Source organism: Giraffa tippelskirchi, chromosome 1, assembly GCF_054371585.1.
Source record: "Giraffa tippelskirchi isolate mGirTip1 chromosome 1, T2T-mGirTip1v1.2.pri, whole genome shotgun sequence".
Taxonomy (NCBI): Eukaryota; Metazoa; Chordata; class Mammalia; order Artiodactyla; family Giraffidae; genus Giraffa; species Giraffa tippelskirchi.
In genome coordinates this window covers 2,228,608-2,508,569 of record NC_137275.1, presented here as the reverse complement: position 1 = coordinate 2,508,569, position 279,962 = coordinate 2,228,608, and the positions used below count along the sequence as shown (strand labels likewise).

Below are 279,962 nucleotides of genomic sequence, written 5' to 3'. Positions count from 1 at the left end.
AATAGATGTTTTTCTCGAACTCTCTTGCTTTTTTGATGATCCAGCGGATGTTGGCAGTTTGATCTCTGGTTCCTCTGCCTTTTCTAAAACCAGCTTGAACATCTGGAAGTTCACGGTTCACGTATTGCTGAAGCCTGGATTGGAGAATTTTGAGCATTACTTTACTAGCGTGTGAGATGAGTGCAGTTGTCTGGTAGTTTGAGCATTCTTTGGCATTGCCTTTCGTTGGGATTGGAATGAAAACTGACATTTTCCAGTCCCATGGCCACTGCTGAGTTTTCCATATTTGCAGGCATATTGAACACAGGACTTTCACAGCATCATCTTTCAGGATTCAAAATAGCTCAGCTGGAATTCCATCACCTCCACTAGCTTTGTTCGTAGTGATGCTTTCTAAGGCCCACTTGACTTCACATTCCAGGATGTCTGGCTCTAGGTGAGTGATCACACCATCGTGACTATCTGGGTCATGAAGATCTTTTTTGTACAGTTCTGTGTATTCTTGTCACCTCTTCTTAATATCTTCTGCTTCTGTTAGGTCCATACTATTTCTGTCCTTTATTAAGCCCATCTTTGCATGAAATGTTCCCTTGGTATCTCTAATTTTCTTGAAGAGATCTCTAGTCTTTCCCATTCTATTGTTTTCCTCTATTTCTTTGCACTGATCACTGAGGAAAGCTGTCTTATCTCTCCTTGGTATTCTTTGGAACTCTGCATTCAAATGGGTATATCTTTCCTTTTTTCCCCTGCTTTTGGCTTCTCTTTTTTTCACAGCTATTTGTAAGGCCTCCTCAGACAACTGTTTTGCTCTTTTCATTTCTTTTTCTTGGAGATGGTCTTGATTCCTGTCTCCTGTACAATGTCACGAACCTCCATCCATAGTTCATCAGGCACTCTGTCTATCAGATCTAGTCCCTTAAATCTGTTTCTCACTTCCACTGTATAATCGTACGGGATTTGATTTAGGTCATATCTGAATGGTCTAGTGGTATTCCCTATTTTCTTCAATTTAAGTCTGAATTTGGCAATAAGGAGTTCATGATCTGAGCCACAGTCAGCTCCTGGCCTTATTTTTGCTGACTGTATAGCGTTTCTCCATCTTTGGCTGCAAAGAATATAATCAATCTGATTTCGGTGTTGACCATCTGGTGATGTCCACGTGTAGAGTCTTCTCTTGTGTGGTTGGACGAGGGTGTTTGCTATTACCAGTGCATTCTCTTGGCAAAACTCTATCAGCCTTTGTCCTGCTTCATTCTGTACTCCAAGGCCAAATTTGCCTGTTACTCCAGGTGTTTCTTGACTTCCTACTTTTGCATTCCAGTCCCCTATAATGAAAAGGACATCTCTTTTGGGTGTTCATTCTAGAAGGTCTTGTAGGTCTTCATAGAACTGTTCAGCTTCTTCAGCGTTATTGGTCGGGGCATAAACTTGGATTACTGTAATATTGGATGGTTTGCCTTGGAGACGAACAGAGATCATTCTGTCTCTTTTGAGATTGCATCCAAGTACTACATTTCGGACTCTTTTGTTGACCATGATGGCTACTCCATTTCTTCTAAGGGATTCCTGCCCACAATAGTAGATACAATGGTCATCTGAGTTAAATTCACCCATTCCAGTCCATCTTAGTTCGCTGATTCCTAGAATGTCGACGTTCACTCTTGCCATCTCCTGTTTGACCACTTCCAATTTGCCTTGATTCATGGACCTAACATTCCAGGTTCCTATGCAGTATTGTTCTTTACAGCATTGGACCTTGCGTCTATCACCAGTCACATCCACAACTGAGTGTTGTTTTTGCTTTGGCTCCGTCCCTTCATTCTTTCTGGAGTTATTTTTCCACTGATCTCCAGTAGCATACTGGGCACCTACTGACCTGGGGAGTTCATCTTTCAGTGTCCTATCTTTTTGCCTTTTCATACTGTTTATGGGGTTCTCAAGGCAAGAATACTGAAGTGGTTTGCCATTCCCTTCTCCAGTGGACCACATTTTGTCAGAACTCTCCACCATGACCCGTCCGTCTTGGGTGGCCCCACACGGCATGGCTCATAGTTTCATTGAGTTAGACAAGGCTGTGGTTCATGTGATCAGATTGGTTAGTTTTCTGTGATGGTGGTTTTCAGTCTGTCTGCCCTCTGATGGAGAAGGTTAAGAGGCTTATGAAAGCTTCCTGATGGGATAGATTGACTGAGGGGGATACTGGGTTTTGTTCTGATGGGCAGGGCTGTGCTCAGGAAATCTTTAATCCAATTTTCTGTTGATGGGTGGAGTTGTGTTCCCTCCCTGCTGTTTACCTGGGGCCAAACTATGGTGGAGGCAGTGAAGATAACGGAGACCTCCCTCAAAAGATCCCAGGCGTGCACTGCTACAGTCCGTGCCCCCAACCCTGCAGCAGGCCACCGCCGCCCCACGCCTTCGCCGGAGGCTCCCAGACGCCCACAGGCAAGTCTCCTGTGGGGTCACTGTTCCTTTCTCCTGGGTCCTGCTGCACAAGGTTCTGTTGTGCCCTCCAAAGAGTCTACTCTGCAGAGTCCTCTCTAATCTGTAGCAGCATCTGTTTCCTGAGAAAGTCAGTCCAGGTGTGATGGCCTCGGGCTCTTTCCTGGGAGCTCTGCTGAGGCCCCTCCTTGACGAAGCAGACACCATCCCATCCCAGGGCAGGCTGGGGAATTCACAGCCCCTGAGGAGCTTCAGGGCCCCAGGGAACTGTGCCTCCTCTGGGGAATTATGTGGTTTTCCTCTCAGACTGCTTGCAATCAATTCCTGACTCTTCAAAGCACACAGAGGGAATTCTCTGGGGGTCTAGTGGTTAGACTCTGAGCTTTCACGCAGGGTGGGTCGCTGTGCCCTCCCCCTCCCCCTCCTGCACTGAATATCTGGAGAGAAGAGAGCCTTGGTCTCACCTATTCCAGACGGTGGAGCTGTGACCACGCGGGGCGGGGCGGGGGCGGAGAGGGGAGTGAGGGGTAATCATTGAACTCTTCTGGCCAGTGGTGGCCGTGGGCGCACGGGTGGTGCCCGGTGTGCAGGCCGCCTGGGGAAGATGACCTTTGGGGTGGGGCGGAGGTCTCAGAGTTTTCCACATTTGCTGGCATATTGAGTGCAGCACTTTCACAGCAGCGTCTCTTAGGATTTGAAATAGCTCAGCTGGAATTCCATCACCTCCACTAGCTTTGTTCGATGCTTCCTAAGGCCCACTTGACTTCGCATTCCAGGATGTCTGGCTCTAGGCGAGTGATCACACCATCATGATCATCTGGGTAGTGAAGATCTTTATGCATTCACGACTCAGGCTCTGGAGACACTCCCAGTCCATGGGGTCGCAAAGAGTCAGACACGACTGAGCGAATGAACTGAACTGAGGTCTGAGGCCTTGTGGAGTTCAGCAGATGCTGCCTAGAGACTCCATTCCTGGTGGACGAGCCGGCTTTTCTGTCGGCTGATCAAGGCTGGGCTTGAGCAGGGGGGCCAGCTCCGAGCCCCCACGTGGGTCTGGGCCTGCTCCACGCGTTCCCCATCCCCCCGAGGCCCAGCAGCCTGGCCGGGACGCCCTTCCCAGGACAGCGACCGAGAAGCAGGAGGGAGAGCAGGAAAGCCGCCCTCCCAATCCCAGCCCCAGACGGCACGGGCTCTCTTCCATCCAGGCTCGAGGCCCGTCAGGGAGTCATACCCCGCCAGGGTCCCAGACGCCCGCTCCTCCTCCCATCAGGAAAGCAGTCTGGTGGCAAAGGGCTTGGACTCAGAACAGAGTGAAGAACTGTGGCCAAGGATGCCATCTGCCATCCAGGCCGAAGAAACCCGGGCCCGGTCCTGGGGTGATAAGGAGGTGCCAGCAAGTGACCCAGGACGAGGGCGGCGGAGAAGCGGGGGGAGTGACTCGGGGGAGACCGCAGGTCATCACGCAGAGGACAGATGACTGAGGCCTGACTCGGGCCGGTCAGGGGGAGGGAAGGAAACTCTCTGGCCCCAGGGACTCCTGGGGGGGACAGGACTGAGGGAGCAGGTGTCCGAGGACGCGGCCTGGCTTCCGGCTGTGAAACTGCCGGCCGGGGACCAGCAGCTAACCAGAGGGATGAATCCAGCTCTGTGACCCCAGTGATGAAGGGCTGGATCTGTGATCAAGACTCGGTGTGGTGGGGGAAGGAGAGGACTTCAACCGGAGCCGCCCCGCCCCAGGGACCAGGCAGGGACACTCTGCCGTGGACCCCAGCCCCTCCGCGCTCTGAGATCCCGCAGGACCCTGGCCCGGGTGGACGGTGGGAGAGCTTGCCTGTCGCTCCCTCCGTGGCTCAGATGCCTGGCCCTCCAGAGCGCGGGCTCCCCCACGACCCGGAGTCTGTACCCACCGGCTGCAGGCTGGAACGGGGTCCAATAAGACGGCTCGGGCTCATCTCGCAGGAGAGAGAAGCAGCTAGTTGCCATGGCAACCTGCAGGCCAGCCTCCCTCACCACCGACCAGCTGCCCAGGCCCGGGGCCTTGGGCCCCACAAGCGAGGGCCCAGGTAGGGTGGGCAGGACACCCTCCTGACCACCTGACCCCCGGAGCGTCCGCTGAGATCACCTGCCCCTCCGCGGCACTGCCGCATGCTCTAAGCCAAAGAGCCCGAGGGAGGGACAGCAGAGAACACCCCCAGGTCAGGCCAGGCCGTTCCCCCCCGGGTCCATCATGTTTGTCCCAGGTTCTGGCCTCTGAAACCATTTCCCTGGCCCACGCCCTCTAAACAAACTCAAACTGGGCAAGAGCTGCTCCTGGCACCATGGGGTCTAAGCGCCCCCAGGCCCCACCCCCTGCGCCCTGCTTGCCGGGAGCAGGCAGGGGAGCTCCCAGCTGGTCCAGTAGCCCGCATGGGTCTGGTGGACAGCTGGACCCCTGTGGCCCTTTGTCCTTGAGCCCAGCTATTGCACAAGGCTCCGCTGCCTCCTCCCCAGAGTCCAGGGTGGTCCCGCCCGTGAGCTCCTCCATCCTCCCCAGATCTCACAGGCCCTGGGCTCCCAAGGGGCACGGGGTCCATCCTTAGCAGGAGACCCCCCCCCTGCCTTTGAAGGGAGCGTGGGCATGAGGGCCCCTCTGCCCAGCCTCAGTCTCCCCGAGCCCATGTTTCCAGCCCCTCCAGGGACCCCACAAACACACAGAAGGGCAGACTCTCCCACGTGTCTTTTCTCCATGGTTTGGCTGTGCTGGAGGCCAGGGTGGACCCTCCCTTCCCAGGGTGCCTGGTACCACCGCAGGGGGCACACAAGGGTCTGCATGCCAGCTAAAGTGGGGCCATGGGCGAGAGGCCCCCTCCCTCCCTTCCCAGCTTGGCCACATCCCACCAGAGACAGGATCAGAAAAGCAAGGCTGCCTGGCCGGCCTCCAGGCTCCCCTGCTCAGAGTGCTCACTGCCCGGGGGCCACGGGACAAGGCCCTGCCCTGTGCAGACAGCGGGGCGGGAGGAGCCCAGACAGAGACTGCGGGGGCTTTCCAGACATCAGGAGCCCCCTCAAGAGGAAAGGAGTAAGGGAGGAGGGAGGTGGAGAAGGGAGAAGGGCTGACATGCCTCCCTGGGCAGTGAGCTCACTACCTGACCAATATGGGGGTCAGAGCTGACATGGGGGACACCCCGCTTCCTGCTCCTTCCTCCTTCCCCTCAGTCTCCTGTCTCACACACACAAACACACAGACACACACACACAGAAACAAACACACAGACACACACACACAGAAACAAACACACAGACACACACACACAGAAACAAATACACAGACACATACATGTAGGCACACACACACTCACACAGAGATCTCAGGCCCCTTGCCCAGGTCCCCCCCACAGAGATTGGGAAACAGTGCCCACGGCCCTGGGCAAAGGGAAGGAAGCAGGCTCTTGGCAGACCAAGGCCGGGGGGGCCACCCCAGCATGTGCACAGAGGGAAGAGGCTCCTCTGCGTCCAGAGAGGTCAGATGGCCTCTGCCATGGCCCCCCCCACTGAGTGTCTTGCCATCTGCTCACACGCTTGCTGCCAGCTCTGCCACCTTGGCCCGCGCTGGACCTGCCTGCTCCCGGCAGCCACCTTCTCTGGGGAGGCTCTGACTCCATCCTGGAGCCGCCCACATCCCTACGTGGCTCCCACTGCCCTCGGGACCAAGCCTGGGCCTGACACTGCCCACCTGGAAAGTCTCTGCTGCTGGGCCGGGCCTGGCTGTGCCCTCCCCGCCCCAGTTCAGGTCAGTTCAGTTCAGTCCCTCAGTCGTGTCCGACTCTCTGTGACCCCATGGACTGCAGCACGCCAGGCCTCCCTGTCCATCACCAACTCCTGGAGTTTACTCAAACTCATATCCATTGAGTCGGTGATGCCATCCAACCATCTCATCCTCTGTCTTCCCCTTCTCCTCTGGCCTTCAATCTTTCCCAGCATCGGGATCTTTTCCAGTGAGTTAGCTCTTCACATCAGGTGGCCAAAGTATTGGAGTTTCAGCTTCAGCCTCAGTCCTTCCAATGAATTTTTAAGACTGATCTCCTTTAGGATGGACTGGGTGTATCTCCTTGCAGTCCAAGGGACTCTCAAGAGTCTTCTCCAACACCACAGTTCAAAAGCATCAATTCTTCGATGCTCAGCCTTCTTCATGGTTCAACTCTCACATCCATACATAACCACTGGAAAAACCATAACTTTGACTAGACGGACCTCTTGTCGGCAAAGTGATGTCTCTGCTTTTTAATATGCTGTCTAGATTGGTCATAGCTTTTCTTCCAAGGAGCAAGTGTCTTTTTAAGTTCATGGCTGCAGTCACCACCTGTAGTGATTTTGGAGCCCAAGAAAAGAAAGTCTCTCAGTGTTTCCCCATCAATTTGCCATGAAGTGATGGGACCAGATGCCATGATCTTAGTTTTCTGTATGTTGAGTTTTAAGCCAGCTTTTTCACTCTCTCTTTCACTTTCATCAAGAGGCTCTTTAGTTCTTCACTTTCTGCCATAAGGATGGTGTCATCTGCAGATCTGAGGTTATTGATATTTCTCCTGGCAATCTTGATTCCAGCTTGTGCTTCCTCCAGCCCAGCGTTTCTCATGATGTACTCTGCATAAAAGTTAAATAAGCAGGGTGACAATATACAGTTTTGACATACTCCTTTCCTAATTTGGAACCAGTCTGTTGTTCCACGTCCAGTTCTTAACTGTTGCTTCCTGACCTGCGTACAGATCTCTCAGGTCAGGTGGTCTGGTATTCCCAGCTCTTGAAGAATTTTCCACTTTTCACAAAGTCAAAGGTTTTGGCATAGTTAATAAAGCAGAAATAGATGTTTTTCTGGAACTCTCTTGCTTTTTTGATGATCCATCAGATGTTGGCAATTTGATCTCTGGTTCCTCTGCCTTTTCTAAAACCAGCTTGAACATCTGGAAGTTCACAGTTCACATATTGCTGAAGCCTGGCTTGGAGAATTTTGAGCATTACTTTGCTAGTGTGTGAGATGAGTGCAATTGTGTAGTAGTTTGAGCATTCTTTGGCATTGCCTTTCTTTGGGATTGGAATGAAAACTGACATTTTCCAGTCCTGTGACCAGTGCTGAGTTTTCCAAATTTGCTGGCATATTGAGCACAGTGCTTTCACAGCATCATCTTTTAGGATTTGAAATAGCTCAACTAGAATTCCATCACCTCCACTAGCTTTGTTCGTAGTGATGCTTCCTAAGGCCCACTTGACTTTGCACTCCAGGATGTCTGGCTCTAGGTGAGTGGTCACACCATCGTGATTATCTGGGTCATGAAGATCTTTATGCATTCATGGCACAGGCTCTGGAGACACTCCCAGGCACCCTCTGCCCTCTGGATATGCCCCCAGCTGCCTGGAACCTGCCTTCCAGGGCCTTGGAGAAGAGAAACTCTCTCTGCCACTGATCTCCGCTCCTTTGCCACCAGTCACCACACCTCGACTCCCTCTAGATAACGTGTTTTACAGAAGGAGGTGCCCTGTGGGCAGAGACCCCAGGGCTGAGGCTGTGAGCTGAATGGACACAGGGAGCCATGAGGTGGGAGCGCCCTGGGGAGTTGGAAGGATGAGCAGAAAGGCCGTGAGGCTGAGTGGGCTGGAGTGGTGAGCGGCCAATGGGCCGAGAGGATTCAGAGCAGGAGAAGCGAGGCAGCCTGCAGGGTGCCCGGCCGAGAGTGACAACCAGGGCCCCGGTGGACCTTCCCCGTGCCAGGCACAGACCTGGGCACACGTGCGTGCCCGTCCAGCAAACTAACCCTCACAGCAACCCCCTCAGGATGCTGGGCTGCAGATAAATAAGCACACAGAGAGAGGCAGTGGCCTACCAGGGCCACACAGCGGGTAAATCCACACCTTTGCCCACCCCCCTGGGTTTGTGTCCTGTGGACGGTGACTCCTCTCCCCGCCCCCCGCCCCAGGCCAGTCCCTTCTGGCCTGAGTCATGGACCGACGCACAGAACTCAGGGTGTCAGTAACCTTCCTGGAACTAACAAAACAGAAGAGCTGCGAGCTTCCGAGTCCCTCAGATCACTGAACACAAACGTCCACTCACTCCCCACCCACTCTCTCACCCATTCATTCACTCACTCAGTCATTCACTCACTCATTCATTTCTCATTCACTCACTCACTCAGTCATTCGCTCACTCACTCATTCACTCACTCATTTGCTTATTCATTCACTCACTCATTCACTCACTCATTCATCCATGCCCTCATTCATTCACTCACTCATTCATTGACTCATTCACTTCACACATTCATTTGCTCACTCAGTAACTCATTCACTCCTCACTCACTCATTCATTCACTCATTCATTCATTCAGTTCACACATTGATTCATTCATTGCTCACTCATTCACTTCACTCATTCATTCATCCATTCACTCATTCATTCACTCACTCATTTATTCAACGAATCCCACTAGCCCCACTCACTTCTCAAGCCCACTCTGAGGACACAGGCCCACCCAAGGCTGGAGGGGTCCATGGATGCAAACAAGAGCCACAGTGAGGAATGTGCACCAATGGCTGAGTGTGAGGAGGCCCTTTCCTGGGGAGCAGCCAGAAGACATTCCATCATCAGGAGGGTGGCCACTTGCTCCCAGCCTTTAGGGCCACACTGTCCATTCCCGCTGGGATCTTCAGGGACACGAGACCCTGAGGTCTCCTGCCACCCCAAACCACCCTGTGTCCTTGGCCAAGAAGAGACATCGCCTGCCAGTGACCTACAGGGATGGCACAGAGCCAGCCTACCATCCAGGCTGGTCCAGACGCTCTGCTGACCACTGAGCTTCAAGAGGCTGGCAGACGGGTGCCAGGCAGGGGCGGCCTGAGCCTGCCAGGCCCTCTGGCACACAGAGGCCAGTGGAGTTGCTCAGGCCAGACCTCAGGCAGGAGACTTGGAGTCTGGGGTCCCGAGAGCCAAGGTAGATTGAGGTTAGGAGGGGAAGTGACATGTCCTGGCCTTGGTCCAGCTGAGTGGACAAGAGCAGCCGAGAGGTGTGAGACAGGCCCCAGACTCCAGAAGCAGCGGACGCCGAAGTGAGAGAGGGCCCTCGTCCCTCCCACAGGACAGCCGCTCTGTGCTGAATCGTGTCCCCAGATTCACGTGCTGACATGTTAACCTCCAGTTCTTAGCGTGTGACTGTGTTTGGAGATACAGTCTCTAAGAGGTGATCAGGGTGACCCTAGCCCAATATGACCAACATCCTTCTGGGAAGAGGAGATCAGGACCTAGGCACACATGGAGGAACAGGCCAGAGAAACACGCCAAGCAGAAAAGCCTCAGGAGGAACCAACCTGTCCACACCCTGACCTCGGATCCCTAGCATTCAGGACTGTGAGAAACAAATGTCTGTGGTTGAAGTCACCTCGCCTGTGGTTCTTGGCAACTGCGCCCAGAGCAGACTAACAAGCCTCCCAGAGAGGGTGGCCTGAGTCCGAATTTGGTTCTACCCAGCCCTGGCCTCCCAGCTGCGTGGGCTCAGGAGTGGAGCCACCAGGGAGTGGTTGCCATAATTACTGAGCCCCACAGCCACGCCCAGCACATCATCCTTGGACTCTGTCCAGCGCCTTGTAACAATGAGCAGCGTATCCTATAATGGAATATTGCTCAGCCATCAAAAAGAATGAAATCACGCCATTTGTGGCAACATAGATGGACCTAGAGAGTGTTATACTGTGTGAAGTAAGTTAGAGAAGGAGAAATGTTGTATGACATCCTTTATATGTGGAATCAAGAAAGAAATGATACAAATGAACTTACAAAACAGAAGGAAGACTCGCAGACAATAAACGGACTTACGGTTACTGGGGGGAGGGGATAATTAGGGATTTCAGGGAGGTCATGGACACACTGCTCTATTTAAAATGGGTAACGGCCAAGGGCCTACTGTACAGCACATGGAGTCTTCTCAGTGTTATGTGCCAGGCTGGAAGGGATGGGGAATTGGGGGAGAATGGATCCTTGTAAATGTATGGCTGAGTCCTTTTGCTGATCTCACAAAACTACAACATTGTTAATCGGCTATACTCCAATACAAAATAAAAAGTTTAAAGTTTGGTAGGAGGGAAGCAATGGGTACAGTCTCTGCAGTTTGCTCACAGAAATAGGCTCAGGGTGGCCAGCGGTGAGGGGGTGGGGAGCCAAGACCCCCAGACTCCTGCACACAAGCTGACCCCTCCTGGGGTACAGGTGAACATTCGGCAGGCAGTGGGGAGCAGGGGGCCCAGGACCCACCGTTTTCCTCTGGGGAGCCTGGAGCCCATTCTCTGTCTGGCTGGTGGAGCCTGAAGCTGAGCGTGCCCAGGAGGCCAGCCCTGCAGAGTCCTCCCAGCCCCCAGGCTTACGGAAAGACAGGGCTTGAGAACAGCGCCCCAGAGATGGCGGCTGATGACCAACAGAAGGGAAGCTAGGGGCTCCCGCAGAATATGCATTTGCAAGTTGATCTTCGTCCTGGGAGGGACAGAGGCGTGACTGGGTCAGAGCCTGGGCTGCCCCCCCACGTGTGACTTCGGGGCCCAACCTGCTGCTGGTCTCAGGGCAGGGACGGAGCCTCCCCTCTGCTACAGCTTGGTCTCTCATGTTTTTTTACTGCTCACTTGTTGTCAATGAGCAGACTGGGCCCGGAAAAGTTGTAGCTTGCCTGAGGTCACACCTCCCAAGGAAAGAAGTGAAATTTGAACCCAGGGGTCTTTGATTTATGAACGTCCCTTTTACCCATGGATCCCACACACACATTCCCTGGCTTGTTCTCCAAAGCATTTCCTCTACTTGGAATGCCCCTCAAAGTTCCGGGCAGACAGGTCACCTCCTCCAGGAAGCCGTCCCTGACTTCTCCCCACCACAGCCAGCTTGTGTAGACTCCCCCTCTCCCGGGGCAGACAGCCTGTCATTGGCTCACATGATGCATTCGGAGAAGAACCACACCCCTGTGCGAGTCTTTCCTCCATTGCCTGGTGCAGAGCGAGGTGCCAGCCCTACCAGATCCGCCCCAGTCTGAAAAATTTCCATCCACGGGCAGCTATGAGTAAGCCTCCAGTACTTTCAGCCAAGCCCTTTTCATTAGCTCCGTGTTTGTTTGGGTTGTTTTTGCCCTTTTAAAGTAAAAATAGTTTATTTTTAACATATTGACGCTGTTGTTTTCTTTTAAAGAAGGTGCCAAAAAATGGCTGTTTCTTTTCTTGTCCCAGCCTGTCTGTGAGCAGTCCTCTTCATCAGACACCCCGAGGCTCTGTCTGGGCCCCCCAAGCCCGTGGTTCCTCTGGATATTCAGAGGGGAAGCGCTCTGGGCTGGGAGGGAAGGGAACAGGGAGGTCTGCCTCTGGGGGCCAAAACAGAGATGCAGAGGAGTCTGCCACCCTCTGGAAGCTCGCTGAGCAGAGAGGCAGACAGAATGAAAGGCGTGAGCGCTGCGGCCAAGCCAAGGAAGGAGAACCGGGTTACACAGAGGAGCTTGGAGGGCCTCCTGGATGAAGTGGCTCCTGAGCTGACCCTGAAGGATAAGCAGGAGTTCAGCAGATGAACAGGCACAGGAAGGCTGCTGCAGGAACACACCAGGTCCTGAAGGTCTGGAGACAGTCGTGGTCAGTAACGTCCACCACTGGATCATAGAAAAAGCAAGAGAGCTCCAGAAAAATATCTACTTCTGCTTTATTGACTACAACAAAGCCTTTGACTGTGTGGGCCACAACAAACTATGGAAAATTCTGAAAGAGATGGGAATACCAGACCACCTGACCTGCCTCCTGAGAAACCTGCATTCAGGTCAAGAAGCAACAGTTGGAACTGGACATGGAACAACGGACTGGTTCAAAATTGGGAAAGGAGTCCATCAAGGCTGTGTATTGTCACCCTGCTTGTTTAACTTATATGCAGAGTACATCTTGAGAAACACTGGGCTGGAAGAAGCACAAGCTGGAATCAAGATTGTCGGGAGAAATATCAATAACCTCAGATATGCAGATGACACCACCCTTATGGCAGAAAGTGAAGAACTAAAGAGCTTCTTGATGAAAGTAAAAGAGGAGAATGAAAAAGCTGGCTTAAAACTCACCATTCAGAAAACTAAGATCATGTCATCCGGTCCCATCACTTCATGGCAAATAGATGGGAAAACAATGGAAACAGTGAGAGACTTGATTTTCTTGGGCTCCAAAATCACTGCAGATGGTGACTGCAGCCATAAAATTAAAAGACACTTGCTCCTTGGAAGAAAAGCTATGACCAACCTAGACAGCATATTAAAAAGCAGAGACATTACTTTGCCAACAAAGGTCCGTCTAGTCAAAGCTGTAGTTTTTCCATTAGTCATGTATGGATGTGAGAGTTGGACCATAAAGAAAGCTGAGCACCAAAGAACTGATGCTTTTGAACTGTGGTGTTGGAGAAGACTCTTGAGAGTCCCCTGGATGCAAGGAGATCCAACCAGTCCATCCTAAAGGAAATCAGTCCTGAATATTCATTGGAAGGACTGACACTGAAGCTGAAACTCTAATACTTTGGCCACCTGATGGGAAGAACGGACTCGCTGGAAAAAACCCTGATGCTGGGAAGGATTGAAGGCGAGGGGAGAAGGGGAGACAGAGGATGAGATGGTTGGATGGCGTCACCGACTCGATGGACATGAGTTTGAGTAAGCTCCGGGAGTTGGTGATGGACAGGGAGGCCTGGCGTGCTGCAGTCCTTGGGGTCGCAAAGAGTTGGACACGACTGAGCGACTGAACTGAACTGACTGAATGTCCACCCGGCAGGCTGTGCAGGGACTCCCCAGGGGGTCCACCCATCTATTCCTTTCTCCCTTCTTCTGCCAGCAGCCTCCAGTCTCTGAGGAGCTCCTGTCCTTTGGCCCCACCTCTTTTGGGGCACTCTTGCCACTTGGCTTTTTATTTTTGGGCATTTCTTTGCCTTCTGTTTTATTTGGAGTGTGACTCCTGGATGGTGAGGTTCTGGTTTGGTTTGATTTGGTTGGTTTGAGCGTGCAGACATCTGGTTCAAACTGCTGGAGCTAATATGGGAAGCACTTCCTCCAAGTTTCCACACTCCACCTGGGAATCCCTTGGAAAAAATTTTAAATGACTGGTCAACCTATAGGTATGATCCAAGGATCAGAAAAAAATGGCCTTTAATATTAGGTCCTTACTGACACAGGATAGGAAAACGGACTAACGTTCCCTTAGGTCCAGGACTTTCTCCTGTAATCACCAGCCTGGGGCTGACCAAGACCCCCCACTTACCCAGAGGGACAATGCCTGCTGGGACAAATCTGTACTTGGTTATCAGGGCCAATCTGAGCACTATCTGGTCTAAATTTTGGCTATAAAACTATGACCACGGAAAAACATGATTTTTGACAGTGTGGTCACAGTATTCTCTAGACTCCAGAGAAAGCTTGAAGAAAATTCTCTTTTAGAATTCTTGCCCTGAGGGAATAACTCCTCCTATGCCTTAAGACGGGCTTCCCTGGTGGCTCAGAGGGTAAAGAATCTGCCTGCAAGGCGGGATTCAGTCCCTGGGTTGGGAAGATCCTCTGGAGAAGGGAATGACAACCCACTCCAGTGTTCTTGCCTGGAGAATCCGCATGGACAGAGGAGCCTGGCGGGTTACAGTCCATGGGGTCGCAAAGAGTCGCACACGACTGAGCGACTGAGCCCAGCACATCACTCCCTTCACGGTTTTAACTCGCTTCCCGCCTCCCCACGCTCCAGCCAAGGAGAAAGAAGATGGTCAAGGTTGAGCAGCCTCAGCCTTCCGACAGGAAGCAAGTCACCAGAAAACCTGCCCGATCCCTCATCTGCACATGGGGTTGGGAGAGCTGTGCCCACACCCCCTCGAGAGCACGCCTTCCTGCACACGGGCACACACAGGGTGCTCACTTACACACACGCAGGCACCGTCCTGCACACATGCACACTCACCAAGGCTCCACATCACGGCCTCGTGGAACGTGGCAGGGGTCAGTGTCACGGCCTGCAGCTCCGCAGTTGCCATGGCAACCCCCCCCGCGTGCCCTGGGTTTGGTGCCCTGGGTTTGGTCCTGGGTTTGGTCCTGGCTCTGTGAGAAGCACGGCTCTCCCCGCCTTCTGCTGCCTCTCAGAGAAGACCTCTCAGGCCCGGACGGCTCAGCACTCAGTCATCGGCTCCTGCCCTCGTGGCCGGAGGTGGCGGCAAATCGCTAGGATGGCCCCCACCCTGTCCTTAAGATGACGCTGGACCTTCTGGAAGCCGTGGCCTCGCCGAACCTCAGCTTCTCTGGGCCAGTGGAGCGGAGGCTGCCGTCTATGGGCTCAGGGTGCTGGCCGAGCCCAGCACACGGAGCCACCCCCTAGTTAGGGGCCATCCCTTGACTTGGTCTGGGGGTCCCGGGTGGAGACCCCGGAAGAGGGGCTGCTCTGTACATCATCCTGGCAGGGGCACCAGGGCGGAGCTGCCGGAGGGCACTTTAGCCCCTGCAGCCCCCTCAGGAAGGGCACAGAACTCCCGCACAGCACTGCCCACTGACCCCACCGGGCAGAAAGGCACCCGGGCAGCGCTGGTCACCCAGGGCCCCCGGCCCCCAGAGCTCTGTGAACAGCAGTCACTGTCTCAGCCAAGGGTGACCCGGGGCCACCCTGGGAGCCAGATCACAGGCCACTCTCCACTTGATGGCAGGTGACCTTTCCATGTCGGGGGTCAGGGCCCCTGCCTCTCACCCTCATGGTCCACCCAGCAACACACGCCCCTTTGGGGCCTCCGCACCTGCCTCCTGGGCATTCCCACTCACAGAGAGGGAGGCTGCTGGGAGCCACCAGCCTAACCCCAAACCCACAGAGTGCTGCACCACAGAGCCAAGAGTCAGGCAGGCCTGTCCCCCCATCACATGGCCAGATCTGACAACCCCAGGTTGGGGGCACAGCCTCTGTCCCTGGTCGGAATCTGCACGGCCCACCGGCCAGTCCAGCGTCCCTGCACTTCCTGGGAGAGACTGTCCGGCCTCTTACCGGCCTTAACTTCTGTCTGGGTGAAGAACAGGCCGTGTGTCACTGCAGGACATGCAGGCTGACGGTGGCCGCCCTTCCACCCGACCCAGAGCTGCACATGCAGACACCTGGCAGCCCCTCCCTGCCCGCCTCCCGAGTCCGCCCCATCGCTCCTCCACACTCGGGTCGCAGGCCTACCTGTGCCCCGGGGGACCTCTCAATAGACACGGCAGTGGTCACCAGGCAGTGCCCCTGCAGGGCCCACGTGCCATAGGCCCATCCAGCCAATGCAGGGACCGCACAGCCTCCCCCTTCTCTGTCTCGACGCCTCTCAGCAAGCTCCCCACTGGCCGGTCATGGCTTCTGGCCTCCACACTGTCCCCACCAGCAGCAGCTCAAGGACAGATAAAGTGTCAGCCGCTTAGTTGTGTCTGATCCTTTGCGACCCCATGGACTGTAGCCCACCAGGCTCCTCTGTCCTTGGGATTTCTCAGGCAAGAATACTGGAGTAGGTTGCCGTTTCCTTCTTCAGGGGATCTTCCCAAGCCAGGGATCGAACGTAGGTCTCCCGCACTACAGGGAGATTCTGTATCCTCTGAGCCACCAGGGGCAGATACAAATCCTGTCCCAGCAGCTACCTTCTCAGACCCTCAAAACCATGTGGGTAAATGGGCTAATGAGAGTATGACCCCACAGGGCAAGTGGGCAACACAGGCCCAGGCTCCTGGGGACGCAGGCCCAGGCTCCTGGGGGGGCCACACTTCTGCCCTGAGGGACACACCTTGAGGATGCCGCCAGGCCCTGACCCTCCCTGCCCAGGGCCTCCTCCTGGGAGTCACAGCAGCTCCTGCCCTGGGGTGACCCAGCACCCTCACTCCGTGAGAGTCACCTGAGAGCTCCAAGGGAAAAGGCCAAGTGCCAGGGGTGCACACGGATGCAAGACGCTCCTCTTGGCATGGGCAAGTGGGCGCCCAGCCCCGGCTCCCAGCCATGAAGGCAAATGAGAATCGAGGAAGCCGCTCCCCCAGCGGGGGTCCTGGGCACTGGCTCTGCCGCCCCAGGAAGCCCATGAAGAAGGCATTGATGGAGTGGGGGGCTGAGACTGAGACACAGAAGCCCAGGGTCCCCATCCCCATCATGTATGAGCTGGGAGGCTTGGGCACTGACTTCTCTGACCCTCTGTCTCCTCCTCTGTAAAACGGGGACAGAGTCACCCATTGCCTGGGGCTTCCCTGGTGGCTCAGACGATAAAGAATATGCCTGGGGTGCAGAAGACCTGGGTTCAATCCCTGGGTCGGGAAGATCCCCTGGAGAAGGAAATGGCAATCCACTCCAGTGTTCTTGCCTGGAGAACCTCGTGGGGTCGCAAAGAGTCAGACACAACTGAGTGACTTTCAGTCACTCACCCATTGCCCGGGGCTGAGGGAACAGAGGTCACAGGGTGTGTGAGGCCCTAGGACAGGGCTGGAAGCTTGGTCAGTTCCCAGGAAGGCCACGCCAGTAGCGTCCATCCCCTGCCTACAGAAGGCTCCCTGCTTTGGGGAAGCTTGGGGGTGCCTTGGGGCAGTCCCAGCTGGACCACGCACCCTGACCCCCTTTCAGCCAAGTCTGGCCACATGGCTGAGCTCAAACATTGGGGCTTAGAGGGAGCGGGTGTGCTGTTACAGGCAGAATAACTCTAGAGGGTGAGGTCCTAACCCGCAGGCCCTCAGAATGTGACCTGCTGGGCAGAGTCAAGGCCGCATCACGAGTTAGGATAAGCTCACCGTGGTGGGCTCTCACCCGACGCGGCTTTTACAGAAAGGGGACATTTGGACTCACAGATGTGCACACAGCAGGGAGGCCGCGTGAAACAGAGGGAGAGACTGTGAGGCGCGTACAAGCCAAGGAGCAGCCAGCTTGGCCAGTGAATCCCCGAAGCTGGCAGAGGGGCCTGGAGCAGAGTGGCCTCCCTCCCACTCCTGGCCTCAGACGGAGCCGGCCTGGCCCCCTTGATCTCAGACGCCAGCCTCCAGAGCGGAGAGGCCATCAGTGTTAAGCTTCGTCAGGGCCGCCTGAGCCTGCGTGGCAGCCTCGGCTCCGTGTTCAGGAGACGGCCAGGCTGCCCTCAGCCGACTTCCTCAGGCTGGCAATCAACCACCACGTGGAGGTCCCTCGCAGCTGCCGCTCCCTTCTGCTGAAGGGTCCTGGAGAGACCTGGCCTCTGGGAGACCCAGGCTGCTGTGAGAAAGGGGCGTGGAGCCAAGCAGAGACCCCCACCCAGAAAGCGAGGTGGTCTGGTGGGAGCTGGCTGAGCTGGGGGTCGGCCTCATCACTCAGCAGAGACCCAGAGGTGGGCAGAGGACTGGGCGAGCTTACCAGTGGAGAAAAAGGGGGGCTCAGGGTGCCTGATGGAGCCGGGGGGCTGGAGATGCTCTAGAGGGGGGCGTCCCAGGTGACGAGTCGGGGTCAGGTAGGTTCGTCCTGAGTTGGAAGCAGGACAACAATTAAGGAGGCTGGCGGTTATTGATCGAGTCCTGGCTGACTGTCACCGGGGTCGTTGTCTGGCTTCTGGGTTGTCGTTGGAGACAGCAGTCTGTCCTCCTGCAGGTCTGACTCACAGCAGGCTGGTTCCCTGGGTAGGAGGCTGCAGGCCGAGGGTCAGAGTTCTGCTTTCACACACGGTCTGGCCGTCGTTCATTTGTATATTCAGCCTCTCGCCTAGGTGGGTAAGATTTTAAACCACCTGCTGGCCGGTGTGCACCCACCCCTGACTGGGGGCAGGAAAGTCCAGGTGAGTTGAGCCTGGACCACGTTTCATGGGGAGCAAACCCCTCCCGCCCCTCAGCTGACCCACCAGTCAAATAACTGCCTCCCGGGGCACAATTCAGCAGTCCAGCCCCAGCCACGTGGATCATCTAAAAATGCATATTGTCGACCTCGGTGAATGGCTGAAACATCTTTTAAAGAGGCCTAAATAAGTCAAAAAGGAGATGAGTGGAATTCTTAAATGTTCTATCAAAACAGAGATAGCCGGAAAAGAGGGCGAAAGAGACTAGAAGCAAAGATAGTCAACGTCCTCCCATCCATGCTTCTGGAGAATAGCAGTAGAAGAACACAGCTCACCGATGGAAAATGAGAGGGAAGCTTCGCTTATGAAGGACTCATGCCCGACTTCCCATTTAGAGAGAAAACCGGGACACGGGATGCACAGATGTGCCAGGGGTGGGGTAGGTGCGGGAGGTGGACGCCGTCCACCCCTGACACGGGGACGCACGGATGCACCAGGGGTGGGGTAGGTGCGGGAGGTGGACGCCGTCCACCTCCGACCAGCCCTTCGGAATGAACGTCATGAGAAAACGTGTTGAGAATCTCCGGTTCTAACCCCAAACTTTGAATCTAGAAAGATGCTTGTAGATGAAAAGGTACCAAAGAGGCAAACCAGGGAGGCAGTGAAGGAAACCCGGCTGGGTCTTGGTTCAAACTAACAGCTACGAAACAGATTTGAAGGACGCACTTTCTATCTGGACAGGATATTAGATGACATTTGAGAAATGATGGTTAGTTTTCTTAGGCGTGACAGTGGCATTATGGCTCTGTATTTAGGGTTAAGTATTCCTGTGCCTGTAATTTATTTGACATGTTCAGAAAAATATTCAAAGAGGGAAGGGGAGGAAGAACATATATGTCAAGATGCTGGTAACCGTTGGACCAGGTGGGGGAGATACAGGCGTTCATTGTGCTCAGCTTTCATATTACCCTCCCATTGCAAAAATATTTGTAAGAAAAAATCTCATAGTTACACACAGTTCAGATTTCCAAGAGGTTCAACCATCTGGCACATGGGCGCACACCCAAGAGTGAGCAAGAAGGGCTGCTCAGCGGCCACCGCGGCCAGCACCAGGCACGCCAGGCCACGTCTGCCGTGTGGGAGTTGACTGGTCGAGCCCCAGCATCTACCCCACCCCACCCACCTGCTCTGATTTCGTCTGGGGATCCGCATGGTTTGCAGGAAGCTGGCTCCACCCTAATCTGAACGTTCCAGCCTCCAACCACAGAGACCGGTTCCAGGATGCTCAGGTGATCTAAATCAGCCCAGCCAGTTCAGGGTGAGTGTGGACCAAGAGTCGCCTCAGGAGTTGCTGGCAGACAGCTCGAGAACAGAAAGCGGAGGCAGCCGTGGGGCAAGCCAAGCCTGCAGAAGCAGCATGTGGAGGCTAAGGACTGGGTCCCGGGTGACAGTCAGGCTGCTGGAGCATGCCTCACCTGAAGCTGCCAGTCCCACTGGGCTGGTCTGCTGTAGAAGCTGACAGATTCACTTAGGTTACATTTCTGTTGCTTGCAAGCTAAAGCATCTTTTAATGCTATACAGTTTTATAAGGGAGTCCTTCAGGCCCTCAATTATAGCCTTAAACCAGCAAAAGATTCAGTATCTTATTTCCCAGAACTCAGGAGTGTAGACCCTCAAAATTAGGAGAGGAAGGGGCAGCCACAGGCAGGCACACCAACACACACATGGGCTCTTCACAAAAGAAGAAACCAGATGCTCACGCTTGTGCGCGACCAGAGAAATGATGTTAAAGCCACAGTGAAGGGCTTCCCTGGTGGTCCAATGGCTAAGACTTGGAGCTCCCACTGCAGGAGGCCCAGGCTTGATCCCTGGTCAGAGGACTAGATCCCACATGCCGCAACTAAGAGTTCACACACTGCAACTAAGAGCCAGTGCAGCCAAATAAATAAATTAAAAATAAAAAAAAGCCCCAATAAGAGAGCGCTTCACATCCACCAGGCTGGCAACACCAGCAAAACCAGGGTAATATCAAAAGCTGGCAGGGATGTGTAATGTCTAGACTGTTCACACACTGCTGGTAATGAAAGGGTAGCAGGTAGGAAGACCAGAGGTCCCCAAGAAGCAGGAGGAAATAAACTGCAAGTGGCAGACGTTTTTTGGTGGCTCAGCCGGTAAAGAATCCACCTGCAATGCGGGAGACCTGGGTTCCATCCCTGGGTTGGGAAGATCCCCTGGAAGAGGGCATGGCAACCCACTCCAGTATTCTTGCCTGGAGAATCCCCATGGACAGAGGAGCCTGGAGGGCTACAGTCCACGGGGTTCCAAAGAGTCAGAAACAAGGGAGTGACTAAGCACACACACAAAATTAAAAGAGGCTTTTTTAATTCTGTGTTGAGGACACCTCGGTCTGCCTTGAGCTCACAATGGGGCTTTTCGTATGGAAACGCTTTCTTAGCCATGTTAATGAAACTGTGTATTTGCTCTGGAACTGCCTTTCTTCAAAATGTTTCCACCTAAGACTAACTTGTTTTTCTTTTCTCAAACCTTGGGCTGATAATAGCTCAACAAACCAGTATTCTTATCAATTGTTTTATGGGTGGGGGATGACACACATCATTCCATCCTATCTCAAAAATGCATATTGTGGAAGAGGGGCCTGGTGAAGCTCCCTCAGCTGTGAGGTGTCTCTCTTATCTGATTAATAGCTTTCTAACAGACAGAAAACAGCTTGCTACAAACTAGCAAGGGGGCACTTTTTCTGTCCCCTTCTGATGTCTATGTCAAAAGCTTTCCCTATCTCTATTACACTTTAATAAAACTTCACTACACAAAATGTTCCAAGTAGTCAAGCCTCATCTCTGGCCCCAGATCAAAATCCTCTCCTCTGGAGGTCACAAATCCCAGCGTAATACACGGCTCGCAGCAGCAACCTTTCAGTAGGAGTGTCGATTCATGGAGCATACTTCAGAAAGCAACTTAGTACACTCGAAACTAATGCAACAGTGTAAACCAGCTATACTCCAATTTAAAGTAAAAATTTTAAAAATAAAAAAAATTTTTAACTTTAAATTTCTAAAAGAAAGCAATTTAGCACACATATACATGTGCATATACACATATACTTGTGTCTGCAATTTGTACTATATGTATGCACATGTGTATAGGTCTATGTGTATAAAAATATTTATGTTTATACGGCAAAATAGTAATGACAAGTAAATCTAATTGGAGGGCATACAAGTGGTCACTGGCTTGTTCTTTCAACTCTCCTGTTTGCTTGAAAATTCTCTAAAATAAGCTCAGGGAAAATAAAGTAAAAGAAGACCAGAAGGGAAAGAAAATATACACAGAATCAGTGGACAAATAGAAAGCATGAAATAGAAGTTGTGAACTTCAGTGTATCAGAAATGCATCGAATATAAATGGACCAGGCACTCTAGTGAAAAATCCAGCACTGTAGATGGAATACGGCGGCGGGAGACATCAGAAAGGGGTGAGCCAACACCCAGAGGCCTGGCGTGCGGCCTGCCGTGGGGTCACAGAGAGTCGGACACGACCGAGCCACTGAACCGAACTGAATACCCGGAAGACTGCGGGCGGTGTGTCTCGGGAGAGTTTTCTCCAAAATGGCTGAAACACCAAGCTCTCCCTCATGGGGGGCATTCACGGAAGATACCCCAGGGCACAGAGCGGCGGAGGCCTGGCCAGATGGGTCCCCGGGGTGACGCTGCTGGCACCCTCACCCCAGGCCCCAGCACCCTGATGCACCCAGACCCACAAGGGCGTCCTGGGTCTGCTTCAAGGAGAGGGAGCCCCTGGACGCTCCCGACACCCAGGGACGCAGTGCCTGGTCGGATGCCCTGCACTAGCTAAGCAACGGGCCATCCAGCAGGCCTGACCCACCCGTCCCCCAGCTGGCCCAGGGCTCTCTCGCTGTGGACAAGCCACATGGGCAGCAAAGGGTCAGGAGACAGCCGCGAGCTGGAGTCAGGCTGGAAGCTGCCACCTGGGAAAGGCAGGCGGTGGCCAGGGGCCCACCTCCAAACGTCCCACCCCGGGGGGCAACAGTCATCTCTCCCTTGTCCTGGCTCTGGCCATCCTGAGCCTGGGCAGGCCTTCAGGAAGGAGACTCGGCTACTCTTCAAGGTCAAGGTCACGCGGCCCCTCCTTCCCTCCTCACCTACGGAGCACCCTTGCTTCACCTCATCTTCCTAAACGTGCTCAGAAGCCGACATGAGCCTACAGTTGCGCAAATCCCCCCCGAAAGTCTTTCTTTCTTTCTTTTTTGTCTTTCTTTTGGCCACACCGCTCGTCCTGCAGGATCTTCGTCCCCCGTCCAGGGAGAGAACATGTACCCCTACAGTGCACGCACGCGTCTTCACCCCTCGAAGTCCCCAAAGCCTGCTTCATAAGGAAGTGTTGACTGTCTCATGGAATTGACTGAATTCTTGACCCAAAGTGAAAAATCAGACCGGTTGTCTGGGCCCAGAAGGATTGTGAATGTGTCGGTTGTCAAACTTGTGATCTCAGGCTGACTGGGAGCTTTGGCCACGGCCCAGCCTCTCGAGAGAAGATGGAACTGAAGGTGGAAAAGCCGCACGTCACACCTTCATCAGTCAGGCACCACCTGCGTCCAGCGGGAGGGGTCTGTCTCGAGGAGTTGGCTCACACGGGGCTGGAGGTTTGTGGGTCCGGGATCGCAGGGTGCGCAGCAGGCTGGAAACTCGGGGAAGAGTTGAGCTCAGGTCCACAGGTGGGTTCACAAGTCCTTCTTCCTGGGGGAAGGCACTCTTTGTTCTATCCAGGCCTAACAGACTGGAGGAGACCCACCCAAACCCAGGAGTGTGGATACTAATCTCACCCCGAAGATGCTCCAGCAGAAAAACATCCTGACCAGGTTATCTGAGCGCATGGCCCTGCCATGCTGGCACAGAAAATTATCCTTCACAGATACCATCTCTAGCAATACTGATAACAGGAAATCCCTGGGGATAACACTGACAAAACATGTGCTAGTATAAACAGAAAAGAAACGGACATTTTTTTTTGCATGTCCTTAAAGGAAATGTAAATTAGTGAAGAGAGAAAAACAGATCTGTTTAAAAATCAAACATGTGGACTTGCTTGGCGGTCCAGGGGTTGAGAATCCAGCTGCCGGTTCAGGGGACATGGGTTCAACCCCTGATCCAGGAGGACTGCGTAAGCCATGGGGGCAGCTAAGCCCGAGTGCGGCAACTACTGAAGTCCTCGGGCCCCAGAGCCCGTGTCCACAGCAAGAGAGGCCTGAGCATGCGACAAAGAGTCGTCCCCAGAGCCCGTGTCCACAGCGACAAAGACCCAGCACAGCCAAAATTAAATAAATAAAAAATTTTTTTAATAACAGGAAAAGTTAAGATGTTCTACTGCAAAAATAAAAAACAAAGCATGTCTGTGAGTTAGAAGTCCCTATACTGTTACCCCCAGACGACTTCTAGGGTCAATTCAACGCCGATCACAATGTCCTATGTGTGTATATGCGTGTGTGTGTGTGTAGCACTTGACAATCTGATTCACAAATTACCAACATTAGCTAAGATACTTTTGAAGAATAACAAGGTAGGGGGACATCTCGGATGGTCCAGTGGTTAGTACTCCATGCTTCCAATGTAGGGGCCACAGGTTCGATCCCTGGGAAGGGACCTAAAATCTGGCATGGCCCAGGAAATGGCCAAAAAAAAAAAAGAATAACAAGGTAGGAGGGCTTGCTTGCCCTACCAGATGCTAAGATTTCCTTTAAAGCTACAATAAAGCCACTGGTGAGGAACCAGAGTGTGGGTACCACCTACACTAGGGAAGTACAACCTCACCTGTTTGCTGGTCCCAGGGACCAGTGGGCAAAAGGCAGGCCTTTCCTTACAGCCAGTTTGTAGACCTGATTATCCAGAGAGGAAAAAATATTAATGAGACTCCTGTTTCACACTGTCCACAAAATTCAGTGCCGGAGGGAAAAAGTACTAAATTAAAAGCAGTTCTAGGTGGATTAAAGACTGAAATACGAACGATAAATCCACAGATCTTTCAGAAAGGCATAGAGGAGAAAATGTGATGATTTCAGGGTAGGGAGGTATTCCTTAAGCAGAACACAAAGGGCACAAACTATAAAGAGAAGGAAGAATTAATTGGGTGACATTAAAATGTAGTCCCTTCAGTTCACCAGACACCACACAGCAAATGAAAAGATAAACCACGCTGGGAGGACGCATTTGCGGCACAGACAACCGGCAAAGACTCATTAGGAAATACATGGAAAACTTGACTGTTCTCTAAGAAAAAGACCAAAAAAATAGTTTTAATGGACTAAAGCCTTGAACGGGTGCTTCAGAAAAAAAAAAATTCAAATGGCAAAGGAACACAAGCAAAGATGCTGCCCTCACAAATACTTGAAGGGAAAGTGAAAGTCACACAGTTCATGTTCACTCTTTGCGACCCCATGGGCTATACAGTCCATGCCCTTCTCCAGCAAGAATACTGGAGCAGGTTGCCATTTCCTTCTCCAGGGAATCTTTCCAGATCAAGGATCGAACCCATGTCTCTTGCACTGGCAGGTGGATTCTTTACCATTGAGCCACCAGGGAGGTCCATGAAAATTAAAGTGAAAGTCGCTCAGTCGTGTCCGACTGTTTGCGACCCCATGGACTGTACAGTCCATGGAATTCTCCAGGCCGGAATACTGGAGTGGGTAGCCTTTCCCTTCTCCAGGGGATCTTCCCAACCCAGGGACTGAACCCAGGTCTCCCGCATTGCAGGTGGATTCTTTACCAGGCGAGCCACGAGGGAAGCCCAAGAGCACTGGAGTGCGTAGCCTAATCCCTCTCCAGGGGATCTTCCCGACCCAGGAGTCAGAACCAGGGTCTCCTGCATTGCAAGCAGATTGTTTACCAACTGAGCTGTGAGGGAAGTATCACGAATATTTAAGGAAATGCAAATGGACCACAGGCCATCCTCTCGGACATTCACTCCATTGTCAAAGTGTTGAAATCAGACAGAACCCAGGTTTGGTGGGACGCGGAGTGTGGGTCAGGCTCACAGGACGCCTGGGCAGCAGCCCCTCGGCCACCGACCCGCGAGTCCAGGGAAGCTGAAGGGGTGAGGACCGTGAACACAGCAGGTCCCTTCTGGGCATGTAAGTAAACGAGATTTCGTGACCCGGGCGCCAGAATACGGTGCTTCCAGCGTGCACGGCTGGGTGGCCCCTGTGATCACAGGACACACGCAGTGACGACAGTGACCCTCAGGTGACGCCAGCCTCACTGAAGCGAGAGGAGGCACAGAAGGGATCCGACCGCGTGGCCCCGTTTACGGCAAATTCAGACACAGAGGAGCCAGCCGCACGGGCCCAGGGTCATACCTGTGGTGGAGACACTGTCGCGGAAGCCAGAACCGGCTGCCAGAAGTAGTTTTAGGGCTTCCAAAGCGCGAGGAGGCTACGTCCGCCCCCGGAGGAACTACAGCCAGACAGGGCCCACCCCCACCCCCTCCAAGGTGAGCTGAAGTGAGCCCCTCCTCCTTTCCCCTGCCTCTGCACCCCTCAGTTAACGTCCGGGTCGCCTGCAGAAGGGGCTCCTCCTGGCCGTCCTCCGAGGTCTGTGGGGTCGCAGCACCAGGGACCCAGCCGCCTGGCCGGGAGGGGCTTGCCTGTGTGGGAGGGGGCCGTGGGTCCTGGGTCCACCACTGGGTGTGCACCCTGTGGTCCGGTGACCCAGGGCAGCTCCCAGCCCCTCAAGGCCTCAGTTTCCCTGGGAGGGGGCAGGAGGGCCTAGAAACGAGTGAAGGAGTGGGTGGGTGATTAGCCCCGCCCCTCCTCCTCTGCAGACCCCGCCCCCCACCATCCTGCCCGCAGCACTCCCTGGGCCTCTCCAGTCCCTCTTAAAGGGAGAAAGGGTCATCGAACCCTCCAGATCTCGCCTCCCTTGGCAGCCACATGTCCAAGTCCAGGAATCCTGCTGCCCCTCCCGCCCCAGAAACCCCCTCCCCAGCTCACCCACAAACCCCATCCTCCTCCAGTCCCCAGGCCTCCAGGCTGCATGACTTTCGGTCCTTCAGTTCAGTGGCTCAGTCGTATCTGACTCTTTGCAACCCCATGGACTGCAGCACACCAGGCCTCCCTGTCCATCACCACCTCCTGGAGTTGACTCAAACTCATGTCCATCCAGTCGGTGATGCCATCCAACCATCTCATCCTCTGTCATCCCCTTCTCCTCCCGCCTTCAATCTTCCCCAGCATCAGGGTCTTTTCCAATGGGTCAGCTCTTTGCATCAGGTGGCCAAAGGATTGGAGTTTCAGCTTCACCATCAGTCCTTCCAATGAGCACCCAGGACTGATCTCCTTTAGGATGGACCGGTTGGGTCTCCTTGCGGTCCCAGGGGCTCTGCAGAGTCTTCTCCAACACCACTGTCCTCACATCACTTCTTTTCCTCGCTTCCCTCGGCCCCAGGGGTTCTCCCTCCCTCTCCTCCCACCCCCCTTTTTCTGAAAACCCACCGCCCTGGACCCTGCCACCCACACAAGCTGGAGCCTGGCATACAGTAGGAGCTCAAGCAGTGTCTTCTCCCTCCAGCCAGTGCATGTGCTCTGCATACACTCACACGTACCCAGCAAGTGCAGACTCTAAGGACCCCGGGGCCACGCCCCCCCGGGGACCGTCCCAAGCAGGAGGGTGGGCAGCGGGGCCAGGTGGGCAACGGGGCCAGGTGGCCATGGGCAGGGGACCTTCTGTGGCCCCGGGGATGGCGGTGGACAGGGACAGCTGGAGCCCTGAGGCCTCCGTGTCCGGTGGGATCTGGGGGGAGCGCGGGCTGGACAGAGGATTTCAGGTACGTGTCCGTGTGTGGACTGGAAAGGAATGTCCAGACATGAGACCAAGTGAGAGGAGAACAAAGTTTATGAGAGTGGGGGACGCTGTTAGAACGGCAGGCTGGCTCAAGGCAGAGCCGCACGCTTTCGCAGACTTGCAGCCAATGTTTATCTCCTCAAGACAGAGAAATTCCCACTGGAAGGGTGGTATTAGGTGACTGGTTACGACGCTATGGGGTGGGTAATAGGGTGGGTATTTTATCTAATATGGGGTCAGGGAACTGGCTGGATTAGGTCTGGAGGCTCACGGCAGTAGCTGCTATGGGACTCGGCCAGTTCGAGATTTTTGTCCTGTGATCTTTCCTTTTTTTAACACTTCTCTGAGAATACTTTATCAAGTGCAGAAAAAATAAGAGTAGGAGTATATTGAATGACATCATTAATAATTTAAATATGAAAAGTGAAAAGTGAAAATTGAAGTCACTCAGTCGTGTCCGACTCTTTGCAACCCCATGGACTGTAGCCTCACAGGCTCCTCCGTCCGTGGGATTTCCCAGGCAAGAATACTGGAGTGCGTTGCCATTTCGTTCTCCAGGAGATCTTCCCAACCCAGGGATTGAACCCTGGTCTCCCGCGTTGTAGGCAGACGCTTTACCATCTGAGCCACCAGGGAATCTATTTAAATATAATAGATTTCTATTTGTATTGATTTATATTAATCCTATGTCCTGCACAAACATATTTAAAATTTTGTATCTCAGACACTGTTGTTAGATGTCCAGGGGGCATTTGGAAAAATTTTGTCCTGTGATCTTGATACAGGGCTCCACACCTGTGACCTTGGTATGGGGCTCCACAGTAAACATGGAGGAGACAGCAGTCATCATGATGCCAAGGGTCACGGGGCCTTGGGGACTCGAGCAGCCAGGTCACACACGTCTGGGAAGATGCTGATCTCCTGGGACGGGGCAGAGCCCTCACCGCGTCACCAGACAGGGCAAGAGGACCAACATCCCAGGCGTGGGCGCCAGGCTGCTCCTTCCCTTCACGCCGTGCTCCAGGCAGGCTGCAGGGCCTGGCTGTCTGCACAGATTCCCGGGTCAGCTCATCTCTCCCAGGCAATCCCTCAGTCCAGGCCCGGCAGCGGTGGGGTGCTGGGCAGGGGGCTGCCTGGGAGGGCCTGCGAGGAGGCTTAATCAGCTTCCCCTAGATGCCGAAGACACTGTCCCCCACGGAGAGCTGTCTCCTTTCCGTCCTTTCACAGACCAAGTTCATGCCCTCGTAGCTCCTATGATGGCTGCAACTGTCCATTTGTCTGTGCCCATCACTCCCATGAACCCAGCCCCTAAGCACACACACACACACACACACACACATCAGTCAGGGGGTGTCCAGCAGGGCTCCTGGCCACAGATCCAACAGGGGCAGCTCTGACCAAGGGCTGGCAGGAGCCCCGGACCCCCAGAGCCCTCACTATGAACCCTCGATGTTGAGGCTTCTTTCAGTGAGCTCTACTGCCAACATCACACAGAAGGAGGAACTGGGGGTGGAATCTGGGCCACTGGTGCCAGGGCGCACATACCTACCTCTGCACCCGCGATCCCAGACGAGGGGGACAAGACAGGACAAGGAAGGTGAACGAAGGGAAAGGGCAGAGGGAGGGCGGGCAGGGCCTCCCAGTGCCCAGGCATCACGCGAGTCCTGTGGTCCAGAAGGGGCCTCCCTTTAGCTGTGGGTATTTTTCTAGCATCTGCCACCTACTAGGTCCTTTAGGCAACGCTTGTTGGCTGGATGGATGAACGGGCAGATGAATGAGCGGGTGGGTGGGTGGCTGGGAGGGTGGGCTGACGGACAGATGGATGGGTGGGTGGGTGAATGGTGAATGAGCAGGTGGGAGGCTTGTAGGGCCTTTGGACAAGAGGCTAGGGTGTGTAGGACGGAGGGTGACAGGTTAGAGGGCTGAGGAGGAGGAGGGGTGGGTGGTGGTGTTAATGTGACATCGTTTCTAGGTCTGTGAGCTGGCTTTCTTTACTTAGGAAAACTACTCAGAAATCCATTTTCTTAATTAGATTTTCATTTATTGATGTTACAAAAACAGAAACCTAGATTTTTTTCCTTTAAACTCAATTCGATCTCATTATACTTTTAAGTCTAAAAAATTTCAAAATCCTTTTTAAGGGTTCTTTGATTAACATTATGTCCCATGTTCAAACTTACTTAACAAAACATCTTCAGAAATATAATTACACTCATAAACTTGATGTACTTTATTTTATCTGATGAATCTTCCCATTATGTTAGGTAATTCTTATAAAGCTAAAAAGATACCTTCTTGGGACTTCCCTGGTGGTCTGGTGGCTCAGACTCTGTGCTTCCAGCGCAGGGGGCCCAGGTTCGATCCCTGGTCTGGAAACTAAACTCTGCATGCCACAACGAAGGTCTGAGATCATAAGTTTAAGTTAAATAACTAAGCATATATTTTAAATCTGAGTTAAAAGGTTGATGTGATCTCCTGATTGTCCAAATTCCCTCAAACATCACAAACGCTTACAATATGAGACACCTAGAATCCTTCCCACAAAAATATCAGTACTGTGGAGTGGATATCATTAAACATTTCTCTACAGTGGAAGTGAGAAATAGATTTAAGGAACTAGATCTGATACACAGAATGCCTGAGGAACTATGGTCTGAGGTTCCTATTGTACAGGAGACAGGGATCAACACCATCCCCAAGAAAAAGAAATGCAAAAAAGAACAATGGCTCTCTGAGGAGACCCTACAAATAGCTGTGAAAAGAGAACCCAAAAGCAACAGAGAAGAGGAAAGATATACCCATTTGAATGCAGAGTTCCAAAGAACAGCAAGGAGAGATAAGAAAGCCTTCCTCAGGGATCAGTGCAAAAAGTAGAGGAAAACAATAGAATGGGAAAGACTAGAGATCTCTTCAAGAAAATCACAGATACCAAGGGAACATTTCATGCAAAGATGGGCACAATAAAGGACCAGAAGTGGTATAGACCTAACAGAAGCAGAAGATATTAAGAAGAGGTGGCAAGAATACACAGAAGAACTGTACAAAAAAGATCTTCATGACCCAGATATCACGATGGTGAGATCACTCACCTAGAGCCAGACATCCCAGAATGTGAAGTCAAGTGGGCCTTAGGAAGCATCACTATGAACAAACCTAGTGGAGGTGATGGAATTCCAGTTGAGTTATTTCAAATCCTAAAAGATGATGCTGTGAAAGTGCTGCACTCAATATGCCAGCAAATTTGGAAAACTCAGCAGTGGCCACAGGACTGGAAAAGGTCAGTTTTTGTTCCAATCCCAAAGAAAGGCAATGCCAAAGAATGTTCAAACTACCGCACAATTGCACTCATCTCACACACTAGTAAAGTAATGCTCCAAATTCTCCAAGCCAGGCTTCAACAACCTGAACTTCCAGATGTTCAAGCTGGATTTAGAAAAGGCAGAGGAACCAGAGATCAAATTGCTAACATCTGCTGGATCATTGAAAAAGCAAGAGAATTCCAGAAAAACATCTATTTCTGCTTTATTGACTACGCCAAAGCCTTTGACTCTGTGGATCACAATAAGCTGTAGAAAATTCTGAAAGAGACGGGAATACCAGACCATCTGACCCGTCTCTTGAGAAAACTGTATGCAGATCAGGAAGCAACAGTTAGAACTGAACATGGAACAACAGACTGGTTCCAAATAGGAAAAGGAGTATGTAAAGACTGTATATCGTCACCATGCTTATTTAACTTCTATGCAGAGTACATCATGAAAAATGCTGGGCTGAATGAAGCACAAGCTGGAATCAAGATTGCCGGGAGAAATATCAATAACCTCAGATGTGCAGATGACACCACCCTTATGGCAGAAAGTGAAGAAGAACTAAAGAGCCTCTTGATGAAAGTGAAAGAGGAGAGTGAAAAAGGTGGCTTAAAGCTCAACATTCAGAAAACTAAGATCACGGCATCCGGTCCCATCACTTCATGGCAAACAGATGGGAAAACAGTGGAAACAACGACAGACTTTATTTTCTTGGGGCTCCAAAATCATGGCAGATGGTGATTGCAGCCATAAAATTAAAAGACACTTGAAAGTGAACATGAAAGTGAAGTTGCTCAGTTGTGTCCGACTCTTTGCGACCCCGTGGACTATAGCCTACCAGGCTCTTCTCTCCATGGGATTCTCCAGGCAAGAATACTGGAGTGGGTTGCCATTTCCTTCTCCAGGTGATCTTCCTGACCCGGGGATCGAACCCAGGTCTCCTGCATTGCAGGCAGACGCTTTAACCTCTGAGCCCCCAGGGAAGCCCAAAAAGATGCTTACTCCTTGGAAGAAAAGTTATGACCAACCTAGACAGCATATTAAAAAGCAGAGACATTACTTTGCCAACAAAGGTCCATCTAGTCAAGGCTATGGTTTTTCCAGTAGTCATGTATGGATGTGAGAGTTGGACGGTGAAGAAAGCTGAGTGCTGAACAATTGATGCTTTTGAACTGTGGTGTTGGAGAAGACTCTTGAGAGTCCCTTGAACTGCAAGGAGATCCAACCACTCCATCCTAAAGGACATCAGTCTTGAATATTCATTGGAAGGACTGATGTTGAAGCTGAAACTCCAATACTTTGGCCATGTCATGTGAAGAGCTGATTCATTGGAAAATACTCTGATGCTGGGAAAGATTGAAGGCGGGAGGAGAAGGGGACAACAGAGGATGAGACGGTTGGACGGCATCACTGAGTCGATGGACACGAGTTTGAGTAAACTCTGGCAGTTGGTGGTGGACAGGGAGGCCTGACATGCTGCAGTCCATGGGGTCACAAAGAGTCGGACACGACTGAGAGCCTGAACTGAACAGATACTTAATTCTTAATACATTTTTGAGTTTAAATCTCTTATTGACTAAGCAAACAACCAACAGTTTGGGGGGCCATTACCTTGCTGATCCGAGTTTGCAAAATACCAGCCCCTCACATCTCTAGGCTGTTTCAGTGCTTTGATGATACTTCCATCCACACAGAGAGAACTAGCAGAGACCTGTTTATGCTTCATTACGTCCGAGGACTTCAGAACTCAGAGTCCGGTCTTCAGCCCTTGACCCCATACATTCAATCCCCGTCCTGTCATGCAAACCCACAAACCCCGGCCCAGAAGCTCTACTGGATTTTGCGTTTATCAAACCCTCTGCGAGGAGCAGAGCCTTCCTGGTAAGACCACACATCCCGGGTGCTCAGAGGATGCCAACCAGATGACAAAACTCTCAAAACTGAGCTGGAGTCTGCGGACCAGCCTTCTAAGATTCCACCACTGCTGCGTGATGTTCGGGTAACTTGGTGGCTGAGGGACTGGGATGTGGTGGAGGGATGGCTTGGCGAGTGGATATAAGAGCGGGGGTGTATGTGGGTGGGTACAAGTTTCACGAGTGTGGGGTAAGTGGGCAGTAGGGCAGGTGGGTGGGGGGTGGGGGAGCAGGTGGGTGTGTAGGACCTGCAGGGAGCCTGTGGAGGAGGTGGGTGGGTGCCGGGTTAACGGTGGTGGGTAGATTGAGGAGTGTGTGGCTGGACGAGGCCACGGGGAGGTGGATGGAGGGGTGGGTAGATGAATTGGGGGAAACGGGGGGGGAAACGTGTTCAGCTGGTTTGTGGGGGGGTGGATGAATGAGCAGGGGGACCAGTGAGCAGGGGGTGAGAGGGTGGAGGGGCCGGGGGCTGGGTGAAGGGACAGAGGAGGGATGGGAGGCTGGTGGATGCAGTGAACACAGAAGCTTCGAGTTCAGATGACTTGTCGGGAGTTACCTGGCGATCCAGTGGTTAGGACTTGGCACTTTCATTGCCAAGGGTCTGATCCCTGGTCGGGGAGCCAAGATCCCACAAAAATAAACAAATAAAGGGGACCATTACCCTTCCCAGAACCCTCTCTGAGCGTCTGCCCCTCTGCTGGGCTGTTTCCCCATCTGCTCCGCGAGCGTCTTGGAGCAGATGGAGCCGATGAGCCATGCTCGCTGCAGCCATCCAGCCTCCCAGGCCAAGCCCGGGTGCCTGGGAGTGACGCCCCAGGACACGGCACTTGCCCCTGGGGCCAGGGTCAGCAGCCACTGGCCAGGCTCGCCCCCAGGGGCCAGCTGGAGCAGGAGAGGACACTCTGTCGCTGGTGGTTGCCATAGGAAACCCCTCCCTGCTTGTTTTTCTCCTCGACTGATTAAGGAAAGAGACTCGTAAAGTGACAATGCCTCGCGGGTCCTTGCCTCTGGCCAGCTCTGACCGTCCCCTGACATTTCCCGAGAGCCAGCTGACCTTTTCTGCCACAAATAAGGCTGACGGGGCTCCCTGGAGGCGACTTGGTCTGGCAGGGTCCAGTCTCAGGGGAGTTGGGGACCCAGGGGACAGGAAAGGGAGTCAGATGATGATAAAGACCAGGCAGGAGGGCAGGCGGCTCTGCGGGACCCGCGTGTGCAGAGGTGGGTGGTGGGCATGGTAGGGCGTGGGGGCTGCAGGAAGACAGATTCCCAGTGGAGCAGGCGGCCATGGGCACCCACGGCCCCAGAGATGGTGAGCTCCCCGTCCTTGGAAGTGTGCGAGTTGAAGCCACTCGACCACCTGGCAGGCAGGTTGAAGAGTCCAGGGGTCAGTGAGGTCTATAAATTCCCAGCCAGCCCTGCATTTCTGTGAGTCTGATGCTCTCACGGGATTCCAGGATTCTGGGTCTTCCTGCAGGGAATCAGATAGGCAGCCACTGTCTGGTCAAGGGATAAGGCCAGTTGGCAGCAATGGTCAGGGAGGGCAACCTGGAGGAGGTGCCATCAAGCCAAGAGCTGGGGGAAGAACGTTGCGGTCGTAGGGAACAGCTCCCCAGGTGGCACTAGTGGTAAAGACCCTGGAGGAGGAAAAGACAACCCACTCCAGTATTCTCGTCTGGAGAATCCCACGGACAGAGCAGCCTGGCTACAGTGCATGGGGCCGCAAAGAGTCAGACACGACTGAGCGACTTAGCACAGCACCCAGCACCGGGCCTCAGGGTGGGTAAGTTTGGGGCCCAGATGGCAAAGGCACAAGGGGCCTGGGGGGGCACGGCTCCAGCCTGGACTCAGGACCACGGTCTGAGGACAGGGGCCTGGGCAGCCGCAGGGGGTCAACTGGGAGGTGGGGGGGGGAGACCCTTTCCTGCCTCCTCTCCTTGCTGCCTCCCTGAGCCCCAGCAGCAGGTTAGGGTCAGTTCCGTTCAGCAGTCTCTCGGTCGTGTCCGACTCTTTGCGACCCCATGGACTGCAGCACGCCAGGCTGCCCTGTCCTTCACTGTCTCCCAGAGTTTGCTCATACTCATGTCCACTGAGTCGGTGATGCCATCCAACCATCTCATCCTCTGTCATCCTTTTCTCCTCCCACCTTCAATCTTTCCCAGCATCAGGGTCTTTTCCAGAGTTGGCTCTACCCATCAGGTGGCCAAAGTATTGGAGCTTCAGTATCAGTCCTTCCAATGAACATTCAGGGTTGATTTCCTTTAGGATGGACTGGTTTGATCTCCTTGCTGTCCGAGGGACTCTCCGGAGTCTCCTCCAACCACAGCTCAAACGCTTCTGTCAGCCCCTCCCATGTCCCTCAGCAAACCGTCAGGCTGTGCAAGAGCCGAGCCGCCGTCCACCCAGCCTCCTCCTGGCACTCAGCCAGGGGCCTGGCACAAGGCGAGTGCTCAACGCACCTGAATGAATGAATGATGCAAGAGTCCGAGGGCTTTGCACAGTGACAGCACTGCTCCTGGTGTAGGGCTGCGGTTCAGGAGGACGTGGGAAGAAGCAGATGCTCCAGGACAGAACCGATCCACACTCACCTGCACACACGCACTCTCACCTGCGCACACACACCAGCTGTGAGCAGGAAGCACAGACGGGGCGAGTCCTTCCCTTCAGGGTGATGGTGCAGAGCGACGGCGACAGAGCAGGTGCCTCTAAATGTGCCCCCCCACGGAGGCCATAAAGTGAGTCTACAATGATTTTGTCTCCAACAGCCCTCCCTCTGTGCAACACCAGAAATAGCCAGCAGCAGGCGAGCTGCAGGAGCCCCCAGGGCAAGCCACTGTGGCTCCCATGCACGTCACCTGTGGGGAAGCTTTGCCAGGAGGATGTTATTTGCACCCCAGGCTGCCGAGGTCAGAGTCACAGTGATGCCGGAATGCAGACACTGCCAGCCAGAAGAAGGGGTACATTTGGATCTGCACCCACCTGTCTTCCATGAAGTTGTCCTTGGGTGAATACCCTCTCTGTACTCAAGGCTTACCTACCACTTCCAGCTGTGTGACCCTGAGAAAGTGCCTTTGCCTCTCTGAGCCTCCATTTGTCCTTCTGTAGAAGAGTGGTCAGGGTTACAGTGAATACTGGCAATAATATATCCGTCATGGTTTGGCTTGGCTGCACATAAGCAATCCCAACAAAAGAGGCATAAACAAGATAGAGGCTTATTTCTTTCCTAGGTAAAAAACTCTCAAGTTGACAAGTTCAGGGAAGCATGGCAGCTCTGCAATGTCCTCAGGGACCCAGACTCTTGCTATCTGCTTTTCCCCATCCTCAGTGCATGGCCTCCATCCCCAAACCCACTTCATAGTCCAACGTGGCTGCTGGAGCTCCGGCCATCAAGACCACAGGACAGGAAGAAGAAAGTTGAGGAAGTACAGGGCAGGAAGCGCCCCTCCCAGGAGTCCCAATTGAGTCAGCTCAATTTTCAAGCAGCCATTCTGGAAGCCTCACAGAGAACTTCTTCTTTTATTTCATTAGCCAGAATGCAGTCGCTTGATCCCATTTAACTGCCAGGGAGGGAGGTTAGGAGATGTAGCCTTCTATCCAGACCAACTACCCTGCCAGATAAAAGTTGGGGTCTGTTCCCACAGAGGACAGGCAGCAGGGATGTCCAGGAGGACGTGGTCCTAGCACGAGGCTGACCCGTAACAAATGGAGCCACTGCTCTTGCTGACGTTGCCAGCATCCCCGGGGACCGGCCACAAGTCCACCTGTCCTGAAGTCACACCCCCTTCACCAGCACCCAGCCCAGGCAGGTCCTCCTGCAGCCGGGAGGGGACCAGGGTGCAAAGGGGACAAAATCACATCAGAGAGGGAGCTGAGGCAGAGGCCACCCAGGGGAGGGAAGTCTTGAGGCTGCTCGGGATTTGGGGGGGCCTCTCCCTCTGCCCCTTTCGTGCTCCCTCCTCTCCCCTCGTCCCCTTTCTGTGGACTTAATATTGTATCCCCTCAAATTCATGCGCTGGAACCCTAACCCTCCAGTGTGATGGCTTGTGAGAGACGGGGGTGAGACGAGGGCGTGGGGTGGGGCCTGTAAGGGATGAGCTGCTTCATCCAATTGGGATCAGAGGGGAGATCCGCTCACCGTGTGCACCCCCAGAACGGCTGTGAGGACGAGCCAGGCAGGGGCCTCCCCAGGACCCAGCCTGACCCTGGAGTCCCTGCCAGCAGACTGAGGGGCGAATGTTTGTTTAAGGCCCGTCTGCGGCGTTCTGTTGACGGCAGCCTCGACCTGCCCGGGAGGGACACTCACACCAGCTTCCCGCGAGGCAGGAGGAGACTGTGACATCTGGGCTGGACAGGCCCCCCACTGAGGCTCTTGGACAGGCCTGAGCGAGATGTCCCCTCGCACGGGCCCTCTGGATCCCACAGCGGGTGCCGGCTGGTGGGGGGGGGAGCCGGGCTGGCAACCTCTGTCCCGGGGGCTCTGCTGGTGGATGGGGCAGGGGGCGGACGCGTGCTCACGTGGGACCTGGAGCTGAGCGCCGACTGAGACAGCCCCTGCTCTCGTGAAGGTTTCTTTGCACTTGATTATTCACAGACACCCGGAGTATCTAGTGAAACATTTTCATCAACATTTTATCACAAAAACCTTCCAACACGCACAGTCACTGCCTTTTTCTTTTTTTTCAGCTTGCAGGATCTTAGCTCCCCAGCCAGGTATCAAGCCCCTGAGCCTGCTGCGCAGCACGGAGTCCTGGCCGCTGGACGTCCCTGTCACTGCTTTTTTTTTTTGTAGATACGTTTTGGGTTTTTTAAATTGTTTATTTGGGCTGTGCTGGGTCTTCCCTGCTGTGAGGGCTCTTCTCCGGTTGCGGACAGTGGGCTTCTCACGGCAGGGGCTTCTCTTGCTGTGGACCATGGGCGCTTGGCGCACTGGGTTAGCCTAACCTGGGTTAGCTCGGCTAACCTAGGGCTCCAGGCGCTCGGGCATTAGTGGTCTTGGCTCCCGGGCTTCGTTCCTCTGCGGCATGTGGAGTCTTCCCGAACCAGGGGCCGAATCCATGTCTCCTGCACAGGCCAGCGGATTGGACCACCTGGGAAGCCCCTGTCACCGCTGTTTAAACTCACTCCACCCACTCTGGGCAGGTACCCGCCTCCCTCTGTCCGTCTGTTCCTCAGGTTTCCTGCCACGTTCCCACTTTCCTGCCACAAACGCCCCTGGTTTCCCTATCCACATTCCTGATGGAGACATCAGGAAAGTCCACGTCTAGACAGCTCCACATCCGGGCCATGAACTAGAGTTAACACTCAAGAGTTCCAAGCAGGGTCTCCAGAGATGATGTCAGAGTCCCGGGGCTGCTATAAACAGTCCTGCAGGCTGGGTGACTTGAACCAGGAGGTTATCGTCTCAGTTCTGGAGACCAGACGTGCCCGGTCAGGGTGTCAGCAGGGCAGGTTCCTTCCGAGACGGTGAGGGGGCCTCTGTATGTGGCCTTCTCCCTGGAGTCGTGTCTACGGGGGGTCCCGAGGTCCCTTCTGCATAAGGATGCCAGTCAGACTGGATTCGGGATGCACCCTGCTCCAGTATGACGTCGTCTTAACTGATTCCATCTGCAGGGACCTGTGTCCAGCTTCACGTATGAATCTGGGGGGGATCACGACTCACCCCGTAGCAGTGAGATGTACAAACCTCCAGTGGGTCACCCGCAGAGCTCGACAGATGCAAAACCCCATCAAGCAACCAAGCGTGGCCGTCACCTGACGCCTCCCCCCGTCCTGCGTGGCCACACCTGCAGAGGCAGCCCCGTCCCTCCTTCTCCCCACAGACTGGGCAGGCTGTTCTCGAACTTCTATTGATGAAGTCGGGCTGAGCTTGTGGGCTCAGGCGCGGGGCTGCTGTCCCTCAGGCACCAGGACTTGAGGCAGAGCCCATCCACATGCCAGGCAGGAACGCACTGCGCTGCGGGCAGGAACCGTCTGCATGTCCAGGGAAAAGTTCGCCACGTGAAGGCAAGTGACAGGAAATGAGCACCGTCTCCACTTTGGGGACCGCACCGTGGCCCCGTAGATGAAGTCTCAGCAGACGATTGCCGTCACAACCAGCAAACCCGACACGTGAACCTCCAGCACGAACTTCAGCTCTGAAGGAAGACCGCTATCCAAGGCAGGTGGGCAGACAGCACAGAGTCTGACACAGGAACGGACGTAATTCAGGAAAGAAATGGAAGGAAAAGCAAAAGTGTTTCAGAAACAAAGTGATGACTTTACGAGGGAGGTGAGAAGACAGATGGAAATCACGGCAAGGGACATTAAAAAAAGGGGGAAGTGAACAAATGAGAAGAAATAGGGAAGAGATTAAACAGGATTCGAGAGAAAATGGCAACCATAAAAGGCAGGGAAAGAGTTAAAACACGCGCATAATTGGAGTCCTGCAAGGTGACCACCAAAAACAATCAGAGTATTTGAACAATTGCTCAAGAATGCGTTCTTGAAATAACTTGAAACGCTTTCTTGAGGTTGTACATCTGTGTATCAAAGCACGTGCCGTGTGCTTGGACACACTGACCATGGAACTGCCAACAGCAGGACATAGCCTGGTAAATAACCTGGCTTGAAACGTAGAGAAAAAATCTTCTGGGCAACCGGACAGAAAGAAGAAGCATCTTATCAAGGGAGGAGAACCAGGCCGGCACTAGATTCTCAACAGGACCATCGATGCCGGAAGAAACAGAACAACATCCAGAAGAGCGTTGCTGTTCAGTCGCTCAGTCCTGTGTGACTCTTTGCGGCCCCATGGACTGCAGCCCGCCAGGCTTCCCTGTCCGTCACCAGCTCCCGGAGCTTACTCAGACTCACGTCCCTTGAGTCGACGATGCCATCCAACCATCTCATCCTCTGTCACCTATAAAAGATGCCTGTGGGTTGAAAGCGTCCCCCCTTCCAAAATCTATGCTGAGGCCCTGACCTGCTGCGGAAGTAGGGTCTCGGCAGGTGTGCTCTCGTTAAGATGAGATCGTACTCCATTTGGGTGGCCCCGGATCCAAGATGACCGGTGTCCTTATAAGAAGGAAGAAAATGGCGCAGATCCAGAGGGAGGAGGCCACGTGATGGGGACGCAGAGATTGGCGTATTTCGGCCACAAGCTCAGGGTCTCTGAGGGTCGCCGGCAACCCCAGAAGCTGAGAGCACCCAAACCTGGGGGCACACACGGTTTCCTGGAGGAACTGCTAGGCGTGGCTTCTCCCTGCAGAGAGAGAATTTTGGCAAAGGAGGGGCAGACAGCATTAAGTGCAATCAACTGGAGACTTTTTGAAAAATTATCAAGAGCAGGAATGAGACTGGCCTAACAGAAACTGAATGCAAATGTGTCATCAGACAAGGACACAAAGAGAATAAGCCAACAAACCGGGGAGACGAGAGAGAAACAGCTCGGGCTCCCGCTCGGCTTTGTAAGCGCTGGAGGGCAGAGAACAGCAAAGCTGATGGACGGGTGCATTCAGCAGCAGAAGCAAACGCACAGAGAGAATTACTGACCAGGTGCGGCATGAGGGAAAACGGGGACGGGCTGGGAGATACGAGCCGGACACCCCCAACACACACACGTCCAGACGACGGCCCCAAGCGCTGTTCCTAAGCTGACTCGCCCAACAGTTTCCCCCGAGGGGCAGTGACACCCAGCAGGACCGGCCCAGTGGTGGGTGTCGATCCTGAAGCTGCAAGTTCAGAACCTTTGGGAGCCCCCCTTTCCAGCCCAGGGATGTCCCCCCATGTTAATCCTGGGCTCTACCCCATTCCCTCTCCTGTGTGATGTCCCAGACGAAGGGACTGCAGTGTCTCCCCTGCAGAACTCCGGACCCTCCCACACTCCCAGGACCCCTAGTGTGCAAGGACCCCACCAGGCTCCGGACCTCCTGCCCCAGGCAGGGTCAGGGCCAAGGGTGATCGTGCCGGGAGTCAGCCTGGCTCTCACGGATGAGGGGGGTGGTAACCCCTGCAGCCTCTGCTTCCTCCCAGGGGTCTGGCAGGGGCCCAGGGGCTCAGGTGGCCATGGAGGCTTCTGGCACTGAGACCACAGTGGGGGTCCTGGCGTGGGTGAGCAGTGGGGACCCCCTTCCCTCCCAGAGCAGAGGGGGTTGTGCACTTGCCAGGCTGGTGAGGAGGAGGTGGCGGGCCAGGGATGGGGCAGGTCCAGCCTGAGGTTCCTCCAGGGACCAGGCTGTCCCCCAGGCCAGTTGCCATAGCTGCCGCTGGGGAGCCCTTGGCAACAGGGCTGCGATGTCCTCCAGAACACCAGGAGGGGGGTGTGAGCGGAGGCTGGGAGGGGAGAGTCTGGATGCGCCTCCTTTCCCTCCCTGTGACACGAGACCCACTCAGACACCTTCCTCTGCCAGCCTTTGCAGGCAGCCCCGTTGGGGAGGCGCCAGGTGGGGTGCAGGTACCCCCAGCACTCATCATGTATGACTTCACACCCAGCTCTCGGGAAAGGCTGGTGTGCAGTGTTTGCACAGACACCCACTGCACCTGACGTCAAGCTGCAAAGTGACACCTCACCCCACCAGCTCTCATTGTAGAATCAGCCTCGAGTTTCAGCCTGAAACTTGCATGGGAAAAGTTGGAAGGAAACACTCCTCTAACAGTTGCTGTTCACTCAATCGTGTCCAATTCTTTGCGACCCCATGGACTGCAGCATGCCTAGCTTCCCGTCCTTCACTATCTCCTGGAGTTTGCTCAGATTCATGTCCATTGAGTTGGTGATGCTATCCAACCATCTCATCCTCTGTCACCCCCTTCCTTCCCATCATCAGGGTCTTCTCCAACGAGTCGGCTCTTCACATCAGGTGGCCAAAACATTGGAACTTCAGTATCAGTCCTTGCAATGAATACTCAGGACTGATTTCCTTTAGGATAGACTGGTTGGATTTCCTTGCAATCCAAGGGGCCCTCAAGAGTCTTCTCCAACACCGCAGTTTTTTCTCTGGTGCTCAGCTTTCTTTATGGCCCAACCCTCAATCTGTACATGACTACTGGGACTATATGGTGTTTGTCCCCATTTCAGTACCCATTATTTGCCCACCTTGTCTGGCCCAGGCACAACATTCCAGAGCCAATCGCCCACCCCCACCACCATATCCCCCACTCAGAGGAGTTGGGAACACCCTCCTAGGGAGAGAACTCAGCCAGTAAGCAAAGGACACCGCTGTCCCACCCCCAACCAGACCAAGCCCCTCCCTCTCCAAGCCCCGCCCCTCTGGCCCTGGGCCTGCCTTCCCTCCCAGGTCCTGACTCACAGGTCACCAACAGCCTGGGGGAGTCGGGGTCCCCACCCACCCCTAGGGGCCTCTGCACTGCCCCACCTGGGAGCTACACATTCCTGTCTCCAGGCCCTCCCTATCCCCGAGCGACCCTGGCTGGGCCCAGAGACTGGCTCAGACCCGCCGCCCCCACTCGGGACCCCATGCACCCTTCTCACTGGAGCCCTCCCCACTGTGGGAGAGGACCGGATGGACAGAGACAGAGCCCAGCCCCTTACACAGTGAGCAAACCAGCGGAGGCTCCAAGAGGTCAGGTCAGAACTGGCGCTGCACAGTCAGGAGGCAGACAGCAGCCACGGCTCCTCTGCTCACGAATGCCCGGCCCCAAGGAGCGTCCTGTCCCACAGGACAGACCAACACCCCCCTCCCCCCCAGCAAGCAGCCAGGCTAGGGGCCACTCAGCCCTGCCTCTGGCCAGCCGGGGAGTCAGGGGCTGGGGCACCTTTCTGAGCCACAGCTCCTTTATCCACACAAGGGGTGTTGCACTTGAGTGCGCAGAGCCCGGGGCTGCGGGCGCGCTGGGGGACTCCTGCTATATCCCACATTCTGCTCCGTCCTCACACGCACAGCGGCAGGCAGCTCGAAGCTCCTCGGGGGCCTGGCAGTGACCACCCCTCAAAAAATGTAAAGAGGCCCTTCAGGCCTCATGAAGGTGATTTTCTTCCCAAACAGGTAACCTTAGCGATCCCACTGTGGAATCTCACCAGACAAGCTCAGAAGGCCTCCAGGACCTGCGGTTGCAGATTCCTGGGTGGGCCCAGGTCTGGAGGTGCAGGTGGGGGGTCCTGTGGTGGGTGGGGGCAGGAGGTGGGGGCAGTTCTGGGCTCTCTGCTCCTGGCAGGGCCTCACCATCTGCATCGGCAAAATGGGGACAAAGGCCTTTCCTTCTTGATTCTCAGAAGCGCGGGAGGACAAAATAAGGACATGATCTGGAAGGCTGAATTTCTCTGCACACGAGGAGTTTTCTGCAGCAGAGTAACTAGGATGCAAACCCTGAGCTGTGGGACTGGCTCGGGCATGGACGGGGACCCAGCCCTCCAGGACTCTGTCTTTCTGTGAAATGGGAACAGGAATCCTTGCGCCCACCCCAACTCCCAGCTGCTTCCCTGACCACCAGATGGCACAGACCCGTAGATCCCCGAGATCTCCCCAGCCCTGGGACAAGCCAGCATCTCTGCTCAGTACCAGGCCCCCCTCCCCCACCCCGCACGACAGGTGGGACTGGATAGTCTGTGAGGTGAGGCTGCCCCTGGCACTCCTGGCCACCAACCCTGAGAGGTTGGTTTCACTCTTTCTACTGGCTGGTGACAACCACCTTGCCAACTGTCCCCAGGGGGATGCAGAAACTTTCCCCAATCGAGAACTAATGATCTGGAGACCAGAGCATCCTTTCTACCATCTCTGACTCCTTCTTCAGACAGGGACGGCTTCAGCCCAGGCCTCGTCCAGCTCAGGTTCTTATAAACCAAGCCCACACCCAGCACCGGGCCCCACCTGGGGAAGGGAGGAAGGGAGGAAGGAGGCAAGGGCAGGATGCGAGAGAGAGGGACACAGTGTGGGGTGGCCTCATGGGAGCCCTGGGCTGTCGAGGCCCATGTGCGCCAGGCGCTACGCTGATCACTGCAGGCGGCCACCCTCAAGCAGGATTCTAGGAGATTCTGCCTTACCCCTGCAGTGCACAAGTCCCCATCCAGCGATGACCCCGGGCCTCAAGAGCTCCACACCCCCCATCACCCCCAGGCCTCTGCCGGGTCCTTCTTCCACCCCAGCCCAGGGGGCAGGAGGCAGGGGGCAAGTGGGATCCAGGGAGCTTCATGGGGCTTGAAGCTCGCACGTCTTGGGGCTCTCTTTACAGAGGAGAATGCAGAGTTATAGAAACAAAATTAGGTATGAAAGGGAACATTTATTTAGAGTGAGGAAAAAATGAAGACAACTTTAAAATCCGACAAATATACAAAATCTGAAAAAACAAAAAGACATTTTTATTAACTAGGTGCCTGGCTCATCTCCATCATCCTTTTCCCCGTTTGTCTTGGTCACATCTTTGTCAGTCATCTCAGCGTATGGCGATGTGATGTCATCTGAGAGAAGGAACAGAGACGCTGTTGCCCTTCTCCCAGCAGGGCTGACTGAAATGCATTTTGTCTTAATGAGAGTTAGGACACGTAGAACATGGTCCCCCACCCCACAAAGTGTATATATATGGCTTCCCTGGTGGCTCAGACAGTAAAGAATCTGCCAGCAATGCTGGAGACCTGGATTCAATCCCTGGGTCGGGAAGATCCCCTGGACTAGGGAATGGCAACTCACTCCAGTATTCTTGCCTGGAGAATCCCATGGACAGAGGAGACGGGCGGGCTACAGTGCGTGGGGTCACAAGAGTCGGACACGACTGAGCGCCTAACACTTTCTTTCCTTCTGTATGTGTATGTTTTTTTGTTCATGTTCGACTCTTGCAATCCCATGGACTACCTTCCGCCAGGCTCCTCTGTCCACGGGATGCTTGAAAACTTGAGAATTTAATCTCATCAAAGAACCATTTCAACATGGAGGAAAGGATGAATATGGTTTAAAAAGGATTTTTGTGAATCACTAGTTGGATGGCACCACCGATTCAATGGACACGAACTTGGGCAAACTCTGGGAGGTGGTGAAGAACAGTGTGCTGCAGTCCATGGGGTCTCAAAGAGTTAGACATGACTTGGCAACTGAACAACAACAATTCTATCTATGTAGTTTGGATTACTGGATATTTGTATTTGAGGGCCCATGCCTTAGGGCACTATACTAGGGCACAGCTAGTTTCTTGTGCCCTAAACAGCGGTTCTGATCAAATCTATTTCCTAAGATTCCCATTTCTGAAAAGGAAACAACTCCTGGGGCACGTTTATCGTTGCAAACAATGCACAATCGACCACATTTCCGCTCTGAAAACTTCCCCACCCTGAGACCCTGGGCGATGTGCTATGCTAAATTGCTCAGCCATGTCCGACTCTTTGCAACCCCTGGACTGTAGCCCGCCAGGCTCTTCTGTCCACGGGATTTCCCAGGTAAGAATACTGGAGTGGGTTGCCATTTCCCACTCCAGGGGATCTTCCCGACCCAGGGATGGCACCCACGTCTCTTATGTCTCCTGCATTGGCAGGGAGGTTCTTGACCATCTGAGCTACCAGGGAAGCCCCCTAAAGCCATCCTCAGGAATCAATCCTAGGTGGAGCAGAGACTCCAATGTGAAAGGCGAAGCCACAGGGTCTTTAGAAGCTAACGTGGAATGTGTTCATCTCCTTGACGCTGGAAAGGCTTTACACGAAAGCAGTAACAAGCGAAGGAAAATATTGATCGTTACAGGTATATTAAGCTGCCTGTACATCAAAAGAGGCCATCAAAAGAGTGAAAGCAAGCCCAAGGATGGGAGGAGATATTCATAACACACAAAACTGATGAAGCCTGAGTGTCTGAGCTTCGGGGACTTCAAGAAGAACATCGGAGGGGCTCGTTCCAGAGCCCTGGTCAGCTCAGGGGGTGCATGCGCTGGGCCCAGAGCCAATTTCCCTGCACCTCGGCAGGCATCATTGCGAAGTTGGAGTTACACAGAAAGTGCCTGCATGCAGGTCTCTTTGGGGAAGGATGGAGGCGGGGGAGGATGAACTCTTACAAAAACGTCAACTTTTTAAAATGCGTTTTCAGTAATTGCTGTTCTATGCCAAGCTCAGCCTGGTAGGAGTTTCGTGTCGGAGTCACTAAGTAGGAGGTTGATAACGGACAGGTTAATCGTCCTCGTGCAGGGATGTGGTCCAGGGACCAGGTGAGGTGCTTCCCCGGGGCTGCCAGGGCAGGAGGCCACGGGCAGAGCAAAGGGTACCGGAACAGGGGGATGGGGGAAAGCAGGGGAGGGGTCCCCGTGGCCCCATCGCAGGGCACACCTGGGCTGGAGAGGCTCCAGGCCAGCCCCCACGCCCCGGACCAGGAAGCTGTAGTCTGGAGAAACACTGCAGGGGCAGGGGCTGTGGGGATGGAGCTTTCTGGAGCCTGGAAAAGGAGTTTAGTGCCGCTTCTCTACTCTCACCCCCACTCCAGCCCCCGTCATCAGATCCTGATGGCTGATGTCACTCCCAGGCCCGCTGTGGATCTGAAGTCTGTATGAGATGCTTACCATCTTTCCCTTTGCCCATCACCATCAAGAGTTTTGTGGCATCTTGTTGTTGAGAAAAGACAGCATATTCTAGGACCAGGCTGGGAACAAGGGAGGAATTCATTATGCATCCCTCCATCCATATATCGATCCATTCCTCCATCATCCAGCAAATCACAGCTTGATTCCAGGCACCTCAAACCCTTTCTGGAACAACACAGGCTACAATTTACTACAAAGTAACTAAATGCCATGTGTTAGTCACTCAGTCCTGTCCACTACCCCATGGACTGTAGCCCACCAGGCTCCTCTGTCCATGGGATTCTCCAGGAAAGAATATTGGAGTGGGTTGCCATTCCCTTCTCCAGGGGGTCTTCCCGACCCAGGGATTGAATCCAGGTCTCCCGCACTGCAGGCAGATTCTTTACCATCCAAGCCACAGCAGGTACTGTTCAGTTCAGTTCAGTCGCTTAGTCGTGTCCGACTCTTTGCGACCCCATGGACTGCAGCACACCAGTCTTCCCTGTCCATCACCAGCTCCCGGAGTTTACTCAAACTCATGTCCATTGAGTCGGTGATGCCATCCAGCCATCTCATCCTCTGTCTCTGGAGATGCTGTACTCAGCCATAAAAAAGAATAAAATGATGCCACTTGCAGCAAGATGGATGGACCTAGAGATATCACACTGTCAGACAAAGACAAATATCATACAATATCACTTACATGTGGAATCTTAAAAAAAAAAAGATACCAATGAACTTATTTACAAAACAGAAATAGACTTACAGACACAGAAAATGGAACTTATGGTTACCCAAGGGGAAAGGCGGGGAGGGATAAATTGGGAGCTCAGGATTATTAGTTACACACAATAATACATAAAATAAACAACAAAGACCTACTGCATAGCACAGGGAACCATATTCAATACCTTGTAACAACTTATTACGGAAAAGAATTTGGAAAAGTATACACACACACACACACACACACACACACACATATATAACTAAAATACTTTGCTGTGCACCTGAAACTAACACAACATTGTAAATCAACTATGCCTCAATTCTTTTAAAAAGAGTAAATACCAGTTCCTCCTAAGGCGCCCAGGTTTTGTCCACTCCATTCGTTTTCCTTCATGGACCCTCCACTTGGAATGCCCTCCTGTTACCCCCAGAAACTAGGTTCACCTCTTAGTGGGCATCAAGCCAAACCAATCAAATCAAAAAGTGGAAGAACTATTTATTATCTGCAGCAAGTAAGGAGAACTTTGGGGGTACTTGCCAAAGCAGTGTCTCCCAGGACAGCAAAATGAGGGAAGTTTTAAGCTAAGGGAGCATGCATACTCATGAAAAGGCTTGTGCAAAGAGGAATTGAGCACAGAATTAGGGCAAGCATCATCCTAGGCTGACAGAGGCCAGGGTCTTGGTTGGCTAAAGCCAGCAAAGATCAACATCATCAATGGTCTGGCTCCAGTTAGTCTGGCAGCCAGTTGTCCAAGGGGGTTTGGACCCTGTTTGACAGCTCAGAGAATATGTATCAGACTATTGTTCATCTCTGAAACAGAACTGGCAATCTTTATGAGTGATGTAAGGCTTCCCTGGGGGCTCAGCGTTAAAGAATCTGCCTGATATGTCGAAGACCGCCTGCTCTTCAGGGGATCTGGGTTCATTCTCTAGGTTAGGAAGATCCTCTGGAGAAGGAAATGGCAACCAACTCCAGTATTCTTGCCTGGGAAATCCCATGAACAGAGAAGCCTGGCGGGCTGCAGCCCGTGGGGTCGCAACGTAGACACTAAACCACCAGGACTGGCGTGTTATCTCCAGTGCGCTTCAATTATTCCCCTGGCCTGGTAACAGCTGTTTGTTCTCACGTGCTTTTGTTCCTTAAAAATCATTCACTCCCGAGGCCTGTTCTTCCTCACAGGCGAGCGCTGTGGCCAGGCTGAGACGGCCATGTGGCCTAGGCCTACAATGGCTTCTCTCATGTCAGGGAAGCTACACTTGGCCCTCTTTCCTTGGGCACTCCCTCCCAGGCACAGTCCACCATCCTCACCAGACGGGGCTCGCCCGGCTCTTTCTCGAAGCACCAAAGCACCCCTGTGGGTGCCTCTACCTGACCCCAGAGGCTGCTGGAGGCTGCGTCTGCGTCGCACTCTTTCCGTCTTCCCCGCTCTCCCCACTGGGAGAGCGGCCCAGATGGTGGGGGGAGCTCTGGGGAGGCGGAACCTCTGCGGCTCCCTGGAAAGGAGGGGGCTGGAGGTGGGATCTAGACTTCTTGACGGAGACATGTTTGGTGGAGCGGCAGCCAAGGCCAACTTCCAGAGTTCATAATGACAGGGAAGGCTCAGCACCAAGGCAGGTGACACAGACACAACCTAGCACAGTTCCGACTGCCGAACTGTTTCCTTTTTGTACGCAGCCGAGGGGAAAGAGCCCTTGCGGGGGTCAATCCGGGCTGTGAGATCAGATCTCTGCCCTACCTATAGCTCCAGCAGTCTCACCATCCCAGCTAGGGCCACCCCAGCCGCACTAATGCTGAAACTGAAACTCCAGTACTTTGGCCACCTGATGTGAAGAACTGACTCATTGGAAAAGACCCTGATGCTGGGAAACAGGGGAAACAGTGACAGACTTTATTTGGGGGGCTCCAAAATCACTGCAGATGGTGACTGCAGCCATGAAATTAAAAGACGCTTGCTCCTTGGAAGAAAAGTTATGACCAACCTAGACAGCATATTAAAAAGCAGAGACATTACTTTGCCAACAAAGGTCTGTCTAGTCAAGGCTATGGTTTTTCCAGTAGTCATGTATGGATGTGAGAGTTGGACTATAAAGAAAACTGAGCGCCGAAGAATTGATGCTTTTGAACTGTGGTGTTGGAGAAGACTCTTGACAGTCCCTTGGACTGCAAGGAGATCCACCCAGTCTATTCTAAAGATCAGTCCTGAATATTCACTGGAAGGACTGATGCTGAAGCTGAAACTCCAATATTTTGGCCACTTGATACGAAGAACTGACTCATTTGAAAAGACCCTGATGCTGGGAAAGATTGAGGGCAGGAGGAGAAGGGGACGACAGAGGATGAGATGGATGGCATCACCGACTCGATGGACATGAGTTTGAGTAAACTCCGGGAGTTTGTGATGGACAGGGAGGCCTGGCGTGCTGCAGTCCATGGGGTCGGGAAGAGTGAGACACGACTGAGCGACTGAACTGAACTGAGCCGCACTCAGTCCCGGAGGCGCCCAGGCAACTCCATGCCGCGGTGCGGTCGCCTAGGAAACGCCCCGGCGCCGTTCCTCCGCAGGGCTTCCCGGACCTTGTAGTCCGCCCGCTGCCTCCTTCTGGGCTGGCCGCGCAGGGGAGGGACTACAACTCCCAGGAGGCAGCGCGGCGGGCCCTGGTGGGCGGGGCGAGCCCGGTGGGCGGGGTGGGGCGGGGCCTTTTCCTTCCCGCAGCTGCCGGGGCTAGGCGTCTGGAGGCGGAAGATGGCGTCGCGGAGGGTCCTGTCTCGGCTACGCTCGCTCCGGCGGCCGCTGCCGCCGCCGCCGCTGCTGCTGCTGCTGCTCCTCGGGCCATGGGCCGTGGCGGGCCATGCCGGCAAGTACTCACGGGAGAAGAACGAGCCCACGCCGCCTTCGAAGCACGAGCCCGCGGCGGAGTTCCGCATAGAGAAGCTGAACCAGCTGTGGGAGAAGGCCCAGCGGGTGAGCGGCGCCCGGTCCCCCCCACCCTCGGGCCGGGGCGTCCTCTGATCCTGGGGTCCGCGGAGCGCAGGCCCGGGTCTCTTCAGTCTCGGGGCTCCGCGGGCTGGGGCGTCCTCTGATCCTGGGGTCCGCAGAACCCGGGCCCGGGTCTCTTCAGTCTCGAGGGTCCACGTGGGCGGCCCAGGTCTCTCCAGTCTCTAGGGTCTGCGGGGCGTCCTCTGATCCTGGGGTCCGCAGAGCCGGGCCCGGATCTCTTCAGTCTCGAGGGTCCACAGAGCCCGGGCCGGGGTCTGTTCAGTCTCGGGGGGTCTGCTGGCCCGGGCCTCGAGCCTTTGATAGCCTCAGACCCGCCCGCACATACAGGTGTGAGTCCCTCTTACTGCGTTCCTTCTACCCTTCATCAGGGAACAGGGACCCTGGCCTGGTGGTGACAGGTGGAGACGGAGGCCTTGGCCTGGGCAGAGAGTTTGAGGCTGAGATTCCCTCCCAGCGGGCAGGCCCGGGTCTCGTGCCTTGCAGGTTTTTGCTTTTTCTACAGAAAATTCTATTTCCCTATACGGAGAAAGAAAAAAACAGGTGATGCTGGTCGTGAGGACAAGTCAGGGACAGCAGAAATCCCAGAAGCAGACAGGTTCTTGTTAAACTGGGTGAGAGGATGTGGTGAGAAGGGAGAGGCTACCCACTCCGGTATTCTGGCCTGGAGAATTCCACGGGCTGTATAGTCCATGGGGTCGCAGAGAGTCTGGACACAACTGAGCGACTCCCTTTCACACGTGGTGGGAGGATAACACCTGAAACTCACTGAACTGAATCCGACCTTCCTCGAAGCCCAGAGGGCAGAGGGCGCCCCTAAGGTCACTCTGCCTGGAGGCAACTTGCTAATTGATGTGTGACCTGCACCAGCCCTTCCTCATTAACATAACAGTCCCTGCTGTTTCAGGCGGGATGTTTTTGGAGACAAGGGTATTTACAAGCTTCCCCCAGCCTTTGGGCCTCTGTCTTCATCTCTCAAATGGAGTCTTATCAGCTCCAGTCTTCCAGTTTGAAGCATTCCTGAGTCCTTGAAAGAGGAAAACATTTGCAAAGTGAGGACTAAGTTTTGCAAAAGAAAAGAAACTGACGGGGAAGAAAGGTGGGGGAGGGATGTGACAGAGAGCCGCCTGCGGGGCCCCCAGGCCCTTAGCTTCCAGTCCCCGCGCTGTTCCTAGGCCAGTGCCCTTGAGGATTCCGCTTGGGGTCCCTAGCTGTCAGGGCCACTGTGTGTGCGCAGCCTGCCTGGTGAGAGAGCACTCTGGGTTGGAGAGGCTGGAGGGCTTCCTGGAAGAAGGGGCTTTTGTGCCCGCGAACCTGCCCGGAGCCCTCCTGCCCACAGGGCTGTGCTGGTCAGCCCCGTCTTGTCTGTCCAGATGCTGCTTTGCATCTGCCAGCCTCCTCACGCCTCCTGGCCGCCACCTGCCCTCGAGCTGCACCTCCATGACCCTCCCCGCCCCTGCGCTCAGTCCACTCCTGACCTGGTCAGTCTCTGAAATTCTCCAATTGCATGTACAAGTGTTTTCTGCTGAACGAAGTGCACAGGTCCTCAGGGTGAGGTTCACGCCCGGTGGCATCATTTTTTTGGCTCCCTGTGGAATACAAGCTGGGCTGCCCCAGCCCTCCTAGACAGTGAAGCTTCAGGAAGCTTCTTGGGTGGTGGCGGTGGCAGGGGCCCACCCGGGGGGCACGTGGTACAGGACTCGGGCCATATCATATCCCAGGGTCGGCCGTCCCCCGCCCAGAGCCGGGCCCAGACTGAAGGCAGGGCCAGCACGAGGCACTTTTGGCTCTTAGCCTTTTGGTTTTCTTCTTGGCATAATTTGCTCTCTGAAAACATCAAAACTTTGGCCACTTGATGTGAAGGACTGACTCCTTAGAAAAGACTCTGATGCTGGGAAAGATTGAGGGCAGGAGGAGAAGGGAACAACAGAGGATGACATGGTTGGACGGCATCACCAACTCAATGGACATGAGTTTGAGTAAACTCCGGGAGTTGATGATGGACAGGGAGGCCTGGCGTGCTGCAGTCCACGGGGCTGCAAAGAGTTGGACACAACTGAGCAGCTGAACCGCATGAAAATATCAAGCGTTTCTTTTTTTCTAAACGTGAGATGATCTCACGGTGTGTCTTGCATGGTGTGTGTGCAGGGTGAGAGAAGGCGACCCCATCGTCTCTCGCCAGTCCTCCTTCTGTGGGCCGGGGGTGCGGGTCCCACTTCGGTCCAGGATGCCGTGGTGGGCGCTGCCCCCCCCCCCCCCCCCCGCCGTGAGACCAGCCCAGGGAACTGCGGGTGTGGCTTCTTCCCAGCCCAGCATCTCCAGTCTTGACTTGCTGTGAAGTTGTGCTGTTCCCGTTGGGTCCAGGCACTTCAGTAGAGCTGTAGGCCAGAGGGCAGGCGCGGGGTCTCTTCCACAGCCTCGCGGGGTCTTGTGACTCCTCGCCAGGGTGTCGCAAGGCCTCTGAACAGGGCAGGCCGGGTCTCTGTGTGGGGGTGTCTGGTTGCTGTCTCCCTCCCAGGGTTGGCACATGCATGCAAGTGTGTGTGTGTTGGAGTCATGTCTTAACCCCTGTCCCTGTGCGTGGCCAGTTTCCCTTCCCTCTGCCCCTGGGCACCACGTCCCCTGCTCCAGAAAGGACTCGCAGGCCGGGTCTCCTGTCCACTGGGCACTCACAGATGGGCAGGGCCGTGTTATGCCCTTGGGGCTTCTTTGCAGACACGCGCCAGTCTGAGTCGGGCACCCTTAGGTCAGTGGGCAGAACTGTGGCTGGAGCTGACGTGTGCGTGGACGCTGGGTCCCAGGGGATTTTTTTTACTTGGTTGTTGGTTTTGGTTTTTTGTTGTTGTTTTGTTTTGTTTTACCATTTTTGAGGTACGATTGACCTCTGAAAAGCTGTATGTCGTTAATTAGTTTGGAGATAAGTGTTCAGGCCCACAAACACACCCACCACCTCCCAAACATTCTCCAGCACTCTTGTTTGCTGTTATCTGTGATAAGAACTTAGGACTGGCCCTCTTAGCAAATTTTTAAATAATAAATGTTTAAATGGGCTTCCCAGGTGGCTCGGTGGCTCCAATCACATGCCTTGCAGGAGACCCAGGTTCGATCCCTGGGTGGGGAAGATCCCCTGGAGAAGGGAAAGGCTACTCACTCCAGTATTCTTACCTGGAGAATCCCCACGGACGGAGAACCCTGGCGGGCTGCAGTCCATGGGGCCACAAGGAGTCGTACACGGCTGAACAACTAAACAGCAACAGCGTCCAGTCTGGTTGCCAGGGTCACACTGGGCAGTGAGCCTCCGGGATTCACTCGAGCTGCACAGCTGACCCTGCGCCCTCTGACCAGCACTTCGTCTCCTCTCCTCTCCCTGAGTTTTGGCTACTTTCCACCCCTCCTGTTAAGTGTTGTTGTGGAGTGTTTGCTGATATGTCTGGCTTATCTCACGCAGCATCACCCGCGTCGTCACAAACGGCGTCCAGTCCCCTTTGTGTCTTGAGGCTCGTGTATGTCTGTCCCTCATTTTCTTTATCTCGATGGACATCTTGGTTGTAGTTGTTCCTGTGTCTTGGACGTTGTGACTGGTGCTGCAGGAAGCTTGGGAGCACAGATCTTTCTTGGAGATTCTGGCTTCAGGTCCTCTGGATAAGGACCCGGCGGTGGCGTTGCTGGATCGCACAGTAGCTCTGGTCTCCATTTTTGAGGAGCCTCCACACTGGTTCCCACAGTGGCTGTGCCCGTTCGCATTCCCACCAGTCGCCTATGGGGTTCCCTTTGTTCTCATCCCCACCATCGGGGGCTGCTTTACATTCTCCAGAGTAACCGTCCTGTAACAGCCGTGGGACGGTGACCGTCCTGTAACAGCTATGAGGTGGTGTCTCCTCATGGGCTTTCCATTCCTCCCGATGATCTGCAAGCTGGAGGGTCTGTTCGTGTCCCTGTTGGCCATTCGTGTGTGGTGTTTGGAGAAATTTATATTCAAGACCTTCACCTGATTGTTTAAGAATTAGGTTATTACTTCCATTCAACAAGGAGTGGAAGCTCCAGGCAGAACAGCCAAGCAAGGAAAAAGAAAGAAAAGTCGGCGGCCTGGGCAACGGCAGGGCTGACGATGGCTGGCATGTCGGCTCTGAAGCGACTGGCGCCTTTCACCCATGTTGGAGGCCGCCTCTTCAGAGGCCGCTGCGCGCGGGCGGCTGGAGCCGGTGGCGTCCGTCGGGCTGGCGGCGGTGCGCACATCGAGCCCCGGTACAGACAGTTCCCGCAGCTGACCAGATCCCAGGTGATCCAGGCCGAGTTCTTCAGCGCGACCATGTGGTTCTGGATTCTCTGGCGCTTCTGGCACGACTCAGATGCTGTGCTGGGTCACTTTCCTTATCCCGACCCTTCCCAGTGGACGGATGAGGAATTGGGTATCCCTCCGGATGATGAAGACTGAAAACGGAGGCTCAGCTCTTGCCAAATGGGTGCACCCCATGTTTCTTGTTATGTTTAACATTTGTCTGTAAACATGTTTTGACTTTGCACCTATGATGGTTCTGAAGAAACAGTGCATTTTATAACAGCATAAAGAATAATTAACACATCAAAAAAAAAAAAAAAAAGAAAGAAAGAAAAGTCATCCAGATCAGAAAGGAAGAGGTAAAAGGGTCTGTTTGCAGATGACGTGATCTTTATTTGTAGAAAACCTGAATGCTGCACAGAGTCCCTAGATCTAACCAACAACCTCACCACGGTCACAGGGCACAGAAGTGACGTGCAGGCCTCGCTGACACTTCTGTCACCAGCATCCGACTCTCTGAGAAGGAAATTAAGTCCGTCCCCCTTGCAGTAGCAGTGGAAAGGGTCCGATACCCGGGCACACGTAGCCATGTCCTCCGGGCAGGTTCTTACCCTCCCCGGGCTCCGACAGGAGCGGAGGAGAGGGCCCTGGGCTCGAGAGGGCCGGACCGAGAGCACCTCCATGGAGGCGGGCAGGACACTGCCCGGTGTCCACCCTGCAGGCCCAGCATCGTCCACAGGAGCTATGCGGCTTCTTCCTGCCCAGCCAGGCAGACGGACAGCCAGGGAAGTCGGGGCGAGTGGGGCCCTGGGGCCTCGGCCGCGAGTCCTCACCCTGCCCGGCAGCTTCGGTTTCCTCTCCACACCTTCTTCCTGCCCTAAGTGAAGGTTCTAACCCTGAGAGGTCTCCCTCTGCCTTCCTGCTCCTGTGCACGCGTGGGCACACACACGTGTGTGCCGCCAAGCCCGATTAGCGAGGGTGCCCTTCCTGCAGGACAGGCAGGCTGTCTGCGGTCAAGTCCAGCGCCTGCGCCTGCCTGGGTAGCAGGGCTCCCCGGGGAGCCGACGGTAGGGGGGCTGCGGAAGGGCTGCCCAGGGGGCCCGCACTGCAGCCCTGGGTCCTCACCGTGTCACCCTGCCAGTACTTCGAGGGTTCAGGTGTCTGCCAGACGTGTTAACGCGTTGATTTTCAAAGTTGTGCGTTTAATGGGCCTGAGTGCAGCCGTCACGTGCCAGTTCTGCTGGCAGAGGTGCACCGGCCCAGAAGCGAGGAGGCGACCTCAGGCCGAGCACAGAGCAGCGTCTGCCAGGAGCCTGAGGTCCCTTCTTAGCCCCGCAGCCCGTATCCAGGGAGGCCCCGCGCCCCTTGGTCAGCCAGGCCCCAGCATGGGCAACGACCCTGGGGAGCCGTGGCTGTGCTTTTTAATTGGAAGTTTCCATAAGTATGATCTGTTCTCCAACCGTTGCAGTTTATTTTTCAACCGAGTTACATATACAGGAAGAAGTGTCTCGAGCGAACCCAGTATCCGTGTCCCCGCACCCAGGTGCGCACAGGCACCCGGAGTCCAGGCTGGAGGGCGAGCTGGCCTGTCTCCCCAGGGTCCGCGCTCAGGCCGCTGACGTCCCAGGGCTCCCTGGGGATGCGATGTCCACTGAGGCTGGAGGGTGGGCCTGGGGCCTAAAGGCCAGTGGTCTCCACGCCGCGCACAGAGGCCCCTTTGATGTTCCCGTGCGGGAGCGCAAGCAGGATCTTGAGTGCCCGGACCCCAGCTCCTCCTCCCTGTCTCTGGCGTCTCCTCTCCGAGGTCAGTGTCTTCTGGGCAGCTGTTGGTTCCACGTAGGTGGTGGTCAGGCTTCCTCTCTTCCTGTCCTCCCGCAGCTGAATCTTCCTCCTTTGAAGTTGTCTGAGCTCCACGCCGATCTGAAAATTCAAGAACGGGATGAATTCAAGTGGAAGAAGCTAAAGGCTGAGGGCCTGGATGAGGACGGGGAGGAAGAGGCGAAGCTGGTCCGCGGTCTCAGCGGTACCTCCCCCCCCTCACCTCCCCCCTCCCTCCTGCCCAAGGGCAGCGTTCGCCCTGGCTCGGGCCCCGGCTTGTTGTTCTGACTTGGTCTGCGACCAGGACGAGAGTCAGGAGCGCTCCCATGAGCCTGGGCCCTGCAGGGTGACCCTTGGCTACAGGCGGGCACAGCTGCCAGGCTGCCCTCGATGGGCCTTGGCCGGCGGGAGGGGGTCCAGGGCGAGGGCGCCTGGCTGAGCGAGCTCTCAGCGGCCAAAGCCCCGGGTCTGTTTGGTCCGGGAAGACGGCCGGGGCGGCCTGGAATCACCTGGACGTGGGGGCAGGGTGTTCCCGGGATCTGGTCCCCGTGGCAAAGAGCAGAGCCCTCACGGTCCACGGCCGTGCCCAGGCAGGGCCTCCCTGTTTGTCTTGGTGACACTGGTCTCTCTGTGGGTGCCCAGGTGACCTGGCAGGAGACCCGGCCGGCCTGGAGAGCCAGGCCCTCTGATCTGGGGGTGGCGTTTACTAGCGGCTGGCCGTCTTCTGGGCTCTGCCCCAGCTGGAGCTTGCCCCTCAGCAGAGTCAGACGGCGGGTTTTGGTTTTGCGAACCTGTGCAGCTGGTCCTGAAGGCGGTCCCACAGGTGCCAGGCCTGTGTGCGGCTCTATGCCACAGGGCAGGGGGTGGGGGGCCGGCCGGAAGCCATGCAGGGGGGACCCCCGGGTCCCGGCTCCTTCCCCAGGTCCTGGGCAGGTGGAGGAGGGTGCAGCCCCCAGCCCACCGCCTCAAGCCCATCCTGCTCCCTCCTAGTGATCCTGGCCAAGTACGGTCTGGATGGGAGGAAGGACTCGCGGGTCGTGAGCAGCAACTTCATCGACCACAGCCCTGATGATGACAGCCTGGAGGACCCCCGGCTGGAGAAGCTGTGGCACAAGGTACCCTCTGCTGAGCACAGACCCCGAAGCGCACGCCCACACGCCGGAGCAACCCTCAGCCCTGGCGCCCTGCCCGGGGCGGCCAGTCTCACCCCGTGGGCCCTCCTCCCCGGCCCCGCTTCCCTGTAGTCCCGTGTCTGCCCCACCTGGAATGCTTGCTGCTGTGAACAGGAGCTCGCAACATGTGTTTACACGGAGTCCCTCGTGGCGCGTGGCGGCCTGAGCCTCGAGCATTAACAGGCGTGCTCGAAAACCTGTGGTTGGAAACGCAGGCTCGTGGTGTCACGAGCGGCTCTTTTCACTTGGTGCCTGGACCGTCGACCCGTGGACAGGGCGGGCGGTGGGGGCCCTGACCCTGCCCTGCACAGGGAGAACCCGCGTCTAACTGGGAGTCAGCCCTCTGCGGAGTTGGCCAGCCGCCGATCGCGTGGCAGTGCAGTGCTTTTTTGAAAATAACTTGCACGTAAATGGGCCCACGCGGGTCAGACCTGTGTTCGGGGTCATCTGTGCATAACCTGCGATGGGATCCTGTGGATGGTTTCTGCGAGCTCAGCCGGGGTGGGGGTGCCGGCCGGCCATGGGGCCATGGGGGGCTTCATTCTATTTGCCGGCTCCTCTCTGGGACCTGCTGTCCTTGTTCATGAGGGGTGGGGGCGGGGAAAGGGGAGGGAGGCTTCCTCGGGGCTGAGCCCAGGACCTGTTCTTCCCTCACGTGTCTGCACGCTGCACCCTCACCCCTGGGCAGGTGGGGCGATGCCCTGGGGAGTGGTCAGGACTCCCCCGCCCCAGGGTCCTGCCGGGGTCCATGCCCATACCCGGCTCGCTTTGTGGTCTCCCGGCCATCCACCCTGGAGGCGGTCAGGCCTGGGCTCCTGCCCTGCCCTGTGGTAAGGGGGTAAAGGCTGAGAACCGGGCCTGCGCCGGGGTCCCGCTGGCTCGGGTGAGTGCGGCCCTTGGGGACGTTCACCGGAGGTGCTGCCCTTCCAGGCGAAGACCTCTGGGAAGTTCTCCAGTGAAGAGCTGGGCAAGCTGTGGCGGGAGCTCCAGCACCACAAGGAGAAGGTCCAGGAGTACCATGTGCTGCTGGAGACCCTGAGCGGGACCGAAGGTGCTCCCTGTGGGCAGCCCTGGGCCCAGAATGTTCCAGAACAGGGCAGCTGGGGGGCGTGGGGCACGCCCTTAAGCCTGTTGGGTGCTCGGATGGACTGGTTCTGTGATGACGCGGGCCGCCTGTTCTATCGCCTTGGGGGTGACCGCCAAGGGGTGGCGGTCTCGGGGCCCACCTTGGAGTCAGCAGGGTTGGGGAGTGGGGTGCAGCGTCCCCAGGCCGGCCCCTCACAAGTTCCCGGCCTGGCTCCGGCAGAAAGCCAAGAGAACGTCATCGGGCCCGTGGACCGGAGCGGCGTGCAGGCGGAGGCGCTGGCGAGCAGGCACGCGGAGCTGAAGGACAGGCTGCGGAGCATCGGCCAGGGCTTCGACCGGCTGCGCAGGGTCAGCCACCAGGGCTACGGCGCCGAGACCGGTGAGCCGCCGCCGCCACCCGGCCCCACCTCCTGTTCCCTGAGTGCTGACCGCGGGGCGGCCACTGCTCTTGACCCAGGGGTGCGTCGAGGCCGAGAGCCGGGCTCCCTGCTCCTCTGCCCAATGCGGGCGCCCTGGGCTCGCTCAGCCCGCCGTGGTGGAGGGCCCGGACCACGCTACGGGCCCACTGTGCCAACCTGCTGAGTTTCTATTCTATTTGCCGGCTCCTCTCTGGGACCTGCTGTCCTTGTTCATGAGGGGTGGGGGCGGGGAAAGGGGAGGGAGGCTTCCTCGGGGCTGAGCCCAGGACCCGTTCTTCCCTCACGTGTCTGCACGCTGCACCCTCACCCCTGGGCAGGTGGGGCGATGCCCTGGGGAGTGGTCAGGACTCCCCCGCCCCAGGGTCCTGCCGGGGTCCATGCCCATACCCGGCTCGCTTTGTGGGGGAGCAAGGACCCCCCGCGGGCCTGGCTGTGAGGAGGGGTGGGGCCAAGGCTGGCCGTGGTGCCTCAGCCCCTGCCTTCGCCGGGCCGCACAGCCGGACCGCGGCTCCTCCTGCTGGAGTCCTTCCTGTAGCGCCCGGTGGCCCCAGGAGACAGGAGGGGTCGGCAGGGGGTGGGGGGGCTGGCCACATGGCCCACTTGCTCCCAGCTTCTTCCAGGGCTGGAGGGAGATGGCTGACGAGCGCTGGCTAAAGGGTTTCCTCCATTTGGTTTCCCTCGCTCTGGAGCTGTGAGGATAGGCAACAGACCAAGCCTCAGCCTAGAGCTGCGGGTGGGGGGACCCTGCAGAGTCAGAGGCGCCCCCCAACCGTGGAGTGCGCCCCCTGCTCACTCGAGCAGTGGCTCCTGCGCCCTGGGGAGCAGCAGCCTGACCTGGGAGCTGCCGGCTGAACGTGGGCGCAAGGAGTGCCCCCTCTGCTTCCCGAGGACGCTGGCACATGCCCTGTGCAGGTGGCCTGTGTGCCCCTGGGCCTCCCAGGCTGGGGTAACTGAGCCTGTCTTCACTGTTGTGCAGAGTTCGTGGAGCCCCGGGTACTGGACCTCTGGGACATGGCCAAGTCAGCCAACTTCACCGAGAAGGAGCTGGAGTCCTTCCGGGTAAGGGTGGTGCCCCAGCCCCATGGGGTGTCTCCCTGGTGGACGTGCTGATAACGTGGGAAAGGCCCCCTTCTCTAACCCGAGCAGATTGGCGCACGCACAGCATCGTCTCTGATCAGCGGCCCGTGTGGGACTAAGCCAGCCTCCAGCGTGCGGACACTGTGCCTCCGGGCCGTCTGCCTAGTTTGGGGCTCACCGGGTGTGAGGAGCAGGCTCACGGGACGAGTGGATTGAGAGGGTTATGGAGGCGCCACTGAGGCCCAGTAGGGGCCTGGGCTGGGCCCAGAGGGAGGGAGGGTCTTGGGGATGCTCGCCTCCGCGTGGTCCTGTCATGGCAGAGCCCCCACAGGTCAGGGGTCAGGGAAGGGCATGGGCCCCGGGGCTATGAGCCTGCTGTTTCCCTGGGCGGGGTCGGGGTGAGCTCCAGGGGCCGGAGCTGAAGGTGGTGGACGTGTGCGGGAGGCGGTGGGGGAGGTTCAGTTTCAATCTCATCCCAGGAGGAGCTCAAGCACTTTGAGGTTAAAATTGAGAAGCACAACCATTACCAGAAGCAGCTGGAAATTTCTCACCAGAAGCTGAAGCACGTGGAGAGCTTCGGGGACCAGGAGCACGTCGCCCGCAACAAGGAGCGCTACGTCATGCTGGAGGAGAAGACCAAGGAGCTGGGCTACAAGGTGGGCGTGCGGCCGCCTGCCTGCCCCCCCGCCCCTGCCCGGGGGCTGCACAGCCCTGAGGGTGGGCTGTGGGGCAGGGGTCTCCCAGACCTCCCCCCAACCCCCGCACCGCCTCCAGGCCTGTTGGGACCGGGCCCTCCACCAGATGACCAGGCGAGAGGTCTGGTGCGGCTGCACACACGGGGGGCGGCGGGCAGTCGTGACGGAGCCGGGCTCTTCCAGCCGCACAGCTGGCCTCCTGGTCTTGAACGTGTGCCCTGCCCCTGGTTCTCAAGGACCTTCACCCCCACGAGCTGCCCCGGTGGCTGTGGGGGCTCTTGAGTGGACGCAGGATCCGGCGGTTTCCCGACCTTCGGGCCTGGGACACGTGGGTTCCACACTCGGCGCCACAGGGAATGGGCGGCAGCAGGCAGCCTGCACGGGGTCGCTCCCCATGTGCGGCCCCGCGGGGCTCATGAATGCCCTCGGTGGGGTGATGTGAGAACCCAGAGGACGTACGGGACCCAGAGACCGAAGCCCCCCTCGCTGGAGGCACCTGACCCGGCAGGGCCTCCCGCTGGTCATCGGTGGTGAGCCCGCAGCTCAGGGCACCTCCCAGGCACCGAGACGCGAGGGGCCCGTCCCTGGAGGGGACTCAGGTTCAGGCTCAGTGAGGGAGCAAGGGGCAGGCGGCATGGACCCTCCATGGAGCCACGCACAGACGTGGGCATCTCTGCGGGTGCACAGGGAAGCCCGGGCCCGCAGCGGGCTCTGCAGGGACCTCCTCTGTGCCTCCTGCACAGGGCGCCCTCCCTGTTCAGGATAAGTTAGAGGGAAGAGAAAGGAAAGAACCAGAAGGGGGGTGTGGAGACAACCCAGGAGAAGCCAGACCCTGCTGGGGCGAAAGGAAGAGGGGGAGCTTCCCCGACGGTGCTCCACGGGAGCCCCAGCTGCCGCCCCGCCCCAGGGCCCTGCTGGCTCCCGCCTGCGGCCTCTGTGTGCCCAGGGAGCAGGGCAGGGAGGCCCCTGCCGCTGTGATGAGGACAGAGCCTGGGGAGCCGCAGACGGGCTGGGTCTTCATTCACTGCCTGTCGTTTTGTTTGTTTGTTTGCTTGCTGTGCCCTGAAATCACATAGCTTGAAACTCAGGTTAAAGTACAAAAAAAAAATTGCAAAAACCGTAACACACAGAGGCTAAACAGTAGGCTACTAAACAATCAGTGCATCACTGAAGAAATGAAGGAAGAAGTCAAAAGTGACCTGGAGACAAAAGGCCTTCCCAAACCCCAAACCTAGGGGACGCCACAGAGGCAGTTCCAGGAGGGCGGTTTGTAGCCACAGAAGCCCACATGTCAGGGGGAAACGGGCAGCCTGACCTTACACTTGACCCAGAGAAAGAGCAGACGAAACCAGAGTCAGCAGAGGGACAGGGACGAAGGTCAGAGCAGAAACAAACGAAGGGAAAAAACCAGACAAAAATTAGGAAAGGTCAATGAAACGAAGAGGTGGTGTTTTTGAAAAGATAAACAGAAAGGATTCCCTGGTGGCTCAGACGGTAAAACGTCTGCCTGCAATGTTGTAACCCGGGTTTGATCCCTGGGTTGGGAAGGTCCCCAGAGAAGGAAATGGCACCCGACTCCAGTGCTCTTCCCTTGAGAATTCCATGGATGGAGGAGCCTGGTGGGCTACAGTCCATGGGGTCGCAAAGAGTCAGACATGACTGAGTGACTTCACCTTCACTTTAAAACAGAATTGATAAACCTTTAGCCAGACTCATCAAGAAGAAAACAAGAGTCAGTGAGGTCAGCAGTGAGGATGCTGGGGGGAGAGAGGCCGCTCATGGTGTTCCCGGGAGGCTGTTCCTGGTTAATGAGCTGCTCGGATGGTTTGTCTGACGAGTTATCGATGGGGGTTGGGGACGAGGCACTTGGAAAGCGAAGGCTGAGTCTCGGGTCATGAGCAGATGTCCCACGTGACCAGCCCGTGCCGTTCCTGCAGGTGAAGAAGCACATGCAGGACCTGTCCAGCCGCATCTCCAGGGCCCGCCACAACGAGCTCTGAGGCCGCGGCGAGCTCCAAGGGCCCACAGCCCGGCCAGCTGCACAGAGGAGGTGCCGGCAGCCTGGGGTTCCCGAGGAGGGGCCTGGGCCCTCGGGGGTCAGGGAAGGCGTGGAGGGGTCCAGCCGGGAGAGGCCCTAGCCAGAAGGACGGATTCCTGTGGGTGCCCCGGGGCCGGGAGGAGGAGCTCCCCGCGTCCGCGCCCCCCGGCTAACACAGCCAGCTGCCCCCGTGTCAAGAAAGCGATTCCCAGCTACCCATGTAGTGGCCGCCCCCTGTGATACAAGGTCGCAGTTTGTGTAGAGAAATTTTGTGAACCTGCCACTGGAAATCCTGTGTACAGAACTCCTTACAAATACATGACAGTATTTAATTAAACCTTGCGGTCACTGAGGTGTCACCGGGCCCCGCCTCGCTGTGTCTGCTGGGCCCGGGGACTCCAGGCCCCTCTCCCGCCCTGTCCCCACTGCCCCGGTCTCTGTGATGGGCGATACAGCAGGGCTGGTGGGCTTGGCTGGGCCTCCCTGGCTTGGTGCTGAACTCCCGGGGTGGAGGGGGCAGTGCTCTGGCCTCCAACGTGAGGTCCTTCCCCTGCGGGTCAGGATTGTGGGGGAGCCCGACAGCCTGCAGGGCTCACTGAGCACTCCGGACTGTCCTGGCCCCTCAGCCGAGGGCCCGGGTGAGGGCCGGATCCACAAGGCATGCAGGCCCCAGACGCTCCGCTGGGTGCCGTATCCTGCTCTTGGCCACGTCTGACTCACCGTCATCACTGGCACCCCCAGGGCCAGATGCCCTGTTAGCTGGTCTTAGAAGGAAAGCCAGGGCAGCCAGCCTGGACCGTCACGGCGCCGTGAAGAGCAGGGAGGGGCCCCTGAGACAGGAGGCTCCCCCCCAAGTCGCTGGGCCCAGTGCCTGTCCAGCCCCGGGAACCCACCCAGGCCCTCACGCCATGTCTGCCCCCGACCATGCCTGCTGCCGTGTCCCTCCCAGCCGTGACCAGGCCATGGGCAGGGCTGGGGCTGCTGTACTGAGACAGCCGTCTGAGGACAAGGGAGGACCCCAGGCTTCCAGGGTGCTCGGAGGCTGGGGGGGGCGGCAGTTAGAGCCCCCAGCCACACATTCGGGAGCCCCTCTAGGAACATTCTGGCCCTTGTGGGCTCACAGTGGGGGATGGTGCAAGGTCAGCCCAGGACATGGGCGCTAGCAGGGGGATCTGACTCAGTTTACCAGCAGAGGAGCCAACAGCCTGGAGGCTACGCCTGTGCTCAGACACTGGAGGAGCGATGGGCCCTCGCCAGTTTGTCATTGCCCTGGAGGACGTGGGTGAGGCGAAGGCGCTGGTCAGGGGCAGTGGCTGCCCTGTGCAGCTGTAGCTTCTTGACGATCATCTGGGGCAGACGGTGTTTATGCGGGGCAAAGAGCATGCCTGCGGCTCAGCAGGCTCCCCCACGAGTGCTGGGGACCCACGCCAGCTCCCCAAGTGCAGGGCCCCAGGGCCCCCAGTACTCCTCTTTCCTAAAGCGAGCCACTTAGGGTGTCCCCAGAACCTCCATGTTGGAACCTAACCGCCAAGGTGGTGGTACCCGGAGGCGGGGCCTCGGGGGGGTGATCAGGTCACGAGGTGGGGTCCTCATGAAGGGGGTCAGTGCCTTTATAGGAGAGACCCCCGGGAGCACCCTCGTCCCTGCAACGTGAGGACACGGTGAGGAAAAGGATGCCCGCCCCACCAGACCACCAGCCTCCCCCTGCATGACCGCGCCCTCCAACCTCCAGAACCGGAAGTCAGTGTTGTTTAAGCCCCTCCTTCCCAACACCTACGGTTTTCTCTTACAGTGGGCCTGTGTCTCGGTGACACTGCCTTCCTCCTACCCCCACCTCGCGGACCCCCTCCCCAGAGACGAGCTGCGGGATCTCCTCCCGGGCCCTGGCCAAGGGTTCTCACGGGTGAGCCCACAGAAGGCTGCCAGCCTGGGCCCACCCCCACCCCCAGCTCCTTACTTCCCTCCCTTGGGTTTTTCTCAGGACCTTAACTGGGTCCCTGTCGATGAACAGTTAGAACCAGACATGGAACAACGGACTGGTTCCAAATTGGGAAAGGAGTATGACAAGACCGTATATTGTCACCCTGCTTATTTAACTGCTGTGCAGAATACATCATGTGAAATGCTGGACTGGATGAAGCCCAAACTGGAATCAAGATTGCTGGGATAATATCAATAACCTCAGATATGCAGATGACACCACCCTTATGGCAGAAAGCAAAGAACTAAAGAGCCTCTTGATGAAAGTGAAAGAGGAGAGTGAAAAAGCTGGCTCAAAACTCAACGTTCAAAAAACTAAGATCATGGCATCTGGTCCCATCACTTCATGGTAAATAGATGTGGAAACAATGGAAACAGTGACAGACTTTATTTTCTTGGGCTCCAAAATCACTGCAGATAGTTACTGCAGCCATGAAATTAAAAGATGCTTGCTCCTTCCTCCTTGGAAGGAAAGCTATGACCAACCTAGACAGCATATTAAAAACCTTTGCTGACAAAGGTCCATATAGTCAAAGCTATGGTTTTTCCAGTAGTCATGTGAGAGTCAGACCATAAAGAAGGCTGAGCATCAAAGAATTGACGCTTTTGAACTGTGGTGTTGGAGAAGACTCTTGAGAGTCCCTTGGACTGCAAGGAGATCAAACCAGTCCATCCTAAAGGACATCAGTCCTGAATATTCATTGGAAGGACTGATGCTGAAGCTGAAACTCCAATACTTTGGCCACCTGATGGGAAGAGCTAACTCACTGGAAAAGACCCTGATGCTGGGAAAGATTGAAGGCGGGAGGAGAAGGGGACGACAGAGAATGAGATGGTTGGATGGCATCACCGACTCGATGGACGTGAGTTTCAGCAAACTCAGGAGACAGTGAAGGACAGGGAAGCCTGGCGTGCTGCAGTCCACGGGGTCACAAAGAGTCGGACACAATTTAGCAAGTGAACGACAACAATGGTGCTGGTGTAAAACAGACACATAGATCAGTGGAACAGAACAGAGATCAGAAACAAACCCACGCTTACGTGATCAGTTAATTTGTGACAGAGGAGCCAGGAATATACAGTGGGGAAAGGATAGTCTCTTCAATAAATGGTGTTGAGAAAACTGGGCCACTATCTTACACCAGGGGTGCTAGTGGTGAACAAACCGCCTGCCAGCACAGGAGATGTAAGAGATGCGGGTTTGATGCCTGAGTCAGGAAGATTCCCTGGAGGAGGACATGGCAACCCACCCCAGTATTCTTGCCTAGAGACAAGAGGAGCCTGGTGGGCTACAGGCCATGGGGTCACAGAGTTGGACACGAATGAAGCGATTCAGCATACATCTTACACCATGTACAAAAATTAACTCAAAATGGGTTAAAAAATATAAGACTTGAAACCATAAAACTCCTAAAAGAAAACCTAGGCAGTAAGCTCCCTGACATCAGTCCTCGTGATAAGTTTTTGGATGGACCTGACACCAAAAGCAAGAGTAAATAAGTGGAACTACACCAAACCAGTATGATTCTGCACAGCAAGGGAACCGCTAACAGAGTGAAAAGGCAGCCTATGGAATGGAGAGGAGATCGGCGGACCACGTGTCTGAGAAGGGGTTGGCATCCAAAAGGTATAGGCTCATATTACTCAGTAGTGAAAACAAAACAACAAAGATGCTCAACATCACTAACCATTAGGGAAATGCAAATCAAGACCACAGTGTGACATCACCTGGCACATATCGCAAGGACTATTACTAAAACACGACAGGGTTTCACTGGTAGCTCAGGGACCAAGAATCTGCCTACCGATGTAGGAGACAGGGGTTCCACCCCTGGTCTGGGAAGATCCCACATGCCGCAGAGCAACTAAGCCCGACAGCCACAGCTCCTGAGCCCCCCGCCGCGCCTACGGAGACGTGCGCTCCCGGGAGCCACGCTAAGCCACAGGAGAAGCCGCTGCAATGAGAAGCCCAGGCACCACAAGCACAGAGTAGCCCCTCCAGAGAGAAGTCCCTGCAGCAATGAAGACCCAGCACAGCCAAAAATTTAAAATTATACAAGACAACAGATACCAAAGGTCGGCAAGGATGTGGAGAAAGAGGACCTTCATGCACTGCTGTGCCGGAGAAGGCGATGGCAACCCACTCCAGTACCCCTGCCTGGAAAATCCCATGGACAGAGGAGCCTGGTGGGCTACAGTCCATGGGGTCGCGAAGAGTCGGACACGACTGAGCGACTTCCCTTTCACTTTTCACTTTTCACTTTCATGCATTGGAGAAGGAAATGGCAACCCACTCCAGTGTTCTTGCCTGGAGAATCCCAGGGACGGGGGAGCCTGGTGGGCCACCGTCTGTGGGGTCGTACAGAGTCGGACACGATTGATGCGACTTAGCAGCAGCAGCATGCACTGCTGTAAATGGGTGCAGCCTCCAAAGAAAACTGGAGACGCCTCAGAAACATAAAAATAGAACTACCATACAATCCAGCAGTTCTCCTTATGAGTATTTACCTGAAGAAAACGAAAACACTGACTCAGAAAGACAGCTGCACTCCTTGTGTTCACGGCAGCATTATTCACAGCGGCCAAGACACAGAAGCAACCTAAGTGCCCGAGGACAGGTGAGTGGGTGAAGATGCGGTACCTACATACAGCGGAATGCTGCTGCTGCTAAGTCACTTCAGTCGTGTCCAACTCTGTGCGACCCCATAGACGGCAGCCCACCAGGCTCCCGTGTCCCTGGGATTCTCTAGGCAAGAACACTGGAGTGGGTTGCCATTTCCTTCTCCAATGCATGAAAGGGAAAAGTGAAAGTGAAGTCGCTCAGTCGTGTCTGACTCTTAGCGACCCCATGGACTGCAGCCCACCAGGCTGCTCCGTTCATGGGATTTTCCAGGCAAGAGTACTGGAGTGGGCTGCCATTGCCTTCTCCGTAGGCGCTCAGTCGTGTCCGACTCTTTGTGACCCCGTGGACTCTACAGTCCATGGAATTCTCCAGGCCAGAATACTGGAGTGGGTAGCTGTCCCTCCTCCAGGGGATCTTCCCAACCCAGGGATCGAACCCAGGTCTCCTGCATTGGAGGCAGGTTCTTTACCAGCTGAGCCACCAGGGAAGCTTATTCCTAAGTGGAACATTCAGTTCAGTTCAGTTCAGTCCCTCAGGCGTGTCCGACTCTTTGCGACCCCATGGACTGCAGCACGCCAGGCCTCTCTGTCCATCACCAACTCCCGGAGTCTACCCAAACCCATGTCCATCGAGTCAGTGATGCCATCCAGCCATCTCATCCTCTGTCGTCCCCTTCTCCTCCCGCCCCCAATCCTTCCCAGCATTAGGGTCTTTTCCAGTGAGTCAACTCTTCACATGAGGTGGCCAAAGTATTGGAGTTTCAGCTTCAACATCAGTCCTTCCAATGAACACCCAGGATTGGTCTCTTTTAGGATGGACTGGTTGGATCTCCTTGCAGTCCAAGGGACTCTCAAGAGCCTTCTCCAACACCAGAGTTCAAAAGCATCAATTCTGTGGCACTCAATTGTGGAAAAAAGTGGAATATTACTTGGCCATTAAAAAATGAAACACTGCCATTTGTGACAACTTGGATTACATAAGAGGGCATTAGGACAGAGAGAAAGCCAAATACATGATCTCACATATATGTGGAATCTTAACAAAAACAAACAAAAAAATTGAACTGGTAGAACAGATGCACGTGGTTGCCAGAGGTGGAGGTCCGGGAGTGGATGCCGCAAAGGGAGTCAAAAGGACAAACTCCCAGTTACTCCCAGTTACAAACCAGGTCACAGGGGTGCAGTGTACAACACGGCAACTCTAGTTAACGATGCTGTACTGTGTATGACACCTGGTGGAGAGTCCGTCTTCAGAGCTCTCGTGACAAGAAAAAAGGAGTCCTGTAACTCTGTGAGGTGATGGATGTTAACTAGACCTCCTGTGCTGGTCATCTCACAGTATATACAAATACAGAATCGTGATGCTGTCCACCTAAAACTAATATGATTTGTCAATTATACCTCAATAAAAAAAAATAAGGTTTCCAGTCTGACACTGATATTCCAGAATTAAGATGCTAAATCCTACCCGGCACGGGAGGCCCCCCAGCTCCAGGGCACCCCTCCGCCGGGTCGTGTCCAGCGCTGCACAGTCTCCCTGAGGGCCAGGGGCACGACAGGACAGGAGTAGGGTGGGCAGTGATGGGGGTGGCAGCGTGGGGGCCAGGCCGGGGAGCCCCCCTCTCAGCAAAGGCGAGGAGCCCTTCTCAGGCTTGAGTTTGGGTCCAGGGTTCCCAAGACCTTTTACGACCACACAGATGCCTGCGTGCCTCAGCCCTGGTGGCTGCAACAGTTTTGCCAAGGTGACCCCAACGGACTTGGCCACCACCAGTCACGCTTCCCGGCTCTGGAAGAAGGGCTCCGTGTGGCTTAGCACCCGCGCCCCAGAGCCTCGCTGGCCAGAGGGCAGCCGTCATGTGTCAGGACAAACCCCTGCCCCTGGTATTCTGATTCCTGGCTCCTCGACTGCCCCTCCGAGGGAGGGGCCCTTGGCCAGGCCTGGAAGACCCCCAGCCACCCAAGGGGCAGAGGGCCAAGGAGGCGCAGGGGCCCTTCCTGGGTGCCCCCACATCCTGCGTCAGCCTCGCAAAGACACAGCGGGCTCCTCTTATTCCAACAACAGGAGAACCCAGACACCAGCCACCCGAGGTCACGGGTAACGCCTGGGACCCCGACTGCCTGTCCCCGTGCCAGACCCCAAACCCCCAGCTGAGGGGGCCTGACACAGCAGAAGCCCCGGACTGGGGTGCTCTAGCCACACTTTGCCCCCACTGGCAAAGACAGAAGCTTGCTCTCCTTGAAGTCCTGTCCATGGTCTGTGAGACTCTGACTAGTGTGTGGAGCGGCCCTGGGGCCTTTGCATCTCACTGGGGGCATCTGCTGGCTCAGGCTTGGTGGCGGAGGGGAGCTACATCAACCCTGGCCACATCGACCCGAGGGACCCTCCCCCAAGAGGCGGAGGACATGTGGGGTGTCCCACAGGCTTCCCATGGTCAGACTAACCGAGGTTTGCTGGATCCTAGGTGGGATCACGGCGGGAGGCAGTGGGCATGGGTCTGCGGCGGGCGGAGGTGGGTGGTTGGAGCCCCCACCAGGCAGAAGAGCCCCATTACAACTCAGACCAGGGTGGGCAGGTCCGGCCCAGCCAGGAGGACCGAAAGCCCACCACCAACTCCAGGAACTTCCCAGCACCCAGACCACCCCTACCGGCCAGGGGAGCCAGGACCACCCCTCCTGCCCACTGAGTCATGGACACGCCCGTCGACCCCCAAGGCCACGGGAAACCCCTGCCCGCCAGCCAGGGGTCCCTTCTGTGCCCCCAGAGGCCCACAGCAGGAGCCCCAGCCCTCAGGAAATAACTGGCCATGTTGACAATGGAACATAAGCGATTTTAAAGATCTAAACCGTTCACAGGACTAACTGAATGGGTCCCAGGAGGCCAACAGTCCGCTGAAGGGCTCAAGGGCCATGCCCTCTGGGCGCAAGGCAGTGGTGACCCGGAGGGGACAATGGAGCCCTGTGGATGGATGCCCCCCAACCCCCGTCGTGGCTGGAGACGAGGGTCCTCATCACTGGGCAGCCACCTCCAGGTAAGGTTGCAGCTAGGTCACATCCCAGGGCCGGAAACTGCTGGCCAGACGCTGCCTCGGGTCCACCGGAGCCGCCCCTGGACACCTGTCCAGGAGGCACCTCCCGCCAGCCTGGGGGCCAGAGAAGGCGTCAGAGGGGCAACCAGAGCCGTCTGTCCACCCGCCGCCCCCGCCTGGGCCCGGGGAAGTGCGCCCACCCTCGGCTCCGAGCCAGAGCCCGACCGCCGCGATGGCGCGGGGCCGCTCCCTCCGCCGTCCAGGCGCGTCGCCGTCGTCCGGCCGCCTCACCGCGGGGCCGCCTTCGGCCTCTGCTCGGGCGCGGGCAGCCGCTCCTCCCGGGCCTGCGCGTGCCGGGCCCCCGCCCTGTGCGCCGCCTCCGTGGCCGCAACGTCAATCAGCGCGTAGCGGGAGGCGCCAGCTCCTGCAAGCACACGGGGTGAGCACGGCCGTACGAGCCCCACGGCCCCCTGGCCCCCCGGCCCCTGCGAACTCGGACCCCCCGGACCCACGGGCACGCCCCCGGACCCCCGGACCTCCGGATCCCCCGGACCCCCAGCCCCCAGCGGGGCAGCCCCTCGCCAGCACACCCACCTCGCACGCCGGCGCCCGCCTCGGGCAGCTGCAGGCCCAGGTAGTGCAGCCGCTTGGCAGGGCAGGGGCTGGCGGGCACGTTCACGTATGTGGGCACCTCCCCGCGTGGCCTTCCGGGACCCGGCACTCCTGCAGGGGCAGCGGCCGTCAGTGCCCAGGCGGTGACCCTCTAGACAGTCCAGAAAGGAGCTCCCCACCGCCGCCCGCCCCTCTGGCGTCTCACCTCCACCTCTCCAGTGCCCCGGAGTTGGGGGGTCCTTCCTGATCCCCCCCATCTTCTCGACCATCTTTACCCACCCCTTCCAGTGTCTCCCTAACCACCCGCCCCCCACAGCAGGCTGCCCAGGGGTGGCCCCCGATGGCCCCGCTGGGCCCAAGCAACCACACTTCTGTCTTCAGCCCCTGGGCACCCAGCCTTCCAGCGTCTCTCCCCCCACTTCCTCCTGGGCTCCCCAGTGCCCTACCCCCTCCTAGGCCAGACGCCTTGCCTTGTCGACAACCCCCAGCCCTCCGCCTCCGCTGTCCTCCTGGGTCACCCCACCCTTGTCAGGGACCCTCTGTGGACCAGTGAGTCCTTCCCTGAGCACAGGCCCACCCACACTTCCTTTCACAGTGACACCTCCTCCAGGATGGCCCCCGGGCACTTCAAGTCCCTTCCCCCATCCAATAAACTGCTCCCAGCGGGGCAGGGCTCAGGGCCCTGGCTGTCTGCGGGGTCCACCGGGGGCATGGCCAGGTCAGGGGGTGGCCCCGCTCTGCAGGCAGAGGACGGGAGTAAGTCCAAGCCCCAGACATCTCAGCTCTGAGGCAGGGCTCAGAGCTCAGGGCTCTCTGTAAATCCACTGTTTTTGTAGCACAGAGCCCATCACCCCATCACCCCCAAGAAGGAGACCTCCTCCCCAAGGCCTAGCGGACAGGCAGAGGAAGAGGCTTGGCGTATGGCCCTGGGCAGAGCCCTCTGCACTCCCCTCGCCCAGGACAGCAAGGAAGCGCCTGGCCTCGCTGAGCTCATGCTGGCTCCAAGCTCCCATCCAGTGCACCCAAAGAGCAAGGCAGGACCCCACTCTGGCCTAGCTTGGGTGAGCACTGACCCACAGAGGGGTAGACGCAGACCTTCTCCCATGTAACCCAAGATAACAGGCAGAGGCACCTTGGGGAAGCTCTTAGACCAAGGGGCCCAGGGAAAATCTGGGCGGGCTGCCTGGAGAAGGGGGCATGTGCCAAGGGATGAAGTTGGGGGGGCATGGGGGGGGCAAAGGCCTGGCTGGAGTGAGGAGAGCCCTTAGGGGCTGAGACGGGGGTCTGAGGGGAGTCTGGGAAGGAAGCCTAGCTCCTGAAAGCCGAGGGGAGGGCTGGGGTTTGACCTGAGGCCTGGTGGGCAAGCTCCACATGACTCAGCGGCTGGTCTTAGGGCTGGGTCCACGTGGAAGCGGGAGCGGGGAGGGAGGGCTGTGGAGCCCAGAGCGGCCCGTCTGCCTCCTCGGCCGCCTGCACGGGGTGGGGGTGCCCCCCCGGAGGCCGCCCCCTGCCCTGGCTCCGCCGCACTCCTCCCTCACCTCCCATCTCCCTCCCTGACCCTCCCCTCCGGGCCTCTCGCCGGCATCTCCAAAGCCGCTCCGCGTCCTCTCCGGGCCAAGCAGAGATGGAGCGGGGCTGCCCTGGCCTCTCCCTGGCCACACGCCAGGCCCGGCCAGACCACCCTGGGCATCTCCTCTCTGACCTGGGTCGGATTCTCCTCTGCTGCCCCCCAGACCCAGGACCCCTGCTCCCCCAAGCTCCCTGCCCAGAGGAAAGGTTCCTTGTCCCCCAGCAGATCCTGATGCTGCTCCTGGGAGCACATCCTGTGCTCAGGGTGTGGGGGTGAGGGGCGGCATGCAGAACCATGCCCCGTGTCATCGGAGGATGGTCCTGAGGGCCCCATCCCGACCGGGGGACCCCCACGCCGCCCAGCATGGGGCTCTCCCGTGGCCACTGTCTGACCCTGCATGTCCATGACCTTGACCCTCCCCTCCCGCCCCCTCCACTGTGGGCGGGCCTGCGCCCCGCTTGGCCCACAGGGGCCAACCCCAAGCAGGGGGCACGACCCCCGGAAGAGGAGAGTGAAAGACCTAAGCTTGTTAGGACCGCCCTCCCCAGCCCGAGGCTGGAGGTGGCCCCTGTGCACCGAGAAGACCAAGCGCAGAGTGGACCCTCCCCAGCCGGGCCAGGCCAACTGCCCCCACCCGCGGCCCCTGCCACCCTCCCAGGCCTTCCCTAGCCCAGAGCCAGCTCTGCTCAGCTGTCCCCGTGTAATGGGGCGACCCCGAGGAGACCCCGTATCTCCACTCGCTCCCTGCCTGGGCCCCCCCATGCCCCCCTGGGCCATCATCACCTCCATTCTCTGTCCCCCGGGGGACAGGTGACGTCTTAAAGGTTGGGGCTCCAGGCCGGCCCTGGACCCGCCCGCCCTGTCCACGCACCCTCTGCGGCAGGCCGGACACACTCGGCCACCTTGTCCTCAGCCTGCTGCCTGGTCCCCCCAACTCCAGCCAAGACCCACCCAGCCACGGGCTGCTGCCCTGCCGTCCACTGTCACCCTCACTGTCCACCGTCCCCCTCTCCCGCCGTCCCCCTCTCCCGCTGTCCCCTGGCATCTCATCTAGCACACACTCTGGCTGGACCATGACCACGGCCACTATGACCCCACGTCCCTTCCTGGGGCTGTGTGAGCGCCGGTGCCCAGGCTGAGGCCTACCTGAGTGCGTCACCAGGAGCCCGGGGGGCGAGGCAGCAGCTGCCTAGACCAAGGAGAACACACGTCAGCTGTCCACCCAGCTCCACCCCGGGCTGGAAGTCGGGCTCACTGGGTTCTGCCCCTCTCAGGGCCCCGCCCGCCCTGACACCCACACCACCCACGTGGGGCGAGGCAGTGTCTCCTCAGGGCCCCAGACGTGAGCCATGCCATGTGTCACACGTTCGCAGCGGGTTCGTTGCCAGCTGTGAGGTGCTCAAGGGCTTGTCACGCCACCCCTGGGCACTGCCCACTTGCTCTAAGCAGGGCACCCTGGCTGAGCCACTCCTGGGAGCCCCGTGAGATAAGTCAAGGACCCCAACCTGTGAGGTGGCCACTCTGGGGCAGATTGGAGGTGCAGATGGGCCCGGAGGAGGAAAGTGGTTTGGAGACCTCAGAGCTGGGGGCGGAGTGGGCGGGGGGAGGGTGGCCCACCAGGGGCAGGGTCACCACTGCCTGGGCCTCCGCTTTGCACACCCAGGAGATGGGCACCTCTCCCAGGACTGGACCCAGCACCCTGGCGCGGCTGAGGGCGCAGCCTGGCAGTGAGGCCTCCCGGGGGACCGTGGGCTGGAACAGGGGTGCAGAAGCCGACTCGCTCTTCAGGGGGGCAAAGGTGCTGCCCACACTCAGGACGCAGCACCCCAGCCCCGGCCCCAGGTTGGCTCCTGTTGGGAACCCCAACGCGTCACCCGTGAAGAGGCCCCTGGGCAGGCTCTGGGACTCGGGGAGGGTGTATGTGACTCCCAAGACCTGGGTCGAGAGCCGGCTGCCCTCGGGGGCCCCCGTCACTGGTAGCCGCACCCACAGCGGCGCCTGCTTCCGGGGCCAGTCCTGCAGGCACGGCATGCAGCGCCCACAAGGCAGCCAGGGGCTGGGGAGGAATGAACAAAGCCCCTCCCGTCTGCCCTCCTTGGGGCCAGGACCAGGTGGGGGCAGGCGGGCACACGTGGCCCGTGAGGTGAGGGGGGCTCTCTGGTGGGGGGCGGGGAGCAGGCATTCCCAGCCAGGAGCGTGCATGAGGCCCAGGGACCCAGACCCCATCCTACGGCCTCACGCTAGACCTCCTCTGGGAAGCGGGAGGGGTGTCTTTGTCACCCGCCCCGTGGGCTCAGAGATGAGCACAGGTGAACTGGGAGCCTCGTGGGGCCGGGTGGGCGGCCGTCCTGGGGCCCACCCAGCCCAGGCAAGACATCCCCGCCCGCACTGGTCCCCTGGGCCACACTGAGATGCAGCTGCCATGGGGGCCGGGCCTCGTGGTCAGGGGCCACCCCCGTGAAGGGCCCTGCCTCCCCCAGGCCCTGGAGGGCCTGGGCCACCTGCCCCACCCCTGCCTGGGTCCCCTGACCCTGAGCGTTTGCCACCCCGCCTACCTCACCCCCCAGACAGCCCTTCCCTGAAGTCCCAGCCATCAGCCTCAGACAGGAGACCAGAGCTCACAGCCAGGACGCCCTCACGGGGCAGGGCACTGGCAGAAGGGAGGCCCGGCTTCCAGCCCTCCCGGCTTCACATGGGGGCAGTTCCCTGGGATGCCAGGGCCTCCGCCGGCTCTGCTGGACGGGCGGCCGTCCGCTGAGGTGGAGGGCCCGCGGGACTGAGCCTGGAAGATGAGCAGGCAGCCCCGGCCTCTAGAGCGGCCCCCTGCCCGCAGCTCCAGCAGCTCCCAGCCCCTCTCTCATTTGCAGAAAGGCCGGCGGGCCCTCTGGGGGCAGATGGCAGCGAAATGCGTGGTGGCGACTCCCGCAGACAAGCTTCCACTAGACGCGTTGTCTCGCTAGTCCCCGGCGCCCAGGCCGGCAGCACTGCTGTCCCGTGTACGGGGCGGGGGGCTCCGATGGGAGAGACCCCCCAGCCTGCCTTTCCTACTGCAGTCCTGCCGGGGCCGGTCAGAGCCTGCTCTCAGCACCCCCGGGGAACCTGGGACCCGGGTCCCCACCAGGCAGTGAACAAGAGTGAGACGAGGCCCCCCAAGGATGTGCAGGGAGCCCGTGATGGGGGGGTCCTGGCAGCTCTTCCACCCACACGGGGGAGACTGGGGACAGGGGTGCTTCAGGCTCAGAGCTAGGACCCTCGCTGACTCAGAAGGTGGGGGGGGTCCACCCTCCCTGGACACAGGGAGCCACCTGCCTGAGCCCAAGCGGACCACTGAGGACCGCAGTGTGGTCTCCAGTGACGCGTGCAGACACGGGCGTCACACACACGGGCGCACACGCATGCACCCAGCACACAAGCAGACATCACACCAGGCATGCAATATGTGCACACAGGACACGCACACGCCACATGCAAGTGCATGCACATGTGTACACACGCGTGCACGCCGCATGCCACACTTGCGTACATGACTCATACACAGTGCACACGCATGCAGACGCACGCACTCGCATGCACACATCACACGTGGACACACACCACACACACATGCGCAGGCCCCGGGCTGTCCAAGGCCACTCTCCCGCTTCATGCTTCCAGCGTGTTCAGGCTTAAGGCCGACCAGACAGGCAAGGCCTTGTGCAGCTGCGACCCACGGGCCGTAGGACGCCCCCGGATTTCAGAGACAGCGAAAGGCCCCAAGCGGCAGGGCCGGGGCGGGAGGCAGAGAGAGCCGGCCACACGGAACAGGACAAGACGATAAGAAAAAACAATTTTATTTCCAGTCTAACAAGATCTTACAAACGGTGTCAGGTTTTAAAAATGTGAAAAGAGCCACAAACGGTCTTCAGCCGAGGGTGAAGGTACAAAGCGGAACATTTACAGGTGAGCTGAGCGCGGGACGCCCGCTGGCTGGAGCCCAGATGGGCGGCCACGGGGCTCGCCTTCCCCAGGGGTGTCTGGAACCAACCGCGGCGCCAAGGGACACAGCAGGCCACGCAGCCAAAGTCCATGCGGGTGAGCAGGCCGCCCCCGAGGGCGCACGCAGTGCCTGGGGCCCCGGAACGGGAACGGACGTCCCACCCTGCACCTTCTGGTCGTGACCACTGGCCCTCAGCTCATCCAGGAGTTGAGGGGGGGTGGTCTTGGGGCTCCCAACATATGAGCCCGACCCTGCACCTCCTGGTCCTGACTGCTGGCCCTCAGCTTGGCCAGGGTGTGGGGGGGACAGTTCTGGGGCTCGCGACAGGTGAGCCCGACTCTTGCCCTTCCCCCCCCACGAGGCCGCTGTGAGTGAGCCACGGAGGTGCCAGGGTCCCGAGAGCAGACCCCCGCTAGCCAGCAGGCCTCCTGAGCCTCGGGGTCCTGTTCAAAGGACAGGCCACCTGTGGGTGCAACTTCGGCGAGGAGGCGCGGGTAGGTCCTCGGGTTCTGCCGCCCCGAACCTGCCTGGGACGCAGCCCTTCCTGCAGACTGGGCCCCACCCCCGACCCCGGGCCCGCCCCACCGAGCTCAGCACCCGCCCCAGGCCACCGCCACCCTCAGGGAGGGGGCTTTACCTTCAGTCCTCCGCAGACCGGACACGCGGAAAAGAGCGCGGGAGGGGGCCCGGCGTGGGGGGCGCCCGCTTCCCAGGGCTCGCCGGCCCCCGCCGCCGCCTCTGGCGCCGGTCCCCGCCGTCTCTCGCCAGGCCAGCCAGGGGGACACCCCGAGTCCCGGGCGGCGCCCCCGTCCGCGGCGGGGGGCTGGTCCCGGGGCGCCTGGCGCAGGCTGCGGGGCGTGTCGTAGTGCGGCCGCGAGGAGGCGGGCACCTGGTACTCGGCCGCCCCAGGAGGGCAGGCGCACAGGCTGGGTTCCGGGACCCCGGCCGCCGGCAGGCTGAGCAGGGAGCCGAGCTCGTCGCCGCCCCGCCACACGTCCAGGCTGCTGCCCGCGCAGGACGAGAAGCTGCCCGAGTAGGAGGAGTGGCTGCCCGTGGCGATGCCGCTGTCCGAGGAGCTCTGGCGGCCGACCTCCTGCAGCTGCCGCGGCCGCAGCGGCTTCGGGGCGGGCCTGGCGGCTCCCGGCGCCGTGTCCCCGGGGGCCTGGGCGGCCGCCAGCCCAGGGCCCTCCTGCGACGTGCTGGCCGAGGACGAGGATGGCTCCGGCCACGGCGTGAGCCGGCTGCTGGCGCTGGCGTCCGAGTGGCTGGCCTCTGACGACGAGCTGGACACGCTGCGGTCGTCCCCTGGGTGGGAGAGCCCGGAGCTGAGGCTGCGGAAGGGCTCACCACTCAGGTCAGGTGGGCGGGGAGGGGGAGCCTGGGTGGGGGTGCTGACGCCTAGCCCCTGAGACCGCCGCCCTGCGGAGGGCCCGCGCTCACGGGTCTCCGGGTCTGGGACGGCTCACACATCCCCTCCCCAGACCCCGCCCCCAGGGTCCGCCCCCCAGGACGGACCCCTCCCCACGTCAACGCCCGCCCCACCGTCGCCCTGGGAACCAGACGTGAGCCCCTTCTCCAAGGAGACGGCAGCCCCGGGCACACCTGAGACCCCCAGCTATGGGGCCTGGACGGGGCCCGCCATCCCCAGCGTGCACCCGTGGGGCTGTCGACCACCCCAGAGGACAGAGAGCCCGCAGGGCTCCCCTGCTCTGGCCCAGGAGACCCTGGGGCCGCCCCCCCCAGCCCGGGGGCTGGCCCCCTTCTCCGGAGCTGCAGGGACCCCTCGAGGGATGTCCGCCCCTTCCGTCTGTCTCCCCATGAACCACAGCAGCGGGGCAGGTGGGGGCGCCTCTGCTCCCAGCAGCTGGGCCCCCGCTCTGGGCACAGATGGTGCAGCCGCTTCTCACCAGGCCTGTCGCGGGTGAGCGGAGAAGAATTCAAGCCCAGCCAGCCAGCCGACTCCGCGGCAGCACCACGCCCCGGTGGGCATCCAGGCTGGAGCTGGGTGAGTGTGGCCCCTTGTGTGAGGGGGGCAGAGGGGTGGACAGGAGCTGGGGCTGGGGGAGGGGCGGCCCCAGCCCCAGGGCCGCCGGACCTCCCCCCTGAGCCGGTCACGGCCCTACCTCCGCTGCCCGGCCGGCCGGAGTGAGAGAGGAGGCTGAGCCGCTTCTCCAGCTGCAGGGCTTCCAGGGCCTCCTGCGCCACCCTTTCCTCCAGGGCAGGGCCCCCGGGGCTCAGGTCTGCGGCAGAGCGGGGTATCGGTGAGGACTCGGCCCCAGGCCTGTCCCAGCAGCATCCTCCCCATGAACCCAACGCCGTCGGAGCCACATGGACCCTGGTCCAGCCCCAAGGCCAGGATGGAGCCCCTGGGATCCCCAGCACCCCCCCCATGCCTACACACTAGCCACTGGACCCTGAGCTCAGGGTACCCCAAACATCCCCATCCTATGTCCTGGGCCCAAGGAAAAGACAGCCCCTCAACCACCAGCTGATGTCCCTGGCCCGAAGCGGACAGTCCCTGCAGGGGGGTGTCAGGACGCCAGGACACCCTCCTGCGACTGGCGGGTCTGCAAGATGCTGGCACTGGATGGACTCGCGGCCCCATCCCTTGCCCTCGCTGAGCCTAGCGTCCGCGTCTGCACCCCAGTCACAATGGGGCCCAGGTGGGAACGCACAGGACACGTGCTCAGGGCAGGGGGGGACCTCGGAACTCTAATCTCTCCCTTCTTCCTCACAGGTCCGTCTGCCTGAGGCAGGTCCTGCCTCCGGGCCTTGGGGCCTGCATGGGCCCTGGCCAAACTGCGGTCAGCTGGAGAAGACACTCCAAGACCCCTGAGTGTTAAGGCTGCGCACCCAGTGGAGGCCACGTCTCAAGAGTCCCTGACGATCACGGGCCTCGGTGGGATGCCAGCCAGGCTCAGAGAGCAGAGCCCCACCAGCTCTGTCCACTCCCTGTCTATAACACCCATGTCCACCCCTGCCCTGTCCACACCCTCCCCATCCACGCCACCCACACCACACTTGTGGCTGCAATGCAGGAAGGTGCCAGCAGAGGGCACAGCCATGCCACCCCGCAGAGCCTGGGCAGCGGGGCTCTGGTCCCGGGGACGGCCCTGTCTCTGCAGCCGTCACCCCCACATCCCCCCAGCCCACTGCGGGGGTTGGGGGCCCAGGTCGAGGTGGGGAAAGGGGGACCTGGCACAGCCCCTGCCTCCCCAGAAGGCCCAACTGACCCCCCTCCAGCTGTGGGGCTCAGGAAAGGAGGCCACAGCTGGGAGCTCAGTGACCACCTGCTGCCCGACGCAGGCCTTGGTCTCCCACCTGGACCAGGGGACAAGCACTGCCTCATGGGGGCCAGGGCAGCAGCAGCAGTCCCGGGTACCACCGCCCAAAGGGCCTCAATCCAGGAGAGCAGCGACGCCCAGGGCCTGCCTTTGTCCCTCCCAGGGCGGCTGTCCCTGAGCGGCGGGGACAGAGCTCACCTGGTGCGAGGAAGTGCCCAGCTAGCATGCCCTCTGGGGGCCGGCGGCATTCCCGGCCCAGGACTCTTGAATAAGAGGGGTGCCCCGCCCTCCCAGGGACAGAGACCTGACCCCAGCGACCTCGGGCAAGGCTTCCAGCCAGGTCTGGGATACAGGCCCCGCCCAGAAGGACTGGGTTGGGGGGGTTCCAGGCTCTGGCCTCGTGCTGGTCCACCCAGTACGGCCGTGGTAACTTGTCCCGGCCCCAAAGCCGTGGCCTCTGAGCGTCCCGTGAAGAAGCAGCTGTACAGGTGTGAGCGCCCCACCTCAGGAGCCCAGTGGGGCTCACAGCAGCAGCTCCCCCAAACCCTCCAGCCAGGCTGGGCCCCCCCTCCACCCGCCACACACTCACCTGGGAGAACCGGCCGCAGCCCGAAGGGGCCTTTAGTGGGGGAGATGCCTCGGACGATGCAGTCAAACAGGAAGCTGATCTGGTCTCCCTCGGCGGAGGACAGGAAGAAGACTCCGGCCCCTGTGCAGGGAGGATGGACCCCGCTGTCAGCCTGGCCAGGGCATCGGCGGCATGGGACTCCAGCGGGATGGGTGCGGGCCGCCAGGTGGAGGCTGCTGCAGAAGCCAAGCAAACCCGCGAGTCCCCCCTCCCCCACCAATCCCTGCACCAGGGCGATGCTGAGCCTCTTCCCCACCTGGGGAAAACGTACAACTTGCCCAGGAGGCTGCGGCCACATGCAGCTCTCCCAGGCCTGCGGGCACCAGGCCGGACTGAGCAGCCTGGACGGGGTAGGGGAGGGTGTCCTGCCTGCTGATCCCTGGCCATCAGCCATCTCCCGTCTCCCAGGCCGGCCTGAGGAACTGGTGACTTCTGAAGGACGAGGGCCACGGTGGAGGGTGGCCAGAGGCTGAGGGGGGCGTCCTGCCCGCACAGAGCGCCCGGCAGCCCCTCCTCACACCCCACGCTCTTCCGAGGGGTGGGGGGGCAGGTGCACCCTCCAGGAGGCGGCTGTAGGACCTGTCTTCCTCACCTGGGGCCCTGCTGAGCGGCCTGGCCCCCTCAGAGGCCCTTCCTCTTCCCTGGCGTGTTCTCTAGGTGGGGGGCCCTGGAGCACCCACACCCCGGCACTCCCACCCACAGAGAGGGTCAAGGGAACACTCACATCTTGAGATACAGGGAAGTCACTCTGGCTCACGCCGGAGTTAACTTGAATTTGGTGCAAACTAAAGTCGCCTGTTTGCAGCCTGTCAATCATACACTGTACATCTGCTTTGGTCATAAAAGCAAAGGGCACCCTGACCAGACGTAAAGAACGTCTGTGTTAAACAGGACAGTGCTGGCCCTCCGTCCAGGGTGAGACCCCTCCCCAGGAGCCAAGGCCACGCTGACTCACTGGGCACAGGCCGGCCGGTCTGTTCTTTTGGGGGAAGAGGAAGCGTGAAAACATGTAACCCTGACTTCTTTTAACGTTCTTCGTTCTGATGAGATAAACTCCGATAAAGCCGCTGAAAACCCCTGCTTCTGCAGAGCCATTTGGCGAGCAGGCTTACAGGTTAGTGCTCGGGTTGGGCTCAAACAAAACTCTTCTCTGTTCTTCTGACTGAAGTTTTATCGATCACTGTTGTTGACAGAGGGGGAGGCCGGCTAGGATCCTAGCCCGGGGGGCTGGGGAGGAGGGGGCGTCTGGACCTGCGGGGAGCCTGGGTGGAGAGCGGCCATGGGGGAGCCTGCCAGGGTGAATGGAGTCCCTCGGCCTCCTGAATGGGGACGCCGGGTCCCGCGAGCCGTCCGCCCAGCGTGGCGTCACCGCCCAAGAATCCCTCGTGCTTCGCCGCCTCTGTCTGCCCAAAGGCCGGCCCCCAGCTCAAAGGAGGGCGCTCGGGGTGGGGCGGGCGGCCTGGGAAGCGGCACACTAAAGCCAGCCGGTCACGCTCGCCTGCCCCGGATTCCAGGGCCCCGCGCCAGCCCCACACGTGGCGACGCTGCTGTGCCCGTGGGGCCCTAGCTGGTGACACGCCTGCTGGAGAGACGAGGAAACAGAGGCCCAGAGGCCCTGCCACCACGGAGCCCCAACCAGAAGCAGAGCAGGGACACCCCCGCCCGCCTGCCGGGCCCCCTCCCCTCTAGGGGCCCCCCTGAGGCTCGCTGCCCACAGGGCTGGGCAGGGTCTCTCTCTCTCCCGGGCTAGGGGAGGGGTGCTGACCAAGAACCCAAGCCCGGGACCTTGGCCGACAGCGGGCGGACAGGAAGGAGGCCCTGTCCTGGCCGCCCCGCTCAGCTGGGGCCAGGCCTCTAATCCTGAGCTTACGGTCAGCTGGCAGCAGCGGTGGCACAGCCAGTCCCCCGACTATAAAAAACTGCGTTACAGGAGGGAGCGGAGCCGGTGGCATTCCGCGGGCGTCTGCGGGCTCCTGCTCCCACACTGGCCGCCAGCCTACCTCCTTGGCGGCCCCAGGGGCTCCCGCTGGGGATGTGAGTCTCTGAGGGCCCACCCGAGCTTCGCAACCAAGAGACGAGGCCGCCCATACCCAGCGCCGACCGCTCACCGCCCTGGGCTCCCCTCTCCATCCCAGGCTTTGAGGAGCAGACCTGCCCGGCCCACCTGACACACCTCCCTGGGGGTGGCCACATCCTTGCGCCCCCTCCCCGCCCCCCCTCCCTAGGACACTCCTCAGCCACACGTAACCACCCTTCTCCTGTTGAGACTCTGCTCCTGTGACGTGGCCTTCCCTGGCCCCTGACCCCTGTGCGCCTGGTGACACTTTCATGGGACCCCTCCTCCAGGGCAGACCCCGGGACCCTTTCCCTCCCTTGTTGGACGCCGTCCAGGCCGCCAGGCCCAGCACCTTGAGGCAGGACCGCTTCTGGGCCTTCTGTGGCCTCTAGTGTCTAACTCAGGGCCAGGCGCCAGGAGAGCCCCCCACTCAGTGTGGATGGAAAGAGGGGGCTGCGGAGGCAGCCAGGCCCCTGCCCCTTCCCAGACGCCCCTCCCCAAGAAAGTGTCTCCACGTTTCCTGTTTTCTTGCCTTTCTGCGAGGAAGGGAGGAAAGCTAGAGCCTGGCCCCATTTGGCCTTGTACAGGTGTGGTCCAAAATCACTGCAGACGGTGACCGCAGCCATGAAATTAAAAGATGCTTGCTCCCTGGAGGGAAAGTTATGACCAACCTAGACAGCATATTAAAAAGCAGAGACATTACTTTCCCAACAAAGGTCCATCTAGTCAAGGCTATGGTTTCTCCAGTGGTCATGTATGGATGTGAGAGTTGGACTCTAAAGAAAGCTGAGTGCAGAATTGATACTTTTGAACTGTGGTGTGGGAGAAGACTCTTGAGAGCCCTTGGACTGCAAGGAGATCCAACCAGTCCATCCTAAAGGAAATCAATCCTGGGTGTTTATTGGAAGGACTGATGTTGAAGCTGAAACTCCAATACTTTGGCCACCTGATGCGAAGAACTGACTCATTGGAAAAGACCCTGATGCTGGGAAAGATTGAAGGCATGAGGAGAAGGGGACGACAGAGGATGAGATGGTTGGATGGCATCACCGCCTCCATGGACGTGAGTCTGAGTAAACTCTGGGGGTTGGTGATGGACAGGGAGGCCTGGCGTGCTGCAGTCCATGGGTTCGCAAAGAGTCGGACATGACTGAGCGACTGAACTGAACTGGACAGGTGTGGTCCACGCCACCATGCCCGTCCCACCCGCCTCCTCTCATCCATGTCTGTGAAGCCCCCACTCCACCCCGAAGCGGGGCCAGTCCCCTCCCCTGGGCTCTGGACCACAGGCAGTGGCAGAGGGGACACTCTACAGGGTTTGGGGCCCAGGCACGAGGGGCTGGCAACCCTCAGGTTCCCTGTCTTGGAACCAGCGACCCGGGTTGTCCTGTTGGAACATAAGGCCCGGAGGAGAACTGAAGTGTCCCGGCCAGTAGCCAGCATCAGGGCCCGAAGCCACGCCCGAGGCTACTCACCAAACACCACTGCCCAAGTGACTCCAGCCCACCACGCGGAGCAGAGGGAGCCCTGCCCAGACTGCTGACCCACAGAGTCACAGCCAGGAAACAGAGCTAAGGTTTGGGGGTATCTGTCTCCCAGCAATAAGTAACATGGAAAATTAAGATTCGGAGCAGAGTGTCCTGCCCAGCAGGAAGCAGCTACCTGCAGGTTCACGGCCACCTTTCGCTCTGGAGACAGACGCTGTGGGTCATAAGGGGGTGCAGCAAACCTCACTCCCGTCATAAATGCAATTGCTCCCAGGGAAGAGTATCTCCAGGGGAGAAGCATCACGTTCAGCTTGAAGATTCACCAGCCGTGAGAAAGAAAAACCTTCCTTCAAACGTCTGATGAGCCCGGTTAGATCCAGGCCAATCCCTGGCTTTAATCTCCAGTGTCCAGACCTTTGTCCCTGGATCTCTGTACCCCCAGCTCCTCAGAGAATTCCACTCTCTGCTGGCAAAGACCACACAGCAAAGGCCAGTCGGGCACAGAGAGTCTGAAGGACTTTCCTGCTGAGGAGTTTCTAGAAAGCTCCATCCACACAGCACTGGTTATCAGTCAGAAAGCTGGCAGAGGTAACTGAGCCTTGGGATGTTATTCTGCAGTTTCCTAATAGAGTGAAACATTCACTGATTAAAGTTTCATTTGTCTCTGCCCTTATTTTGGGAGAAAGAAGCAAAGTGTGATGAAATAAGTTCGTCGAAATGAAGTTTAAATCTCACTTGATGGTTTCATACCCACTAGGAGTGGGTATTTAAACCTACTTACGTAACAGGTGTGCTATTTAAACAACACACAGAAACAAAACAGAAACCAACTGTGGTGAGGGTGGGAGAGCCGGGGACCCTCGCACACCGTCGGTGGGAATGTAACGTCGTACAGTAGTGTGGAAAGTACTGTGGCAGTTCCTCAAAACATTCAACCGAGAACCATCATCTGATCCAGCAAGTGTATTTCTGGGCACACACCCAAAAGAATTAAAAGCAAGGTCTCCAAGAGATATTTGCCTGCCCGTGTTCACAGCGACATCATTCACAATAGCTAAAATGTGGATGCAGTCCAAGTGTCCATCGACAGATGGATGCATAAACACAGTGTGGTCCGTCCACGCAGCGGAATCTGATTCAGCCTTAAAAAGGAAGGAAATTCTAACACCTGCTGAACGCGGAAGAACCGTGAGGATGCTGAGCCAAGTGAAATAGGCCAGTCACAAAAGGACAAATCCTGAGTGATTCCACTTATATGAGGTCCCCAGAGTTGTCAAAATCAGAGACAGAAAGCAGAATAAGGGGTGCGGGGCTGGGCGGGGAGGGGAACGGGGAGCTGGTGTTTGATGGGGACAGAGTTCAGGACGATGAAGAGGTTCTGGGGACGGCGGTGGTGATGGGGACACAACGATGTGAACGGACGTGCTCACTGCCACTCAACTGCAGAAGCGGCTTAAATGGTGCAGTGTGCATCGTGTACACTTGGCCGTGGTGAACCAGAAACAAGGACAAACACCAAACAAGCTCTCCGGAGAGTAGGCTCTGTCCCACCCTCCAGCGAGCCACCTCCCCACCCCCACCCCCCACCCCCCAGCCCAGGCACCTCACACTCTCGGAGCCACTCCCACTAAATGCCAGGTGCTCATCCTAATCACCCTGCACACGGGAAGGGGGGTACCCAACCCCACCCTGAGCAGAGAGCAGGGGCGTCAGCCTTGACCCTGGATTCTGTCCCTGGGTGGATGCTGGCCTCCAGCTCCCAGTCACTCCAACCAGGGCTACTCCCTGGTGACCCGCCTCCCTCCTGTGCTCCCCCCATCCCACAGGGATGCACTGGGCACCTGCCAGGTGAGGGACCCCTCAGGACGATCCTGGGGCCTTGCTTTCCTCTGCGTCTCCCCAAGTGCCAGCTGAGGGTCCTGCTCTGAAACGGTGTCCCGAATGACTCAGCCACGGAGAGGGCCTGCCCTCCCCACCTCCATCCTCGTCCCCCAGGTCAGGTGCACAGGGCACAGGAGGACAGTGGATGGGGTCAGCTGGTGTCCCCACCCCTGCATTGGGACAGGGAGCTGAGGTGCAGGCCGGGGAAAGGTGGAGACCCAAACCCAGGCCCCGCTCACTGCACGCTGCCTGCTGCCCCCCAGGGCCTGCCATGGTGAGACTCAGAGGCCCAGGTAGGAAGGTCACTGCTCAGACAGAGTGCCCACCACTGGGAGAATTCTGCCACGCACACCTGCCAGCCCGGAGCCATCATGGAAGTGGGGGCTGGTGCCACTCGCCCAGTCCCTGCAGGGCCAGTCTGGCCAGCAGAAGTCTCTCCCTGGGAGTGTGAGACTCGGGGTCCCCTCTAGGGGACACTGTGACCTGCTGCCCAGGCGCCTGGCTGCACCAGCACCAGGCACTCCTTGACCAGGGACCCGCCGGTGGGGTCAGGCCCGACCCATGAGAGGCTGCGAAGCTGCTGGCTCTCTGGCAACGTCCGCAGGAGGCTGGGCGAGGCCAGGGCCTGAGCACCACGGGGCCGGGGTCCAGGTCACCACGTGGCACACACCTCCCAGGCAGGGGCACAGGAACCCAGGGCAGTGCAGATGAGGGACTGAGGCTCGGAGAGGCTGAGATGAGTCAGACTCGTCCCTGGGAGCCTCAGGTGAGCTGCACTTTCTGCCCACAGACCACCTTTCTCCCACGTGAAGATGTGGGATGCGGCTCACACGCCATCATGTCCAGACGGTCCCGCGAGGCCACTCTGCCTGTCCCCGAGGACTCACTGCTCCCGCTTTTCAGCCTAGGAGGAGACAGACTGAAGCCAAATGCCCGAGGAGTCCCGGAGGCTGCTGAGAGCCGGAAGGGGCTCTCAGTCCTGGTGCCAAGAGGCTCTGGGCTGGGCACGGAGGGGGGTCAGGCCCCCCAGGGTCACCACGCTCAGACAGACAGACTAGGGCAAGTCTCGGGCCGCTCCGTGCCTCAGTGTCCCCATCTGTAAATGGGTGCGCACACACACTGCCGAGGGTTGGTGTGCGGATCCGGACCCCCCCACTAGGTAGGCGTCCTGCAGGGGCCTCACAGGGTGACTATCGCCCTTGGGCCCCTCTCTCCCTGACCCTGAGTGACCTCGGCTTCCCTGGACATGCAGAGGCTCCAGAACCGTGCCCGGTGCACATTGCCATCGTGGGCTGCAGAAAGGTGACAAATCCCGGCCTGACTCTGGCCCCCAGAGCACAGAGCTCGGGGCAGAGGGCTGAAATCGACCGCAAGTCTGTCCAAAGTGTAACGGAGGCTCTAGACTCAAAGGGAGACTCCCCCTCCAGGGGTAAACCTGACCCAGTTCTGGACGGGCTCTGAACCTCGCCTGGGGGCCTTCCCCTCCCATGGGCTGAGCCCTGGAGCTCAGCCCAGGCCTCCCTCCTCGGACCCTCCCCTCGGCCTCCTCGACACCCACCCCAGCTGGCCCTCCTCCCTCCCCTCTTCTTAACACTCCTGACCCCGCAGGCCCCACCCACAGCCTCCTCACACCCTGCCTCCATCCCCCCAGCACCCTGAGGCCAAAGCCACCACCCTCGGCAGGTCTGCTGGTGGCACCATCCCACTCCAGCACCTTCAAGGGCTCCCTGCTACCCTGGGAACACAGCCCAGCTCTGGTCCAGCCTCCGGGGCCTCCTGTAACCGGGACGTGGCTTCCCCCTCTGACCTCACCTCTGCCACTCTACTTACCAGGGTCCCGCACACGCCGTTCCTGCCACCAGCCACGCTAATGTCTGTCTGGAACTGCTTTTCTCTTCCCTCCACTCTACCCTACCTTCAGCAGCCAGGCTCAGTTGAACTCCTATTCAACCCGCAGAGGCCCCATTCAGGCTCACCCCGAGAGGGCCTCCACAGCCTCCCTAGGCTGTGGCCCTTCCTGGCTCCCCTCGCACCCCTGAGGACTCTAAACATCCATGTCCTCCCTCTCACATAGCCTGAGTCTTCCCAGCCTGGCATGTGCTCCCTGCTCCTACCCCACACCCAGGGCCGGGCACAGAGAATCCCCTGAACACATTCCCTCCTTCTCCAGACTCCTGGGCTGGAGACCACAGCTCCAGCAGCTCCAGCAAGACCAGCATCTGGACCACAACGTCCACAGGAGGCAGCTGAAGGCTCCTCAGTGCTGGACACACTGGCAGTATGGTCCCTCCTGCTCCAGAGCGTCAACCTTTGCTCACTTATTTGTTTCTGTTGTTCAGCCGCTAAAGCCACGCTGTGTGTGATCCCATGAACCGTCCTCCACTATCTCCCAAAGTTTGCTCAGACTCATGTCCATCGAGTCGGTGAAGTCATGCAACCATCTCATCCTCTGTCGTCCCCTTCTCCTCCTGCCTTCAATCTTCCCCAGCATCAGAGTCTTTTCCAATGAGTTGGCTTTTCACATCAGGTGGCCAAAGTATTAGAGCTTCACTACCCTCATTAATATATATATATATATATTCACTATACTCACTTACATACCCACAAAGAATTGATGCTTTTGAACTGTGGTGTTGGAGAAGACTCTTGAGAGTCCCTTGGACTGCAAGGAGATCCAACCAGTCCATCCTAAAGGAGATCAGTTCTGAATATTCTTTGGAAGGACTGATGCTGAAGCTGAAACTCCAGTACTATGGCCACCTGATGCGAAGAACTGACTCATTGGGAAAGACCCTGATGCTGGGAAAGATTGAAGGCCGGAGGAGAAGGGGACGACAGAGGATGGGATGGTTGGATGGGATCACTGACTCAATGGACATGAGTGTGAGTAAACTCCGGGAGTTGGTGATGGACAGGGAGGCCTGGCGTGCTGCAGTCCATGGAGTCACAAAGAGTTGGACACAACTGAGCAACTGAACTGAACTGAACTGAAATCATTTATAAAAATGATTTACAATGCTCGCTGCTCCCCAAGGGGCTGACGGGATGGGCTGGACCCCAGGAGGCAGGGAGGAGGGGAGGCGGAGCAGCGGGCAGAGGCCTGGGGGCCAGCCTTGGACTCTGCCGTCCACCAGGCTCAGAATCCCTCAGCAGTCAAGGACCCTGATCTTTGCGGCCGCTGCTGACTCATGTGGGTGTGGAAACACCTTGGAAGTGTCCTTGACAGGACTTGCCAACGTGAGGGACGGGGTCTTCCTCTGGCCCCCGTCCTAGAAACTTCCATTCACCCTGAGGCCCTATGCAAATGGCCCCTGGCCCTCCCCAAAGTCTTCCTGGCTCCGGCAGGATGCCTGGCCTGCCCTGGGTCCACCACTCTCCCTGCAGCTGAGCCTGTCCTGGGAGAAGGGTGCCCCAAATCTCTGCACCACCCCCATCTGTGTGCCCTGCCCCTGCCCGGTCGCCCTAAACACACCACCGTGACCACCCCAGAGACAGAGACCTTGGGTTCCTTTTCAAAGAATCTGATCAGGCTGCCGTCCACGTGGAGGCCATAGAGAGAATACGTCCACCCATGAGGTACCAAGAGCCGCACGGAGCACCCTGCCCCGACTCCTGCCCAACATCCACAGAGCGCTGATCCCTCCCCCACACTCCCCAGGGCCCTCTCCTGACAGCCCGTCGACGGGGTCTCAGTGTGGGAGAAGGGGCCAGGGTCCCGTCACTGCTCTCTGGAGTGGTCTGGGGCCTGTCCCGGGGAGGAGATGTTAATTCCTTCATCCAAAACCTTCCAGAGCCTTCTGGTGACTCTAACCCCCTCTCCAACTCGGGGCCCACAGGCTCATTGAGATCTGAATTCTGGCAGCTTCAGCGTTCAGGTGACCTGGTCATGGGCTGGATCGTGGCCCCAAAGGACAGGCTCACATCCTGGAGCCTGCGTCTGGACCCTTATCTGGAAAAGGGTCTCTGCAGGTATGCCCAAGTGAAGGCTCTCAGACCGTTCCAGAGTATGACCCGTGTCCCACGTGAAGTGGGACTCGTGAAGCCAGAGCAGACAGGAGGGATGTGGCCACAAGCTTGGGAACACTTGGGGCCCGGGGACTGGACTTGGGGCCCTCGGGGACTGCAACAGGCAGGGAGGGCCCTCCCCAGGAGCCACCGGGGGCGCCCAGCCCCGGCCCAACCTTGATTTGGACAGAATGGTGAAGGGGCAGACTGCACTGTTCTCAGGCCTGGGATGCGGTCATTTGCTACGTGGCCCCGGAGCTGAACTAGCCACCCTCCTCCCAGGAGGCCTGCGTCCTGAGTGGCCTGCTGCTCTGACCACACACACAGGGCTGCACGGTCCCTGCTCACCCAGCCCTGCGTCACCCAAGTCTGGTAACAGTCTATGAACCGGCAGAGCCATGGTACCTGCCAGGGGGCAGAGGGTCACGTCCCTGGAGGAGAACGGAGCCCAGTGGGACCCGCTGGGTGGCAGAGTGTCGGGAAGGGCCGTGCCCACCGTGTTCTCTGGCCACCGCTGACCGGCCGGCTTTGGCCAGGGTCCTCCAGACGGTCTTGAGGGGAGGGGAGGACCCCTAAGAGGGACTTCCTGTGGGAGGGAGCACGTCCGCCCTGGAGCCCTCGGGTCCAGGCAGATCCACCAGGCCCACCCAGGGCCCAAGGCCCAAATGCAGGCCTTGCACAGAAGCCCCAGGGCGGCTGGTCACAGTTGGGAACCCGGGAAGGACTCAACAGCTGCAACTTCTGATGCCTGGAATCGTCAACGGTCGGAAAAGGAGCCCACCCACACCAAGAACTGGAATTTTAAACTCTGAGGCCTCTGGGGGGAAAGCATCCAGCGGACTCTATTACATTCGTCCGGGCAAATAAAACAGTCTCCAGGGAACCGGTCCTCCCGGCCGCCCCCGCTCGAGGGCACACACCAGCACCAGCCGTGGCCTGCACCCCAGTCCTCATGGCAGCCACAGACCACCCTGCCCGAGTCTCGGCCCTGGGAGTCCCAGCGGTTCAGCCAGGATGCTGGTCTCTCTCCCACCGGGGCCTCCAGCAGCTCCAGGGCCCCTCCCTTCTCAGGAGGGAAGGGCGGCCTCACACACCAAGCACGCTGCGGCCTGCTGCCCCCCACCGTCCGTGCAAGGGAGGGGGTCGGAACCAGGCCGGGGCCCCCCACCCCATCTGCCCGCTGCCGGCGCCTCTAATGTCTGGTGGAGAGGACTCTGGACGGTGTCCCGTGTGGGGCTTTTCTGCCAGCCCAGGGAGGACGGGCCAACAGCTGCGCTCACCTCTCCCTCCTGCTTGAAGCCCCCCGGGCAGGAAAACGCACAGGCCGAGCCTCGCTCAAGGCCTTCCAACCCCGGCTACGGCCACCCTGCCAGCCCCAGGGCCACCCTGCCGAAGCGCCCACTCCCCAAGCCCACCTGCGCCTCCGCTACGTCACCCCTCCCCACCTCTCTCTGCATCTCAGAGCTTCTAAGCTCCCTGGAGCCTAGGACGAGCCATCACCACGAAATCCAAGGGCTGCAGTCCCTGCCTCGAGCAGCAGCTCGAACCTGCTTGTTCACCTGTCTGCCCAGCTCCCTGGCAGTTTACGTCTCATGCCGTCAAAGGCAGGGCCCGACGGAACCGTCCCGCCTCACACCCCCCCCTTGTGGAATGAGGGCCACGGACCCAGCCTCCAGCATGACCACGTCCTCAAGTGCATTCCCGGCACCCAGAGAAATCCGGGTGTGATCCGCCTCCGGAGCGCTGGGCAGGGAGCACCCCCTCCCGCTAGCCGCACTGAGTATGTGCCAGGCCCTGTGGGCTCCCCCGGCCAGCTCTGTCCTCTCCAGAGGCTGTGGGTTGGGGAGCGATCCGTGCTCCTTTATGGGGGGTGGGTGGAGAGCGGTCGCCCCCAGCTCGGAGCCCTGATCGCCCTCCACACGAGGGAGGGGCCTGTGACCCCCCAACCCTGGCTGGGGTCGTGGGCTGACAGGATTTGGGATGCACAGCCCCCACCCAGGCCACACCCTCCAGTCCAGCCCAGCGACCATGGTCGTGGAGGCAGCCGAGCAGGAGGCACTCGGCCGGACAACAGCCTGGGGCAGCCGCAGACAGGCTCGGACCCTCCAGACAGAGGAGCGGAGGAACTGTCCCCCACCCCCAACAGCAAGTGCGGGTCCACGGCGGCCCCCTTCACTGGGAGAACAGCAGGCTGGGGGCGCTGGAACCCCCCCCACCGCCCTGCACCCTGAACTCTCTGCCCAAGGGCCTGTGCGCTCCCCCCCAAGCTCCTCCCGTCCCGGAGGCCAGCTCCCTGCAGGGCTCACCCAGCCTCGGATGCCACCTTGGCCCTGGGGGCCCCCCGCCCTCTCTGCTGGGCCCTCACATTCAGCCCTCATCTCTGACGTCGGCCAGAGTGGGGGCTCAGGGCCCAGGGAGCCGAAGTGTCCGCTATGCGTATCCTCAGTGGACACGTCTGTTCTCTTTTTTTCCCGAGTGAGCGGCTCTGATGCTCTGTGACCAGGCCCTGAACCGCCCCCAGATGGCCCTGCACCGACTTCGTTCAGGAGGGTCCCCGCTCGCAGCCCCCAAGCCCCCGCCTCTGGCCGAAAGAGCATGGTCTGGGCTGGGGCCTAAGCGCCGGCCCTTTGAGACCGCAGGCCGCTGCTGGCCCAAGAGAGGCCAGGGCAAGCGGGAGGGCCGGCTCTGAGGCCACAGCCCGGCCAGCAAGCCCGCGGCCCACGTACTTACAGAATCCACACCTGGTCCCGCCTTCAAAGATGAACCCGTTGGGCACGGCCCCGTAGCGCCGGAGGTCCGATAGCTTCCACTGCCCTGCCACGGCCGGCGGGACGTCCCTGGCCACCACGAGGATGTCGTTGCAGAGGTGCAGGGTGGCAGGGCCGCTCTCCAGCTTGGTGCCCGGAGCCACGATCACGGGGAACCTGTGCACTGGGGCGGGGCAGGGGCGACAGGGTGTTGCTGGGAGCAGAAGTGACCAGGAAGTGGCAGGTAGGGTGTCAGCTCCCGAGGGCAGGGCCACCCGGCACCACGGCCCCGCCCTGTCCTGTCCTCAGGAGTCTGCCCTGAGCCTCTGCACCTTAACAAGGCTGGACCGACCCCAGGGAGCTCCGGGAGAAGCACATGGGCCACGGCTGGTAAGTCCAAGGCCTCGGGTGCCTCCTCTGAGAAACCCCTGCCCAGCGCAGCTACTGTGGTCCCATTCCAAAGATGGGGACACTGAGGCCTAGGAGGCCCAGCCTCCGGCCCCTTCTGGAGACTCCAGGGTCTGCCTCGTGGCCCAGCCCGGCCTCAGGGGCACGCAGGAAACCCCGGGCCCTCGCCGCTCCAGTGAGAGGGTCTCCCTGGTGCTGAGCATGACAACTAGCTCCCCGAGATCTCCTCTCCGCCTCGGGCTCAGTCCTTTGCCCCTGAGGCCCCTCAGGAGGGTGGTGGTGAGTTCTCTCCTCACAAGCCCCCCCCAACCTCGGAAGACCTTGGAAGAGGGGCGCATCCCAGAGTAGCCAAGCCCAGGAATGGACGGCGGCCTCCCAGCCTGTGCCCACCGGCCCCGTGTCCACCCCGAAGCAGAGGGGCCAGCCCCAGCCCTGCCTCCTCCTCTCTGAGCCCACCCAAGCCCCTAAATGGGCAGGAGCCCCTGGGTGAGGGTCCTCACAGCCTGGCCCCAGGGGGCCAGGGGTCAGCGACCCATCACCGCGTCCTGGTGATTTCTGTGAAGATGCTGGGCCAGGGCACCAGCTGCCTCTGCACCAGGCCCCTGCCCGCCCCACAACCCCAACCCTAGCAGAAGAGGAGTCACGCGCTGAGGCAGGCTGAACTGGCTGAACCCCAACAGGAGAACTTTCTGGAAGAGGCTCTTCCCTCCTGCCCCCACGTCCCCTCACTGGGCTGTCCACATGTCCCCCGCCCTAGACACCTGGTCTGGGGGCTCCCAGAGGAGGGACGAACCGCTGCCCCCTAGCTGAGATGAGATGAGGTGAGCAAGGCCCCCTTACTCAGGGTGCAAAACAGGGGCCAAGATCAGTGATAATTTAACGATGATTTAAACAACAAAAATCAGTGCAAAAAGTCCACGGTGAGTGAAACAGCTTAAATAAAGCCCAGGCTAGCTGTGGCATTGGGGCAGGTGCGGACAGGAAGGTTTAGAGACGGCTCACAAACCAGCTTCACTTTAGATTTTGACATTTCTGTTCATCGTGGGCTTCGAGCTTTCATTTTTAACTCTTTAAATACTGTGTTAGAACATCATGGCTTTTGAGATAAATTAGGGCTTTGGGATTAAACATACACACTGCTATATACACGTTAGCCAAACAACAAGGTCCTACTGTGCGAGCACAGGGAGCTATACTCAGGGTCCTGCAATCACCTGTAACGCACAGGAATCTGAAAGAGAACACAGATGTGTACCCATGCAAACACACGTGCAGCTGAGTCACTCCACCGTCTGCCTGAAGCTAACGCAACACTGTGAGCTAGCTGGGCTTCGATAAAAGATGCCAACCGTGGGTTCTGATGACTCAGCTGGGGGCCGGCCCGCCTCTGCTTGACCAGCTGGGTGGGCAGCGGGGTTGGGGGAGGGCTGGGTCTTCCCCTTCTCCCGAGAGCACGCTTCCCACACCCCGTGCCCCCCGTGGGGCCCAGGGGGGCTGGCTCCTCCTCCCGGGGCTCCAGGATCGGGTGGCCACCCGCTCGGGCTAAAGACCCCCAGTTCACATGAATGTGGCCAAGTTCGGGAGCTCAAGAGGCATCTCTCCCCGTGACCCCATCATTGCCCTAATCACAGCCAACCAGAGGGCACTCAGCAGACACTGGGAGTCCTGTCCCAGCCTCTGCAGCCCACTGGTGAGACCCCTGGGGACCCCTGAGGGCAGGCAGAGGCCGTCCTCACAGGCCCTGGATGCACTCACCCTCGCCCAGCGCGTAGCGGATCCTGGCATCCCAGGCACACATGGCCTCGCGGCTGTCGAAGCCCAGCATGACAGCCTGCGACAGGCAGACGATGGCCAGCGTGTGGGCCAGGCCCTCGTAGGGCAGGCCGGGCTCCAGCCCGCAGATGTCCTCCAGCGTCAGGCTGCTACGCTCCCGAAGCCCCTTGGCACGTTCTGACTTGTCCTTGTAGGCCAGCATCAGCAGGCAGTCTGCGGGGGGCGTGGGGTGGGGCAGTCAGTGCAGCTCCCGCCCTGAGTGCCCAGCAACCCCTGCACCCAGAGACCCGGGCTCCAGGCACGGCCAGCCCCCAGCAAGCCCCGGGCACCCTGAGCCTCCAGCCCCTCGTGTGCAAAAGGTACCCCCACCCCACATGGCCACGGGCCACGTGGGCAGAAGTGGGCTCGGGACACTCCCTGGCAGGGACCTGCCCACCTGGCCCGGGCCCCCAGCCAGGGCCTGCACCCTGCCCCCGGCCCTGGGGGGACACCGTTCCAAATGCAAACACGGCACTGAGCCGCCTGCGTGGCCCCGGTGAGCGGCCCTGGGTCAGAGCCCCGTGTGTCCCTCCTGAGCGCAGGTGCGCCCGGCCCGGCCACCACCCGGTTTCTGCTGCGGGTGAGGGGTCCGGGCCTGATGCGAACACCTAGACTCCAGAGTGAGAGGTGTCCCGAGCTCAGCGAACAAGTGCCCTCGTCGGGGCAGGAGAGGGTGGAGGGCGGGCAACGAAGGACCTCTTGGGATGGTGCACTTCCCCGCCCCCGCCCAACACTGGAAATGTCACCCTGCAGACCCAAGGGACATCAGGACCCCAGAGTCTGACTCCACACTCAGCTGGGCCAGCAGACGGAGAACAAGGGTGGCACTTCCTGCCTGCACGCTGTCAACCCCTGCTCCGTGAAGACAGAGGGCGGACGGCGTGTCCTGGACGTACACACCGCGGCGGTCAGGTGGGAAGAGAGCCACGGGCAGACTGGAAAGCAGCCTGCGGCACGGGCTGGCTCCGACAAACTCCTATTTACACATCTCCAAGGCCTGTGATGGGGCCTCGCTTTCTATTTGAGACCTAGCGTTTGAAATGCTTAAGTCAGGAAAAAAAAAAAACAAGGCTGTTCTCATTCTCAGGGGAATACACAAAACCCCAGAGCCCATGGAAACCCACCTGCCCACCCGAGGGTTCTGGCATGCTCTCTCGGGAGCACCGCTCCCTTTGGAAACGCGTGGCCTGGCCCATAGAGAAATTAAGTCACTCGGAAGGCATAAAGGGCACGTGTTGTTATGGAAATGTCCCCCAAGTGTCACCCGAGGCTCAGGAGGTGAAAGCCTGGGGAGGCTGTGAGCTCAGAGAGACTCCCAGCAAAGAAGCACGTGGACAAAGGGAGGCCACCGGGGCGGCCGCAGACGGGAGCCGGCTGTGCGGACACCTGGGCAGCATCCATGTATGGGAGCCTGGCATGCAGACACCGGGGCGGCCGCGGACGGGAGCCGGGCGTGCAGACACCTGGGCGGCTACAGACAGGACCCGGGCGTGCGGACACCGGGGTGGCCGTGGATGAGATCCAGGCATGCGGACACCCAGGCGGCGTCCACGGACGGGAGCCGGGTGTGCGGACACTCGGGCAGCATCCACGGATGGGAGCCTGGCGTACAGACACCGGGGCGGCCGCGGATGGGAGCTGGGCGCGCAGACATCCGGGCGGCGTCCACGGACGGGAGCCAGGAGTGCAGCCATGGACAGGAGCCCGGCGTGCGCACTGCCCCGCCACCCGCAGCAGGTTGCTCCCCAGACGTGCCAAGCACCTCCTGCCGCTCCTCTCCCGCTGGTGTCGCTGTGCGGCTGGCTGTCCCATCTCCCATCTCCCATCTCCCCGCTCCCCACCCTGGAAGGGAAGCTCCGAAGGCAGTCCTCTTCTGCTGTGACAGTCCTGTCACCCAGCACAGATAATGGTGAGGCCTTTCTATCCCAGGAAAGACTGTTTGCTTCAATCGTGGCCTGACCAGCAAAGGCAGGGCAAGACGGCCACCTCCTTTGTTTTAGGAGTTATGCTCCCAGTGATGTAGCCAAGAGCAGGGTCTGTAAACTTCTCTGTGAGGAGTCAAGACAGTAACTATACTCCACTGTGTGGGCCACACAGTCTGTGAACAGTTGTTTCTGTTCATTATTTATTTATTTGGCTGTGCCAGGTCTTAGCTGCAGCCCTGGGGGTTTTCAGTCTTCAAAGTGGCAGGCAGGATCTGCGGGATCTGTCATTGCAGCCTGTGGGAGCTGGTTTCCCGATCAGGGACCAAACTCGCACCCCCCACATTGGGAGCGTGGCGTCTTAGCCACTTGACCACCCGGGAAGTCCCTGTCACAGCTCCTTAACTGCAAAAGCAGCCAGAGACCACACACGCGGGTATGGCTGTGTTCCGGCAAAACTTCATCACAGAGGCAAGAGACGGGCCAGATTTGGCTCAGGTCCCGGTCTGCCGATTCGTGGTCTGGAGTCCAGCTTGCTACAAGGGCCCCTGGGTTGCCCCGAGACTCCCTGATGCCTCCTGCTGTCACGGGGGGAGGACGCCTGCCCTTGCAAGGCTGGTTTGGGGACCTGCGTGCTAGAGCCAACATCTGTCCCTGAGACCCTTTTTCCCACAGCCTGTCCAGTCTTCCTGGATCCTGGCTCTGTCTGAAATCAGCTCACAGCGTACTCCAGCGTACTCAGAGAGCTGAGAGTCGACTTGCACCCTCACCTGTCTGCGGTGGGGTAAATGGGGACCCCCTCAAAAAGACGTGTCCACATCCTGCCCCCCAGAACCTGCAGACACGCCCTCGTTTGGAGAAAGGGTCTGTGCGGATGTGGTCAGGTTGGGGATCTCGATGGATTGTCCAAGTGGGCCCCAAATCTAAAGATGAGTGTCCTCGTGAGAGAGGGGAGGAGAGGCAGCGACACAGGAGAGGCCACAAGAAGGCAAGTCCCGGAGCGACGTGCGCGCGAGCCCAGGAGCCCGGGCAGGCGGGAGGGCGCTCCCCAGCACCTTCGCAGAAGCACCTCGATTGCAGACTGCCAGGCTCCAGGACGGGGAGAGAGCACATCTCTCTCGTCGCCCCTGGGTTTGCGACACTTTGTTACCACAGCCCCAGGAAGCTGAGACAGCAGGCGAGTCACTGGTCTCGTGTTTAAATATGAACTAAATGGCGGCGGGGAAGGGGAGCACCCTGGGTGCCGAGCCCCCACCTTCTGCCCAGTGGAAGCTGCCCACAGTCACAGCCTAGTGAGGGCTGGAGGAGTCACCCCCGGACCCCGCAGTGGTCTCCCACGAGCTGGGGAAGGACGTGGCCCAGGGGAGGGGCAGCAAGCGTGGCCCCGGGCCGGCAGCTGCCCCGCCCCCTCCCCTCCCATCGCTCCTGCTGTGAAGGGTCCTATTTTTAAAACCCATCCTTCAGACAGTGCTGCTTAGTGAAAAGCTGTTGAAGGAACAGGCGCCAGGAAAACAGAAATTCTCAGGTCTGGGACCCGGGCGAGATCGCCAGAGCCTCTGGGGGCAGCGGCCCGCCGGCCCTGGACATACCGCGTGGAGGCTGCGGGGGCCCACACCAGCTGCCCAGCCCGGCTGGGGCCCCCCGCCGCGAGCGCCCAGGGCTGCACCCCTCACACGAGGCCTGTGAGCAAGGCTGGTCCCTCGGCGAGGTCTCCCGGTCACCAGCGGGGGAGCGCTGCCGGCCTTCCCACCCCGCACCTGGGGCGCCCGCTTTGTCTCCATGCCAGGCCACGTGGGCCCGAGGACCCCGCACAGAGCAGCCGGCCTCAGCCAGGCGGCCACCGGGCCTGGAGCCGCCCAGACCCCGGGGGCAGGAGCTGACACCGCCTGCAGGGCCTGGAGGGCGGCCTGGAAGGGGCGGCTCGGACAGGGGGTGGAGTGGACCGACCGGGGTTGTCGTACTGAAGGGAGGCAGAGAGGGGCCACCACCAAAGTGTGAAGGTGAAACAAGGTGGTCCGCGCACAGACACACACACACACGCACACACTCGGTCACGTGTGCCTGCATGCTCACACATGCACACCTGCTCGCTTGCACACACACACACTCTGTACGTGGGCACCACGGTAGGGATCGCCTGACCGGTCCAAGCCCAAGAGACCCCCCCTCAGCTCATAGAGCCTCTATTCTTCAAATGAGAACGCCACAGAGTCGAGGTACTAACACAGCCTTGGCTGGGCACACAGAGGCCCTCAGCCACCGGCCAGCCAGCAGGGACCTCGGCCTGGAGCCGGGCACCGTCCAATCACCACAAAACGCGAGGGAGGGTCTGCCTGTGGACCATGCACGCCCACCCTGCCCTCCACCTGCCTGCACCGAGCCCAGCCAGGGGCAGGGCGCAGGTTCCTGGTGCAGAAAAGGCAAATGCCCGGCAGCCCCGCTCACCAAAAGGGCCGCTGAAAGACCCCCGCTGGGGCCCCTCGGAGCCCACCTCACCTCCTTTTCCATCCCCCCGCCTGGCGGCCTCCCCCGCAGCCCTAAGCCTGGTTCACTTTGCTCTTGAGCAGCCCAGGGACCTGGGGACACAGCCCGGCTTCTGTGGAGCCGAAACCCAAGAGGGGAGATGGTCAGAACATGGGAAAGGTGGATAAAGAAGCAAATCCTGAGGATGTGCTGTTCAGGGGCCCGGAGCGGGCACCTGATGATAGCAGCTATTCATGGGACCTCCCAGACAGGACACAGACTCCCGAGGGAGGAAAGACACCAGCCTGGCAGCATGCAGGGAACAGCATTGTGCCAGAGGGAACAGCTAGTGCAGAAGCCCAGAGGCCAGCATGGGGGTGGGGAAGAGCCATCCGAAACGTAGGTAGGGTCCAGCCAGGTGGGCCTGCTGAGCCAGGCAGAGGCTCCCAAGAGCCTGAGAGCTATCATCAAACAGGGCCCAGGCTGGCTGCATGTGGAGAATGGACACAGGGCGACCTATGGCCTAGGCTGGGCAGAGGAAAGGGGGCCCAGGCTCTGCAGTAACCACGGTGACAGTGGGCAGGGCCTTCCCCCTGCCAGAGGCAGGCCAGCTCATGGGACCCCTTGGTGGGCAGAGGCAGGGCTGAGGGAAAGGAAAGAAGAGGATGATTCTGGATGGGGGGCGGGGGGTGCCTGGGGAGAAGAGGGGGCGGCAAGGCGGGGTGGGGTTTCTGTCACAGACACATGAGCCCAAGAGGCCCAAGGGACACCAGGCGGCCTGCACGCAGGCAGCTGGACATGGGCGCCTGAAGATGTAAAAATAACCATGAGAGTCATGGGCACTCGGAGGCGTTTACGGCCCAGGGCTGAGCGCCTGGGAGGGCGGCTGGGAAGCCGCGGGCCTCCGGGCCTCGTGGGGGCAGGGGGCCAGTAGGGAGGATGGAACCGGCAGGGGAGATGAGGCGGATGCCCACCCACGGGGACACGGCTGGAGCAGCGCTGTGGGGCTCAGTCCTCGCAGGTCACAGTGACCTTGGGCAATGCCTTCCGCAGAGCCGCTGGGCAACGGCCCCAGGGGCCATCTGAGGGCTGGGGTTGGGGGCTGCTGACCAGGCCCGCCTGCCGAGGCCCCAGCCCCCCTGACCCACGGGCCTCCTGACCCACGCAGGCCCAGGCCTGCTGCTGATTCAATTCAGGGGGAGAGTGCGCCCACCGTGTGTGTGTGCAGGGTGCCAGGGAGCCTCGTGGGGTGCCAGGGAGCCTCGTGGGGTGCAAGGGGCTTCACGGGCTCTGCGCACAGGTGGCAGCAGGAGCAGACAGGGCCCCGGGCCCACCGCAAACCCACTGGCCGTCCACCCTCTGCAGGGACCACCTTGCAAGCCCAGCGAGGACTTGTTCTCGCCACACAGTTGGTCAGAGCAGAAGCCAGACCTGAGCCCGGGTGCTCCGACTCCTGGTTGGAACCAGGGGCTGCAGGAAGCCTGGCCCTCCATGTCGAGGGTCCACAGAGACCAGAGGGCTGGTCACCACCCTCAGCCCGTGCTTGGGGGCCGGCCCAACCCTGGGACTGAGATGGCACACCCATTCCCAGGGGACACGGCCAATCCCAGACCAGAAGGTGGGACCAGAGCGAGACCCTCCCAGGCGTCACCATCTGGGAGTCCCCCCGTCTTGGAATGTGCCCACCTCAGCGGAGCTGCCACTGTGTGGGGTGGGGTGGAGGCTGCTGGGATGAGGCTCAGGGAGCTGAGGGGGCATGTGCCCCGAGGACCTCGTTCCTGGCTTGTCCACAGGACCCAGGTGTTGCTGAGAGCGGCTGGGCTCCCATCCTATGTCCCCTGGCAGGCCTCAGCCCCGGCATCACCTGTGAGGCTGAGTCAGGGTCCATGCCTTCCAGGACTCAGCACCAGGACGGAGCGTAGACGGCAGGGGAAGCACTGGACCAGCCCTCCCCAGGACGGGAGCAGCGTGGACTCCCACCTGGCGGAGGGGGGGAAGCACATGGCGGGGTTGAGGGGGTGGTCAGGAGACCACACCCACTCATCCAGGGCCAGAGCCCTTGGGTCACCAGGTCTCAGCCCCGCTGCCTACAAGACCCTGCCAACTCCAGGACTCAGGGTCCCTCCTGGCGGCTTCTCTGGGCAGAATAACGCAGCCCCAGCAGCGCACACGTGAGTCCCTGCAGCAGGGCCCTCGGAGCCGGTGCCCGGGGAGCTGCCCTGGCTGCTCGCAACCCTCTGGACGCCTCGCCCGTGGGTGGGCCGCCCTCCAGAGCTCAACCGTAGGAGAGACTCCCCCCACCATCCTGAGCCTCGACCCAGGGAGGCGCAGAGAGAGGCTGCCCAGGGTCACAGGGGTGGGCCACACCACCCTCCTCTCACGGGGGCCTGGCCTGGGGAAAGGACCCGGACAGGAATCCTCGGGCCAGGACAGAGGTGGGGACACCCAGGGGCGGTTCTCACTGAAGCTTCCGTAAAGACCGCCCCCTCTTTCCGTAGTAGTTCTCCTCCCTCTGATCACCTGAATTTTATTACGAGCATAAGTGGTCCTGGTTAAGACAAAGCGCAAACAGCAGAGAAGGGACCAAGTGGAAGGGGGCCCTCTGTGCCCCCGCCTGCCCAGAGCCTCCAACACCCTCTACTGCTCCCTGTGGGCCCTCCTGGGAGGAAAACGATTTCTAAAAGCAAGAACCCTGGGGTCTTCACGACAGGCAGGGCGGCCCCTCCTCCCCTTCCCAGGCTCCCTTCTGCTGCAGCCGGGATCTGGGGAGTCTCAGCAGTGAGACCCCCACATGCAAGGGCCTGCCCCCCACCCAGGTCTACCCAAGGGAGCCGGTCTTCAGGATAAGGGGGACCAGGCAGCCGCACCCCTCACAGCCGGAGGCCAGCTGTGAGGCCCCCAGCGAGCCGGAGAGGGGCTGGCTCATTGGCTAAGGGCCAGGGAGGAGAAACATGAGGGGGGATGGGTCCTCGGACCAGATGGGGGACCACAGTGGGGGTCCTGAGACTCTGGGGACCAGGACACAGGGTGCAGGGCTCAGGGCGGACAGCGACCCAGAGGGGCTGGGACGCTCCGCACCGGGTGGACCCTCCGCACCCCAGTCCTCTCCCGCCCAGTCCCCGGGCCGGGTCCTGCCTGGAGTGCCTGACCCTCTTCTCTGGGGACGTCCCCTCCAGCCCCGCCGCCCTAGCACCCTGGAGAGGCGGCTCTTCCCTCCCCTGAGGCCCGTGGCGCGCTCCCCTCCCGCGGGGCTGCACGTGGGAAGACCCAGGAGAGACTCTACAACCACAAGTCCACTTACAGACTCGAAGTCTGCGGTGGTGAGGAGCTGGTGCCGGAGGGCCCCGGCCCGCAGGTGTGTCCACTGGGACCGGCCAGGGTACAGCCCTCACCCAGCTCTCTCAGCTACGGACACGACACCCACCGCCAGGGGCTGCACGTCACCACCCACCTCAGCAAGAGGGACTTGGCCCGCCTGGGGCTGCCCTCGGGTGGGTCACCTTCCCCAGAGGCCCGCACAGGCTCTGGCTCATCAGCCTCCCCGCAAGCAGCCCCCGCTTCAGGCCCCGGCTGGCCCCTGCCTCCTCTTTCTACACTGCCTGAGCCCCACCTCAGCCACCCAGAGCCTGGCTGGTGCGGGGACCCCACTGCCTCCTGGCCCCCAGCCCCGCCAGGCCTCCCTGAGCTCCCCGGGACGAGGGCCCCTCAGCACCAGGCACAGGGCTGGGCCTGCGAGACCGGTCAGTTGAGTGAAGGGGGTGCGGGGCTCAGGCCCCCTTGGTGGGGACACTGAGGTTCAGGCAGGAGAAGAACGTGTCCGAGGCCAAACGCAGGCCCTTGCCCCGCAACCATGCAGCAACCAGAGCTGGCTCGGCCGACGGATGGAGGAGGGGACCTCCCTGGGAACTGCCAGACACCCCTAGGCGTGCCGGAAGACTCCGACAGCCTCGCACGTGTGAGGCAGCGTGCACACACACCCCTAGCAGCCCACACAGACCCCTGGGGGCCTGGGCCAGCTCCAGGGCACCTGTCTCCGCGAACAGCTGCAGCCTCCCAGCTCAGAGCCTCCAGGACGCCGCTGCTCACTGAGGACCAGGGCTGGAGATGCCCAGCTCCGCAAGCCCTGCCGGCCTCCTCCCAGGGGGGCGCGCTGGCCCTGGTGGGGAACTGGGACTGGGGGGCTCCCAGGACACATTCCCAGAGGAGGCCACTTTCCCCTTTCTCTGTTCCCACCTGGGTGGTCCAGCCTCAAGGTGGAGGGGCCACCTGGGGTCAGCCCGGCCCGGACACCCAGTCTGGATTTGGGGTCAGTCCCACTGGGCCGGGACTTTCTGAGATGCTCCCTGCGGCGCGATGGGGGAGGGGACCAGAACAGGCTCCTGCCCTTTCAACCCTCAGGTCTCCAAGGCCCCCCCAACCCCACCAGGTCCCTCTGAGGTCCTGTCAGCCCTCCTGCCGAGGGGGTCGGCCAAGGGGCCTGGGGTCTGAGGCGACGACGGGGCTCCGGGCCGAGTCGGGGCGCCGGGAGGGTCCCCGCAGGCCGAGGCCGGGGCGCTCTCCGGTTACAGCATTCGCCCTGGGGCGCCCGCCGCCGGCTATTTCTGGAGAGCTGGCCGGCGCTCCGGGCCTGCCGGGCGCACGCAGGAGGCCGCCGGCGGCCAATCGCGCGCGCACGCGCCCCCCGACCCCGCGCTCGCGCCCCGCGCCCGCTCACCTGCCACCGGCGACGGCTTGCGCAGCACCAGCCACCTAGTCTTCCACTGCGGGGGACAGAGGGAGCGTGAGCCGCCGCCCGCGCCCGCCCCGCCCCGCGCCCGCCGCGGCCCCGACCTTCTTGCCGTCCCGCAGCTTGACCTGGCCCTCCACCAGCGCCGCCTCGGTCATCTTCTGTCATGGTTCCCGCGCCCCGCCGCGCCTCTCCCCGCCGCCCCTCGGGCCGCCCAGCCCAGGGTCACTTTCAAAATAGCTCCGGGAGCGCAGTGCGCCGGCCGGCGGGTCGGCGGGCGGGGCGGCGCGCGCGGCGGGCGGGGCCGAGGTGCCAGCCCGCTGGTCCTGCCCCACCCGCGCCCCGCCTAGGCGATGCGCCCCCCGCGGCACCTGGGGCCACCTGAGCGCCCTGCTCTCCGGGGCTGCGCGGCCAGCCGAGGCTCGGACCTTGGGGCTCCGACGCTGCTCACCCCAGTGGGTGGGCGGGGGAGGGGGCCCCCCTTCCGAAAGCAAAGGAAACGACCACCAGAGGAGGCATCTGGGGAGGCCTCGGGTGGGTCCCGGTTTTCAAGTGTGCCTTCCTCTGAGCTGGCTTCACCCTCGCGCACCTGTCCCTCCCACCACCCGAGCTGTCACCGGACACCACAGATCACAGACGACGGTAGGTCGGCTCTGGCCAGGACCTCGCCTCACTCCCCCACCCAGCTCTCCGGCTGCTCTCTGCTCCCCTCCAATCCCTCAGACCGCTCCTGCTCCATAAGCAGGGGGATGCGGGTTGGGGGGGGGAGGGGTTCATTCCTGTCCCCTGGCAGCAGGGATCCCGGTGTGGATTGCTGCCAGCTGGTTAGCAGGGCCACAATGCCCCAGTCTCTGAGTCTGGTCCCGGACCTGCAATCCTCCCCGCCACTGGCTGCTAGGGTCGGGGAGGTCCGTGCCTCCAGGCTGCTCCGTAAAGGCCCCCAAGAGAGCCCCCTTTACAGCGGGGGAGCTCTGAGCCTCAGGTTTCCCCTCCTTCCACCCACAGCCCCAGCTCAGCTGCCCAGGTTCTTTGGGAACCCAGGTGGGTCCACATCTCAGACGTCAGCCCCCATTTCTGAGACGACCTCTGACACTCACGCCTCTAGGAGCGTCGACGAGGCCCCGGGGCCAACGGCAGAGACAGGACGGCACCCTGCAAAGCAAGGAGAAGCAGTGCACCCAAGCTGGGGTCCCACCCTGAGGAGGCTGAGGTTCTGGCTGGCAGGAAGGGGGAAGGCCCTGCGGTGTCCTGTTCCCCTGAAATCCGCACGGGCAGGAACGCGGGTGCACGTCCTCATCCCGTCCAGGTCTTGCCTCTCACGGAGGAGGACCTAACACTCAGAACCGCGGGCACCTCCAGGACTGACCCCCGTTGGCTGAGCCCCGAGCAGGGCATGGGGACCATGGGGGCAGGCAGACCGCTGGGCTGGGGTCCCAGCTCAGCAACCACCATGCTGGGTACAGAGAGGGCCAAGTCCGCCCTCTCTGTGCACCCCCGTCCTTGTTGTCACCAGGAATCTGAGAAGGCAGGGCCCTGGGGGGCGGGGGGTGATGAGCTCCGTTCGAATGTCCCGGGAATGCTTGCCCAGGGAGCGATGCGGAGCAGGGTCACCCCAGGCCCAGGAGGCGCCTTGCTCTCCCCTCCTCCAGGGGCACCGCCTCTGCAGGGCAGCTGCCCGCTCACCCCAGGCCCCCCAGCCGCTGGCCTAGGACAGCCGGCAGGGAGCCGGGCGGCGCTGGGGGGCTGTGGCCACCAGCACATCCGCCACCCCGGGCGCCTGGCACTTGCTCATCCCCGCGGGGAGGGGCAGTGCCCTGCTGCATTCCGCAGCACTGGCCCCGACCCAGGCTCCTGCCACGCCCGGCAGCTGCACCTGCTCCCGCACGGGCCCCAGAAAACGCGGGCTGCCGTGGGGACAGATGGCTGCCCCCCTCCACGCCGGCGACCTAGAGGCGGGACCACCTTCCGGCCTGGCTCCCGCTTCGGACCCGGGGTGGGGGTGTCCTGGCCTCTCATTCCTAAGCTCCTGCTGTGGCCCAAATGCTTGTGTCCCCATCCCCGAAATTCATGTTGAAGCTCAACCCCCAAGGGGATGGTACAAAGAAGCAGGGTCTTTCGGGGGTGATAAGGTCGTGAGGGTGGAGTCCCCAGGACTGGATTAGCATCCTCGTAAGAAGACGTGATCTTTCTCCCCACCCACCCTGAGGACACAGCCAGAGGCAGCCATCTGCACGCCCAGAAGAGAGTCCCCACCCCAGGCTGGCACCCTGATCTCTGACTTCCGGCCTCAGGAACTGTTGAGAACCGCATCTGTTGTTTCAGCCTCGCAGTCTATGGTATTTCTGTCATAGCTGCCTAAGCAGACTCAGACAGTTCCCTCAGCAGTGGCAGCCAGAGTCACTGGTGGCAAGTGGCAGAAGCCGACTCTGGTCACTGGAGCAGGAAGGAATCTGTGGGAAGATTGTCAGGACTCAGGTAGAACCCAGGGCAGGCGGGGATCAGCAGGACTGCAGGAGGCAGGGGGTACAACCGCAGTCCGGAGACCAGACGCCACCCCAGCTCTGCACCACTGCCCGGCCGGACTCCACAGCCGTGGGCCACGGCTGCTGCCTTCCAAGAAGCCCACCACCACCATGGGTTAGAGCCGACTGACCACACAGCCGCGAGTGCTGCTGCTGGACGTCATCGCCAAGGACACTGCCACTACGGCCAGACCCCACAGCCACAGGGCAGCGTCACCCCATCAATGGCTCTGCAGCCAAGGGACCTGCCATCTGACACTGCACCTGACACTCGACACCCAAATGAACTTGAACCATCGCGCGACTTTTCTGGTCTGTTTCCTCTCTTCCAGCCGACATTATTATGATGAGCTCCTAAATGAGAGGGCTTCCCTGGCGGTTCAGACGGTCAAGAATCCACCTGCAGTGCAGGAGGCCTGGGTTTGATCCCTGGGTTGGGAAGATCCCCTGGAGAAGGGAATGGCAACCCACTCCAGTATTCTTGCCTGGAGGATTCTATGGATAGAGGAGCCTGGCGGGCTGCGGTTCATCGAGTCGCAAAGAGTCAAACACAGCTGAGCAACTGAGCACACACTTAAACGAGAGGATGTGTGTGAGCATCTTTCAAAATGGTCATGAGTTTTACAAACATAAGAGAATGCCGGGACCAGGGACAGGCTGCCTCGTCTTGTGTCTCCAGGTGCTCAGTGACGCTGGAGAAAAACACATACCAGCTGATCGTGGCAAACACTCCGCCTGACTCCACCCGAGTGACTCCCTGAGTCACTGCAAGTCTCAGCTCCCCTCGGGTAGGCGGGGCCACGTGAAGGAGTCGTGGCCAGCGGAGTGTGGGCAGGAGTGATGACTGCCACTTCCCAGGCCTGCAACCTCCTACACTCACACATCGTGTGGTGAGATAGGGCGTTACGGACCCACCTGTGTGCCCACTAATCCACCTGGTGAGGCCCTTAGCCCAAGGTGACTATGTTTGGAGCTGGGATCTCTAAGGAGGCAACAAAGGTCAAATGAGGTCATAAGGGTGGGGCCCTGATCCCATAGGACTGTGGCCTTTCAAGTAGAGGGAGGAGTTCTCTCTCTTTCTGTGTGTGTCTCAGCACATGAACAGGGCACGGCCACGTGAGGACACAGCAGGAAGGCCTGCAGGAGAGGCTCCCCAGAAACCCACCTCACTGGATCTTGACTTTGAACTTCACCCCCAGAACCACGAGGAAATAAATGTCTATTGTGTGAGCTCCCCTACCTGTGGCTTTCTGTTACAGCAGTCCCAGAAGACTGGTACAGAGAGCGGAGAAAATCTAAAAACGTTGCAGTGTCCCCGGCCTGCATGCACATCCACTGACATGTGACCTCCTTCCACTGAGAGCTGGAGTGTGTCTGTCTGCCTCGGCTTTGATGAGGGAAACGCAACGGGAACACTCACATCCACTGTTTCTTTGGAGCCCGGCCTCCACCATGTGAACTGGCCCAAGGTAGCCTGCCAGATGACAAAAGATGTGTGTCCCAGTCACCCTATGGCCCCAGACAAAAGCCAGTCAGCCCCCAAGAGCAGAACTGCCTAAGACCCACCAGTGACCCATGTACAACCTTGGCCATGATAAGCATTCAATATCACAGTAATCCAAGTCTATACCCCGACCAGTAACGCCGAAGAAGCTGAAGTTGAACGGTTCTATGAAGACCTACAAGACCTTCTAGAACTAACACCCAAAAAAGATGTCCTTTTCATTATAGGGGACTGGAATGCAAAAGTAGGAAGTCAAGAAACACCTGGCGTAACAGGCAAGTTTGGCCTTGGAGTACAGAATGAAGCAGGGCAAAGGCTAATAGAGTTTTGCCACGAGAACACACTGGTCATAGCAAACACCCTATTCCAACAACACAAGAGAAGACTCTACACGTGGACATCACCAGATGGTCAACACCGAAACCAGATTGATTATATTCTTTGCAGCCAAAGATGGAGAAGCTCTATACAGTCAGCAAAAACAAGACCAGGAGCAGACTGTGGCTCAGATCATGAACTGCTTATTGCCAAATTCAGACTTAAATTGAAGAAAGTAGGGAAAACCACTAGACCATTCAGGTATGACCTAGATCAAATCCCTTATGAGTATACAGTGGAAGTGACAAATAGATTTAAGGGACTAGATCTGATAGACAGAGTGCCTGATGAACTATGGACAGAGGTTCGTGACATTGTACAGGAGACAGGGATCAAGAAAATCCCCATGGAAAAGAAATGCAAAAAAGCAAAATGGCTGTCTGAGGAGGCCTTACAGATAGCTGGGAAGAGAAGAGAAGCGAAAAGCAAAGGAGAAAAGGAAAGATATTCTCATCTGAATGCAGCGTTCCAAAGAATAGCAAGGAGAGATAAGAAAGCCTTCCTCAGCGATCAATGCAAAGAAATAGAGGAAAACAACAGATTGGGAAAGACTAGAGACCTCTTCAAGAAAATTAGAGATACCAAAGGAACACTTCATGCAAAGATAGGCTCGATAAAGGACAGAAATGGTATGGACCTAACAGAAGCAGAAGATATAAAGAAGAGGTGGCAAGAATACACAAAAAAACTGTATAAAAAAGATCTTCACGACACAGATAATCACAATGGTGTGATCACTCACCTAGAGCCAGACATCCTGGAATGTGAAGTCAAGTGGGCCTTAGAAAGCATCACTACGAACAAAGCTAGTGGAGGTGATGGAATTCCAGTTGAGCTATTTCAAATCCTCAAAGATGATGCTATGAAAGCACTGCACTCAATATGCCAGCAAATTTGGAAAACTCAGCAGTGGCCACGGGACTGGAAAAGGTCAGTTTTCATTCCAATCCCAAAGAAAGGCAATGCCAAAGAATGCTCAAACTACCGCACAATTGCACTCATCTCACATGCTAGTAAAGTAATGCTCAAAATTCTCCAAGCCAGTCTTCAGCAATATGTGAACCGTGAACTTCCAGATGTTCAAGCTGGTTTTAGAAAAGGCAGAGGTTGATCTCTGGTTAGAGATCAAATTGCCAACATCTGCTGGATCATCAAAAAAGCAAGAGAGTTCCAGATAAACATCTATTTCTGCTTTATGGACTGTGCCAAAGCCTTTGACTATGTGGATCACAATAAACTGTGGAAAATTCTGAAAGAGATGGGAATACCAGACCATCTGACCTGTCTCTTGAGAAACCTGTATGCAGGTCAGGAAGCAACAGTTAGAACTGGACATGGAACAACAGACTGGTTCCAAATAGGAAAAGGAGTACGTCAAGGCTATATATTGTCACCTTGCTTATTTAACTTACATGCAGAGTACATCATGAGAAACGCTGGGCTGGCAGAAACACAAGCTGGAATCAAGATTGCCGGGAGAAATATCAATAACCTCAGATATGCAGATGACACCACCCTTATGGCAGAAAGTGAAGAAGAACTAAAGAGCCTCTTGATGAAAGTGAAAGAGGAGAGTGAAAAAGTTGGCTTGAAGCTCAACATTCAGAAAACTAAGACTGCGAGGAGGTCCAACCAGTCCATCCTAAAGGAGATCAGTCCTGGGTGTTCGTTGGAGGGACTGATGTTGAAGCTGAAACTCCAGTACTTCAGCCACCTGATGTGATGAGCTGACTCATTGGTAAAGACCCTGATGCTGAGGAAGATTGAAGGTAGGAGGAGAAGGGCACGACAGAGGATGAGATGAGGATGAGATGGTTGGATGGCATCACTGACTCAGTGGACATGAGTCTGAGCAAGCTCCGGGAGTTGGTGATGGACAGGGAGGCCTGGCGAGCTGCAGTCCATGGGGTCACAAAGGGTCAGACAGGACTGAGCTGAACTGAGCTGTGACACCGGAGGAGCATCCCAACAGAGTGTGGTAGAGACTCGAAGGCTCGTGGGACACTGGAAGCTCTGCAAAGAAGGAGCCTGGACCTCGAGTTGCCACGGCCAAGGGCACCAGCAAACGCCTAAGCTGAGCAGGCGTCCGCACACAGCAGCCATGACGAGACAGAGAGGCCTCCCTGCGTGTCCGTGTGAGGCTACAGCACATCAGAAACAAACACTCAAATGCTGAGTGTCACAGGGGAAAGTGATGTCAAAAGAACCACAATTCACAACTTGATTTTTTTTTTTTTTTTTTGCCACATGGCTTGCATGATCTTACTTTCGCAACCAGGGATGGAACCTATGCCCCTTGCATCGGAAATGCGGAGTCCTAACTGCTGGACTGCCAGGGACATCCCCACGATTCCATTTAAAGCAGATTTCTCAACAGCAGGAACAGAAGCCAGTGGACTACCTTCCAAGTGCTGACAGGAGATAGCTAACAATACACGTGAGATGAAACGCTGAGAGAACATCACGAACGATGTTGTGGCAATAAATGTGGAAATGTAGACAGATAATTCACCAAAGTGTAGCTTCCTAGACCAGCTCAAGAAGAAACAGAATTCTCAACAAGTCCCAAACTATTAAAAAATGACTCAGTAGTTAAATATCATCCTGTGAAGAAAACGCTGGGGGCTTCCCTGGTGGCTGAGTGGTCAACACTCCGCCTGCCCACACAGGAGACACGGGTTCCATCCCTGATCCGGGAAGCTCCCACACGTCACAGAGCAACGAAGCCCAGGGACCACGACTGCTGAGCCTGCACTCTAGAGCCTGGGAACCACAACTAGAGAAGAGCCCTCACAGCAGCAAAGACCCAGCACAGCCAATAACAAACAGAGAGAACACTGGGCCCAGGGAATTTCATAGGAGATGCTCCCAAACCCTGAAAGAGCGGACGACTGGCTTTCTACAGCCCTCTGGTGGAGAGGGAAAGAAGGGGCAGATTCTCTTAAACTTACTGTGTGAGGTCTGAGGGTAGCCCTGCTGACAATCATTCAGACAGTGTAAGAAAGGAAAATTACAGGCCAATCTCACTCAGAAACATAAATGTAAAACCCTAAACAAAATATAAGCAAATTCCGAAAAAGCTGCTAAAAAGTCAGCATGTATCAGCCAAGGGCCCAGCTGCTGACATGTTAGGACAATTCAGAGAGGGTCTGTTTACAAAGGTGTGGTCTTGGAGGGAACCACCAGTGGTGGTGACTGTACGTGTGTGTGCGAGTTGCTCGGTTGTGTCCAACTCTTTGCAATCCCATGGACTGCAGCCCGCCAAGCTCCTCTATCTATGGACTTCTCCAGGCAGGAATACTGGAGTGGGTTGCCATTCCTTTCTCCAGGGCATCTTCCCAACCCGGGGATCAAACCTGCGTCTCCTGCATCGCAGGCAGATTCCTTACCGTCTGAGCCACCAGGGAAGCCCGCTGTGACTGTGTAGCCCCGGGCTAGTTAGAGAGACATGGAACTGCCTCGAGACCTGGGGGTGGGGGTCCCTGAACCACGAAGGGCTGTGATCTACACCTTGGGAGGAGTGTGACCTTTGGGTAAGGGATCCGGGTGTACCCTTTGCTGGGATACAGAACAAAGCACCACAGACTGGGGGTTTAACCAACAGTAATTGTCGCACCGTCCTGGAGGCCCGAAGTCCAAGACGAGGATGTCGGCAGGGCTGGGTCCTTCCCGCCGCTGTGAGGACTGCTCGGGCCCCCAGCCTCGCCTGTGGACGGCCGTCTGCCCCTTGCGTCTCTTCACATCACCTTCCTCCCGTGCGTGTCTCTGGGAGCATGATTTCCCTTCTTACGGGAATACTGTCATGTTGGATCAGGGCCCACTGCAATGATCTCATCTTAACGTGACCCCCTCTCTGAAGACCCTCTTTCCAAATCAGGGCACATTCTGAGGTGCTGGGGGTTCGGACTCCAGTCTTTGAACTTGGGGAGGACACAACCCAACCTGTAACACTGAGGTCACCCCAGAAGAGGGAGCCAGAGAAATCACCCCAATCTCACGCTCCCCTCTCCCCTGACCTCCTGCTGGGCTCCCCCCACCCGAGGGCACAGGCGCCCACTGACGCAGCCCATCGGGGTCAGCAGATGGGGCACAGCACGAGGTGGGGAGGAAGTCCAAAGCAGCCCACAGAAGGTAGCTGGCTCCCTCCCTGACTCCACACAGCTCGCTCCTGGAATGCAAGGGCGGCTTCACGTCAGACCATCTATAGACAGATGTCACCTCTTTAACAGATCCACACTCAACACCCACAGAGAACGAGGTCAGGGAGAGCTCACAGCAGGCAGAGGTGTGGGGGCACTGAAGCCACAACATTCCTGGAGGCTGAGAACAGGTGGTCAGAGGCCCCAGGCCCACCAGTGGGAGCTGCTGTGCCTTTCAGGGGACGTGGGGGCCAGCACTGGCCTCTGCCACCTCGGCTGTGGCCAACACGGCAAGTCCCGGTCCACCAAGGCTCTGAGCCCCACCGGCGCTGGGGCAGCAGTGTGGCCATCTCTCTTCCTCTGGCTTTGCCAGGGGGTCGTGCACCTTCCTGGCGATGTGTCCGACCCCGACCTGACAATTCTGTTCCCTGTCTTCCCAGCCTCCCCAGCAGCTGGGTGTGGCCACAAGACCCTATTCGGGCAGACAAGAGCAAAACGCAAAATCTGCTAGAGAAGGGGTCCCTGGGGAAACCCCTCCTCTCCTGATAAAGGGGCTGTGGCTGGACTTCCTGCTACGGGAGGCAAGCAAACCTGTCCAGCCCCATCCGTCAGGTCAATGGGGCTGCGAGGTGAGAGGTCTGTGCCTACCTGTGTGCGTGATGACTGGGAGGGACTGGAAAGGACCTGACTGGCCAGGCCTCCCAGGACATCAAAAGGCTGAGTAGAGGTGGGGGGGCAGTACGGGACAGAACGTTCCAGGCAGCAGTGGGAGCAGGGTGAGCAAGGGGCCTGGTCAGTTTCATGAACACAGGGAGGCCAGAGTGGCCGGAGCAGTTTGGGGATCAGGGCGGGGCAGAGGAGGGTCTGAGAGCAGTCTGGCTGGGGAGAAGGTTCCATCCCGCATCTCATGACTGGAGTCTCCAGGCCGTGGGGCCAGACCCCTCACAGTGGGGTCGCAGGCTCCCTTCTCCACTGAGGAAGGGCAGCTGGGGTGCTGGCTCGGGGTACCCCCAGCCCTGAGGGCACATCATCTACAAAGCTGGGTGGGAGGGTCATGGCCTGGGAAGGAAGGCAGGGCTGGGGGGCTTGGGCAGAGGGACTGGCTGTGTGGGCGGGCTCTTGGAAACATCTTTATTGGCAGCGAGGAGGGAACGGCGGGGCACAAGGCCTCAGGGTGCGGGGGCTCAGGAGGGACTCGCGGGTCGCTTGGGGGGGCGAATCCGGTCGTTGATCCAGTCCACGTAGTTGGCCACGCGGGTGTAGACGCCAGGCTTGTTGAGCCGCCCGCAGCCGTCACCCCAGCTGATGATGCCGTACAGGTAGGCCACGCCGTTCTTCTCGCAGGCCAGCGGCCCGCCAGAGTCCCCCTGTGCAGAGCGGCCCGTCAAGGCCTGAGACCCGCCCGGAAACCACCCACCACCCCCTACCCCAGCCTCCCGCACCCCAACCCTGAAAGTGCCTCCGCAGAGATCCAGAGCTCCCCTGAGATGCAGATTCTCAAGGTGGAGCCCCAGCAGCCTGGAGGGGGCAGATGACACAGGCATCCCGAGCAAGGGAGCAGTCCTTCTCGCTCTCCCCCAGCCCCAGAGGCAGCGAGGCCTCCGGCTCCCAGGCCGCCATTCCGCAGGCCCTGCCCTGCCTCCCTCTCACCTCCACAGCTAGCAGCGCCCTCCTCAGTCCAGCTCTCCACAACCCACCTACCCACCAGTTGGCACCTTGCTAGAAACGCCCTCTTCACCACCTGGCAAACTCCTATTCACCCCTCAGGACACGTGCAAGCGCCCCCTCCTCCGTGAAGTCATCCTTGACCTTCCACAAGGTGCGTGCTGTACCACATGGTCCAGAGGCAAGCCCCTGCACCCTTTGCCACTTGTCATATGGGTAACCCGGGAAGAGCGTGCAGACCCCTCTGGGCACGTCTTCCCACCTATGAACTGGGGAGTAAAGCAGCTTCTCCGTCTCAGCACTGAGGCGCAGCCCCTCTGAGCAGGCCTTGATACCAGGCTACCGGGATCGGCAGACTGACTGAGCCCACTCAGGAGAGGGCAGGGTGAAATGGGCTTTGGCCTTTGGTGTCACGCGGGACAGTCCTGCCCTTGGTTCGATGTGCCTGGGCTTTGGGATCCGGCAGGGGTGAGCGCCCATCCTGGGGGCGGCCACCGACTGGGAGGAGAGCCTCCTGCCCCACCTCCTGGCTGGCCCTGCCGGTCTGGCCACTTTCGGCTCCAAGCTCCGGGGCAGCGGCGGGCTGTCCAGGCTAACCTGGCAGGCGTCCGATCTGCAGTCGAAGTAGCCGGCACATAGCATGTTGGGGCTGATGTCGGCCCCATACACCTCGGGGCTGCTGCACTTGTGGTCTGCGACCAAGGGGACCAGTGCCTCTCGTAGCGAGGGGGAGTAGCCGCTCACGTCTGCGGGCCGACACGGGGTGGGGGTCGCTCAGGCTGGGTCAGGCCACGGCTCCTGGGGGCACAACCCTGGCCCTCTGCCCGCACTCACTCTCATCCTGGTGGCCCCAGCCTGCGATCTGGCACTTGTGTCCCGCGGGGAAGGGGCTGCCGGGCTCGGGCAGGCAAATGGGCTGGACGAACTGGGAGCGGACGGCGCAGCGTTCCCCTTTCTTCTCCAGCCGGATCAGGACTGGGCGGGAGAGAGGTCGGAGGTCAGCCTGCCGCGTGGGGGCCCGTGACAGCCGAAGGTGGCCATGGAGTCACACGGGGTGCAGCCCGCTGAGCCGTGGGGCTGTGTCCTGGGAGGCCCAGGAGGGAACTGCAGGCAACCTTCCCCCTCCTCCTCACCTTCTTCCTCCCTCCGGCCTCCTCCAGCCCCCATCTCTCCCATCCCTCCCTGGAGAGTGTGAGGACTCCCCCAGGCCTGCCTGACACCCGCTCGCAGCACACAGCCCCCTCGAGCCTCACCGAGGTCGTGGTCACTGGGGTTGAACACCGAGTACAGTGGGTACGGGATGTACTTCTCTACGCCAAACGTCTGTGTCACGTCCGTCGTGCGGTTGAAGAAGTGCTGGCCCAAGACCACGGAGACGCTTTCCCTGGGGGGGCTGTGCAGCGGAGGCTGGTGGCGGCATGACCCTCCTCACAGGCACAGAGAGCATCCAGGAGACGACCCCGGGGGGTGACACTGTGCAGGGCCCCCACCCCCAAACCCTGGGCGAGACCTGAGCAGGGATGCAGTGGGTCGCAGCGTAGTGGGCTGTAGTGCGGTGGGGCATGGCGGGCTACGGCCACACCCGCGGTACTGGCAGCAGCACCACCTCTAAGGCCAGGGCCTGCGTGAGCCAGGGGCCTGTCGTGTGTCCAGGCTCGGTGCTGAATGGGGCCCAAGCTGGTGCAGGTCCAGGTTGGGGCACAGTTCTGCCCGGTGCCCCTGGCCTGGGAGCAGGCCTTCCTGTGAAGCCACACAGGGGTCCAGGAGCCTGAACACTCCTCTCACCCGATGACCCCCATCACACCTGCTCATGAACTCCCTGCTCCAGCCACTTGTTTGGCCCAGGCCTGGGACCACTGTGCTGGAGCCCCACCCGCAGAGGGTGGGTACCTCCACCCAGCTGCGCCCCTCCCCTGATGTGAGGAGAGCAGACCGGCTCCCCTCCTCCAGCCTCTAAACCACCCCCACCCCACTGCCTACCAGGCAGGCTCCAGGGGGTTGTTTCACAGATCCGGCGGTGGGGGTGGGAGTGAGGGGCCCAGGCCACAAGCACTCAGCACAGGGCCGGTGCCCACTGCCTCCACCCCCGCAGTGTAGTCCTTAGGGTGACTGGGGGGAGGGCTCATTTCGGCCTCTCATGCGGCCAGACCCCGGCCTGCCCCAAGCCCCTGACCCCTGGGATGACACTGGACCACCCCCCGACTTTCCCGGCTCTGAGCTCGCTGCCCCTACCCCTGGGGTGTGGTCGTGGGCCTCACACCCCTGACCCCGACCCCAGACGCCAGCCCCGGCCGTCCTTGCCCACCCGGAGGAGTCCCCCAAGTGGGCAGGACCTCAGACGCCCTGGGCCCCGACTTGGGGCCACCTGCTCCTTCTGGGCAGAGGCAGGGCTGGAGGGGGCGGGGCCTCCGGGCAAGTCTCGCCCACCTCCCTGCCGCGCAGGCGCGCTGTTCCGCCCCGCCCACCGCCCTGCCGCGCAGGCGCGCCGCCCCGCCCGCGGCACCGCCCCACCCCCGCCCCGCCCCGCCGCGCCCGGAGCTCCAGACCGGAGAGCTCCCGGGAGAGGACCGGCCACCCGGACAGAGACGGGGGACGGCGCCCCGGGGCAGAAGCCCGGCGGGTCTCGCAGTCTCCGGGTCCAGCACCGAGCTGAGCGCGGAGCCCCACCTGAGTCAGAGGGCCGACGAGGAGCGGAGGGACCGAAGGACGGGGCTTACACAGGTAAGGTGGGGACGCGCGGGTGATGCTTCGGAGCGGCGGGCGTGTGCGTGGATGGCTGGCGGTGGAGCCGGGACGCCGCGTGGGGGGCCGGGCGGGCGGGCAGGCGGAGAGGCGGATGGTTGGAGGGGGGACACCGGGATGGATCGTGGACACTGAGGCCCAGGGCCGCTCACCTGTTGGAGAAGCAGTGGGCGGCAGACACCACCCAGCAGGTGTGGACGAGGCTCCCCGCACAGAAGTTGTTCCCGATGTAGATTGCGGCCAGCCAGGGATGGGAGCCGGGCAGCGAGGAGGAGCCGCCGATAATGCGCGGCCGCAGGAAGGTCCTCTTCTTGTGCCTCTTGCCACAGGTCTGTCGTCCAGCTGGCCCAGCGGCCGCGGGCCCAGGCAGGGTCAGCAGGGCCTCGGTGGGCGGGGGCTGAATCCTGGCAAGGGATTCTGCGGACATAGATCACTGGATTGCGCCGCAGGTCCTGGCTGTGTCCAGGATTCTCTAGGCCCCCAGTGATTGACCTGCCTCCAGCCCCAGCCTAGGGAGCTCAGCCTAGGGACCCCAGCTCAGGCCTAGCTCTGCGCTTGCGGGGGGTTGAGGGGGGGAGGCAGGGCACAGGACTTACTCTGAGCCTCAGTTTTCCTCATCTGCAGGATGGGGAGAACTGTACCTGATCACAGGCTTTGTGGGAGCCAAGGTGGCCCAGCATGCCTGGCAGGGGTTCCTGTCCCTTCCAGCTGGCTGGGACCCCAGGTCAACCCGGGATGGGTCAGAGTGCCCTGGGGACGGGGCCAGAGGGCAGGCTGGCCTCTTGGAGCCACCTACCCCCCAGGAGCTGACCCCAGGGACACCCAGCTATCTGTGTCAGTGGGGACCGTCTGGGCACAGTGCAGAATGCCTGGGCCCCCTGACCTCTGGTGCCGACCCACTGTGTGGCCTTGGTCCAGCCCTGCTGTGGTGAGCCTCAGTCTCCCCATCTCTCAGATGGGCCCATGGTCCTCCGGGGAGAGGTGGCTGGGCATGGGGGTGGAGTGGGGAAACCCCAGTGGGAGTGGGGCAGCCCGGTGCCCACCCTGCTCCTCCCGAGACCACCTCCAGCTGCGCGCACCACAGGCCGCCAGGCGGCAGTACTCCCAGGAGAGGGCGCTGTCCTTCACCACGTAGCACCAGGGCCTCTCGTCCTTGTCTGGGTTCCTGGTGGACAGGGACAAGCGGGTGGGCGGGGGTGGGGAGATGGGGACGCCTGCTGGGGGGTTCCCTGACCCCCCTCAGCAGCCTCTGCTCCTGCAGGCGGTTCTGAGCCCCGGCCCCAGACTCCACTCACTGGGTGGCCTCCCGAGCAGAGGGGTCAGGGCTGTGGGGACAGTGCTGACCGGCAGTAGGCGTGGGGGCCCAGGCCCAGGAGAGCCGCGGCACCCACGGAGTCCACGTGCAGCTCCTGGTACAGCAGGTCGGAGTTCCAGGCCAGGCAGCTGAGGCCCGAGGCCGCCGTGCTGGCCACGCCTCGGTACTCGGTGCCAGTCCCCATGAAGCAGCGCTGGGCGGGCACTGTGGGCGGCGGGAGTGCAGTGAGCCTGGGCCGCGGGACATGGGGCCCACACAGCTCCAAGGCTGGGCTACTCACCGATGTTGCAGAGCCGCCCGGCATAGTCTGGGGGGCAGGCGCAGACGGTGGTCCCGGTGGCCACGATCAGGTGGCAGGAGCCCCCGTTCAGGCAGGGGCTGCTCAGACAAGCTGCGGGGGAGCACTCAGGAGCTAGGCCTCGGCCGGAGCAGGGGTGAGGTGGGGGAGGGGATCGGGGCCTGGCTCCCGCCCTGGTGCCCCTCTCTGGGTGGCCCTGGGAAGCCCCTTTCCCCGAGGGCAGGCTCAGTGATGTGGCCTGCCCCGCCGGGCCGCGCCCTCGAGTACCTGTGTGGCGGGTCCCCTCACACTGGACCTGGCCCCCCGCGCACTCGCACTGTTCCACGCGGCCCTGGTGCACGCGGGCCCAGTGATCGCCTGGCTCCAGGTACTCATAGCGGCTCTCGTCAAAGCACTTCTCTGGGGTGGGGGATGGGGGCCACAGTGAGCCGCTGCTCCCTGCCCGGGGCTGGCTCCCCGCCGCCCCGCTGGCCCGCTCACCTGTGCCGCAGTCCTGGCCGGTGAAGGCCGCAGGGCAGGTGCAGTGGTATGACTCGGGGTCTTGCGTGCTGGAGCACGAGCCCCCGTGGAGGCAGGGGCCAGAGGCACAGGGGTCCCGGGGGGCTGGGCACACGCGGGAGGGAGGGGGGCATCTGAGAGCCCCGCAGGCTTCGGGCCCCGACCCTCCCCGCTTGCCAAAGGCCTGCCGCCTTCAACATGCCCCTTCTAAGGCTCCTTGGGGCGTGTGTGCCCTGCAGGCCTCTGCCCTCCCCACCCCATCCCTGCCCAACTCTCAGACCCTGGGCAGGTGGGCCTTGGCTCTGCATCCAACACCCTGAAAGCCGGACCCCTGACAGGCAGCTCAGTCCCCCTGGAGCGCCCTGGCCCCCGTGAGCAGGTGTCCTGGCCTCGTGCCCGTGGACCCCTCGGGCTCTGCGGGGCCCAGCCTGACCAGCAGGGGGCGGCGTGGCCCCAGTAATAGCCAGAGCAGCTCTGTGGCCCCCAGAGAGGGTGGGACCCTGCCTTGTGGGTGGGCAGGTGTTCCCTACTCCCCACTCCTGCAGGCCCCAAGCTGATGGTTCCTTCAGCCCCCCAGGCCTGCAGTGGGATGAGCCCCAGACAGGACAGGACCCCCACCCCAGCTCAGCTCTGACTCCCCTCAAGAGATCACCCCCACGCCTGGCTCCAGACCCCCAGGCACCCACCTGGGCCCCCCCGGGGGGCGGGGTCCTGCACACAGTAGCCCCAGGCCCTGTCCCGGTCGTAGTTGTGAGTCGTGGCACACCTGGGGGTGAGGCGTGTGCTGATGGGGGAGCGGGCGCCCAGAGACCGGCTCATCCCGACCCCGACTCCACGCAGGGCGCCAGCTGGCCGCTCTGGAGCACTCTCCCGCTCAGGCCCTCGTTCGTTCACTCCACCTGCTGCGTGCCAGGCTCAGGCCAGAGCCGGGAGGGCAGAGGGCGGGAGGGTCTCCAGGGTGGACATGTGGGCGCGGGGACCCACCACTTCCTGTGGGCGCTTCCCTCTGCGGTGCAGGAGTGCAGCATGCGGCCGCCGTAGCGAAAGGGGAACCTGCAGGGCTGCCCGGCCTCGGTGAGCACTGTCGGGAGGGGACAGAACAGGGGTCAAGGGCTCCCGCGCCCGACGCCTCCCGACGCCCATCACCCACCCACCCCCCTGGCTCTACGGCGGTCCCCCCAGACCCCTGTCTGGGGTCACCCGCCTCCTCCTCCAAGAAGCCCTCCTAACGCACCTGTGCCCCCAGGGCTGTTGGAGGGGGCTTCCCTGGACTCGGGGGTGAGCCCTCCACCAGGGGGCCCCTCTGCCTGGGGTGCTCCTGCAGCTGCAGTGCTGGGGGTCGCCGAGGTTACAGGGGTCACAGGAGTCACTGTGGCGTTGTGTCCTAGGGGCTCCCTTTGGCTCTGGGAAGGGCCGAGAGGGCTGTGATGGGGGGTGTGGGGCGGTCCCCTCACACAAAGACGTTGTCTGCATGTGCATGTTGGCGTCCTCAGGCCTTGAAGCAGGGACACCGGCCTCAGCTGAACGCTGTCCCCTCCCCGCCCGCCCAGTCCAAGGAGCCAGGACACCAGCACCGCCACCCAGACTTGAATCCTGGGGGTGGGGTCGGACGAGAGCAGCTGTGTGGCCTTCAGAGCCCCCCCCAAACCTCAGACACGTGGACCTAACAGGCCCAGAGGGCAGGGACCAGCCCCCGAACCCCCGGGTGGGGGACCAGCAAGTTGCAGCCTTGGCCTCCTGTGCCCCAGGCCCGCCCAGCACACCCACCTTGGCCCCGAAGTCTGCTTTCCCCACGTTGGGCCCCTCACCCCATCCACACCCTGCCCTGGCCTCGCCCTAGGACCTGGAGTGGGCCCGGGTCACAGTGCCGCAGGATCAGCGCTCACCCTGGCGGCCTGGGGCTGTGCCCCGCAAGCCAGCAGCAGCAGCAGCAGGGCTGGCCCGGGTGGGCGGCAGGGGCTGGTGACCCAGGCCCAGCGCCCCATGGCTCCTCCTGGGCAGGCGTGAGGAGCAGCGGGACACGGGAGCAGGCTGAGGGTCAAGGCCACCTGCAAATGATTAACCCTGGCTGCCTCCCATGCCTAGAGGCCTGCACATCTGCCGTAACTGCCGCCCGGCTCACCCTGCCTGGGCCAGCGGTCCCCGCTCGCCTCTGCCATGCTGTTCCTGGACCTGACCGCGTCCTCCCGTCTCGGCATAGACACCTCCTCCAGGAAGTCTTCCAGGATGACGTGGAAGGAAGGGGCCTGGACCCTCCAGTCCCAGCTTCCGGTCCCCACCTGGCCACAGGCTGGCCACTGTGTACTTATGAGCTGTACTAACCAGAGCAGCTGTATGTGCTGGGCCCTTTGGTGCGGCCCCGTGGCAGGCAGGAGGCCCGGCGCAGAGGAGCATGTGTGCACTGGGCTGAGAGTCGAGGACAAGGTCCTGGACAGGGACCTCCGCCACCGTCCTCCACAGCACTTCCGTCTGTCCCCTCCCAGGACGAGCCTGGGGTGGGGCTTCCCATGCAAGGGGAGCAAGGAGGAGGCCTGCCCCCAGCCCCCCGCCCACACAGCTCCTGGACCCACAGGGGCACCGCCTCAGGAAGCCCACCCACCGCCCACAGCCCAGGAGCACCCACGCCCGTCCCGCCTCCCCCATCCCGAGCCCCTGGCCAGGCACCCGGGCCCACAGAGACCTAGCTTGGGGCCCTGCCCTGGTCTGGGGGCACTTCACTCCCCGACCCGTGAATGGGGACGGGGTGTTGCCCCTCCCAAACACAGATGGAGTCGTTGTCCCAGCCAGCCTGTGGTTTGTGACTGCAGCCGCGGGCAGAGCTGCTCGGGGACCCTCTTCAGCAGTATGAGGGGGTCACAGAGGCCAGGGGGCCCCGATCCCTGTGAGTCAGCTCAGCTGCCGACACAGGGCGGAGGGAAGGGCTGGCCCAGGGGTTGGCCTGGCGCTGCAGCTGCCTCACTGCGCACCCCCAAATCACCTTCTCTGGGCCCCTGTTTGCCCTCTGTGCAGAGGGAGGGAGAGCAGAAAGCCTTTCCTCTGGAGAACGGTAGGCACCGTGCCCTCTTCCATGCGGGCACCCTCGGGCCCAGCTCACAGCACAGCCCCACGGCCCCAGGCACACTGAGGCTTAGGGCCCTTCTGTGGAGCTGGAGCGTGTCCCCACGGGGCAGGGCACTCAACGCTCAGCACGGGCTCCGTCCGCCCAGGAGCCTGGACCCGCGGCACTGTCTCTGCCTCCCTCCACCCTGCGCCCTGCCCCCTGACCTGGCTGCCCACCCCCGTCCTCTGGTCTCAGGGCCTTTGCACAGGCTGCTACCCTTTCCCAGGCGTTCTTGGGCGGGCAGGGCTCCCCCAACATGGTCACTGCACAGACTGGCCCTGCCAGACCACTCGTCTGAACGAGGCTGGGGGGGCAAGGCGTCGGGACAGTGTGGCCTGAGGGGTCCCCAGGCCGAGCCCCGCCCCCACTGGCAGCCACCCCGAGAGGAAGACCCTGCGGAGCCCCTGGCAGACGGCATGAAGCAGACAAGACCGGGCCTGGACGTGGCAGGACCTCGGCCCGCTGCCCACACGCTGGGCCCCACACCTCGTGAGGTCAGCCTTGTTTCCCTGCTTGCCTCTGACCTCGCCCCCCTGAGCTGGTTCTCCCCAGCCCGTCCCCTGAGACATGCCCGGGGCCACGGGGGCCACGGCTCCCTGGGGGAGGGCCCGTGCCCCAGGGACCCAGCACAAGGCCAACAGTCGGGTCCGCGCTGACACTTTATTGTGAGAAGGCTGGGCGCCAAGCAGCAGGGGCAGGACCACCAGCCCTCTGAGCTGGCCCTGGCGGGTGTTTGAGGCCAGGCCCCCGGGGGTGGCTGAGCTGGCCTGTCCGAGGCTCCCGAGAAGGGCTCAGCTGCCCCCCTGAAGACCACCGCTCTCCACGCATGTGTCCCAGCCGGCAGCCCCGATGCAGGGTCCGCAGGGTCGGCCGGCGGGGACAGGCCGGCGGGCGGCAGCCTCAGACGAAGGTCGCGTGGTGCGAGCTGGCCTTGGGCTTGGTGGGCCCCCCGGGGACGGGGCTCGGGGCGGGGCGGGCCGACGTTGGGGCCCCGCTAGCCCGTGGCCTCCAGGGGGCCGTCCGCACCCCTGGGACACTGCTGGCTGGCCCCGGTGGTGCGCCAGCGACTCGGTCCACATCCGCAACTGTGCTGACCAGGGGGCATCGGCTGCCTCGGGCCCCTCCTGCTGTCACGGGGAGAGGAGAGAGGCTGTCACCCGCCTGCCCACCGTGGCAGGAGACCCCGGCCACCCTCCTCGCTCAGACCCTGCCAAGGGGTTCCCACAGCAAGCCCCCGCACCGTGCATCCTGGGGGCAGTGATCTCTGCCCTGTGGCCCCTCAGCCTGTGCTCCAGGGAGCACTCGGCAGGCAACCCGAGGAGGTTCCCCAGCCAAGGGGGCCAGTGGGCTCTGGGGAATGGGCAGGGGCGAGGGCAGCTGCGGTCCTGAGTGCTGGGGGAAGGGTCTGGGGGTGCCCGGGTCCAGTGCAGCCAGGAGAGTGGAGACGGCTCACCCACCGGGGGCTGCCCGCCCAGCTGGGGCCCCTCCAGGAGGAGCTCAGAGGCGGGGCAGCTCCCCGCCGCCCCCTTATTCTCCTCAGGGGGCTGTCTGCAGCCTATGGGCGTCGGGGAGGTGGTCGTGATGGGGGCTTCAGGGAGACGGGCACTGCTGGGCTCAGGGGAGCACGGAGTGCTGGGTGGGGCTGTCGCAGATGGGCTGGACCCTGGGAGCAAGGCCCTCTGCAGGCACTCGGGGTCGGCACCCACGGGCCACGCTGCTGGCTTCTCAGAGCCGTGGCCCCCAGGCCAGGGTGGGGCAGGGGGCCCCCGGGGTCCTCCCGACCTAGCCCCACATGGTCCACCTGCTGGTGGCTGACTGGGCCACGTCTCAGCCTCCCAGACCCTTAGCCCCTGCCGGGGCCCCCTCCACACTCTCCCGCTCCATTGGCAACTCCGCAGGCGGAGCGTCCCTTCCTCCAGCCTGCCTGCTGCTTGGAGCAGCCAGGCCTCTGACTCCAAGTGCCCCCCTCACCCCCAGGAGCTCCAGGCTGCCTGGAACTGCCTTGGAAGCTTCCAGACGCTGCGGTGGGCAGCCACACCTCCCCGCCCACCACCCCAGGCAGTTGTCACTGCCCTGTCCCCCTGGCTGGTCCCAGGTGGGGCTCCGGCGGGACAGAGGTGTGATCCCCAGGAGCCAGGCTGGCGTGGACAGGGCACAGGGCACTGGGCGAGCCCCTCAGCCTCAGCCCCGACACTGGGCTCCCCAGTTTTACCCCCAAGACAGGTGCCAGGCTCAGGGCCACAGGTGTGACTCCAGGCCCCGCTCTGGCCAGGTCTAGGTGGGACGCAGCATGTCTGGGGTGGTCTCGGTGAGCCTGAGGCCAAGTACCCTCCGATGTCTGGGGTGCAGGGGAAGACACCCCAGCCCCGGCCCCCGGTGGACAGGATGGAGGAGGGGGGTCCAGCTCAGGAACACGGGGTCCAGTTCCCCTGACTGCCCCTCGCCTGTCAGGGAGGATGTAGACGGCTCCTTCTGTGGGCCAGAGGCCTACAAGTGAGCGGTGGGGGGTGGGGGGGTGGCCTCAGGGGTCTGCACCTTTCTTCCCCAGCTGCTCTGTGGCCGCCAGGACCCCTGGGGCCAGTCTGAGCCGGCGGGAGGGACCCAGCGTCCTCTAATCTGACGGAGGTGGCAGGTGGGGCCCCCACAGCAGATCAGCCTCGCGCCTCCCAGGGGGGCTGCCTGGCCACATGCGTCCTATTCGGGCAGTGTGACAAGGTAGGGGTGGAGAACGGAGACATTTGCAAGGAAAGCGGTATCTCCGGGGGTCACCAGGGTCCAATGGAGCAGCCGGGACTAGAAGCTCCTCCCAGACCATCAGTCCTTTAGTCATTCAACAAACATTCCGCTTGGGCCTGTCCCATGCTTGCCAGTTAGCCCCCAGGGCCAGGGAACAATGGGTTGGGGCTGGTCTGCCCTTGGATCTGGGCTGGTGGGGAGGGGCAGGGGTGTGCTCCTCAGTCGCTGGCCCCCATTTGGGGCACCTGTCTGGAGCGTTAAGAGGCCTGTGAGCCCACACACACTGAGGGACACGGCCCGCTCCTGTCCAGCCCTGCTCAGATGGACCTGCCAGGAGGACAGAGGCTGGCAAGTGGGGTGGCCCCAGCCGCGGGCCCCTCTGGCACCGGGGCAGCTCACAGACTCGGGATGGGGGCGTCTCAGGAGGGCGGCTGCAGTCCAGGTTCCTCTCGCCACCTGGACTTGCTCCTCCAAGGCAGCGGCAGCCCCAGGCCTGTGACTCAGTGTCGGGGGCCCAGCCCGGGCGGCAGGTGGGCAGGCATCACAGCCTCTGTGCCAGGGCCTGCCCTTGGCGACTGCTCTCCCGGCCTCCCCGTGATCCTCCTGGCAGGGGGCGGAGCACAGAGGACCCCCCACCCACCCCCAGAGCTCGAGGGCCACCGCTTCCAAGGGAGCTAGGCTGCCCTGTACACAAGGCTCGCTCCTGGCACCAGCTGGTCCCAGTCCTCTGTCCCACATCCCCCAGACCCCACACGTGGGGCCAGGGCCAGAACCTCACTGCCCACCCCTCAAGCAGCCCTGGGGATCACAGGCCCGGCCCCGCCGGCCGACCAGATTCTGTGATTTTGACCTGCACAGCCAGCCCCTCCCTGGGGGCACCCTGCTGGAGCCCTCACAGCAGCTTGGACCCAAGAGCCCCTCCCAGGACCCTCTGGGCAGCCCCCAGCCAGCAGCCGGCCTGCTCTGGCCCTCAAGGCTCCACGTCGGGAGAAGGACTCTCCTTTGGGGGGCCGGCGGGGCTCCTGACGGCCTTGGTATGGCCTGACCCCTCGGCCCCACCCCAGGGTCACGGTCTGGCCTCAACCTCCAGACCTCCTGGGTCTTCACAAGGCCCCTGCCAGCCCTGGGAACCCCATCCCACCCGGCTCCCTTCCATGGAGGCTGCCTGGGCCCCCAGAGGCAAGTCAGGGGACAGCCCAACCGAGGCCCTGGTTCACACGAGGTTCCCCCCACCCCAGCCCCCAGCGTGTCTGTAACGGGGGGGGGGTTGCCGGCTCGAAGCCCCTCACTCAGCAGGTCTCTGCTGAGCACCTGCTGGGTGCCAGGACTCCAGCCCATGGCAGCACAGGGCAGGTTGGGGGGCCACACGAAATGCAGGTGGGCAGACCTGGAGGCGGGGGTGTGGGCAGGGGTGCCCCAGCGGAGGTGGCGGAGGTTATACTGCCAGCCACCAAAGGCCTGTGGCTTCCACTGGGAGACACCTGGAGGTCGGGTGGCATGGACCATCTGCGGGGCACTGTGGGGAGACACGGAGAAGGGGACGTGAGAGGGATGGACATGCAGCAGAGACCCAGGGCCTGCAACCTGAGCGGCCAGGAGGATGGAGTTGTCCTCACCCATGCGGAGGCCTGGGGAGGGGTGTTGGGCCAGCTTGGTCAGCCCCGGGGAGGCCGGGAAGCCGGCCAGGCGGAGGCGGGAGGCCCGGACATCTTGCGGGAGGTCCGCTCAGGTCCGTCCCGGCCAGGGCAAGGCCACGGTGCTGAGATGGAAAGGGGGGTCTGGAGAGAGCCCTGGCTGAGGGCTGCTCTCCCGGGACCTCCGAGCACCCATGTGTCCCCGAGAAAGTCCAGTAGCTGCCCCATCCACATCATGGTTTGTGCTGGGGAGGCCGGGCTGTCTGCCCAGGAAGGTAGGTGTGCGCAGTGGGGTTGCCCCTCGACCTTCCAGACGGAAGGGCTAAGCCACTGCTGGAGAGGGAATGGCTGAACGGACAAGTGCAAACCTGGAGGTGGCCGGGGGGAAAAGGCACTGGGAGCGGGCACACGGGGCTGGGCCGACCTGCACATCTGTCCCGGAGGCCCTGACGCCCTGGGCACAGGCAGCGGGCCGGCTGCGGAGCGAGGCGGGCTTCCCCGGTTGTCCCCGGTCCAGGGCTCCCGCCTCACCTGGCCGAGGCTGTGGCTGGGGCTGGGGACAGGCGGCCAGGGGCAGTCCTGGGACTCGGGGCCACGCCGAGGGCGTGCGCGTGCGCGTGCGCAGTCTGGCCGCCTGTACTGCCCAGTGGAGGGCGTGGCCCTGAGTGACACGCCCCCCGGTTTCCATGGAAACCTAGTTACTAGGCCACAGCGGCCCCTGGCGGGTGGGCTGCGTGGCAGCACTTCCTGGATCCGCGAAGAAGTGACTGCGGGCCCCTCCAGCTCTGGGGACTGGACGTGCCTCTGGCGGCCCTGGACTCGGTGCAGGGCGGTACAAGTACCCAGGGCGGGGGGCTTCCGCCCCGTCTAGTGCTCCTTGGACTGAGCCCCCAGCGGGGCCAGGATGGTGGCGAGGGCTTCTCGGGGAGGGTAAGGGAGAGGCTCGATCAGGCCCCCGACCCAGGCCCCAACACCCAGCACGGCCGGGCAACAGGAGGAGCGTCTGGCTGGGGGGCGGAGGCAGAGGGCCCGGCCGTGGACAGAGCGGGCAGGGAGGGACACACTTCTCTCAGCCCAGCGCCCGGCCCCAGGTCCCACAGAGTCAAGCCTGCACCCGGGTTATGGCACCACGCTGAGCGCTCAGCCAGGGGCAAGGCCAGGACCCACCCCGCCTGACACCTGGGAGCCACGGGGTGCTAGGCTGGGCCCACGACCACCAGTCAGCGCTGCAACGGCTCCTCTCCGGCCTTGCACACCCTGCTCTCTCCCTGGGAACACAGGGCCCTTCGGGGTGACTCCCACACCCTCGCCACACCCACCCACGTGGACAGGGGCGTCTCCGCCCCCTGGCTGAGTGAGCCCTGAGCCCTCTGCAGGGCCCTGGATGCCTGTCCTTCGACCTGACACTTGCTCTGTCAGGGCCAAGGGCTCACACCCACACCCAGCCAGTGCTCCCCGGGATGGGACGTCCCCACCAGCGCCCAGGGTTTTGCTGGACACCAAACAGGTTAACAGCACCAAATCCCGCAGGCCATGCGGGAAGGCTGTGTCCTGCGTGGAGACTTTACACTGGGCACGCGTCCATCCAAAGGCCTCCAGCCCTCGGGCCCTGACAGGCCTCTCTGAATGTGGGCACTGGGGACCGAGGCCCACTCTGACAGGACCCTCTCCTCAGGGTGGCGCAGAGCTGGCGGCCCTAGGCTCCACATCTCAGGACCTGGTGGCATTGCCGCGCTGTGTCTCTCACCCTGGACAGAAGGGCCTCGGTGGCCACCCTCTAGGTAACAGCTCACAGCACGTAGAACTGGGGATGCACTCTGCACGAATCCTGCCAATGGACCCCAAGAATAAGCACACTGGTCTAAGGGTGTCCGCAGTGCTCCCAGTAGCTGGGGAACCCCCAGTGCTGTTCCGAGTGACCAAGGTTGAGCAGGAGGATCCCTCTGGTGAGCAACCCCCCACCAGGACACCCGAGGAGGCAAGCATCCAGGGCCCTCACCTCGCTGGGGGTTGGGGGGTGGTGGGGGTGGCCACGGTGGTCAGGAGCAGCTGTCGGCACTGGCATGACCTGGGTTCCTACCCACCAGTGCACGGGGTTGGGGGGGGTGGGGATGGGGTTCACATGGCCTCAGCAATGTGCCGGGAGGTGCAGGGACCCACCCATCACCCTGCCCAGGCTCCGGAGCGAGGAGCAGAAGACAAGAGGCCCCACTGGGTAAACCGCATGGGCCCAATGCCTGAGCGGAGTGTGGAGCCAAGGAGGACGTGGCTGGACCGCAGGCAGCCAGCACGCCTGCACTCTGGGTTCACAGCGGGGTGAGGCGGAAAGGATCCGGCCAGCCAGTCCGGCTCACCCAGCAGCGCCGGCACCCCCCAACTTCAGCCACCCAACCCCTAACCCCAGGGCTCTCAGGGAGGGAAGAGCCATGCCCCCCCCGCCACACCCCCCTCATCCCGCCCTTATGCAGCTCTGTCTGCAGACACACCCGAGGTGCCCAAGTATATCTAGAGTGGTCTATTTTCAAAAGCCAGTATATTAAAGTAAACAATGAATTACACAAAAATGTGCAGTGTTTGCCGCGGATTAAAATACATCTATCGTTTTCTAAAGAGAAAACAGGTTTTCAAATGAAGGAGCAAAGAGTTTTCAAGCAGTCCGACGGTCAGACGTTAAGAGTTTATTTCTCCTGGAGGAGCACAGACTCAAAGCACAGATGCAGCTGCACAGGTGCGCAGGGGATGGAAGGGGAGACGGGGTCGCAGAGCAGGCGACATGCGAGGAGGAGGCCCGGCTTGGTCTCCGCTGGGAGCCCGCCCGCACAGCCTGGTCCTCCAGAGCCGGCACCCACGCACCGAGCCAGACCACCGCTGCCTGGGGTCCCCAGAGATGCGGCTGCAGGTCCCGGAGGACCCATCCCGGGCAGGACTCAGGCAAAGGGGAACTTCCAGGCCGCGGAGCAGCCCACAGTGCGGGTCTGCACACCACGGGGATCGAGGAGCCGCCCCACCAGCAGGGCGGGCATGGGCGTGGCCCTCTGCAGGCGAGCAGTGTGCCCCCTCGGCCCCTTCTCCAGGAGGCCGGGGGCCTCGCTTCCCCAGCCAACATTCATGTGTCTCGGGACCGGCTCACGTGACACGTTCACGCTTCCGTTTGGAGGAACCGTGCTGACCTCCCGGGTCAGGGAACCCCAGGCCCGCGGGCCCCCACGTGCTCTGACCGATGCGCAGAGGGGAGCAGCCCCCCACGGCCGGAACTGGAGGTCACCGTGGGCCTCGGGCTCTAAGCCACACAGGGTTTCTCCCACGTGCTCAAGACAAATACTTTTTTTTTTTCAGTCTTGAGATTAAATACTGAAAGTGCCAGCGATCTAGACTGTAAAAATAACACACATTTTCCAGAAATCCCCAGGGCCTTGCTTGGTGGCATTACTGCCCCGGACAAGGGAGAGGCCCCAGGGAGTGCGCCGGGGCCCTGGGGGGGCGCCGCTCGTGAGCGCCCCCCACAGGAAGTCTCCTCCGTGCCCGCCGCCCCTCCCACCGTCCTGGCCGCTTCTGGGCCCCCTCAGAGAGGGCGGGGGCAGCCAGGACAAGCGCAGTCCCCGAGGAGGAAGCACGCCGAGCCCTCCCTCGAGAGACTCCGGGCGGGGGATTCACTTCCCGCCGCCCTCTCGTTCTAATTGGAAACTGTGGACAGCGCCAGCGCCGGGCAGATGGCGCTGGGCCAGCGGGAGGAGGGCAGTCAAAGGGGAGCAGGGGCGGCGCACCCAGAGGTACCTGGTCTCGGAGGTGCGGCCACGTCCCGCGGGGCGAGGGGCGGCGGCAGGAACGTGCTGTTGGGGCTGCTGATGTCCCCCTCCCCCGTGAGCGTCAGGTCGGCCACGTGCTCTCCCTCCTCGGTCTGGACGCTCCCGGCCTCTACTTCCTGCGCCGGCGGGCTGGGGGTCCCGGGGGCGCCGAGGGGCAGGCTGTCGCCGGAGCCGGGGCTGCTGGCCGGGCTTTCTCGGGGCCGGGGTGCCCGCTCCTCACCGTGACCCGTCACGGGTCTCGAGCCGAAGGCCTTGGCAGCGGCTGAAGGGGAGGGGGCGAGCCCTGGGGGGCCGGGGGGCAGACGCAGGAACTCGGGCAGCACGAGGTCCTCCTTCCTCAGCAGCCCGCGCTGGTCATCTGCTCTGCTGCTCTGAGCTTTGGAAATGAGCTCAAAAAACTCTGGGAAGAAATCCCACATTGACCAGGTTTTAGAGCGGGTCCCCTCCGGCCCACGGCAAGCACTTGTCTAGGAAGTTCTGTCTTGCTGCCCCAGGACCTCCCCACCCTCTAGTCTCCACCCAGAGCCCAGGAGGCTGGAGGCCGCAGGCACGGCTCTGGCCCTCCCTGGACTGGCTCTGGGTGCCGGGCAGCAGCCACCTGGTTCCCTGCTGAGCAGGAGGGAGGCCGCTGACCAGACGCCACGGCCTGACAGAGCCAGGAGCCTGGGTGGCCGGCGCCAGTGAATCTGCGTGCGTGTGCCCTCGGGGCACCACCTGGGCCTGTGAGCGATGCCCGGCCCTCGACCCCCAGCCCTGGGACGCCCGCCTGCGGTACCCCTGGCCGGGTACTCTAGCTTTCTGGATGCCCCCCATCCTGTTCTTGAAAGTGGAAGTGTTAGTCGCTCAGTCATGTCCGACTCTTGGTGACCCCAAGGACTGCAGCCCCCCAGGCTCCTGTCCATGGGATTCTCCAGGCAAGAATACTGGAGTGGGTGCCACGCCCTCCTCCAGGGGATCGTCCCCACCCAGGGATCGAGCCTCGTCTCTTTTGTCTCCTGCACTGCCGGTGGATTCTTTTTACGGTTAGCTCCACCTGGGAAGCCTGTTCTTACCGGGGTGGGTTCTCAGCTGTAACTCGAATCCACCATCCCACGTAGATGGTGTCGACACTGAGACTTCTTGGGGTTAGCTTAGCTAACTAAGGTTATAGTCGTAGCTTCTGACCAACAAGCAGCCTGAAACCTCACGCCTGAGGGCGCTCAGAAGGCGAGCGCTTCGGCGTGGGCGCGGCAGGGCAGCGCAGGAGCTGCGACGAGCCGGCCGAGCGGAAGCGTTGCCGGGTTCAGCCGTCACAGGGCAGCTCAGAGCAAGGCTGCTCCGAGCGCTTCTGTGTTACACACTTCTGGAGGAAAAGCTTCCCGCCTCCCTCTCACGCGCTGCCCTCCTCCCTCTCACGCGCTGCCCTCCTCCGTCCTGCGGTCCGGGGGCAGCGCGGGCGGCCGCCCCCCCCCGCTGACCCCGGCCTTCCCACCCCCAAGCCCAGCCTCCCCCCCCACCCCCCGACCCCGGCCTGACACACAGCGTCCCCTCCGGGCCTCTGAGCAGGGCCGTCAGCGCAGCCAGGGCTCCGCCTCACCTGGGACCCGCCCCCGCGAGGGCCTGCCCCCCTGGGGAGGACCCGCCCCTGGCGAGGACACGCCCCCAGGAGGGCCCACCCCCTGACGAGGATCCGCCCCCTGGCGAGGACCCGCCCCCGCCAGGGCCCGCCCCCCGGGAGGACCCGCCCCTGACAGGGGCCCACCCCCTGGAGAGGATACGCCCCCTCATGAGGGCCCGCCCCCTGGCGAGGACCCGCCCCTGACAAGGGCCCGCCCCCTGGCGAGGGTTCGGCCCAGGGACACAGAGCCCGCGCTGAGAAGGACGGCACTGTGAGGGGGACACAGAGCCCACCTGTCACAGTCCCAGGCGGGGGCTCCCTAACTCCTGAAGGGCCCGGCCCTCGGCCTGAAAACTGGGGCTACACCGACAGCTACAGACCCACATGGGCGACTTCTCAGTGCGAAGGGGTCACAGTCACCCCAGTAGCATAACCCAGAGAAGGTTCTAGGGATCCTACGCATTCACGAAAAACGTGCAAGTTTTAAAAAGTACACGTACCCTCTGCTTCGTCCAAATTAATTTTCTGATATTTTTTTTTCCCAATCTTTGCAATAGATTCTTCTCTCTTTGAAAGCCGGGGCTCCCTAGCATTCTTCCCATTTTCTCCTTTAATTTTAATAGAATTAGACTTGCCTAGCGTTCTCTCCTCTCCCTGCGTCAGAAGGAAAGTCAAAGTTCCACTCACATTGCAGACATGACAGCACGTTCATCAGTTACATAACAGGGGACTTGGAAACACAGACTGCACGGATTTGGGCTTTACATGCATTGCAGAAAAGTCAATCGCAATAAAGACTGCGTGTGAGGCACACACACCCACCCAGCAATTCCCAGGCCACTGGGAGTGGGCACCACGAAGGAGCCCTAGAAGAAACCCCACCCCAGGCCCGACTGGAGCAGAGAGCTGCTGGGGCCGCCGCCTCCGAGCATCGCAGGTACAGGCCGAGGGGAAATTACCGTAGCCGAGTGATTCCTGGAGCTGGCGTTTACAGCTGTGCTCTGTCTGACCGGCGCACTTCTCTGTTTATCTGTGGACGCTGAACACAGTGGGATAGACTTTATACTGCAGTGAACCACAAACCCATCTCCCCACATCAATACAATGACGTTTACACATCTTTGAGAGCAAAGCTGCACAGAGGCCAGAGGTATGAGAGGTTCCTTATCTCCATGCCCGCTGAGGCCGAGGTGCCCTCGCAGGCAGTGCCCTGGACTGGCAGCACCCGGACAGGGCACTAAGCTCTGCAGGGGCAGGAAGGGCCTCCTGGGGACTGTTCGGCACGAGCGCCTTTAGAATGTAGGCGGCTCTCACACTCATTACGCATTTTCAACCATGGCCACTGCCCCAAGTCAGGGCTGCAGGCTGGCCCCCAGTCCTCATGGTGCACGGCCACTGCTCTGGCCCAGGACGGGCTGGCGCAGTCCTGCCCTCCCATCTGTGAGCAGCGTTCCACACCCTGCACACGCCTGCCTGCAGCTGCACCTTCAGACTCACCTGTGCACACGGGCCGGGGGTCTGACGGCATCAGACCCTGGAGGGGGCGCTGAGCACCCGCGCCCTGCCCAGGCCGCTCGTCCCGCAGACCGGCCTCCAGGCAGGGGCAGAGCACACTGCATTTTCTAAACCCAGGTGGGCCCAGAGGGGGACAAGGGGCTACGCTGGAGACCCAAGGGCAGAGGCCACCACAGCCCAGGTCACCTGGGGGGACACAGACGAGTGACCGGCGCCCCATTTCAGAGCTGAGTCAGCCCGGGAAAGGGATGGGGCAGCTCCCGGCACAGCCTTCCGTTTGCCCTGTTTAGTGGACTCCAGGGGCTCCCTGCAGGAGACACAGCTCCGCTACCCTCCACTTGGGAGGGGCTGAGTGCTCCGGGAAGTGCCGGTCCCCGAGACCCAAGGCGAGGCCAGGTGACCTGACGGAGCCCCGGCGGTCACACTGCTGTGGGGGCCGCTCTCCCTGGGAGGCTGCGTGCCCAAGGCCAAGGCAGCGAGCATGGGGGGAGCTCCGTGAACCACTACTGCCCCGTGCACAGGCCCTCCGTCACTGCCCAGTCTCCACCCAGGCCCCACCTCAGCCACCGCTGGGCCCAGAGCCGCAGCAACACCGTGGGGTCCCGGGCCCTTGTGCAGAGGATGGCGGCCCCCAGGAGCAGAGCACGTTCCAGGGCGCGCTGGAACATCGGGCAGCCCTGGGGTCTAGGCAGGGCCTGTGACCCTTCTCCCGGCAGAGGAGACACGCTTGGTGAGGCCCCAGGGCTCCTGCCCACAGTCAGACGCCCGTCAGGCTTGAACTTGGCCGTAGCGGGGGGGCTGCCAGGCCCCGGGAGACCCTAAAGCCATGAGCAGCCCTCTGTGGCATCACACTGAGACCTGGACAGCAGAGCCCGGGACCCGGCATCGCTCCGCTCACCTTTCCCTCGGGAGGGATCCTTCTCCTCCAAGATGACCCGCTGTCCGTCCAGACTCGAGATGGGGGCCCCAAGGTCCAGGGGCTCCTTCTCTCCACTCTAGAGGCAGAAATGGTGCAATGAGCAGCCCATGCGGGCTGGAGCTCTCCGGAACAACCACGTGTGGCCCATCTGTCAGTAAGACCACCCCAGGCTTGATGGAGTCACACAGGCCAGCTGACCCCAGGCCCTGCCACCTCAGCAGGGCTGGCCGCAGACTCCTGAGGTGGAGTGACACGGAGGAACTTGCGGGAACGGGGCTATCTCCAGGTGCCAGCTGCGGGCTGCACCGGGTCGGGCTGAAGACTCGGGGGTGGAGGACACGCGGTGGCCCCACTAACAGCTGCGTCCCCAAGCCCAGCTGGCCGAGGTCTCAGGGCCCCCCTCAGCCTGGCGGGGGTGACCCCAAGTCCGGCTCACCGCTCCTCAGTGTGCCAGGAAGCACGTGTGCGGCTTCGCGCCCCTCCTCTGAGGCCCAGGGGCCCGCCCTTCTTCCCTGGGACTATTTTGCTGTTCGAGTCCCACAGCTTCTGTCAAAAAACAATCTGAACATGCAGTCTGGCTCTTGAACTGCCTAGTGACCTGATACTCAGCCAGAGCTCCAGCCAAGTGGGGAGTGGACAAGGCTAGCAGGTCCAGGTGGCTCACGACCTCCTGGCCTCAGCAGCCCACAGCTCACCCAGGAGGGTCCGCAAGAGGGTCCTGGGACAGCCGTAACCTCGGAGACCACCCCCAGGACTCCCGTTCTGCCCTCTCCAGTTCTCCAGGCCCCTCGCCCTGTAGTGGCTGGACTGCCCTCCAGCTCAGGCCTCAGCAGGGAAGGAGTCCCGCCCGCCAGCCAGCCCCCCAAGACAGAAGCCCCACAGCAACCCCACGAGCAAACTGCCCTGACTCACCCACTTTACAGATAGGGCTACAGGCATAAAGCGTTAGCCATGGCTTAGGATCTCAACCAAGTGAGGGCAGGAAGGCCACGCGGCACCCAGGCCATGCCCCTCTCCATCAGGCATATTCTAGATTCCAGGTTCTGGGACAATGCTCCCGCGTCCCCTCCCCCACCACCCCAAGCCAGGTGGTGGGAGCCCCAAGTTTCCCCTGGGACTGGTCCTCTGCTTCACTGCAAAATTTCTGAACAATTCTGGAGCTCATTTCAGAGAAAATAAAAGTTCTAAAAATACTTGCAATCGTAGCTCTGATACAGTGTATTTTGTAAAGAAAGGAGAACACAGACCATTGGGCCGTAAGTGCGTGCTCAGTCGCTTCAACGTGTCCAACACTTTGTGACCCCATGGACTGTACCCACCAGTCTCCTCTGTCCGTGGGACTCTTCAGGCAAGAATACTGGAGTGGGTTGCCATTTCCTCCTCCAGGAGATCTTCCCAACCCAGGGATCCGTGTCTCCTGTGACTCCTACATTGTAGGAGCATTCTTTACCACTGAGCCACGGGAAAGCTCCCAGTGGGTCCCAAATCACATTTCAAAGCAAACACATGGCGCGTGTGGGGACAGCTCCAAGCCTGCTGGCCTGAGTCTCCCCAGACGCCCTCCAGCGACAGGGTGGGGCTCTGCCGTCCCTCCTTAACCCGTTCACCAAGTAACCCGATGGCCGGCTGGGAAATGCCAGAGTGCCATCAGACCCTCAGCGTGTGGGCAGCTGGGCAGTTAGTGGGTGTATGAGGGGCTGCTGTGGGTGGGTCAGGCAGCTACCGCTCTTGAATTGTCATCTGATCAGATGCGCAAACGGCGGGAGGCTGCAAGGTTTTCCTTTGTTTCTTTTCTTGGCCTCCTTGGGACAAAACCCCCAAATCTCAACCCAAACCCAGAGGGCACAACGGAGGTACTAACAGCAAGTGTTTCCACGGCAGGGTGGGAAGCAGGCGGGCAGGGGTGACACCCTCCCAGGGCTCTGGGCGCTGCCAGCCACTCCTTGCCCGCCCCTTGTGACGCCGCAGCTCACTCTGTGGATGACTGGGGGCACACTGCACCCCAGCAAGCAGGAGCTCGTGGGCAGCTCGGAGCGCAGAGGGCCCCATGTCCCCCATCAACCTGGTCACTCACCAGCCGGACCACCAGCTCGCTCAGACGCAGGCCGTACTTGGCCGCCACGGGACGCAGCACCTCAGTGACGGGCTTGCTGGGCTTGGCCTTGAGTCCCACCGATCGGTTAATGGGCACCAGATCCAGCCTGGCGGAGGGGGAGAAACAAGCATGCCTTTGCCACAGGCACGTGCAACCCTCGCGCAGACCTTCTCCTTCGAGAGCAGAGCACGTGGCACCCACAGCGTCACCGTCTCCAGGGCGGCCCGGGCTCCACGGGGAGGGAGCCTGCAGGGGCTTCTCCAGGGCGGTCACAGCCGGCAAGGAGCGGCCACCCCACGGGACGGCCCTGCGCAGGTGCAGCCCGACGGCAGTCGCCGGCAGGGAGCGTGGCCCTCTGGCCCCGGGGACTCCTGCCTGCTCCGAGCTCACAGTGGGGGTGTCGGCCCTCCCGTTCCAGTGGGGCAGAGGCCAGCAGATCAAGTCATCGAAATGGCCCTGTGGTTCTGGAAACCTTATGGAACTGGCAGCTGCATTTTTCTTACCGAAATAAAGTGCGTTTTTCTAGGCGCAGGTCCCTGGACTCCAAGATGCTACTGTCCTGATGCAGCACCAGAGGCTTCGAGCACATGGAAGGAACAGAGAGGGACGTCAGCGGGGGCTGGGCACACAGCCGCGGAGCCCGCAGAGGGAGCTCACGGCCAGGCCGGGCTTCAGAACGGGCCTCCAGCAGACGCGCGGTCCACACGAGGAGCATGGGGCAGCGTAGGCCATGAGGCCCAACACGGGCCAAGGTGGCAGGGAACCCGCAGATGAGGTGGACAGACTCAGGTGGGCCAGCCCCCCATTGGCAGGATCCCCTCGGGGCAGGCGCCACCCCCCCCCCCCCGCCTCCGGAGAAAGGCCTGAGGTCCCGCAGCCATACCTTGTCCCCGCCCACCAGGAAGAGGTCCACGGCAGCCCCATTGATGCCGTGCCGCTCGCAGAGCCCGGCCAGCACCTCCTTGATGGAGAGCCCGGCCCTGACCAGCACCACACAGGCCGTCCCGTCGGGCAGCTGGATGCTGCAGTGCTTGGCCGACTTGTCCCTCTCGGGCGCGAGGGTCCTGCAGGCCTCTGGCTGGGGGCAGGGAGACAGGGGGTGGGCACAGGGCAGGGGTGCTCGGGCGGGGCTGGCGCTGCTTGCACATGCTGGGGGTGGGGGGCAGCAGGGCATCCCTGTGTGCACACCCAGCTCCAGCAACAAGCACACGACCCATGCTGATAAGTGCATGCTGCATTGCGAGGCCTCCAGCTGACACGGGAGGGAGCCAGCCCTTCTCTCAACCTCGGGCGCCACCAGGACGGGGGCACCCTCCAACCTCTGGGTCTAACTCTCATAAGGGTTAGGCTGACAGCTAACCGCACAGCTTTCTTGCTCAGAACAGGATGGGTCTTTCCACTGTGGTTTCTGGGGGTCCGGTCTTGGCCTCCCTGACCCAGAAGGGCATGGAGTCACCTCTGGAGCCCCGTGGGGCCACTCGGGGACCATGAGCTGTGCTGCCTGCCTGCCTCTCAGTCTGGGGACCACGGACACGTGAAGCAGGCTGGACCAGGCGCTGAGGGCCTGCGGCCCAACCTCTGCTGCGTCTGGTTGCTTTTCTGGCTCTTTCTGCCCGACCTCCCAGGACTGGAGACATTTCTGGGAGGAGCAGACTCACGGACAGGAGGACAGCGGGGCGGGCAGCCAGGCCGAGGCTCAGGGGCAGTAGCACCTGTCCGAGGTCAGAGGAGCAGGCGGGGGGAGGCGGCGTGGGGGCGCAGGGAGCCCTGTCTGCCAGGGGAAGGGGCCCGGGCCTTGCAGCGCTGCGGGATCTGAGTGGGTGCGGAGGAGGCGAGTGGGAGTGGGCGGCCCCTCGCTGCGCTTGGAGCTGGGCCCAGTGGCCCAGCTCCCGGGGCAGACCCCAGGTCCCTCCACGATGCTCCTCCGGGTCCCTGAGTCACAGGAGCCCCTCCTGCCAGAAGGGGAAACCCACATACATCCTCCTAAGGTCTGCTCCTCAGGTTCCTAACACACTCTCCTCCTGGGGTCAGAAAATCCCTTTCACCCAAATGTGACTTCAGAAAACTAGTCTGTAGGTGGCAGACGGATAGAAAAATGGCCCCAGCGTGCCCTTCTCAGATGCACGTGTGATATACACGCCCTTTGAAGCCACCGGGCCGCGGGTGGCCTGTGAGGCAGCCACAGCCAACTGGCGCATGGTCCGCCCTGACAACTCTACCTGGTACTGCCTCAGCTGGAGAAGAAACGCATCCTACGTTAACCACTGCCTGACCATTTCAAGAGACCAGGCTGCTGACAACAGGGTTTTCCAAAGCTGGCGTCAGACAGTAGCTAAGAAGCCAGCCGGCCCGCCAACACCTCCTCCACGTCACTGGAAATGGGGGCCTGGCAGGTGGCTCAGCAGGGTGAGGGGCACAGGGCGGGCAGGGCCCCAGGCCCCGTGCACGGGCGCGCCCGCGGAGCTCATGACCCCGCAGGCGTGCAGATGCCGAGACAAAGACGAGCACCTGCCTGCTCCTGGGGGCGTCCAGAGACACATGCCCGAGCGAGAACAAAAGGCTGGGAAATAAAGCCCGAGATATTCTCGGTGCTCCGGGGCGCCCTCCCACCCATCCCCGCTCCTCCCGGAAGCCCCGTCGAGGAGGGCGGCGGCTCTGCAGGCACTCACCAGGTCCAGGCTCCCTGCCGAGGACACGGAGCCCTGCGACTCCCGGCGGCCCAGGCCTCCGTTGGCATGCAGGGCGTCTGCGGGGACACGGGCACTCAGAACACCCGACCGCACCAGCTTCGCACCTCCTCACTTAACGCAGCCACCCCCCGAGCGTGGCCTGGGCCCCCACACCCCCAGCGGCTCAGGCTGCACAGACATGCTCGGAGGACAGGAGCCTGGCGCCGAGGCCCATGTGCGGCGCGGCCTCCCCTGGCACCCACCGGAGCCGGGAGCCCAAGCCAGGCCTGCGCTCTGCTCTGTCTGCAGCCGTGTGTGCCCCACCACCTGCCCCTGGCCCTGCCCCTGCCTCGCAGTCAACACACAAGCAAGTGCAGGGCCTCACGGCCCCTCACTAATCCGGAATTGTTATCTCCACATGCGGCTTAACACGCAGTAGGTCACTGCAGCTTCACCGTCAGCTCCCGGGAAGTCCTGAACCAGGGATGATCGCACTGTCTGATGTCACTAACTGAGCTAATTATGGTCTGGAAGTCGTGACTGCTCTGCAGCAGAAAGGCCCTTCTAGAGCACAGCGCCGACTCCTGGGATCAGGCCTCTGTGCAGGGCCCTAGGGGCTGAGCAGGGGCCCGATTAGACAGGGCCCCCAGAGCCCACCGACCACCTTCCAAAAGCAAAAGACGGCCAGGCAGCCAAGTCAGAACTCCTGGGGAGGGCCCTGGACTCAGGGTTTAGAGCCCCTTCCAGGTGGCTCTCTAAAGATCAGGGAGCAGGGATCCTCACCTCCTGCGGTCCTGCTTGGGTGCACAGCCCTAGAGAGGCAGGCACTCCCCCATCTCGGGCCCTCGAGGGTCCCTGACCCCACTGACCATGGGGCCCCCACCCCCCAGCCGTCTGCCCTTCTTTGTGGTAGGACTGCTGTCCCAGCGGCCCCCGGCCGGCCCGGAGCCTAAGGGCACCACCAGGCCCACGGCCTCCCCCACCCCTCTGTGAAAGGGGCACAAGGCCTCCTTCGTGGGCTGCTCTGAGGAGGGGACACATTCCACACACCGCCCAGCACAGCGCGGGCCCCCGCCCAGGAGAGGCCGCCTCCACCCCGTCCTCAGCGGCTCCCTGTCTGAGCCCCCCGACAGGCTCCCGGTTTAAACCTGGGGCCCAGGCCTGAAGCCTACAGGTTACTCGCTGGACAATAACCCTGCGCGTGGCGGTCTGTGGGGGAGAAACGGCCGCCAGACCCTCCCAGGTGCACTTCCCGGGGCAGCGTGCGCCCCACCCTCCTCTGCCTCGCACCCCCACCCTCCACCCCCTTCCAGCAACGCTCCGCCCCCCCACCCCCTCTTCTCAGCCACACACGAGAAAGAAGCATGGGGGAAAGCTCTAGAATGCTGACCTTAAGATTTGCAACAATAAAATGACGATTTTGAAAATGCTTGATAACCGAGCTATGGTGTCACATTTTCTTTAAAAAACGACAAAGGCTTATGAACCCCGGCACACCGCAGAAAAGCAAGAGCCATCTCGGTGGTGGAAGGCAGACACCTGTGTGTCTCTCTTTTCACTTGCTTGTATCTTCCAAACTTTCTACAAAGGGCACCTATGACCGCCTGGGCAAGATGGTGGTTGAGTGGCAGGCACTAGGCCCCGCCGCAGGGCACCCAGGCTGGGGGGCGGGCGGTGGAACGGACCCCACGCCTCTCAGAGGACCTGGAGCCGCCTCGCATCCCCCATGACCGCCCCAAGGGCCACCTCACAAGCACAGCCTGCACTGGCTCCTCGGCGCCCCGGCCCCATGCACAGGACAGACCACCAGCCTGCACTGGCTCCTTGGTCCCCCCGGCCCCCCCGCACAGGACGGACCACGAACCGTTCGGACGGTCGCTGTGGTCCTTCTTCTTCTGGGAGCGCCCGGTGCTCCTGGTCCGCGACCACGAGAAGAAGGCGCCTTTCCGCTTCCTCTCGCTGTCCTCGTCCCCCAGCTCTTCGTTCAGGGACCGTCCTGATTTCGATTTTCCGCTCAACTGCCGTCAAAGGGAAAGCGCTGTTAAAACAGTGTGACGCTGCTGTACTGTCACAGGAGATGCACGGGAAGGGAAGTGGGGCGGAACACCCAGGAGGGGCGCCGAGGGAGGTGCAGACCCCCTAGCCCCTCCAGACCAGCAGCCGTCCCCGCCCCGCCCCGCCCAGAGCCTCGGGAATGCAGCGTGAGTGCACGCCTTTCAGGTTCTGCACGTGAAGGAAGATGCCAACGGGACGTCTGCTGTCTGCAGAGCAGCCCTCCCGGGGAAGGCCGGCGCGGCCAGGGCGGGCACCTTCTTGGGCGTGGACGTGTTCGAGTGGTCCGAGCTGGCACTGTGCTTGGAGGCGGGGCTGCTGGGGACCTGCTGTGCGTCGGGCAGCGGGCGGCCCTCCACCTCTGCCAGGATGCACTCTTGGTATAGCGGGGATTTCAGAAACCGCGTGTAGCTGTCGAACTTCATCAGGTTGAAGATCTGCCGGGAAAATGCAGTGCCGTCCCGTCACAGACAGAACCGGACCCTCGGTCCTGAAGGTGCAGGCCTCTTCCCAGAGCCCCTCGTCTCCCCTGGAGGGGTTGCCCAGGCTCCTCAATGTGTGATCACGCTTCTCGTAACACGTCAGCCCCCGGAGTGACGCTTACAACCAGCCCGTTCCAACATCTACATGAAGCCAGCACCTGAGGGAGCTGAGGACAGCCAAGGCCCAGTCGTGCAGAACCATGACTTTGTTAAATAAGCATGAAACCAAAGGTGACCAGAATCTAAAGGAGGTGAGACTGGCCTCGAAAATACCTTCCTCTAGGACCTCCCTGGTGGCCCCGTGGCTAAGACCCCAGAGTTCCAATGCAGGAGGCTCGGGTTCAACCCCGGTCAAGGAACTAGATCCCACATGCTGCAGCTAAGACCCAGTGCAGACAAATATAGAAATATATATAAAAAAGTAAAATACCTTCCTCCATTTTTTTTTAACCTAATTCATGTGACTAGGCAACAGAAAGAACCTCTGCTGAGGCCAGTGGACACGCGCTATAACACCGGTCCCGCGCGGACACGCGCTCTAACACCGGGTCCCGCGCCGACACGCGCTCTAAGACCGGGGCCCGCGCGCGGACACGTGCTCTAACACCGGGCCCACGCAGACACGCGCTCTAACACTGGGTCCCCTGTGGACAGGCGCTCTAACACTAGGTCCCACACAGACCTCTCATCAGCGTGATGTCCTAAAGCTGAAAAGACCCAAACACCTATGGATCTCTGTGTGTGTCGATGCCCATGAACCTGTGATGGCGTACAGATGCGTACAGAGAGGTGCCAACGGACAGGGACGCAGTGCTGGGTCTTCCTGCTCCAGGTCCTGCTGAACCCTGGCCCTGAGATGGGGGCCCAGTGTGGGAGAGGGTACTGCTACACTCCCTGCAGCGGGCTGGCGCTTGCGGGGGCAGCCCTCCAGGACCCCATCCTCCGCCTCCGCTGGGCCATCACCTGCAGCTGCTGCTCCTTGAACATGTCAGGGTGGGGGGCGCTGAGGATGTCGTCTGCCAGCTGGGCCTGGCTGTCGATGTTGACCGGCATGGTGGCCTTGCTGCTCAGGAACTTACTGAAGATCTCCCGGGCCCTGTAGGAGAGCTGACAGGGCAGCGTGTGAGCCAGACACGCAGACCACATACGTTCTTTGTGCCTGTCCACTGCTGCAGCCCAAATGCCTGACGTGGCTTCAGGCACTGGAGACACAATTTCTTGGGACCTAATAACCATCTCTTGGTTGAAAACTGACTGAAAATACCAGCTGGCATGAAACTTTTTAATAAATTGGCTCCTCTCCAAATGCTGTCAAAGGGCAATCTGGATGCTCGGAAGACCTGGGCTGGGGCTCCTGTCATGCAGTCCTTGCAGCACCGAGCGTGGGGGGCAGAGGAAGGGGGGACCGGCCGCCTCAGGGCAGGTCGCACCGAGGCCCTGCCCGCCCCACGTGGCCTGCACGTGGCTGCCCAGACGGAAGCTCCCAGAATGCGCCCCCCACCCTCAGATTCTCTCCCAGCTCCCCTTCCACACTGGGTGGCAGGCAGTACATGTGCTGAGGGAAGTGTTAGGGCTCCAGGCATTTATGCAAGCTAAGTTTAGGCAAAATTAAATATCACATATATTAAGAAACATTCTGAAAGAGGCATTTTTTTAATCGTGTGAAAGTATTTGTGCATGGACTTTTCAGACCGCACTAGGTGTGAGCATCCACTCCACCCCCCCACATCCCCGCCTGAGAAACCTACCTCCTTCTTGTCGTGTGCAGGAACATGATTAAAATATTCGCAGGCCTGCCAGAACAAAATGTTTTCTTCACTGAACTCCTTCCTTAGAAAATCCTAAGGAAAACACCATTGATTAACCGTCACGCGGTCCTCAGAAGAGGGCCAGTCAGCAATGGGGGGCCTCCCCTTCTTGTGCTGTTTCTTCCCCACTTCACTCTGATTTTCCCCTTTCACAGAAACCAGAGGTGCCAAGCGCCTCTCCACAGTTTCCCTGGAGACAAACCCAAAGGCTGGGGACACCCGAGGAGCCGAGCATCCCTCCTGAAGGCCGGCCTGGCTCGCAAGCAGCTGCTGAGGGTTCACGGAGGCCCTGACACAGCAGAGAGAGGCTCCCTCCGACCCCAGAACTGAGTGTCCAGGGCTGAGGCAGGAGGGGGAGACGCCTGCCCTGCCTGCCCAGTCCTGCTGCCCGTCAGACTCACGGAGAAGTAGCGGACGCCGAGCGGGTCCTGCAGAAGCCGCTCGAAGGACACGGCCCAGCTGGCCACTCTCCGCTCGCGCAGACGCCGGCAGCTCTGCACGCTGGGCAGGCTGGCATTGCTGCTCAGGCTGTGGTTGCTCACGCAGTCCTTCAGGTCGGCGCCGGTCAGCTCTGCAGGCCACAACACACCTCACTCACCGTGGCCCCTGCCCTCCCGCCTGCCGCTTCCCCGAGCCGTCCCCTCTGGGTGGAGGGGAGAGCCCACGCTGCCGGCACGCTGTCCGGGCACCCGGGGACGAGATGGAACGCGCCTCCTGCGGCAGAGGTGTACTCTCGACAAGGGCGCCCCGGGGTCGCGGCCGGCCTGGCTGCAGGCACCACAGGGAGGGAGCTGGGTCCACCTGGGGTCCCGAGGTGCCCGGAGCCAGGGCCGGGTGATGGTGGGCGGAGCAGAGGGCAAGGGCACCAGCGGGTTCCCAGGACCTGGGGAGGCATGACGACTCAGCGCACTGCGGTGCCCAGCAGGGAGCAGGACCCGTGCACACAACTGTCTGGACCTGCTCTCCTAGAGCCCGACACACAAAACCCAAGAGGAAAGCTCTGGGTTCTGCGTGCAGTGACCGGAAATGCACTCGCCACGTGCACTGACACACTCACAGGCAGGCTCACACTCACACTGACGCACTCACAGGCAGGCTCACACTCACACACTGACGCACTCACAGGCAGGCTCACACACTCACACTGATGCACTCACAGGCAGGCTCACACTCACACACTGACGCACTCACAGGCAGGCTCACACTCACACTGACGCACTCACAGGCAGGCTCACACTCACACACTGACGCACTCACAGGCAGGCTCACACTCACACTGATGCACTCACAGGCAGGCTCACACTCACACACTGACGCACTCACAGGCAGGCTCACACTCACACACTGACGCACTCACAGGCAGGCTCACACACACACACTCTCCTCCCTCTCCTTGGGGCTGGGGTCCTGGAAGACCCACGGCTCCATGTTTGACTGAACACGAGAGACATTCACCACCCGCCGAGTCAACCTCTCCTCCCGACACACTTCCCCACATGTGTTTTATCAGAACTGGACAAAACCGAGTGTGGAGGTCCGTGAGGACAACTACACAGGACAGAGGCAGGGCCACGGCACCCGACGTCAGAGACCCTGCACGCCGCATCCTGAACGGGGGGCGCAGGTGCTGCAGAGGCGCCCACTCCGCTCAGCGGTGAGTGCTGCAGGCCAGCGGCAGCCGCCCGGACAGTAATGGGGGGCTCCCAGCGCGCTCCAGAACAAACCCCACACGGACCAAAGATGCAGATGTGAACGGTGACATCAGAGAAACACCAGGAGGGGGCACAGGAGAGTCCTCCGAAAGGCTGAGTGAGGACACCCAGGGGACTCCGCCCAGAGCCGGGGGGACAGACTCGGAGCCTCCGTGTGTGAGAACAGGCTGTGTGGTGCCAGGGATGGGCAGCGTGGGGGGGGGGCGAGGGCACGAACGCCAGTCCCAAGGCGACCCATCCCTGAGACAGGATGCACAGCGAGTAGTCAACACCGCGTCTGTGAGCACGGCTACGAGGGCAGAACGCGACAAGCTCTCCGTGTGTGCGCGCTCAGTCGCGTCTGATTCTGTGACCCCGGGGAACGTAGCCCACCAGGCTCCCGTCCATGGATTCTCCAGGCAGGAATACTTGAGGGGGTTGCCATGCCCTCCTCCAGGGCATCTTCCTGGCCCAGGGATCAAACCCGTGTCTCTTACGTCTCCTGCACTGGCAAGCGGGTTCTTTACCACTAGCGCCCCCTGGGAAGCCCTACAACGTCTCATCTCAAAAGTTCTGCAACTGTGTGTGGCGATCCTTTACTATATATACACATTTGAACCATTGCTGTACACCTGAAATGAAGCTGTCTGTCAACTACACCTCAACAAAGTAAAATGAAATCTCAGTATGTAAAAATCACTGCAGGTGAAGTCAGAAGACAAGCAAGAAACTGGAAAATACACGTAACATATTACACAGTTGAAGGACTAGTTTTCTGTACGTTTAAGAGCAACTAAACATCGTAAGAAAAAAGATCAAGAAGCAAAGGCAAGCGGGAGAAGAGCACGGTCAGTCACTAGGCAGGGGCTGGGGAGGACCCCACCCCACGGGGCCAAGGTGACGGGAACCAAGACCCCACGTCGGGGCGGCAGGGGCTGAGCCGCGAGGCTCTCTGCTGCACTCCACGCTGAGAAATGCCTGTCCTCACGAGACGAGCAGTCTACCCGAAAACACCGCAGACTGTGAGCCCGAAACGCTCCAGCTTTCCTCCCTTGAGGCCACATGGCTGAACTGAGAGCTGAGGGGTGAACAGAAGGTAACCGACCTGAGAAAAGCCTTCCGTGAGGATGAGCACGTGCAAAGGCCCTGGGGCTCACAGCTGGCGTGGCTGGGCACCCGAGGGGCAGGAGAGCCCCCAAGGCAGGGCCAGCGGGGCCGGGTGGTGGACCCCCGAGCTGTGTGGGGTTCACCCTGGGGGGCAGCGATAAGCAAGGGAAGGGCAAGATGGGAGAAAATATTTGCAAACAAGGCAAACGACAAGGCTTAATCTCCAAAATACAGAAGCAGCTCATACAACTCAACAACAAACAAACAAACAACCAGATCGAAAAATGAAGAGAAGACCTAAACAGACATTTCTCCAAAGATGATCTATAGATGGCCTATAGCACATAAAAAGATGCTCAACATCACTAATTATTAGGGAAATGCAAATCAAAATTGCAACGAGGTATTGCCTCACATCAGTCAGAATGGACACCATCAAAGCTTGATAAATGCTGGAGAAGGTGTGGAGAAAGGGTCTGCTGGTGGGAATGTGAATTGCTACCGTCATTATGGAGAGCAGTATGGAGGTTCAGAAAACTAAAAACCAGAGTCGCCACACGCTCCAGCAATCCTACTCCTGAGAATGAATACAGACTCAACTCTAACTTGAAAAGGTACATGCACCCTTATGTTCATAGCAGCACTATTTACAACAACCCAGACATGGAAGTAGCCTGGATGCCCTCTGACAGATGAGTGGGTAAAGATGCGGCACATATGCGGTGGAATATTATTCAGCCATAAAAAGAACAAAATAATGCCATTTGCAGCAATATGCACGGACCTAGAGATCATCATACTAAGTGAAGTAAGTCAGACAGAGAAAGACAAATATCATATGACATCACTTACCTGTGGGATCTAAAATATGACACAAATGGACTTGTCTACAAAACAGGAGCGACTCACAGAGCGGAGGGCAGTCTTGTGGTTGCCAAGGGGGAGGGAGGGGTGGAGTGGGAGGCTGGGGTGAGCAGATGTAAGCTATTATGTATAGAATACATAACATGCATGATACATAGTGCTGCACTTAATATACCAGCAACTTTGGAAAACTCAGCAGTGGCCACAGGACCAGAAAAGGTCAGTTTTCATTCCAATCCCAAACAAAGAAAGAAAGTGAAGTCGCTCAGTCGTGTCCAACTCTTTGCGACCCCATGGACTGTAGCCCACCAGGCTCCTCCGTCCATGGGATTTTCCAGGCAAGAGTACTGGAGTGGGCTGCCATTCCTTCTCCAGGGGATCTTCCCGACCCAAGGATCAAACCTGGGTCTCCTGCATTGCAGACAGACGCTTTACCATCTGAGCCACCAGGGAAGCCCTAATCCCAAAGAAAAGCAATGCCAAAGAATGTTCAAACTACTACACAGTTGCACTCATCTCACACGCCAGCAAAGCTGTGCTCAAAATTCTCCAAGCTAGGCCTCAACAGTACGTAAACCAAGAACTTTCAGATGTTCAAGCTGGATTTAGAAAAGGCAGAGGAACCAGAGATCAAACTGCCAACACCCGTTAGATCATAGAAAAAGCAAGAGAATTACAGAAAAACATCTACTTCTGCTTCACTGACTATGCTAAAGCCTTTGACTGTGTGGCTCACAACAAACTGTGGAAAATTCTGAAAGAGATGGGAATACCAGACCACCTGACCTGCCTCCTGAGAAATCTGTAGGAGGGACAAGAAGCAATAGATAGAACTGGACATGGAACAACAGACTGGTTCCAAACTGGGAAAGGAGTACATCAAGGCTGCATATTGTTACTTTGCTTATTTTAGTTATATGCAGAGCACATCACGCAAAATGCTGGGCTGGATGAAGCAAAAGCTGGAAGCAAGATTGCCAGGAGAAACATCAGTAATGTCAGACATGCAGACGATACCACCCTTACGGCAGAAAACAAAGAGGAACTAATGAGCCTCTTGATGAAACTGAAAGAGGAGTGAAAAAGTTGGCTTAAAACTCAACATTCAAAAAACGAAAATCATGGCATCTGGTCCCATCACTTCATGGCAAATAGATGGGGAAACAATGGAAGCAGTGAGAGACTTTATTTTCTTGGGCTCCAAAATCACTGCAGGTGGTGATTGCAGCCATGAAATTAAAAGACACTTGGCTCCTTGGAAGAAAAGCTATGACCAACCTAGACAGCATATTAAAAAGCAGAGACATTTCTTTGCCAACAAAGGTACATCTAGTCAAGGCTATGGTTTTTCCAGTAGTCATGTATGGATGTGAGTTGGACTATAAAGAAAGCTGAGCGCCGAAGAATCGATGCTTTTGAACTGTGGCGTTGGAGAAGACTCTTGAGATTTCCTTGGACTACAAGGAGATCCAAGAAGTCCATCCTAAAGGAAAATCCATCCTGAATATTCATTGGAAGGACTGATGCTGAAGCTGAAACTCCAATACTTTGGCCACCTGATGCAAAGGGCTGACTCATTAGAAAAGACCCAGATGCTGGGAAAGATAGAAGGCAGGAGGAGAAAGGGACGACCGAGGATGAGATGGTTGGATGGCATCACTGACTCAATGGACATGCATTTGAGCAAGCTCCGGGAGATGGTATAGGACTGGGAAGCCTGGCGTGCTGCAGTCCACGGGGTCGCAAAGAATCACACGACTGAGCAACTGAACAATAACAAATGTACAGAATGGATAAACAACATGATCCTAATGTATAGCACAGAGAACTATATTGAATAGCCTGTGATAAACCAATGAACAAGAATATTTTAAAAAAAGCATGTACATATGTATATATATATGCATGTGTGCGTATGTGTTGGAATGTAATTGAATCGGTTTGCTGTACAGCAGAAATCAACACAACATTGTAAATAAACTATAGTTCAATAAAAGATATTGGGAAAAAATCATCACATCTGTGTTAAAAAATAAGACAATTAATATAATAATAGTAACAGAAGGGACCTGCTCCTCCTGGCTGCGCGTGGAGAGGGGCCGTGTGCGCTGCCCTGGCAGAGGCGCGGCTGAGAGGACGGGAGGCTTGGACCACGGGGGGCGAGGAGAGGTGGGCAGCAAGCCGCAGACCAAGCAGCTGCCCCCTTCAAGGGGTGGGAGCGTCTGCTTGTCAAACGCAAGGCATCCGAGGCATCCGCCCTGAGCGTGCACACAGCGGGGAGGGAGACGGGTGCGGGGGCCCACGCCGCAGGTTTGTGGGGGGATCGAGGGAAGGAAGGGACGAATGCTGAATACTCGCTTCAGAGAAGGATGGCCCATACACTGACTCACGTATATCAAGACTTGCAAAAACGGATTGTTTTTTAGGACTCACAGATCAACCGCTGTCACTTTAAAAGTCTCATCGAGGGCTTCCCTCGTGGCCCGCGGTAAAGAATCCACCTGCCAACAAAGGAGACACAGGCTCCGTCCCAGATGCCGGAGGACCCACGTGCCTCAGAGCAACGACGGAGCCCGAGGTCCAGAGCCTGGAGCGGCAGTTCCAGGGCCCATGTGCGGCTCACGGCAAGGAGAGAGAGGCCAGCAGCCCGAAGACCCAGCATGGCCGAAAACAAGTGAGTAAGATTAGTTTAAAAAGTCTCATCGATAAAGACACTTTACAGTCAGAATAAAAAGGAACCTCCTGGCCGCCTGGTGTGGGCTCTGTGGGTCAGAGCCCTCTGGGGTCCGCCTTGACGGGCTCTTGGTGGGAGCCGGGCGGTCCCCGCGAGGAGTCTTAGGGGCGCTGGCATCCTGCACAAGAAGATGGGGTAGGGGAGGGGTCAGGGGGGCTGGGGGGCCCTGCCTGCAGACAGAGTCCCCCCAGGAAGTCGCTTCAGCTGAAAACTCCTGCTCCTCTGAGAGGCGTGGGGACCCACAAGGTCAGAAAGGGGCCCCGTACCCGCATCGCCCCCAGGAGCCCCTCCTCCGTCTGCAGGAGACACCCCCACGGTTTCTGGGACCCAAATGCCTGCTCCCTGGGCCTCAACTCCGGCGCTGCGGGCTTGCAGGGTGGACAGCAGAGACCCTGCAGGAGCACCCCAGGGCCAGGCCACGCAGTCCCAGTCTGCGGACCTCAGCCAGACCTCAGGGAGTCCGCACACGCTTCAGAGGCGAGAGTCAAGAGACACCCCTGGGGGCACACAGCATGTGCGTACAGTTCTTGTCACCACAAGACCTCCTGGTGAACCTTCGCCTGGGACCCACCGGGCGGGTGCAGAGCCCCTCGGGGATGACAAAACCCAAGCACTTCCGTGTGTCCACACACGGACGGTCCCCTGCGCCTGGACATCCACTGTCAAATTCTGAACTTCATAACTCACAGCACCTTTCAGCTCTCAACACATGGAAAACAACATTAGTGGAAGGACTGCCCTTGAACACAACTGAAATTTCTCCCAAGGCCAGGGTTCCCACCCCACCTCCAAGGCCAGTACAGTCTCCAGGGTGTCTGGTATTTGGAAAACCCACAGGCATCCTCCAACCCAAGAGGAAGACTCCGTGGAAGACCCTCACCTCCCACCTCCCAGCTTCACTTTAGAGACGTTTCCTGGGTTCTGTTGTCAGTTTTTTTTGTTTTTGTTTTTTCTCCCCTTTCCACCAGTTTGAGTCAAAGAAATGCTTTCCTGGTGAGGAAGTTTATGGTCTGTCAGATTTGCTGAAAATGGGAACACCGGGACCCCTACATCGGCTGAACAAACGTGCAGGTTACCCTGTACCCTCAAGGCACTTGCCTTGAGGCCCGCCCCTGTTTGAACGTTTTGTGGATAATTCTGTAACTCAAGACTCTCTCCCATCATTATCTTACCACGATATCTCATCCACCATACCCTCCAGAACTATAAAGACTGAAGTCCCAATTTAAGGTCCGGTTATGGCTGACCCCACCCCCACCCCCGCACACATACCTGGAGACCACGCCGTCTGCCTGTCCCCGCCAACCACCAGAGGGACTTTACCTGGGCAGAGCTGATAAGAGCCACTGTGATGCCATTTAACCAAATCCTTCCAACCATTCACTGCAAACCACCCCTCTGAATCCATACCAGGGTCAGCCGGCACCACCCCCGGGGCCCAGGGCAAAGGCTGAGGCCACACACAGAGACATTGCTCCTGAGCTCAGGCTCCCGAGGAGGCAAATTAGTGCACCTTCTCCAGAGACGCCCGTCCCCGTCCCCGGGCTGACAAAGGCGAGTCTCTCCCTTCCGCTCAGGGAGAAGGAGGCACAGTATACTTAACACAAAGCCTCACAAAGACGCATCCATAATTCAGAGCAGACCTTTCGCCCATGGCTGCCGAGGAGCCTAAATTATTTAGCAGATGGAGCAGCTCCAGAGGCTGCTTCCAAGGCTCCAGGGCTGGAGCTGAAGCCCTGGGGCCTCGGGGAATCCTTTCTGTTAAACTAGCAGTGATGAAGGGAAAACTGACATCTCACGATAAAACTCTTATTTCCCCAAAAACAAAATTTCAGTCCCATAAACATGAAACTTGTCTGTAATGAGAAGGTGACCACTCAAAGCTCACAGTGTCAGGAATAAGCCTTCACTAGGTGATAAGCAGCCATTTCTAAGCCGTCAGGAACACTGTGAGGTCAAAGCAAAGCACACACGTGCCTGTGCGGTGAAGGCTCTGTTTACAACTACAGGGGTGAGGGGTCTGCTCTGGATTCTCGGATGGACGCTGCAGCATAAACTGGGTGACAGTTCTGTTAAACAAGATGGCAAATCAATCTCAGCGTCCTCCAAGGGAACAATTCAGGGAGTAGCTGTAAGGCCGCAGCCCAGCCCCCGGGGAGCAACCTTCCCAGCAAGCCCTTTCTGATCTCAAGTTTCCACGGCAGGGCGATGTGCCAGCGAGGAGGCGGCAGAGCTCAGGAGGGCAGGCGCAGAGTCAGGCCGTGCCCGCTATCTGCCCAGGGGCTCAGCCACGGGTACGGCTGATACCCTCGGGGATAGGATGCTGACTGAAGCGTGAAAACACCTCCCCTGGCACCCCTCTCTTAGGGCCACGGGTGCCACCCTGTGGGGGCAACTTTTCGTTCTGGTATAAATTAAAACTTGCAGAGAGTTACAAAGACAGTAAAAGGGCCCTTCACCCCGATTCACCAGCATCCAGTCCTGCCCTGTTGGCTGTGTGACCTCTCGCCCCTCCTGCTCACTCCCTCCCCTTCTCCTTGTCTGGACACAGAGGCTGGGAGCTCTTCCCAAACCGGAGATGAAGCTGGAGAGACCATACCTCTGGGCCCCTGAGCGCTGTGATGTGAATTTCTGAAGAGCGAGGACATTTCCTTTCATAGCCAGAGCCCCGCCATCAAAACTGGGGAAAGTCACACAGCCTGAGTCGCCGTTTCATCAACAAGGTCCTTTCTGGCTCCTTCCTGGGCCAGGGTCCTAGTCGGCACTGCTCAGGCTCATGCCTCTTTCAAGGCTCCTGGCCCCTCTGTTTCCGAGATCCAGACGTGGGCCCGTTCTGTGTGCATGGCCCTCAGTCTGGGCCGCCTGGTGTCCCCCGTGTGTGTGTCCTCCTGGCGTATCTCTGCAGGAGGGCAGGGGTCAGCCCATCGCAGGTGGCGCTGGCGCTGTTGGTCAGGGAGCCAGGCTTCTCCACGGTGGAGGCGCTCACGTGGTGGATGGAGCCTGCTCCCGCATTTCAGCATCCAGGGGAGACTTCCAGAGGCCGCCGGTCCTCCTCCACTCAACCATGCGAGAGCATCCCTTCTCCCCACTTGCTACAAACTCGTTCATCCACATCAGTATGCACCCAGCGGGCCTGTTTTACCCAACGGCGTATAATCCACAATCACCGGACCTGATTTTCTTTAGTGCTTGGCCTTCCTCCGAGCTGGTGCTCGGTCCTTCTGATAAGTCCTCAGCACGCACTGAGCACTTCCTGATTTTCTGGGAGAAGACACGCGTGTGGGGCTCATTTTGTACTTTCCCTGCTCCAGCCCAGGAAATCAGTCTTTGCTCCAAGGAACCCAGTTCCTTTCACTGAGGAGTGGTGTTTAGACACCAAGATCCGGACACAAGGACTACTCATTCATGCCAGGGAGCTTCATTGCTTCCTGGCCCTTCCAGCAGACAGAGCTAAGAAATACTAACACACATACCCACGCATGCCTATGAATGTACAGTTCAGTGCAGTTCAGTTCAGTCACTCAGTCATGTCCGACTCATTGCGACCTCGTGGACCGCAGCACGCCAGGCCTTCCTGTCCTTCACCAACTCTGAGAGTTTACTCAAACTCATAACCATTGAGTTGGTGATGCCATCCAACCATCTCATCCTCTGTCATCCCCTTCTCCTCCCGCCTTCAATCTTTCCCAGAATCAGGGCCTTTTCAAATGAGTCAGTTCTTCGCATCAGGTGGCCAAAGTATTGGAGTTTCAGCTTCAGCATCAGTCCTTCCGATGAATATTCAGGACTGATCTCCTTTAGGATGGAGTGGTTGGATCTCCTTGCAGTCCAAGGGACTCTCAAGAGTCTTCTCCAACACCACAGTTCAAAAGCATCAATTCTTCGGCGCTCAGCTTTCTTCACTGTCCAACTCTCACATCCATACATGACCACTGGAAAAACCATAGCCTTGACTAGATGGACCTTTGTTGGCAAAGTAATGTCTCTGCTTTTTAATATGTTGTCTAGGTTGGTCATAACTTTTCTTCTGTGTGAATACACAGGTGCATATCTATTTATTTATTTCTACATGTTGACATCCACTAAAACCGCGAGTTCACACTGATACCTCAAGCTCCGACCCAACCCCAAGACATGCTCCTTTTCCAGTTCTGTAACTCCATCCCAGCAGTGGAGAGCTGGGCTCCCACAGTTCTTGGTGTATTTGCTCACTTCCTGGAGCACACAAAAGGCACTTTAAGAGCCAATAAACACACACTTGCCAAAAACAAAACCACTAACAAGAGTTTAGTCTTTCTTTACAGTTTTTGAGATAAGATCCACATACAGTGAAATGCACAATCTTGGGTGCAGGACTCTGAGAGTTTTAATGTCACATCATTTACTGTTTAAAGCCTGTACTTGCTGGTGAACTGGTCCACCCTTCAAACTGACCAGACCTTGAGAATACCTGCCACACGGTCACTGCAACGGTGCAACTTGGCTCTGGGGGGAACCCAGATGGAGACTCGCGCCCACACTGGTCACTGTGGCTCTGGGCGGCATTGCGTGATACACTACATGGACTTGAGTATCGGTACACCTTGGTTTCCCTTATTAGGGGAGAAATGAACAACTACAGGGCTTGGGCCAAGAGTAGATCTTTATACCGTGCGTCCAAATACTGAGAAAGTGTCAAAGAAGCTAACGCACTGCTCATAAGACTCTTCAGACAACCTGGAAGGCCAGGCGTGGACTCAGAATTCTGGGACATGCCCGAGTCCCGCAGCGCGAGGCGGAGGCCCAGGGGGGCTGCCAGCCCTCAGCCCAGCCCTCCCTCCCCGCCCCACCCTCATCAGTCGTGTGCCCACACCTGCCCCGTCCTGCCCGCGCCCCGCAGCAGTCACCCGGCGCGTGTTCGCGTCAGTCCCCGGCTGCAGCCCTGGCACGCTTTGCAGATTTAGAGCGGCAGCCCTTCCCTCCTCAAAGGAGCTGCACCGGGAAGCCCCCCGAGCGGCCGGGTCACCAGGAAGGAGAGCACACGGGGAGGAGCCGGCGGGCGGACCGCAGCCTGCGTCCTGCTCGACCTGGTGCGGCCTCGGCGGGCGGCCCGGCTCCTCTCAGGGACAGGCCTGCCCCCGTCTGGAGCCCTGCTGACAATCAGAAGGTGTGCAGCATCCTCGCCTGTCCCCCCAGGGCCACCACACACGTGCGCCCAGATGGGAGAAACCTACGCCCGAGTCCCTCCTGGAGTCAACATCAGAGAAGTCGAGTTATCCCTCTCCTGGCAGAGCAAAGCAGGACAGACTCCCTGGGTCTGAAATGACACAAGTCCTTCTGGAGACGGAAATGCCAAGCAGATGGGGGTGAGACGGCGGGAGAGCTCGCAAGGCCGCGAGTGGGCAGAACAGTAACCAAAAAGGGTCAGTGTGGGAAGTGAGGCGACACGCGGAGGGGACGCTGGCGCTTGTCACGTTGAGGGCTCAGGATTCAAGGCGCAGAGATAGCAACCAAGGCCGCACGTGGCTGCCCACTAACCGGCATCTGACCACAGAGGGTCCCTGGGACTCACCAACAAGAGACAGGGGACACTTTTCAAAGATGAGCCCTAATCAACTTGTTTCTTATGCTGATTTGAATGGAAAAAATTACATTATTCACTTACTAATTCTTTTGTGAAGTTAATATGTTTCATTTCAGTGATTAAAATCATACACTCCATGAAGACGTCCTCTCACTCGGGTGCCAAGGGCCACACGCAAAGCTCAGACCCCCCTCCCCCCCCGCCCCCGCTGTAGCCTGACCCTGTCTGCAGGCCACTGCTCAATGCAAAAGCCCAAGGACCCCAACTGGGGGCTCCACAAGGGCGACTCAGAGCGGGTGCTGAGCCCGCCCCCAGCCAAGGCACAGAAACCACAGGCACGGCTGGGGCCAGGTCTGCAGGAGACCACGTCGCTGGGCACCAGGCGCCCCCACAGGACAGGGGCCAGCGGGCCGGCCAGCAGAGAAGGCTGTGGGGCCATCCGGGGTGCCCGGGGTGGGCGCCCCCTCCCGCAGGGAGGGCACCGAGTGCGGAGAAGCCACCCTGAGACACGGACAGGCCGGCGTTCATCTCAGGTGTAGCCCGTGCGACTCTGACCTGGGTTCTGGAACAGTTAGGATTTCATATCATTTCAATAATGAAGGCAATATGTCAGGGGCAAAACTAAACAATACTCGTGGCTTTTATGTGATTTTCAGATAAAGCAAATTTAAAAAGTCATTTATCCCAGGTTCTCAAAACCTGGTCACCAGGCTGGTTCCTGTTCCATGGGGTCTTCCGGCCCCCACGTCCCGCTCCCCCCGCCCCCCACCCGGGGAGGCAGGCAGCTCTCCTGCCCCTTCTCCTGCAGGAGGTGGTGCTGATGATGCGTGAGCGTCCCAAAGCCCCCGCCAGTGGTCGGGAGGTCTCCAGTGGGCGGAGCTAAAGGCAGAGGTGACCCACACTGAGGCAGCACCTACATGGAACGGTCTGCAGCCTTCAGAAGCGGCGTGAGTGTGAAAAGCAAGGGCAGAGAGAGGAACTCCTCTCCTGAAGGGACAGAAGAAGCATGACAACTAAACGCAAAGTGTGATTCTGAACTGGACCCTTTTACTGTGGAGCTGAAATTTACTACCAACTGCTGAAATGAACAGACTGTGAGGATCAGATGGTGCTGACGTAGCGGCGTTAATTTCCTAACTTCGACGGTTGTATTTTGATTTTGCAAGAAAATGTATTCCTCTGTAAGAAGTTGACTCTAAAGTATTCAAGATGATAAGCGTATCATATAACAACTTACTTTCAAATGGTATAGGAGAAGTTCTTTGTGCTACAGCTGCAAACTTTGAGTCTGATATAGTTTCAGGCTGAAAAAACTTAACATGGTAAAAAAAAATAAATAAAGGCTGAAGTGCCCACCTGGCAGGTGTGCCCTCTCTCCCCGCACCAGCCCCGGGGATCATTCAAGCCTAACTTTTCCATGGAGTAAGTCAAGATTGGGGCTCCACTACACCAGGAACCAACCATTCTTCACGTTGTTGGCCTAAAACTGGATGGGACACTAAGATGGACATTTCAACATGTATTTGTTGAAAGTCTGCTTTGTGGCAAGGTATGTCTGGGGAGCAGGAGTCTCCAGCCCAGGTCTACCTGACACAGGTGAGTCCTGGACGAAGCACCCCCACTGTTCCTGGCTGGGGACGACGTTCTTCCTTCTGTAACGCTGCAGTCATCAGTCAGTTTAGTCTCTCAGTCCTGTCTGACTCTTTGCGACCCCATGGACTGCAGCACACCAGGCGTCCCTGTCCACCACCAACTCCCGGAGCTTGCTTAAACTCATGTCCATTGAGTTGGTGATGCCATCTAACCATCTCATCCTCTGTTGTCCCCTTCTCCTCCTGCCTTTAATCTTTCCCAGCATCCGAGTCTTCTCTAATGAGCTGGCTCTTTGCATCAGGTGGCCAAAGTATTAGAGCTTCAGCATCAATCCTTCCAGTGAATATTCAGGACGGATTTCCTTTAGGATTAACTGGTTGGATCTCCTTGCAGTCCAGGGACTCTCAAAGGTCTTCTCCAACTCAGTTCAAAAGCATCAGTTCTTCGGCGCTTAGCTTTCTTTATGGTCCAATTCTCACATCCACACATGACTACTGGAAAAACCATAGCTTTGACTCTACAGACCTTTGTTGGCAAAGTAATGTCTCTGCTTTTTAATATGCTGTCTAGGTTTGTCATAGCTTTTCTTCCAAGGAGCAAGCGTCTTTTGATTTCATGGCTGTAGTCACCACCTGCAGTGATTTTGGAGCCCAAGAAAAGAAAATTTGTCAGTTTCCATTGTTTTCCCATCTATTTGCCATAAAATGATGGAACCAGATGCCATGATCTTAGTTTTCTGAATCTTGAGTTTTAAGCCAGTATTTTCACTCTCCTCTTTCACCTTCATCAAGAGGCTCTTCAGTTTCTCCTCGCTTTCTGCCATAAGGGTGGTGTCATCTGCATATCTGAGGTTATTGATATTTCTCCCAGCAATCTTGATTCCAGCTTTTACTTCATCCAGCCGAGAATTTCTCATGATGTACTCTGCATATAAGTTAAATAAGCACGGTGACAATATACAGCTTTGACGTACTCCTTTCTCAATTTGGAACCAGTCTGTTGTTCCATGTCTGGTTCTAACTGTTGGTTCTTGACCTGCATACAGGTTTCCCAGGAGGCAGGTAAGGTGGTCTGTTATTACCATCTCTTGAAGAATCTTCCACATTTTGTTGTGTTCCACACAGTCAAAAGCTTTAGCATAGTCAATGAAGAAGCAGATATTTTTCTGGAATTCTCTTGCTTTTTCGATGATCCAGGTATGTTGGCAATTTGATAGCTGGTTCCTATGCCTTTTCTAAATCCAGCTTGAACATCTGGAAGTTCACGGTTCACGTACTGTTGAAGTCTAGCTTAGAGAATTTTGAGCATTATTTTGCTAGTGTATGAGATGAGTGCAGTTGTACAGTAGTTTGACATTCTTTGGCATTGCCTTTCTAGGGATTGGAATGAAAACTGACAGTTTCTAGTCCTGCGGCCACTGTTGAGTTTTCCAAATTTGCTGGCATATTGAGTGCAGCACTTTCACAGGATCATCTTTTAGGATTTGAACTAGCTGAGCTGCAAGTCCATCACCTCCACTAGCTTTGTTCATAGTGATGTTTCCTAAGGCCCACTTGACTTCGCACTCCAAGATGTCTGGCTCTAGGTGAGTGATCACACCATTGTGATTGTCTGGGTCGTTAACACCTTTTTTGTATAGTTCTGCTGTGTATTCTTGCCACCTCTTCTTAACATCTTCTGCTTCTGTTACGTCCATACTATTTCTGTCCTTTATTGTGCCCATCTTTGCATGAAATGTTCCCTTGGTATCTCTAATTTTCTTGAAGAGATCTCTAGTCTTTCCCATTCTATTGTTTTCCTCTATTTCTTTGCAGTGAACTCTTAGGAAGGCTTTCGTATCTCTCCTCGCTATCTTTGGAACACTGCATTCAGATGGATATATCTTTCCTTTTCTCCTTTGCTTTTAGCTTCTCTTATTTTCTCAGCTATTTGTAAGGCCTTCTCAGACAACCATTTTGCCTTTTTGAATTTCTTTTTCTTGGGGATGGTTTTGATCGCTGCCTCCTGTACGTTACGAACCTCCATTCATAATCAGGTACTAATGGCATAGGATGCTGCGAAAACTCCTCCACCAAGTCACTTGACCGTTCTGTAAACCCACAGTAGTCACTGTGTACAGGCATCATAAGAATACTGTGTGTGACAAGGGACTTCCCTGGTGGTCCAGTGGTTAAGAGTCCACCTTGCGGAAAACAAGGGAATTCCAGAAAAACATCTACTTCTGCTTCAATGACTACACTAAAGCCTTTGACTGTGTGGATCACAATAAACTGTGGAAAATTCTTAGAGATGGGAACACCAGACCACCACCAGGAGAATTATCAATAAGCTCAGATATGCAGATGACACCACTCTTATGGCAGAAAGTGAAGAAGAACTAAAGAGCCTCTTGATGAAAGTGAAAGAGGAGAGTGGAAAAGTTGGCTTAAAGCTCAACATTCAGAAAACTAAGATCATGGCATCCGGTCCCATCACTTCATGGCAGATAGATGGGGAAACAGTGGGAACAGTGGCTGACTTTATTTTTGGGGGCTCCAAAATCATTGCAAATGGTGATTGCAGCCATGAAATTAAAAGATACTTACTCCTTGGAAGAAAAGTTATGACCACCCTAGACAGCATATTAAAAAGCAGAGACATTACTTTGTCAACAAAGGTCCGTCTAGACAAGGCTATGGTTTTTCCAGTGGTCATGTATGGATGTGAGAGTTGGACTATAAAGAAAGCTGAGCGCCGAAGAATTGATGCTTTTGAACTGTGGTGCTGGAGAAGACTCTTGAGAGTTCCTTGGACTGCAAGGAGATCCAACCAGTCCATCCTAAAGGAGATCAGTCCTGGGTGTTCATTGGAAGGACTGATGCTGAAGCTGAAACTCCAATACTTTGGCCACCTGATGGGAAGAACTGACTCATTAGAAAAGACCCTGATGCTGGGAAAGATTGAAGGCAGGAGGAGAAGGGGACGACAGAGGATGAGATGGTTGGATGGCATCACCGACTCGATGGACACGGGTTTGGGTGGACTCCAGGAGTTGGGGATGGACAGGGAGGCCTGGCGTGCTGCGGTTCATGGGGTCACAAAGAGTCAGACACGACTAAGCGACTGAACTGAACCAGACCACTTTACCTGCCTCCTGAGAAAACTGTACAGAAGCAACAGAACCACACATGGAACAACAGACTTCTTAAAAATTGGGAAAGGAGTACAAGTCTGTATATCATCACCCTGCTTATTTAACTTATATGCAGAGTAAATCATGCAAAGTATCAGTTGGATGAAGCACAAGCTGGAGTCCAGATGCAAGAAATATCAACAACCTCAGATATGCAGGTGATACCACTCTAATGGCAGAAAGCAAAGAGGAACTAAAGAGCCTCTTGATGAGGGTGAAAGAAGAGAGTGAAAATGCTGGTTTAAACTCAACATTCAAACAAAAAAAAGTAAGATCATGGCAGCCAGTCCCATCATTTCATGGCAAATAAATGGGGAAAAAGTGGAAACAGTGACAGATTTTCGTGGGCTCCAAAATCACTGCAGATGGTGACTGCAGTCATGAAATTAAAAGACACCTGCTCCTAGAAGGAAAACTATGAGAAACCTAGACAGCATGTTGAAAAGCAGAGACATCACTGCTGACAAAGTTCTGTAGAGTCAAAGCTGTGTTTTTTCCAGTGGTCATGTATGGACGTGAGAGCTGGACCATAAATAAGGCTGAGCACCAAAGAATTGATGCTTTTGAACTGTGGTGTTGGAGAAGACTCTTGTGAGTCCTTTGGACTGCAAGGAGATCAAACCAGTCCATCCTAAAGGAAATCAACCCTGAATATTCATTGGAAGGACTGATGCTGAAGCTAAAACTCCAACACTTTAGCCACCTGACATGAAGAGCTGACTCACTGGATGAGACCCTGATGCTGGGAAAGATTGAAGGCAGGAGGAGAAGGGGACAACAGAGGATGAGATGGTTGGATGGCATCACCAGCTCAATGGACATGAATTTTAGCAAAGTCCAGGAGATAGTGAAGGACAGGGAAGCCTGGGGTGCTGCAGTCCATGGTGTCACAAAGAGTCAGACACGACTGAGTGACTGAACAACAGGATATTATGTACAACACAAGTAATACAGCCAGTGCTTTATAATAACTATAAATGCTGTATTGTGTATCTTTAAAAATTATGAGCGAGTATATTGTACACCTGCAATACATAACATTGTAAATCAACTATACTTTAATTAAAAAAATAGAATGGGGGCTTAATTTTATCAGATACTCCTTTAGTCTCTATTGTGATAATCGTATAGTCTTACCCCTTTAATCTATTCATACAATACAATCTGCCTATGTGACTGTGATATTCCTTTACTGAAATGTAAACCCCATGAAGGTAGGGACTTCGTTTTGTTCACCAATATACCCCCAGTGCACAAAACAGTTTTTAGGAGAAAGTAGGAGACCTAAAAATAACTGTTGAATCAATGAATCACGACTTCAGTGGAAAATTCTCTAATGTTAAACTATCCTTGCATTTCTTGAGTAAGCGTGGCTGAAATGGTAAAGAATCTGCCTGCAGTGCAGGAGACCTGGGTTCGATCCCTGGGTCAGGAAGATCCCCTGGAGAAGGGCATGACAACCTACTCCAGTATTCTTGCCTGAAAAATCCCATAGACAGAGGAACCTGGCGGGCTACACACAGTCCATGGGGTTGCAAAGAGTCGGACATGAGTGAGCGACTTTCACTTTTACTGTCCATACGGATGCATTAAAAAAACACGGCTGGATTCAATTTGCTAAAATTTTATTTAAGAAGTTTCCATATTTGTTCGTAAGTTAAACTGGCCAATGGTTTAATTTTGTGCCATCCTTGTCCAAGGCAAACCATTCAATATCACGGTAATCCAAGTCTATGCCCCGACCAGTAACGCCGAAGAAGCTGAAGTTGAACAGTTCTATGAAGACCTACAAGACCTTCTAGAACTAACACCCAAAAAAGATGTCCTTTTCATTATAGGGGACTGGAATGCAAAAGTAGGAAGTCAAGAAACACCTGGCGTAACAGGCAAGTTTGGCCTTGGAGTACAGAATGAAGCAGGGCAAAGGCTAATAGAGTTTTGCCACGAGAACGCACTGGTCATAGCAAACACCCTATTCCAACAACACAAGAGAAGACTCTGCATGTGGACATCACCAGATGGTCAACACCGAAATCAGATTGATTATATTCTTTGCAGCCAAAGATGGAGAAGCTCTATACAGTCAGCAAAAACAAGACCAGGAGCAGACTGTGGCTCAGATCACGAACTGCCTATTGCCAAATTCAGACTTAAATTGAAGAAAGTAGGGAAAACCACTAGACCATTCAGGTATGACCTAGATCAAATCCCTTATGAGTATACAGTGGAAGTGACAAAGAGATTTAAGGGACTAGATCTGATAGACAGAGTGCCTGATGAACTATGGACAGAGGTTCGTGACATTGTACAGGAGACAGGGATCAAGAAAATCCCCATGGAAAAGAAATGCAAAAAAGCAAAATGGCTGTCTGAGGAGGCCTTACAGATAGCTAGGAAGAGAAGAGAAGTGAAAAGCAAAGGAGAAAAGGAAAGATATTCCCATCTCAATGCAGAGTTCCAAAGAATAGCAAGGAGAGATAAGAAAGCCTTCCTCAGTGATCAGTGCAAAGAAATAGAGGAAAACAACAGATTGGGAAAGGCTAGAGATCTCTTCAAGAAAATTAGAGATACCAAAGGAACATTTCATGCAAAGATAGGCTCAAAAAAGGACAGAAATGGTAGGGACCTAACAGAGGCAGAAGATATTAAGAAGAGGTGGCAAGAATACACAGAAGAACTGTACAAAAAAGATCTTCATGACACAGATAATCATGATGGTGTGATCACTCACCTAGAGCCAGACATCCTGGAATGTGAAGTCAAGTGGGCCTTAGAAAGCATCACTACGAACAAAGCTAGTGGAGGTGATGGAATTCCAGTTGAGCTATTTCAAATCCTCAAAGGTGATGCTGTGAAAGTGCTGCACTCAATATGCCAGCAAATCTGGAAAACTCAGCAGTGGCCACAGGACTGGAAAAGGTCAGTTTTCATTCCAATCCCAAAGAAAGGCAATGCCAAAGAATGCTCAAACTACCGCACAATTGCACTCATCTCACATGCTAGTAAAGTAATGCTCAAAATTCTCCAAGCCAGGCTTCAGCAATACGTGAACCGTGAACTTCCAGATGTTCAAGCTGGTTTTAGAAAAGGCAGAGGAACCAGAGATCAAATTGCCAATATCCGCTGGATCATCAAAAAAGCAAGAGAGTTCCAGAAAAACATCTATTTCTGCTTTATTGACTATGCCAAAGCCTTTGACTGTGTGGATCACAATAAACTGTGGAAAATTCTGAAAGAGATGGGAATACCAGACCATCTGACCTATCTCTTGAGAAACCTGTATGCAGGTCAGGAAGCAACAGTTAGAACTGGACATGGAACAACAGACTGGTTCCAAATAGGAAAAGGAGTACGTCAAGGCTGTATCTTGTCACCCTGCTTATTTAACTTATATGCAGAGTACATCATGAGAAACGCTGGGCTGGAAGAAACACAAGCTGGAATCAAGATTGCCGGGAGAAATATCAATAACCTCAGATATGCGGATGACACCACCTTTATGGCAGAGAGTGAAGAAGAACTAAAGAGCCTCTTGATGAAGGTGAAGGAGGAGAGTGAAAAAGTTGGCTTAAAGCTCAATGTTCAGAAAACTAAGATCATGGCATCTGGTCCCATCACTCTATGGGAAATAGATGGGGAAACAGTGGAAACAGTGTCAGACGTTATTTTTTTGGGCTCCAGAATCACTGCTGATGGTGACTGCAGCCATGAAATTAAAAGACGCTTACTCCTTGGAAGGAAGGTTATGGCCAACGTAGATAGCATATTTAAAAGCAGAGACATTATTTTGCCAACAAATGTCCGTCTAGTCAAGGCTATGGTTTTTCCAGTGGTCATGTATGGATGTGAGAGTTGGACAGTGAAGAAAGCTGAGCGCCGCAGAATTGATGCTTTTGAACTGTGGTGTTGGAGAAGACTCTTGAGAGTCCCTTGGACTGCAAGGAGATCCAATCAATCCATCCTAAAAGAGATCAATCCTGGGTGTTCATTAGAAGGTCTGATGTTGAAGCTGAAACTCCAATACTTTGGCCACCTCATGCGAAGGGTTGACTCATTGGAAAAGACCCTAATGCTGGGTAGGATTGGGGGTGGGAGGAGAAGGGGACCACAGAGGATGAGATGGTTGGATGGCATCACTGACTCGATGGACATGGTTTTGGGTCGACTCTGGGAGTTGGTGACGGACAGAGAGGCCTGGCGTGCTGCAGTTCATGGGGTCGCAAAGAGTTGGACACGGCTGAGCGACTGAACTGAACTGAACTGTCCAGTTTTGGCATCAAGGTTATGCTGGCTTTGCAAAATAAGCATAGGGGCTTCCCATCTTCTGTACCCTGCATGGCAGACCAGGTTAAGCCCAAACGAAATGCTGGCTGCCCCTCCTCGTGGGAGGTTTATCTATGCCAGCGGCCTCAGTGCCAGGCGTGGCCTGGGGACGTGCTTTGGCCAATGAACGTGAGAGTGTGACAGGTGCTGCTCAGTGGGGGGCACTGCCTGGTTCCGCCACGCCCCTTCTCTCTGCCACAAGAGCCACAGGGCCATGAGGAACTGCTCCACCAGTCTGGCTCCTGGAGTGAAAACACGCAGACCAGAACACAGCCAAGCTGCGGGGACCACATAATGAAAGCTAAGAAAGAAATTTTGCTTTTTTAGAGCCCTGAGAGTTTGGGATTACTTGTTACTGCAACATCAGTTGTCCTAAGCTGACCGATACACTCACCTATAAATTGGTTTGGGCATGTTGCCTTTTTCAGTGTAGATCTCTGGCTTCCAAATCATTTTTGCCTGTGTTGATTCATCTAACCAAAGTTTCTTTTTCTTCTTAGGCCAATCATATTTTCCTAAACTTTGTCCAACTGACCTGGTAATCAGATGCATTAGTATAAAGTTATTCATAGAATTCTCTGTTGTATTTGATGTTATCTTTGTCTTCTTCTTCATTGTTGATATATTTTCCCTCTTTTCCTTGGTCTTACTGACCAAGACTCTTTTTTTGTCTAATTATCAGTTATATACTGTTTGTTTTGTTTGCCATTTTGTTAATTTCTACTTTACGCTTATTATTTCCTTAATCTTGAGTTTGTTATGTTTTCCCCACTTTGTGTCTTTAAGTTGAAAGCTTATTTCCTACATCTTCCAACTTTTCTTTTTTACAATATATACATTTAAAACTACTAAATTTTCTCTGAAAACCACTTTGATTATATTCCATGGTGTTAATGCATAACACTATACTTATTAAACAGTTCTAAACTATATTATAATTTCCATTTTAATTTTCTCCTTGACCCATGGATTATTTGGAAATATAGTTTTAAACTTTAAAACATACAGATTGTTTTGTATTGTCTTTTTTCAACTGGCTTCTATTTAATTGCACTGCTGATAGTAGAAGTGACCTGTATGCTATAAACATATTTTTAATTTGTAAGAATTGCACTTCTGGAGTAGAATATTGTCAACTTTGGTAGATACTCCATGTACCTTTGGAGGGAAAAGTATATTCTCTACTGGGTGTAATATGTGTGTGTGTGTGTGAGCGTGTGTATAAAATGTAATACACACACACACACACACACACACATATATATGTAATATAAGTTGTCTCAAATACTCTGTGGTCTAATTCTATTTCTTAGTTTTCGGAAAAGGTATAGTATAGCCTTCCCCTAAGAATACTTGTCCACGTTTAATGCAGTCCATCTAACTTTGTTGATAAGCGAGAGACTCTTATTTTTGGTGCATTTTTGCCTGCTTTGTTCTTTTCATAGGTTTTTAACTTGAATTATTTTGCGTGATGTTATTACTGCCTTACCAATTTTCTCTTTTCTTAGAATCTACCCAAGTAAATGATTAATTTCATTTAATTTTTTCAATCTGTGTGTTTTAATTCTGAATTTTAAACAATCTAAATGGAGAGCTTTTCTCCACTGATGCCCTTTCTCTTCCATTTACCCTGTGACCTTCAGCACCTGTCCTGGGTTCTTCTCTCTGCCTAGTCCTTCTAGGAAATCTTATCCCCTCCTAGGGCCACTTCTACCAGAAATGCAGTGAATACAGCAACAGGGACGCTAACACAAAACTGGCAGCTCTTCATCAAGTGCGTGCGTGCCACATGCTGCTCCAAGGGCACCACGGTCTCACGGTAACTCTGCACAGTGGGTCCCGGTGCCCACATCACAGACAGAGACCTGAGCTGCCACGCTCGAGACTCGCCGCACGTCCCAGTGCCTCTCACAATGCCGTCTCCAGCCGCCCTCCAGGCCCACCGACCCCGTGGGCTCGGGCCTCGCCTTTTCTCACGACCTCCCGCCACTCACGCCTCCTGCAGCGCTAAACCCAGCAGCAGACTGAAGACCCCCACGCTCACAGGTCCAGGCCTGACCGCTCCCAGCGTCCGCACTCACTCGCCCGGCTCTCGACGGCATGGTCCCACCTGGAGTCTGCGAAGCCACTCGGGAGCCACAGGCCCAGGGCAGAGCGCGTCATCCTGCCCTGTCACCGTCTCGCCCGGCCCCGCGCACACCGTGACCATCTCTCCGTGGGCACAGCACCCTCCTCTCCAGGGTTCCATGGCCCCAGCAGCTCCTTCTTGGCTTCTTCCTGGCTCCACCCCCCCCCAAACTCACATCAGGGGTCACTGCAGTCCACCTCCCGGGGCTCGGCTCTGCTCCCACACCCAGGCCTCTGGTCCGACCAGGCCCTGCCGCCTGGCTTGGCAAGTCCCCCGGCGCCCGTGGGCAGCACACCCTGCTACGACCAGCCCAGCCGTCAGCAGAGGCAGACACGGCCTGTCCACTGGCTTCTCTCGGATAACAGGTCACTTTACACACAAGTCCCCCAAAAGCCTTGTACGTTTTAAGACTTTCTCTCCCCTGCTCTGAACAACCGCACGTCTGAGGGTGACCCAGTGGCCTGAAGTCAGCTCAGTTCATACAGGTTTTAGATACCGACAGAGGTTAACTCATCTAAAAGGGATGGTTTTTTAAAAGGCAAACAAACCCAGTCAGATTTAGTATTTACTCCTGGGGGAATGACCTGAAGATTTTTAGAAAACAAGACATAATGAAGATCCCAAAAGTACAGTCACAAAACATAAAAAACCCAGCAGTCCTAAGATCAGTGTGGCTTGTGCCACCATTTCCAGCGAAAGCATCACACACAAATTCCAAAAGTCCTGTGTCTCCACCAGCTCAGACTGAAGAAAGGTGACTCTGGAAAACCACCAGCAACCCAGCAATGGCTCCAAAATGTGCAAGAAAATGCCAAGCAATCTCAAGACTACACAAGCAGACCTCTAAATGCAGACAGAATGGCAGTAATTACGACACAAGGCGCTGATCCAATGACAAAGAAACCAGCGGAACAAAAGACAGAGGCCAGAAACAGACCCACAAATATATGATTACCTGATAAAGGTGCCACGTCTGTTCAGTGGGGAAGGGATTTGCCTTTTCAATAGATGGAACTGGGTCACCTGGGTTTCACAGGGAAAATGAATCCTGTCCCCTAATTCACATCATTCAAAACTCAGTTTCAGATGGCCAGAGGTTTCAATGTAAAAGATAAAAGCTTCATGGTTCACCTTCATGGTCTTGAGAAGGGCAACACCGGCTCTAAAGGATATAAAAGCATCAGCAGAAAAGGAAAGTGATGAAAAACTTATGGTCATCAAAAGAGCATGAGGAGAATGAACAGGCAAGCTGCAGAGAGCTCACCTGAACATATGAACCCAACATGAGAATCATTTCCAGGATATGTTTCAAAATTTCCTACAAACCAGCAAGGAGAGGCAGACGACCCAGGAGGAAAATAGGCAGAGGTCCTGCTCGGGCACTTCACAAAGGAGGACATGCCAATGACCAGAAACACACAAATGGTGCAATCCACCAGCTGTCACAACCCTGCAAGCTAAACCAGAACCCAGCACCATCCACCATCTCCAGGAGTTTGCTCAAATTCACGTCCACTCAGTCAGTGATGCTGTCTAATCATCTCATCCTCTGTCGCCCCCTTCTCCTCCCACCTTCAGTCTTTCCCAACATCTGGGTCTTTTCCAATCAGTTGACTCTTTGCACCAAGTGGCCAAAGTATTGGAGTTTCAGCTTCAGCATCAGTCCTTCCAATGAATATTCAGAGTAGATTTCCTTTAGGATTGACTGATTTGATCTCCTTGCAGTCCAAGGGACTCTCAAGAGTCTTCTCCAACACCACAGTTCAAAAGCATCAATTCTTTGGTGCTCAGCCTTCTTTATGGTCCAACTCTCACATCTGCACATGACTACTGGAAAAACCATAGCTTTGACTAGACGGAGCTTTGTTGGCAAAGTAATGTCTCTGCTTTTTAATACACTGTCTAGGTTTGTCATAGTTTTTCTTCCAAGCAGCAACTGTCTTTTCATTTTACAGCTGCAGTCACTGTCTGCAGTGACTTTGGAGCCCCCAAAAATAAAGTCTGTCAGTGCTTCCACTTTTTTCTCCTTCTATTTGCCATGAAGTGACAAATGTAAAATGTAACTGTGTGTAATTATTTAATCACCCGGTTGTCAGATACACTCATTTCTAGATGTGTTACCTACATTTTATAAATCCAAACCGGCCAAGGTGGCGTCTCAGGTCACGAGTGAGGGTGCCCTGCGTGTGTGCCCCGAGCTCCCGTGGTCGGTGGGGGTCACTATGCACACATTGACCTGTCCAGGAGGGGCTGGCGCTGCCCCGAGGAGGGGGATGGAGCCTGGAGCGCTCAGGCCGGAGCCTGCACACACAGGATGCAACCCTGGGAGGCCACAACAGCAAAGCTGGGAGCTGCAGACTTCGTGCTCCCAGAACCCACCCAGGGCTGTGAGATTTCTGAGTCCCCAGGAGCTCTCGCTGAACACCTGGCCTTCGAAGGAGACTCCACACGTGTCAGCCCTAAGTAGTGGGGCTAAGCTTAGAGTGAACGCTAGTTTAGATCCGTCCTTTGAAAAAGCCTAAAAACAAGCCTCAAAGGGATCAAGCCAATCCCCAAGTGGCCTGACAGCCAGTCAAAGCAAACCCCTACACTCTTCAAAGGAAGATAACAAAATCGAGCACCCACTCAAAACTCACTAGACAAGGAAAGATACAGAAATGAGACCCCCACCCAGGGGAAAATCAGTCAGTAGAATGGACCCAGGAAGGACAGCAAGGATGAGTCCGCAGATACAGACTTGAAGACGCTCTGAGATGCTGCAAACCGTGCTCGGGCGTTTAAAGGAAAGCATGAACATATGAAGAGAGAAGTGAAGGGTCACGTACGGTCTGAGAGGGACTGCTAGAAACAGAACACGAACCTCGGAAGTGACAGTCCACGGGATGGAACTGATGGCGCACTGACACCGTAGAGGAAGAGGTCGGTGCACTCAGAGCAAAAGAAACCGGGAGACACGGAGAGCACACGGTGGAGAGGAAAAAGGCTGGAGATGAGCAAGCCCCAGGGGCCTGCGGGAAAGCCCACGTGCCCAAAGCGGGAGAAGAACAATCTCTGACCCTCCATGCACCCCAAATGGCAGGCGCACAAGACCCACCCAAGAGTCTTCATAATCAAGCTGCTAAAGGTCAGCAAGAAAGAAAACGTTACACATAGAGAAGGCAGGCCCAGGGGCATCCACTTCTCCCCTCATAACCTGCACCCAAGCGCCTACAGAGAGCCCCTGAGACAAGCCACTGAGCCCTCCCCAACCTCAGGGTCAACTTTTAGACTCTTTCCCTCAATTACTTGGGCAAATCAGATTTTCAACCCAATCTGTGTGATACTTTCTCTCAGCAACTCTACACATATTCTCCTCAGAGTGAATCTAATAAAAATGTCAGACCATGTTGAAGGTTCTTGGGTAGAAAGCTTCAAGCATTTAAACCAATATTCATCGTTTCAGTAAACTCCTCACTGAAGTAGAACACATGCCCCCAAAGGACACAAACCCTGAGTGAACCCTCGTGTGAGGGCACACGGGCCGCGCGCGGTGGGACGGGCTGCAGGGTGACCGCTCCTGGGGGCACACGCGGCCACTCACCGTCCTCACGCTGCTCTGCACGCCACGGCTCCCTAGGAGACGCCGCCCCTAGGGAATCAAACAGACCACCCCCTGGAGCCTAAGGACACACACCTGCGTCCAGGGAGGGCCTCCGAGGGAGGAAACGGAGTGGGCAGGAGGGACACAGAGGGGACGACCGCCACGGTGACTGCAGCGCCGCGCAAGAAAGGTCTCAGGCAAGCACACCCAAGTGTCAGCCGGCGTGGCTTCTGGGGCGAAGGTATGAGGTCACTGTTACGACTTCTGAACTTCTGTGTGCCTGAAACAGTATAAATAATTACTAACAACAACTCTCTAGCAGAACGGGAAAGAAATATGTACGTTGCAAAGAATCTTGGCAGAAATCAGGACTCCGTGCTTCTAAAGACGAAAATCTAAGTCTGACTTGTGTTTACAAAATACTTAGTACTTCAAACCCTATAAATACATTATGTTACTCTGGGTATAATTTTTAGGTTCAAAGCAAACCATAAGGAATGTGAGATATTAAACCAAAATAAAGACGTCTGCTTTAAACAACCCCTCTCACACAGCAAATTACAAATTACCGTTCCATCTCTACTATTTAGCAAACATTTTTGAAAATGAGCAATTAGGCTGCACTGTTTTTCTGACGAGGAAAATATGAGTCCACCAGACTTCTACACAAATCCAAGAATGGCACTACCCTGAAACTTTACATTCCTCTTTCTCTTTTGCAATGTTGCTGCTGCTGCTGCTAAGTCGCTTCAGTCGTTTGCAATGTTAGAGAATGCAAATTCATTTGCAAAAACACAAGAGGCTGTAGTACCTGATATTTTGAAGAAGGGGGCAGTTTAACTCCCCCAGTTATTAACAGGTATGTAGGCCTCGCTGCCAGGCCCACCACAAGAGGCCAGGAAGCGGCCTGACCACAGGGCCCGCTCCTGTCCACCACCCACCAGGCAGGGGAGAAGGTGCCATGGAGTGAAGACCAAGACACAGACAGAGAGACCCCAGCCTGTGGGCTTCCCTCCAGGGGGTCCTGCTGCACGCCGTGTCAGTGGGCTGGGGGGACAGGCGGCCCACCAAGGAGCTGCTGGGGGAGTTGGCTCTTTGCAGAGAATGGCCAAAGGCAACAGGAGCTTTCCTGTGCGTTGACTTAGTCTCTCACACGGGATGGTGTTAAAGGAATGACCCTCTACCCCAGCACCTGAAATAATGAGCCCCTTCTGGGAATCACAGTTTGCTGTGAATGTAAAGTGCAGGGAGACCAGGTGGAGGGCTGGGGCTGGACTTGGGCGGGTGGCGAGAAGCACCCCAAGCCTGGAGGTGGGGAATGGGGATCCCCGGTCGGATCTGACCCAGATTCTGCTCAGCACGGTTCCCTGGGTGTCCAGCAGGTCACGGAGGGGGCAGAACCCTGGCAGACGGGGCCGGGCAGCCAGGCCCCCTGCGCTGAGTGCAGCCCTGGCCAGGTGTGCACAAGCTCCTGGGAGAGGACCTGGGCCCTGAAAGCTCTGCTGGCCCGGGACACTCCCCGCGCAGCTCCTGGAGGAGTGGGAGGACCAGGAGCTCTGGTCGTGGCCACCCACTGTCGTCTTTCGCTTCCTACTGAACGTCATTTCAAAACAAGACCAAACAAACCAGCAGCCGGCAGCTCCCCGGGTGAGTGTGGGCACCTGCACAAGAGCCAGACCGCTTCCTGGTGGCCAGCGCCAGTGGCCGGAGCAGAGGGACCAGAGATCAGCCACCGACCCAGCAGAGCCACCAAACAGAGGGCACGGCTTGAGGCCATTAGCTTCAAACCAGAAAAACAGAAAAGGGGAAAAAAGCCAAGAAAAGGTAGAACATAAGAAGGTTCTGACAGGCTCTGCATCTGCCCCACCCCTGAGGCCCTGGCAGGTGCCCTGGGGAAGCAAGTCGCAGCAACAAAATCCTAAGCATCCCAATCAAGGCAGGAGAACAGGGACGATGGGGAAAGTCAAGGACACACTCTTGTGGGTAGAGCCCAGCTGGGGCTGAGGGTGTTGGCTGAGGCAGGAAAGACAGGAGCTCAGCGCTGCGGTCTCTCTGGGCTCAAGAATGTCTGTGCCAGAAAGCACAGTGACAGGGGCTGTGGGGCCTGCTCACATCCATGGATGGGAGGGTGGACTGACAGATGAGTAATGGATGGGTGGGTGGAGAAGTGGATGGGTGGATGGGTGGGTGGGCCAACGGATAAAGGAAGGTATGCTGCTGCTGCTGCTGCTGCTAAGTCGCTTCAGTCGTGTCCGACTCTATGCGACCCCATAGATGGCAGCTCACCAGGCTCTGCCGTCCCTAGGATTCTCCAGGCAAGAATACTGGAGTGGGTTGCCATTTCCTTCTCCAAAAGGAAGGTATATAATATGCAAAAAGCAAACACAAAGTCTGGTCTGGAAGAAAACACAGCCTTAAGAACTTTAGAAATTTTTAGAGACAGGAATACCAGACAACCTTACCTGTCTCCTGAGAAACCTATATGTGGGTCAAGAAGCAACAGTTAGAACTGAACATGGATCAATGGACTGGCTGAAAACTGGGAAAGGACTATGACAAGGCTGTATATTGTCACCCTGCTTATTTAACTTCTGTGCCAAGTACATCATCCAAAATGCCAGGCTGGATGAAGCACAAGCTGGAATCAAGATTGCCAGGAGAAATATCAACCACCTCAGATATGCAGATGATACCACCTTAATGGCAGAAAGTGAAGAGGAACTAAAGAGCCTCTTGATGAGGATGAAAGAGGAAAGTGAAAAAAACTGGTTTAAAACTTAACGTTCAAAAAACTAAGATCATGGCATCCAGTCCCATCACTTCATACAAATAGAAGGCGGAAAAGCATATTAAAAAGATAGCACATGAAAAAGCAGAGACATCATTTTTTGTCAACAAAGGTCTGTCTAGTCAAGGCTGTAGCTTTCCCAGTAGTCGTGAACAGACGTGAGAGCTGGACCATGAAGACTGAGCACCAAAGAATCGATGCTTGTGAACTCTCGTGCTGGAGAAGACTCTTGAGAGTCCACCGGACGGCTAGGAGACCTAATGAGCCAATCCTACAGGAAATCAACTCTGGATATTCACTGGAAGGATTGATGCTGAAGCTCCAAATCTTTGAAGAGCTGACTCATTGGAAAAGACCCTGATGCTGGGCAAGATTGAAGGCAGGAGGAGAAGGGGCAACAGAGGATGAGATGGTTGGATGGCATCACCGACTCGACGGACATGAGTGTGAGCAAACTCTGGGAGACAGTGAAGGACAGGGGAGCCTGGTGAGCTGCAGTCCAGGGGTCACAAAGGGTCAGACACGGCTTAGCAACTGAACAACAACAATATGTTCTATGAGAGAAAGGGGGAACATGCAGAGATGATTAAACAAATTGAGGACAAAATGAATATCATTGCAAAATGACTAAAAAGTTAAAAAAAAAAAAGAGGCAAGGTGTGTCTGAAAAATCAAGCTAATGACACAGAAAAAGACGTTTGGAACAGAATTGCCTTTGAATACAGCTGACATACCTTCCCAAAGAAGAAGGGAACACTCCCAGGCTCTTAGAAACGGGCCTGGGTGGGGGACGAGAGTAAAGCAGCTGAGGGTCTGAACTCCTTCATGGTGGCAGTGTGGTCAGGATTCCTTCTGAAGGTCTGCAAACCTATCTGAAGAAAGGTTTGTATCCAAAATACACAAGGAACTCATACAATTCAATAACAAAACCCCAAATAATCAGGTTAAAAATAAGCAAAAAACCTGAGTTGAATATATACCTTGAGAAAAAGGCATACAAACAACTTACACACACATGACGATACACTCAACACCAGTAATCTTGAGGAAACGCAAACCGAAGTCACAATGAGGTAGCGCCTCACCCCGTCGGCGGACAGCCTCGTCTGCTATCAAGGGGACAAGAGATAAACGCTGAAGAGGGTGTGGGGGAGGGAGCCCTCCTGCACTGCTGGTGGGAATGGACACTGGTGCGGTCGCTGTGCAAAACAGTGGGGAAGTTCCTCAAAAAATTTAAAACTAGAACTACTACATGATCCAGAAATTCCATTCCTGGGTATTCATCCAAATGAAACGAATCTCAGAATATATCTACATCACCACGTTCACTACAACATCACTCACAATAGTCAAGATACAGAAACAACTGAAGTGTCCATGGATGAATGGATAAAGAAGTGATGGTATTATAGTATTCCATTCCAATAGTCCATTAAAGGAATATTATTCAGTCTTAAAAAGGAAGGAAATCCTGCCTGTGCAACAGCACAGATGAATCTGGAGGACATGCTAAAATATAACTCCGACACAGAAGGACACACACTGCATGCTCTCCTGTCCATGTGGAAACGACAACACTCAAATCCACTGAAGCAGGGCGTAGGATGGGGGTTGCCGGGGCTGGGGGCGGGGGAGGTGGGAGATGCAGGTCAAGGGATCAGAGTTTCAGCTGTGAGATTGCAGCGTGGTGGCTATAATTAATCACGGTGTTTTGTACACTTGTCTGCAAAGACGGTCAGCCTCAGTGGGCCCACGTCACACACAACAGGTACCGTGTGCGGTAGCAAGGGTGTTATTAGCTTCACTGTACTGATTCTGCCACCACGTGTATGTATATCAACATATCACATCATACACCTAAACACATAATCTTTTATCAATTATACCCCCAATAAAGCTGGAAAAGAGCAAAATAATCATTTTTAAAAGGGAAAAAGCAAGCCTTGTGTAGGAAAAGGGTGCTGGTAGCAAAGGTGAGTCAGGATGACGTGCACGGGCAGGCACTGAGTTCACCCACAACCTGCTTCTCTTTGAGGGCATCTCACGGCCCAGGTTTATGACAGGGTCCTGGTCACGGAAAGCATCGTCAGCTTAACCTGATATACTCAGCTGCACTCCACATGGACCACAACTACCAGTGACCCTAACCAGCTAGCACAGTGCTCAGCCACCAGTTACCAGCGATCCTAACCGGCCAGCACAGTGCTCAGCGCCCCCAGTTACAAACAGACCAACCAGCACGCAGTGCCCCCAGGCCCCGGCCCCTCCCCGCGCCCTGAGCTCCAGGATCGCGCCGGCTCAGGCCAGGCCAAGCTCACAGAGCCAACGCCGGTGCCCCACGCTGGCCGACACCCCGGGCTGGGCGGCCGGGGGACATGGAGTCCGGCTGTGCGGCCTTCTCGGCCACTTCTAACCTGCCAGCCCCTTCCTCACTCCCTACCGCTTGACCAAAGCTGCGCTTCATTGCAAAGAGGCAGACGGAGAAGAACAGGGCAGAGGGTCCACACAAACGCAAAGAACATCTCGTTCAGAAAGCAAACGAGAATTAAAGGACGCACACCTTTGGTCTCAGGTATCCTTCTGATTCCTAAAGGCCCAGTTTCTGTTAGAACAAGAATCAGAAATGTTACAAAGTACTGCTGATTCGTTTATGGCACGGAGCTTACAACCTACATCAAAACTATCTGTCTGTTAATCAGAGGCGGTAAAACTGCGGCTTCTGGAGGAAGACAAAGGAAACTACAGGTGTCCCTGTGGGAGCTGCCTCGGGTCCCCCGGCCTCGGAAGCCGGAGCGTCACCAGAGGGTGGGCTACACCCCGGGAGTCCAGTGGACACGTCTGCTGTTGCGTTTACATAACGGATTCTACAGAGCTTCCTGGTTTTTTAAAGGGGATATTACTAAGAAGGCCACCACCCTAACAGCCTAGTGCAGGTCTTACTGAGCTCCCAGGCCCTGGCTGCAGCTGCCACACAGTAAACGCCTTAACTCCACGTTCACTGGACAAACACTTCCTGTGTGACTGCTGTGCTGGGGCCGAGGACAACCCTGAAGCCACGGCACAGAGGTCTCCATCTCCGGGTGGAGGGAGCAGACAAACAGTGACACGGACAAACCATTAAACAACAGGACCTTGTCAGCAGGGTCAGAAGGGGGTGGAGCCTGGGCTGACCCTCAAGTGAGGGCTGGGTGGTCAGCACAGCGCTCTGGGGGGGCTGCCCCCCGGCCGGGGAGACACACTGACAGCAGACGGCGCCATGCGAGGCCCCCAAGGCCCCCGTGTGTCTGAGCGCCCAGGGGAGTCCTGGGGAGGAAGCCTGCCCAGCGGGCGGGCAGCGCCCAGGTCAGCAGTGAGGTGGGCTGAACCAGGGAAGGAAGCGGGAGGCACCAGGCTGCCGGAGGCAGAGACGGAGAAAGGTGGGCAGAGCCTGGGACCGGTGTACTTGGAGGTCGGAAAAGTCAGGCCGGCGTGTCTGCAGCGCCAGAGAGAACGCGCAGTGTGGACGGATCCCAGGCCCCAGGAGCCGGAGCCACGTCCCCAGGGTCACAGCCCGACCTGTGCCTGCAGATGCGTGCGTTCACATGAAAGCTCCCAAAAGCCCCCAACTGCCCAACCTCAAGGGGCAGGTCCAGGGACGGCAGGGACAGTCCAGCCCTTCCAGGACGTGGGAGCGGGGTGGGAGGGGCATCCTGGCAAAGCTGCTCAGTCCAAAGTAAGAAAAGAAAGAAAGAAAACAGGAGAATGAACTTCTACTACAGCAAGGCTGCCTTGTGCCAAAGCCCGGGTCCAGGGACTGCAAGGCTCCCTACCCCCAACGCGGGAAGGCCCTCCCCATCCCCCTACGCTTCTGCCTGTTCGGCTCCTGGGGCCTCTGTTCCAACGCTGGGGGCGGCAGTGTGAATACATGTTTGGATGATTTGCCACAAGGCAGATCTTTGCATTTTTAAACCTCTCTCAACTGCTAGAATGTTCTTCCTGCTCTTAAGGCAGAATCTGCCTCCTTGACTCAGCCCAGGCCCTGGTTTGCCCTCCACAGAGACTGACCTCTAACCCTCCTTACAGGGTAGTCTCGGGCTTTGGGCCCTCTCCTCCTGAGAAAGGGAAGACACACTTCAGGTTGACAAAGACTGCAAACACAGCATTGTCCAACCTCCTTAAAATAACGCCACAAAACTAACTATACGGCAAGGACACACTCAGTAAAAATACAACGTGTGCCATGAGTCCAACAGGCAAGTCCCATGATCTCACCGACAGGGTTAACTGAACACAAAATATCAAATGCTGCCTTATTAGTCACCCACACTGGATGGGATGACTAGGTGGGGACCATTCCAGCCTGAGAGAAGGCCACTCCCCAAAGCCAGGTCCTGAGTCAGTGCAGGACACGTTTCCCACGGCAGCTGTGTGCTCCTGAAGCTCCAGGCCCCAGAGCCGGAATCTCCTGCTCGGCACGAACGTGTGATGTCTCTGTGTGGAGACATGTTCCAAGCTCCCGCCTGGATCCTCTCACCAGCCCCCGAGCACACGGGGAAAGGCGACCCCAAGAAGCAGGTGTAAGGAAGTGGAGGGTCCAGGGCAGGGGCTGGGACGGTCGGGTGAGAGGGGGAGACCCCAGAGCCTGACCCCCAGCCTCTTAACTTGGTGTCTATGGGACCCTCTTTCTGCCCAGCTGCTTTTACCTGTAAAGATGGCAGAATATATTTAATAATACATACCTCCTAGGACTAACATGCAAACTAAATGAAATCACTTTTTCTCCTATTTATGATAAGAAAAGAAACTAAATATGGAAAATAATAAAAGTGGGAAAAAACTCATCAGTACACATATACTTATCACCTGCACCCTGAAACTGAAGGCGTGCTCATGAATCAGCGACCTTGCCCCGCCCTGCTCTCCACAGAGGGGCTCACGAAGTGGAGGCCGCCCCGAGTGGCACAGGGCCTGGGGTGGGGAGAGAAGGACAGCGGGGAGGGCAGCCCCTTCAGGGCGGGGGGCCACTGCCACCAGCCGGGACCCCACTTCCTTACAGAGGACACGGGGCTGTGAGTCTGGGGCTTCCACACTGGGTAAGTGTAGCTTTCCAAAAATTGTAAAATGCAGTATAAAATAAAACTCTATGGGATTCCTGCGTCTACTGCAGATAGAAGAAAATTTAACACATGAATAAAGCTTAATATGTATGAGTAAATTGAACATATTAAATAAACTTCTCAAACGAATGAATTTTCTGCAGCAATGAAAGCCTTCCACCAGGAGAGCTAACTGAGCACACGGGAGAAAGGCTCACATGAACAGAATCTGTGGGAACCACGCACTCTTACCCGGATTTGGTGACAGGTGCTACTTCCTTTCATTAAGGAAGTTCTCCCCACTCCTAGCTTAAGGTGATTAAATGACAAGACTATCATTGTACATGAGACAGGTGAACATAATTCCTTTTACTAGAAAAATATATCTGCGGACACAAACTTTAGGACCCATCTGGTCTCAGCTTCAGGTGTCAGCGCGTTTCTTGTACTTCCCGCGGCTGGAAGGACCCCGATGGACAGAGGGTGACCGGTGGCTCTGGGTCCACCCGCCCTCCACCCACCAGCCTCCCTTTCTAAGGCCCGCGACTGAAGTCAGTAGCTGTTGGACAAGCGAAACCAAAGACTCTTCAGCTCACAATAAAGAGGGTAACCCTGAGCCCAGGACTCCCCAGCTCTGGCAGTCCTTGGCCCCACAGTTACAATATAAATGAAAATGATACATTTTGACAAACTGTAAGATTCAACTCTCAATAGACAGAATAGAGTCCTTAAAAACACGTAAAAAGAAACAGACCTGTGAGCATAAGGACTTTGACGAGTGTTGGAAGGAACAAGGAACATTCGGGAGAAACCCTCCAAGTCAGTCTAGAGAGTTTTTTAAAACTCACTGAGCCAAAGGGATAAGGGTTACATCAGAGGAATAATTTAAGTGAAACAGGAAGTCTCTGGCCACCTCCTTTCAGGTCAGTCCTAGTAAAAGAATCCCCTGAACAGAATCACTTGAAGGCAGAAAGAAAGCTTTTTCCTCTTTGTCCCACAGGTTCCAATCATCTACTAAACTTTTCCTAAGAAATGGAAAATCAGCAACGGAGCGTCTCGCCGAACTTCCATAATCGCTCCAATGCGGCAAGTGCTGTAAAGCCTCACTTACTGGTCTGGTCTACAAGCTGTTCTGCTGCGCAGGAGGCAAGTCTTTACTTGCCCCCACAGGAATATGTGGGGACAAGCTGAGACGCTGTCACGACAGCGCGTCCTCAATAGACTTCTTTCCAAACACAGTCGTGGGCCCAGGGGTGACGCCCCCCTCAACGGGGCCCGGTGAACCAACCCCCACCCTGCAGAGGTGGAAACGCCGAGAAGACAACGTTAGAGTGAGTCAACAGCAAATACACTCCACGTTTGAAAACATCGTTAAAAATAATAAAAAAGAGACATTAGAAATTGTGACTTACCACCATCGGACACAGTTGCGGACTGAAAGAAAAGAGAGAGAGACATGAGTTAATTGGGCCTCATGACCGGTCAGAAGACAGCACATCCATGTGAGGAGCAAAGCCAGCCTCTGGCTGAGCCCGTTCTGGGAGCAGGTGCCCAGGCACAGCCGCCTCCCGGGGCGGGGCCCTCCACTTCCTGGGTGAGCCCCGCCCCGCCCCCGGGCCAGGACGCGGCCGGGTGACCGACCGTCCCCTTCCTCCCTGGAGAACAGATCCCGGCATGCCTGACACCGCAGGCTTCGTAACTGCCTCGGAGCAGCCTTAGAGGTCGGGCTGACCAGCCTGGGCTTGAGTCTGCTGGGCACACCTGAGTCCAGGAGGCAGGCCTGCCCTCCGTCCATCCAGGGCGAGGCGCGGCCCGGGGCACATGGCAGCCCTGCTCCGCGCTCTCACCCCAGGGCCACCCGGGGGTAGATCCGCCCCCGTGGTGGTGGCAGAAGGGGGCCAGCCTGCAGCCAGCCCGGACCTCTGGCCCAGCCACCCTGGGCAGGCAGGTGGGGACAAGCCAGGCCTGGAGGGAGGAGGTGGCAGAGGGAGGCCCTGGGACAACAGCCAGGGTCCCGAGAGCTCCAAGCAATTGAGCAATTCTCTGAGGGGGACGGCTGAGCAAGTCCTCCTGAGGATGCAGTTTTCAGGCTGTGATCTAGGGAGGGTCCCTGGGGTCATGGAGGGAGGGGCTCCAGAGAAGTCAGGAGAGGGGAAGGGGCCTGGGGAGGCAGCACAGACACCAGGGAACCTTCCCGCGGGAAGGGAGTGGGTTCAGCACCTCTGTGCCGAGTCCTGGTCACAGCCTAGGTATAGCCCGGCGGGCCGGAGGCAGGCAGGGCCCCATGGCAGCCTCACGGGGCCCGTAGGCCTTGGGGCAGCCAGCACCCCTGGCATCTCGGCCCCCGAGTCATGCCCTGAGAAGAAGCCCACTATAGAAGCCCCGGGCTTCGCACGCCTTCCTCTCTGCAGAGCGAGGGGAGACCAGAGAGCAGGGTGTGGAGAATGATAGGGAGCCCCTTCCCAGGTCCCGGGCCTCCCCAGTCAGCGGGGGTCACGTCTCAAGACCCCCAAGGCCAAGAGCAAACAGGTGGGGAGGAGGTGCCAGACCACTGCTCCCAGGGACAGCCCCCACCCAGGGCAAAAGCGGTGTTTATGGCCCGAACTGTGAACAGAGCCGCCGTGCCAACTGCGCGCCCGACGCTCTGTCTGGCCTCCCCGTCCCCAGTGCCAGCGCCCCCGCACCTGGGAGACGAGGGAGGGCCCTCCCCTCCCGGGGCTCACCCCTGCCCAGCCCGGTGAGCCGCCTCCTCCCCCAGGGCGCTGTCCTCTAGGGTCCTGTCCTAGGATCGGGCTCGTCACAGCTTCACACCATCTGGAGTCCTGGGTCACAAACACTCTGCTACTGCATCCGCATACCTTATCAACATATTTTTCAATAGTAAAAGCACAGGCTATGGCGGATCCAGCTTTTAAACCTTCACCTTGCCAGGCAGGCAGCAAAGAGCAGACCCCAGGGAGCCAGCCGTCCCTGCAGAGGAAGGAGAAGCGGGGGCCCCCTCCCCAGGGCGGATGAGGGCTCACGGACGCTGTCGTCCTGCCTGTGCCCACCACAAGTCACCTACGATCCTGGGAAAATTAAATAGTATCAAAGGCAAATCACTCCCTGAGATCATGAGAGAAAACGCTGCAAGGCCATACACAAAAGCAGAAATACTATCAATAATAACTTCTGAAAAACAAGGCAGAAAATGCAAAATGCACCAATGTGAAGGACGTGGTTCACTCCATGTATGGCCACAACTAAAACTGAAGTCTCAGGCCTTAGCAGACAGGACAAAATGCGCTAAAAAACCTCTACACACATCCCCCAAACGCACTGAAACTCAAGATCCCAGAGAGAGGAGTGTCCCTGAAGCCAAGAAGGCTGCCCATGGGGAGGCTGGGCCAGCTGGGCAGCAAGGACAGGGCCAGCAGGGTGGGCTCGCAGCTGCAGAGGCTCCAGCGGGGGGGCCTCTGGTGCAGGGTAAGCAGATCCAGGTAAAGGTCCCCCAATGAGCTTTTAGAGCAGCTTTCGATTTACAGAAACACTGTGAAGCAAGCACAGAAACAAACCAGCTTTCTAACAGCACTGCTCCAAAGGGAGCAAGGGACCCTGAGGGAGGAGCAGGAGGGGAACGGAGGGCCGCAGGGCCCAGGGCTGCGTGTCCCTCACTTGGATGCTCCCGGGGTGAAGAGCCCCAGCTCCACAGCCGCAAACACAAACCGTCTGGGAAGAAGCGGCCTGGCGAGGCCCACAGGCGTTCCAAGAGCCCAAGCCCACCCAGATATGAGCTCAAAAGTCCCCCGAGCCCACGGGAAACCCCCACAAGGAAGAACCAGCACAAACAGCAAGGAACAGGATCCCAGATACTGCAAAGGTTTAATGCAGATGTCAAATGACGATGAAATTGTGAAGACACAAAGGTTTCAATAAAAAAGGGAGAAGCAGGGTGGTAGATTTAAAAATAACTCTATAGGATGACTGACAATGAAATCTACAGTTGTTGAAACTGCAGAGAGGTGCTCTGTAGAGGGGTTAACAGAGGCCGGAGACTGAAGAGCAAGTCTGGAAACTGAAAGACAGACCTGAAAGAAACGCCCCTGACAGCAGCGCAGAGGAGGCTGGGAGGAGCAGCCCGGCCGGGGGAAGCTGTTCTGCGGACGCTCCCAGCGCCCTCAAGCCAGCCCCCACCCCGCCCTGGACTCCTCCAGGACGCCCACCAGGAAGAGGCATCCTGGTCCAAGTCCCAGTTGCTCAGCATTTTCCAGGAGGGACTCACAGTCTGTAAGCCACAGCCTCAGATGACGTACTTCCTTCCCTTTCTGCACGTTGGGCAGCTGTGCCTAGAGGACTTCCCAAGCTCTTGGCACCTGAGGAGTCACAGCTGGTGGCCCTTGTGTGTGTGTGGTGTGTGTGTGTGTGGTGTGTGTGTGTGGTGTGTGTGTGGAGGGGTATGGCATGCGGTGTGTGTGTGTGATGTGTGTATGGTGTGTGGTGTGTGTGTGTGGTGTGTGGAGGGGTGTGGTATGTGGTGTGTGTGTGTGGTGTGTGTCTGTGTGCATGTGGTGTGTGTGCATACAGTGTGTGTGTGATGTATGGTGTGTGTGTGGTGTGTGCGGTGTGTGTCTGTGGTGTGTGTGTGTGATGTATGATGTGTGTGGTGTGTGTGCGTGTGTGTGGTGTGTGAGTGTGTGTGGTGTGTGTGTGTCATGTATGGTGTGTGTATGGTGTGTGTGGTGTGTGTGTGTGGTGTGTGTCGGTGTGGTGTGTGTGTGTGTGATGTATGGTATGTGTGTGGTGTGTGTCGGTGTGTGTGTGTGTGATGTATGGTGTGTGTGTGGTATGTGTGGTGTGTGTGTGTGGTGTGTGTGTGTGATGTATGGTGTGTGTGTGTGGTGTGTGTGTGGTGTGTGTGTGTGGTGTGTGTGTGTGATGTATGGTGTGTGTGTAGTGTGTGTGGTGTGTGAGTGTGTGTCGTGTGTGTGTGGTGTGTGTGTGATGTATGGTGTGTGTGGTGTGTGTGTGTGTGGTGTGTGAATGTGTGTGGTGTGTGTGGTGTGTGTGTGTCATATATGGTGTGTGTGTGGTGTGTGTGGTGTGTGTGTGGTGTGTGTCGGTGTGGTGTGTGTGTGTGATGTATGGTATGCGTGTGGTGTGTGTGGTGTGTGTCGGTGTGTGTGTGTGGTGTGTGTGTGGTGTGTGTGTGGTGTGTGTGTGTGATGTATGGTGTGTGTGTAGTATGTGTGGTGTGTGAGTGTGTGTCGTGTGTGTGTGGTGTGTGTGGTGTGTGTGTGTGATGTATGGTGTGTGTGGTGTGTGTGTGTGGTGTGTGAATGTGTGTGGTGTGTGTGTGGTGTGTGTGTCATATATGGTGTGTGTGTGGTGTGTGTGGTGTGTGTGTGGTGTGTGAGTGTGTGGTGTGTGTGTGGTGTGTGTGGTGTGTGTCGGTGTGGTGTGTGTGTGATGTATGGTGTGTGTGTGGTGTGTGTGGTGTGTGTCTGTGGTGTGTGTGTGTGTGATGTATGGTGTGTGTGGTGTGTGTGTGTGGTGTGTGTGTGTGGTGTGTGAGTGTGTGTCGTGTGTGTGTGGTGTGTGTCGGTGTGGTGTGTGTGTGTGATGTATGGTTTGTGTGTGGTGTGTTTATGGTGTATGGTGTGTGTGCGGTATGTGTGTGTGTGTGTGTGTGTGTATGTGTGTGTGGTGTGTCTGTCTGTGCACTGAGGGCCCCCTAGCAGGGCTGACATCCCTGCCCACGCTGGCCTCTGCCCAGGGCCCCTGAGGGAGGCAGGCTCCCCCTGAGGAAGGGGTGGCTCCTGACAGGACCCCCGGAAGCCCTCCCTCGCCGTCTCCCCCGTCTGCTCACCACTTGTCAACCTGGCCACTGTTTCCGTCCCTGTCAGACGTGAACCTGGCCGTGAGAGCAGGGAGACACCTGTGTCATCCCCTGGATGGAAAACCACATGCTCCCCCAGGTCCCCACGCTCCTGGAGAAGCAGGTGACGGCTTCCGGCCAGGCCACCTACGGTCCAGCATCGGCTCTGTCTACAAGCACACACCCAGAAAGGGGGGCCGGGGCACCTCTGCACTGACCCTGACGCCCGGAAGGGCCCCTGGGTCCCTCTTGAGAAGGACACAGAAGCAGGCCACGGAGCGCGCACAGGGCTTCATCACACACACACCGGAGATGAGGCTGAAAGGGGTGACACGGGGCCGCACAGTGACAGGCGCTGTCGCAGGGGGCAGGTGGCCAGCACTCCACGTAGTGGCGGACGCAGAGGTGCAGGCAGGCAACTTGCCGCAACATCTGGGGGAACGCAGCGATCCCCCAAATCGTTCCTATTGGCCTTGGACTGACGTGCTCAATTCTGACCAAGTCATCCTTTTTAAGCCTAGCTTGCAACGCTTCAGCACTTCTGAAGTGAGGCACCCCAAAGCTTCTTGGCATTCTTAAACACTTTCACAAATTAAAACTTGACAAGCCTAACTGCGTTCCGACAGCCAGCAGAGTCCGTATTAACGACGGGTTTTCACGAGCCCGTCCCTCTGCGCCCTTCCCACACCCCCATGTTGGCAGGGCCACTCGTACAACAAGCGCAGCCACAAAAAAGGAAAAAAAGCCGCTAGCCAGAAGGTCCGAGACAGGGAGCGTTTTTCTGTGCTTACGATTCAGACACAAACCATAACTAAACAGCTCTAAAAAGGTCTACTGCTCCCCAAGCCTGAGTTTACACTAATATAAATACATTTGTTTTTAAAAACTTTAAAGTATTTTAGATAAGTAATTGAAGTTGAAACAATTTCTATTCCTCAGGTCAGCCCAACAGTTCAGTGCCAACTGATTGGGATTTATTCCCAGCAGGAAATTCATCTGGACCACACACACACATGCGTGGATATTTTATTCTGAATTAACGTTTTGAAAGTTGATTTCCATGACGAATGCTGATTCTGATTTATCAAGGCTGATTCTGTCAGTAACATTGGACAATAGCAGTTATTAGAATATATCATTTCATAATTACTTAGTATATAGGAATACAAAGTTGTTTACATTTTCAATTTTGAACCAATGAAAAAATTTCCTACCTTGGGCGTAAGAAATATTAAACAACTGTCTCTGACTCTTAAATAAGAGACAAAGGTCTGCAATTTGCCCAGTGGTATCAAACATTTTGAGAAAAAGAAAAGAAATTCAAATAATCCCAACGGAAAAAAATCTTAAGAATTCAACAATCCAATCTGCACCTAATTTGTATTCATTTCGCCTTTTAAAGGCTCATCTAAGTTTTAAGGCGACTCCCTGCTGGACAGAGAGCAACAGAGAGCATGGCAGGGGTGGGGGGACAGGGAAGACCCCAGGGGTGGACACAGGGCCACTGAACAAGGAGGCCACTCTGCTGGTCCCACTCAGGTGCCCGCCTGCCCTCCGCACCTGGAGCACAGGGGTCTTCACACTCGGCTACGACCCTCTAAGGAGCTGTCAAATCAATTCAGTGGGTCGTAAGCAGCATTTGCGGCAAAAATGGGATAAGATGGAAGAGAACAACATGAACGGCTCACGTGCAGGCCAAGAAGAGGCACTTAGGTTCAAACCCTGACTGCACCACAGAGGGTCCCAGTGATCCAGAGGCCGGGGCGACAACAGAACCATGGCATTACGGGTGTGTTCAGCGCTGCCCAGCGACAGACGGAGCAGCCGGACACAGGGCGTCGCGGGGACAGGCAGGGAGGCCTGCAGTCAGGAGAGGCAGGGGCCCAGCTCAGAACGGACTCCGAGCCTCTCCTCTGCGTGTGTGTCCCGAAGAGTCCTTCAAGCCCCAATAAAATCAAGAGAAACTGAAAACCCACAGTCACAGCATTTTCCTAAGGATTTAACAGCTAGTATTTCTGCCCTGCCCTTGGAAAAGCCCCAGATCACTCATTACAAAACCTTTAAAAGTCCAGAGTCACACGGACGAGGTGGCATGCGGGTGCCACGTGAACACTGCGGGCTGGGGGCAGCATCCGACTTTACACGAGGACCCTCTGGCCTTCCTGCAACATGAAGACAGAGACCTTCCACACTGGCCGGCCTGGCTGCAGCAAGACCCGCGCCCCCACTGCGTGGACAGGGCAGGTGTCAGAGGGCAGACAGAGGGCACGTGCCCACAGACAGCTGGACTCCCACAAGTCAAGTCAGCATGCACACTGGCCCGGCAGGTGAGCTGGCCATAGGCGTAGCCTCGGACGGACCCGCTCACCAGGAGCACCTTCTGCATCAACAGCCGCTGACTGCGACCAGAGCCCAGGCCCCCTGGCAGCTGAACTCGAAGCCCAGTTTCACCACACCACACGCTTTCTCATGAAAGAAGGCCGAGACCCAGTCACTGGGCGGGGGGATGGCCCTGGGTCCGGGGCGCAGGAAGTGGGGGGATTGCTGGGACAACTTCTCCTTGTTCAACCAAGCCCAGGCTCCTCCAGACACGGGGCGCCCAGTACTGCAAACCTGCTGCCCAGGCGCTCCTGCCAGGGCTAGAAACCAATCCAGCAAGTTAAGGCCCCACCATCCCGGGGGGGGGGTGCAGGTGCCCCAAAGTGCATGGCTCGGAATTAGGGGCTCCAGGGCCCCAGGCAGGAGAGCAGGCAGGCGAGGAGTGTGAGGTCAGATGGACTCAGAGGGTTTCCAAAGGTCGAGCCCAGGGGCCCGCTGACCTCTGGGCTCCGGGGTCGGACCTGAGGCAGGAGCGGGGGGCATGTCCTCATCTCTGGGTCTGCAGAGGCGGGTGGGAAGCGCGGCCTCTGGGTGGCAGCAGGGACGCTCCTGCCAGAGGTGAGCCTGGGCTCCACGTCTGCCCGACGAGAACCACTGTGGGCTGGAAGGGAGAAAGGAGCCGCCTGTGGGCACGCGAGGAGACCAGGGGGACGACAGCGCGGTCTCCACGAGAAGGACGCGGGGAAGCCCAGCTCAGGGTGACCGGCCTCCGAGAAAGAAAAGGGAAGATGTGGAGAAAGAGGAAGACCACAGCCTCCCTCCGCCTTCCTCTTACGGGGACGACAAGGACCAGAGCCTTAAAAGGTAAGAGAGGCGTCTGTGCAGCCGACAGACCAAGGGGCAAAGCGGCTGGTCCAGACGAACGCCTCTCCCCCGGCAGCTCTGGGGTGAAGAGGCCTGGGGCGGGTGGGCCCGAGCCGCTGGGGTGCCCTGCACGAGGGGCTGACCGCTGGAGCGGCCCCCGGACCCGCAGCCCCCGGATCCGCAGCCCTGGCTCTCTGCTCAGCGCCACCCGAGAAGGGCCCCGGGCCACCTGGAAGAAACGCCTGGCCTGTTCCTCATGATGCAGCCTTCTCATTCCACGTCCCACCCAGAGCCCAGCGCACAGACGTAAAGCTGGCCAGGGAAAGGGCCACACACACTCATCACGTCCGACCCTCACACAGACCGCCTGAGTGACAAGCCCGCCACCGCACAACCTGGCACAACTGTCTTCACGCCCAGGACCCCCAGGACTGACTGACCTTCCAGCCGAGCCCGGCCACCCAAGCGGGCACCCCAGGGGCTCGGATGCCTTCACCCGGTGGGCACGGAGGATGCTGACTGCGGGCCTGGCCCAGGGAGAGCAGAGCGGGGTCTGGGGCCAAGACCTCGAGTGGGGGGCCTGCCCCCGTACCCCAGCGGGCAGTGCCAAACCTGCCAGCAGCGGTGGTGACCCAGGGTCCCTGAACACGACAGCCCTGCACGGTGCGGGCTCAGGTCCCCAAACAGCTCAGGCCGGGCGAGTTCTGTCCCCGCCTCCTGGACGGCAGCCTGGCCACAGCGCTGATGGCCACGGCCCCACCCCAGCAAGCTGGTCAGACACGGAGGGGGGCTGCAAGGGGTCCACGGAGAAAGCCCACCTAAGCTCTCTTTCTTCCTGCAACAAATCCTCCTGACCCGAGGCTGGACCAGCACATCCCCACGTGCAGCGGTTGAAACACAGTGGATGGCTTGGGACTGGCAAATGGGCGGGTCCTACAGTCCAAAGTCTGCTCCGCTGCACCTCACGCCTCCAGACGGGGACAGGGACACCGACAGGCCGATGGCAGCGACAGCCTCGGGTCACAGCCCGAGGGCATCTCAAGTGGTTCAGGGAGACGCCTCCCCTCAAGGCCCACGGGTCCTCCTCTCCAAGGTGAAAGACGCTTCCGAGACGCAGTCCTCACACTCACGGCTTTCCCTGAGCACGTCCACTGTGGACAGGGCCCCAGAGCGCCCGAGACACCCCCGCTGTGACGACGGACAGTCTGAGGCTCAGAGCTGCCAAGGGCGGGGGCCCTGCCACACGGCCACCGCAGACCACTGCCCTTCACCTCGAGACTTCTCTCTCGAGGCCTGAGCTGGAGGCCACAGCACTTTCTGCCCCCTGCCCCAGGGCAGAGCCAGCCAGACCCTCAGGACTGCTCCCACCCCACCACCTTCCTGCAGTTTTCTGTTGCTTAAAACAGGACCACACCAACCAGACTCATTTACACCCTCCATAAACAACTTATTTGCTGGGTTGAACATTTGCAAAATTTCAAAATGAATCCAAATCATTTATGCAGGCAAATAAAAGGCAGATTTCTAGTGATTTTTTTTTTTCACTCAAAATAAAAATAAAAAAAAAGCTTTTCTAAAACTTGCCTCTATATACTATGGAAACAGAAATGCAGCCTACATGTAACACAAATTAGTAACTGGTTAACCGGTAGGTGTACTGGACATGGTATTTCCGAAGTGCACGTTCCAGAGACACAGGAGTGGGCAAACAGGAGCCCAGCACTGCTCCTGCGGAGACAGCCAGAGGCAGCGTGCAGCAGGTGCCCCCGTGAACATCAAGGCGGCTCCCCACCCTCTCGAGGGAGCTTTATTAGCACAGGGAGTCTCCAAAATACACATGAAGTATTTTTAAAATCCATTAAAACCTGCCCTTCCTTCATAGGCATAACTCTTGACCTGTCCAGCAGACCTATTTCTATTTCCTATTTGAAAAGCCAATGCAGTCATTTTCCTAAACCCAGCATCCCAACCAGTCACCTCTGAGTGAGCAGTTTCTCCTGCTCTTCTCTACACAAGGTTCTAATTAGATGTCAGGAGATCATGCTAAGGTGAAACAACTGTCAGGAAAAGGATGAATTTAAACCGGTCTCCAGGAACTACGGACAATCGTCTGTAAATAACTGAAATGTAGTTTTGCCTTTACATCAACACAACACAGCCAGAGAGGAAGATAAAATGTATTATTCCTACTCTCAAAGCTTTTAAAAACATTTTATAGTAAGTTTACGTTTATAAGCTCAGATACTAATCCATCAGTAAATAGGCTTGCCAGTAATTTCCTGCGCATGTATATGAAGCAGAACCAGCTTATCCCATTTTCAAATATTACATACACAACCAAGTCACTTGGCTGTACACCTGAAACTAACTCATTGCAAATCAACTTTTTAGAAAAAGAAAACTATACTTTAACTCTTAAAAAAGAAAAAAAATCTTAGACATAAAACAGCAATTTAAAAAGTAAAAGACGATTGTAATACAGTTACGTTGTTGAAATTTAAATTCACTCATCTTCCAAATCTGTTCCAGTCACTATGGTGAGGACGATGGACCACCGATGCTCCCTGTAAGGCTGACTCGGAGTGCGGCCACTGTCCCCCCGAGAGGTTGGGGGGACCTGGCGTGAGGGCCTCCCAACCCAGCCTCACTCGGGGGGTGGGTCTGTGGTCCCAGGGCCGGGCTTCTACCTCCATGGGACACACTTCAACCTCCAGGATGCAGACACAAGAAAGACATTTTCAGAGTTTACACTTCAAAGCCACCATTCACTAACAGGCTGAAAATAAAGCTGTAACCGAGATGCCAGCCTTCCTCAACAACTCTATAAGCGACAAAAACATCTGCAGCAGCCTACCTGCTGGCTGTTTAAAACGTGGGTCTCCTCCGGCAACCCTTTCTCCGAATTCATCCTGAGACCGGAGGACTTCCTACCCACTCCAGGCACGCAGCTCTGAAACACAGCACTCAGCCCCGCCGCACGCCTGTGCACGTCAGAAAGTTTAAAGGCATTTCAGATGAAGTTCCATCCGCTCCCCCCGTCACCCATGGCAACAGGACACTGCAGGAAGCTGCGGTCTGCCCGGGATTCAGGCTCTATCTCAATTGTCTCGCACAAAGAAAAAAAAAAGCCGTTTACATAAATCACGCCGTGAGATCATTTTTAAAGTATTTCCTCTCCCAAATCAGAAGAATAAAACTTCAGCTGATAGGGGCGATTTCCCAGTCAGCACAGCAGCTGAGAGAATTTGTTTTCCAGCCGCGTGGTGCAGGGTGCAGCCTTAATTACAGCCGCCGACGGGTCTATTATGGGCGCCACGTGCACGCGTGCGCGGGCCCAGCCGGAGAACGGCGGCTCCCGAGACCTGTCCCCCGGCCCGGCCCCTGCTCCACCTTCGGCTCCGTCTGCTCTCAACACCCCGCACGGCCTCAAAGGGAGGGAGCCGTGGCAGGTCCTGCTGTAACTTAAAAGGGAAGCAGGAAGAAAAAGGGCCTTGTGTCCAGGAGCGAGGGAACCCTGCAGAGCACCTGCTCGTCTCTGGACGTGCGGGCGCCCGGGGCCTCATCCAAGGGGCTCCTGGGGGCACCCTGCCCAGGGCTGCGGGTGGGGAGGGCGGCCTGGGGCTCCACCTTGCTCTGCTTTGCAGGGAGAAAGGCGCAGGCGGCCAGCGGGAGTGTCCGGTGCACAGACTCCACGACGCCGGCCGTGTTTATTGCAGAAGCGCAGGGCGCGGCCCGGACGGCAGCTCGCAGACAACAGGCAGCTGCGGCCCAGCCTCCTCGGACCCGTTCTCACACGATAAACACACGGAAGCGGGAGTGGGGAGCGAGCCAAGGCTGCCACTGCTGCCACGGCCACCCGCTCGCCTCAGGGAGCACGGGAGGGCAGCTGGAAGCGGGGAGGGCGCTGGGGGCTGTGAGGGGCAGCGAGGAGGGGGGAGGGACCAGGGCACCTGGGGGGCAGGGAGGGTAGGGGCTGCCCCGCCCCCAGAAGGGCCCAGGACACAAGGTCCGCGGGTGCCTGCCGGCCTGGAGGGGCCTCAGAGCCCTCTCCTGGGCAGGGCCTGGTCTTTAAGAAAAGGGAAGGTGACCTCCGCCGCAGACCGGAGGGTTAACCCTCCGGTCTGCGGCGGAGGTCACCTTCACGCCCTTGGTGGCAGGGCTGAGACAAGGAGCGGGACACGGTGATCTCCTTTGCACTCCCCGGCCTCCCCTTCCAGCACGCACACACCCACCCACACACGTGCACAGGCACACGTGCAGAGGAAACCCACGGGAGGGTTCTGGGGGTGACCCTGGGGTTTTCACAGGTATCAGCCGAGCCCCTGACTCCGTGACCCTGACTGTCCTCCTCGCTGACTTCTGAGAGCCCTGCACTAATTCACAGGATTTGCGGGGAGGCGGTGATCCCTCGCCAAAGCAGAGGACAGCAGTCTGCAAAGGCCCCCAAACAGGGCCTGGCTACGACCACCAGGGACAAAGAGACTACGGGACAGGCCCCGCCCATGGGCACAACCTCCTGGGACAGGCCCCGCCCACAGGCACACCCTCCTGGGAGGGCGGGAAACCCTGCGTCCAGGAGCTCAGCCGCCCAGGTCCCCACTTGGTCTGTATTTTCACTGCCTTGCACAGACGTCCCTGTGAGCCTGCACAAGAAGCAGGGCACCACTTCACGCGTCTTATTATCACCTTCAGCCCAAAAGGCGGCCCAGCCCTGCCAGGTCCACGTGGAGCTGTGCCCTCCATGTTCGTCTGTCTCTCTGGGGCACTCTCTGTCTCCCCTTTAGCTGTCAGTCTGCCCCTCCTCTGCTGTCCACAGGGCAAAGAGAGGAAGAGAAGAGGTGAGAATCGGGCCACAACCCCCCTGTGCCAGGTGGCACCCGGGTGGCACAGCCTGGCGGGCCTCCTAGAGCTCCTGAAGCGAGGGACCAGCCATTCTGAGCACCCACCCCACCCACCACCGCAGCCTGGTGGGGTCGACCCATCACTGGGCGGGGGTGGGCTCAGAGACGGGCGAGAATCCAGCACAGCCCCTAACAAGCCTGGCGCGTGCCCGAGGCGTGGAGCTGTCCGGCTCAGCTAAGAGGACGGCCCCCCCTGCCCCCCGAAGTGGGCTCAGGCCAACCACACCGCTGGTGCCACCAGCGAGCACAAGTAGTTGGAAAGCACCTGGGTCTGTGGGTTCCGCTGGCCCAGAAGCGGACGGCAGCACCTGAGGGCTAGAAGGACCCCGAGGCCTCTATTCCCCAGGGCTGCGCCTGCCTCAGAGGCCCTCTGCGGTGGCTAAACCATCAGCAGTTCGGGGAGGCTGAACGGATAGATGAGAGGGAGGGGAGGGCGTCCAGCGGGAACAGGACAGCCAGGCACAGCCAGGGCCCTCGCGAGCTGTGTCCCAGGCCAGGGGCTGCAGGCAGGGGTCTCGGGGCCAAAGAGCTCCTCTGTTCAGGGTCCAGCGCACCACCTGCCTCCTCACCACCTGACTCCCCATGAGTCAGCAGCCCCCACCCCATGCCAGTCCTGGATGGGGGGGTGGACAACCTCAGAGAGGCCCCTGGCTCCTGCCCATCCCGGAGGAGGTGGGCCCCTAACCCGCACCAGGAGGAGGAGGCCAGCAGGTCAGACCACCCACCCTCGGGGATGCCCAAGACTTCCCGAGGAAGAGGCGAGGCGTCCACAGTGACCATAGTGACCATCAGGGGAGGTGCCTGGGAAACCAGCCTCACCTGCCCCCAGCTCCTCCCCACAGGCCTCCTGCAGCCGCCTGGTCTCAGCTGTGACCCCGCGGGCAGGACTCCTGAGTCTGAGGTGAGACATCTGACCATTTGCCATCCACTGGCCCAAGCCCCCCATTCCCCAAGCCCTCCCCTCGCCTGGACCACCGCATGGCCCCAAAGGTAATCCTAAGGGCCCCTTCCTGCCCCTACATCCCTCCTGTCTACTCTTGGCAAAGCAACCCGAGGGACCCCTTCTAACCCGACTGCCGCCCCTCGCGTCCACTCATCCGGCCGGGAAGCCAGTCCTCCAGGGCAGAGTTGGCAGCAGTTGCGCGCGGGGCTCTCCACACCCCATGGGTGTTCCATAAACAGTTCCTGAAGGAGGAGCCAAGGCACTGAGAGACCCCAGCCTGTGCCCCTGAGTCAACAGGATCTCAGCGAGAGGTAAGATAGTTTCCTACGTAAAGAATTTAAAGCGTACACTAGCGCGGACAGACCAAAATAAGCAAAAATCTAAGTTAAATTTCCCTAGAAAGAGCCAAGCATCAAAAGTAAGAAATAGGTGAAAAGAGCTTGTTTGGAAATGTCTGGGGAGATTTCACCCCAGACCATGTGAACTCTGTAAGTTGCCCAGAGTGCCCCAGAGGTGAGCCCGGGGCTGGAAGGTTGAACCTCACTCTCAGTGTCAGGGCTGAGGTCCAGGTCGGGGTCCCCTGCCTTTGCTTTGGGGGGTCAGCCCCGCAGAGCTCACGTGAAGCAACTCACTCGACCTCAACACTGGCATCAGAGGGACCTCGGAGAGCCACCCGCCTCCCAAAGTGCCCCCGCCCCGCTCCCCAGCGGAGAGTCCGGACAGGCTCCCAGGGAGGGAAACGCATGGCCTCAGCGCCCCCTGCTGTCCAGACTGGGCACTGCCTGTCCTGCCAACAGCCCCTGGACCCACTCACAGGCGGCCCTCGGCGGAGGGAGCAGGCGTGGAGACTCCTGCCCACGGTCAGCAGAGGCCCGCCCGGCTCCACACACAGCACGGCCCCAGTGGGGTGGGAGGGCCGGCTCCTGGCAGCTGGGCTCGAGCGCTGCCCCCCCAGGCCTGCGCTGCTCAGCTCGGACCCCCCACACCCGGACCCCCCTTCAAAGCCCTGGGCACCTTGAAGATGTCGCACAGACACTAGGACCTCCTTCTGAGGCCGGCTGGGGGCAGGCCTCTGCTGACCCAGTCTCCTGCCCCACCTCTCGGGTCCCTGTCTCTCGGTGACCGCTAGCCACGGTCAGGACCACAACACACAGAAACTCACCTGTCGCTTCCACATCTCCTGTCTCAGGAGCCCCCCAGGGAGGACCCCCCACCCCCGCACCCCCACCTGTCAGCAGCACCTCTCCCCTCCCGGGCCCTGCCCTCCTGCACACCCCTGAGGCTCGGGGGCTACACTGCCCGCTCAGCACTCACAGGCCCGGAGGACACACGATCATGCACGTGGCACTCCCGGGAAGCTGTCCGTTCAGAACAGAGCACAAGCAGAGACAGAGTGAAGCCCATGCGGCCTCGCAGGTCACAGAGAAAAGCATCACGGGTCCCCGCTTCTCTCTACGGTTCTGCACTGGACATGCCACCCCGGGCCACGGGTACACGGACGGAGCGTGCAGAGCGTTCTCCAGCGCCCACCCGCCCCGTGACACCTGCACGTCCATCCCGAGCTGGCCGGGGCGTCAGCTCAGTCACGCTGCAGGGGCGAGGCGGCCTGTGACGACGCTGCCTTGAGTTGCTGCCTGTCTCCTGATCCATATGCTGTCGTCCCAGACGGGAGGGACATCTGTGTCTTCGGTGTCACTGCGAACAGCCAACACTCCCACCTACTAAGCAAGAGTCCAGCTGCTTCACATCCACACCAACATTTGCACTGTCCACTGGTCTTTCCACGTCGGACACTCTGCGGTGTGGACCTCGCAGGCTGCCATTTGCTTCCCTGATGACTTCGTGGTTGGATCCACCAGAGCTGGGTTTGCCACTGGGCGTCATCTCTCATCAAAGCCCTGTCTGCATCTCTTGCTGGCTTTGCTTTGCTTGCTGGGCGTCTTGGGGACACGGGGCCTCCGAGGGTCGCCGCACTCACATACCCCCGTGCACCCGAGGGATGGGGTGCTGGGATGAAGGTAGGTTCAGAGCATTCGCTGGGTCAGAGTCCATCTCGGCATTTACAGTCTGTGTTCAGCCTAGAAAGTCTTTCCCTCCCCAGCACAACGAAGATGAGCATCTACTTGATCCTTCACTAACTCTCGATGCAAGTGATGAAAGTGAGAGAGGAGAGTGGAAAAAGTTGGCTTAAAGCTCAATGTTCAGAAAACTAATACCATGACATCTGGTCCCATCACTTCATGGCAAATAGATGGGGAAACAGTGGAAACAGTGGCTGACTTTATTTTCGGGGGCTCCAAAATCACTGCAGATGGTGATTGCAGCCATGAAATTAAAAAGATGTTTACTCCTTGGAAGGAAAGTTATGACCAACCTAGACAGCATATTAAAAAGCAGAGACATTACTTTGTCAACAAAGGTCCATCTAGTCAAGGCTATGGTTTTTCCAGTAGTCCTGTATGGATGTGAGAGTTGGACTGTAAAGAAAGCTGAGTGCCAAAGAATTGATGCTTTTGAACTGTGGTGTTGGAGAAGACTCTTGAGAGTCCCTTGGACTGCAAGGAGATCCAACAGTCCATCCTAAGGGAGATCAGTCCTGGGTGTTCACTGGAAGGACTGATGTTGAAGCTGAAACTCCAATACTTTGGCCACCTGATGCGAAGAGCTGACTCATTGGAAAAGACCCTGATGCTGGGAAAGATTGAGGGCGGGAGGAGAAGGGGACGACAGAGGATGAGATGGCTGGATGGCATCACCGACTTGATGGACATGGGTTTGGGAAGACTCAGGGAGTTGGTGATGGACAGGGAGGCCTGGTGTGCTGCGGTTCATGGGGTCGCAAAGAGTCAGACACGACTGAGTGACTGAACTGAACTGAACTCTCGCTTTGCCCTTCCCAGGAAGATTTCTGACACAGCTGGGTTAACTCTGTCTGCACAGCACGGGGGAGAATCCAGTTTCTCTTTCCTTCTCTCCAGCACCACTGAAAAGACCACGCCGTCCCGGCTCTGCACACAGCCGGCGTGCCCAACGGCGCGGGTCTCTTGCTTGCTCTCCCTCCTGCTGCACTGTCTGTCTCTCCGTGTACTGACACTTACACAGGCTTCCACTGCTTTAAGTTCGTAAGTTTTGGAGGCTGAGAGAGGACGTCTTCCTACCTCATTCCTCTTCAAGAATGTCTTGGCTACTACACTTGACCGCCTGCATTTCAACAAACTTTTTAGAATTATCTTCTTCAGCTCAACAGAATTACCTGTTGGGATTCTGATTAAAATTACATCCAATCTATACATCATCTTCTAACTGTATCTACAGCTGACTTTTTAGTTTTTCCGTTAGCTGAGGCTCCTCTTTTAGGTTAGGGTCTTCTTTGCTGCCCGTGGGCTTTCTCTGCTTGCAGTGCACGGGCTTCCCACCGCGGGGGCTTCTCGTGTCGCCGAGCGCAGGCTCCAGACTGCACGGGCACCAGTACTGGTGGTGCACGGGCTTAGCTGCCCTGTGGCATGGTCCTTGTCCTGCCACAAGGGATGGAACCCACGTCCCCTGCATTGGCAGGTGGATTCTTACCCACTGGTCCACCACGGAAGTCCCCACACAGCTGATTTTTGTATATTGACCGTATATCCAGCAATCTTCCTAAATCACTCATTAATTTTAAGAATGAACCCATAGATTGTTTCAGATTTTCCACGTTACAATCTCATCATGCGAGAATGATAACATAGTCATTTTCCTTTGCAAGTTTTTAAACCTCAGTTGTTCTACACTAACCAGGACTTGTAGAAAACATTTAAGCAGAAATGGTAGTGACAGATATCTTTCCTCATTCCTGATCTCAAAGGGAAAGCTTAAGTCTGAAGCATGCTATAGGTTTTTTTTTTAATACCCTTATCAAATTAACGAAGTTCCCTTTTAATCCCTATTTTGTTAAGTTTTTTTTTCTTAACCATGAACAGATATTGAATTTTGCCAAACGTCTTTCCTGCTTCTGTTAAAATGATACATGATTTTTCTACTTTACTCTGTTAATGCGGTAAATTACATGACTGATTTGCAAATGTTAAAAACACTGTGTCCTTAGAACAATCATGAACAGCTGGACCAGGTGCCATGTGTGTTGAGGCCCCACCTCTCTCAGCAGTGAGCCACCCTGCGACTCTCCTTTCCTCCGAAGCGTCTGTCAGGTTTGGGTCCGCACCTTCGGAGGCCTCACACAACGAGCTGGGAAGCAGCACCTCTCGGCCGGTTCTTCTGTTGGTATGTTTGCTAGCTTTCTGTTTCATTCAGTTCTGCTTTGACTTTCATCACTGTCCCGCTCCTGCTGCCTTTGCATCTGTGTTACAGCTGTCTTCCTGAGCTCTTGACATGACTTCCCGCTTGTCCTCATTTCTAATACATGCACTGAAGAGCTACGAATGTCCCTCTAAGCACACATTTAGCTGCGTCCCACAGGCTTACATGTATCTTCCTTGTCATTCAAAATATGCTCTAATTTCCAAACTGATTCTTCTCTAAACTCTGGGCCTCGTGACGTGTGTGAGCCGCCTTCCCTTTGTTGCTGGTTTCCGCCACACCTGTCTGTGGCTGAGGACAGGCTCCGAGTGAAGAGACGTCCGCATCTGCCGAGACCTGTCTTACGGCCCAGTGCACGGTCAGCTTCACTGCACATTCCCGTGGGAAGGACGCATGTGCTGGGTGCCTCACACGCACCGGTCCCGTGGGTCATGCTGGTCAGACCCCCACTTACTGAGCGGGGGGTAAAAACCTGCCCTGAGTACAGGCCAGTCCAGTCCTGCTCCTACTTCTGTGGGTTTCTGCTGCAGACGCGTGGGGACCGTGTAACTGAATGCACGTGAGATTGACCACGGCAGCTCCCTGCAGCCCCGCGGTGAGGCCGGCTCCCTGTCTGTCTAAGGGGTGCGCTGCCGGGAGACGGCTTGGAGATCCCTACAGCTCCACCACCACCCTTATGGTCAGTACCGCAGGCGTCTCTCTTCCGTCCTTCCACTCACATTTGTCTCCGAGGTGTTAGAGGTGCCCCTCGTTTTAAACAGCACGACCAGACTTCTGATGCTACCCCACAGTCTCCTCTCTGGCTGAGAGATGTGACCCCGTTACCGGGGACCCCGCAGCAGCGCGGCTGGACCGAAGCCCCACACAGAGGCTGCCTATGTGCCCCCTGCTCTCTGCCCTTTGTCTCCTTTCCTCCTGGCTCACCTTCTTTCAAATTTAGTATTTTTCATTATTCCATTTTTTCCTTCTATTAACATAAAGTGCATTCATTACTTTACTGTCTTACATTACTCTGGAGATTACGTGCATCCTTACCTTATAAAAATCAAATTCTGATCGCCCCGCATCCTCTTCCTAGTGGAGCGGGCACCCAGAAACACCTGACCTGCATTCAGCCCTCCCAGCGCTCAGCCTGCAGTGCTGTAATTTCATGTATTTTCAAACCAAACACAGCTATTCTTGCTTTACACAGTCACCACTCGTTTGGACTGACCTACACTTTCACCGTTTTGTCTTCTGAGCAGTCCTTCCCGGGTCATCCTCCTCGCCCCTGCGTTTAGACAGCCCTCTGTCTGCCTCTCCCAGCAGGCCCAGCCCAAGGCAGTGGAGTCCTCAGGGCCCGGGAAGTGGACTTGGACCTGGCCTTGTGCGGAGGAGCCGCCGCGGCCAATGCAGAGGCCCTGTGGGGCTTCTAACAGGCCCAGGGTGCTTAGGACCCAGAGGCAAGAGGCGAAAGCCAGTGCCCCTGGGGAGGAGCCAAACAAGGCTGGCAGGCCGGAATGGCCCCGAGGCTGCCCGATTCACGTGCCCCTGCCAAAGGGTGTGGGGCAGAGGTAAGGACAGACAGACAGGCTTCCTTAGAAACAGCCTGTCCAACGTCGAGTGTTAAAGCTATTTGTGTTTCTACACTTTGAAGTCTTCAGGCAAAAAGGCGCCAAGATTCAGTCCCCTGTCTGTAAGGCACCACTGGGACAAAAGGAAGAGCTTCAAAAGTGGGGGAAGACAGCGAGCTCTGCGCCCCGGGTCCTAAACTGAGAACCCTCTCCCTGCACCTGGGTTCTCGCCTGTGAGCTGGGGACAGTGAGAGGGCAGGGGCGGGGTGTGCGGCCGGCCCTGGGTCAGCCAGGCGGACACGGGCCGGCCCCTGGATGCTCGCACGAACGGGAGTGAGCACTGACCACAGGGCCCACGGGGCACATCCGGAAGCAGACCCTGCCCTCCAGCGGGCTCCTGGTCCCCGGGGCTCAGGCCCCTGCAGAGACCCTTCTCCCAGGATGATGCAGAGAGGGCGGCTGGCCAAACCCCTGAAGGGAGAATGCAGGCTCAGTGGGGACCCCCTTCTCAGGACCCCACAGCCCCGAGGGCCTGCCCTGGGGCCTGTCCCGGCCTCACGGAGCCGCCCCGCAGCCGCTCCTGTTCCCACCGCCCAGTACCAAGTGCCGACCAGCTTGCAGCACCCCCTGCCGCCCCCGAAGACCTCCAGAATCAGTCCCTCTTCTCATCTGGACAACAAGGTGATGTCCAGGCCCTTTCCAGCTCTAACAGCCAAAGATTCCAGCTTCTGCATCAGAATACAAATTACCTTTCTGTTTTAAGCAAAAAGAAACCCCACAGACAATTTATTCCAGATAACTACTATTGCGTTTGTAAGAAATTATCTTGCGGTCTATTTTTAAAACGTCACTGAGCTCAGACAGCTGCATGCTCACCTTCATAACGTCACTGCTGCATTGGTCAGAGACGGGAGCAGCCCCAGGGGCCATCAGCAGAAGGATGCATAAACACAAAGTGTCCGTCCACCCAGTGGAACGTTATTCAGTCTCAAAAAGGAAACACACTCTGACACCTGCTGCATGGATGGTGAGCTGTGAAGACGCTATGCCAAGTGAGATAAGCCAGACACCAAAGTCAACTCCTGGAGCCGGAAAGCAGGCGGGGTGGGTGCCAGGGGCAGGAGGAACGGGGACTGAGTGAGTCATGGATACGTTCAAAACGATGTGAGTGCGTACTGCCTTGAACCGGACACTTAAAACGGTAAATTCAATGTTCTATTCTACCACAATTAAAATACACACACACACACACACGTACACACACCCTAAACAAAGGGAAACCAAGGTAGAAAAAAGTCACAAAGATATTTTCAAAACATTTATCTGACAAAGGATGTGTCCCCAAAATGCAAAGAACTACTACAAAATCAAATTTTAAAATAATAAAATAAATAAAATAATTTAAAAACTAGAAGGACATGAATAGGTTACTAATTGAAAAAAGGGAAAACTCATATAGCCAAAGAGCCCATGATGGAATGAATGCTCAGCCTCACTCACAGTCAGTGAAATGCAAATTAAACTGAGCTGGTATTTTATTGACACAGGCGTTTTATTGACAGATTTCAGTTCGACAGTCCCAAGCGTCGGTGAGTGGGGGACACGTCCCGCTGGTGAGCAGACCCTGGGTGGGCTCGGCCACGCCCGTCACAGCCGCCTGGTGCCCAGAACGGCCCTCAGGGTCCCGGGAGTGCACACGGACCCCTCCGCCTGCCGTCCACTGACGGCCTGTTCAGAGAAGACTGCCCTGACCTTGATGGAGTGCCAGGCAGCGGCAGAGTGGAATAAAAATCGTTCATGATGGAATGTCGCATAACAAATAAACTAAACTAAAACTACAAGGCAAAGCTTGAAAGCATGATACCGTGTTTTAAAACCGGCAGAATAAGATATGTAGTAGAATTACATCTGTGTAAAATTTTTAAACACACAAAATGAACCAGTTAAAGGACCGTGCTGCCTGGGTTGAGGGCAAGCGAGGGGTGAGCAGGCGGAGCACGTGGGGTTCTGGGCAGGGGGACTGATCCGTGTGACGCTACGATGGCGACTGCGAGCCCTCCTCCATCCGGCAAACCCTCAGCATGAGAGCGCCAGGGGCGGCCTCCACGCAAGCCTGAACTGAGGCTAAAAGTCACGCGCCCGAGTGGCCTCCACGCAAGCCCTGAACTGAGGCTAAAAGTCACGCGCCCGAGTGGCCTCCACGCAAGCCCTGAACTGAGGCTAAAAGTCACGGACCCAGCACGGCACGCACACAGAACTCCCGGTCCTTCCTGCTGAGCTTCTCTGTAAACCGACAACTGCTCAAGGAGTGAAGTCTACTCCTTTTTCCAGCGTTACAGATCAAAGAGAAGAGCCACACGAGGGGATACTGTCAGGACCTGTGGCTCAGAACCAAATCTTTAAAAGGGGGTATCAAAGGGAGCAGGACCCCTAGAAGCCTTCCTGGGACACACCCTCCTGCGCCCCCACCTCCTCTCTGCAGAAAAGCTTTCGCCTCCTGACTTTCCCCCAGTCCCACAGAGCAGATTCAACCAGAGAAGTGAGAAAGTGCGAAAACGAAAGAAGACCGTCAAGCAGGACAAAATAGTAACAGTTTAGCCATAAAACACAGTCAAGGACCTTTAGTTTCTGCTCAAGGGCTGCAGATACTATCCTGAGCCATGTCCTTGAGCTGTCTTGCAGACACTGAACAAACCCTCGCCAGGAGGAAGAGGTGAACTGCATGCTGCTCCCTAGCACCCAGACCCCAGACCAGCTGGAAGCAGAAGGCAGATGGTTGAGATTCCGCAACATCACCTTGTTACCTCACCACCAACCAACCGGAGAGCTGCCCGTGAGCTGATGAAGGGCCCCGTGAGCCCCTCCCCTGAAGCCCAGCACAGTCTGGGCCTCCTGAGCACGACCTGCCCGCTCCCCTCATCTGGGGCCACAATAAAGGCTGTGCAGTCCTTCCCCACAACCCAAGTCAGGGGATGAGCGTCTCTGTGCGTCGCACAAACGGACCCAAGTGTGGGTCACGACAGGCCCCCCAGGGGGTTCTCGTGTCTAGAACACTGTGTCCGGCACGCAGAGAGCACAGGACTTATCACGACTCTGCGTCGGCCGAGGAGCAGAGGGGATGGGTCAGGGCGGGCAGGGTGGATAGGGATGAGGCGCGGAGGGGCTGGACGTGCACAAACACTCGCCTTGAAGATCAAGGTTACAGGAGGGGGGGGGAAGGGAAGGGTGGGAGTCAATGATTCAGATGTATCATTTCTTAAAACCTGGAGAATAAAGGAAGAAACGCTGAAGTCACGTACCTCGAGATCATCCAGGGAGCGGGTGATGCTCAGCCTCCGGGACCTCCCGAAGGACCTCCGGCTGGAGGCACGCGGAGCCGGGGGCCCGAGTCCAATGCCCCGCCCGAACCTGGAGCCCTGAAACAAAGACAAAGACCCGTTACCATCTTGGGAGGGGACGCTGGTTCCACCTGACGCAGGGCGCCCCTGCAGAGACCAAGAGGAGGGAGGCCTCCAGGTCAATCTCACGGTACGTCAGGCAGCATGACCGAAAACACGCAGTTGAAAAGGGTCACCCAGGGGCCCCGGGCGTTCACTGGGCCACCGCCAGCTATGCGTCCGGAGCATGACCCCACCTCGACCCCACGTCCACGGGCAAGGGAAAGACACGAGCGCACGTCAGGGGAAGCTCGAGCAGGTGGAGGACGTCGTTAGTGATATAAAGGCTGGTTTTCGACAAGTTCGTGTTTTCACATAGTTTTATAAGCATTTTAGGAAATTAAAGCGTCTCGGAACGTTCAGCTGGTGTCTGAAGACCGAACCAAGCCTGTGGCATGAAACACCCAGCCATTAACCCATCTCATCCTTTCTCTGGGAAACGACCAGAATTAATTCACTGTCATTATGCCGGACGTCTCCCCAAACGTAGTTCAGCAAATAAGCCGTCACGTTTTAAAAATAAAAGGCATCACAGCTGAAAATCTCCGATGTCCTGGGAACGTGAAATCCTAAGTGAGCAGCTTCAGGCACAGAAGTTGCAAGTTTCTAAACACTTCAAGACCTCGGGTTCTCTGCTCCGCACCTGCAGAGGGACCCCAGGCATCTTGCGGAAAGACAAAACGTGCAGCACTTCCTTGTAAAGCCCTCTGGGCTAAGTTTCTGCACCGCCAACCTTGCAGACACACCCATGCCCCGCTGAACGCACCCCCGCCCTGAGTCCAAGTGGACTGAGTGGACAGAGTCCAAGCCCGGCTGTGCTGCAGGCTCTGAGTAGTGGGGGTTCAGAAAAACCACCCAGAGCGCAGCGTGTGAGCTGGAGCGAGGAAAAGCCTGAACTAACGGCAAAGAGGGAAGGAGAGCGGGAGACAGAGGCAGAGGGAGGATGGAGCTGACTCAGGGAGAGGAGACAGGGACGACCGGACTCCTCAGACGCATCGTCGCCGGCAGCAAAGAGGTCCCCGGCGCAGTAATGCACCACCACGCACTCCTCAGCCCCCACGTCCCAGCAAGAGCCCGGGCGCGGACACGTCCCCGCAAGTGCGTCCTCTGCGCGTCCACCCTGGGTGGGGCTGTGCTGTCAGCCTGCCCGCCGAGGTCCCTGGGTGATGCGATGCCCGCGGGACTGCCGTGCACGGGCCTCAGGGCAGCGGGGGGCAGGGAAGCAGGCCGGGAGGGAGCCGGGCCAGAGCCAGACCCCCGAGGGCCTGAGTGTCACCCCAAAAGTGAGCGGCCAGGGAGCCATGCAGGGGTGAGGCTGTGCGGGGCGGGGGCTTGGCCTCTAAGAAGCCAAGCTGCCCAGAAGACCTCCTTGTCCCCAGATGGGCCTGGGAGCCAGCACGCTGCCTCTCGGAGGCCGAGGAGAGGCCTGTGCCAGCCCCAGTGTGCTCTGAGACCCTCCCCCACCCACCAACCAGGGGTGAGCCTGTGCTGCCAACTGCGCTTCTGCTCCAGGGGACAGGCACCTGGCCCGGCCCAGGGCACTGCTCTGCAACACTGAGGGGCCCTCACGGGCCTCTTCCCTTCGTCCTGAAGTCCCCTCCTCCTCCGCCCACCTCCCTCTCCCACCCACACCTCCACCCTGGCTCACTGCTGGGCCTTGCTGGCAAGTTACTGGTATATTCTTGAGCAATATTTGTCTAATGCTTTTTCAGAAAATATGCCCTGAGCTGAGTCTGTGTGTGAGATGTGTTGGAATCCAGTGACCCCTTTGCAGACCCATGCCCCCACCCTGCCCCAGGCACCCCCCCAGTATGGCGTACCCTTTCGAGAATCTCCTTCAGCCCTGTTTTCCATAAACAGCCCCCCCAACCCCGGGGGAGGCGGTCCTGGAACCCAGGCCCCCAGCACGCCCACCTCCCAGGCAGGGGCTGCAGGGCCTCTGCTCTCCGTGCTCCCCTCGGAACACCTGCTTGGAGAACACAGGAGGGCAAAATAACCGGGGGCCAGGGGTCCTCACGGCGGCGTCTACGCTGGCCGTGCACAGGCTGGAGCTGGGCCGGACGTCAGAGCAGGCCTGAGCGGACCCCGCTCAGCAGGAGGTGTTGCAGCTCAGTGAAGCCAGAGTTCCTGCCCCTCCACCCCCACCCAGGCGTGACGAGCACCAAATTCTGGGCATTAATAAACTTCTGGAAAAGCCCCGCTGGCCTGGCGGCCCCTGCACCACGTCACTGGCTCTCCCCAGACAGAACTACTGACATGCAGGAGCAGTCACGGCAGGGCCCACAGCCCCGCTTTCTCCACAGCGCACTCTCCACCCTGCGGGCCAGGGCCGCCCCGGCCTCAGCTGAGGTCCGACCTCAGCATGGTCCCCGAGGGCCGCCTTCGTGTCCTCCCTAGACGAGGCGCAGAGCAGGGAGACAGACGGCGGGGTGAGGGCAGAACCCAAGCCGCCTGCCGCCACCCGTGGAGGGGCCTCCTGTAGCCCACGCGGTGAGCTGGCCAGGCCCGGCCGCAGCCAGACGGGTCTGCTTGGGGCCACGCGGCCACAGGGACCACACCCAGCTCTCATCTGAACAATCAGAACCAGGCACACCTGACTGAAGGGTGAAGACAAGACCGTCAGCCCGGTGGGGCAGGGCCGTGTCCCTGCTCAACCATGCCGACCACGCGGCAGGCGCTCTGTAAGCACTCACGGAACAAACCCCAGTGTCCGAGGCCGTCCAGCTTCCAACAGAGGCCAGACCAGCTGCAGGCTTCCCAGGAGACTCTGAGGAGCGAGGTTTCCAGCTGACGTACCTCTTCTGCTGAATCAGGCAGCGTCCAGGCAGAAAGCAGAGCCACCTCGACGGCCTCACAGAGAGTCACCATAAAGAACCTCCAACCGGGCACCAGAGAACCAAGAGGGCAAAAGGGACCCACGGTGCCAGGAGGCTGGGGCGGCACAGGAAAAGGAACCGTCTGATCTCTGCAGGCAGACGTGGGGCGGGCACACCAGGACCCCGGCCTCGGACCCTCGGGGGCACGGGTGACGGCTGGTGTCTGGGGCAGAGAGGCCCGGGGAGGCGGGGAACCGCACGCTGGACTCGGGCGGCGGGGAGCACTGCAGCCCCCCTCAGCCGCTGCGACCAGAGCCAGGCAGCGACCCAGCTGACCCGGGGGGAGCAGGGCGCAGAGCCCGTCCCGAGTCCGGCACAGAAGGAGGCCCTGGGGCCGAGGGACGAGAGCCGAACGGCCAGCACAGTTCGTGAGGTCCGGCTCCTACAAACCCCGCCCGTCAGCAAGAAGTCTAAGCCCAACGTCCAGTCAATTTTAGAACCAACAGAAATGCACTTCCAACATGGCCCTGGACAAACACGCAGAGGTGACTCGGGTGACGTGAGAGCTGAGGAAGGGCCCCTCTTCACTGCGAATCACCTTCTCGAGAAAGAAGCCGAGACTGGGTCTCCTGCTCAAGAAAGAAAAGGGAAACTGTGTCTGCTGTGGTTCAGTCGCTCAGTCGTGTCCAACTCCTTGCGACCCCATGGGCTACAGCACACCAGGCTCCCTTGTCCTTCACTATCTCGAGGACTTTGCTCAGATTCACGTCCCTTGAGCTGGTGATGCTATCTAACCTGTCAATCTCATTCTCCTGCCACCCCCTTCTCCTTTCGCCTTCAACCTTTCCCAGCACCAGGGTCTACCTGTAGAAAATTCTTAGAGATGGGAATACCTGACCATCTTACCTGTCCCCTGAGAAACGTGTTTGCGGGTCAAGAAGCAACAGTTAGCATGTGTACAAAAGGACAGTCATATCAAGACAGAAAATTAAGGAATATGCTTGTTTATTCAATAATGTCTAAGAGACAGGCAGTCATCAAGAGTGAAAACAGACACTTGTTTAAAAGACAGAAACACGGTATGTGGCAGAACTTCCAAGCCAGTAAAGGAGGTGATGAAGGAAGCAAGAAAGCCAACAACAGCCTTGAAAACAAAACACACAAACAAGGCAGGAAAGGAGAAGCCTAGGAAAAACACAAGCTTACAGACAGCACATGGCAACGTCATGGAACCAAGACTACACATGGCAGGAACCTCAATAAATATAAACGGACTGAATTCGCCAATTTATTCCAATCTTACTCCTGAATCTCAGAACATCAAATTGCATCAGGGTAAACAACCAACTACCTGCCACTCATAGTAACAATCCTAAAACATGAAAAAATAGAAAAGTTTATTAAAGACAGAAAATGCTGACTCAGAGAAGGCTTGTGTAGCAAAGTGTAACAGACCAACCAGATTTCACCTCTAACAGAGGTTGTTAAATAAAAGATTCAATACACCAAAAAGAGAAGAACGGGAGGAAAGGGGGTACAAATGCCACCACTGGTTTTATGACTTTGTGAGGTTAGAATAAACTAAACAATGAGAGAAGGGAAAACTACAAGACAGTCTTACTCTAAAGTATAGATGCGAAAATTCTACAATACTAGCAAGCCAAACCCTTCAATGAATAAAAAGACAAGCACAAGTTAGGCTTATCTCAGGAATGTAAACTGGGTTCAATATTTAGACTCTATCAGTATAATATAGCTTATTAGCATTTTAAAGGAGGAAGCCCATTTGATTGTCTCAAAGAGTGCAAAAGAACCAAAAAGGAAAGGCTGAAATTTAACACCCGTTCATGACGACAAGTATTAACAAGTAGGAACAGAAGCACTCCTGCCAAGGCAGCTGGGCACAGAAAGAAGCAAACACACTGTGCTTTTAAATATCACAGACGATGACATGTACAACTTTTACGTATGTACCGCTTATAATAGTAACAAGTCATATAAGGTATCCAGAAATAAGTTTGGTCAAACAATCTGAGAATAAATGTAGTCAACAATGTTTATGAAGGTAACCGTAAGATTTTACTGAAAGAAAATAAATAAAATCTAAACAAATGACGAGCGATACCATTTTCATGGACAGGATAGGGTATAGGATGTTTCATCCTGGATATGCTGTCCCAATAAAACAATCAATAGCATTTTGGGGGGGAGAATTTATTAGCTGATTACAAAATCTGTATGAAAGAGCAAGGCTCAAGCAACGCCAAGATCACATAAGGCATACCAGGTAGAAAGCTACAATTCTGAAGGTAAAGGGCAGTTGGAGCACTGACAGTGGAGGTCAGAGAATCAAGACCCACACGTATGTGGATGCGTGGCCCACGGCACGGCGCACCATCGGGCCTCCTGAGAACATGAATTCAGGGCTCCAACCGATTGTCCACATAGAGGGAAAAATCAACTTGTCGCCCACTTTACGCCATGCACAAAACTCAACTCCATAAAATGTTAGGGGGAAAAAAAGGAGAAAATCTTTCAGAGCTCAGGGTAGTCGTGAATGTGTTAAATCGAAAGTGCAAGAGAAAGGCTGACAAGCTGGACAACATGGAAGTCAGGAACTTCTGTTCATAAAGGTGACACAGCACGTGGAACACCGAGAGGGCATTCGGGGACTGTACGTAATCAGCAGGGGTTAACAGCCAGAGTCTATAACTCCTACCAATCAGAGAAGACGACCCAACAGAAAAATGGGCCAAGGTTTCAGTAGGCCCCTCAACAAAGAGGAAATCACATCTTTGTGATCGAGCAAATGCAAACTAAAGCCACAAGATACCACTTTACAACTAATAGGTGGAGGGAAAGTGGAGGAGCCTCACAAAGGCAAGTTTCGGCAAGCATGCGGGGCAATCTGAGCTCTGAGAGGAGCGGGTGCAGGCTGTCGGGAAAACGGCGTGCTTCTGCGTGGTGACGGCATTCTGAGCCAGTCTTACTGAGCTTGGAACCCGGACTAAAAGCCTCCAAGTCGTGGGACTCAGCGGTTAAACTAGGACGGACTAGATGGTGAGAACTCCAGGACATTTCAGAGGAGTGTGGCCTTGGACACCTCCTGAGAGAGGCTGGTCTTCTGTTCCTCCTGGAGACCTACCTGGACCGCAACGGCTGCGAGGAGAAGCCCTGGGCTCTCCCCTGAGGGCAGAGAGGCCGTGAGCAGAGTAAAGGTTTCCCTCCTGCCTCAGGAGGGGAAGAGGCAGCACGGGTGGAAGCTCCTGGACCCATCTGGGGGGGGTGCAGGGTGACACGGTTCTCACTGCTTCGCTCTGGGGCAAGGACTGGGCGTCGGGAGCCACAACACTAGCAGTTCTGTCCGTCAGTAATTCCATCTGCGCCGGCTCCAGAGACCTGTCTACTGTCAACATGGAGGAATACAGAGACCAAAAGCTCAACACTCAGCCCTGCTACAAAGCAGCCCTTCCATTCTTTGGACACACTGAGAAATGCCTTCATATTCACACCTGGAGACGTGTGCAAGAATGTTCACCAAAGCATCGTCTGTCATTTTGTTAATGGCTGTGTGTGAGTGTGTGTGTGTATGTGAGTGTGTGTGTGGTAGTGGTGGTGGTGTACTCACACAGTGGGTTGTTATATAGCTAAAATGATGAACTGCAGATGAAGATATCATGGATAAGTCTTTGAAGCGATATGCAGTATTAGAAAACAAGTTACAGAACACTGGGTTATAAAAGCCGTTTAAAGCCTGAGAAACAGCAAAACAAATCAATACGGGATTCAAGCACTTCAAAGCCTTCTGATTCTGGCAGGAACGTGGTGGCCACTTAGCTGGGAACATTCTCCCTTTTCCTGGCAACTATCTGAAGCCGAAGGACAGGAAGCGGCGGCCCCGTGTGCCCGCTCCCGTGCCGCCCGTCTCCTCCACCTGGGTGTCCTCCCCTCTGCGCTCCGGAAGGCGTCCAGCTCCTCTGGAAGCCCTGCTCCGCCGGGTCCAGGGGGGGTCGAGCGCTCCTCCCAGGGGGAGCACGGGGTGCACACGGTCTGGAGGACCGCCTCGTGCAGGACAAGCAAGCGCAGGGAGCAGAGGAGCCCGGCATGCCGCCCCGGCATCCCCACGTCCAGTCCCCGCGTCCCGTCCCGGCGTCCCCGCGTCCCGTCCCGGCATCCCCGCGTTCCCGTGTCCCGTCCCCACGTCCCGTCCCAGCATCCCGTCCCGGCGTCCAGCCCGGGGCAGGGCACCTCCACCAGCGGGGCGGGCCCTGTTATCTCCGAGACCAGCTGACCCTCCCCATCGTCCTGGCCTCCTCCACCACTGACTCCCAGAGAGAGCCAGGCAACGCTGAGCAAGGGCGCTGTTTACAAGGGGGGAAGATCAAAGCCGCTCTTTTTAGAGGCAGTTAAATCACCGGGCCTCGACCAGCCTTTTCAGTATTCTCCAGATTTTTTTTTAACAGTCTATTTTAAAACTTCCTCTCATTGTACTAGAAGAGAGGTCAGTCTGTTGAATCCGATACTGTCCTCGTGGGAGGACGGATGAGCCTGTCATTAGCAAAGCCACAGAAATACTCATAAGGCTTCCAGCACCAATCGTCACTTTGATCTTAATAAATAATTACTAAAATAATTCTAAATTTTTTCTTCAAATGCATTCTTTTTAGTTAAGTAAAACATGTTCAGATTCCCATAATAAAAAAATCAAAACGACAAAAAAATAAACTTCTAACATCCTGGCCCCTTCCTAGTTTTCACTTACTGCCCTGGGTAACTAGTTCTCTGTGTTTGAACTGTTTCCTTTTAATTTCTTCTATATGTTTACATATAAATATGTGTACACTTTAAAATGTATAGATTTATTTAGGGGATATTGAAATGCTTTACACAAAAGCGGGGCCATGTTAAATGCGCGCGTGACCATGAGGGCTGCCCACACGCGTCACTCTCCACCCCACCCACCTCCCACCCCCGGCAGGACCACAGGCGCCCGGCTGCACATTCGCCTCCCCTGCAGCAGGTACGTCACGTGACGAGGCCGGGCCCATGGGCAGCAGCAAGAGGGTCCCTGCAGCTTCTGCTGGACCTCCACCCCCCCGCCCCCCCTGCAGACCCCCCCACCGCCTCCCACCCGTCCTCCTGCAGGCTGGAATGTGGACAGACACCATCTCACCCCTGCAGAGCGGCTGTCTTCAACCTCAAGTTCAAGCGCAGGCACGTGTGGGAGCATGGAGAGAACACCACAGAAGGGACACGGCTCCTGACGAGGGGGGGCCTCCATGCCGGCCCTGGGCAGCCCACCCAGGCCGATCAGGGGGAGCACAGCCCTGCGGGTTCAAGCCACACAAGGTCCTGTGTATCAGACTGAAACCCATCACTCGTAAATGAGCGCATGTAGCCTACTGCATGAAAATACATCATTCCTAATGCCATTGTCAACAAGCGCGTTTTATTCAATCAAAAAAATGTCGGTGATGACCACTGCTGCCAATTCGGAAATGACCCACTCTTGAACGCCTCCCCTCCTGCGTCCCCCGAGAGCCTCTCTGGGGCGGCTGGCCTCAGGCCCTGGAGAGGTGTCCACCTGAACAGGCCCGAGTCAGAACATGGGCCTCCTCTTTGGCTGCTTCCCCTCCGGGCTTCACAGCAGAAAGGGGTCCCGGAAAGCCGAGATCCGGACTGAGCCAAGGTACAAAGGACGAGGGGACAGCGACCACGCCCGGCAAAGGCGCGTAACGAAGAGAGGACCATCTGGACACAGAGGGGATAGGAACTGGGGACCAGCTGGTGACCGAATGCAGCGATAAGAGTCCTGCTAACAGTCGGCTTCCTTCGTGCAGACAGAATAGAAAGGCTCTGTGCCAGGAGCTCCGGAGGGAACATTTAACAGAAAGAGCTGTTGAGCAGGACATGGAAGCAATCACGAGCACCCGAGGGTGGAGGGGAGAGACAGACAGAACGTGTGCCCCTCAGGGGCCCCTCCCAGCCTGGGATCAGGCCTGCTTGCCCCCCACTGGTCACAGGCTACCCGCTCAGGGGCACAGTCAGCTGAGGCCAGCTGAAACGGAGAAGCTGGGTGAGATGTCCACTGGGGCATGCAGAGCTCCTCAGGGCCCTGGAGGGCCGTGCCCGTCCCAAGGCTGTGCCAGTAGGGCAGAGCCGGCCCGTCAGGATCGAAGGCCCAGGCAGGTGACAGGTGCCCGTCTGAGCACCGGAGGCTCCACGTGCACCAGGCCCCTCGGCGAAGACCAAGACTGACCAGCTCCAGGCACATAGGGGAACCTCTGCGCAGTCAGCCGCTCAGCTCTAAGTGAAACACACCGAGGCTCGAGGCCACATACAACGAAGGCCCTGGACCAAATTTGCTCAGAACAGCCAGTGCAGGAACATCAGCAAACACAAGGACGCTGCGTGGGGACGGTGCTGGGGGAGGGCAGCAGAGGGCACGGGGCTGGGCGGGGCTGGGCTGGGCTGGCACCCCAGGCTCTCCCTCTCGGCACTGAGCACTTAGCACCTTCTGTGCCGCCGGGGGACGTGGAGCTGGGTCGTGCGGACAGCGCTTTGCCTGCAGGGCCATGCTGGTTCCCACGGGGCTGTCTTCCAGTGGCGGGAGCGGACTGTGCCATCCTGGCCACATTCTCCTGGGGCCATCGCCCGGGGGCAGCCTGCTCCCTGGCAGCCGGCGCCACCCAAGAGCCCGGCTGCCCCGTGGGCCTGCCCCTCTGGCTCTGAGTCCCTGCCCTCGCCCCCTCCGCGGCTTCCTCCGCAGGGCTCTCACTCGCAATCCCTCGGCGGTGAGCCAGCTCTCGTCTGGTTCTTCCTGATAACTTCTCCCCGTTCAACTCGCGGGCGTGTATTCTGTCTCCCGGCCGGATCCTGATGGACGCAGCCTGATTCTGCAGAGTAAGACACTGAAGCCACGGTCTCCATGGAGAGGAACTGACAGCAATTCCGGACACCACCTACCCAACCTTCCACCATCTCTGGCATCACTCCCTCCCACGCCTAACGCCTCTTCCTCTTGGCATTTCTGGCACTTCCGGTCTCCATCCCTTCCTGGCCTGTCCTCTGCTCATACAGAGCTGGCCTCACGCCAGCTCAGGCCAGGCCAGCAGGGACACGAGGAGACCCAGCTTAGGACGCTGGACGATTCCGCCACTCCAGCTGGGGCCGTGGGGTTAGACTGTGCTAAAAGGAGGAGAACCCACTTAGCAAAGAGCATTGTATACACTTCCAGAGACTGGAGCTGGGATGCAGTAACATACAATCTATTACTACTTACATTTGGATAAACTGTGTCCATCACGTCGCAAGGCGAATGCCACCTGACTACTGGCAAGTTGCTGGATGTGCATAAACCTACTCTCCTTATCAGTAAGATGATGAGCTCGAAGCATCCCTATTCAGGTCAGATAAGGAGATAAAGCGGACTACAAACAGTGAACGCTAGGGCGCCACTCCCCAGCACCGCAGACATCCCCACGCCAAGGGCTTCGTTCTTTTGTTACAGTGTAAGAAGCAACAGCCAATGCCTTCCTTTTCACTACATTTTTGTTCAAGGTGAGAGAACATTAAAAAGAAGTCCAAGACCCTCCTAAGTACAGACCACTGATCTCTGACAAAGGGGCAAAGGCAACGTGAGAGAACAATGCTAGTCTTTTCTACAAAGGGTGCTGGAACAACAGGCATCCACAGCCAAAAACTGAATCTAGACACAGAACTCACATCCTTCAGAAAATTAACTCCAAGTGGACCACAGACACCGGTGTAAAACAAAAAGTCAAAAAACTCCTAGAAGATAGCGCAGGAGAAGACCAGGTGAGCACGGATTCAGGATGTGTCTAGTTCAGCACCAAAGACACGACCCATGAAAGACAGAATTGACAAGCTGCTGGGCTTCATCAAAATTAAGAACTTTTCTCTGTGAAAGACGGTATCAAGAGAATGAAGACAAGTCACAGAATGGGAGAAAATATTTGCAAGAGACACACATAACGAAGGACTATCATCCAAAATAAACAAAGAACTCGTAAAACTCAACAGTAAGAAAGCAAACAGCCCAGGACTCAGGGCTCCCCTGGCAGTCGAGTGGTTAAGGCTCCGCACTCTCAGTGCGGAGGGCGTGGGTCTGACCCCTGGTCGAGAGAAACTAAGACCCCACATGCCATGCTGTGTGGCCAAACAATCTGATAAAAAATGGGCCACAGATCTTAACAGACTCCTCACCAAAGATACACAGATGACAAGTAAGTACAGGAAAAGACTTCAACATCACACGTCATCAGGGACATGCAAGTTAAAACAATGAGATACCACTACACAAGCATCAGAATGGCAAAAATGCTGAACACTGACACGCACGCAACTGGGGCCAGAAAGTGAAGCAACAGAAACTTTCATCGTTGCTGGCAGAAATGCAAAATGGTGCAGTCACTTTGGAAGATACTTTCTTACAAAGCAACACACACCCTGAGCCCACACAATTCAGAAATCTCACTTCCTTAGAGCTTACCCACAGGAGTTAAAAACTTACACCCACACAAAAACCTGCACACAGATGTTTAGATCAGTTTTATTCAGAGCTGCCAGAACCTGGAAGCAACCAAAGTGTCCTTCAGAAGGGGAATGGATAAATAAACTGTGATGCCCCCAGACAATGGGATATTATTAGCACTAAAGGAAAATCAGCCATCAAGCCATGAAAAGACAAGGCTTTTACTTAAATGCATATGACTAAGTGAAAGAAGCCAATCTGAAAAAGCTATACGCCACGGAGAAGGAAATGGCAACCCACTCCAGTATTCTTGCCTAGAGAATTCCGTGGACAGAGGAGCCTGGTGGGCTGCTGTCCATGGGGTCGCACAGAGTCGGACACGACTGAAGCGACTTAGCATGCGTGCATATGCTCTACTGGCATTCTGAAAGAGGCGGAAGAGTGGAGACAGTAAAAAGAGTGAGTGATGACCAGGAGCTGATAGAAGGGAGAATAGGCAGTCAGAGCACCGAGGCTGTTTAAGGCAGTGAAAACCGCTCTGCATGACCCCAATGGTGAACACACGTCCTTATGCGTCTATGCGAGCCCACAGGACACACACCACAAGAGCGACCCCAGTACAAACTGTGGAGTCCGGGTCTGCTGATGGTGACAAAGGTCCCCCTGGGGGGGAACGGGGCCAGGGGGAGGCTGTGCCCTTTGAGGACAGAGGACACTCTCTGTGCCGGCTCCTCAATTTCATTAGAAACCTAAAACGGCTCTAAAAGACAGTCTTTGGAAAAACAGAAAGAAGTCCAAGGTTTGAATCATGATCCAGCTTTATCCTGACAGCTGACCTTAGACAAGTCCTTAGCCCCTGGAGGACCAGTCACCTGCCTGGGGGAGCACAGCACAACACCACTGTCTCGGGGTCCCTGAGGTCAGACCCCCGGCCCCGAGGAGTCTGAGACAGCGTGGAGCTGGACGGGGCCGATGGGCACCTCCCACCAAGTGGACAGACGTGAGGTGCACTGCCGTCCACCAGACAGACAGGCTGTGCTCCTGTCAGCGTAATGCTTCCCCGACACAGTGGCAGTGGAGAGATACCACTCGCAGGGTATGTGCCCAAAGAGAGGGCCGACTCCTATCCTCCAGATAACGCTTCAGCCACCTTCCGGGGCCGCTCCTCCCCAGCCCCTCCCCGACCCAACAGGGGAGCCCAGGTGGAAGCTGCCGCCCACTCGTCCACGCCGCAGGTGGTCCAGCGGGAGCGGGTGGCAAGGCGACTCCGGCCAGGGAGCTCAGAGCCGGGGAACTGGGGGAGGCGCCCTCGAGGCAGAACCCCCGAGCCCGGCCACTGTGGGAACGTGGTCAAGCCCTGTGATTACAGCTATGTTTATAAAAGCACGGGTCTGCGCTCAGACACAGCACAGGGTCACCCGGTAGTCGTGGGAGGTAAAACCCTCAGAGACTGTCCTCTCCCCTCCAGAAGAGAGGTTTCACATCAGACCTGGGAAGGGGTCGGGTCTCGAGGAGGACAGCCTCGGACCCCACAGCCCAGCCCCTTCTCTACTCTGACCCCACCCGACCCGCCAACACCTTCCCGAGGCTTCTGGGATTTTCAGCTTCTGGGAACAGAGGTGTGAACAAACACAGAAAAGGTACTTTAAATCACAAAGGTCCTCTGAGAACAGTTCCTCTGAAACCACCTGAGCTGCGAGCCAGCCCCCCCTGTTCCAACCGGCACCCCTCTCTCAGCCCTCCCGCCAGCACTCGCTGGGGGCCCGGGCTGGCTCAGACGGTACAGAACCCGCCTGCCAATTTTTGCAGGTTCAATCCCTGGGTCAGGAAGACCCCTGGAGGAGGAAATGGTAGCTCACTCCAGTATTCTTGCCTAGGAAATCTTATGGACAGAGGAGCCTGGCGGGCTACAGTCCCTGGGGTCGCAAAGAGTTGGACACGACGAAGGGACTCACGCTTGGACTGTGTAGTCCAAGCCTGCCCCGAGCTGTCTGCTGCTGACTTCACCCGGCGTTTTCTCGTAGCAGCACCTGCTGGGTGGAGGAAACGCCGCGGGGAAGCTCACTGTGCCGAAGGGAACAGGCTGAGCGTCCAGAACTTGCCCCCGTGGCACCCGACGCAGCAGGAAAGGGTGGGAAGCGGGAGGAGGGCCTCACCCTGACCGGGCGCTCAGCGGCCCCCCACCGCCACCTGTCCCACCTGAGGCCCGCCTGGCCCCACCCAGAGCCCCGGCGCACCCGAGGGAGGGGCCGTGAGGCTGCCGGAGGCCACCCGGGCCGGGCGGGAGGAAGCAGGCCACACAGGTGTCGGCATCCATCGGTAACTGACCAAGTCAGGAACAATGCTCGCCTCCCCAACCCTCCCTCCAGGCTCACCTTTTTGTCTTCCTTGGTCTTCCTAACACTTCGATGGGGGCCGAAGAAGTTCTGCACGCCTAGGGCCTTCCTGGCCCAGTCCCTCCGCTGGGTGCTGGGCGGGGGCTGGGCTGGGCTGCCCTCCATACGGTAGCGGTCGGCGGGAATCTTGCTCATGGGCGGGGGCAGCGTGCCGCAGTTGATGCTGGACCAGCCGTCTGTGGAGTCGGTGTAAGACTCCTGGTCGCTGACGTGCCCGCACTGCCACTCCTGCAGCACGTGGACCGGGAGCCACCGCTGGCTGGAGCCACCGCCGGGGCCCGCGGCACCCCTCCTGGAAGGCGGGACCGGACACCTCAGGGGGACCGGGGGGCCCTCCACGTGTGAAGCGGGCCCCAGGTGCTTACCGAGGTCCCGGCCCCTGTCAGCCTGCGGGGTGGCCTCTAACGGGGCCCCCTCGGGGTCGAGGCAGAAGGCCCCGTTCCAGGGGGCGGCCCAGGGCTGGGGGCCCCTCCCGCCCGCGCCCTCCCAGGCGCTGCCACCAGGGCCGTGCCTGCTGGAGGCGGCGCCCAGGTCCACCACGAGCACGCGGCTGCTCCTGTCCTCGGGGCTGAAGTTCCCGATGCCGCTGTCGCTGTTGCTGCTGGTGCTGGTGTTCTGGTGGGCGTCCGCGTCCCCGTCGGCAAAGGCCCGGGCCCGCACGCCCTCGATCAGCTCGCCCATGTCCCGGTAGAGCACCGAGATGAACTGCAGGACGGGCAGCGAGGATGCGGGGAACTCCAGGCAGCCGTTGGTGTCGGGGTCGGCCGTGCACTCAAAGCCGAAGCGCCGGGCAATGCCCTGGTGGATCTTGTGGCTGAACAGGTCGGGGTCCGCCATGAACACGTGGCAGGACGTCCGCAGGACGCCATCCTCCTCCTGCGCCAGGCTCCCGTCGTCGCCCGCCTGCATGGTCACCAGCCCGAAAAACCTCCTGTCGTCCGGGCACACGGCGCTGAAGGCCAGCCTCTCGGCCGGGTAGCGGGCCAGCACGGCCGCCTTGTCCGTGCACAGCTGCACACAGTCGTGCATGACCTTCATGGTCACCAGCGAGTGGATCTTTTGCTCGGCCCGCAGGCGCCGCAGGCAGCCCCGGATGGCCTGCACGCTGTCCGACTCCAGGCTGCAGCTGGTGGATGGCAGCTCGATGGAGCCCAGGTAGCCCACGACCATGGCCACGTTGAGAATGCTTGCATCCAGCCCAAAGTCCTCAGGAGCCTCCAGCCCCGCGCCAAAAGCAGAACCGTGGTTCCCCGCTTTGGGCGTCTCCTTAGAAGGCAGGCTGCGATGAGGATTACTTGCACTCTCGTGTGCAAGGTCAAGGTCACACCGGCCCGGCACCGACTCTGCAAGCGACTTCTGCTTTAGCTTTAGGGGCTCCGAGCTGCTGGCTCGAAGGCCAGGGTTCTCAAAGATCATGCTGAAAATCCCTCCCGACTGCATTTCCTCAACGACTCTCTCTGCCCTGTTTATTCCTAAGGCCTTGGAGTCGAGCCTGGGCTTCAGCCAGCCCTTCCCTTCGTAAACGCCGCCCTCCTCGTCACTGGAGCAGGACTCCGGGCGGCCGCCGCCCTCCGCGACCACCATGTGCAGCACCCCAGAGCATTTCCCGATCAACTTCACCACGTCTTCGTGGGACGCCTTCTTCACGTTGATCTCGTTGACGGCCAGGATCTGGTCGCCGGCGCGGAGGCCCACGAGGTCGGCAGGGCTGCCCCTGAGGACGCAGCTGAGCACGCAGGGCGCCTGGCCCGAGAGCGTGAAGCCGTAGCCGGCGCGGCCCCGGGCCACCTCCACGGGGCGCAGGCGCGCGGGCGCCGGGTCCCCCGCTCGGAACATGTCCGCCGCGCCCGGCGCATCGCTCACCCCGCTGGCCGGCCCATGGCGCGAGGCTGTCTCCTCGGAGGGGCGCCCTGGGGAGGAAGAAGAAAGAGCTGGTTGCTGAAGACTGCACCCCGCGCGGCGTGCTTGCTTAAACACGAACGGGCAGCTCACAGCGCGGCCGCCCCGGGGCAACGCGCAGGCCTGCTGTCCTTCCGACCCCCACCCCCGGTCCGAGGGGCTCAGACTCCAGCAGAACCTGCCCCTCGGGTCTGGACGCCGAGAGGCGCACCCCGGGACCGCACGGCTCAGGTGGGCCCCTGCCCCGCCCTCGGGGGGTTGCAGAGCCCAGGGCGGAGTGGCCGTCCCTAGTCCAGCCTCCCTTTGATGACAACTGCCCTCCACACTAAGTCCACCCCCAGGAAAGGGCGTGGGCTTGTTTGCTCTCACATCCGCCGCCCCCTCCTGAGTAATTGATTTTGAACAAGGTGAGGTGTGGAGGAAACAGGCCAGTCTGAAACAAGTACTGCAGGATGGAGGCTACCCGCTGGAGCAGACGAGCAGACGGGCTGGCCGAGGAGAGCACAGCAATCTGTACTTAACTGTCCCGGGGGGGCAACTGCACGATGGAAAGACTGGCCGTCACCAGAAACAAACCCGGGCCGGGGTCCCCAAGGCCACCCTGGTTCCAGCAGGAGGACACGCAGGACTGGGCACAATCTCCTCTGTGCTCTGATCCATCACAGCGAGGAGCTGCGAAGCAGAACCAGCGATGGGAGAAGGTCCAGTGGGGCAGGGGGGTGGGGTCCAGGGGAGACGGGCCTCAGCTTCCAGAACCCCGTCCCGAGGACACACACGGACCCACAGAGACACGTGTCCCCGGGGAAGCCCGTCACAGACTCAGAGCCGGGGTTCTTACTGGGGGCTGGCCCCGAGGGCCCCTCTGCTGGGCGCACACAGAACTCCAGCCCCAGACAGGAGGGTGTGAGCACAGATGCAGCAGGGAGGCACAGGGAGCCCCCATCCATGGGGGTGCTGGGGGCCCTCCCGACACCCCAGCTCCTGGACGCCAGCCCAGGGCCAGCCCCGCACGTGGGCCTCTCGGAGGACGGCCGTCAGGCCCACTGGGAGGACCCCTCTCCTCACAAAACCCTTTAAAGGTCACTTCCAAAACCAACACACTGAGTAAATTATACTGTGAAGATCCAAGATATAATAGAACGTGTTTTTTTAAAGAGTGTATGTTTTTTAAACAATTGTTTTAACATTGTCAGAAGAAATTCTCAGGTCTTGGGAAACAGTTTCCAGTAACAGAAGCCTAACACAAAGTAACTGATGCATCCACACCAAAAAAGTGAAAGAACTGGACAAAATGGAAAGCATATTATCATACGACCACAAGCGCAGCTTCAAGGATGAGAGAACAACAGTCTGCAGGATGTATGTTTAATTATTTTAAGATGAACAAAGAATAATTTATTTCTAAACTACCATATTATTTAATATCTAAGTGATGCCAAATTAATCATTTAGATATGATGACTGGAATTAATATCCCATCACTGAAAATGTGTATATTAAAGTCTGCCAGGCGCTGTGCTTCACTCTTCCCACTGGGTCTCCTGAAGGGGTGTGGGCTGAAAAAGGCCCCAGAGCTGCCCACATCCGGATCCCTGGAACCCGTCACCTCACGTGGCCAAGGGGACCCTGCAGATGTGATGAGGGGAAGGGTCCCGGGATGGGAGGTCCCCCTGGATTCACGGGGTGGGGGAGGACATGACCACAGGGTCCTCATCAGAGGGAGGCAGGAGGTGGGAGTCAGAGAGAGGCCTTGATGAGGGCAGCAGAGAGCAGAGCGCTGGGCCTGGAAGGTGGGGGGTGGGCCTCCGGGGGCCTCCGGGAGGCACTGATTCTGGACTCCTGGCAGCTCTGTTCTGGGGACTTTATAGTTGGGAAGGCGTGTGTGTAAGATGTCACTCTGAGGTAGGTATGACTGCTATTCCCATTTTGCAGATGAGGAAAGAGAGGCACAAAGAAGTAACTTGTCTTCAGCTGCAGAACTGCTCAGCATCAGAAGTGGGCTTGAACCTGCTGTTGTGGGCTTCCCCATCCCCACACAAAGGGCTTCCTAGAGGAAGAGGAGCCATGCTGGAAGGAGACCACCAGCAGACCCCTGCACCTCAAACCCACCCCCAACGCCACCCTTTCCCAGCAGGGAGCTCCAACAACCACCCTGGCTGCTGACATCAACACCCGCCAGGCACCGCCTCCCCCAGACACCCCTCGGGGACATACACACCCCCGGAGACACACCAGATGCACGCTGACCGCCCTGCGCCCAGCCGCCTCGTCCCCCAGTCCATTCCAGCCCTGCTCCACGGCCACTCCAGCTCACGTGCCTCCCCGAGCCGCGGGGCCCGAACTACCCGGGAGGACCAGGCGGCTGCGCTCGTCAAGGCCACGCACCGCCACCAGCCAGCAGCGCCCTCGCCCAGCTTTCGTCCTGAAAGGGCCCCTTTTCCACGGCCTGCCTCTGACTTACCGCCCGCCAATGTCAGTAAGGCCTGTCACCTGTTCATCGGTGTCACCAGGAGCCTGCTACGCGCTGGACGGGGCCAGACACAGGGCTGTCAGGAGGGAACGGTCCCTTCCTGCGAAGAGCCCTGGGCAGGGGACGAGGAACCAGAGGCCCCGATAGCAGCAGCTTCTGAGGGTGTCTGCAGCCCTGCCAGCAGCTCCCAGGGGACCCGGGAGGCAGCACCCCCGGCCGCGCTCCCTGCAGATCGCTGCTGCCAGCTCCCCGTCCCTGTCCCCTCTCCCTGAGGACTCATTTCCTCTCTGAACTCAAAGCCCCCACGTGGGTGACCCCGAGGCCTGACTGCTTGCTGAACTCTCTCCTCAGTGCCAACCCCGTTTCCCGAGCTCTCAGCCGCCTGTCATCTCTCTCTGCACGCTGACGCCCAAACACGACCCTTCCCCTCTGCCCACCCACCCACCAAGTCCCCCGGCAGAGCCTCGGCCACCCCGCGTGCCCTCTGGGCCGTCGCCCCCACCCTGCCTCACTGACCCTTGTCCCCGGCACCTCCCATCCCCCGATGCCCCACCCTGGGCCTTCTCCACACCTCTCCTCACGCCAGCAGCCCCGCTCAAGGTCATGCATGTCCACCTGCTCCTCCCTGGCCTCACGCTGATCCTGCACCCCGGAGACCCCACTGCACGGTCCCCCCCAGCCGCCCCGCCTCTCCCACCCGCACCCACTCCAGTCCACTGGTCGTTAGCCCGGGAATGCTCCTGCCCCCCGTGTTCTCTGCCCCCACCCAGGGACCGCATGGGGGTGACCGGGCTTTCTCCACAGCACGCCTCGGGGCCCCTCTCCCAAGTCACACTCACAGCCCCAGGGCCCTCAGCACCCCGTCAACCCCGATACTCTCCCCCAGCCATTCACGACCACCCAAACCCACCCGGGGGCCGGCTCTCCCCTCCCTGCAGCCCGTCTCTCCCTTTACCGAGAAGACAAACACCACCAGCCCACCCCGCCCCGACCAGCCCTCCCCCAGCAGTGCCAACCCTCCCCCTCTCCTCAGGCCAGCATCTCCCCTGGACCCTCAACGCCATCCCCACCACCTCGGGGTGGGGGGACGGACACCGCCTGCCAGGGTCTGAAAATACCCAAACCTCTCCAAACATGAACGGAGTAAACGCCTCCTTCCCCAGGGCCATGTGGCCACTCCCCCGGACAGCTTCTCAGCAGCCCCTGGTGCCTCCCAACACCCCTCACACCGGCCACCAAGGACCACACGAGCCGGCCCGGCAGACGCGCTCGGTCCTCTCCCCCAACTGCTCAGCGGATTCAGCACGTGCACGTCCCCCTAGGCACCTCCACGTGGCTTCTCTCCCCTCCCCCGGCAATCACACCCACCCCAGGCAGGGTCTCCCACCTTCTGATCTCCACCCACAACTCTTGGGCAAGCTCAAGGGCACCACAAACTCAACAGTCAAAACAAACCCTCTTCCCCAAATCCACCCTCTCTCCATGATTGGCCCGCCACCTCCTCAGTCGCATAGCGGAGGGGTGGGGGTGTTGCCAACACAACTGGGGGCTCCCAGAAAGACTCTCGAGACCCCGATCAGGACAAGTGGAGAGTCACACAGATGCATTTTCAACTGCAGAGAAAGGAACACTTGTGGATTCATTCTATGAAGCCAGCACCACCCTGATACCAAAATCAGACAAATATATCACAAGAATAAAAAATTAAAGGCCAGTATCACTGATGAATACAGATGCAAAAATCCTCAACAAAATATTAGCAAACTGAATCCAACAACACATTAGAAGGGATCGTACACCGTGATCAAGTGGGATTTATCCCAAGGATGCCAGGATCTTTCCGAATCTGCAAATCAATCATTGTGATAGACCACATTAACAAACTGAAGAATAAAAACAATATGATAATCTCCATAGGCACAGAAAAAGCTTCTGACAAAATTCAACATCCATTTATGATTAAAAAAAAAAACTCTCCAGAAAGTAGGCATAGAGAGAATCTACCTCAACATAATAAAGGTCATATATGACAAATTCACAGCTAAGATCGTACTCAGTGGTGAAAAGCTGAAAGCATTCCCTCTAAGATCAGGAGCAAGACAAGGATGCCCACTCTCACCACTTTTATTCAACACAGTCTTGGAAGTCCTAGCCACAGCGATCAGAAAAGAAAAAGAAAGAAAAGGAATCCAAACTGGAAAGGAAGAAGTAAAACTTTGCAGATGATATGATACTATACTGAGAAAATTCTAAAGACACCACCAGAAAACTACTAGAGCTCATCAATGATTTGATAAAGTTGCAGGATACAAAATTAATACACAGAAACCTATTGCATTTATATTCACCAACAATGAACTATCAGAAAGAGAAACTAAGGAAACAATCGCATTTACCATCACATCAGAAGGAATAAAATAGTTATGAATAAACCCACCTAAGGAGGAAAAGACCTATACTCAGAAAAATATAAGACACCAGTGAAAGAAATGGAAGACAACACAAACAGATGGAAATATATACCATGTTCACAGACTGGAAGAATTAACACTGTTAAAATGTCCACTCTACACAAAGTAATCTACAGTTTCAACGCAATCCCTCTTAAAATGCCAAAGCCATTTTTCACAGAAATAAAACAAGTTTAAATTTTCTATTGAAACACAAAAGACCCTGAATACCCAAAACAATTCTGAGGAAGTAGAAGAGAGCTGGAGGAATCACACGCCCTGACTTCAGACTACACTGCAAAGCTACAGGAATCAAAACAGCGTGGCACTGGCACGAAAACCAACACATAGATCAATGGAGCAGAACCGTGAGCCCAGAAACAACCACACACACTCATGGTCAACTAATCTACAACAAAGGGGGAAAGAGTATACAGTGGAGAAAAGAATCCTGTCAGCAGTGCTGAGACAACTGGAGAGCTTCACGTGAATGGATAAAATTAGTACGTTCTCTAACACCACATACAAAAATAAACTCAAAAAGGATTAAAACCCTAAAGGTAAGGCCAGAAACCAAAACACTCCTACATGAAAACATACGCAGAACACTCTTTGACATAAATCATAGCGATATTTTTAACCCATTTCCTTAGCAAAGGAAATAAAAGTAAAAATAAACAAATGGAGCCTAATTAAATTTAGAAGCTTTTGCACAGCAAAGGAAACTATCGACAAAATGAAAAGATAACCTACTGAATGGGAGAAAGTATTTGCAAATGATATGACCAGTAAGGGGTTAATATCCAAAATACACAAATAGCTAATACAACTTAACATCAAAAAAAAATCTGATTAAAAAAGCGGGTAGAAGAACTGAATAGACATTTTTCCAAAGAAGAAGTGCAGATGGCCAACAGGCACAAGAAAAGATGCTCAACATCACTGGTCATCAGGGAAATGCAAATCAAAACCACAGTGAGGTACCACCTCACACCTGTCAGAATGGCCATCATAGAAAAAGAACACGAATGACAAATGTTGGCAAAGATGTGGAGAAAAGGGAAACCTCACACACTGTTGGTCAGGATGTAAACCGGTGCAGTCACTGTGGAAACCAGTATGGAGGCTGCTCAAAAAACTAAAAATTGAACTATCATATGATCTATCAATACCACTCCTGGGTATATACCCCCCCCAAAAAAAAACTCAAACTCAAAAAGATACAGGCACCCCAATGTTCACAGCAGCATTATTTACAGTAGCCAGAACATGGAAGCAAAGTAAGTGTCCAACAACAGACAAATAGATAAGGAAGATGTGGTCAGTACACGCAATGGAACACTACTCAGTCATTAAAAAAGAGTGAAATCTGGCCATTTGCAACAACATGGATGGATTTGGAGGGTATTATGTAAGTGAAATAAGTTAGAGAAAGACAAATACTTATCACTTACATGCGGAATACCATTTATATTATAATATCACTATATGTGGAATCTAAAAAATACAATAACCTGTGATTATAACAAAAAAGAAGCAGACACAGAGAATAAAATAGTGGTTACTAGTGAGGAGAGGAATGTGAAGGGGCAACATAGAGGTGGAGGATTAGGATGTACAAACTGTTATGTATAAAATAAACTACAAAGATATACTGTACAGCACAGGGAATATAACCAATATTTTATAATAACTATAAATGGAATAGTACCTTTAAAATTGTGACTCACTATATTGTACACCTGTAACTCACATGATTTTGTACATCAACTATCGGAGAAGGCAATGGCGCCCCACTCCAGTCCTCTCGCCTGGAGGATCCCATGGACAGAGGAGCCGGGGGGGCTGCAGGCCACGGGGTCGCTAGGGGTCAGACACGACTGAGCGACTTCCCTTTCACTTTTCCCTTTCATGCATTGGAGAAAGGGATGGCAACCTACTCCAGTGTTCTTGCCTGGAGAATCCCAGGGACAGCGGAGCCTGGTGGGCGGCCGTCTGTGGGGTCGCACAGAGTCGGACACGACTGAAGCGACTTAGCAGCAGCAGCAGCAGCATACTTTGTAAATAAATAATTTGCCCTGCAAAAAGCAAAACAAAACAAAAGAGATGCAGCCTCAAGCAAAGGTTATCACAAACAAGGAACAACCATGCAAAGAGTCTGCAAAAACCCACAGACAACCCAGGGCGGGAGGACAGTCCAGGGCCGTGTCCACAGCGGAGCAGGGCGCCGCAGGAAAAGGAGAGGCTGAGAGGACGGGTCCGGGGCGCCTGCGGAGGGAAGCAGAGGACGAGCAGCCCTCTCCGCTCTCTGTCCCTGCGCCGTCCGTAAGGCAGCCTGGGAGGGTTTCCCAAACGTGCAGTGTGTGTTTGGGGTTGGGTGACTTAAATTGTAGATTACGTGGGAACACAAAATTATCTCTGGAGAACCTTAGAAGGAGTTGAAATCGAAGCCAGACTTTAGCTTTTGGTGGGATGTTTGACCTCATTTGACTTAAAAAAAAAAAAACAACACAGTGGGAAAGGAGAGAAAGCAAGTGTAAGAAATAGCAGAGGGATCCTACAGTGGTTAAAAGAAAGAGAAGACCCCGCCGCCCCACCCCACCCCCATCCCCACCCCCGCCCCCCACAAACTCAGGAAACACAGGCCACCAGGCTCAGACAGAGATAAGCTCGGCAGTTCATTACAAGTCCCAAGCCACAGGTTATGCCAAATCTCCAGGAGTGTCTGCAACCAGGCTGCTTCTGCACAAGCAGCTGGTTACCACAGCGCCAGGGAACACCGCTCCAGTTACGGGTGGACGGGTGGAGGGAAGGACAGATGGGGAATGGGGAGGTGGACTGGAGAATGGAGGGATATATGGATGGCTGGGGAGGACGTGGGAATGGATGGGGAAGAACAGACGGGAGGACTGATGGCAGAACGGAAGAATAAATGGAGGGATGGACGGGGGATGGAGGGATGGATGGGAGGATGAATAGACAGACGTATGGTGGATGGGGGACAGAGGAACGGACGGAGGATGAGAAGACGGATGGGGAGACGGATGAAGAGATGGATGTGTGGATAGAGGGATGGACGGGGGATGGAGGAGTGGATGGATAGGTGGGTGGACAGACGGGACGGGAGGATGGGTGAGCAGGGGGTGGAGAGCGGGTGGGTGGAGGGACGGACTGAGTTCATTAGTGGTGGTCAAAGTTTGCCCAATAACACCTGCTTGCCTAGTTGGTTCAAAAATTAATGGACCATTTCCCAGAGCTACAGATAGACAAGAACCTTCCAATTCAAAGGGCCATCAAGTGAAAAAGTGAAGGATAAGTGAAAAAGCACTCACCCTGCTAAGCAGGAAAAGTGAAAAAGTCCCCCCAAACCTTCAGAGGGAAAAGTCTTGCACGAAGGACGAGAACCTGACAGCAAGTTCTGAGGACAGCAGAGTCCAGCCCCCAAGGCGCTGGGCCCCCGCACCCGGGGCAGCAGGCAAGCGTGTGCCATCCTCCTGAAGCGGGAAGGTGGAGCTAGAGCCAGTGTCCCCGGACCTTCGGATCAGGGAGCTTCCAGCTTGTCGGGGCCGTGCCCGGGACGCCTGCACGTCGCTTTTGAGGAGCGTCTATGGGGTCATCCCGCGTCTGTCCCAACACTGCCTACTGCTGAGGGGCAGGGGCTGAGCGCCGGTCTCCTCAGTTCAGCTCTGTGATGGAGAGGAGGGCACCCCCGGCACAGCACTCAGGGGACCACCACTGGGGAGCCTCCTGTGAGAGTCTTGGGGGGCGTGGGTCTTGCCTGTGGGAGGCATGGGTCACTGAGGCCACGGGCTGCACACAGACACAGGCCTCCCAGAGGCCCCAGTGACCCTGCGCCCGGTTGCCCACTCTTGCCAGTTCCCTCCCCCAAGGGCAGGCCCCAACAGGGTCCCCTTCAACCAACCGAACATGCCGACATGAGGAGAGGTCGCTTTCAAAGGCTCCCCTGCTCACCCCTCCCTCACTTGCTCCAAGGAAGGTCAGCTGCCAGGCGGTGAGCTGCCCTTAGAAACCACGCAGCAAAGAAGGCCTCTGGCGCCAGCCAGCAAGGTCGTGAGGCCCACCAGTGGCCACGAGTGACCCGGATGTGCATGCTCCGAGGCCACCGAGCATCGTGACGGCGAGCTTGGTCCTCCGCACCGCACCCAGCCATCACCCCAAGGCCAACCTCCAAATTGGGAAAGGAGTACCGCAAGGCTGTATATTGTCACCCTGCTTATTTAACTTATATGCAGAGAAACACTGGACTGGATGAAGCACAAGCTGGAATCAACATTGCTGGGAGAAATATCAATAACCTCAGATATGCAGATGACACCACCCTTATGGCAGAACGTGAAGAGGAACTAAAGAGCCTCTTGATGAAAGTGAAAGAGGAGAATGAAAAAGTTGGCTTAAAACTCAACATTCAGAAAACTAAGATCATGGCATCTAGTCCTATCACTTCATGGGAAATAGATGGAGAAACAATGGAAACAGTGACAGACTTCATTTTTTGGGGCTCCAAAATCACTGTAGATGGTGACTGCTACCATGCAATTAAAAGACACTTGCTCTTTGGAAGAAAACCTAGACAGCATATTAAAAAGCAGAGACATAACTTTGCTGACAAAGGTCCGTCTAGTCAAGGCTATGGTTTTTCCAGTGGTCATGTATGGATGTGAGAGTTGGACTATAAAGAAAGCTGCGCACCGAAGAACTGATGCTTTTCAACTGTGGTGTTGGAGAAGACTCTTGAGAGTCCCTTGGACTGCAAGAAGATCCAACCAGTCCATCCTAAAGGAAATCAGTCCTGAATATTCATTGGAAGGGCTGATGCTGAAGCTGAAACTCCAATACTTTGGCCACCCGATGGGAAGAACTGACTCACTGGGAAAGACCCTGATGCTGGGAAAGACAGAAGGCAGGAGGAGAAGGGGGCAACAGAGGATGACATGGTTGGATGGCATCACCGACTCGATGGACATGAGTTTGAGCAAGCTCCAGGAGTTGGTGAAGGACAGGGAGGCCTGCGTGCTGCAGTCTGTGGGGTCGCAAAGGGTCGGACACGACTGAGTGACTGAACTGAATCCAATCCATGAATGCTGTCACTTGATTCGTCCCCATTCCCGCTGCAAACACACACAAAACAGCACGATGTTGATTTCTAAGCAGCAATGCATTGATTAAGCATTTTTCCCCTCAAATCTCATCTGTGATGAGATGATTAAGGGAATCATGCTGCATAAACCAGAGATAAACTAACTGGAAATGGGGAAAATCGGCTAATAAAAATGATTACTATCGGATGACGACCTGGTCAATCGGTGTCTCAACAGTCCCATTTCACAGAAGAAGAAACCGAGGCTCGGGCTCCTCGCCTACAACCATGACCAAAGACAAGAGTTAGGATTCAACTCGGGCGGACTGACTTCAGTTTGGGCTCTTAACCAGACCCTGGCTGCCCCCTCCTTTTACATTAGCATGCAAGCAAATGCCAGTGTAGAAGCTGGCCTCCCCTGAAGCATTCCTGCTAACAAAAATTATCTACCTGCTTCTCAAACGGCCTGTCTCAATTCCTAGAGTGCTTCACCTCCCAGATTTGAACATTAAGTTCAGGAAGCAGGTCAGCAGCTCCCCAGATTATTGGGATGCATGGTTGTTGAATAATTTATGATGGACTGAACAGAGTGCAACATATAAAACGTTCCAGCTTTGCAATTGGTTATTATGCAGGGTTTTTTGTGGGGGTTCTTTTTAAATGTCAGTTTTTAAGGTTTTAACACTTTAAGCCCAGAGATACCAAGAGGCCAGGCTGCAGAGATGCGGAGCAGAAGCCCTGGCTCTGTCCTCGGGGGGCACATCCATCTCAGCTCAGCAAGAGCCAGGTCACACCAGGCAGCCACACGTCCACGAGGGATGGAGAGGTGTGTGTGTATCTATGCCTGATTCATGACAGTACTTGGCAGAAAACAACAAAGTTCTGTAAAGCAATTATCCCTCAAATTAAAAAAAGAAAAACATGAAACAGCGAAGTAGCTCTCAGAATTAGGAGATACAGCAAATATAAACAACTAGGAAAGAGGAGAAAAAACTAAGAGAGAGAGGAAATGAAAGACTGGCAGAGTTAAGAATACAAAACGCCTCAGGAAAATGTACACAATTACTACTCACGGTCTAATAATGTGAAAAGGACATGGAACTCCAAAAATAATGTAAAGTTGAAGACGTACAGTGATGCTGATGCCATACGTACCGCCTAAAGAAAGGCTAGGACACCAGCTTTAAACTCATTCAGCTCCATCTTCCTCCACGAGAAGACACCACGGGCCGTCTTATACCCTGTTCTCTCTTCCCTCTGTGGGACGGGCGAGCGCAGCTCAGCTACACCGCCGTGCGGCACCCGACGCGCGCAGAGCAGAAGGGCCCAGGAACCAGACACCTCCCGGGCGGCCTGAATATTTCATCACCGTCCCTGGCGCCCCTGCTACGCCAGGCCTCGCCCAAGCAGCCCCGCTCGCCAGCCCTCTGCCTTTTCTCCAAGTGGAGAAGAGAGTCTAGACTTAGCAGAAAAGACACTGTTTTAAATCACAAAGGTCCATGTTACTGGCTCAGATGTATTACTGGATTACATCTTTCTGAGTGACTCTAATGCTATATAAAGTTTACATCGTGAACAATCCACATGATAACCAATGAAGAGAAGCAAATGTTTGCGATCTCTCTCATCTAAAAGAAAAAAATAAAGGTGTAAGACACTGCAAATTAACTGTGCCTCAACAAAAAAATTTAAGTTAAAAAAAATTTATTTTTTAAACCTAAGCCCTCTGACGAGCAGGTGCCTCCGGTTGGGCTGGCATAGGCACTGAGGGGCCAGACCCCTGCAGCTCGGAGGACACGAAGATCCCATGCTGCGGCCAGGCGCCCAGGTCCAGAGGCCCCCCCCTGCGCACATGGGCTTCACTGTGGACCAGGGAACCTCTGCTACCCCTGGGCATCGCGCTCCCGAGCACATGGGCTTCACTGTGGACCAGGGACCCTCTGCAACCCCTGGGCATCGCGCACATGGGCTTCACTGTGGACCAGGGACCCTCTGCTAGCCCTGGGCGCTGTGCTCCAGTGTGCTGGGATAATGGAGACACTGGGATGCGTGCACTCTGGAGTAAGTCTTTGACTCATGTCACAAGAACACTCTCTACACACAAAGGAATTTCATAAAGGTCTCAATTAAAGGCAGGCAGCCAGACATCCAGCTGGGAAACGGCAGGGGTGATCCCGGCCAGGGTGGGGGCGGGGACAGGCGGGGATGGCCGGGCGGGGGCTGCTGGCACCTGCAGGAGATCACACTGCTGGCCCCGCCCCATGCCACCCTGCCCCCCCAGATGCTCCCAGGGCCCTGCCCAAGCCTCAGTGCCCAGCCGAGCAGGTCCAGCGTCAGCACCCGTGACCAGCCTGCGCGCTCACTCATTCGTCCACCCAGTAGCCGGCCGGGGGCCCCCGCGGCAGCAGTAGGGAGACAGGCACAATCAGGGGACCAGGGACGGCCCGCCCTCCGGGGCCAGCCACCCCAAGGGACAAAACAGCTCAACAGGCCGATGCGACCACACGCGGACGTGGGGGGACACACAGGAGGGCCCCCGCAGCCCGGAGCCCATTTGAAAAACCGCTCTTTCCGGAACCTACCCCCTCACCTCCCTCCGCCGCTCCTTGGCTCAGTCTGCCCCCGTTCCTCCTCGAGTCCTCCTCAAGCCTGCCCACCCACCACATGACAGTTGTAAGAAGCAGCAGAAACATCAGCTCGGGTCCACGTGTCACATGGAGGCCGTGAACCCAGAAGCCCTGACTGTCCAGAAGCAGCACGCCAACCAGGAGCCCCCTCGCTCCCACCCGGCCCCCCACAGCCAGGCCTGAGTGGAAGGCGGGTCCAAAAGTGGGTGCTGACCTACTCCAGCCGTCGGCAGGCAGACCCCACCCACCAGCTCCCGGCTGGCTCGGGGCACCAGCCTGGCAGTAACCGGCTGGGGAAAAGCAAGCCGGACGAGCCGAAGCCACGGCGTTTCAGGATCTACAGCTGACGGGACTGCGGGGCTATTTCTGACTCCAGAAACAAAATCTGGCTCAATAATCTTGAACTACTGGAGGTTAAACCATCTCTTTTCCCTTCCCATTATTCTTTGACGTTCCCTTTTTATCTGTGCTTGGTATTTATTTCTGTTTGTGGTGTTTAAACCTGGCGAAGGGAGGATATAAATTAAGTTACTGGGTTTAGCAAATAAAAATAAAGGACATTCAGTTAAATTTGAATTTCAGATAAAAATACAAATAACTTTTTAGTCAAAGTAGGCCCCAAATACTGCCCAGCAGGTTTTATCTGACAAATCTAACTACAAAGGGACAGACGAGGCTGTTTCTGCCTGGCCAGGCGGCAGCTCTCAGTCCCGCCCAGCGTCCGCCTGCCAGCGCCCGGCTGCCCCGTCGCCCCTGCCCCCTGCCCACAGGCCCGACAGGAGGCCCGGCCACGCCCTGCGCCCACCTGCTGCCTGGCCCGGCTTCACTGCATCCCTGCCTGGCCCAGCCCCTCGCTCACCCAGCGCCCCACAGAGCACCCCTCACAACAAGAGGGCCCCGTTTCAGGCCTCCTACAGGACACTGCCCCTCGCCTGCAAATCTGGTCACCCGCCTCAGGGCACAAGGAAAAGCTGCGGAGCGCCGCACCGTCCTGACTCCGCTTTCTTCAGCAGGGCGGATGGGAGGCTTCTGTGGCCTGCGTCTGTCTCTGGCGCCCTCAGGGAAACACAGGGTCCCTGGTGCCCACGGGAGCCCACCCAGGAGGCAGGGCCACAGCAGGGCAGGTGGCAGGAGGCGTGTCTCCACCCTCCTCCGCCCCCACCCACAGGGTGCCTCACGTCCCAGGTCCAGGCCGGGTGTGCTGGGCTGACGGTGGCCCCAAAGACGTGAGGTCTTAATGCCCAGAGCCTGGAAGTGCCTCGGTCGGGAAAGGGCCCTGCAGATGGGCCTGCGGACAGATTCGGAGAGGAGGAGACCGTGCTGGTTACCCACGGGCCTCAGCGCCATCACACGTGTCCATGTAAGAGGGGGGCAGGGGGCAGGGGACTCGGGGAGGCCACGAGAAGACGGAGACGCAGACTGGGGCCCCAGGAGCCTGCGGAGGGCGCGGCGGGCCCTGCCCACACCTCCAGGGGACATCTGCATCCAGAAGAGGGAGAATAAATCTCCACCGCTGAGGCCCCCAGTTGGCAGTACTTTGTTGCAACGGCCATGGGAAACGCACGCCTTGGGGCTCAGGGGCCTCCCCCTGACCCCACCGCTCACCCCCGTGGTGCGGAGCGGACAGGGCTGCCTGGTTCCACAGGCCGATCTCTCTGGGCCGGGCTCCAGGTCTCGAGGGCGGAAGGCGGTCTGGGCACCTCATGCTGCCCAAGTACCTCCAGGTAAAATGTGTCCCAGGCCGGGCTCCGCGGGGCCACAGGCTGGCATGGAGTAGGGGCTAGATGCAGATGCGCCCACGGGTGCCCACCCACTCAGAGCAGCCAGCTAAGGGCACCAGCAACGTCCCACAGGCCACACAGCCCCCAGAGTCTCACACTCGCTCTCCAGGCTCGTCCTCACAGCAGTCTCAGCATTAACCATGCTTTACAGGCAGAAACTGGCACAGAAAGGCAGTCTGCTGAGGCCGAGCTTGACAGCAGGGTGGGTGAAGAGCGGGTACCCAGGGCGGTGATCTGGGCTAGGCCTCTCAGCCCACAACAGCAGGACCGACCCGTCAGAGGTCAGTGGACAGATGCCTTCCTGACCCTCGGTGACCTCGCCGGAGGGGGACAGCGAGGGGCGCACAGGGCCTCCGCGCTCACCGCACCGTCTGCACCCCAGGCAGGCATCCACCCGGCCCGGACTGCTAACGAAGGGCTTTCTGTTAGGCCAGAGTGGTCACTCCCTGGCTACCCGCTTCTCCAGACCAGCAACAGGTCAGCCCCAAGGGCAACACCCAGCCCAGCAGGTCCCCTGGTGAAGGCAGAGCCTCACACATCCTCCTGGCCCGGCCGGGGGCATGATACAGAACCCGACCACCCGTGGGGGCCAAGCGCGAGGGGGTGGGCGGACGCTGGGGGTGCCATTCCCCGCAGGGAGAGGGCCGCGTGGGGTGCGGAAGGGTGCTAGGGTCTGGGCACGTCCAGGGCTCAACCGGACACCACGTTCCTCCAGCTTCGGGCACAGGACCGAGTCGGGCACGTGGGCGGCTGCAGAGAGAGGGGCGTCTCAGCATCTCAGACAGGAGGGAGCTGGGGAGAAGGAGGCCCCGAATCCAAGGGGTAAACTCTGCCAGACCCTGGGGAGCCCTGAGCCCCCCGGGGACGGGAGACCGAGAGGGGCCAGCGGTCCCAGCACCCCAGAGACCACGGCGGAGCCGTCTCAGTCCCCACAAGTCAACTCCCGGAACAAAACCAACGCTCTGCAGGACAGGGAGCCACTCCTGTGGATCATCTGCGATGCCCAGCGCACAACCTCTTACTAGAGGCTCAGAGAAACAGGAAGGCATGACCCACAGTCAAGAGACAAAGAGGCCAGGGGGAACTGATCCTGAGATAACCCGAGAGCTGAAATTACAGGCCCGGACTTTAAAGCAGCTAATAGAGTGTGTTCAAGGATTTACTGGGAGATACAGCCACAGTAAACAGGTGGCCTATTTCAGTAGAGAAATGGAAACTATTAAAAAAAAAGAAGCAAAAACTACAGTAATTTTACAACTCATCGAAATGGACTTAATTTGGATTGCAGATGGAAGAAAAAAGAGATGAAAAAGAAACAAAAAATTTTAAAATTAGAACCAGGCCTGAGTGCCCTGGGAGACAATAACAAACATGTAATACAAGCACCAGGGGGAGGGAAGAAACGGGGCGGGAACAGCATCTGAACAAACCTGACCAAATCCTCCCCAAATTTGGTAAAAAGAAATTATAGACTTATTTATCTAAGAAGCTCAACAAACCCTGAACAAGATAAATTCAGAGAAAACCTTCCCAACGACATCACAGTCCAAGCGCTGGGAGTCAAAAGCACAGACAAGAGCCGGCGACAGTGTCACCACGTGATACACGGGCGCTTACGACGGCTGAATCCACCAGAAGACGGAGCGGACCAGTCAGAGGGCCGGGAAGAGGAACCGGACTCCAAGCCAGCAGCAAGGTCCTTTAAAGCGGAACGACGATGAGCGCGGTTCAGATAAACCCAAACTGGGAGAATCTGTCATCAACAAGCAAGAGATGCTAACGGAGCGTTTCAAGCTGAAGAAAAATGATACCAGGTGGAAAGTCAAATCTATACGAAGGAAGGAAGCACAACAGAAACAGTGAATATTGGGTAAACATTTTTAAAATATGATTTTCCTTCTTTTAGTCTCTTTAAAATACATATGACTTCTTAAAGCAAAAACTGTAATCATGTTTCATGGCTCAGAGCATACGCAGATGTGAGACAAATGACAAACAGCTCAAAGGCGGCACAGACAGAACTTTTATTGCTGTTATAATACACAACTCTTACATTTTATCTAAAGTGTTATAAAATTAACTCTCAACAGATGGCAAAAAGTTGAGATAGGTATTTTAGACTACTAAAAAACAATGCAAAGAGCTACAGCCAAAAAAGTCAATGCAGGAATTAAGGTGGAGTACTAGAAAATATGTGTGTATTATTAGACACACACTTGGTACACGCACCCACAGATGCAAACACGTGCAGACCTTTGTGTGTGTACACACATACACGCATGCACTCAACTAACCCAAAACAAGAAAGGAAAAACAGCAACACCAAGAAAAAAACAGGACAAATAGAAAACAGAGTGACACAGATCAGCCCTGTTAACATTCGCCCGAAACAGAACGAGAAGCTCCAACAGAACAGGCATGAGGCGTAGGCAGAGTCAAGAGGAGGCCAGAAAGGCAGGCCAGACATCACAGGTCACTACAGGTGAGTGATGAGTACCTGGGCGTTCACTATATTCTTCCGTTCACTCTGTCTGTAGTCACATATTTTCCACAATCAACACTTTTTAATTCGTATTAAGAGCGTTCCAAATATTATCTATAGCCAAGTGGGCCTTAGGAAGCATCACTACGGACAAAGCTAGTGGGGGTCATGGAATTCCAGCTGAGCTATTTAAAATCCTAAAAGATGGTGCTGTTCAAGTGCTGCACTCATTATGTCAGCAAATTTGGAAAACTCAGCAGTGGTCACAGGACTGGAAAAGGTTAGTTTTCATTACAATCCCAAAGAAAGGCAATGCCAGAGAATGTTCAAACTACTATACAATTGTGTTCATTTCACATGCTAGCAAGGTAATGCTCAAAATGCTTCAATCTAGGCTTCAACAGTACATAAACTGAGACCTTTCACATGTACAAGCTGGATTTTAAAAAGGCAGAAGAACCAGAGATCAGTTGTGTCAGATTCTGTGACCCCATGGACTACAGCCCACCAGACTCCTCTGTCCATGGGATTCTTCATGCAAGAATACTGTAGTGGGTTGCCATTTCCCCCTCCAGGGGATCTTCCTGACACAGGGATGGAACTCGCATCTCCTATATCTCCTGCATTGGCAGGCAGGCTCTTTACTGCTAGCGCCACCTCGAGCAAACATCAAGCAGATCAACAAAAAGAGGAGGAGGATCGAGGATTAGGTCAGCCCCTGAGTTCCAGCCTCTAAATAAATGGAGTTCCAGAGAGAATGCAGAACTTAAAGAAAATGAAGAAGCACACACAAAAATGCCAGGCCTAGGCCAAACAGGGCTGCCTCACCCACCAATGATGAGAACATGTCATCATGTTCTGACAGTTCAGAACTCAGAGAACAAGGGATGCTCCTGCGGGCCTCCTGGGGCCGGATCACAGAGAATCACTAGGGCATCTGCTTCCCGCTGGAGCCAGGAAAGTGCCACATGCACTACAGCAGCGGCTTCAACATTCTGAGAAAACACTCCTCGGTAGAATTCTATACCCAGCTAAAGTAAAAGTTCACTGAAAAGCAATTTTCAAAATCAAGAGCAAAGGAAAAATCCAGATGAGGTTTCTTGGCTATCATGAGCATTCACTTCCAGAGAACCAGGAGTGAGCCCAGACCGGGAAGAGAGGTCCTGAGCGCAGACACCTGTGGGCACGCAGGTCCCATGGGGGCCAGAACAGGGCGGGGCAGGAAGCCGGACCCGGGAGTCTGGGGCCACCACGAGAGGGGTACCACAGGCCTGTGCAGGAAAGGGCTCATGCTCGGGCACCTCGCTCGAGGAACAGGGGTGAGCAGTGGACACTGGTGTGACCACAGCGGATTGACTGAGCAGGGAAACGGAGGGCGACAGGGCATCACTGCCTCGGAGGGAGAGCCCGGGCCCCCGGAGCATCACTGCCTCGGAGGGAGAGCCCGGGCCCCCGGAGCATCACTGCCTCGGAGGGAGAGCCCGGGCCCCCGGAGCATCACTGCCTCGGAGGGAGAGCCCGGGCCCCCGGAGCATCACTGCCTCGGAGGGAGAGCCCGGGCCCCCGGAGCATCACTGCCTCGGAGGGAGAGCCCGGGCCCCCGCACCTTCCAGGGAAATCAAACACACAGACTTTATGAGAGCAGCTTAGACAGTGGGAAATGCCTGAGGAGTCGGAACCTGGGGTGCCTGCCCCGGGAGATGCGACAAGCAGGGCAGGAGAGCGCCTGCTGTCTTGATTCTTTAATCAGTAGGTTTAGCTCCTTATCTAGTGTCCTAGAAGGGTGGCCAAGACCACAGTAAGGGACAAAAATAAGATGGAGAGAAAGATATATATGTAGCACAGTGTGTGTAAAAAAAAAGTCAAGGAAGGACACACGTGGGATATCATCTGATGACAGGGTTGGGGACAGAGAGGAGGAAGTGAACAAAGCAGGAAGGGCAAACTGGGCGTTTTCTTTGCCTTGAGTCCACGGTCTCAGGGTTGAATCTGGTGGACCCCCAGAAACCACAGGTAAACTTGCTTGTTAAAATCGAACATGCCCGTGGTTTGAGTATACTTCTGAGGACTGACTACAGCTTTTTTTTTTAATGATTTATTTATTTATAGGCCGCACGGAGCACCATGCAGGGTCTTAGCTCCCCGATCAGGGATGGACCCAGGCCCCCTGCAGTGGAAGAGCAGTCCTAACCACTGGACCACCACGGAAGTCCCTGCTTACAGCTCTTCTCGTGGCCAAAGGAGCCGAAGGAGCTAAAAGTAAACACGAGCGATCCGCCGGCCGGGAACCCCGAGCCAGGCTCATCTTCCCAGGACTGCTGAGGCCTCTCCTCCAGCGCTGGGCGGGGACACCAAGAGGCAGGATCAACAGTGTCACCTCAGGGGGGAGGGTGTGAGATGGCTGCTCCCCAGCCCACGACAGTCCTTTCAAGAGTAGCCAGGGCAGTCCACAAGGACACCAGGCCAAAGGCCCTGGAACTGGGGCCTTGGCAGGTGTGATGACGCTAAAGCGCCTGCATGCGGAGAGGACTCGGGTTCCACATGCGGGTGTGACCACACATGTCTTCTCGGGAGCGACCCAGAGTGAGAAGCCAGGACAGCAAGAGGGAAGCAGGAGCCAGGGCCGGATGACGCGGGCCGGGCGTGAGGGTGCCCCCACTAGCCGAGAGGACGCCCAGCCTCCGTTTCTGCTTTTGAGCCACTAGGCTGTGGTCCTCTGTTACAGCCGCCATGGGAAACTCACACAGGTGCTAATCAGAAAGTGAGCTGTGTCTGTGAATTCCACCAAATTCAAAGAAAATGTAACACGCCGTGGCTCCGCTGTGTTCGTGCACTCGCTGGACACTCTGTGTCAAGTCTTAAGGACACACTGACTTTTGCGTGACCCACTTCAGACAAAGGCGAGCGTCTAAAGGCAGTGCAATCAGAAAGCGCACGTGCTCGCTTCTGCTGTGGGAGGCCTGGACCTCCTCGCCCCTGCAGGCTGGCCGCCTCCTCTGACAAGGCCACCCGGTCCCGGCCTCCCAGCCTGCAGCTGCTCCTCTGCCTGGCCGCTGGCCCCTTCGTTCCAGACGCCCTCCTCCTAGAAGATGGGGAAAGGAGCCTGCCCTTGAGCGTGGGGCGCTGGCCCACCCAGCGCCCGCTGCTCACCTCCTGACCCCGCACAGGACGCCGCCACCCACCCCGCCCCAGGTCCAGTCTACACACCAGCCCAGGTCCTCCTGTGCCCACCTCTCCCAGAGGCGGTCACCCAGCACCCTTGGGGTGGGCACCTTGGCGATGGGCTTGTCCCTGTCTGAGGAGCAGCCCTGAGGCCCAGGCCCTGCGTCCCCACCCCATGGCCATGACCTCTAGGCTCAAGACCACCGGGTCGGAGGACGTTCTGATGAAACGTCCCACTGCGGCGATAAGTCCCTAAAGCAGGGTTTTAAACACCTTCTCTCTTCTTGCTCATTGCCTGCTGCCCACCGCCTATCCGGGCGCTCGTCTCAGACCTGGGGTGGGAGGTCTCCAGAGAAGCAGTCCCTTCACTGCCAGCCTCACGGTCTGTCTGCGGGTCCCACAGCCTCACAGGCGCCCTTTAACCACAGCACGTGACACTGATGGACACTGACCACTCGGATCCACTCACAACCCTGAGCGATCCCACAGTTACAGGCAGGTCCCGTTACAAACCCAACCCAGCAGCGCGGAAACCGAGGCACAGAGGGTGGTCGCCTGCCCTAGGGTCTGTCTACACCCACAACTCTGGGCCACTCTGTCTACACCCACAGCTTCGGGCCACTCCGTCTACACCCACAACTCTAGACCACTCCGTCTACACCCGCAACTCTAGACCACTTCATCTTCACCCACAACTCCAGACCATTCCATCTATACTCACAACTGCAGACCACTCCGTCTACACCCGCAACTCTAGACCACTCCGTCTACACCCACAACTCTAGACCACTCCATCTACACTCACAACTCCGAGGCCACTCTGTCTACAACCACAACTCCAGACCACTCCGTTTACACCCACAACTCCAGGGCCACTCCGTCTACACCCACAACTTCAGGCCACTCCGTCTATGCTCACAACTCCAGACCATTCCATCTATACTCACAACTGCAGACCACTCCGTCTACACCCGCAACTCCAGGGCCATTCTGTTTACACTCACAACTCCGGGCCACCCCACCTGCATTCACAACTCCAGGCCACCCCGTCTGCACTCACAACTCCGGGCCACCATTCCGCCTGCACTCACAGCTCCAGGGCCATTCTGTTCACACCCACAACTCCAGGCCACCACTCCATCTACACCCACAACTCCGGGCCACCCCGCCTGCGCCCGCAGCTCCGGGGCCTCGCAGCGTCCCCCACCCGCTGCCCTGGGCCGCAGCTCGGAGCCCGCACCGGGAAGCCGGCACAGGGCTGCGTCGCGGCGCCGCATTCCCAGAGCTGGGGTCTCCGCAGGCGGCCTCTGGTCAGACAATGCAGCCGCCCGGGAGGTCGGACAGGAAACTCGGGAGCCCGTAAGGACTCGGCCCGGGGCGCCCGCCGTCGGTGCGCATCGCAGGCCCCGCGCGCTCGGCCCTGCCTCGATCCCGGGCCCTCCGGCCCCGCGGTCGCCCCTCCGCCGGGCCGGAGCCGCGCCGGGGAACAAAAGGAGGGCGGCGGCGGCCGGGCGGCCCCGAGGAGCCGGGCCCCGAGGCGCCGGCCGCCCCCGGCACCCTCCGCTCGGCCGGGCGGGGCGGGCCGCGGAGGCCGCGAGCGCGTGCCCGCAGAAGAAAGAAAGCGGAGGCGGGGCGCCCGCGCCCGGCCCGCAACCTACCGGCCGCTCGCTCTCCGGCCGCGATCCGCTCCGCCAGCGCGCGCAACGGTCGCAGCCGCCGTACCCCAGGGCCGGAGGGGGCGGGGCCGATGAGAGGGGCGGGGCCGATGAGAGGGGCGGGGCCTGCGAGAGGGGCGGGGTCGCCTAGAGGGGCGGTAACCTGAGTGGGCGGGGTCGAAGAGAGGGCGGGGTGTGGGCGGGGTCTTTGAAGGGGTGGTCCATCCTTTGTGGGCGGGGCCGTCAGGGGATGGACCAATGAGGGGAGGGGTTGAGTAGGGCGTGACTGGTGGGGCGGGGCCAGGGGCGGGGCCGGGAGGAGCAGGACGTCCAGGAACGGAGTGGGGCGGGCTTGTCCTCCAAGGCTGTGGGCGGCTCTCAGGACGCGGCCGGCGTGCGCAGTCTACAGAGCGGGGATGGGGCGTCCAGTGGACGGCATGAGGGGCGGCCCTTCCAGGGAGGAAAGTGGAAGGAACCGAGGGATGAAGCCCGAGGGGGAGGGTCTGGAGGGGCGGGGACCCCTCCAGAACTGGGGCGGGACTTCCGCTACCCGCGCGCAGTGGCGGGTCCGGCTGTGGCTGTGGACCCCCTGCGCCCCCCACCCCGCGCCGCCCGTATCTCCTCCCGCCCCGGGTGCCCTCCTACCCCCTCCACCCGGTTTCCGAAGGCGCGTTGACCCTTCTGCGCCCCACTTCTCCGGGTCCCCGACCCTCCTCTCGACAGCCTTCCGCAACCTTGATGCTCCCCAGACTCTATTCTGCCGGGACATCATTTTATTTTTAAGGAAGGGAAGCGGAACGGAGTGTGGTGTCCCCAGCAGCACTCAGTCACCCCCTAGTCCCCCAACAGGAGGGAGCAGTCAGGCAGGCCAGGCAGGTGCCCAGCACCACCCGGCTGTCCTGGAGGTCCTGGGGGTACCTGCTTCCCTCCTGTCTTCCTGGAACCCAGCCTTGTTCCCAGGAGGACCATCCAGGGTTGCTGTCCGCACACACACACCCCCACACCCCCAGTCTGGTTGTCTTCCTCCTCAGCAGTCACTCCTTTGGAAATTCCATTTCCGGTTAGTCACAGTGACCTGATAGCGACCTGCCAGAGCATTTCAAGAAACAGTCCGCTGGGCATTTATTGTACAAGCCAAGAGTAGGAAAGATTTAAGCCCAGGACTCCTGGCTGGTCAGACCTTGACCCTCAGTTATTCGGCCGGCTCCCAAACCTGGATGGAGCCTCCTTGCTTGTAGGATAAATCATTGTGACAAATATTAATACGCCAGTCATGACACTTCAGGCCCTTCCACTCCAGTGGGAAAACCAGAAAACCTTAATTTATGCTTCATTTTCCCTTCAGTGTTCCCAAAGTGGCAGCAAAGGATAAACTTGTCACTACCTGGCATGTTGTCAGGACATGTCTTCCCCTTATATTTGCAAATGAAATTCCTCAGACAGAATCCTGGGATGTGGACCTGCGTCGGCAGGAGTGTGTTGGCCAGTGGGAGGGCCGAGCTCTGCCCAGCAGAGGGCAGGAAGTGTGAGCTCTCGGGCACTGGGGCCAATGATCTCTACAACAGCACCGCTACAGACCGTGTCCCCAAAATTTACATGCTGAAGCCTATTCCCAGATGTGATGGTGTTTGGAGGTGATGAGGTCATGAACGCGGAGTCCCGTGAACAAGATTAGTGCCCGTACAAGAGAGACCCTAGAGAGCGCCCTCATCCCATGGGCCACGTGAGAATACAGACCAAAGACACCTGTCGGAGAACCAGGAAGCAAGTCCTCACCTGACAATGAATTTGCGCGTGACTTGATCATAGAATTCTACCCTCCAAAGGGCAAGAAACAAACCTCTGTTGTTTCTGAGCCACCAGTCTGTAGTATCATTGGGGTAGCAGTTAGTGGGGTGGATGTATGATCTTCCAGAAACACCTAGATTCACTTGGCCCACCCGTGTGCTGAGCCAGCAGGGAGCCCTAGGTGCCACTTGTCAGCTGGGGTGCCTGTGACAAACGCCACAGACTGGGGGGCTGAGACAGCAAGTGTTTATTTCTCACATTTTTAGAGCCTGAAGTTCCAAGATCAAGGTGCAGATGGATCCTGCATCTTTTGAGGGCCGTCTTCTGGTTTACAGATAGCTGTCTTCTCAGAAGGTGGAGATCAGAGAGAGAGGACAAAAGCTCATATCTCTTCCTGTGCTGTTCTTAGTCGCTCGGTCATGGTGGACTCTTTGCAACCCCATGGACTGTAACCCTCCAGGCTTCTCTGTCCATGGGGATTCTCCAGGCAAGAATACTGGAGTGGGTTGCCATGCCCTCCTCCAGGAGATCTTCCCAACCCAGAGATCGAATCCAGGTCTCCCACATTGCAGGCGTATTCTTTACCAGCTGAGCCACCAGCGAAGCCCTGTCTCTTCCTATAAGGGCACTAATCCTGTTGGTGGGGACTCCTCCCTCATGGCCTGATCACCTCCTTAAGGACCACCCCTAACACCATCACCTTGGGGGTCAGGGTTTTAACACCTGAATGGGGGTAGGGAGGGGGGACAGTCCAGAGCACCACAGCTGCAGCTTTGACAGCCTGCATTGGCCAGGCCAGCCTCGCAGAAGGTCGGCGGCAGGTGAGCCAGACAGTTCTGAGCACAGACCCCACACCCAGACCCAGAGGATGCGCTCACCCTGGCGTGGGGGTCCTGGCTCCCCTCCAGCCTTCCAAGGGCCGATGACTGGGCAATGAGAGGCCTGAGAAAGAAGGGTCTTGGGTTTCACTTCTTATCCCTTCACCCAGGGTCAGATTGCTCCAAGTGAAGCTGTTCACAGGCAGCCCAGAGACGACCTGCCTCACTGGGCAGAAGGCCAGACACTGTGCTGGCTCTGGGGACAGCCTCGTGTGTCCCCTCCTGTACCTGCTTTCACCGCCCTCCCACAGGCTGTGTGCTCTAGGGAGCCCTGGCCCAGCCTGGCAGGTCAAGTATAACCCTTCCAGAAGGCAGGCCGCCAGGAAGGGATTTTTTGGAACTGGATTCCCACTCTGTGTGAAGGACCCTGCTGCTGGTGTGAGTGATGTGAGGGCAGGACTCGAGTCCATGGTGACCACTAATGCCTTCATTCATGGTCACTGGGCCAAGATGCAGGCCAAGGCAGTGTTGGGATGTGTGAAAATTAACAAAGGGGAATCTCACTTAAAATAGAGCTGGGGGTACACCCTGGTGGTCCAGTGGTTATGTTACTGAAAGGTTTGCATGGGGGTCCAGCTGCTCGCCACTCAAAAGCCAGTAAACAGGCCAGGTTGCTGGAAATGAAAGTTTGCTTTATTTCAGATGCTGGCAACTGGGGAGGAGGGTGGTAGACATCTGTCCAAAGGCCGACTCCCCAGCTCCCCCCGACAAGCAGGGGGTGAGTGCATTTACAGACAGAGTGGACGGGGGGTTACATGCAGAAACAGCACAGTCATCTCTAACAGTCATCTTCAGTTGGTCATCAGTGGTCTGACTAGCAGCATCTTGGTAGTTTGAGGTACAGTGGCGGGGGCGGGGGGTGGTGGTGGCAAGGACCAAAGGGGCCTGCTCTGTGTCAGTTAGGCACTCCATGTTTTCACTGCCGTAGGCAAGGCTGATCCCCGGTCAGGGAACAAAGATCCCGTACATGCATGTTGTGGCAAAACACACACACACAAAACCCCAAACCAAACAAACAAAACAAAGACAATAAGTAAATAAATAAAATAGAGTTGAGAAGCCCTGAAGGGCACCTCTCACCTACAGGAAGAAAGTACTTTGCATCTTTGCATCTGGGCTGCTTTACTTCCCACTCCTACCCCCACCCCTGAGGAGGAAGCTCTTCTCTTCACCCAGCAACAGCCTAGCCAATGAGAAGGCTCCACTGCTCGGCCAATGAGAAGCCGTCAGCCCTGCCGCCCTGCTTTCCTGTAATAGACTTGTGAAGCAGCCACTCCCTCCTTCCCCCTTTCACTGTATCAGGTTCCTCTACACCACCCCTACCCCAGCCCACCGTTTGCCAGACTTGCTCGTGGTTTGGCCATAGCTTACACGTCTCAAATGCAATTCCTCTGCTGTTGCTTAACGAACTCATTCTACTGGTAAAATAACTTAAAATAACTGATGGGCTGTTTTATTCTCGAGGTCAGCAGAGGTAAGTGTCTGTGCCATGTGGGCACTGGCCTCTGTTAGCACCCTCCTTTCTCTGGAGGAGGCCCGTTGTGGGCAATAAAGTGTGTGCTCACTTAGCCTAAGACATGTTCTCTGTGGAGAGCCCAGCACACCCAGGGCCTGGCGGTGGCTGCCCTCCAGGGCTGACAGTGGATGGTGGAGGGGCTGCCATGGCTGGTCCCTCCCTGACGCTCGGGAGGGAGTCCAGAAGAAAGGGGATGTGCTTCCTCCGCAGGAAAGGTGTTGGAGCCGTGGGAGTGGGCAGGCTGGGGAGGCCTGAGCCTCCGGGTTCTCTGTGGCAATAATGTTCTCCAGGCAAGAAAGATGGGCAGGTCACCGGGTGCTGGTCATTTTCCGCAACTGAAGAAAAGGAGGGCTGGTGGGCAGAAGGCCGCGGCAGCAGACCCAGTGGAAGCCCGGGCCCTCCCCGCCTAGCAGAGCCCAGTCCAGGGCCCAGAGCCCTTCCGCAGAGGACCTGTGGACCCATTCCTCCCACAGGCCCTGCACGCTCACCACTAAGTGGGGCGCTGAGGTCTGACGAGCACCTCACAGTCCTTCCTGCACCTGGGCCATCCCCAGAAGGCCTGAGGGGTGGGGGACACACCGCCAGGCCCCTCTCCCGAGCCTGCATCTGCTGTTCATCCCTGCTCAAATGCCCCCGGGGACACCACCATCTGCAGGAAGAAATTCACTGAGTCCAAGACCGGCATTCAAGGGTCCCCTCCAAGGGGGCCTTCCAAGGAGTCGAAAGGACCCCACCTTGGGCCTTACAGGCGGGCATCCAGATGCAGCTGAACACGAGGCCAGAGCAGAGTGCCAGTCAAGCGACCAGTGACCGTGGTCCGAGTTCCCTCTCACTCCCACGCCAGTGCGCCTCCCTGCTGCCTGTCCTTGGCAGGCCTGCTGGGACGCTGCCCCCAACCCATCACCTGTCAGGGCTCAGCTCAGGCGCCACACGCACCCCTCCCTGTACCCACCAGACCTCTGGACCCACCTGTCACTGTCCCAACATTCTGTAAAGGGGTCAAGCTCAGGTCTGTTCCCCACCCCCCAGACTACACCCCTCCACCATGAGCTCCTTGACAGGAGGGACCATCAGTAGGGTGGGCTTCTGAGCACCTACCCATCCCAGGCACGTGGTAGACTCGCGGACACAATGTCCAGGACAGGAGCACAGGAGGCTCCAGGAACTCTGGGTGGACCGGCCCAGCCCAGGTGCCATCGGCAGGGGTGGGGGGGCGGCCGGCAAATGGGGGTGGGGGAAGCCGGCCAGCAGAGAGGCCTGCGGGCTGCTTCAGGAGGACTTTGGGAACCACGCCCAGGACCCTGGGCAGAGATGCTTCCAGAAGCGTCCTTGGCTGGGTGAAGGAGGGAGCAGCAGAGAGGGGCAGTGGCGGCGATGCTGGGGACTGGAGACAGTGACCCGGCCTCAGAGACAGACAGGGCCCTGGGGAAGGAGCTGTGGTGGGTTAGAGAGCCTGGAGGCAATGGTGTGGGCAGCGGAGGAGGCAAGGACCTGGGCCAAGAACCAAGAGGCCAGGCTGCCGTGGACCCCAGGGCATTAGACAGGACTACGTCCTCAGCCTGGGCTCCGCTCACACCCTGCCCCAACCTGAAGTCCTCCACCCCAAGCGGCCCCTTCTGAGGCCATGGCCCGCGGGGAGCCAGCCAGCCCTCCCTGAGGACCAGCCAGCCCTCCCTGAGGACCTTCTGGAGTAGGAGGCAGCGGGAGCAGATGGCCAGCCCTAAATGTGTGGACTGCACTCCTGTGTTCTGGAATCCTTTAGGATCCGTGAACAGGGGAAATCAATCAAGTGACGCACTCTGTGGTTTTTAACCAGAACACATGAAATTAATTAAATAGACCATATTGTCACTAAATAGAACTTGTATTAACTAGGAACATTGTTACCAAACAGGGTGGCATTAATGAAATAGACCATATTGTTACAGAAAAAGAACATGCATCAATCAACCAGAGCACACAGGGGCCCTGAGATGACCCCACGGGGCTGCTGGTGGTCTGGGGAGGGGGTGGCCCCACCGGCAGCCTGGCCTCGGCCAAGGTCACTGAGCCCGAAAGGGAGGCTCCTGCCTGGCGTGAACATCCCGGCTGGGGCAGAAATGTCTGTTGAGATGTCTCTTCTCCATGACCCCCCTAAACACGTGGGAACAAATCCCTCCTGCTGAAAAAGTACCTACTAGGGGACAGTGTATGTCGGGAGATCGTGTTTTCCTCCACAGAAATCAAACAAGAAATAAATTAGAAACATCCCATCAAAACAGGAAGATGACAAGAGGTCCTTTCTGAACGCCCCTCGGTGATCCTGTGAGAGCCCGTCGGCTCCTTGGTGGACTCAGACTCGCCTTTCAGACCAGGGCTTGGGGAGGGCCAGGGTCCCGCCCTGGTCACGCCCCAGCACGCACGAGGCCATGCTGCTGGCCCGGCAGGCCGCGAATGGGGCCCCCCCAGCGTGCAGAGCTCCCTTGAGCAGGACGAGTCCCGGCGGGCGCCCCTGGGTGCCGGCGGGTGGGCGCTCCCTGGCCTGGCCTCGACTTCCCCAGCCCCACTCCTACCCACTCACAGCTGTGCCATCCAGGCTCCGGGAGGCAGTGTCCCAGACCTGACATCATTGATTTGGACTGATTCTGAGTTCAGACTATATGTGCCAGTTCACTGATGGAAAGCTGCCTTTTATGTAAGAGTGAGTAGAGAACCCTGACAGAAGTTGTAGGGCTGTAGGAAGCTTGCCCGCCGTCCGCCCTGCATAGGCTGCCATGAGAAAGAGGGGGACAGTAAAAGATGCCTTTCTGGTTCTAGTCTGGAAATGCTTTCCCACCCACTGACTGCATAGGCTCAAACGTTGCAGACCACAGGGGAAGGTCTGACCTTGGCCTTCTGGGAGCTGGCCCAGTTCACCTGGGCCTCTCTAGGCTTTCGCATCAGAAGTCCTCTGTCCCTGAACCCCCGTCGCCCTCAGCCCCCCTGCCTCTGATGGATGTCAGGGAAAACCAGCGGACGCCCAGGCTGGACACAGGCATTGCCTCTCAAGCCTCAAGGAATCACGTTCCCTGTTGGTCCTGGGAGGGGATGTCTTGGCTCGACCCAGCGGTGCCCCAGCCCGGGGCTGTAGGAGGTCTCCACCACCAGCGCACTGGGTCAGGAGAAGGAGTAGTGACTCCACAAAGCCGCGTCTACGCCCTGCAGTTGTCACACGCTTCTCAGTCGCAGGATGAGCTGGTTGGAGGGCATCACCGACTCAATGGACATGAGTTTGAGCAAGCTCTGGGAGTTGGCGATGGACAGGGAGGCCTGGCATGCTGCAGTCCATGGGGTCGCAAAGAGTCAGACACGACTGAGCGACTGAGCTGAACGAACTCTCAGTCTCACCCCTTTCAGGTCCAACATGACAGAGTGGATTTCCAGGCCGTCCCTCCCTGGGGAGCAGGGAGCCACCTGGGGCCAGGCCAGGCTGGGTGCCCCCACAAGAGACATGGCCTCCTGAGAGGCTGCCATGCTTCCTTCACCTTAGAACCCACCCGACCCCTGCCCATCAGATGACCACCCCACCCACCCAGGTTCCCATCCAGGCCTGCAGGCCCGTCTCAGGGACCTGTGCTCCCGTCTATGCAGGAACAAGGGGAGAGTCTCACCGGAGGCCCAGGGGTCGCGGCCTCGTCCGCCTGCCACCAGGTTCCTCCACGGCCCTCTGGAGCCCCTCTGGCCAGTCCCTGCCAGCCTTCAGCCCCTCCACGGGATCCTGGATACTCAGGTCCCCAGGCCACAGTGCGGAGGGGCACCCCATACCCCATTTGCCCGAATACTAATAAGTGAAGCCTGTAAAATCTTCAATAAAATGCCTTCTGTCCTTCCGCCTTGACGAAATTCCCGTAAACCAACAAAATTGAAACACAGCAAAAGCTGTGGACTTTGTCCCTTCTTTCTTTCTTTTTTTTTTTTTTTGGTGAAATAGACAAACACAGGGAAGTCCCTGGTGGTCCAGTGGTTAGGACTCCATGCTTCCATTGCCAGGGGCCTGGATCCAATCCCTGGTCAAGGAATTTGTGTTCATACTTAGCTGCTCAGTCGTGTCCGACTCTTTGTGACCCAATGGACTGTAGCCCGCCAGGCTCCTCTATCCATGGGGATTCTCCAGGCAAGAACACTGGAGTGGGTTGCCAGGCTCTCCACCAGGGGATCTTCCCGACCCAGGGATTGAGCCCAGGACTCCCGAACTGAAGGCAAAGGAGAAGGGGAGGACAGAGGATGAGCTGGCTGGATGGCACCACCGGCTCCGCGGACGTGAGTGTGAGCAGCTCTGGGAGCTGGCTGGACGGCACCACCGGCTCCGCGGACGTGAGTGTGAGCAGCTCTGGGAGCTGGCTGGACGGCACCACCGGCTCCGCGGACGTGAGTGTGAGCAGCTCTGGGAGCTGGCTGGACGGCACCACCGGCTCTGTGGACGTGAGTGTGAGCAGCTCTGGGAGCTGGCGATGGACAGGGAGGCCTGGCTGCTGCAGCCCCTGGGGTCGCAAAGAGTCGGACACGACTGAGCGACTGAGCTGAACTGAGAGGAGTCAAACTCATAACAACAAAAAGTATAACGGCGGGTGCCAGGGGAGAAGGGCTGGGGAGTTAGCGTCTAAAGGGGACAGAGTATTAGTTCAGGAAGTTCTGTGGGCCGATCGTGGTGACAGCTGCGAAACAGCTTAATACCACCTAAAACATGGTTACGAGGTGAATTTTATGTTTGTCCATTTTTTTTTTTTGGCCATGCCATGTGGTTTGAGGTGCCCTGGTGGCTCAGATAGTAAAGTATTGGAGCTTCAGCTTCAGCATCAGTCCTTCCAATGAATATTCAGGACTGATTTCCTTTAGGATGGACTCCTCTAGGGACCTCGCATTAGTGGAATGATACAGCATTTATCCTTTCACGTCTGGTTTATTTCACTGAGCATAACGTCTCATCTGGTCCCATCACGTCATGGCAAATAGATGGGGAGACAATGGAAACAGTGACAGATTTTATTTTCTTGGTCTCTGAAATCACTGCAGATGGTTGCAGCCATGAAATTAAAAGACACTTGCTCCTTGGAAGGAAAGCTATGACCAACCTAGACAGCATGTTAAAAAAGCAAGACATTACTTTGCCGACAAAGGTCTGCCTAGTCAAAGCTATGGTTTTTCCAGTAGTCATGTATGGATGAGAGAGACCGTAAAGAAAGCTGAGCACCCCAAAATTGATGCCTTTGAACTGTGGTGTTGGAGAAGACTCTTGAGCATCCCTTAGAGTGCAAGGAGATCAAACCAGTCAATCCTAAAGGAAATCAGTCCTGAATATTCACTGGAAGGACTGATGCTAAAGCGGAAGCTCCCAATACTTTGGCTACCTGATGCAAAGAACTGACTCACTGGGAAAGACCCTGATGCTGGGAAACATTGAAGGCAGGAGGAGAACAGGACGACAGAGGATGAGATGGTTGGATGGCATCACCGACTGGATGGACATGAGTTTGAGCAAGCTCCGGCAGTTGGTGATGGACAGGGAGGCCTGGTGTGCTGCAGTCCATGGGGTCGCAAGCAGTCAGAGATGACTGAGCAACCGAACTGACTGAATGTCTCAAGGTTCATCCACGTTTAGCCAGTGTCAGGATTTCCTTCCTCTTTAAGGCTGAATAATATCCTATTGTACGATGGACCACACTGTGTTCATCCATCCATCCATGGACACTTGGCTGCTGCCATCCTTTGGCTGTTGTGAATCAGGCTGCTATGGACGTGGGAGTGTGACTATCTATCCTAGCTGCTGCTTTCAGTTCTTCTGGGTTTGTATCCAGAAGTGGGATTTCTGGGTCATATGGTAACTCTGTTTTTAATTTTTTGAAGAATCACCAGACTGTTTTCCCCTGCGGCATTTTACATCCAACAGAGCACATGGATTCCAATTTCTCCATGTCTTCACCAACACATTATTTTCCTTTCTGCTTGGTTTTATTTTTTTTTAAGACTTCTAAAATTTATTCATTTGTGGCTGCCTCGGGTCTCCGTCGCTGCGCGTGGGCTCTCTCTAGTTGTAAGCACCTGTGGCTGCCTCGGGTCTCCGTCGCTGCGTGCGGGCTCTCTCTAGTTGTATGCATCTGTGGCTGCCTCGGGTCTCCGTCGCTGCGCGCGGGCTCTCTCTAGTTGTATGCATCTGTGGCTGCCTCGGGTCTCCGTCGCTGCGCGCGGGCTCTCTCTAGTTGTAAGCATTTGTGGCTGCCTCGGGTCTCCGTCGCTGCGCGCGGGCTCTCTCTAGTTGTAAGCACCTGTGGCTGCCTCGGGTCTCTGTCGCTGCGCGCGGGCTCTCTCTAGTTGTAAGCACCTGTGGCTGCCTCGGGTCTCCGTCGCTGCGCGCGGGCTCTCTCTAGTTGTATGCATTTGTGGCTGCCTCGGGTCTCCGTCTCTGCGCGCGGGCTCTCTCTAGTTGTATGCATTTGTGGCTGCCTCGGGTCTCCGTCTCTGCGCGCGGGCTCTCTCTAGTTGTATGCATTTGTGGCTGCCTCGGGTCTCCGTCGCTGCGCGCGGGCTCTCTCTAGTTGTAAGCACCTGTGGCTGCCTCGGGTCTCTGCCGCTGCGTGCAGGCTCTCTCTAGTTGTAAGCACCTGTGGCTGCCTCGGGTCTCCGTCGCTGCGCGCGGGCTCTCTCTAGTTGTAAGCACCTGTGGCTGCCTCGGGTCTCCGTCGCTGCGCGCGGGCTCTCTCTAGTTGTAAGCACCTGTGGCTGCCTCGGGTCTCCGTCGCTGCGTGCAGGCTCTCTCTAGTTGTATGCATTTGTGGCTGCCTCGGGTCTCCGTCTCTGCGCGCAGGCTCTCTCTAGTTGTATGCATTTGTGGCTGCCTCGGGTCTCCGTCGCTGCGCGCGGGCTCTCTCTAGTTGTAAGCACCTGTGGCTGCCTCGGGTCTCCGTCTCTGCGCGCAGGCTCTCTCTAGTTGTATGCATTTGTGGCTGCCTCGGGTCTCCGTCGCTGCGCGCGGGCTCTCTCTAGTTGTAAGCACCTGTGGCTGCCTCGGGTCTCTGCCGCTGCGTGCAGGCTCTCTCTAGTTGTAAGCACCTGTGGCTGCCTCGGGTCTCCGTCGCTGCGCGCGGGCTCTCTCTAGTTGTAAGCACCTGTGGCTGCCTCGGGTCTCTGCCGCTGCGTGCAGGCTCTCTCTAGTTGTAAGCACCTGTGGCTGCCTCGGGTCTCCGTCGCTGCGCGCGGGCTCTCTCTAGTTGTAAGCACCTGTGGCTGCCTCGGGTCTCCGTCGCTGCGCGCGGGCTCTCTCTAGTTGTAAGCACCTGTGGCTGCCTCGGGTCTCCGTCGCTGCGTGCAGGCTCTCTCTAGTTGTATGCATTTGTGGCTGCCTCGGGTCTCCGTCTCTGCGCGCAGGCTCTCTCTAGTTGTATGCATTTGTGGCTGCCTCGGGTCTCCGTCGCTGCGCGCGGGCTCTCTCTAGTTGTAAGCACCTGTGGCTGCCTCGGGTCTCCGTCTCTGCGCGCAGGCTCTCTCTAGTTGTATGCATTTGTGGCTGCCTCGGGTCTCCGTCGCTGCGCGCGGGCTCTCTCTAGTTGTAAGCACCTGTGGCTGCCTCGGGTCTCTGCCGCTGCGTGCAGGCTCTCTCTAGTTGTAAGCACCTGTGGCTGCCTCGGGTCTCCGTCGCTGCGCGCGGGCTCTCTCTAGTTGTAAGCACGTGTGGCTGCCTCGGGTCTCTGTCGCTGCGCGCGGGCTCTCTCTAGTTGTATGCATTTGTGGCTGCCTCGGGTCTCCGTCTCTGCGCGCAGGCTCTCTCTAGTTGTAAGCACCTGTGGCTGCCTCGGGTCTCCGTCGCTGCGCGCGGGCTCTCTCTAGTCGTATGCATCTGTGGCTGCCTCGGGTCTCTGTCGCTGCGCGCAGGCTCTCTCTGGTTGTATGCATCTGTGGATTCATTTGTGGCTGCCTCGGGTCTCCGTCGCTGCGTGCAGGCTCTCTCTAGTCGTATGCATTTGTGGCTGCCTCGGGTCTCCGTCGCTGCGCGCGGGCTCTCTCTAGTTGTGGAGATGGGCTACTCCTGGTTGTGTCTGCACGCCTCTTATCGTGGTGACTTCTCTTGTCTCGGACCGTGGGCGCTAGAGTTCTCAGGCTTCAGCAGTTGGCCCCATGGCATGTGGGATCTTCGCAGACCAGAGATTGAACCTGTGTCCCCTGCATTGCAAGGCAGATTCTTATGCACTGTACCACCAGGGAAGTCCTGTTTTTAATTTTTTGATGGCCATTCTGATGAGTGTGAGATGGTATCTCACTGTGGGTTTGATTTGCATTTCTCAAATAGTTAATGACATTCAGCATCTTTTCATGTACATATTGGTCATTTGTATATCTCCTAAAGCTGTGATTTTTATATGACCACCCAATAGCAAAATACCAAAATGGTGTGTTTTTGCTTATGTCTAGGGGCCTTGATGGGTCAACTATGACTGGATAACAGAAAAAAAATGCACCATTCATGAATGACTTGTGTTATTTATGATAAATATCATAAATGATAGTTATTACAAAAATAACTTTTCCTGCATTCATTTCAGCAAAATCTGTAGTTATGTTTTATAATTCAGATTTCCACAATATTTGTGTTGGTTTTGTATTTTTTCTGATGCACTTCAGGATGTCAGTTCCCCTTCCCAGGGACTGAACCCAGGCCACAGCAGCAAAAGCCCAGAATCCTAACCACTAGGCCTCCAGGAAACTCCCTCTGTTGTATTTTCAATTTGAAGAAACTTTTCTCCGCTGAGGCAAAAGCAAACACTAACTGTCAGTAAAATTCTTAGAGCAAATATTTAAAGTTGGAAAGAACCACAGATTTTATAGATCATGTTCAAATGTTACAGGGTTGCATATGACACTATTGTTATCACAGAAAATATTACAGACTAATTTCATTATATTCATTGGAAGGACTGGTGCTGAAGCTGAAGCTCCAGTACTTTGGCCACCTGATGTGAAGAGTCGATTCATTGGAAAAGACCCTGGTGCTGGGAAGGATTGAAGGCAGGAGGAGTAGGGGATGACAGAGGATGAGATGGTTGGACGGCATCACTGCCTTGATGGACATGAGTTTGAGCAAGCTCCAGGAGATGGTGATGGGCAGGGAGGCCTGGCGAGCTGCAGCCCATGGGGTCACAAACAGTCGGACACAACTGAGCAACTGAACTGAACTGAACTGAACAGAATTTCATCATAGAAATCACTATAAGATAGCAAGATTTTCACCGTCTCTTAAAACTATATCTAGCTTCATGTAGTATTTCTAAAGCTTTTATTAATACTTCGAATTTTCCATGTTGAGGTATTATTTTTAAAATATCAAAACTTACTCAATTTATTCAAATCTCTTCTTCAATTGAGATTATTTCTTAATCTAAAATGACAGAAGATAATCTCTGTGGGGTTGATCAAGGTTATTTCTATGTGGATCGTCGCCGTCACGCAGATGTTTTTATTTCCTTTTTCCAGTTTCCTTGCATTTTACCAGGACACTATTTTTTTGTTGCTTTTTGGATCATGTGCAGTTTCCTTTGAGGAAGAAAGGCTGTTTTCTCTGTAATCAAAAAAATTTTTAATTTATTTAAACATGAAACAGTCAACCTTCTTTAATTATTTTTTCAGTAAGCATTTCCTCCTGTTATCAATAGCGCCAATGCCCCAGATGACTGAACAGAGCAAATCTGAAGTCAGCTTCGTTTTCCTGAAGCCCGTGGCCGTCTCTACCTGACGCTATCCTGCTATTTCACTTAACTCTTCTAATGCAGCTGAATTTGTGTAAATTAAATCTGATTGCTTTAACAGCACTTAATTGATGTTCTTTTTGTGTTGCTGAGGGTGATTTTAAGGTCAAATGCGATACACATTTCATGGAGATGTTCCATCTTGGGGCAGACGCAAAATCCATCAGATACGGGTTTTGCCTGATTCTGAAGCATGGCGTCCTGTCGGCCTCCCGGAAGCCACGCCACCGAGTAGTGAATTCGGACTCCAGGCCGGAGCTGGCACAAAGAGCCTTCTGGGTTTTGGGCCAGAGTTGTGTCTTGTTTACTTTTTCCTTTGTACATCGTGATTCACAGTCTTCTCTGGAAATCTTTAAAATTATTTAAATGAGGGGAAAATTACTTTATTTGATTGCTGAAAATTTAATGGGATCTTCTTAAATAAACGCCTCCCAGCGCATCCAGGGTGCAGCCTGCTGCGGGTGTGCAGTGAGGGTCCCACGAGGTGGCCAGGTCCAGCCCCATCTGCACGTATGTGTGGAGGGACGTGGACGCTCTGCACGGTGGACGCTGTGGTGGACGCTGCGGAAACTGCGGTGATGCTCTGCTGACTTCTGAGACCCTCCAGAAGAAGTGGGGATGGCGACAGGGAGGAAGGCAAGAGAGATGGCCATCAGCACTGTCCAAACATGGTGTTTATTATTCGAGAATCCAGGTTTTCACTCTGTCTGCAAGGGAGGGTTGGACAAGCTTGCTACTTTGCATGCACGCTCAGTTGTGTCCGACTCTTTGCGACCCGATGGACTGTAGCCCCACCAGGCTCCTCTGTCCATGGGATTCTCCAGGCAAGAATGCTGCAGTGGGCTGCCATTTCCTTCTCCGTGTTACTTTGTCTTTCACCTTAACTGAAGCTCTTTCAATGTGGAGGATAAGGAGGAAAGAAAATGTGACTTCCTCTACCCGGGCTGTAGAAGGAGGCAAAGGCTTCCACTCCCACAGCAACAAAGGAAAACCCAGGGAAAAATTACACCCTGACGGCTCAGCAGTAAATAATCTTCCTGCAGGACAAGAACCGCAGGATTCAATCCCTGGGTCGGGGAGATCCTCTGGAGGAGGACATGGCCACCCACTCCAGTGTTCTTACCTGGAGAATCCCATGGACAGAGGGGCCTGGTGGGCTGCAGTCCGTGAAGCTGCAGAGTCAGACATGACTGAGCGGCTTAGCAAGCTTGCCTGAGGATAGCAGGCCAGTCGTTGTTATTGTTGTTGGTCAGTCACTCAGGCATGTCTGACTCTTTGCGACCCCATGGACTGCAGCACGCCAGGCTTCCCTGTCCTTCACTATCTTCCTGAGCGTGCTCAAACTCACGTCTATCGAGTTGGTGATAACATCCAACCATCTCATCCTCTGTTGCCCCCTTCTCCTCTTGCCCTCAATCTTTCCCAGCATCAAGGTCTTTTCCAATGAGTCGGCTCTTCACACCAGGTGGCCAAAGTATTGGAGCTTCAGCATCAGTCCTTCCAATGAGTATTCAGGGTTGATTTCCTTTAGGATTGACTATTTCATCTCCTTGCAGTCTAAGGGACTCTCAAGAGTCTTCTCCAGCACCACAATTCAAAAATGTCAGTTCTTCAGTGCTCAGCCTTCTGTGTGGTCCAACTCTTACACCCATGTAGTGGACTACATCCAGTAGTCCAAGACTACTACAAAAACCATAGCTTTGATTATACGGACCTTTGTCGGCAAAGTGATATCTCTGCTTTTTAATACACTGTCTAGGTTGTCATAGCTTTCTTTCCAAGGAGCGCCTTTTAATTTCATGGCTGTGGTCATCACCTGGTAGATACAAGTAGACCAGCAGATATAAGATAATCTTTATGAACTGAATTCTTGAGAAAGACAGCTCTTGATCAACAACAGACATTCACGATTATATATATTCACAGATATACAACTCTGAATCACTTTGCTGTAGACCCGAAAGATTATATATTGACAAGACTTCAATTAAAAAACAAAACCAAAGCTGATTTAATGGTGACGGTTGTACCACTCGGCAAATTTACTTTAAAAAATCATTAGAGGATTCCCTGGTGGTCCAGTAGTTAGGACTCTGTGTTTCACTGCTGACGGTCCAGGTTCGATCCCTGGTCAGGGAACCAGGTCCTGCATTCTGCAACTAAGACCCGGCTCAACCATAGAAATAAATAATAAAAATAAAATTTTAAAAACCTAAAAAAAAAAAAAGGCTGCAGGGGAACAGGAGGCGGAGGGCTGGGCTGAATGTAAGCAAACAATGTAATTAAAGCCTTGTCCCAGCTCCAGAGACAGCTTGACTCTTGGAGGAATCCGAACGATAGCTCCAAACCCGAACCGCGGGACGGCTTGCCTTCTGTGGGAAACAAGCAGGACGAAATCAAAACAAAACATTACATGTCAGTCACCACTGTTCACTCACACACAATGTCTGGAGTGGAATTAAAAATTACAAAAAATGTGAAGCAGCAGGAAAATGTGGCCAAAAATCAGAAGAAAACACAATCAGAAGATACAGACCTCAGACGGTCCGGGAACTGGAGTTAACAGACACTTAATGTGAGCAGATAATATGAGTATGCAGAGGAATTACAGACAAAGAGAAGTAATGGACATGGGGTATCAGGGAAGACAAATGGAAACTAAAATCTCAAATTCAATCGCTGAAAACGACAGTATCACAGTATCTGAAATAAAAAGTTATTGGCTAGGCTCCTAGACACTGAAAAAGCAAATTTCAGTCAATTTGAAAACAGATCAGTGTGAATAATCCAAACCAACTCACAAAGAGGGAACAGAGACTGAGTAAAAGGGAAAAGCTCACTGCAGCCTCTGGGGTAATAGCGGCGGGCGGGTCTGTGGCCGGAGTCACAGGAGGGTGAGACGGGGAAGTGTCTTAGAGGAATAGCAGCCAAATTCTTCTCAAATTTGATTTTTAGAAAATCAATCCATAGGCCCCCAAATTCAACACACCTAGACACAAACTGTTGAAAACAACAACAACAAAAAACTAAAAAGTCAGAAACATCTAGAGGGAAAAAAAAGATTACATACATTACCACCACAACAAAAATGAGTGAGCTCTTATCAGAAACAGCGGAAAGCCTAAGACAAAAAGAAAGCAACATTCTAAAAAGACTAGGCCCAAAAACTGTCAGCTGATAGGCCTAAATCCAGTGAAAACAGCCTTGAGAAAGAAAGGCACAGGAAAGGGCACTTTCAGGTAAACAAAAGTGACTCTAAACACATGTTGTAAGAAATGCTCAAAGAAGTTCTTTGGCTGAAGGGAAATCATGCCAGATGGAAACTTGGATTCACGCGAAGGAATGAAGAACACAGTGATGGTAAATATGTGCATAAATGAAAATGACCTATTTCCCCTCCTTTTTTTCATTTCTTTAAAGGGCAGTTGAACATTTAAAGCAAATATAATGACAATGCTTTATAAGGTTTATAGCAAATGTATATGTAAGTTATGAGCAACAATAGCAGAAAGACTAGGAAAGGAAATGGAATTTCATGTTGAAAGGTCTGTACATTATACATGAAGTAGTATAATATGATCTCAACGTAGACTGAGGTAAATTAAGGATACATATTGGAATCCCTAGAGCAAACTCTAAAGACATAATTCAGAATATTGTAGCTAAAAACCCAATGGAAGAGACTGCCCTGGTGGTCCAGTGGCTAAGACTCTAAGCTCCCAATGCAGAGGGCCTGGGCTCCATCCCCACTCGGGGAATTGGATCCAACAGGCTGCAGCTAAGAGTTCCAATGTTGCAATGAAGATCGAAGATGCCGCGTTCTGCGGCTAAGACTCTGTGCAGCCAAAGAAAGAAATGCTTTCTAAAAAAACAAACAGTGGGATGGACTTCCCTGGCAGTCCAGTGGGGTTAAGGCCTTGGCTTTTAATGCCAGTGGTGTGGCTTTGATTCCTGGTTGGGGAGCAAAGATCCCACATGTCTTGTGGCCAAAAAAACCAAAACATAAAACAGAAGCAATATTGTAACAAATTCAATAAAGAATTTAACAATGGTCGACATCAAAAAAAAAAATCTTAAAAAACGAACAAAAACTCAATGGAGGAGACAAAATTTTGTTTTAAATTTTAAATCAGTTAATCCACAAGAAGGCAGAAAAGGAAGAATCAAAAAAGCAAAGAACAAATACGACAAATAGAAAACAATTAGTAAGATTATAGGTAGACTTAAATCTACATTATCCCTAATTATATTAAATATAAATTGGATAAACATTCCAATTAAAAGGGAGAACATGTCACACTGGATTTAGAAAAAAAAAAGCTGCGATATTCTAGTTTAGCAGAGACACAGTTTAATAGAAAAACACATTTAGATTGAAAGTGAAGAGATAGAAAAAGAAATACCCTGGGGAAACAGTCATGAGAAAGGTGGAGTAGCTGTGTAGTCAAATATTTGAAGCAAAATTGTGAGAACTAAGAGGAGAAATAATAATAGATAAATAATTAATAGATTTATAATTTAATATTTCAACATTTTTCTATCATAAATTGATAAAAAATCAGGGAGTATACAAAAGATTTGAACACCACCATCAATCTAACCTAATTAATGTGTATAGAAGCCTACACGCATCAGCTACAGAATACAGATTGTTTTCAAGTGTACATGGAACATTTTCCAAGAGAGAACATATGCTGGGCCATAAAATAAATCTTGTTAATTTTAAAGGATTGAAGTAATACAGCATACGTTCTCTGACAGCAGAAACCAATAGTGATGCCTAGAAAATCACCTAGTTTTTGTCAATTAGGTAACACACATCTAAATAATCCAAAGGTCAAAGAAGAAATCACAAGGGAAATTATAAAAATATTTTACCTGAATTGTTAAAATCTCAATATACTAAAAATGGTGGTTTCAATTTTAAGGGCTTATAATAGAAAAAAGTGATTTGAAAGTCATGACCTAAGCCTGTGTGTGTGTGTGTCCACACGTGCTCCATCGTGACCCCATGGACTGTAGCCCGCCAGGCTCCTTTGTCCGTGGAATTTCCCAGGCAAGAATACTGAAGCAGACAGCCATGTCCTTCTCCAAGGGATGCTCCTCACCCAGGGATCAAACCTGCGTCTCTAGCACCTCCTGCACCGGCAGGTGGGTTCTTTACCAGCTGAGCCGCCAGGGAAGCCAATCTCAGCCTCACATTAAGGCAAAGAGGCAAAAAATAAAGGACAAACTAAACCAAAAATAAATGAAGGAAACGAATTAAATGGAGGAAGGGAGTGATAAAAATCAGAGTAGAAATTAATGAAATACAGAAGAGCCAAACCACAGGGAAAACAAGCAAGAGAGCCCAAAATTGGTTTTTTGAAAAGATTAATACAATTTATCAAACCTTAGTAAGACTAACGAAAGACAGAGGGAAACATAAAGCACTAATATCATGAATATCATTACAGAGCCCACAGAGAGCTGAAAGATAGTAAGGGAGTACTTGGTTTAATATGTGAAACTCAACCCTTGTAATTCACCACATTATCAAAATAAAGGGGAAAAAATCTTGCAATTATCTTAATAAATGCAGAGAAAGTTTTGTCAAAATTCAACACCCATCTGTGATTTAAAACTCTAAACAAACTACAAATAGAAGGGAATTTCCTTGGTTTAATAGAGTATCGAGGGGTTCCCTGCTTTTTGCCTTTTCATACTGGCAAAAAGTCCATACTTAGACTGCAAGGAGACCCAACCAGTCCATCCTAAAGGAAATCGACCCTGAATATTCATTGGAAGGACTGATGCTGAAGCTGAAGCTCCAGAACTTTGGCCACCTGATGAGAAGAACTGATTCATTGGAAAAGACCCTGATGCTGGGAAAGATTGAAGGTGGAGGAGAAGGGGGTGCAGAGACTGCGATGGGTTCCCGTTGCTTCTCCAGGGGACCTTCCTGACTTAGGGATCAGACCTGCGTCTCCTGCGTTGCAGGCGGATTCTTTACCATCAGAGCCGTGGGAAGAGCCTTAAAATTTCTTCAAAGGGAGAGCTATACCCTGTTCAAAGACGGCCAGATTCAGTATTGATTGGTAGCATGTCACTTCTCTTCAAGTTGATCTGTGTATCAACAGATCTATGCTGTCTCAATAAAAAATTTCAGCAGGCTTCTTTGGGGAACAAATAGATAAGCTGAGTTAAAATTTATATAGAAATATTAGAGATCTATAGCAACCAAAACAACTTTAGAAAGGAAGAACACAGCTGGAAGAGTCACACCATCAGACCTCAAGACTTTCTATAAACCACAGCCAGTAATCAGGATAATGTAGACACCTGACCGGCAGAAGTGAACGGAGTCTAGAACCCGTCATGCTCAGTGAATTGATTTTTGACAAAACACCAGAAAAATTCAATGGGGGAAGAAAAAGACTTTTAATAAATGGTGCTGGAATAACTCGATAATCATGAGAAAAAATAAACCTCGATCTCTTCATCACATCACCCACGATAATTGATTTGAGTTAGGTCAACGATCCAAACATCATCACAGCTGCTAGAATAGGATCTGGGAAAAGAAATTCATGCTTTGGTGAAGAGTTCTTAGGCCACAAGAGCTCTAGCCATACACGAATAACAATGGTAGATAATTTTGATTTTGTTGTTGAGTCGCTCAGTCCTGTCCAACACTTTGTGACTCCGCGGGGTGCCGCATGGCCAGCTTCCCTGCCCCTCACCGTCTCCTGGAGTTTGCTCAAACTCATGTCCATTGAGTCAAAACAAATTCTCTGTGCCCCCCTCCCCAGGCACCACTAACGTACACTCTCCAGGAGTGAGGTGGGGTCGCAGGTCTGAATGGGACCACACCAGCTCTCCACTCCTGAGACGACTGAACACTGACCCCCACGCGTGAGAAGTGTGGGACCCCGGCCAGTAGTGCTGAGAGGAGAGACACGCGCGGGTGAGCACAGGGCACCCAGGCCCCTCAGAGGAAGCCCTCACTGTGGTCCAGGCTGCGGGGTCGGGTGGGCTCTGCTTGGGGTGGAAAGGAGCTCAGAGGCAAGCGTGGGGGCTGTGGGCTGGGCTGACCAGGCCCAGGCTGCACTTTCAGGGGGGAAATGCTGTGAGCTTGGGGCTCAAAGTCCAGGGTGCAGGCTCCACTGCTGACTGGGTGCACCCACTGTGCCTAGCCACCCCCCGCCCCCCCCAACCCTGCACAGACGCCCACAGCCCCCCACCTCCAGCTGGGCGGCGTTACTATTCTTGGCTGTAACCTAAGCAGCTGCCCATTAAAATTCCATTAGTTTCGAAGGCCTGAGCTGCAGTTGATATTTCTAATTATTGTGAAATTAAAATTGTCCCTATAATTTAAGGATAATTGCAGGAGATGCCAGCTGGCACCCTGGGGAGCCACACTGTTCCCGGAGAGCTTGGAAAGTCTGGTGAAAGTTCTCTGAACACGGAAAGACCAAGGCGTTTGGGGAAATGAGGCCAGGGTTAGGGAGGGTCAGGCACGAGGCTGGAATCTAAATTTCAACAGTAACAGGCGCCCTGAGCTCCTGACCTGGAGGTGGGCAGGGGCAAGCAGCTGGGGAGTCGTGGACCCCAGACCCCAGGCAGCTGGAGCTGAGGGTTTGTTGGGAGGAGGATGGAGCCGTGGACGAGTGAAGAATCAGCCGCTGGGGGAGGGGGAGAAGACGCCGGTGGCAGAGGAGGAGGTGCGGCAGAGGGTGAGACGGCAGGATGGCATCATCAACTTGGTCGACGTGAAGGTGAGCAAACTCAGGGGGACAGTGGAGGACAGAGGAGCCCGGAGGGCTGAAGTCCATGGGGTGGCGAAGTGTCGGACACCGCTGAGCAGCTGAACAGGGACAAGTAAGCTGGGAACATTCTAGAAGCTGGTGGAAAGCTCGAGGAGCAAGGCCCACCTTGAGGGCGTTTTGTGGACGTGACATGAAGCGGCAGCTGGAGCAGGAGGGGGGCAGGGGCTGTGTGCCCGGCCCCTCCGTGAGCGAGGCCCTCGTGCAGCCGTGGCCTCTCGGCCAAGAGGCCCAGCCAGGCTCCCCAGGGCCTGGCCCGCATCCCGGCCAGGGACCATCTGCACGTGCGGTAAGGGGGCCTCAGCCCAAGGACCCTGCGAGCCCCTGGGCTCCCCAAGCCCGGTCGGGTCCTGAGCCTGCCACACTGCAGCCCTGGCTCAGAGGCAGCTGGAGGAAGGGAAGACGCTTCTTGAGGTTCACCCTCCCTGGGCTCCTGGGACGGGGCTACCCCCTCCTGCCCTCCTTGCCCCCACACCCCCATGGCCCACTGGCTGGCGATACTGTGCATCAGCCCCTCCCATGCCGGTGCTCCAAGGGCAGGACTGTGCCAGGTTACACTGGGTCCCCACGAGGGTCCCCGTGGCGGGTGCCCAGGGAGCTGTGGCCCAGGGCAGGACAACCCAGCGCATCACTGAGGTCTGGGGACAGCCCTGCAGTGCCCACGAGGAGGCCCGCATCAGCCTGGACGACGGGCCACTTAGCACAGTCTGTGCGGCAGGCTGGAGGCGCGGAGCTGACTTCGTCTTCCTCCTGGGACTTGCCTGCCTCTCCCTGGGGCTCTGCCCATGTTCCTCGCCACCCCCTATCCCCCAGGGCTGCTACTTTGCCCGAGTGTGGTCTGCCCGCCAGGGTGACCGGGTGACAGTGTGGCCCCACTATCCTCACGACACGACCCGGGTCACTGGCTTTCCGGCCCGCAGTGGGCAGACCCTGGTGACCCCTCCACCCCTGCTCAGCTGTCCCCACTCAGCCAGCGCACTGTTCTAGGGGCACCCATGGCCAGGATCCTTTCCCTTTCTGATACTAAATTTGCTAAAAGTTGAGCTAGGCTAGAAATGGGGCTTCCCTGGTGGCTCAGTGGTATAGAACCTGCCTGCCAATGCAGGAGACTCAGGTTCGATCCCTGGGTTGGGAAGATCCCCTGGAGAAGGAATTGGCAACCCACTCCATTATTCTTGCCTGGGAAATCCCATAGACAGAGGAGCCTGGTGGGCTACAGTTCATAGGGTCACAAAGAGTCAGACGCAACTGAGTGATTAAATAGTAACAAGGCTAGAAATGACACTGGCACAGGATGGAATTTTATTTCTCTCATAAGAGAAGCCAGGCCCACACAGCAGCATCACAGGGCTGGCAGGCCCCAGGGCCCACAGTCTCCCTGCTCTGTTGGGCTGTGACTCTCATCCTCGGGGGGCCTCATGGCCCTGGAGGGCTGCTGGAAAGCCAGACATCTTCTCTGTCTCCCCTGTTGTGGGGCCAGAAGCACAAGAAAGTGGGGAAAATGCAAGGAAAAAACCCCACATACCTGCCTGTTCCTTTATAAGGAGGTTTCCTAGAATTTGCACCCAACTTCCTCAGATGCCTTGTCACCCTAAATTGCAAGGGACTTTGGTCAACTTTAGTGGGAACATTGCTGCCCAGAATAATATAAGCGTTTGGTTGCTGAGGAAGGGAAGAATGGATACTGACGGGCCTTTAGCAGGCTCTGCCACAAGGGAGGGTCTTCGGTTCATTGTAACAGGGGAAAAGAAAGCCTGAATCAACCTTGACATCAAACATCAGAGATTGGAATAAAAAACTGGGGTCTGTCCTGAGCTCCTCCAGGGCAGGACCCAGCATCGCAGCACCTGAGCCTGAGCAGGGCCCAAAACAGGCTGTGGAAGCGGTTCCCTGATGGCTCACACGACTGGTTACACTGTGCCTGACAGACTGGAACAGCTGAGATGGCCGTGTCTCTCCTGCTGCATCGTGGCCCCTGACCCTGGCCACCTCGGACCCCCGTGGCCCTCAGACATCCCTGGCCATCCCTTCACGTCACTAACCCTAACTAACCCCCCGGTCTCTCACAGCCTCACCCTGGACCCTGGACCCTGGACCGTGGACGGGGGTGAGGGTTTGTGGCAAGCATGGTTCTGATGGAACATCGAGAGCTCAGTGTCCAGAATCCATCTCAGAGAAGGGCCCCCAGGGGCTCGGGGCTGGCCGGGCAGGAGACGGAGCACGGGCGTCCCCACGGCGGCCGGGGTGCTGCCTGGCTCCTTCTCTGGGTGCGGGAGGAGGGGGCCCTGGGGGACTCGAGGGCAGTGGCCCCCGCGAAACCTCGGTCCGGGCCCTTTCCTGTCCTTTAATGATTGTCCTTACCTTTCCTGTCTGTTGTCATCCATTTATAAGCACTCGGAACATTATACAAATTACACACTTGTTAGAAATAGGATCTCCTGCATGTCTATATTACAATAACACAGAAAAAGGGAATTTTATACGTTTACATTAGTATGTTAATCTAGTAGGGTTTTCTTTTAGGTTGCCTGGTTTCACAATCACGCCGTTTGGCAAAGAGAGAAAGGACCGCATCTCGCGTTCCCGATTTCTGCACTGATCGCTTTGTCCTTGGCTGAGCGGGCACAGGGCCGGCAGGGACCCGCCATGCTCGAGGGTCGCTGGCCGTCGGCTGGCTGGTCCCCACGGCACCGCGGTGACCGAAGGCCGCACAACCGGGCCGGTCTGTGCGGCAACCCCCCCCCCCCGCCCGGGAAGGCTGGCCGGAGGGTCTTCACTGCAGACCCGGTGGCACACGCCCACGGGGTCGGGCAGGAAGGGGTCAGCAGGGAAGGGCGGCAGCTCCCAGGGGTCCTAGGCCCCAGCTCCCCACGCCAGATGCTGTTGCCCGCCTGGCCCCCAGGTCCTCCGGCACCCTGGTTCCCGCCGCAGCCCCCGCGACGGCCCTGCGTCCTCCCCTCCTGTCACAGGCCAGCAGCGAGTGCGCTCCTTTCCCCTCGGAGTGTCCTCAACGAGCAGTAGAAACCGTTCATCCTACGAACTCTTGGCCCCTGAGTCCACAGCTTAACCTCCCGTGTGCCAAACGAAGCGTGCGTAAACCCTTCAGTTCCAGCCTGAGGGCGCTGGCTGTGCCGGAAGAAGCACGTCTGCCGCTGTTTGAGTTGCAGGCTGAAATATATATACTTTAACAGAACAACTTTGATTTTGGCCGTGCCGGGCCTTCGTCGCTGTGAGGGGGCTCCTCTCTAGCTGGGGTGGGTCGGCCTCCCACTGCGGAGGGCTCCCACGGGCTCCAGTGTTCACAGGCTCAGCGGTGCCTGGGCTTAGGCACCTTGCCATGTGTGGGATGGTCCCAGACCAGGCGTCGAACCCGAGTCCCCTGTACCGGCAGGCGGATTCCCAACCACTGGACCACCAGGGAAGTGTGGAACAATGTCTTCCTTGAAAGGAGGACTGACGGATGCTCTGATCATTCAGGCCTGTGTGCCTGGCAGACGCTTCCTTGAGGACAACAAAGTGAGCCTGTCCCTCAAGGGAAACTGACGGTGTTTGTGACCAGTGATGAACTTCAAGCTTTCATCAACGACAGGGATTTTGAAAAACTTGCATCCACCACCAGGAGCTTGCCAATTCACCAAACTACAGATGTTTTAGCTGAGACTGACAGTGAATTCACATAGGGACATTTTGTCACCGGATGTTTGACAAGGGGCAGACCTGCGTGCTTGGTGACCATTATCTTCCAAATGCCCAGCCTGTGACGTCACAGCCGTAAGTATGGAAAAGATTGGTCCAGGTATAGGACAGACAGACGGATTCCAGGGAGACGGTGGTGAAAGCTCATTGACAGGAATTCAGATTCCACGCGGTAACCAGCCCACAATGAAACAATGTGGTGGAGTCTGGCTGTCGTCAGAAGGAAGAACGCCTATGACCCGCAGGTGTGTTGAAACCTCCCCTTCTTTTCCAAATGTGTATCCACATGAGGCGGGATTTCCCAGATTCCCTCACTTTCCAACCAAGCTACGTCCCATCACGGCCGCCGACCGCTCTCAGGCCAGAGATTTGAGGACATGGGACACAGTGCCGCAAGCGGTGTGGGGTGGACCCGACAGAAGCAGAAGGGGTGCAAGAATGCACAGACAACTGTGCAAAACAGATCCTCACGACCCAGACAACCGTGAAGGTGTGATCACTCACCTAGAGCCAGACATCCTGGAATGTGAAGTCAAGTGGGCCTTAGAAAGCATCACTACGAACAAAGCTAGTGGAGGTGATGGAATTCCAGTTGAGCTATTTCAACTCCTAAGAGATGATGCTGTGAAAGTGCTGCACTCAATATGCCAGCAAATCTGGAAAACTCAGCAGTGGCCACAGGACTGGAAAAGGTCAGTTTTCATTCCAATCCCAAAGAAAGGCAATGCCAAAGAATGCTCAAACTACCGCACAATTGCACTCATCTCACATGCTAGTAAAGTAATGCTCAAAATTCTCCAAGCCAGGCTTCAACAATACGTGAACCGTGAACTTCCAGATGTTCAAGCTGGTTTTAGAAAAGGCAGAGGAACCAGAGATCAAATTGCCAACATTCGCTGGATCATCGAAATAGCAAGAGAGTTCCAGAAAAACATCTACTTCTGCTTTATTGACTGTGCCAAAGCCTTTGACTGTGTGGATCACAATAAACTGTGGAAAATTCTGAAAGAGATGGGAATACCAGACCACCTGACCTTCCTCTTGAGAAACCTGTATGCAGGTCAGGAAGCAACAGTTAGAACTGAACATGGAACAACAGACTGGTTCCAAATAGGAAAAGGAGTACATCAAGGCTGTATATTGTCACCCTGCTTATTTAACTTATATGCAGAAACCATCATGAGAAATGCGGGGCTGGATGAAGCACAAGCTGGAATCAAGATTGCTGGAAGAAATATCAATAACCTCAGATATGCAGATGACACCACCCTTATGGCAAAAAGTGAAGAAGAACTAAAGAGCCTCTTGATGAAAGTGAAAGAAGAGAGTGAAAACGTTGGCTTAAAGCTCAACATTGAGAAAACACAGATCATGGCATCTGGCCCCATCACTTCATGGCAAATAGATGGGGAAACAGTGGCAGACTTTATTCTTTTGGGCTCCAAAATCACTGCAGATGGTGACTGCAGCCATGAAATTAAAAGACACTTGATCCTTGGAAGAAAAGTTATGGCCAACCTAGACAGCATATTAAAAAACAGAGACATTACTTTGTCAGCAAAGGTCCATCTAGTCAAGGCTATGGTTTTTCCAGTGGTCATGTATGGATGTGAGAGTTGGACTATAAAGAAAGCTGAGTGCCGAAGAATTGATGCTTTTGAACTGTGGTGTTGGAGAAGACTCTTGAGAGTCCCTTGGATTGCAAGGAAATCCAATCAGTCCATCCTAAAGGAGATCAGTCCTGAATGTTCATTGGAAGGACTGATGTTGAAGCTGAAACTCCAATTTTGTCCACCTGATGCGAAGAGCTGACTCATTTGAAAAGACCCTGATGCTGGGAAAGATTGAGGGCAGGAGGAGAAGGGGACGACAGAGGATGAGATGGTTGCATGGCATCACAGGCTCGATGGACATGAGTTTGAGTAAACTCCGGGAGTTGGTGATGGACAGGGAGGCCTGGCGTGCTGCAGTCTGTGGGGTCGCAGAGACTGACACGACTGAGTGACCGAACTGAACTTACACAACGCCACTCTTCTCACTAAAACTCCTGAACAGGAAAACATGTTTCCCATGCAATTGGTATGTGTTACCACTGTAATGAGTTTATTGCTATCTTGAAATGAACATTTATTAAATCTTAGGTTTAATTTTTTAATTTCTACTTTTTAAACAAGTATATTCATCTGGCCACACCGGGTCTCAGCTGCAGCGTGTGGGATCTATCTCCCCGACCAGGGATCAAGCCGGTGCCCCCTGTGTTGGGAGCGCACAGTCTTAGCCACCGGACCGCAGGGAAGTCCCTGCTGTGTGACTCCCTCCATCCTTCCTGGGGGGTTTCAGGGTGTGAGCACGCTGAAGGGTTGCGTGCCTGTCAGGGTTGGGGCCAGAGCCTCTTGAGTTCCGCCGGGCCAGGGCCCAGTGTGGGCTGAACCAGTGAGTGCTCACGCTGGTGTCTTGTCTAAGAGCTAGAAATTCACCGGGCAGCCCCAGACACTGGCGCTGGACCCGGGGAGCCTCCAGGCTGACCTCTGCGGCAGGCGGGTGGGGGAGCCGCCGTGCACAGCGGGCAGCTGGTTCACACAGCGGGCTCCACCCCCCTTCACCTGGTACCACGGTCCAGCCCAGGTCACAGCTTGTCCTCTCTGAGGGGGATGAGGGGGGCCCGGGTGGGCCGTCCTGCCAGCCCAGCTGCACCCAGCCCCTCCCTCCCGGGGGCAGGCTTCGGGCTGGCCTCTGTTTCCCTGGGGGAACCCAGAGTCTGACACCGGCCAAGTCCTGGTCACTCTGCCTGGCTGCCCTCAAGGGCCCGCGAGAGGGTCAGGTGAGCTGGTGGCCATCACACCAGGGGCGTCTGCAGCAGCCTCCTGGCAGGGCCCTCCCCCAAAACACCAGAGAGATCGTGTCTAGACAGTCACCTGCCACTAACCCCCCACCCGCCGCGTCCTCTCAACCCTGCTGATCAGGGCAGCGACTTGCCCGTTCCGGGCGAAGCAGACATTCTCTGAAAGACCAAGAGCCACGGGGCATTTCTGCTTTTCACCCCCTCCACCGGGCATAGCCACACACACCCAGAGAGAGAATCAGGGCCACGGGACCGAGGACCATGACAGGTGCTCTGTGCAAACAAGCAGGTCCTCGGACAGGTTCTCTGGGCAAGACTGTGAATGACCCTGCTGTCCCTACAGGGAGAAACCACAGCCAGTGCCCAAGCCGTCTGTTCTTCGTGACTGGCCAGCCTCTCTCTAGACGCCTGCCTGAGCTGAAAGTCACATGGAAGTTCCTGTAGCTGTAGGCTCTGGGCCTGCAGGACTCTGTGCTGGTCCAGTTCACGGTGCACCTCGCAGTACGTCTCCTCCAGGGCGTGGCTCAGCCGGCGCTGCTCCTCCACCGTTTGCACAGCGTCCTCAGAGCTATGGGGTGGCTGCGACCCCGGCTGTGTTCCGAGTGAGACTCTGAACGAAGCTCGGCTCTCAGGTCTCCTGGGGGCCTCCCTTCAGTGGCCACCTGGGCCCAGTGACTCAGAAGGAGATGGGGGGGCGCTCTGGACAGGCTCTCTCGCCTGTAGACCCTGCACTCCACCCCAGCCCCTCTCCCTCCTGGGAAGGCAGCTCCCTCCGGGGTGGCCGCCACTCCCAGTGAGCCCCAGCTGTGTGTCCAGCGCCTCCTGGCCCTCGAGGCCTGCAGGTGGCCCTGCCCCTCCCAGCGCTTTCACAACCTGCTGCTAGTCAACAACCTCCATGTGTCAGCTCCTGAGGTCAGCGGGCTCTCCCACCTGTCCCGGCTTGATATGATGGCACAGGGCGGGGTGCAGGGTCAGGGTCATCGTTTTTATTGAGCTGTTGCTGATGGGGGTCCAAAGGCCCCACGTCCCGGAGCGGGGGTGGGGTGGTAGACGAAAGGCCACTGGAGGCGGTGCGCCCCCCTGGGGTCTCAGGGCCAATGCAGCAGGCCCAGTGAAGGGGCACCTGCGCGCACATCTGCCACGGAGCCGCCTCCATCTGTGTCGTCTTTGGAGGGACAGCCGGCCGCCTCCCTCCACGCCCAGCAGAGAGCCTTGCTCCCAGGAAATTGTGAAAAGCACACGATTAACGTCAAAAGCCGCTTCCAGTACCGTCGACACTGACAATACCGGAGGGCAGATTCCGGGCGTTCTTACTGGGGAGCCGCCCTGCTCTGACCCCGGAGTCCCGGGGCGGGTGTCCAGGGAAGGGCTTTATGCCGGGGTCCCCCGCCCCTGGGGGGCTAGTCCGGGCCGGGGGTGGCCGCGGGGGCGGGGCCCAGGCCGGGGGCGGGGCCGTTCAGGGGGCGGGGCCCAGACCGGAGCTGCTCTGGGGGCGGTGCCCAGACCGGAGGCCGGGCCGTTCCGGGGCGTGGCCCAGGCTGGGGGCGGGGCCGTCCAGAGAGCGGGGGCCCAAGCCGGAGGCGGGGCCGCTCCGGGGCGTGGCCCAGGCTGGAGGCGGGGCCGTTCCGGGGCGTGCGCTTTCCGGAACGTGGCCCAGGCCGGAGGCGGGGCCGTTCCGGGGCGTGGCCCAGGCCGGAGCTGTTCCGGGGGCGAGACCCAGGCCGGAGGCTGGGCCGCTCCGGGGCGTGGCCCAGGCTGAGGGCGGGGCCGTCCAGAGGGCGTGGCCCAGGTCGGAGCTGTTCCGGGGGCGGGACCGAGGCCGGAGGCGGGGCCGATCCGGGGCGTGGCCCAAGCCGGGGGCGGGCGCTTTCCGGGGCCTGGCCCAGGCCGGGGCCGGGGCCCAGGCTGGGGGCGGGGCCCACACCGGGGGCGGGGCCCGGGCGGCCTAGACGCCGGACTTGGCGATGATGCGCTCGAGCAGACTCATCATTCGTTCCTGTAGCTGCAGGCTCTGGGCCTGCAGGACGCTGTGCTGGTCCAGCGCGCGGCGCACCTCGCGGCACGTCTCCTCCAGGGCGCGGCTCAGCCGGCGTTGCTCCTCCAGCAGGGCCTCCAGCAGCCGCAGCTTCTTCCTCTGCAGGTGGCCGCCCTGCCCCTTGCGCTTCTTCACGGGCCGCTCCTCCGACCTGGAAGGACAGTGCAATGTGGGGATGGCTGGGGACGGGGCCTGGGGCCCTGCCCGACCCTCCCGGCCGTCCCCGGACACTCGGGGGGCCGGGCCCTCCCTGTCATGACAGCGTTCCCACACCCACTGAGCTGGGTGGGCAAGGGGTGCTCACGGTGGGGGGCGAGGACACCCAGAGAGGGACGAGGGAAAAGCTGGGTGGGAGGGGCTACAGGGCAGACACCACCAGTTCGGGCCAGCCTCTGGCAGATGGAGGAACTGGGGCCCAGGAGGGCCTGGACCCCTGCCTCCTGGCAGCCTAGAAGGGGCCAGTACACCTGGGGGTGAGGAGACAGGGACGGCAGACCGAGGGTGGGGCCGTAGGCTCCTCTCCAGGACAGGAATCTTTCCAGGGTCAGGAGAGCAGAGCCTGCACTCTGGAGGGAGAGGGGCCCCACGGCTCAGCCGGGCGCAGCACCCGGGCAGCCGTCACTCTGGGAAGTAAGCTCAGCCCATGGAAGCAACTGTCTGCCAATGGCAGATCCCCTACACCCCAGCCCGGCCACCAGCAAAGGCGATTCTGTCGGGGGTCTTCGCTGAGAAACAATCTCCCCCCAGGAAGGGACACTGGACAACCGAGCAGCAGCCCCCAGATCATGGGTGTCAGACCGGAGGGGCCCCCGAGATGCCTTCCTCACTCCACCCCCGTCTGACAGACTTGAGACTGAACTCAGGGGAGGCAGGACCGAAGCACAAATGTACACTCTTCCCGTTCTCTTCTGCACTGGCCAACTCCTATTCACCCATGAAAGCCCAGGCCAACGTGACCTCCTCTGGCTCCCCGGCCCCACACCACACCTGTCTGAGGGTGTCTTGAGGCAGGGTCAGCTCAGGGCTGGCAGGGCACCATGGATGGCAGGCGGGCTGGGCCCCCACTGCAGCCAGGCTCTAAGGACACTGTGGAGGCTCAGCCTGATGCCCCCTCCCTGGTTTTGAGAGACCAGCCAGCCCGGCAAGGCCAGGGAGAGGGGGCCCCAGGGCATGGTCTGCTTGGGGTCGGGGAGCTCGAGAGCCAGACACCGAGGAGAGGGCCGGAGGCTCGCCTCTGACTCCTAGCCTTCGCCAGAGAAGGTCCTGATTTATCCCCATTTTAAAGACAGAGACCGAGGCCCAGAGAGTTCACGGACTTTCCACACAGCTGAGCAGCGAGGGCACAGGAGACGCGCTTGGGCGGTGAACACGATGGCCCAGGCCTCGGGCCACCTGCCTTCCTGTCTCTGGCCTCCCTGTCCCTGAGGTTCGTGTGTGCCGCCTAGGCCTCTGCAGCCGGCCCTGGGTGGCAGAGGTTGCCGCCGCCAGGACAGCCGCCTGACCCGTCTCGGGGGCGGGCGGTGGGGCGGGAGGGGGGCACGCACACACCTGAACTTAAGGGACAGTAAGCTGGAGGAGCTGTCGGAGCCGTCGTCCTGGAAGCGGCCTTCGTAGGAGCACTGGTTATACGGTAAGTACAGAGGGGTGGACTTAGCAGACGGCGACAGGGACGCCTCGGTCTGGGATGTGGAGGGCCCCGGCTGCTGGCTGTCCGGCAGTTTGCCATCACAGGACTCGGGGACCTTGGCCAGAATCCTATCAATGGCTAGGTAATAGGGCCAGTCAGGCGGGACGGACTCGCTATCTGTCATGCATTTTAATTTCCTGAAACGAGAGACACAAGAGCCAAGGGTGAGAAACGGCTGCTCCTGGCCCTGCCCGCCCGGCCCCTCTGCAGAGGGGCGCTGGACCCAGGGAGCCACGTGGGACGGGTGTGGGCCACTCTCAGCCAGACAGGCCTCTCCGGAAAAGTGGGCCAGGCAAGACCAGGTCAGAAAGGGGTCGGGCTCGGGACCCTACGCCGCTGTGGGTGTCGACAGGCCCCATAGGCCCCAGTGTCAGGCTGGCATCTCGAGCTGACCCCTACGAGTCCTCTCTTTGCTTTTCTTGAGTTTCTAAACTCTCTGCAATGAACAAACGCTGCTTTTTAATAAGTCAATCAGCAATAAGAACATATGTGGTATAACACCACCATAGGAGTAAGATGTGATATAATGTGTAACGCAAATGTAAAATGAGGTTAGGTGACAAGCGTGTCCCTCTGAAGAGGACGCCCCAGAGCAGGAGCTCAAGAGAGACGAGCACAGGCCTCAGTGGTCGCGGCTGTGAGTCTGCGGCTCGTCTCCGCCGCTTCGCTGTGTGAGCCTGGGCAGGTCCATTAACCTCTCTGAGCCTCGTGTCAGTAAAATGGGGATGATCCAAGTGGTGCTGGGAAGACTGGAGTAGACAACAGCGGTGCCTGGCGAGCTGTCCAGATGACATTCTTGGTACCAGGAGGGGCAGGATGGGGCCTGACGCCCCCAGCGAGGGTCTGCTGTCTGCCTGCGGTGGGCCCGCACCCCTCCCAGGCCCTGTGTCCTGCCCTCCCCCGCAGACAGGCCCTACGGTCCCTGGGCCTCGGCCGTCCCCTGGGAGGTGAGGGAAGGGAAGATGCGGCCATAGCACAGGCCCGGCCAGGCAAGCAAAGGGGCCACGGTGGGGTGGGCGTGGGCTCTCTGCCTCCCGAAACCCAGGGTCCTGAGACCCCGGCCGCCACTGGCAGCCCCTCCACGTTCCCGGCCCTTGCTCCTCCCGCTGTGGGGAGGACTCTGAGTGACTGGGTCCCCTGAGGTCAAATCCCTGCCGGGGCGTGGTCACCGGTCACCCTGGTCCCTGGAGACACGCCAGCCATCTGAAAGCATCGCCCTGGCGGGGGTCTGCAGCTCGGGGCAGAGGCCAAGGGCCGTGGTGTCCTCAGCAGGGTGTCAGGATGGGCTGCTGCACCTCCCGGACCACAGGAGGGCAGGAGGGCGGAGGGCTGTGCCGGGGCCCCCTCCAGCCCCTCCAGAAGCCCCCAGGTCCCACTCTGCCCACTCGAGACGAGGCCCGCCCCAGTGCAGGGGGCCCCTGCACAACACACCAGCAAAGCACGCTCCCCGGAACCAGGCCACCCCCAGCTTCCTTCACAGACAATCTGCTTTTATGCTTTGGCCACGTGGAGCAGCTGGTGGGATCTTAACTCCCCAAGCAGGACTGAACCTGGGCCCCTGGCAGTGAGAGCATTGAGCCCTAACCGCTGGGCCGCCAGGGAATCCCAGCAACCACCTTCATGTGAACCGTCTCCGGAATCCCCGGGGGTCCTGTGGCTGGGACCCCGCACTTCCACAGACGAGCGCCCAGGTTCGATCCCCGGTCAAGGAACTAAGATCGCACAAGCCGGCGGTGCATTCAATAAAGATTGGGTTTGTTTGCTTTTCTTTTGGTAAAAAAAAGTTTTTGGGAAAAAATAACTAAAGCCTCCGCTGTGGGTGGCTCCGGGTGGCGGGGGTCAGGGGAGGTGTCGGGGGAGATAAGGAACCAGTCCCCCAGCCAGAGTGTTGGTCTGTAAGGGCCTACAGGTGTGCGTGCTCCGTCGCTGCAGTCGTGTCGGACTCTTCGTGAGACCCCATGGACTGTAGCCCCCAGGCTCCTCTGTCTGGGATTCTCCAGGCAAGAATACTGGAGTGGGTTGCCATGCCCTCCTCCAGGGGATCTTCCCGACCCAGGGATCGAACCCAGGTCTCCTGCACGGCAGGCGGGTTCTTCACCGCTGAGCCCCCGGGGAAGCCCTCTCCTGCTCTGGGCCTCAGTGTCCCTGTCGGTGACGGGAGCTGAGGTGCCGCTGTCTGTAAATGCTTCATGAACTGTGAAGTGCTGTGCGCGTGTGGCCCCACCCCGCCGGCCACCCCCTCTTCTCCTGTGGCCTCCTCAGCCCACCTCCCCTCCAGGAATGGAAGAGGATCCCTCCCTGGGGCTCAGGAGGCGGCTTTCAGGATAAATAATGAATAACCCGGCCAGACGCCAATCAGAGCTGTGAGTCACGGAGTCAGACGGCAGGCCGTAAAGCCGCCCGCCTCAGCCTTGCAGCCCCCTCCCTGCCAGGCGCCGCGGGGCTGGTGGCGGTGGGGTGGGGAGCACGTGCCTGCACACGGCTCAGCCCCAGCCTTGGACCACCTTTACCCAAGTGACTCTGAGGCCCCTGGACCCCAGCAGCCAGCCGCCTCTGTTCTGCCCCGAGGCCTGGCTGGGGGCCGGGCTGCGGGTCAGAAACAAGCCTCTGGATGGGCCAGGCTCAGGACCCGCTCCTCCAAGGCCGAGAAAGTTAAACTGATGCAACCGAAGCGGCCTTCAGTCGTCCAGGGCCCTGGGAGCCTCCACACACCCCCAGGCCCTGGACTGGCTGGGAGCCACAGACCAGGAGGGGTGGGGCGGGGCGGGGCTCCTCTCACCCAGAGTGGGGCTCAAGGTGCCCAGGCCAACTTGCAGGGCCCCGTCCACACGCCCCCCCAACACCTCAGCACCCCTGTCAGGGGCAGCCACAGGAGGACCAGGAGGCGGCCTGGGCTGGGACCAGCGGGGTCCTCGTGTGTCCTCCTGGGACGGCAGCCCCCACCAAACACGGACAGTCTCCCAGGGGCTGCGTGGGCCCAGCCTGCCCACAGGGCCCAGCCCAGCTCCTGCTTGACCTTCACCCCGCCCGTGACCCCCTCCACACCCGTGACCTCTCACCCACCCACGACCTTCTCCTCCCCGGGACCCCTGGCAGATAAACCTGGGCCCCACCCTCTGAGATGCCGGGCAAGCGGGGCCACTGGGCCTGCCCTAGAGCTGCCCCTGCCTGAGCCACGTGCCTGGCCATGACCCAGCCCCTCCCGAGGCAGCCAGGGCAGGGGCCCAGTGCAGGGCGGGGAGGGGGCAGAGGCGCGGACCCTCCTGGGTGCTCAGGGCCTCCACACCCCGCGCCCCGAGCCCTGAGGCCAGCGCTGTACCCGCAGCGGGCTGAGCGGACGCTGAAGACAGCAGCCTGTGGGCTCAGGGGCCTAGCGGCCCAGCCTCGGTCTTCCCGCCCCCCCAGCCGCCAGCAGAATCCTCCACCCTGCGGGGCGTTGGGGGTCTCCCCGTGTCCCCCTCCACGGGGCCCGCAGGTCCCCTCTTGCCTACACAAAGCCGGGCCCCCCCCCACCGCCCCCGGCCGCTGTGACCCAGCAGGCCGCCCGCCCCCGTGGGCCTACCTGTACTGGAAGGTCATGTTGGTGATCTTGATCTTGATCTCCTCGCCCAGCCGGCGCTCGCCCGTCATCCCCAGCAGCCTGCCGGCCATCTTCTCGTACACCTTGGCGTTGCGCTTGGTTTGCTTCAGCTCGTCGAAGAACTCCTCCCAGACGAGCATGAGGCCGCGCATCTCGGCGTCCGTCCAGTTGCGGGCCCGCCGGTGCTTCTCGGCCTGCGGGGACACGAGGTAGCCGGGCACCTCGGCCGCGGCCATGCCCGGGGCACCTGCGGGGTTAAAGAGCGCGCTCGGGGCGGGCCGCTGGGGCCTGCACACCGCGGCGGGAGCCCCGCTCCTGGAAGGCAGCTCCTCGCTCAAAATGGGGCCTACATCTGACAGGCAGGAATTTAGTTAAAAGCTTTTAAACGGGAAACGTCATTTTGATGTCACGTTTCCATAGCAACAGAGCAACTGCATAAGCTACAACAACAGAAACCTTTTAACTGAAAGCGCAGGAATCAGGGCCGCCCTGACGGGCCATCAATACTGCAGAGAGTGGGCCAGGCCCAGAACTGGCGGCCCAGGCGCCCGACCCTGCCTCCTGCCCCAGCCCGGCTGCCAGGCTGGCCGGCCCAGGGCCACCGAGCGAGGCCCCTCTGCTGGGAAGACTGGGCTCAGGGGGCCAGGTAGGATCCAGGCCGCAGCCCTGGCCTCCACCCCACCCTGGCCCACACCGCCGGGGGCCCAGGGAGGGCCCAAGATGGGGGGGGCTGGGGTGCAATGGAATGAGATAAGAGGCGGAGAGGTAGACCCAGAGGAAGAGAGACGGGAGGACAGAGGGGTGGGAGGGACAGACGGACAGACGGGAGACTGGCACGGGAACACATGCTTGGGGACGTGCGCAGGCACACGTGTGCAATGCCCACCCGCCTGCCTGCACAGCGCCCGGCCATCCTCCAGCCAACGGCTCACACTTAATGATACAAATGCCGCCACCACCGGGGTGGGCGCCAGCAGCTGTAGCGGACCCCTGGCTTGGTCACTGTCCACCTGCTACCCCACCTCACGGGGCGCGGCTGCTGGCCTGGGTGACGTGGCGGCCTGGGTGACTTGGCACGGGCCGAGGAGCCAGCGCAGGGCTCGAGGCAGAGGGCAGCTGGGAGCAGACAGTGCTAATGAACAGCAGGGCCCCGTGGTGCTCCCGGGCATGGAAGCCTTTTTGTCCCCCATGCATTATGGACAAGACTCCGGCCTCCGTGGCCTGCTCCAAGTTCCGAAGGGCAGAGCAGATGCTGACCGGAGCAGGAGGGGCAGGACAGGCCCGTCAAGATGAGCAGGAGACAGACCACCCGAGACCCTGCACACCCCCCTGAGCTCGTTAGCAACCCCACCTTTTAGAAAACTTGCAGAAGCAGAAATGAAGACTTGCTACTGCTTTGATCCTTACCACAGACCCCTGTCTGACTATAAGCTCTCTCTACTCACCAGGGAGCGGGGCACAGCCCTTGAGGTGCTAGTGAAACCATTAGCCTCAGTTTGGGGCTTAAACCCACGTGGCTGGGAACACAAACCTGGCCAAAACCCTGCTGGAGACTTGAACCCAAGTGGCCGGGACTCGAACTCGGCCAAAACGCACAGTCTGCCAACTGAGATCACAGACCTGGTTTCGGGACCTAATGAAGCTCAGGTTTTTGATGTCTCATCGCAGAGAGAATTCAGTGAGAGACAGAGTGATAGGTAAGAAGTAGATTTATTCAGAGAGAAACACTCCACAGAGTGTGGGCTGTCACAGAGAGCTCATGCAGCCTCACAGTGCAGTGTGGTTGGCTTTTCCTGAGCTGGGAAGGTCCCCTGGAGGAGGCAATGGCAACCTACTCCAGTATTCTTGCCTGGCAGGCTACAGTCCATGGGGTCACCAAGAGTCATTCATGACTGAGCAACTAACACTTTCACTTTAGCTTTTTATGAGCTGGATAATTTCACAGGCTAATGTTCCATCGCTCAGTTGTGTCCAACTCGTTGTGACCCCATGGACTGCAGCACACCAGGCCTCCCGGTCCATCACCAACTCCCAGAGCTTGCTCAAACTCATGTCCATTGAGTCGGTGATGCCCTCCAACCATCTCATCCTCTGTCGTCCCCTTCTCATAGGCTAATGAGTGGGAGGATTATTCCAACTGTTTTGGTGAAGAGGTGGAGATTTCCAGCAGTTGGGCCACTGCCCACTTTTAGGTCTCTGATGGTCAGCCTTGGGACTGCCATGGTGCCTCTGGGTATGTCGTTTAGCTTGCTGATGTGTTACAATGAGAGTAGACTGAGGATCGAGGACTAGTTGAAGTTGACTTGTCTGCCATCTTGGACCCACTTGATTCTAATCAGCTTATGCTGTGTCCTCGGGCTGTGTCACTCTTTCAGAGGCTGTGCCCTGCCTGCCCCCTCCCTCCTGCTTCACTAGCCTACTGCACTCCTGCTTTGCCTGGCAAAGTAAAGCCGCTCTTTACTTCTCCTCCATGACTCTGCCTCCATGGTTCTGTTTGGCGTTGATGCAGAGCCGAGATTTTGACAACAGCGTATTCCCACCTGTCCTGCAGCAGGACCACCTGCACCCATACCTGCCTTGTGCACGGGGCAGGGTGAGTGCTCCCTGTACCCCCAGGACCCCACAGAAAAGGGCTTGGCGAAGCCTTGCTGAGTAAAGGTATGAACCATGAGAGACTGACCTCAAGTAACTCCCCTCCCTTCCCAGTAGGTCGCCTGGAGTTTGGCTTCAGGCTTCCTGGCAAACTCTTACTCGTTCTTCAAAACCCTGTTCTGGCAACACCTTCTCTTTGAAGTCTTCCTGTTCCACTTTGGTCCTTCCTCCCATTTTCCTTTCTGCAAACGGAACCTCCCTTGAGCCAGCCAGCCGTTTCCTGTCTGCCCTCCAGCTGTGTGACTCTGGGTTAAGGATGCTTGCAAAGGCGACAGTCGTAAGAATTCAAGCACTCTGACTACTGGGCCCCGTTCTAAGCACAGTAGGTCTGTTTTCAACTTTGACCCTCATGGCACTCTTGTCAGGGAGGCTGGCGCTGCTGTTATTCCCATTCTGCAGATCAACAGCTTCAGGGACAGAGATGAGGCCACCCTGTGGGCAAGGGGCTAAGCTGGTCTCTGAACCCAGGCAGCTGGCTGGGGGCTGGGTCTCACCTGTGCTCCCCGGGAAGGACACGTCATGCCTTCTCTGCCCACGGTCCTGGGCAGGGGCACACAACCTAGTGCAAACTGCTGCCTGCCTGGGTAAATGCCCCCACTGTTTCCTGGGGGGCTCCGGGGAGGTCCCCTAATGCTGATCTTGGACGAAGTGGCCACTGGCACGAGCTGGGGTCCCTGGCCACCCTCCTCCTCAGGGCTCCAGCAGCACTCAACTGAGGCTCAGTCCCAAGGTCTTGGGGGCAGACCTCCACCTCATATCTGCTGGCTGGGCTGGGCTGGCCACACAGAGCCCCTGCTTTGCCCCCTGGCCAGGGTGCGGTCCGTGAGACCCCCGGCACCTGCAGGGTTCTGAGGGGACCTGAACTTGGGGAAAGGGCTCACAGAGTGCAAGCTGAAAACCTCCCCGGGCACAGAGGGCCCTCCTTAGGCCTGCTGTGAACAGGGGAGTCCTGGCTTGAGCCGCCCAGGACAGGGAAGCCGAGCCTGGGGCCGGGGTTGGGTGGGTCCCTGAGGCTCTGGCCAGGTGCCCTCACCCTGCACTTCCCCGTGTCCAGTGCTTGCCCTCTCACCCCGAGAGAGGGGCCGAAGCCCAGACGGAAGGAGGGGAGGGCTTAGGATGGGGTGGGCCAGCTAGGGCTCCCTCTACCCTGCAGGCAGAACTTGGGGTGCGGAGGCAGAAGGCAGCAGGGCGTCCTGGGTGGGCACCTGGCCATGCCCTCAGCTCCTGGTGGGAGTCCTTCCCTGTCTGGGCTTCTGAGGTTACCTGGGGACAAGCGGACACCCTTGCCTGGCCACATAGGACCTCCCGGGAAGGCTGACAGCTGCTACACCCCTCGACCAGGCACCTGACACACTCAGTAGTGTTTGCAGAGTGTGTGAGGGATGGGAAGGCCCACCTCCTCCAGGAAGTCCTCCCCACACCCCTCTCAGGTAAAGAATTTAACCTACCAGGTGGCCTGAGAGCTGACTCTCTGCCCCCAGAGCCTGGGCTAGCCCTGACTGTCCTCCAGGTGGACGTTCCCTCAACCCCGACCCCCAGAGCCGAGTGGGTCTGCCTCACAGCACCCCCCTAGCACCCGGGTAGGGCTCCGAGGGGAGACAGGCCAAGCCAGCTCAGAATTTCAACCTGGCTCTGCCAACTAAGGACACGACTTGGTCAGGCCACCCCCAGCCCTGTCCTCACCGACACCTGTCTGGACAAGTGACCCCACCGGACATGGGCTAGTGCAGAGGGTGCGGCTGCAGCTCCGAGGCCCCTCCCTCCCCCCTCCACACCCTCCTTGGGACATTTGGAGGGGGCATAGGCCAGTGTGCTGGCCCGGCGGGAGCTGCGGAGTGGTCGTCAGGAGGCGCTGCCGCCCTAGGTGCCTGGCCTGGGCAGTCCCAGGGCAGTGGGTCCCAGTGCCTCTGTGGGGGCGGCTGTGGGCCTGGGGCACCGCTGCTGGTGTGCAGGGCCTGGTGACCACCCCCTGTGGCCCCCAGCCGACAGGTCCCGCAGAGGCAGGGTGAACGGCTGGGCTCCAGTGTCTCCGCTCAGGTTTCAGGGGCGCTGGAAAGCCCTGGGTGCTGGGCGGGGGGTGGTGGTGCTCGCTTTGGCCTCCAAGGACAAGACAGAGCCGGGGGTAGACGGAGGCAGGCCAAGCTCCCAGTGGCCTGTGGGAAGGCCCTGTTTGCCCTCGGCGGGGGTGGACGGGGGCTGCGTACCTTGGCACAGCTGCATGGTCTGTGGGGAGCCTCAGGCTCTGCGGGCCCAGGAGACAGAGGGCCTGGGGCCGGGCGTCCAGCGGCACCTGCAGAGAGAAGGGCAGTCAGGCCTCAGCGGGCGGGTCCCAGGCACGTGGCGCACAGAGGAGGCAGGCGCCCTTCAGGCCTCTGCCCGACCACGCAGGGGCCCAAGGGCCTCCAGCACCTCCGGGTGGGGGGGCGGGCAGAGAGCGGGGAGCTGGGCCCATCCCGGGAGGCGGGAGTCCTTACATCAGTGTAAGGACCCCAGCCGGGCGGAGGCAGGAAAGCACAGGGAGTGTGGGGTGCCGGAGTCCAGCTCCAGCAGCCAGGGAATCGGCCTGAAGGGATGAGTGATGTCGGCAGAGAATGATGCAGCCTCTGACTCAAAGTGCAGGACTGCATGTTTATTTTAAGCATCGGGTTTTTTTCTTTTATACTTTTACAAAAGCATTAGGTCAGAGGTTTGACATCTTCAGTTCCCCTCACCCAGATTTACTGTCTGCATAAATAATTGTTGTCCTTCAGAGTTCCCTCGTAAGTGTTCTTGTGATTACATTGTAACTCATGTTTGTCTCTGGGCTGCATACCACATTCCTCAGTTTATTTCTTATCTTTCTAAATCCTGCTATCCCCTAGTAACTTAAGCTCATTATCTCCTAAA

General features: G+C 57.3%; 6 protein-coding genes, 3 long non-coding RNA genes and 1 pseudogene across 26 annotated transcripts; 5 read left to right on the top strand and 5 right to left on the bottom strand.

The window, feature by feature from the left end:
* The first annotated feature begins 49,203 nt into the window (after positions 1–49,203).
* On the top strand, positions 49,204–62,391 carry LRPAP1 (LDL receptor related protein associated protein 1). The gene is made up of 8 exons (XM_081580607.1): positions 49,204–49,437; positions 55,628–55,772; positions 56,558–56,682; positions 57,670–57,790; positions 58,046–58,204; positions 59,221–59,303; positions 59,801–59,977; positions 61,954–62,391. The coding sequence occupies exons 1-8, from the start codon at positions 49,219–49,221 to the stop codon at positions 62,014–62,016; spliced, it is 1,092 nt and encodes a 363-aa protein (XP_081436733.1). The 5' UTR covers positions 49,204–49,218; the 3' UTR covers positions 62,017–62,391.
* LOC145542221 (NADH dehydrogenase [ubiquinone] 1 beta subcomplex subunit 2, mitochondrial pseudogene) lies at positions 53,557–54,084 on the top strand (annotated as a pseudogene). The gene has a single exon (XR_014079680.1). The product of XR_014079680.1 is annotated as an NADH dehydrogenase [ubiquinone] 1 beta subcomplex subunit 2, mitochondrial pseudogene (transcript).
* Positions 62,392–69,463: 7,072 nt separating the features above from the next.
* DOK7 (docking protein 7) lies at positions 69,464–103,886 on the bottom strand. Of its 6 annotated transcripts, none has more exons than XM_081580540.1 (11): positions 103,364–103,862; positions 103,248–103,293; positions 94,092–94,322; positions 91,912–92,112; positions 79,714–79,833; positions 77,964–78,080; positions 76,478–77,145; positions 73,011–73,053; positions 70,277–70,405; positions 69,883–70,106; positions 69,464–69,796 (listed from the first exon to the last, which is right to left on the bottom strand). In XM_081580540.1, the coding sequence occupies exons 1-10, from the start codon at positions 103,415–103,417 to the stop codon at positions 69,970–69,972; spliced, it is 1,746 nt and encodes a 581-aa protein (XP_081436666.1). In that variant the 5' UTR covers positions 103,418–103,862; the 3' UTR covers positions 69,464–69,796; positions 69,883–69,969. The 6 variants fall into 6 exon arrangements, with proteins under 6 accessions (XP_081436666.1, XP_081436675.1, XP_081436710.1 ...); XM_081580549.1 differs by having other exon boundaries at positions 103,631–103,846; XM_081580584.1 differs by having other exon boundaries at positions 103,711–103,770.
* LOC145542207 (uncharacterized) lies at positions 79,376–80,826 on the top strand. The gene is made up of 2 exons (XR_014079654.1): positions 79,376–79,464; positions 79,817–80,826. It is a non-coding gene; the product is annotated as an uncharacterized LOC145542207 (long non-coding RNA).
* LOC145542208 (uncharacterized) lies at positions 103,553–107,011 on the top strand. The gene is made up of 2 exons (XR_014079666.1): positions 103,553–103,901; positions 104,265–107,011. It is a non-coding gene; the product is annotated as an uncharacterized LOC145542208 (long non-coding RNA).
* A 5,908-nt stretch (positions 107,012–112,919) lies between these two features.
* On the bottom strand, positions 112,920–120,339 carry HGFAC (HGF activator). The gene is made up of 14 exons (XM_081580526.1): positions 120,207–120,339; positions 119,555–119,723; positions 119,305–119,401; positions 119,007–119,086; positions 118,303–118,425; positions 118,090–118,221; positions 117,805–117,915; positions 117,554–117,728; positions 117,289–117,374; positions 116,362–116,626; positions 114,721–114,860; positions 114,302–114,442; positions 114,065–114,213; positions 112,920–113,169 (listed from the first exon to the last, which is right to left on the bottom strand). The coding sequence occupies exons 1-14, from the start codon at positions 120,303–120,305 to the stop codon at positions 112,987–112,989; spliced, it is 1,950 nt and encodes a 649-aa protein (XP_081436652.1). The 5' UTR covers positions 120,306–120,339; the 3' UTR covers positions 112,920–112,986.
* A 1,724-nt stretch (positions 120,340–122,063) lies between these two features.
* RGS12 (regulator of G protein signaling 12) lies at positions 122,064–238,915 on the bottom strand. 12 transcript variants are annotated; one of them, XM_081580418.1, is made up of 19 exons: positions 238,849–238,915; positions 215,201–217,131; positions 201,378–201,494; positions 178,764–178,785; positions 143,135–143,304; positions 142,674–142,766; positions 141,889–142,032; positions 140,701–140,880; positions 140,256–140,409; positions 138,392–138,468; positions 136,606–136,800; positions 136,226–136,299; positions 135,702–135,828; positions 133,607–133,703; positions 132,153–132,232; positions 131,694–131,847; positions 129,565–129,996; positions 125,544–125,672; positions 122,064–122,547 (listed from the first exon to the last, which is right to left on the bottom strand). In XM_081580418.1, exons 2-19 carry the CDS (start codon positions 217,055–217,057, stop codon positions 122,321–122,323), a joined length of 4,329 nt encoding a protein of 1,442 aa, XP_081436544.1. In that variant the 5' UTR covers positions 217,058–217,131; positions 238,849–238,915; the 3' UTR covers positions 122,064–122,320. The 12 variants fall into 12 exon arrangements, 10 of the variants coding, with proteins under 10 accessions (XP_081436544.1, XP_081436553.1, XP_081436563.1 ...); XM_081580427.1 differs by having other exon boundaries at positions 122,064–122,544; XM_081580437.1 differs by lacking the exon at positions 125,544–125,672.
* On the top strand, positions 126,135–128,354 carry LOC145538664 (uncharacterized). The gene is made up of 4 exons (XM_081571071.1): positions 126,135–126,426; positions 126,503–126,720; positions 127,466–127,768; positions 127,967–128,354. Exons 1-4 carry the CDS (start codon positions 126,135–126,137, stop codon positions 128,108–128,110), a joined length of 957 nt encoding a protein of 318 aa, XP_081427197.1. The 3' UTR covers positions 128,111–128,354.
* On the bottom strand, positions 209,759–211,657 carry LOC145542186 (uncharacterized). The gene is made up of 2 exons (XR_014079643.1): positions 211,614–211,657; positions 209,759–211,519 (listed from the first exon to the last, which is right to left on the bottom strand). It is a non-coding gene; the product is annotated as an uncharacterized LOC145542186 (long non-coding RNA).
* Positions 238,916–268,086: 29,171 nt separating the features above from the next.
* Positions 268,087–279,686, bottom strand: MSANTD1 (Myb/SANT DNA binding domain containing 1). The gene is made up of 5 exons (XM_081580407.1): positions 279,551–279,686; positions 279,281–279,366; positions 274,407–274,671; positions 270,706–270,981; positions 268,087–269,308 (listed from the first exon to the last, which is right to left on the bottom strand). Exons 2-5 carry the CDS (start codon positions 279,294–279,296, stop codon positions 269,068–269,070), a joined length of 798 nt encoding a protein of 265 aa, XP_081436533.1. The 5' UTR covers positions 279,297–279,366; positions 279,551–279,686; the 3' UTR covers positions 268,087–269,067.
* Between the last annotated feature and the right edge of the window lie 276 nt (positions 279,687–279,962).

What these genes read in the sequence shown, in the direction of transcription:
- LOC145538664 (XM_081571071.1), top strand. Translation starts at nt 126,135, where the DNA reads ATGGCTGAACGGACAAGTGCAAACCTGGAGGTGGCCGGGGGGAAAAGG. An exon ending in GCGAGGGCTTCTCGGGGAGG is followed by an intron (nt 126,721 to 127,465) that starts GTAAGGGAGAGG and finishes CCCTCTCCTCAG; the next exon opens with GGTGGCGCAGAGCTGGCGGC. An exon ending in CCACCAGGACACCCGAGGAG is followed by an intron (nt 127,769 to 127,966) that starts GCAAGCATCCAG and finishes CACCCTGCCCAG; the next exon opens with GCTCCGGAGCGAGGAGCAGA.
- RGS12 (XM_081580418.1), bottom strand. Translation starts at nt 217,057, where the DNA reads ATGTTCCGAGCGGGGGACCCGGCGCCCGCGCGCCTGCGCCCCGTGGAG. An exon ending in TCGGCGTCCGCTACTTCTCC is followed by an intron (nt 142,767 to 143,134) that starts GTGAGTCTGACG and finishes TGTTTTCCTTAG; the next exon opens with GATTTTCTAAGGAAGGAGTT. An exon ending in GCCCACACCCCCGCCTCCAG is followed by an intron (nt 122,548 to 125,543) that starts GTCTGCCCACCT and finishes TCCCCGTGACAG; the next exon opens with CAGGAGGGGCCCGAGGCAGC.
- DOK7 (XM_081580540.1), bottom strand. Translation starts at nt 103,417, where the DNA reads ATGACCGAGGCGGCGCTGGTGGAGGGCCAGGTCAAGCTGCGGGACGGC. An exon ending in CGGCCGGCCGGGCAGCGGAG is followed by an intron (nt 77,146 to 77,963) that starts GTAGGGCCGTGA and finishes TCTCCCACCCAG; the next exon opens with GGGACGACCGCAGCGTGTCC. An exon ending in GCTCCTGGTGACGCACTCAG is followed by an intron (nt 70,406 to 73,010) that starts GTAGGCCTCAGC and finishes CTGCCCCTGCAG; the next exon opens with GAGTGCCGGGTCCCGGAAGG.
- MSANTD1 (XM_081580407.1), bottom strand. An exon ending in AACATGACCTTCCAGTACAG is followed by an intron (nt 270,982 to 274,406) that starts GTAGGCCCACGG and finishes CTCTCGTTTCAG; the next exon opens with GAAATTAAAATGCATGACAG. An exon ending in TTACTGTCCCTTAAGTTCAG is followed by an intron (nt 269,309 to 270,705) that starts GTGTGTGCGTGC and finishes CTGTCCTTCCAG; the next exon opens with GTCGGAGGAGCGGCCCGTGA.
- LRPAP1 (XM_081580607.1), top strand. Translation starts at nt 49,219, where the DNA reads ATGGCGTCGCGGAGGGTCCTGTCTCGGCTACGCTCGCTCCGGCGGCCG. An exon ending in GACCCTGAGCGGGACCGAAG is followed by an intron (nt 57,791 to 58,045) that starts GTGCTCCCTGTG and finishes TGGCTCCGGCAG; the next exon opens with AAAGCCAAGAGAACGTCATC. An exon ending in GGGCTACGGCGCCGAGACCG is followed by an intron (nt 58,205 to 59,220) that starts GTGAGCCGCCGC and finishes ACTGTTGTGCAG; the next exon opens with AGTTCGTGGAGCCCCGGGTA.
- HGFAC (XM_081580526.1), bottom strand. Translation starts at nt 120,305, where the DNA reads ATGGGGCGCTGGGCCTGGGTCACCAGCCCCTGCCGCCCACCCGGGCCA. An exon ending in CAACAGCCCTGGGGGCACAG is followed by an intron (nt 119,402 to 119,554) that starts GTGCGTTAGGAG and finishes CCCTCCCGACAG; the next exon opens with TGCTCACCGAGGCCGGGCAG. An exon ending in CGGCCAGGACTGCGGCACAG is followed by an intron (nt 118,222 to 118,302) that starts GTGAGCGGGCCA and finishes CCCCCACCCCAG; the next exon opens with AGAAGTGCTTTGACGAGAGC.